Consider the following 288358-nt stretch of genomic DNA (forward strand, 5'->3'; position numbering starts at 1 on the left):
TGTTATGCTTTCCATTTATACTTTGCAGTTGACAATATTAGTGATACGTGTTTGATTCGGTCCAGATAACCATCTGTGAGCTATGGCCTGAATATTCCCTGACTGTGTTGCCTTCCCTGCCACAGTAGTACTGCATAGCCCTATCCACTGGCAAAGGAGAATGGTTGTGCTGCAAGTGCTTTCAAGGAAGGGGAGAGCTGATTCTACGAAAGCAGATGAAAGCCTGTCTTGTTTAGGCTGGAAGAAGTGTTTGCATGCTAATATGATTGCATTCTATAAATAGATTGGCATTAGGAGGGAGGAAGAAGGAAAGGGATTTTTGTGTGTGTGCATGTTTAGGCAAAAGCCTAGTTTGCAGTATAAGGATGAAGTAATTTATTTTCAAACATTCATATCTAGGTTGGAAATGACAAGTATGTATTTGCTACCATGCTAACATAGAGATATGCTCAATACTCCCCTGAGAGGTGGAAGAAGGATTACATTGCAAGACTGTTAGTGATAGTAAGTGTTCATGGCCTCCAGAATAGATTTATGAAATATTAAATTTTTTTGGGGGGTGTGGGGTGGGTTGTGGAGGTGGTGAATTTTTCTTATTGGTACCACTGTTGTCTGCAAGAAATAAGAGTGCTCCTTCCAATTATGTATAATGGGTTTCCAGTGCTGCTGATCATCGCTTAGGGAGTGTTTTTTAGTTTGTTTGTTTGGACCCATTAAATTTTTTTGTTGCATTTTGGTAATGTAAAATGTAAATTACTGACCTGTCCTTGATTTTCTATCCTGAAATCTTTCAAATAATCTCATATTAAGAAATTTTAAAGAATTTTTTTTTTTTTAAATTCATTGTCCTTAAATTGCTGTCACTCACCTTCTGGAGGTGTTTTCGTATTGTTTTCATTTCTCCAAAGAGTATAAGCTATGTCTTTACCTTTAGAATATTTGTGGTGATTACATTCCTGAGAACATGTCAGAAAATTCTTGACTGTTTTAAAAAAGCAGAGTAAACAGTGCTTCTCCAGCACTGCCAATTCTTCATCTGACAATGAAGCTGTTCCATAGGGTAAATTATAATGGTTTGAGAGTTTTACAGAGTAGTTGCATGCTATTCACTCTATCACTACTGGAGAATACAAATTACATCATTTGAAGTGACTGTTTCCATTTTCTTGCTTTCAAGGTCAATGGGTATTTGGGCCCACTTGATACCACTTACTGAAAATTCTTTCTGAGAGGCTCACTTGCCATTGAGATAGAAGGTTTGAAAAGCTGCACAAAAATGAGCACTTTTCAGAGGTTCTATATTAAATTTGGAAAGTGGATTCTCATTAAATAAAACAGTATATTTAAGTACAAGATTGGGAACTGGGAATTTACAACTCTTAATTTACTACGTAGTCATACTTGAGATCACCACCTTACATTGAAGTCTGTGTGCATGGACATGTACCTTTATAAATAACTGGAGAAACCAAGGGAAATCTTACTTATTTTTTCTGGATATGCAGTGTTTAGTTTTAGCATGCAATGATATGCTAAATAATCTTTATCATAAATAGAGATAAAATATTCATTATGACATTGTTTTCCTTCCAATATGTTTTGAATGTACTGTATTTACAAGTAGAAAGCCTTTTATGTTAATGTACATAATTACATGTGTATTGCCACTGATCGTATTTTGGGTTTTTTTCTCAGATTGAAAATAATTTTGGTCCCTTGTAGGATCATATATCTGAGAATGCTCCAGAAAGACGAGATTCAAAAATTAAGGAGATTTTTTTCTTTTTTTTTTTTGTTCCTCGTTTTTATAAATCATACAATAAGAATGGTTTAGGCTCGAAGGGACCTTAAATATCACTTGTTTCCCACCCCCCTGCCATGGGCAGGGTTGCCGCCCACTAGATCAGGTTGCTCAGGTCCCCATCCAACCTGGCCTAATGTTTTAAGATCATTTCTGCAAGTCTGCAAACACAGATCACTCACTTTCATACTAAATGTTGAAGTGATGTAACTTAGTAACGATAGCGACTGTGCTGTTTATGTGAGGGTTTGCCAAATAATAGTGCAATTCCAGTGTAGTAGCAACTAATTTCTTGTGATTCCCCCTGCAAACAGAATAAACCTACTGCTACACTGCTGATGATGTGTATCCATGTGTATCAGTTTAATAAAATGCGTGTAATAAAACCTGAGTTGATTTCTAAACTGAACTAAAATCCTCAATCCAGGGATTGAACTAGATACAACCAGCAGCACAGACACTTTAAAAAGAGGTAAATAGGGAAGGTGTTACTGTGAGATGATATGAATTTTCATCAGGGCCTTCTTTGAATAGCTCTACTGAGAACAACTTTGCGTTTCAGTAGATGCAAGTGGAGATGGGGCCATCCAACTGCGGTCTAATGTCAGAGCACTAATGCTAAATGCAGATTCTTCCTTTGGTTACTTCCTTCTCCTTGAAGATGAGTTGAGTTGCAACTGTACAGGAGCTTGTTTAAACATACAAATTAGTATGAAATTTGTAGGATGAACATACAAAGCATACTAGTTCTTTATTCATGCCATCATACTATGTTAAATTTAAGCTACTTTGAAAGTTTATTATATTAATCAGTAAAAAGGCTCTCTTTTCTGGAACAAAAGTAATTTCATATGTGAATAATTTGTAATAGCATATGCATAAGGAAATATGTAAATAAGTTCACTTTTTAAATCCGAGTATTGGTGTAGGCATTTTATCTGATTTTCTTTGAAGATTATCTTTCAAGCTGTCTTTGGATTTACCAGAAGTCTAACACCACATTCTTTTATTTGATCATTTTTTCTATTAGAAGTTACACCAAAAATTGCCTTTGTCTTTTTTTTAATGTTAATATAATGGATAGCTTCACTAACTTGCACATAAAAAATGCCCCAATTTGATCCAAGATGGGGATATGACTGGTTCTGGCTGGGATTTGGTGTGGGGTTGTACTAATCAGATATATGGCAATTCCTTCCTCATCCTACTGAGGACCCCAGACAAAACTGGCAAATGGGGCAAACAGAAGAGTATAGAAAACAAGACTACCAATGATTTAGCAAATCTTTAACCCCAAACTCTTCAAGAATATGAATGGTCCTTTATCCATTCCTCTGCTTTGGGATTCTCATGCCAGAACAGTGACTGTGGTGCCGTGCTGCCCCACCCCACTTAAGCAATAACCACTAGTGGCAGCAGTGATGTATGCATCCAGCTGAAGCTGGACTTTGGGGAGACAGATGGCAACACAGTAGCCGAGGGCTGTCTTGCACCTCGAAGGTATGCAGATATAGTTATAAATCAGTCATCTTACTCCATAAATAGTGGACAGCCCACGACCAATTGAGCGCCCCTGCCCAGAAGTGTGCTGCACACTGGGATCTCCCCTTGAGTAGGGATGCCTCTCAAGATTACTGCTCCTTGAATCTGAGACAATCCTTATTGCATCAGATACTCAGTAAATGAACTGGGAATAAGAGCACTGTAACTTTGAAATCTTAGCTGAGTCATAGAAAGGATTGATTGTGCATATATAATCCTTTAGACATAAACCATTGACCAACCAGACTAAGTCTGCCTCCAACTACTCATGGACTTCTTTTTGAGTAGGTGTTTAGAACCCTACAGGGTCCTTTCTGAATCTCATGACTTAGTAGGAGGGTCTCCCTGACTATTTTGTCTGACCCTGTCCTCTTTACAGTAAGTGCTCAGGTACCTTGTCATTGAATCTTGTTAAACCAATGTTGCACTTACCAGTGAACATTGTTCAATGTTAACAACTCATTTTCTTATATCAATCAAATACATTGATGCTTCTGTCTGGTGTGTGAAGTGCATCACTCCTTGTGTGACTCTTCCCTGCAAAAAGACACATATGGGCTAGGAAACCTAAGGAGTTGTTTTCAGTAGCCCAAAGATGACTGTGGATGAATGAGAAAAAGGAAAGGAGATGCCCAGATTTCTATGTATATCTTTAATGATTTCATGTACTCCTAAAATGTGGATAGATATTGCTCTGGAGAAAAGCCAAAACTGGCAGAATTTTGACTAAAAAATTAATTATGGAGCTTAAGAACTGCATGATATATGCCTGTATATAAAGGTCATTCAGGCACAATACAGAAATGGGAGTAGAAATTCAATGAGGGCACAAATTTATGGCAGAAAGTCATGACCCTTTCATGCCTAGCAGAGTAGAGGATAATGAATTTCTTGTGGTGAAAGCCACTGTGCCCAGTGGAATAGGCAGTGGCGTGCTGCCCTGTAGTACCATTTGTAATGTGTGTTGCAATTTCAAGGGAGGCAGCTATTTTTAAATTCTCTGCAAGTGTGAGAACTGTTTCAAAGGGTAAGTGTGCAAGTATTTGTCCTCCTGGTGCAATACCAGAGGTGCAAATTCCTCTGGTGGAATACCAGAGTCTAGGAACCAGTCAGTGGATTGGTAAACATAAAAAATGTATGCACATTGCAAATCTATATAATGAATGAAATGTAGTCTTAATATGCATCTCTTGTCAAAAGTCTGTGCTGTTCTTCTTATCCATTTGACTCAGTGGGCTGCTTTATTTTTCAGTATTTTATCTCATTTTTTGGTCAGATTTTTACTAGATTTATGGGTGCAAACTTCTTCAGTCCTTGGGCTGAAAACAGGTGAAAAGGCAATTTTTTCACTTATTTGGACACAACATATTGAAGGATGTTCAGTTAAATTTTGTTGCATTTGCCAGTAAACTCAAATATTATCTTGATCTGAGAAGTATTACACAACTGTAGAACAGTAGAAGTATATAGGTAAGTTAAGTAAAATTGCTATGTTCAGGACTTCAAAATTTCCAAAACTGGTTCAGGCAGACTTTAAATTAAAAATTAAAATAAATAAAAATGAGGCACACGTGTGCAGAATAATTTCTCTCACTATCCCAAATCTATGTGGTATATGCTTATTACAGTTAAAAATAATTTCCTTGCATAAGAATTCCTTCAATAAGAATTGTAGCTGTGCTTTAATAATGTTTAGAGTCTTACTTTGCTTATATCTGTGGATTTTTCAGAAAAGGATTCTAATATTTGACCAAAGTTTAATTTCATATTCCCAGATCAGCTGAGTAACTGATTTTCAGCCTTCTCCTGGGTGAGTTTTGCGGAAGTTTTAACCTGCATGCATTTTTGATACATGTGGAAATTGACTTTCATTTCCTGCATGCCTAAAATAATTCCATGTCTTGCTAGATTAATGCCATACATCATATTTACCTTAATAAGTTAAGAAAATGTCTTCAGAGACGTCTCCCTTAGAGCTAAAACAGGAATTGGGTCTTAAAGATTAATCAGTTACTGGGTAGCTTGCATTACATAAGGTGGAAATAGAGGCTGGAAATAATCATGTTTAAAACAGCACATTTATCCCTTGATATGATGTATTTTCATATGTTAATAATTTTTTATTTTAAACTTGGATAATTGCCATTGGGGCCAGCACATGATGTCTATTTTTGATTTCTTCAGAAAATATTATTGAATTTAAACCCAATTAAAAAACTTGGTCTGTCACCTTCTATGATTTCCTGATCTGCCCTGCAGTTGTGTCAAATAACACACATGCCAGTGGCACAGACCAGCTGACTGATTTTCCCCAAATACCTTATACAATAATTTTTCATTGCTTAGTTCTTTTGCTTTCTCCAGTTGCAGATATGGGTATATAACCAAATGGTACCCTCTCAGCCTATTTCGTCATTCTTATGGAGAACAGTAAAGGAAAATACCTATTTTTTCAGTGAAAGGCACTCTGCAGAATGGAGACATGGAGCTGAATGTAAGTTAAAATTTTGACAATGGATTTATGTTATTTCATCAAAATCAACAGTCTTGAAAGGTATGAGATCATATGAAATACATGATATGAATTGTGCAGAAGACAGCGGTGTTGGTGAGTTTCATTCTGCAATGGATAGAGAGGTTAAGACCATAATCCTCTCCCTGTACACTTAAGTTTAAGCACTCCTGGTGGAAATGAAAAGTTAGTAATTTATGGTTTAAATTTACACCAACATAAGGCTTACAGAGTTGAAGTATTTTGTTGAAACTTTGCTTTAGTTCCAGTTCAGATCTGTAGTAAACTGCAGAAAGGAGTTCTGTGTGATTATTGGGTACAGGATGTAGTAAACTCTATGCTTTCCTTAATGGTTAGGTGCTCACCTGAATTTAGCTTGTGAGACCAATACTGTGAGGCAGTATTGAAGAAAAATTAGCAGAAGGAAGACAAATGAGTAAAAGCTTTCAGCACTTCTTGTAATGCTGTACTGTCAAAGACCATACTCAGGATTTTGCAATTTGGCATGTGGAAGATGTTGTTCAACATTCTTAGCTGCAAGTATTGCTGAAGTGCTTGCATGTATTTAGATGTGAGATATTTGTTGCTATATCTTCACATCCACGAAGTTTTCACTGGCACAAATAGAAGTATTCAGGGAAACTGAGGTCACAACTTTTCATTGTGACCTTATCAAGGAAACTCCTTGATTTTTTGGGGGATTGTAGATTAAGTTCTGGTAACTTGGACACTAACTGAAGAAAATATCTTTGCTGAGTATGTTTATTAGACGTTAAATCCCACCCTTGTAATCATCTGCATGTCTTTTTTCATATGGAAGGAGCTTGCATGATTACTGTGCTGTTGTACTATTGAACTAGTTTGTGTTAATAATCTTGCCCAAAATGTATTTGTCTAATGCTGTCCTCATATCTGCAGACTTGATAATATTCATTTTATTGTGGTGATGTTGTGACATATGTTTTCTTGTCCATTGCATGCTTATGACACTATCAGCTAGATAAATTTATCTTGATGCTGAGATAAATTTATCTTAACTTCCCCTGCAAAACCTGTGCGTGCGGGGGATGTTCTCCATCAGACCTGGATTTTATCTACAAGTTGAAAAGAATAAGAATATAGCACTTAAAAGCACTGTTTGCCTTCTCAAAGGGCTGCAGGAAGCCTCTTTGTAGAAATTGTAAAGCTTTTCAAACAGCTTTTTAAAGGTTTTGTGTGTGTGAGAGAGGACTTTGTCCTCCTGGTTCTTTTATGTAAAAAGCAGGCTGCGTAAAACAGGGGCAAATGCTTTAAAAGTTTTACTGCCATATATTTCTTTGCCTAGGAGGATGGAGGACTTTATTATATACTTTTTGTTTTCCTCCTTTATCTCTCACAATATGTTCTCTGGTCCTTGGGCTCTGTCAGAGGGAGCGGTGACGTTCTTGAGATGCATCCTGCCAATACTGGGTCAGATGGTTAATAGTGTTAGATTGGGGAAACCATGCTGCCTGTTTCTCACACCTGTTTTGCATTTATATGAGCCATTGTTCTGTGTGGTTGAAAGAAGAGCCCCAGCTGAAAAATATCTCACTTGCTATGCATTCAAACCGTTTTAAACAAGCATTTGGCTCGTTTTCAGACTGTATCCTGCTGTAATTTCTCCCCTTCAGGGAAAGGGGGAAAGTACTCCTGTATAATTACAGCTGTCATTTGGCAGCAATAAAAGGATAACTATGGGGGAAAAATCTTTTCTACAGAATACATATAAAACCAAAATATATTTTGAAGCAGATATGTGTAGGTGATTTTTTTTCCAAATTTTTTCTATAGAAATACCCACATAATTTGGAAAATATTATATGAAATTAAAATAGTGCAATGTGTACTCATACAGTGTTTCCTAATTGATACCTGCCAAATTATATTGTGCAATTACAGGTTTATATATCATATTTAGAATTATTAATCCACATGTCTCTGTTAAAAACTGGTAGTGTATTTATTTTATGATTACGTATTTCACATTACATATGACAAATATTTTACGAGAACTGCACGACTTCCAATTATTCACAACCCTGAACCGATGGAGTTGTAGACTGTTAAAAACTATGCAATGAAGAGCTTCTGGCAGGGAAAGAGACATTTTCCTTACTATAAAATTTATCAGTGACAAAAATAATTCTGTGCACTTTATCTAGAGGTTGAGAGAAGTTTACAGTGGGATATACTTTTACCAGTTGAGGAACTGACTTAGGTCTAAAGTAAGAAGCTTTCTGTCTGTCTTAGAATACCGTGTTTGTTAACTAGAAATTATGATATCAAAAAGAAAGTCCCACCTCCTCCACCCTCTGCCCCGGGATATAAGAAAGCAACCTTAGATTTAGCTTGGGTTGTTTTTCTATGGTCATCAGTTCAAAGGTGGTTTTTTTCTGATTAGCTACTATTTCTTAAACATCTGTGGACTGCTGTTGATTAATCTTGTCATGAGGCCTTACCCCACTTACCTTGTTGTTGTGAAAAAATTTTGTAGGAAATATCTTTCAGTAGTAGCAGTGAATGGCATTAAGATCTTCTGTTTTGAGTACTTGTAATATCTGCCATAGTAGTCAAGGAGGGGGAAGTAGGCCTTCCTTCAAAGGATGGTTTGGAGTACTTAGATTTCTGTTGGATATATACATTGGAAAGATGATCTTTGGCAGAATTAATTAGGGCTACTAGTCTCTTAACCAAGCAGCATCAGTACCCTCTAAGAGCTTGCAGAAATCACTTCAAAACCAGAGCAAGTTTAACAGGGAGAAAAGGTTTTAGACACAAGTTAGGCTTGTGGATTAATTGACAGGAGCATGTCAGTCTTTGTGTCAAAACTCTAATTGAATTTTTTTTTTTTTTCTATTCATCTTCATGTCACTAGGGATATATGTGCTTTATTCTGCACAGTAAGCACCTCTTTACTTCTTTTCAGCATACAATGTATATATGAATTGTCCTGGAGTTGTCTTCAAAGAGAATCATTGGGTATGATTGTGGGGAGTGAAGCTGAATATCATGGAAGGAGGGGGATTGTGGATATAGTAGATATAAGAATGACAAATCAGTAGGACCATCTTATATTTCCATAAAGTTTTTTTAAGAAGTAAAAAAGTCAGTATAAGGGTAAGTATGGAAAGATAATCATGTCTGTTCTCCTTTTAATTTTTTAATTCTTTCCTTCAAGTACATGTTTATGTTGTCCTGGGAATTCAGGTAAGCCCTTTTAAGCAATCACCACCACACAGGTGGAAATGTTTATCTCTCAGCTGGGACACCATGCGTTCCATCACGTCAGTCTGTTGCAAATGGCAGGCAGCTTTGTCTTCAGAGCAGCAAATTCTGAAGAGAAGCAAGTTCGTTCGCTTGGTATGATGTGAGTAGTTCACTACCTTTTGAAACATCTCTGAGGGAAGCAAAGGGAATGGCAGTAGAACTGTGAATATAATGCTGTTATAATCACTAATCACCTGAGGATATTTATATAAGGGAAAAGAGAGGATACGTATAGAGAACAATACTTGGAGAATACAGTTTGTCCCAACCTATCTTTTTTATTCATACTAATGTGTATAGTCACCACCAAAGCTACAGTTTTCACATACAGATCCATTGGCTCACAAAACAACTGAAAACAGAGCAAAAATAAGTTTCCTTCCTGTATGTTTCCAGATTCACCTACCAAATGGCTCACATCAAGATGCAGCTTTGTGGTCAGTTTGTACCTATGTTTTTTTGGTCTACGGAAATTAGAATCACTCTCATGCCAACTACTGTCTGCCCCTAAGGGTACAGTGGAAGAACAGATAACTGATTTTAGGTAATGGTATCAGGGTTGTGTCGATGCAGTTCACTACAACAACATAGTCTGACACTAAAATACTCCCTGAAAAGCTGTTTTGCATTATGAGAATACCAGTGTGCTTACATAATACAAATTTTAAAAAAAAATGTCTTAGTTCCATGCAGGCTTTCATAAAAGAGTATGGCTCTGAGTTATTTGTAGGAGCTTCAACTTATCTTTGCTTATTTGCAAAATATGTGTCTTTAAGTATTATAAGCTTTATTTGGTCCTTTACTACATGATCTTGTCCATTTGTGACCCTCTTCCCCTTCTTTCTATAAAAGCCCAGTCCAGCTTTCATATAGAAGACTCTTCCACATACTTCCTTGAAGTGTGTGGAGCTTCTCCTGTGAAGCAGAGACTCCTTTTCATGGTTACTCCCAGGGGTTAAGAGAGGGATCTGCCTGTTATCTTCTATGGTGAGTTATATCAATCTCTACTTAATGATTGTTTGTTCTGTTAGCTTTGATGCAATCGCTTTAATATAATTGCTTTGTTTCAGTGCACTTATACTCCTTTATGTTATCTACCAGTAGACTTTTAGCTTTTACACTGTGTAGTAAATAATTGCAATTCAGATCTTCTGTCTGTTCATTTGTCATAATAAATAATTATTTTCATATAAATATATCTGTTTTGCAACTATAAAAAGCTGTGGGACAAAGTGATTTGATCACACTTCTGTAATTCCTTTAATTTAAACTGTTGACACAGTCCAAGGCTAAGATAGGATTCAACTGCACCTAAACTCTTCTCTGAGAAGGAGTTTAGAAAGCAAGGGACTCCTTTCTGCACCTTGTGACTCAATGGCAGAGCTTCTTTAATAACTTTGTCTAATCTTTCCACTCACTCCCCAACAGGCACCAAAAAAAAGATAGAGCTTATATTCTAATGACATTAATGTAGTTGGTCTTGAAAGGAATCACACAATATTTTCAGACTATAGGAGGTCAGGATTTCTTCTCTTAACTCTTAACAAATACTAAGAATGTTAAGAATCTGATACTAATCCGAATATACTTTAATATTTATCAAACACATATTTTTCGTATCTGTTTTGACCTATCAGGAAATCATTTATTTTAGACTTCATCATAGAACTTTAGGGAAGCAAAGAATTGGATATGATATTTCATTGAGAGAATGTTTGTGTAGAGCACTTAAAAGGAATGTAAAGTGCTGGCTAGGTACTCTCTTTGGGAGAGGAAACTGTTGACAAGTAGTTTTCCTCAGGGATCCATTTTGTGATCAGTGTTCTAGAGAAGCACTTCATAACTTTGCCTGAAGTACCACCTAGCAAAGAGCCATGTCATGTATTTGTTCTCAATTTTTAAACTGCATGGTGTGTTGATCTTATCTGCTTAGAGTAAGCAGTCCTTCATTTCCAGCTGGCAGCTTTTTTTGTTTTGTTTTTTTTGGTAGAGCAGCAGTTAATATATAACAGGTACCTTTTCATTGTATTTTATGTGGTGCTGTATCACAGTGGGATTCTCTATCAATTGGTCTTCTTTCCACCTCATTTCTCTTTCACTTTTGTATTATGTCTTTCTGTATCTTTCATATAATTTTTTTTCTCTTTCCCAGTGCTCCTAATCCTTCTAGAATTCAGCAGTCTTTGTTTCCTCTGTTCTATAAGAGCTTGGACTGCTGAAGGTGATGGAGGTGTTTTCATTGAAATCAGTGAGCACAATTCAAAATTGAAGCCGTGACTATACAAAGGGATATGTAATGGGACAATACCTTTGGATCTTGGTGATACTTAATTCATGATGTCTACTGCATGAAATTTAGATCTCTTGAGGTACTGTTTTGTAGGCAGTTATAAATAGTGCCACTACTGACAGGCAAACTGGTATGGCCAAACACAAGCAACTGTGAGAGAATGAAAACTAAGTACGAACAGATTATGTGCACCTTTTAAGCGCCCTCAGGCTCCTACCATAACTTAATCTCTTATGCCCCCATGAAGACAGGTAGTTGACAGAGAGGAATGCTGTAGCTATAAAAAAAATTCAAACAAAGCACTGAAGTTGATGTCAAAGGTTATTTTCCTCATAATATTTCCATGTGGTAAGAGATGAAGCGATACTGAAAAATGTTGTGGATTTCGGAATGCAACCATCTTGGATTTTTAACTAGTGAAAATCAATGAAGTTTCACTAATTTCAAAAGGTTTTCACCATTTGATGTTTTGTGATAATGTCAGCATTTATATAACAGCTTCTGAATGTTTAGTTTGCACAGAAGAAAAACAATCAGCTTCATTCAGTGTTCATAAAGAGTTTCCATACTATAAATCAGTTTGAAAATCCAGTAATTATTTTATACAGAAGAGTAATTTAAAGCTTTAAATTAGTAACTTTGTAAATAGTTAAGCGTAGGTCCTGAGATATCCTGAAACAAATGGCCTTTTTAAAAACAAAAAAACCCAAACTACCTCTCTATCATAAATGTAGGTTAGAATGGCTGTTAGAATCATGTGATTCCTCAGACTGGTTGACTATGACTATGCTGGTGTTTTTGTTAAGGAACTCCTCTGTTGTCACTTGCATTCTTTTTTTCCTCTGTTTTTTTTTCCCCTTCTGTGAGGAAGGGAAGTAAAAGAACCATAATATTTAAGGCAATTAAGTAAACCACCTACAGCTAATATAGACAATGTTCAGAAGTTAGTCACAAAATGATGGGGAACTTGCTCAAAAAATGGAGGTTAAATCTCTCTATGTATCAGAAAAGAGCTGGCTAAGGTCACAAATCACAGATACATAGGACAAAACAGTGTGTTTCATTCGAAAAAAAAAAAAAAGGTTGGTTGAAATCTCTTTGAGTCCAAATCTGGAAAACTATTTTTACCATTTATCTTTCAGCACATTTCTCCTCCCTTCCCCTTGTACCATGCTAGTCTGGCAGCCCAGAATGTACTTGAAACGCCTTCCCTTACTGTCTAAAATGATAGCTTTTATTTCAGGACTTGGCTTATTATTATTTGATCCTATAACCCCTTGAGGCCAGTATTAGCAGTTGGTGTCAGGAAATCCCAATTCCCAGTGCCAAGGGGTTAATTGCTTTTTCCCGTTTGATCTTTTTATACCCATTTTGTATGCTACCTGACCCTTTTACCATCTATAGAAGGTACACATACTTTTCTTTACTGGCCTATATCTTGAATCTCCCTATAGCTTTCCCCACTGCTACCTTGCCAATTTTTCATTACATATTTTTCAACGAAAAAAGTTGCAATTGACCTGAATTTTTCCTTCTTAGGCTGTCCAATTTTCTTGGCAGGAAATGTGAAACATACCATCATTGTACTTCCAGGAACTGAAATAGATTGATAGAATGCACAGGCAATATATTATAAAGAAAAGAAAGTTGAATATGTATAGACCTATGAAACTGGACTGCTGATGTATTAAATTTGGAGACCTTTGTTGCTTAGAAAATAATTTTTGTGTCTTTTTAAACAATAGAACTAAAGTGGGGGAAATGGGGGTGGAGGGAAGAAACCCCCAAGACTAAATTAGGAAGTAGGCTTATCTTCAAGCAAAACATGATTAGATTTGTCAGAAATATTTGCCTTGTCAAGGCTTACGCTACATTAATTGAAAATGTTGTTTTGTTACCAGGTTACAAGCATAATACATTCATTTCTTTAGGGCTGCTTGGTTTAAAATAGGAATTATATTTATGTTTTCTTCATATTTCATAAAGCTAGCAATCAAGCTGATATTATGCCATAGTACTTTTTGAAATCTTTGCAGTTATTTGTCAGCAATTGACATTTTTTGACATACTTTAATTTCCTTAAGAAAGTGAGAAAATATTCAAAGGAACTGAAAAAATTTAAAAAAATATCACCATATACTTTCATGGTTATAACTCTGAATAATACTTATATTCTGAACTGTCTCTGAAACTATAATGTACCACTCCAACTTCCAGATTTTTTTAAAATAACTATATCCTTAGTAAAGTAAACCATCATAAATAGGAAGGAAACTTGAATAGTGTATCTGCATGGAAAGGTCAATATCAGGTCTTTAGTATTAAAAAAAAAAAAGTAGTTCAGATAAGGAAAAGCAGTTCTACCAGCACTAAAAGTTGCACACATTCTCATGTATCTGTATCTTGTGAAATTGGTCTCAATTTTCAATTTTTCCTGCAGTTTGTGATTTTGTTAAATGTTTTCCATGATTTTTATCTGGTCTGACAGAATGGGAACTCACACATCAAGATATTTCCTATAGCAGGGTGCTTAGATCTTGTCACTACTCTTTTAGGCTACCTATTTTTCACAACAGCAGTAGATATTTGATTTTCTTGAAAACCCTAGTGATATTCAGGTTTGATAAAAATGTATTGCCAAGTTAGTAAGGGATTTTTTAAAATGGAAGTGAGAGAAAGAAGCATGCAAAACCCTAGTACATTCATGTGAGATTTATTGATTTCAGAAAATAGATTAAAAATAAGAGTGAAGTTTTAGCTTTATGGATCATGATGTGTTTAAAAGCTTAGCTAAATTGTCCTAGTTCTTTGAAATGTATTCAGTAAGAGTGTGCAGGTGTTTAAAAAATGTAACTTGAAGCAAAATTTACATGCTCTTGAATTTTAGTATGAAGATTAAAACCTGCAAAGTTCACTTGAAATCCCACATGGAAGTTATGAACTTCACAGACTTTTTTACTGGTGAATTTTGTCTATTTTGAGTTCATTTATCTCCTCCTCAGCTACAATTTTCTTCATCTACAGGAAAGGAACTAGTGCTTTATCACCTTAGAAGAGGCCTTGTTTTCATCCTGGCATTTGCCTTTAAGAGGCCACAAGGAAGGAGCCTCTTTTCAAAGATGAAATTACCTGTGCTCTTTTCACTGCTGAGCTTTCTTCCAGCTCTTGTTCCGTGAGTAGAGTACATGAACTCTAATTCTTCTATTCAAGTGCTGCTGTGCTAGGTCCTTCTAACTCTAGGACTGATTGTTGTCTTAAAGAGCATGTGGACCTTAAAGGGAGTTTGCATGAAGCCTAAAAGACTTTCTCTCTTTCAAAGATGAAAGACTACAGAGTAGGATCCTTTCTATTTTGCCTGCTTTGCAGTATGAGTCTGCAGGAAGAAGAGGGATCTTAGATGGGATGGCCTGTTCCTGCCAATCATTGTTTTTACTGTTTCTCAGGATGTTGCATGAGTCAGGTCAGACCAGGTTCCCCACTAGCCAAAAAGGAATCATGAAAATAAAGTAGTGATTTTTTGGAAGCAGGTACACTGTGACATTAGTAGACATGTTTACTATTTTCCATAGATGCTAATAGTGTCTGTAAATAGACTCCTTCCATATGAAAATGAAAAAACACAAGCCCCATCTTACAGCCATTTCTGACAGCCAGCAGAAAATAGTATCCCATGAATTTGTCTGTATTTCCAACAGTATAATCCCCATCTTAAAAAATTTTTCAGCTTAGCTGCCTTAGCAATAGGTCCAGAATCAGGCTTCTAATACTTTTCTCATTCATTATCCAGGCTTTTATCTTGATACACAATAATAACTAGCCTAATTTCCCTTAGGCGCCTCTAAGTTTTGCTGTTACAGAAGTGCAATTGCTGTATCTTCAGATCTTTTGTGGATGTCAGTATATTTTTCCCTCAAAATGCAAACTGAGAAATACAATTGGTAGGAAAAATATGAGGAAAATAGAAATATTTCATATCTTTAATGTTCACTTAGCTCAGCAGAATTGTTTATTGAATTTCTTTTCCAATGGGCAAACTTAAAACTGCATTTTCTAGAAATTATTGTAAACTGGTCTGAAATGTTGCAACAAAAGTTATAGTGGAGAGTTCTTTTGGACTGACAAAACCAAAAAATAGAAAGTATAATAGTGAGTTGGTTTGTCAGAAATGTCTTGCTGAGTGCCCAGGTTGTTTTTTCAGTGGCATGGAGCTGTACATAAGTGTTATGAGATGTGGATACCCATCCCACTGGGCTTCTAACTCATAACTAAACCACAGCCGCAAACTGATTTATGGTAAACTATCATCTAAATAACTGACAATTCTGAGCCACTGAATTACCTAGTTTGCTCATCTTTTTAGCCTTCATATGAATAAACAATACAGAAATCACTGCTGGATTGAGTAAAAGGGTAGGTGAGATGCAGTGCTCCTGCTCTGCGTGTTTAATCTGCTCTTCTGACTATTTCCTTGAACGTTGCTAAAGAGGGGTTTGATTAATTATTTATTTTTGCCATAGTAGCAGATTGCAAGTTACAAGATCAAGGTACTTATCAAAATCTCTGAGCTTCTGTGTGCCTGAAAGCCAAGGACAAACCTACATGATTCCCATGGACTACAAATCTCTCTATTGTGTGGCACATTCACACTGCCAAGTTATTACCTGAAGTGTCTTGTAGATATTCCACATCTAAACTTGACTTTGACCTTCTGTTATTTTCATTCCCATGACCTCTTTTACCCTCTTGTCCAATTTGAAGGACGTCATATCTGTCTGGCACCAAGTGGTGCCAGTACTCAGGAGCCTGAGTAAATGTTACAAAATAAGAGCAGCTAATTAAAAATCTGTAGTGTTGACATCTGTTTAATATATGTAATATTTCCAGAACTTGATAGCAGATCACCTTACAGTAGCAAGGGTCTAAGTCAGACTGTTTAAATAAAGTAATAATGAAGTATAGTAATATGGTTGCAAACTTGGAACTGTTCCAAATGGAGTCATAAAGTGTGCTAATTGGTTCTGAGAATTGGAATGCAGTAAAAGTCAAGTTGTACAACAGTGACTATTATACACTGGAATTAACTTGGCTACTCTAGAGGTTTAAAATATACCTTACCATTAAGAGACAAAGTCACAAGATTATAGGGATTTTACTCGACTAACAGAGAGATTGACAAGTTCATTTTCATTGTTGAAGATTAAGATAACAAGAACAACTTCATTAACATATTTAGTTAAATGAGGGGAATGTACAATGCTATTTGTTTGAGCAAATTAGTAGTACCTACAGGCTTGATTAGGTAAGATGTTGGAACACTACCAAAAATTTAAAAATTGACTTGAGGCACTTAAAATATACTTAATTATTTGTTCTACCATTGTTTAATCAAAGTTACAGAGCAACTTAAATTCATTAAAGTCATTAAGTTAATAAGAAGTACAGAGATTACTGCTTTGACAGTTGAAACATCTGTAATTTTTAAGATTATAAAACACAAGTAAAATCATTTTGTACCAAAGTAGTAATCTCAATGAAATGCATCACAAATGTCATATCTATTTAAGATATTTCTGTAAATTTTATACAAAAAGGAGCTGGTAAAGGATTTCAGTGTCTACTTTTACTTGAGGCACTCTCTGTAGCAGGAACTTCTCAATCCATTCAAACCTTTTTTCTACTGAAGTTTGGGTGGGTTTTTTTGGTTTTAATATTTCTGGGGTTTGATATGACATCTTATTACAACTTAATGAAAATGTCACTATTTTGCAATATTTTCTGTACCTGCAAGATAATGATTATTGGCATGTGAAAACGAACCGACAAGTTGATAAGTCATGGTTATGGCAATCCACTATAGTAGTCTTAGCAGCTCAGATCACTGCCTGCCCAGTCCTGTATCTTTTCTGATGATGGGAAATTCAGACTTAGAAGGTGAATGCAAAACACATTTTACTGGACAGCTCTACTGAAAGTGGTAGCCAAGGAGCAGTAGGCAGGGAGTATTTGGTTCATCCCCTGTTATTTATTCTCTGAGTCCGTTCTACTCTGAACTAATTTTCTAACATGGAATCCAGTGTTAGTAGTTTAAATAAAGCCAGTCTCTCCTGGTGGGTAGCTCAGCAGTATGTGTTGGAACAGAACTTTGGACTTCATAGATCTGGTTTCTGTAGAGGCAGCTGCTATTAATAACCTATTTCTTGATGTGGAGAAGCTTTCAGATATGGAGAAACACTGGAGAAGAACAGCAAGGAGTAGATGCAAGCAAGAAGATCTTTTGCTTTAAGTCTCTGAATTCTCCATAACTGAAGTAAAACAATTTAGAAGAATACAATTTAAAGTATGAATCATGAAAGTTGAAAAGAGACAAACATTGTTTGCAGTTGTCTTCTTAAGGTGCTCTGAAGCACATGAGAAGATAACTGTAATAGGCAATTTCCATTAATAATTCAATTGGAAACAGGTGCAACAGTTGAAGTATTTAAACTACACAAAGATTATGTTAGTTTAGTATCAATCAACAGCTGTGGAGTAATTGCTCTTTTAAAATCTAGTTATAAAATTGTTGGCAACAATAACAATGAACCAAATCTATAAAAATGTTGCTAATTTGATACTTGTATCACCACCAGATGCTCAGAAAAGCAAGTTTTCCATTGATAACTGGATTTGGGGGTAGCTTTGCTGCAAACAAGTTATTGTTGAAATGATTAAGTAATAAAATGCATTGATTTAGTCTGCTAAATTTAGATAAAAGTTTAGCTTCTTAATGTACTCAACTGTCAGTGTAATATGTGAAAGGAAAAATTATGTGTGAGCTGTTTGTTTTTAAAGAAAATCTTTGCATTTAAATATTGCGCAACTTGTAGAAGTAATCTGATTCATATCAGATTTACTATAAGGAAAAGTTATATGATGATTATATGATTCTTAAGGTGTGCCGAGGCTGCAGATGCAAACTCGTTAACACTGTCATGTTACATGTACTGCCAGAAAAGATAATGTAAAGCTAGACAACATCAGTTGTCTCCATGTGTGAATTAAAAAAAAAAAAAAAGAAAAAGAAAAAAAAGCACGTTTATTGAGCTGTTTGTTCAGAAGTCTGTATGGAAAGCAAAAGTTTTAGAGTGTGAATTACTTGAAATTATGTAGTTTAAAAAGGTTTCTGGAGGAATTTTGCAGCATGTCAGGAGAAAAAGCACATTTTCAAGACCTCAAATCTTTTTCAGCAATGGGATGACTAGAAACTGAGCACAGGAGCTTATGTTTTGCACGGGAGTGGAACAGTTGCAAACATTTTACAGAACAGATGCATCGTAATGAACTAGTCCTTGCTCTCTTACTATGAACTAAAACCTATACTTTAATATGTATTAGATATTAGGATAAAATTATTTACTGTGAGAGTGCTGAGGCACTGGAACAGCTTGCCCAGAGAAGTGGTGGATGCCCCATCCCTGAAAGTATTCAAGGCCAGGTTAAATGGGGCTTTGAGCAACCTGGTCTAGTGGAAGGTGTCCCTGCCCATGGCAGGGGGGTGGAACTAGATGTTCTCTTAGGTCTTTTCCAACCCAATCATTCTATGAATCTAGGATTTACTTCTCTGGCACTTAAAAGGAAGAGGAGAACATTGCTTAATTCAAAAGTCCATGTTTTTATCACTGGTTTCTTACTGTATCATAGAGATAAGTATCGCAATAAGGTGATTGGAAGAGCCATACTTTAGTTTTTTGAGAAAGTCAAAGACTTTCTCAAAGTTTTTGAACAAATCTTTATTGAAGCTAGTGTTACCTTTGATCGGATATAAGTTGACTTACTGTTAAGAGCATGTAGAACAACGTGACTCTTGATATTCTGTAGTATCACAGGCCAGAAAGTACCATTGCATTTCCAACTTGAAACTGTCTGCATGGACTTGTAAACTAGTAGAAAGTAGAGAAGTCATGATTACAGGAAATAATGCTTCATTTTACCTTAAATGATGCTGGGTTTTGCACTGTCCTAATAATCAAGAAGAAAGCTTAGTGATGAGATCCTGTTTCACTTGATTTGAAAAATAACCTCTCTAGAACAGCAAGTGATAGCATTTCAAACCAGCAGGTTCCCCAGGATTGCTGCCTTGGTCTGACTGGCACTCTTCTGGAAAGCTGAGAAACCAATTGCTACCATATTTTCACCTCAGTCATAAGAAATATTGAGAAAGGTGTTTAGGAACTCTCTTCTGTAACCTTCATTTGTTTCTCACTAAGAGAACTCTGCCTGGTCTAAACACCCCTTTGTCCTGAGGCTCTGCAAATAGCGTTCTGTGTCTTGGCTGTGAGGTCTGAGATCTACCACAACTGGAACAGGAACAAATCATCTTTTGGTAATGACTAGAATTTTCTTTTGGAAGAGGGAGTGGAAAAAGATTTTTTTCGTAGAGTTTGCAGGAAGCCTTCTTGGTTTCCTCTCATCTTGCCATCTCTAGAGCAAAATGGCAATGATTGCTGAAATTAATTTCTTATTACCCTTTTTTTTTTGAGTTTCATGGCAATGAAACTCATATGCACAAACAGAACAACTTTGAATATATATGAAATATTTGAGTATATTCTTTGTCAGGTTTCTCTCCCCCCCCTCAATTTCAGGTGATAGTAATTTTTTTTCTGATTTATAGTTAAATTGCATTATTTGGGGAACTTACTGAAATTAGTACTAGTTTTCCTATACAATGTAGATAAATCACTTTACCTTTTTGAGAAAACAGACTTCAACTGTCTTATTAATTTGTCTTTCCCAACCTATAGTTTTTTTACATCTCTTAAAAGACATATGGTAGATTGATGGCACATATTGATTTTTTTTCATTTTGCTTGTTTAAAAAGATGTTTTGCTATTATAAGTCGACCTAATTTAACAAATTAATCTGAATACAGGAATCATGGGGTATTATACGATACTTTAAGTATTATGAATTTTGACTGTTTAATATAAAATGTCATTGTGCATTACTCCAAATTCTTACTTTTTTAGTAAAAGGCATCAATGGATTCTATGATTCTAAATCATAGAATCCATGAACTTAATCCTTGTAGATACATTCGCAGCTTCTCCCAGTTACTCTTTTTGGATCATCAGGTGAATGCAACTGTAGGAAGAAAAAGGTCAGGTTCTATTTGAATTAATATCAGTGAAGAAGAGATACAGAAATAATTAAATCTGAATTTCTGATCTGAATGTGAAGTTGCTTTGAAGCTGGTCTTACAAGGAGGTAGATCCAAATGGGAAGACATTACTAGTCATCAAGAAGATGTTGCCAGTGCCGCTGATGCCAGGCTGGTTGTGTATAAACAGACCAGAAATTGATTCTGGGTTTTTAGGGGATATAATTTGAACAGGAGTTTGGCTTTATTTCCTTTCTGCCTAAATGAAAATGTATGCAAGGTCTAAAATCAATTGTTATCACAGAGGATGTTCAAGCTTTTAACTAAATAACCGCTCTCTGGACTGTTATATTTCAGCAGCTTTATTTCCACTAATTCTTCTGCAAAATAAACTCCATAGTTTTCAAGAAAAGGTTGGAGAAATACATCTCTATATTGCAAAGAAGTGACACTATTTCTTCTTTATCATCTTATTTTATCTTCAATCCTCAACTTTTGTTTTAGTTTTCCTCTCAGGCTACAAATACAGTGCAGAATAGCAATGAGGCAAAATTCAACATAAATCAAGACAGTCATTTGCAGATAACTGCTTTGGTCTCTAATCAGCCAAAGTGTGTCTATTTTCAGTAGATGAAGCTACTCTCTTCCACTTCTCTTCCATCATGAGAAAGTATAACATCTCTTGTTTCTAGCTTTCTCTCTTTTCTGTTTAAGATATTTAAGGAAGTTTAAGGATTCAGGGCAGCTACTAAAAATATACCTTGCATTTGCCTTCAATCAATATTTCACAAATATAAAATAGTTCAGATTATGAAGAGGTAGAGGTTGTGGATCTCTGCTCTTATCTGCTATAGACTACAAGCCGTCTTGGAAAAGTTTGGTTATAGAAACAAGCTGCTTGAATCACTAGAACTCCAGAAACCATTCTTGATTTTGATGAGATTCTTTGTTTAAACAGTGTCATCTGATGAATTATAAATGCCAGTTATTTTCTGAAATAGATCTTACTTTTGTGCTGCAGAGCCTCTGATGCTGAATTACAGTGTATTAATCACTTCATTTCACCTTTAAATCAATTTTCCTTCTGAAATACTGTTTTTTATACCCTTATGGAGAATAGCTGCCAAACACCTCTAAAAGAATTTGACCAGAACCACACTAAAAATTCATTAGTAGCCATGTGTGTTGAAATAAGTAAGAAAGCCCACTCAATTAGTTTTGCTGGTCTGTGATGAAGAATTTCATTATCTGTATGTATCACAATGGGCTTCTACCAGTATTAAGCCTCATATTGACCCAGTTTTACTGGGTCAATTTACACTGGCACTGCTATACAAATACACATTGGTTGCATGTTTTGTGTGATATGTTGGTTTTGCTGTACAAAAATAAGAGATCTGATGACAATGTTGGACTTATCATCAGACTTGCTAGTGTGGACAGGTCTATGTTTTTTAAGTACAATGAATTTCTTGGACATAAGAACACAAACAAGATTAAAAAAAAAAAAAAGCTTCTGAAATATAATTTCTGGTAAGGGGGACTATAACTTCCACTATGGACACTGCAGCTGGAAAGCTCAAGTTTTGTCACAGTTACCAAGACAGTCTCTGGCTGCAGACAGTGCAGAATCAGTACCATTTATTTTCCTGCTATTAATGAGTTCTCTTCCTTTTTGATTAGAGCATTTTAACAGTTGAAAATGCAGCCAGACTCATTACTGACCTAAGACTGATCTCATAGTCGCTTGTTAGGAACTCAGCTGAGGTAATCTGGGAGTTAAATCTTTTAGGCCATGAAAATATATTTAGACAGGACCAAATAGCTTCACTCCTCTTTTCAGGCTTACAGCCACTACATAGCAAGTAGGGTTCTAGTACTTGTAAGCAACTGGAGAAGTCAAGGGGGAATTAGAAGAAGAAACAAAAAACCCACTTTTTTATTTTATTTCATTTCATTTCTCAGACCCTCTGAGTCTTGCTTTACTGTAGGGAAAATACCCTGGCTGGTCTAGTTCTCTACCTGCCTAGAAGCCTTTGCTGCCCCCTGATGTTACCTTTATTTTTTTATATATACAAAATGGAGGTGGAGATGATTTCCCCTTAATCCTACTGGTCTTTTCTGTGTTTTTCCACAGTGTCAAGCACAGCAGAACTCTTGTCTGAGTGAAGGTCTGTGTGCGTTAATGTCATTTGTTAGTTTTAAACCAGCTTCTGAAAACCCAATTCCCAGAAAAGCTTCCCTGTTGTCTAGTGCAGACAAAAATAGGGATAATATTTTTATATATTTGCATAATACTTTTCCTCTTCAGGATGGATGTTTTCATGTGAAGACTGTGAGAAGGTACAAGCCTACAAATTTCTGCCTAAATCTTGAGTTACATTCAAAAAACTCACCATACAAGTAGACCCTCTTTCATGAGATAATTAAGTCTGTCGCAACCAAAAAAAAAAACCAAAAAAAAGTTACAACCTAGTGCCTAAAATCTTTCCATAATAAACAGCAGGGCAGACACAGTAACTACAGTTGACAGATACTGAGTTATTAAAGTAGGTTGAATAGGGTTTTTTGGTGTACACTAACAGATTTACACTTATTTCATGAAGGAAATAAAAATAACAATTTTAGCAGTCAAGATTTCATTCTACGGGCTTTAGGTGCTCTGCAGGTAATTACTACCTGCAGCAATAGTGTGATGTGATGAAAAGCTTAATTTACAGAAGGGATTTTGAGAATTTCTCCAGAAGCTTTCAAGAATGAAGATGCAGGAAGAAAAAGCTGTCTTTGCACATAAATGAACTTTGAATCTTCATTTCTATTTCTCTTGTAGGACAGCTGCTAAAGATCACTACTGTTTTTGCAACTGGTATGATTGTGAAGTAGGTACATTTCTGAATGAGAGGTCAGAAACAGCTGGAAGTTTGTGTTCATTTTCACATGCAGAGGACTGTGTTGATGTAAAAAAATATGCCCAATAAGCATCTATGCCGAATAAGAGGCTCTATAGGTACCTTAAAATTTGAATGTGGAAAAACCCTGCATACTTGCAGTTCTGATTTTTGAAGACTTTGTTTTTTGAGCAAATACATATGTGGTGTTCCTGTGAAGGAAGCATAGCTACAAGTGGCAATGTTTGTAATCTCTTATTCTGAGAAAACACTCAAAGGAAAAAAATCAGTATGAAATCACATTTTTATTAGTGAATCACAATCCAATGTCGTTAATATATGTTATAATAATTCATATACAAGGTCATTAATTTTCAATTTTTCTTATGTTTAGCTAAATCTGTGTAATGAAAGAGGGAAAGGTAATAATTTGGACAAGAAGGAAATTTATATTTTCCTGCCCTGCTATGAAATTCTGCTTCTCCTCTTACTCTGTGAGCTTGCTTGAGTAGCACAGAATGAAAAGAGAAATTGGATTTGTTATTTTGTTATGAAGTATCATTATACACTGCTTTTATTTACCAAGACATACCTTACAGTTTTATATGTAGCTTTTACTAGGTAATTAACTGTAGTAACTGAAGTGACTGTAGTAACTGTTTCAGGAATTAAGCGTTATAATTTTGTGTTCAACTTGAAGTTCTCCATTTTGTTCTGTACTACTCCTGTGAAAAGGGATGCAGATGACTTTGAATAGGCAAGCTGGAGAAATGAGGTTTAGTTAAGCTCACGTGGCTGAGGCTTATGATCATTATGGCTTGATGGATACTATATGGGATCCTCTAGCTGTGAGGACGACTTTAAAACGTGTGTAGGAATTTGTAGAGACACTATGGCAGACATGCAAAACTGACAGGCTGCTTCTAAGCTTTCCTTTTGTGCCAAAAGGTATTAAAGTCTGCTGAACTCTTACCCCAGACATGCTGAAGCTCTCATCAGAGAATCATAGGACATCTCAGTTCTGAAGGCACCCCGAAAGATCACTTAGTCCAATGTTTTGTGGAAAAGGGAGCCTTGGTGACATTATCTAATGCCTTGTCCAGTTCTGTCTTGAAAATCCCCAGTGATGGGAACTCTACCATGTAGCTGGGAAGGTTGTTCCACTGACTGATTGTTCTCACTGTAAAAAAAATATTTATTTTTTCAAAACAAAACCTCTCCTGGTGCAACTTGTTGTACACATTGCCCTTTGTTCTCTCCATGTGGTTCCCTGTCAGGAGACACCTTACTTTCATGTTGTAGCTGCCCTTTAAGCACTGGAAAACTGTGGTGTGTTCCCACCTAACCCTTCTATTCTCCAGTGTGATAAGATCTAACTCCTCAGTCTTTCCTCAAAAAGGCAGGTTCTTCAGCCTTTGGTAAGCTTCGTGGCCCTCCTTTGGACCCTATCCTGTCTTTTTTTAATTGGAGGGACCAGAAAAGCACATAGTACTCTAGACAGACAAAGCCTGACTTGTGCTGAGTAGAGGGGTCAACTGGTTCTACTCTTGTTTGTTGATTTGATGATGTAGATTGTATTGTTGTAATATTTCTACAGTGAGATATAAGTGATAAATATGCTTATAATTACCTGTTATGAGAAAAAAACTTCATAACCTCGATTCCCAATCTAAGTCTGTCTAACTTGGTTTCCAAAATCAGGGCTATTTTCAGCTAAGAAATACATATTCTGCATCATAACTAGGTCATATATGACTGTGAGAAGGAAATAATGTGGTAAGTATAAAAATAAATTTATAGCACCTAGATTGTGTGGTGACTGCTGCTCCATAAATATCCTCAACAAAAATTAACATATTTCAGGTATAAGTGGAAATATACCAAAAAATGAAGGGAGATGACCAAAAATAAAGCAGAGGAGCCTGTCTAATAAGAAAATATCTAACAAGAAAATACTGGAGAGGATAGGAACTGCATGGCTTCACAAAACCCACTTCCCAGCACAGTTACAAAAGTAAATAAAACTAGAGAGGAGTTATCACAGTGGTCAACATTAATCTTTGTTAAAAGATCTATTTCTAGTGGCATGGAAGAGTTTTGTATTCCAGCAGCACTGGGATAATCATCAGCATTCTTGATAAATCAGATCAGGCTACAGGGTCAATCTCCATTGTGATGAAGTCTATTTCTACCTAAAGAAGCAAATGATCAAAACCTTATTTCTTTTATAAAGTCATACTTTATTGCTAAATCAAGAATTTGACTTTGGAGTTATTAGCTTAGTGGGATTGTCTGAATTCTTTTCAGATTTCCCTCAGAAAGAACGTGAAACAAGACACAAACAATGGTTTTCTGATACTTAAGGATGTTTTTATAAAACAGTTGAACTAAATTGCCCTAAAAATAATTGCTTGGGCTTGTACCAGTTACAACTTTGTTAATGTTTGGCACCAAGCATAGGAAAGGAACTCAGACAGGAAAAGAGAGAAAATGAGAGCTCTGAGAGACAAAATGATGCTTCTTTTTTTAGTTGAGAAAAAGAGAAGATAAAATCCCTTTGAGAACTAAGTGCAGGAATAAAATTTGGTGATGCATTACACTATCATTTTAAGAATCTAAACTTTGCCATCATACATAATTTACTAGCAAGATGCGGGATGAATTTTGTTGTGCTATTCCTATGTGCTCTGAGTAGTATCAGGTCAGATTTTATTTCAACATGCATGCAAAAAGAATCCTAAAGTGAATTCAGAGCATTTTATTTTTTAGTTATTTTTTTCGGTGTTATAAGTAGTAAATTACAGATCCAAGAGGAGACATGGTTCTTTATGAGGATTGGTGCTTTTCTGTTTCACTGGGGTTTTTCTTTCCTTTTTTCCCCTCAAAGGGGAGAGCTTAAGATTGTGACTGACTCATATGATATTGATGTTATTATTAACGCTGCTACATGCTTGGACACCACATTTAATAAGTATGTGGCCTATTTAATAAGTATGTGTAGGTACATGTGGGTTACTTTTCTAGTAGATTTTGCTTTTGTATTATATAGGCCAAAACCTTTTTTCTCAATGTATTTTACCTTTGTTTTCAGATATACCATATATAATGGTAGCATATATATAATAGGTAGCATACATAGCTCATTTACTGTTTTATAAATTTGCCTGATTCATATATTCAATCCTATTTAGCTAGCCAGCAAGCAGATCTCTTTTTATTTATTCCTCATCAAAAAAAAACCCCTGCCCTGTCAGAAGCTTAGTAATTGATCTGAAATTGGATGGACAGAATCATCCATACCCAAATAGCAGCCCTTTATTTCGTGTCAGCTTTTGGTCTTCCTTTAATCGATATATTCAGCAGCAATAGACGATGAAGTGGTCAGGTCTGCACTGGCCAGTCTACAAAAATTCAGTATATGGAATTTGTAAAATTGATTCTGTCCTGGTGTGTAATGTTTAAAATAAATTAATTGAAAGCTTGATCTGCTCTGTGGAAAATTCTGATTTAGTTACTATTACGCAGATTCAGACCTGGTTTTCTTTGCAGTTTGTGTTGAGAAAGTTAAAGGGAACAAGGAGAGCTTTGGCTTCAGAGAACACTCAAAATGGTGATGGGGAGGGTTATTTTTGTAACTTTATTTTGGAGTCAATTTCATATGACTGAAAATATCCTGCCTGGATCTGACAATGATTTTTAATTTTTGGCACCAGGAGTAGTAATACATATTTGAAAAGTGTATAGCTTTACACTGTATTAGTCCAGACATAGAAGTGAGAAGAGAGTTACAGAATGTCAGGAATATTCTGTGGCTGCTCCCTTTGTGAAAATCTAATTTTTTTATTTTTGAGGTTTTACATTTGCATATAGACTGCCCAAATAACAAAAGTTTCTGAAATATTTTTTAATTATAAATTGCCTACAATAAACTTCTGTTTAGTACCCTTTTTTTCTATTGTTTCATGCATATTTTCCCCTCAAATACTTGGTAAAATATTTAAATGTAAGTGAGAAGAATAAGTTTCCCCATTAACTCATATACAATTCTGCTTTTCACCTATGAAATTTCAAGTATTTATTCAGTAAGTTTGTGTCCTTCAACAAATGGGAAAAAAAAAAACAAGCTAAATTGTTCCAAAGTACCTTGCAGCACAGTGCCCTCAATCTGAGAACATTAGAAATATTTTTTCAGAGTGCAAGGCTCAGTTAAGCTGTATTATTTCCTAGGGTCTAGGATTTGTCCTCAGGACTTAAAATACATAATTTCAGTTAACCTTTATGAAGAAGGTGTTAAGATACATGCTGTTTTTGTTCAGGAGAACGTGTGCTGCTTTGTTTCCAGTCTAATGGAGAGACTATTCCTGAAGTGTATTTTCTACTTAAAATAGTTATTTAAGGAATGAAAATTCATTCTTACTTTGAAAGTATGAATAATGAACCTATTACATAAAAGAATAGTATTAATGTATTAAATTGAAAATTATAAAAATGTCAGTTTAGCCTTCCCCCCCAAACATCAAATAATATTCAAACTGCATGCTACTAATGCTGCCCCTTAACATAGAGATATTAAAAAGCATGACCTAGAAGTGTGGAGTTTGGGTGTTGGGTTTGTATTTTTGCTTTTGTGTTTTGTGGGTTGTGGTGGTGTTGTTCTTCAGTGTGTGGTGGTGTATTTTTTTCCTTTTTTTTTTTCTTTATTTTTAAGTGAACAACTAAAGGTCACTGTGGCAATAAATTAGTTTGTTCCTGTGGAACAATTTAAACAGCTAACTCCTTGCCTCCCTCTTTTCATTCTGTACATTCCAGTTATTCATACAGTATTTCAGCACAGCCAGAAGTCAAACAAAAAGGTCACTACCCAGGTTACTTGTGCTTTGGTCCACCATCCAATCAGTCTGCCTGCTGCATTACATTGTCAAAGTTAGCCTTTCTATTGACAAGCATATTGATTTCCTGATTAATGTACCTCTGTTTTATTGGCATTTACTACAGGAGGCATAATTTTAATGTTTGTATGATCAATAGCTCCATCAACACCAAGAATTCCTACTGTTAGCTTGCACAGCTCTAACTATGGGGAGTTGTATATTTCTTGATAAATACTACATGGAAGTTGTAAACATTAGAAAAGCAAAGAAAATTGATGTTTTCTGTATATTCTTGTTGTATTTCAGCCCTAGGAGAGAATGCAAAAACTTTCAAGTAATTCTCTGTAGGAAAGGCAACCAACAGGTACTAGCTCTCTGGCCTGGAATATAAATGTATGGGAAGTAATTACTTTTAGAATTGCCATTGTTTAGTCACTTTTTCTCAAATGTGTAAATACCTATAAGGGAAATTCCAGATTTTATTCAATTTTAGATTAAAAAATGACATTTTAAATACCCTTAGTTAACTTCATTATAGAAAGGGAATTCTGCAGCTTTCATACATGCTTCTAGACTTTCATCTGTCCATAAATTACACAAGGTACCTAAAGGCATCTACTCAAATTGTAGCAGTTTTTGCCTTGGAACTTTAACAGACTTTACAATCTCCTGCTTGTTGCCAAATAATTTCTTTTCTTCCTTCTGCCTGCCCACCTGCCCTGCTTCTGACTTTTAAAACCAGCAAATGAAGAGGCTGAGTTTTTTTTTCCACGCAGATGAAGTAATAAATGTAAATCGTCACTTTTTTTAAGCTTTGCAATTAGGTAATGGTAGAATGACAATAAATTGTGCAATTTACTAGAAGCTTTACCTAAATATTTTTCAGATTAGATTCCTTCATTTCATTAAAATTTAGATTCCCCTGTGGTAAGCTAGTTTCTTGTGTGATGTAAAGGAGGTATTTCAATGGCTTTTCCCAGTATCTGAGAAAATGTTCTCCTGAAGAGCACAATCTTGTATGAATGCCCTGGTTAAATCAGTGCTGGGTTATCCTTACAGAGAAAGAAAAATGATGGTTGTTTTTTAGGTAATTTATGCAGCATATAGCTTACAGCTTGTTCTTTCAATCAGGGATCAGAACAAAGGCTATGTATCTTGAGAGACCGAGTTCCCACCATTAATTAAGAAAACTAAAGGATGAAGTGAAAGCTGTTGCAAATTTCCCATCTGCCAAAAAGCAGGTATTCTTCCCTAAATTTTTTGTCAATAATGACTAAAATAGTACCAATAATATCCAAGAGTTTCCAAGCACACAATATAAGTGTTTTGATCTTTTGGTAGAAATTTCAGAGGCTGGAGTGTTTATCACCTACTTCCAACATTGACAAATCCCAGTAGATGAAACTCTAAAGCAAAAAGAATCATGGTGGGATGATGAAATCCACTAAAATTAGAGTTATGAGGATCACTGAAGAAAGTGCTTGTGATGTGCAGCTAAATCCTGTGGTAAATGGAACTAGAAAGAAATTAGGTCAGTAACGAAAGTTTAGTTAGACATTAGTGTCCCCGATTTGTCCATGAAACTATCTTCAAATATGCCTGTGTTCTGAAAAAATTCACCAACCTGATGTCATACAAATCTAGAGATATCTATGCCTTTAGAAGTTCATGGAACAGTAGTGGATGTTTGGCTAAAACAATAATAGAATATTATAAGTAGGTTCTACTCCTGATATCTACCTCTGTGTTGATTTTAATAGAATATTAATTATTCCACTTGCAACAGGCCAGCTAGTTTGAGTCATAGCTTTCAAGTGATTGTTTAAACTACTGCAAACTCTTTAAAGCCACAAGGATCCCTGAGGAGATGCTGATGCTGCCTTTTATGTCAGTGGCTTTGGGTCCCAACTTCTGATTCTTTCCCCTCTTTTGTTGAGTAGAGACTTACTGTTCTGAGGTTTCACAGATTTATTCTGAATGCTCTGGGACTCCTAGTTCTTCCCAAGAGTCTGTTAGAGAATGGTAGTTGCCTCCCTTGTGGGCCACAGCAGGGCAAAGGGGCACAGCAGTTGATAAGGGACTGTGTACCTGATGTATGGACTCAGGCTTCAGTGCAGGTTGGGCTCTTAGGGTTCACTGAGGGAAACTGTGACAATTTAAGCTTTAAACTAAAGGATTGTAAGGCCTTAAATGCTTTCTTTGATTAGATATTTGGTTCTAATTTTGTTTTCCTCTATAAACTGTATGAGTGTATAAACATAAACTGCCTAACGAACTGAAATGTGTGTCTCTGTGTGCATCCATGTTTTTGTTAAGTAAAGGGTTTTAATGTATAAAACTTTACCTGAAACAGTAATGTAGAGTGATGGAGTTCAGGTTTCAGGAAGTAATGACTCTTTTTGGCCTTAAGCATCTTATTTAACTTCCTTGTGATTTATATAATTTTGTGTCACATAAAGATAATTTTATCTCCATTTGATCCTGAAACAAAACTCTTGGGTAAACACAAAATTAGCATACAGAATTTTTTTCCAATGTTTCACTTTACCCCTTTTTTATATTACTTCAACACAGGTACCAGTCAAAAAGATTTAACTGAAGAAGCAAATTCCCTTTATTTCATAAAGCAGTATATATTTCCTTGCAAACAGTTCCAGTAGAATTCAGGAAAAATGGTACTTAGATTTCATTTTAAGGACTGGTAATTTAACCATCTTCTAGCCTCAGGGTTCTCCACTATTCAGCTTTTGCTTTTTTCACTTTTTTAAGCAATCACTATAGCAACCCAGTGTTATCTGATGAGCAGTGCACACAGAGGGCAGATACCCATACATGCAGCATAAGATTAAGAACAAAAACAGAGAGCTAGGTAGACCAGTGAGGTACTATATTAGCCTGTCACACAGAAGATCTAAGCCCAAGCTGCAGTTCTGAAGTTCATTAGCAGGGACAAATTTTTTGAGATGTCATCCTCCTTAGTAGAAATTTCAACTGGATTGGTGGTTTCTCCTATAAAGTCTTCTCTGGTTGAAATAGCAGTGTAGCTGATGGATTCTATGATTGCATAAGAGTTGTATGAAAAATTGATAAGGTTTTAAACACTGTTTACTTACTTTTATTTGTAAGCACTCCAGTGGCACAGGTATTGTAGGGGTAAAATCATGTATTCCTCTTGACAACTGAATTTAGCCAAGAAAAGATATGTGGGGACAATCTGAGATGAGGAAAGATAAGCTTTAGATAAAGCTTAGATAAAGGCCTGGATTTGAACTTAACTAATACTCCACAGGCTCTGACAGACTGTGTCAACTTGTGAAACCAGCAGTATCATAATACATTAATTCCAATGACTCAGATCTTCAATCTTTATTCTTGTTGATTAGTCCTTAACTAAATATTAATTGTGACAAAAGACTGCATTGGAATGGAGTAGCATCCAAAGGGCAAAGCAGTGCTGTACATTGCAACCCCAGATTTGTGGAGTTAATGAAGCAGTAATAGGCTTTGTATGAATGGATCACTTGAAGAAAAGGTGCACCTAATTCACCTGCTGGGTACTCCTGTGGTTTTATCTCTGTTCAGAAGGAATGTAGTATTTTAATTGCATGCTTTTTTTCTCCCTCTTTCTTCACCTGCTGGACAATAGAGGACTTTCTATCCCTGTACATCCCAGGTTTGTTCTTACAGCTCTGTACTGATCAGATATTCTTTCTGTATGGTTTATGCCAGGGAGAGCAGCACTGAGAGCAGGGAGAGGTCAGTGCTTGGCTACTCTACACTTTCACTTCAATGCACAGCTCGTTCTAGTCAGGGATTTTGGTTTCAGACATCATATTAGTTGCAAAAGAAATACCTGAAAACTTCTATATAATATGTGAAAAGAAAGAGGAATTTTAAGTGTTTCATATGCTGTTCTAGACCAATATGGACCCCCTCGTCTCTGTGGTGCTAATTCTCTGTGCAACTGGAAAAGTGCAAAGAGCCCATTTTTTACTTGTTACTGTGAAAAAGGGGATATGTTTTAAGGAATGCTTTTCAAAAAATGCTTTTTACTTGCTTTAATTATGAGTGACAGAGCTGTGCCTGTATGCATGCCTTGATTGCAAAGTGAGGTTAATTACACCTCATCCTTCACCTCCTGAATAGACATTATTTTACATCAATTTATACTGCTATTTTTCCCAAGGGAGGTCATTGTATTCTTCAGCTCAGCAGTTGTCAATTTACCTTTTATATCCTCACTCCAGGCTCTACAAGAGCTAGGGGATTCAGGGAAATTCTCTCGTGGTTTCCTGGAGGGGCAATGCATGCACTTACCTGTATTGGGTCCCACTGTCAGGGGAATGTCCAGGTTGGGTATTTCCTTTGTGGTTCACGAGATGGGGGTGTGCGCCCAAGTTAGGCCAACCAGAGGATTTGGAGGAGAAGCTCTACTTCTTTGCAGTGTGTGTGAGGCCCTGCTAGGCACTTTCTGTACAGTACACAAACGTGGTAACTCCCACTCCAGATGTCCATGGCATGTGGATCAGGAGGAGAAGACAGTAGGCAGTTCACTATGAATGCTTTAGCAGGTGGCAGTGTGGAAGAGGCGATGACAAGGAAACAAGTAAGTGAGACGTGAAAGGTCTGTTATTGACAACTTTAGCTGCTGTTTTTCTTATTACCTTGAGCCTTAGCTATGTCTTCTCCTGCCACATATCTGAGCTCTCAAGGCTTGTGACTTGCTCAAACACTGAGCTTTGTTTCCCAGTTTTGTCCTGCAGACCTGTAAGGAGAGAGGCGATGTTAATCGAGTGGAATTTCTCATCCCTGAGCTCCTGTGACAAAAGCTGTAGAACAAGAAGCAACTATGTAAAACTACTTGCAGGAGTAGGGGTGTTAGGAGTGCCTTAGCCGCAGGAGGAAAAAAAAATAGTTATTTAGCCAAAAAAGGCTACTTTGTCCTTGTATTTCAGAGAAGGAAGCAAATTGCATGGTGGGAAGTGGTATGACTGTATCAGGTCATATTTTGTGGGGATGTAAATAATTGATTGAATAAGGTCATCAGTTTACCATAGTATAAAGAACCTTTGTTCAGAACTGTAAGCTACTAGGTGTTTTATACTATACAGAGTTCAAGAGGGAAATCTCAGACCAGTTCTGGAGCAAGTAAAAAATTAATCTACAAATTTGGCAATTGCAGAATAAGTAAGATCTTTACCTTTAAAACCTTTTAAACATAAGGTAGAAAAGAATGGGTTATCAAAATATACCCAAGCATTTATGAACAGTTTACAACCCTCCACCTCTCACCCTGCAGCAAAATCTGTATACCAAAAAGCTCATCTTTCTAGTAAAATGAAATTTCTTTTTCAAATCTAAGCAATATTGTAAGACAATGCTCTTTTAACACTTCTTGATCCTAAGTTATAGGGGGAATTTGGGCTGCTGGGAATGGTCTGATGTATATAAAAGAAGCTTTATTCTTCTCCATTTAAAAACAACAAAACAAGCTCCTCAGGCTCTGCTCTCAGCCCAGTTACCTTATGCTTTTAATTGAACATATGAAATCAATATCAATTTAGCAGAGATGTAAGAATCTTTGACTTGAACAGTAGGTATCTGATGTGAACAGTAGGCATTTGATGAACAGCCTTTTAAGGGTAGATGCTCAAAGATCAAATGTTTTTAACACAGAATGCAACAAAATATAAATGCCTTTATGAAAGGTGGAGGGAGAAAGGGGTGCTCATTCAGTGGTGGGGTCAGTTTAGATTGCTTTTTCTGCTGAACTTTGGTCCTCAATCTTTTACCCTTGCAACTGAAAATGCTGTGGAAACCTATAAGGATAAACAATATTGAAACTTTCAAGCATGATTTAGTGTTACTAAGGTAACCAATTGTAATTAATTTTAAGCACCAGCTGGCTTATGATGAGCATGAAACCTGACAAAGGCTCTCAGAAGGTCTGTTTCTAATTTTCTTAGCTGCAGTAATAAGAATATGAGAACTTTCTTTAAATAACACATCTACAGGAACAAATCAAGGCACAGATTTGATAATGGTCAGTTAAAAAGATACCTGTTACCTGGGAGAAGAGACCAACCTCCACCTCACTACAGCCTCCCTTCAGGTTGTTGTAGAGGGTGATAAGGTCCCCCACGACCCTGCTTTTCTCAGGGCTAAACACCCCCATCTCTCTCAGCCACTCCTCATAAGGCCTGTGCTCCAGACACTTCCCCAGCTTCATTGCCATCCTCTGGACCTGCTCCAGCACCTCAGTGTCTTTCTTGTAGTGAGGGGCCTAAAACTGAGTGCAGTACTTGCTGCAACCTCACTAGCATTGACTATGAGGAACTCGATGGGCCATGCTAACTGGTTAAAAAAATATGATCATTTAGGATCGTATTTTAATTTTTTTTTTCTTTCATCCCATAGCACTGGAATTGTTTACTTTCACCACTAGTTTGTCTTGAATCAATGTTACGCTTATTGCATAATTCCTGGACTCTGCCATCTAATGGTTTGGACAATCATAATGAATTAGAAATATAAAAAAGTTCTCTTCAAAATAGCCAAGGGGAAGAAGAAGATAGGTTTAGTAGACTTAGTGTCCAATTAAAAACACAGAAGAAATCAGAGTGCCCACATATTTAGAAACTGAGCTAAGTTACTGACATGGCTTGATCATTTTGCTTTCTGAATGTCAGCTTCAGTCTGGAGAGCTTGAGTTATTCTATGTGATGGGGTAATACAACATCAAAGCAATCACAACTGTAGTGCTTTTTCCTTCATTTTTAAAAGAGAAGGTATTCAAAGCCAAAAAATTGCCAATACTTTATGTGAAAATAAATATCCTACCTTAAATTAAGAAGTTATTAAATTCAAGTAAGTAAAATTGCTCTGTTTTTCATTTGGTTTTGATGGTGATCTCCTTAATCACAACTGAAAGCTTAAGATTAGTGAAAGCTAAAACATTAGTTATGCTCAAAAGGAATGTCTTTGAAAAAGAATTTAATTTCCCAATCTTACAAATGCAAGCAATGCTGTACTGAGTGTATATATATCCAAGTCAAAATTTAGAGTTTCAAATAACTGGGAAAGAATCAGCATGGTTACTGCTACAGCCTTCTGCAAGACCTGTTATAATCTGTTTGGATGACCCTGATTCTAACCTTGTTTATGCTGGAGTACATCTACAGCAAACTAATGAATGATACTAAGACTATGGAAGATAGTGAAATTAGAGCCGAATCATTCCATAGTAACGGAGATAAAAATCTGTCCTAATTATTGTTTCACTTGCACAATATGTCCCTAATGAGCCACATTTCTCATGTCTTTAATTTGCCAGTAGGATTTTAGTATTGGAAAGTTAATTTACACAAAATGGTGATTTATTTTTTTTTTTTTTTAGGCAAGAGGCAATTGCAAATAGTCATTCTGTAGGCAAGGTCACAGCCTGAATATATAGGACTAGAGGTAGCTGGCTGTTTACTGGCTGATGCAGAGCACCCTCTCAGGCGAGTGCTGTGCTCATCCTGTGGCTCTCCTTCAGGGCCAAACTTGGATGTCCTGGGCAGAGTCTGGATGGTGTCAGGCGGTTCTGCACAAGCCTGTCCTTTAACTGATATCTCTGGTGACTTACCTGTCTGACTGCATTCAAACTTAAAGGGAGGAATTTTGCTGAGATATTTTCTTCCTTCTTTAGTGTGTTTCTTTTCACTATTGTGAGAAGGGGATGCACTCTACTTAAAACACTTTATCCACATTGCCTTGAAGGGGGGAAAATACATAATATTTTTTATCTATATCTCAGTTGTCCTTTGTTCCCGGTAGCTTTTCAGAGCAGCAGCCTGGAACTGATATAATTCTTAAGGGTTTTACTGTTGGCAGATTTCTGAATGGCAGTGGTAAAACAGATCCATCTTACTAGTTTCATTCTGCTCTTATATTGAAATGTAGAAGCAATATCAGAAGCTCTTGTCATTAACTGCAGTAATACAGATCCTTCTCCAAACCTATGTCATAAATAGTATTCTGGGTTTAAAATCTTTGAAGTTGGGGATTTTATATTGGTGCAGGTTGGCAGAATGAGTCCATCCCTGTGCCACAACAACTCAGAAACAGAATGTTTAGGAGAAAGAAGTGCAGCTTTTTGGTTTGCTTGCTTAATTTTGCATGTAAGGTTTATGTTTAGTTGGGAATTTTTGTTTGGTTTTGGGGGGGTTTTTTGTATGTGTATTAGGTTTCTTATTGTCCAGCTAAAAATCAAACTTGCTTTCAAAGTGTGTTTCTGAATCTAAGTATGAACTCAATCAGGTGGAACCCTACTAAATGGATTTTGATTGGTTTGTCCACAATTATGAACTGACGTGGGATAAATCAGTAAATCAGTGTTAATGTCTTCTCGTTTTAAGTGAAGTGATGTTTATGCATTCATTGAGAAACTGGCCTTCAAATCCCACTAGCAAAATGCTCACCTATGATGTAACAGTGAAATATAGTCAACATATGATACACGTATTTTCTGTAATGAATTATTTATAAGGGCAGATGGATTTTTAATTATTTTTAGTGCAAGGTTGTGTGAAACTTGTGTGTGAGACTCCATGTGATGGCTAAACAAAGAACTGAGAAACTTCTAAAAACTTTGAAGGATAACATTTGAGGGCTGAGAGCATTTGTAGCCTGGGGCTATGCCATGAAACAGCCACTGCATTAGTCTGCCTCAAAATCCACAGCAGAGTTTTAAAGAATTGTTATGGGAGTATTCAGAGGAGTAGGGGGAAAGGCTTAGAAGTGTTTGACTTCTGGTATTTCTGCATACATACAGGATAAAAGGCATTAGATCATTACCATATCTAAACCAGTTTCATTTTTGTGTTACAAAATCTCTTTGGATTTTTATAAAAGGAATAGGGATGAAAAGATCGAGACTGGGATGGCGAGTGGAAAGAATCCTTCTATTTTCATACTAGAACATTCTAAGAGTAGGACTTAAAACTGTTTAGGAATGATTTTCAAGTTCAGGATATGTCCACATGTTGAAATAAAGAATCTTTAATAGGTTGCTCACAAGTATAATGACACGTACTTGATAAAATCACACACATAAATCAGAATATTAAATTTTGTTATCTAGATTTTATTTCTGTCTCATTAATCCATGCCACTGAATTGCATTTTCTCCATGTTTGTGTCTATTCAGTTTTAAAATGAATCCTGGCAGCACTGTCTCTGTCACCCATGAGGCTTACTCTCAGTGATTGTTTCTTAATAGCCCTCACATTGAAGTTGTTTACTGCCAGGAGTTGAAATTAAGGGTAGTGCCTCAGCCCAAGAGAAACAAAATTTCCAAATTAGAGGCACAGCACATTTCATTTCTCAGGCAACTTTTACATCAGATGTTCTCAGAAAGCCAACAGAAGACATTTTAGCAATTTAGGTCTTGGTAAATAATTTTAAGTTATTTGTTTATTAATTCAGGTTTAGTAGTAAAATGCTGCTTAGAATCAGTTAGGATTTCGATGTGTATCTGTAACAGGAGCATGAATGCAAGAAGATGCTGTGCAAACCTGCCTAGGTGGTTTTTCTGCTTCTTTACTCTACCCTACAGTGTCACTGGTATTTCTGTCCACTGCTGTTTCTGGAACAGGAGATCTCTGTGTTTGTGTACTAGAAGAGGCTGGGGAAAAACAATCTTACCAGGGACTGTTGAAGTATAGTGAAACCTGGTCTTAATATGAAACTGCTGTTATACTGGTGGTGTTGACTGGGATTGAAATGTGTAGTCCTGTAGCACAGTAACAGTGTATTGCCATTGCTACCTACAGGCCCAAGCATTGTACTAAATTTCCAAGGCCCTTGGGCTGAGGCTTCTCAGATTTTGTCTGTCTGAACTCATCATGACTTTCTTGGAGCTTTGTTTTTTCTTGCACTTGCTATGACAATTTGTTTTCTGACCAGGTGTTTGTACCTAATTTGTTTTACCTATGCATGTCTGAATACATATTAAGCAGAATAACTGCCTTTGAAGAATACACTGGCTATAGTCCTACCGGAGTAGCTGCTGAGGTAGCCAGTCACCTTCTTCCTTCTTGCTGCTTTTTGGTTCCTTGTATTTAGAGTGGGTCTCATTGTTCAGCTTATAAGGTCTGTATCCCTTTTCCTGCTTAGAGCAGATGTTTTACTCAGGGAAGTCTTAACAATGTTTTGCTAGAGGTTGCACTTCCTGTCACCAGTTACTCCAGCTGCATCACCACATCTTATGCTCACTGGTCCATTCTAGTCAGCTCTACAAAGAATGCTGAGAAAAAATATGCTGCTGCTCCTTCCTCAAAATCTGGTCCTCTTCCTGTGGCTGAGATCCGGTAATTCTTGCTCACTAAATCAAAAAACAGATTTCTGTGAGTTTTAGAGTTTTAGAAGCCCTTTGCCAGCATCCACATTAATTTCCTTAGACAGTGGTTTCATGATCTTTTCCTCCACATGACAGTGGTTCATGTGGGTAACCCACACATATCTGACTCCAGAAGGCTCATTCTGCTCTTGTAGCCCTTTCTCTTGTGTCACATCAAAAGGCACTATGACTGTCTGTGGAACTGGATTCAGGCAGACTGAAGTTTTTTATATTTACTTTTTGATGGGGTAACCTTTCTGTTGAATAAGTTGGATGGTCCAGGTCCCAGTGTTCATAATCCTAGGGGTGGTTGGTGATCTGCGTATGAGATCAGCCATCCATAGAACAACTTCTAGTCAGATTATGTAAGTCCTTTTTAGGAAGCAGAGTCCACTCTCCTCATAAAAGAAGGCAGTGACACTTTGATTTCTAGGGGAAAAGATGAGTAGGTGAAATCTGTAGTATGTGAGAGATGTTAGATAATTTGGGAATCCGAGAATCAAGTACTAAAGAAAAGGGTGTGCAAACATTTTGCTGCCTCCCTTTCACTCCTCTGAAATGCATATTTTTTGTTGTTGTTAGGATTAGTTTGCTGTTATTGTTTTGTTTACATATCCTAGCAGGATGTTACACAGATTTGATGAACTCCTAAAATCCTAATCCTCTGAGTCACCTGATGCTGCACTGCATGTAGTGATCATCCCAGAGAAAAAGACTCAGACCCTTCCCAGCACAAAACTGAAGTTTCTTGCACTGCTGACTCAAAAGCAGAGCAATCCAACAATGTGAAGCTGCTTTAGAAATGAGAGACTAACTGGACTTTAGGAGGAGATGATTTTTCTCTCCATGCTTAACAAAGTAATGCACTTTGAGATTTATTTCTCATCTCTAATGCAGTTTTGACAGAATAAAAGTACAGGATGTACCTGCTTTTTTTGCTTTTATCAGTGCTTTTGGAGCATAGCATAAGCACAGACTGAAACAAACACATGTGGAAGAGCAGCCCTCAGAAATTTAATTCCAGCCTTAATTCCTTACCAGCTGCACATACTTCAGGAGAAGTATTCATTGTAGAGAGAAATTCTTCAAACTACCTTAGAAGAGTTGGAAAGTAAAGATCTGTGGTAACACTTTAGAATAGGTGACCTGTGGAAATGAAGGAGCTTTGTGATTTGATCCAGAACAGAGTGGGAGAGGAGAAACCCCTGCCTTTTTTCAGTCTCATATTCTGTCTCTCTCCCCGTCCTGTCTTGTTCAGTGCATGGGATGAATGGCTGTGCTCATCATTAAGGGGTTGGTAACTGTCTCCACCTCTGTCTTTGTAAAGAAAAATTTTTACAGGCATAAGCATTGCAGTGTCCATGTGCTTCTAATGTCCTTCGGTCAGCAGATAAGGCCAAATGCCCATGCAGACAGAACCTTGGTATCAGTAGTGAAATAAGCTCAAGAGAGAGAGAGGGAGAAATCACTGCTGATTTATAAACATGAGAGACTTTTCCTTTTCTCCCTGCTCGTTTAAGAGGAATAAAATGTGTACTTTTTCAGATGGGCCTAATAGGTTTAGAAAGATTTCCATAATTCAAAGCAATGGTGTACACTTAATAAATTTTTTCTTAGGTTGTATCTATAACATTGGGGGTTTCTTTCCAGATGAAAGCTAAGGTGCAAATGAGGCAGTATTTCTTCCAAATGGAGAACAATGCTGTTCACAAGGTTTGCTTGCATGGACTGAAAGAGAAACCGTTGCAGAAGACCAATGAGTTGCCCCATATTTCTGTGCTCTGAACAGCATGCCCTAAGGTGTTTGCAAAGGAAACCTGGGGGTTGGCAGGGGAAGTGCTGGTGTGGGAAACAAGAGCACAGAAAGCCAAGCTGATTCCTGGGCTTGGGGTCTGGTGTAGCATATGGCACATTTTCTTGAGCAGAGCCCTCCTGTTGGAAATCTGGGAAATTTTCATGGTAACCTTATTTCTCTGTGACTTGGAGCTCCATTATAGTGAGGGAGGATGGGCCTGCCTGTAATGCTTTTTACAAATTCTGATGGAAACTCTTTTATTGGGGAGAGGTCTGCAAGGTCTGCATTCATTACAGAATCGAGGGAGGACAACTCAATAGTGAGAGATATATGAGACAGGAGTTGAAGCGATGCTGCACTTGGTCTAGATAAATACTTGTTGAGGGGGATGAGCTTTCAGAGTAGGTGGATGCAGTGTGTGTGTGCAATATTTAAAATGTTTAATACTACAGGCATAAAAGCAGAGTGGAATGGGCTGGGAGAAGGAGAGTTGTGAGCACTGAGGAACTGTAAGTAGCAGTAGAAGAGGAGACTGAGAGTTAAATAAAGAAATAGTGGTAGAAAACAGGGATGGGAGAAGAGAAAATTTCTTTTTGTTATCCGTTTTCCCCTGAAGTAAATAGGTGATGTATCCATTAAAAAAGCTTTAATTTATACTCCAGGGATTACTGCTAAGTGTTAATATCTATGATGTTGCTAATCTAGCTCCAACATCTTCCTTTTTGCAGAGCAAGAACTGTAATTCATTGTTTTACTGTATTTACTTGGAATTTAGGAATATATTATAGGTAATGGATTGTGAAAAAGGAGTGCTCAGTGTGTTAAAGACTGTGAAGTTTTAGATCAGCAACTCATAAGTATTTGCTATGACTGTTTCTTGCCATAGATAGATGCGAAAATATGTTTACAAATAGTCTCAAAATAATGAGGAACTGATAATGCTGAAAATATGCAGCCAATTCAAAAGGTTTGTTTCTGAACAGTGTGTTTTCCATATGTGTCATGGCAAGCTTTTTCCCCAAGGTCACTGTTTTGGACAGAATGATTCACCTCTACTGCAGAAGATTACTTTAAATGTAAATCAGTTACATATGCTGCTTTCTGGTTTCTAGGTGTAAAAAATAAAGCTACTCATTTTTCCTAACATGATATAACGTGATGGATATAGGGTTCCATCCAAACACTAAAGAACTTTTAATGTCAAGTTTTTACTGTCAAGTTTTGTCCCCTAATACTGCAAATTCCATGTAATATAATTCCTTTCATTAATATAGTGAGCTTCGTATTTAAAGCAGCCAGGAAAATTGTGAAAGACATCCCTTATCTAATGGTTAGGATTTTTCTCATTTCTAGCCTACATTTAGGCAACAAGCTAATACCTGTTTTATTTTGTTTTGGTTTTTTTTGTTTTGTTAGCATTATCCTTTAGCATCAAAGTAGTTCTTCAGAGCTGTGTATGCCTTGGCTCTACTTGTAACAATTCTTTTGTTTAGATGTTTATATTTTACACCCCTCCCCAAAACCAACCAACCAACCCCAAAACCCCTTTATTTTCAGGTCATTATGTTCCTGTTTAATCTCTGGGTTTTGTTCTGCACCAATTCTAATTTAGATAACTCTTTCTTGAAGGCATTTGATGGGTGCGTTACGCATTGATCCAGAGCATGTCTTGTACAATTATTTTTATCGTTTGGGGTATCCTAAGATCATATTAGATTCTCTTGTGTCTGTATCACAGTTTTATGATCAACTTTCTTTTCCTCCACATCCTTTCTTCAGATGCTTTCTGTGCATGAATTCCAAGTTAGCCAAGAAAATTACTTTCTTTTTATACTATTGAATGTTTGTGCTTCTACTGCAGTCCTCAAGATTTTCATCTCTGAAAACTTCATCTTCCTCTTTATTAGAGATAGTGTTGCTTTCCCACTTGTGTCCACACCATTGATAAGAGTACTAAATGAAATACTTCATGAGAGTAATCCTTGAGGAATTTGAAATAACCTGCATCTTACCAGATGTGTTCCCTTTATCTGCTGTCATTTTACTTCTGCCTTCAACTCTTAATTCCTTTGCATGTTTTAAGTTTGGCTACTAATCCTTGTTTTCTGACTTTAATACCACCTCTAATGTGACACCATCTGTAATGCGTTCCTGCAATCCTGTTAGATAAGATTTTCTTTGTACCTCACTTATGTTGTATTGAAAATCTATTGAAGAAAAGCTGTCAGGTTAGCCTAGTGTGATCCATAGCTGGGAAAATCACACTGAGCTACATCGTGTTTTCAGATTGAACTAAGTTTTTAATTTGAGCTGTTGCATGGTCTTGAAGTCAATTTGTTGCACGGTGGATGTTTTGGTATTTTGTTATTTCTTTGTTTTGTGTTTTCTTTTTTGTTTTGTTTTGTTTTTTTTTAAGGGGGTGGTGTTTTTTATCTCTCAGTGTGTACTTTCAAAGGGGCAGTAGCATTAATGAAAATTACCTCCAGGAATAAAGGCATTGCAGACTGCAAGGCTCCTGAGTGGCAAAATTAATTTGTGCTGGAAATTAGATATTAGACTACTAATAACAATGCTAAGCCACTTAAGTATATCTAAATAAACATGAGATTTACTCATATTAAATAATACTGGAGTAGGATTTTGTTTTCCTGTGTGTAGTACTAGTGACGCAAATGAAATTCAACAAATGTAACTGAAAAGGCAGAATTTCATCTGTTTAAGTTTCACCTGAGCCTTAGGATACTACAGGGAGAGCAATTCTGGAGAATTTAAAATTTTGCCAAAGGTCAGGAGATTTTTTACACCCCTAGAATGCTTCCACTTGATGTAGTGAAAGTTGTCATAGTAGTGTTAAGAAAACCTAGAAGTCCCACTTGTTTTAAAATCCTTGCTGTTGAAAGATAATGTCAAAATTATTGCTGTAAATTTACTTCTTCCCTCCCTCACCCCCACCATTTCAGTTTTCTTTACACACTGTGCATTTGTGGCTCAATGCAAATATTCCTACCTTAAATTAGAACACACTATGCCAAGGGTATTTAATTGCAGGAGATTTTGCTTCTATGTAAACATTAATTTAGTGATGCAAGGCAGCTGTGTATGATATTAAGTAACTTGCTGAGTAGGAATAATTGATGGGAAATGGATTTTAATCATGTTCTTTAACTTTCTGGAAAAATGCTACTTCTTATGCAATGAACTAATGTCAATCCCATGATCATGGGATACCCCAGAAGGGTTTGTACTGAGTACTCTATTATACTACACATTATATATTCTATGAGATAGAATTTAGGAAGGGAAGCAACTGTGAGTACATCATTTGCATCTCCTACACTATTTGATCAAATAACTGTCATTGACCAGGCGCTCACTTCCATAGGGAATGTGCACATACAATGAAAAAACAACGCAATCTGCTGTAGGTCAAAAAATCAACAGGCTTCACTGTGGCCCATTCTACTTACTATTCTATTTGGCATCCCTTTCATGGACTTTAGAAAAATTTTACAGACTTATGAATGCTATGAGGTTTTTAATTCATTTAGAGAGGCTTGAACTTAAACCAGTAAATTTGTCCTTTTTTTTTCCCAGTTAGAAGTAAGAAGTGGTATCTTTAAAACTGTAGTTGTAGTGACTGCTGTATAAGCCTTTTAACAACTTTCATATAGCTGACTTGCTTTTGGTTTGGTATTCTAAGAGGAAGATTAAGAAATAGTATTTCAATTTGTGCTTGTTATACTGTCATTGTGTTTACTGCAACTTGCTCTGCCACCCGATATGCTGTGAATTGATCCCATTGAAAAGGTGGGATACCTGCAAAGTTAATTGGTATCGCTCGAAGATTCTGTCAACTGAAGTACTTATTTCCTGACCTAAATCAACTCGTTAGGATTTAATTAAAATTATGGCATTTCCTGGTTTTTCTTATTATCTTGAACCAAATCAAAGTTTAATGGAACAGAAAGAGGCACAGTATTGAGACAAAAATAAAACAAACAAACCAACAGTGCAATGTGATGTTATAAATATAGGCTGGCTCTTACTTAAGGATATGCATTTCTGGTATGATGAATGAATGTCAGTGTTTGTCACATGGATAATAGAGACAACATTTATACGTAAATGTTTAAAAAAGAGTAAGTTTCCAATTCATTGTTTATATAAAAGAATTTTAAATCCTCAGTCCTCAAATTTGTTGAAATGGAAGGTTTGTTTGGGTTTTTTTTTAATTAAACATAAAACTTAATTCAGTCATTTTTGAATAGCTTTCTAAAGCATAAGAAAAATAATGCCTTTTTAAAAGAAGCACAGCAATTGCTTTTGCGTTTAATACCTTGTGCTGCCCTTTGCTTTGAGTTTCTATATTTCTTTCTTTCACTATTCATAGAGATATGTATTAAGTTTTACAATAAATAGAAAGTTGGCATGATTTACAGTCTTACTCCAGTTGATCTCTGCATTAATCTATCTCAGTTTGGTCCTAATAGTTGCTATTCCCAAGAATGATGTGAAAAGATGATAATGGTCCTTAGTGATAGAGACACTGTGGTATAAGAATAGTTGTTACTAGAGTTGGTTGGTACTTCTGTGCTTAGAGGTAGTTTGAATATTATTTTTTAAGTAATGACATAATGCTGGTCATATGAGTACTTAGGTACAAAAGTTTTGCAGGAACAGACCTAAAAGGGCCTGGAAAAAACCCAAACAATAGAATTAGGGTGATTATAGTCTAAGAATCTCTGTGTTTTCAGCCAGTTTCTAAAATGGGCCCATTGATTTCTGGAGCCCAGTCAACTATAAAGTGAGTCTATACTGGAGGAGTGCTACTCAAAGGCGGGTAACCTTATGGAGAAACCAACTTGCTGGAGTGACTCAGAGGCACATTTTGAGTGGCTTATTGGTGTAATCTTTATCCCTACTGTTGTGCTAATAGTCTGTGTAATGCTTTGCTTTGTGCTAGATGTGTTCCTGTTTCCTGCTGGCTTCAGAATTCAGCAGGGATCAAACCTTGCGCCAGTGGTTCCCAGGGAATTGCGATTGGCACATTAAATCACCAACTGCAGCATTTACCAAGTTTCTTAGTTTCCTGCTGCATTAATTTTCAGTATTTTTTGACAGGTAGTTTATTTAGTGTGGAGTGACAATATTAAGATAATAACTCAGTTCACTAACTTTAGCTCCCCAGGTGAGGGCCAAGAATGGCCAGAATATGATCTAGCACCTCTAAAAGCACACTTTTTCTAAGAAAGTATATTTTTGTTATTTAATTTTGGGAAAGAGGAAAGGGAAGATCCAAGAATCAGACACACCAGTATTAGTAGTCTTGCTAAAACACAGTAAGCAAAACCAGGAAGAAAAACCTATTTTCTTGTCTCGTCTCTGTTCTCAGTGTTATTCATTACAGTATGTTTTCATTGCAGATAAAGTTATACAAACTTATTGCAGAAGACAATACTTTGAGCATGAGTGGTACTTATTGATTTTTCTCCTCAGACCTGTCTGAAATCAGGATTAACACCTCAGAATATCAAGAGACTGAATGGTGTCACCTGTTGCAAGGAGATTTACAAGTTACCCTATGACTAGTGGGTTGGGATGCTTTCCGAGGTAGGTACAATTCAATCGCAGCTGGTTTTCTTGGTTGACAGTCTTGTTACATTGATCAATGTCATTGACAGATGTACTGGCTAAAGGCATGTGGAAATTGCATCATGACAATATTGGCTGAAACCACTGTAAAAATCAGCATTGATGGTTTGCAATCACATGGTTGAGAAGGTACTAGTCTTCTTAATTCTTGTGTGCAAATGTTTATGCCGTAATTATGAGAATACTGATAGGAACACAAAATTTGTTATGTGACTGTATCATCAGAAAAAACAAGATGATATTTTCCTGTGCCTTGCCAGAGTTCCTATAAATGTTGACTATGTTAGCTTTACATGTAAATTCCAAGTACCCAAGGGAATTAAGTAATCATAACTGTGAAAAATTTCTTGGCTATACACCATTCACCCAGCTCCAAGAAGGAGAAAGAGTGAGAAGTCTCAGTGAGCAGAGACTGGAACAACCCTAAAGTGAATTGCAATGAAACCTGCACAAAACCTCTGCCTGCTGGGATTTGCATAACTTGAGCTTGAGCCATGGCACATTGGGCCTCTTGTTAATACAGCACAGATCTGGACTTCAGACTGTAAAACTACTAAACCATGTTGATGACTTATATTATTTTTCTGACAGTTATTAGAAGTTTCTAGGCTGAACAAGTACAAGGTAAAGTCTGTGCTGCTTTGTGCTCTCCTGTGCACTGTAGCACAGTGTGCAGCTGAGCAGCTTCTCAGTGAGGTCTCTAAACAGACCCCTCCCTGGGACCAGCAATTTGGTGATAATTTTTGCATTTGGGCAATCTTTTGCCTTTTTTTTTCTCAGGCTTCGGGAAGATCATGCTTGTTGTCTTCTATTCTTACTGAAATGTGTCTCTAAAGTTGTGAAGTATAGGGTTGTGCATGGGGTTTAATCATTCCCTCAATGTGTCCACCTAATTGTTATTGCGTGTAATGAGCATTTACCATTTGGTTGGATTAACCAGTAATAAAAAATAGTCTTCTCAACATCTACTGAGATTTCGTGCAAGATTTTTTTATCTTTCAAACTTTATTTCCAAAATAAGCAACTCACATCCATGTTTTTCCCAGTCTTTTCAAACACTTATGTTTAGAGAGATTAAATTGAGTTAAATGGAATTTGTACTGAAATGTTGCACTAGTTACCATCTGTATGCAGCTATAATTACAACTCAGTAGTTACTTGTTGATTTAGAATGTGGCAGACTATGGTCCTCTTTCCAATAATTTATCTTCTCTGATGCCAAGAAGAGACCTAAAGGCAGTTAGAAACTGGTTTTGTAGATAGTATTAGTAGTGATATTTTCAGATCTGATTATTTGCTGAGTGGCAAGTCAAAGATGAAATAACCCCTTCAAAAAGTCTTTAAAATGTTGCTCTCTAATGTTTTTATTGTTTACAGTTGCACATATGCTTAGTTTAGTTGTTAGTGTCAAAGAGGAGTTGCAAGCTGGCACAGAAGTGTGTGATTCTTTCTTTTATTGGAATGACAATATAGTGTTTTGTTTCCTGTGAGGACAAAGGGGGATGGTGAACCTGCAGCACATAATCCAGCTACTGCTGTAACAGGCTTAATAGTGGATATACAGATTACTGAGACCTGAAAAAATCAATATCTGAAAAGGAAATTATGTTAAACTCTCTATTTTCTCATTTATTTTGCATTCCAAATGATAATAATAATTAAAAAAAGCCTTTATATCAAGGCTAGTTACGTAAAGTTCAAACAGACAAGCAAGCTTTAATGGGAAATTGTAGTGGCTTGGGAACATGGTCAGTTGGTACCTTTTGTAACCAATATAAGAAGTCTATACAGAGTCTACTTTAAAAGTTAAAATAGGAGCATTTATAACCATCTCTGAACATCCTGGTATTACAAACCACCCAGCTTATTTGTAGTATGTGGTTCACAATTCTCAGTTACATAAAAAGAAATTAATATACCAGTATACAATAGATTTTATTAGTTCAGATTTCTGATTTAATTAGATTTTTTTAAGAGGTCATATTGGAGGGTGGGGATGAAATTCAAACACTGAAACTGGTGAAGTGTCACATTCAGTATAGTTTGCTTTTGATTATTCTGTGTTTACTGAACAACAGCTTGATCTTTCCATCTGACCCTCTCTTGCAGAATTCTTCTCTCCTGTCTTCTTTATGACCTGTTCCTGTCATTTAATTTCACTGTACACTTTACCTGGCAGATACTGAGAAGTATTTGCTGAGTATTTTCAACACACAGCTCTACTCCTGTTTTACATGTACTATGTATTTTACATCTGATGGCTGCAACTGTATTGTGAATTCTCTTTTATATTAAAATTTGATTTGTATCAGAGGTTTTGCACCAATGTTGCAGTTACCTCAGTGTGGAGAGGTTATTCTCAACAATCCCTACATATTTTGATCATGTAATAGTAGTCATGCATTGTGTGTTTTAGTTGCACTAAAATGACATGCAGGTCACTAAATACTTCATCCAAACCCCCAAGAAGTAAGAGAAAGACTGTTGGCTCTGTAGAAATCTGGAAAAAACTGCTGGGGATAACTGGTTTGGAAAAAAACTTCAAACAACAACAACAAAAAAAGTACCTTTTTCTCAAATTAGTGTTAGTGACAGATTTAAGTTTGACATTACAAAAAATTTACTTATACAGCACGCTTGAAGAAAATTCTAGTTTCCATTTACCAAGTTTACTTTTTCCATGTAAACCTTGCACAGTAGAATTGCATGGATTTGCTGAAATTAGAACTTCTCAGTTAGTATGGAAAGGAGGGAATTCCTGCAACTTTCTTCATGAAGTTTTAATAACAGTTTAGGTAGGACTGGCCATTCAGCTTGTTTGGTTTTGTTTTCTTTTCTTTCTCTGCTACACGGATCAGATAAATGATCAGTCTAACCCAGCTTCTGCCTGCAGCAACAGATGATGCTATTTTGGGAAAGCACTCCAGCTGGGCCACTTTCTGCTGTCCAGTCTACTTCTACTCTACTCCTCACCTCCCTCCAGCTGTAACAATCATGTCAGAAATGTTGCAGGTTATACAGTGGAGACAAAACAGTGAAAATGACACATGCAGCTATCTGGAGTTTATTTGAAAATTTTCCTTTTTTGTAGTAGAAAAACTCTTAGTTTTTTAAAACAAAGTGATGCAAAACTATCTTTCAGTTCACCCTCATAATCTCTATTACCTTTCACTTACACACTTTTCTTTTTAACTAAATATGTTCCTCTGACTTTATGGCAAAAAAAAAAATCCCTTTTGGTTAATTCTTGCAGAAAACATTCCTTTAAAATAACTTGGGCAAAAGCAGTGCAAGAAGAGAAGTACAACACAGGTAGTTCAGATTCCTGATGGGGGAAAAAAAAAAAAGAAAAAAGTCTGTGCCATACTTTCAGGGTTCCCAAATTTGTGCCAGAAAAGTTTTGGCAACCTAGATTTCTGCCTTTGACCATGACTCTAATTCTCCTTGACAGGCTGAGCAATCAGCTCTGAATTGCACTGGGGCCCTGTCCAAATTCACTGATGGTGGCAAGAAGGCTTCCCTTGAGATAGGCTCTGGTGACAGAGCTAGGGAAGCTGTCTGCCCCTCGTCAGAAGACTGCTCTGAGTGAAGTACTAGGGCAGTCTTTGGCCAAGAGGGAGAGAGCGGGGCCCTACAGCCACCTCATTAGAGCACTGCATCTGCTTTGGCTTCAAAAGATGTTTGGAGATTTTGTCCCTACTGGGAATCAGTGGCTGGTTCCCAGGACTTCACAAATTCGTGCCCTAACTATTGCCAATAAAAAAAAAGACAAACGCAAACCAGTCCCAAACAAAAAAACACACTAGAATATTCAATTTTGTTCTAGTAACTTAAGATTAAATTTTATCTGCTATTTCCAATGCTCCTGTAACATTTAATAAACATATTTCCTTTGTGATGCGACTGAAGAGTGACCCAATGCTATTACTAAGGTGTTACCGAATTTAGGAGATACTACTATCTCTTGATAAGCAAGCAAGGATAATTTCTCCAGAGAGTGTGCTTTCAGAGAACACATCTGGATGCTTATGCAGAAATAAGTATTAGCTCAGGCCTAAATGGAGTATAACAGTTACTCTTGGTGAAGTAATAATGAGTTTTTGGTAGCAGTTTTTAATGCTTCAGTTAACCTGCTTCAATTACTTCTTTTTTTGATGCTGAGTATGTGCTAAACAGAGATCTAGGATTTGTCCTCTCATTTTCTCAGTGCTAAGTAGAAATCAACTATATTCCTCTCTCAAGACATGTGAGGAGATGATGAAAAAATTGGCAATAGAATGACACCCTTTCATCTGGTCTGTGTATTTCTACATTTTTATAAAAGACTATTCTACCAAGTGTACAAAAAAATAAAGCCCTAAATATGTTTCTTAAGATGCAGTAACATGGGTGTCATCTCTCCAGTGCTTATCTTGTAAATGCTTAATAATATGACAGTTGAAATGTGAAACTCATAGGTGGTATTTGTTTATCTCATTTGATAATATTTTTAGAAAACTCTGCCTTCTGGCAGTTACTCCACGGAAGTGTTTTGAGGGGAAAAAAATGCAGCAAATAAATTTCAACTTCAGGTCCTGCTCTAGCATCTTTGACAGGTCTGTAAAAACAAATTGATGGATAATATCATGAACACCCAGAAGGTGTTGCACAGTAATGACCACGATCATCAGGCAGAATACTTTCTCATCAGTCTCAACCAGGAGAGAAAGGACTGTTATTTTAACACTATAGAAACATTTTTAATGGGATGGGGTTCTATACTATATGTTTATTTACCCGTAATACATTGATATATATTAGGGAAACAATTTCCCTTAATAATGTGCCTAAAGACTCGAGTCTAGAGCTTGTTTGTTTAGATGTGCATCTTTTCAACTACTTTGAAATTTTTCATCCTCCAGGTTTTCTCTTAAATGGGACCCATAACTGATAGCTAGTTTTCCTCTCACACAAAGTTCAGATTGGACAAATTCTATAGAAACAATCTCATGTCTTTGAAATTTGTTGGCAAACTTCCTGAGAGGTGATACATTATCTGATTTGCAAACATGGCAAAAATGGTGTGGCAATTTCAGAGAATGTTTCTTATACAGAATAAAGAAACAAACAATTTTAGAAGTTGAGGCCCTTTTTCATCACCGTTGTCTGTTTTGTTCTTATATAGCCTAATAATAATTTACTTTTTAAATTACTTCAACTAGTTCTTTATGTACTGCATGGAAATAATGGGAAAGATTTGTTGTAGTGAAAATCATCTGCCTGGCTTTTCAAGCAGAGCTATTTATCTGTGTCTTACTGCACATCCCCACCAGAGCTGAATGAGATGCTGATTAGCCTTGTGCTCCTCTGTGCAAGATAGTTGGATCTGTAGTTCCATGTGTGTGCACTGTACCCTCATGGTGTCTGTGATTGTACTTGGCATATATTGTTGAATCTTTTCTGGAAGGCTGAGTAATTTCTGAATGCTCAAGTAGCAACAGAAGAAAGATAATTTTCCTCCTAAAATAAATGTTTATTTCTCATTCCAAATGAACATTCCTGTATAGTGCCTTCCAAACGAAAGGGAAACATAGCTCTGCTGTCAGCTGCTGTAAACCTGCATTTGGTCACACAGAGCTTTAAGATCCAGCACTCCCAGTGCACCTGTAACATGAACATACAGGGAACCTCTGTATGTTCCCTTTAGGCAGCCTGGATAAAGATCAGCATAAGGCAGCCCATGCTATGAGAGAGTCAGTAACATCTCTAGAATATCTTAGACTCAAAAAAGCCAAAGGAAGAAAACTCTTCTCTTTCCAAATGAAAATGCTGGTGTGCCTCTTACAGTGTCTGCTTTGGAATCTGTCATAGGCATACCTGGGTTTCTCTCTCTCCTTTTTTTTTTATTTTTTTCTTTTTTTTTTTTTTTTAAAGGAATGCATTTAAAGCAGCCTGTTTTGGTTTTTGCAAGAGTTTGGTAATATGTAGTCTTGCTTCTTGAAAAGTGGACTTGGAGGAATGAATACACTGTATCTTCTTGTAATTTGGAGCTTCTGTAATACATTCTGCGATGCCCAGCCGCTAAAAAGTTTAATCTTCTTGATAAACTGTTTTTTTAGGGAGGTGGGTCTTTGTATCCTGACTGAGGCTCTAGTCAGTGGCTGGAGGTTTCCAAAAAGGGTTTATTCATTTGTTTCTGTTATCTGGAATTTGCCTGTTCTTACAATCAAACAGGTGGGTAAAATAGAGATATGGATAATAATAGATTACATAGATTAATAGATATTTTGTTCTGAGCAATAATCTAATGGCACACTGTCATGCATCATTTTGCTAAGCCTCTAGCGGACTCTTTTTACAATTCCCTGCAATTGAGACAGAAAATATAGCTCAATTAGATAAAAAATTAACTTTGAATTAATTATTAATTATTCAGTGCTGTCTTGCAGGATTGGAATCTGTCCAGTGGGTACCTGGAAGTGCCCCTTACTTACACATATGACACCATTGCATCTTGTTGACTGAATTCAGCACAGTTGCATTCAAGGAAGATGTGGTATATATCCATTCTCCTCTAAAGAATGTATTGTTGACAGCCTGCTGTTCTCTGTATTCTTCCTGTGCATCGGACTGAGATTTTTTCATTTCATGCATCATCATTCACAGCTTGCTGGAGTAATTCCATGAAGTCAGTACATATCCTTCATACACACAAACAGAAGAGGAAACAATATATTTTTATGTTGTTTTTGAAAGTTGGGCACATTTGCATAGATTTGATTTTCCTTTTCACCTGCTAATGAAGCCTATTGGGCAGGAAGGGAGAGGAACAAACCTCTAGTTATTTTAAAGTCCTTGTAATCTTGGAGTCCATTACTAATTCGTTACAGAGTTTAGTTTTCTGTATGGTTTTTATCACTACAGTTAATATGGAAAACAACCTTGATTTAAAAGAAGAGGTGTAGTCTAGCCGAAACCACCTTGATAGTGCTTCACCTCTAAGAGTTAAGACATTTAAATAATTACTTGTGACATAAAATTTATCTTGGCTTTGATCTAGATGTGTATATGGACATACAGGTTTGTATTCTGCTCCGTACTCTTGTCTATTAGTTCATGATGATTGGCAAGAAACTGGCTCATTGCTCTAAGTTTTTTAGTGTGAGGAGTCCTCAGTTGGTGAAGAGGGAGGGTGTCATGGATGTGGGGCAGGAAACTACTGTTCTGTGGGCTTGACCTTGGCATGCCTTTTACTACCTGGTGTAGCTTTAAACATCAAAATTACCCTAAACTGTATGAGTAAGCCAATATCAAGTTGGCTTTTTTGTGTCTTTGTGATGGGAAATATAATGTTTTGTTTCTTTAGTCAAGGTGTGCTGCTTGCCTCTCATGCCCCAGGCTGTAGCTGCAAACCTTTGGCAGCGATGTCAAACTGAGGATCTCCCACTGCTGATTTTCCTTTCTCTCCCTTCCCCAAACCCTGACTGTTTGTTCCTGTCTTAGTGATATCCCATCAGTTGTGGAGGCGTACAGAGAAGCAGGGCATGAATGAAGAAACAGCCTGCTGTGACAGGGATGGCACACAGGAGGAATGACTCCTTGAACTGCCTGTATTGCTGCATGTTTCTGAAAACTCAGCACCACTGATTGGGAGATGTAGAAATATAATGACCAGTGTATCATCAGAAGAGGAGAGGGACACGTTGGTGCTAGTAAATTGTTATATGTATACAAGGATATCCATTCACTTCTGTAAAAAAAAAGGACAGCTGAAAACTCTCATGAATTTTGCCCACAATAGAAAGTGTTAGAGTTGAACTGAGACTGAACTGCATGGTCTGGAGACTGATAAAATAAACATGTGATTTAGGTGCTGATTAAAGATGTATGTGTTTATGAGGGAAAACAGCAGGAAGGTTCTGAAAGGCAGATAGAGAGAGTAATGTGGAATTAACAGCATCAGTGCCATGTTTCAAAACAAGATGGAAAGGAAGGGGGCTGTTTTGGGGATCATTGCTGACTGCTAGAGGCACAGTATTATGATAAATCTTGCTGGTATGAGTTTTTCTTTGTTTAAGGAAAATTACCATATATATTTTTTATTATTAAACACAACTGCATCAAATTTATGTGAGATTGGTCTTTCTAATTGGTCATATAAAAAAAAGGTTTGTTTAGATTTTAATTTTTTTTTTCATCTATTTTTGAAAGTTGGATGTAATTTTTTAGAAGCAGTGTTTCAAACATTCAGCTTTTCAGGTTAAACTTGATTCAGCACTTAATACTGCTCACTTAGGATAGGCATTATTACCTGTGGCAAATGTGCCCTTGTTTCTAGAAGTCATATTTTTCCTGTACATTTAAGGGGGTTTTGTTTGTTGGGTTTTGGTTGGTTTGTTTTTTGGTTTTTGTTTGTTTGTTTGTTTGTTGTTTTTTGTTTGTTTTGGTTTTTTTATGCTGAAGTCCCTGGATGGTAAGGTTTATTAAAAGTCACATGGCAGTTTACGGTGGTACCAACTTCTAGTAGAGCTTCTAACCCAAGACTGAATTCTGCATTGCACTGTGTTGGAAAGTACAGGCAGTGCTAGAAACTGGTATTTGTGAGTAAGCCTCAGCCCCTGTGTGCTGTGTAGTGCCCAAGGTGACGTGTGGCTGATGACTGGTCACTGTGGTACCTGCGCAGGTGGGAACCGCATGACCTTTGTCTGCACATCACAGGAAAAACGATCATTGTAAGTCAAGGCACTTCTGTGCTTCAAGCTTGTAGAAATAATATATACTTAGCTCTATTGATACCCTGACAGAAAAGAGAATTTCCACATTCTTAACTGCGAGAGTTTTGCCTTAGCCTTTTTTCTAAACTCAGCTTAAGTATAAAGGGAAATGTGAGTACATATTCTTGTTGATGTTCCTGGCTATCCATATTGCGTGTTAACATTCAGAGCTGTCCACAAATATTTATCTAAGGGAAGAAATAAATCCTTTTTTTTCTAGTTTCAGCAATATTGCTTGAATAATGTGGCATGTATAGATTGCACTCTGCTCACTTCAGCAATACAGCACTGCAAGAAATGATCATGTACTGTTTTGAATGCTTTTTAAGAAGCTCAGTCCTGATAAAGACTAGTTTGTTAAAGTGTTAAAGAGAACCAAGAGTAGGGACCAAAAATATATCAGGAATTGCAGGCTTAGGCTTTCCACAGCACTAACAAGTCCCTCACTAGCTTCCCAGCTGAAAAGAAGCTTCCTCTCTTTGACAGTCTGTGGCTGGGTACTGCCAGTGAGGGTGATGGGCCTAAAGTGAGGTGCTGGACGCTGAGACGGTGTTGTGGGAAGAGGCACCGGCCCTTCAAAATACCAATACATCTTTAAGTAAGATAGAGCCTAAAGATGCTGGATCTCATAATTTTTCAACATTTGATAGTTTGCATGTGACCAATACTAACAGAGAAGTTGAACCTTAAGTGTTAGTTCTTCCTTTCTTTTTTCTCAGCTTTAAGGTAGTTTGATCTATGCTGTGGACAGTTTGAGGTCAGATGAGAAGGTGGAACCTGGTATCTTGTTACAGAAACCAAGCTGGAGTTCTGCCACTATGTGCCTGTGAGCAGACTCCCAGACCATCACTTTCCAGCGTTGGGTGGGACCTGATTTCTGAAACATGGAGCCGATTAAAGATCTGCCTGGGAAGTCGTGATGACTGCTTTCATAAAGGTTGCAAATGGACAGAAATGTTGCTTATACTGCCTTTATTTTTATCTAAGCCATCATATTTTAGATCAGGAATACTTACCAGAGTCTTGCAACAATGTGAAATGAAATATGCCTTGCCTCTTATTCCTCAGAAGATAAGCTACTTCCATAAAAATCCCAACCCATAGATGGAAACTGTACTTACATTTATCCTATAACAGAAAGATCTTTTTCTTAGTTTCTTTTTCAACACTAATGAAATGTGATTCTAAAAGCTCAATATTGTATTTCAAGCAGGTACATTCCAACTAACCTGTCAAAATTAGTTCTATAATACTAAATCTTACTTGTTTTCTAAGCTTCAATTCACTTAACAGTCATGACACATTTTGATTTTTAGATTCAATGGGGGAAAAAAAAAGTAGAAGTGAAATATTTGTGTAACATTTTTAAACATTGAAAAAATGTCATTAGTTCTACTTTCAAGGATGATCAGTCTGTGTTAGTAGACATAGGATAAGGCTCAAGGAAATGAAACCAAGTACCATATTGAAATTACAGTGAGAAATTACCTCTCTTTAAATGTTCCTTTTCTTTTTTTGGACAGTTTTTCTCAAGTGTGAGCATGAATAAAATATTAAATCGTCATTTAATACTTTCAGAGGAATGCAACACAGTAAAAATCTGTAACTAAACTCCAAGCATTTTAACCAGTCCTGTATAATAGAAATATTTTAATAACAGTTTATGTTCAGTTATAATGAGACGTGCACACAAAACAAGGTAGATTAAAACTCCAAGTCCAAATTCTGATCTTAATTAATACCAGCATAAATCTGCAGTAAATTCACTGAACACAATATTACACCAGGATCACTGAAAATAGATTGAGATGTCAATGTACCACAAAATACTGTGCTCTTCTCGCTCATTTAACACAGTTCCATTTGTATAATAATGTAAAGCTAATTGTCCGGCCCTAAGTTAGCACATTATATTGGTCTGTAGCTCTTAATTAACAGAACAGGCTTTTGAGTAATTTGGAAGTAGACTGTGTTTTAAGTTCACAAGGAATTTAAGATGTATTAAATTAAAGTTAACATCACACATAAGTCATTAGAGTGACAACTTAATTCCATATTCCTAAATTCTTGATTCAGCAGCACAGTTCGTCATTGCCAACTCCATAAGCAGCTCTCACTCATGAAGAGATACCTGCAACCCTTCTCCCCCTCAGCTGCAAGGGCAGCTCCTTCAGGAAGGGCCTGGACCGTGACTGGGCTATTGCCAGCTGAGCTACTCTGGATTAAAATATAGAAATTAACCTAACCTCCTCTCTCCTGTCTCCCCAAAGGCAACTTGTGCTCACAGATTAAAATCTGACAAATCATTAGAGTGCCAAAATAGGTAGCATAAATTTAGAATAGTTATGTCACATTTGTAAAATACCATTGCTATATTTTATGGGTAAGAGCAACCCACAATTAACTGTCTTTGCAGAGTCGTAACAGTGCAGCTGTCAAAAGCTTAGTAAGAGAGTAATATTTTTGATGAAAATTCCTTGTCTAAAGCTTTTCTACAGTGTTGCCAGAGTTTTTCAACACTCAGTGCTAATAAGGCACCTTGTTATCAGAATGACACAAATGCTATTGTGTTCAGAGTACGTGATAAATATGATTGTCACATCTTCTAAAAAAGAAGACTTTTGTATCATTTTAACCTATCGTTAGGAGACAAGGCATACCATAATTCTTACTTTTGTTATGGTAATCTAACAGCCACCTAGAGACACAGAAATTGCTGTATTAGATGTGTCTTAGAATCTGATTCCATGAGGAGAAGACAATATGTCTGCATGGCACTCCTTGCATTGAAAGGGTGAACTCCTTTTGCAAAGTCTGGACAGCACTGGTTCTGATCAGTCCTCTTGTGATTTTGAACAGCATCTCTCTCAAGCCACTGTAGTGTTTTTTTACAGAAACTTCTAAAAAACACACTTGGAAGTTCGAATTTGCACTAGTTATTAAGAAGAGGAATGGCACATTTCAACAATAATATCTATGGGTAACCTAGGGAATTTGAGTTTTCCTCTCCAGTAACTTTTCAGTGGAAACCAAGTTGATGCAAAGGCATATTGATGCAAAGGCATATTGTAGAACTTCCCCTTACTACTTCTTGCATTTCATGTACTTTGAATAGAAAATAGAATCTGAACACAGATCTGGGCATTTAAACTGAAGCTCACCTCTTTTCCACCTTTCTTTTCCCAGGAGACATGGGAAAGTCAAAACAAAAGTGTCTTAGCTCTTTCTCACTGGTTTCCCAAGACAAGAATCTACATCTCCAAAATGATTATTCTGTTCAAAATGTATAACGTACCTTGGGAAGGGTGGAGATCTCCTTCAGTGTTGGCTATGTGTGTTTATCCATACTCTTATCACTATCTGGCTTCCCAGTGGATCCCAGCCACAGCCTGCCCAGCTTCAGCTGACACCAAGTTGTGGGTTGTCACCTAGTGACCCACAGCCCTGACACTAGCAGAGCTGAAGCTACAGCCAGGGAGGCCATGGGCACAAGGCCACCAGAGACATGACAAGACGCAGTCAGCTCTGCCCAACACAAGCCCTGAGAACTCCTGGGGCCCTGGCTCTCCAGGACAATGCAAACTCATGGCCTTCCACTAGCAATGGCAAAAGTCACATTTACATGGCCACATCAGCCATACTTGTGCTGGATTTGAGACAACTGTTGGCATTGGCATTAGCAAAGACACATTGAAAATTTAAAAGAAATTGTCCTGTGTAGCAGCCTAAGTGTGAGAACTGGAGTGCTCCCTTACAACCAGTCTTACCTCACATACGGTATTAAAGGACTAAGTATAACATACTCTATTCAGTTGTGTTCCTTTAGGACCGTTCAGCTGCAGAGAAGATTCAGTATATTTTGTGGTTAAAGCAGGAGACATTCAGTAGGTATTTTTTCATGCTTGCTGTGGCAGACTCTGTGGAAAAAGGCACTAATATTTTTTGTCCTTCTACTTTTCTGTAATCGCCCAGGCAAAACTATAAGAACAAACCGACCCTGCATGTCAAAATGAATGAAAATAATTATTTATGAAAATAATTTTACATTGACTCGTCATCTGGTTTTTAGGTTCAGCCGAAAAAGCTGAATCTCCAACACTCTAGCTGTGCTAGATGACAGAAAGATATTTGCTATTATATTTTCTTAGAAAAACTCAGGAAATGATTCCTGGTGCTCCTATTTCCTATGTGGGTGTTCTAGCCATTAGAACCTGGCAAAAGGCATCTGGAAAAAGGCAAACAAAAGGCAGACTGAACTTTATTCGATCTTTTAAAAGAAGGGAAGAGAGTAGGTGCCTCATTTTAGAGGAAATCTGGACATGAAGTTCTAAGAGAGAAATGCTACCACAAGGGGAGGACACTTGGCATTCTTCTGTCCTTATTTGCTGGTTATTGAAGAAAATACAGCATTTAGGCAGGTCAGCATCTGCAGTGCAACCAGAAATGAGTTCTGCCATATTCCTCCATTCCTCTCTATTGAGAGCCTCAGCAACATGTTCAAGGTTCTAGAATTTTTTTACATGTCTATATTTCATCCCCTGGTTTATAAGCATTTTTATTAGATCTAGTGCTTGGCCTCTCTGTCCATTCCTGAAATCAGGGGATAAAAAAAAGAATGTGTTTGTACTATAGAGGATGTATGCAGCAGATGTAAAGCATTCGGACACTTTGATTAAAAAATAGTTATGGAGGAAGATGGATATTTCTTAGCAATAATAATCTAAGATTGATTTTGTGGCACATTTAGAACTAAGAATATTGATTTTGAAAATGTATGTTAATGTTCAACCTGAAGTCCAGTTTGGACTGAGAAGACTAAGAGAATTGTGCTGGTAAATGTGGTAGATACAGAGAGGTGTGGTGTTTTCTGGCTGAAATAGTCTTGAAGGAACTCAGTCTTGCAGTGCTGGTAGCACAGACATTTGGTATGCTACAGCTGCAGTAGCATGCCCAGGAAATTTATTGTAAATTCAGTGTGACAGTTCTTAAGGTGGCATTAAATAGAAATTAGCAATTTGTAAAAGTGTTTGGCAGAGTTTTATCAAAGGAATAGAAGATACACAGGACAATAAAGCAAGTTTCAGGAAGGGTGTTCTAATTAAACTTCTGGAAATATGATTGTTTTGATTCATGTGAGAATTGCAAATAAGAACTGCAGGAACAAGCGGCTCACTAATAGTCTGAAACCGAAGTATTGTTTTTCTCTCCCAGTATTCAGCACACTGAATTTACTTTTATAATAGTATCATATTGTAACTATGGAAATTAATTTTTAAAAATGGGCTCTCTTACCATTACATAGAAATGACATTTGTGTTTCATGAAGAATTATTAAAGATCTGTACTAACAGAGGTTTTTAAAGTGCCAATTAGGTGCATTTTTTGCTTTTATTGGAATGATGGCTTTTTAAAAATCAGTCTAGTCATGTCTCTGAACCCTAAATTATATAATTTTGTTTTGTAAGTTTTATATTAAAATTCCTTGATATAATTTTTAAATTGAATAGAAATAAAAAAATCTAATGAGATACTAATTTTTCAGTTTATTCAGTCACTGCTTCTCTTTATTACTTCTAGTGTGCTAATGCTTGTGTTCCCTTTTGTGGGTTTTTTAGTTGACCTTTATTTATACTCAATTTTATAGATGCAATTCAATGAAGATTAACAATATTTACATCTATCTGTAAACTGAAGGGGAAAAAAGGTGAGTATTTTTGGTTTTGTCCTGAGGGCAGCTAGGAGTTCAGACTTGTCTCCGGCTGGTCTGTTCTCACCAGTGTAGGTGACTAGCTGGGGAGTTTCTGGACCATCTGGGGAATTAAGTATGCAAGCAGGCATTGCTCAGTCATCCAGTTATACAACTATAACCAAAGGATGTATAAATTCCATAGCTCTTACCCTGGTGGTAAAATTGTTCTCATCTGTCACAGTTAAAAACCAAGCACAGGTGCAAAATCAGTCTCTTGCTTAACTACATGAGTATACTTTTGCAGTAACAGAAGATGGATAAATGAGAAGAGATTGTTTTCCCATTATTTCAAAGTGAGGTTTTAATCTAAGTTATGAAGGTTCTTCAGATTTAAAGGTTGTATCACCTCATGATAATTTGCATGTACTTTAAAAAGATGCACATTGGTAGTCAATATGCTAGTCAAGCACTTTCAGTTCTTAGCTGCTACCATCTGTGATCAAGATGACCTTGGTTCTTACCCTTTCCAAATAAAATATATGGTTCTTTTACTGAGATTTCTCTCGGTAAAAAGTGTGACTGTAAAGCAGTTCAGCATTTTTGCTGAATGATAATCTGCTTGAAAACAGTAGAGAGCTGAGGCAAAATGAGTCCTCAAGTGTTATACTTATGTGTAAGAAGCGAGAATCCGAAGCTGAATTTCTGCTCTCTGTGTCTTGGCTTTACATGTACAGCCACCCTCAAATGAACTGTTCCTTGTTTATTAGTGAGAGTAATTACTGTACTAACAAGTAAACTTGTGATTTATCACTCTTAACTCAAGTGCTAACATTTTTAATTACATTAATTTAATTACATTAAATTACGTGGAAATTAATTGCATTACAGTATTTAATGTAACTTTCTGACTTGAGGCTTCTCAAGCAATTGTGGAGACAACTAATTCATTTTCATGAATATTTTTGTATGTTTTTATTTTCCTTTTCCATTTGGAATTTAATGGAAATGGGACATAAATTTAAAAGGCAGCGGGAAGATCTTAAAAATACTTCATAAAGTAGTTAGAAAAGCTCAGATCTTACTCGCTTCTCAAGATCTAGTGGTCCTATCCCACTCTCAGCTCTTGATTACTTGCTGTAAAATTATTGTTTTATTACAATTTGGAGCACTAGAGTAGATAAAGACACATTTTTCTAACACATGATTGCTTGTCAGCAATTGTTTTGGTTATTACATAGGCGGTTCTAGCCTTAAGAGAGGATATTAAAGTAGTTCTTAGTGAATTCCATAGGAAAAATCCACAGAACTGACAAATTAAAGCTGATGGTATTCCTGGTACATTAAATACAAGGTAGATTTTCATGATGTGGCATCTTAGTACTTTTCACATACAAAGGATGGTGGATAATGGGGTGATTAGTTAACATCTGGAATTTTTGCGCTTTCCTCTTAGCAGAATAATTCTGTCTGTGCGTATGTAGAGGAACAGAACTGTGGAGCTCAGGAGATATTTCTGGTTGCAACTGAAATCTACCACTTACTAGTAATAAAGTGTAGATGGGCTTTGCATAGCATTAATCTCTCATCATTTAGTAGTACTGCATTATTTTATCTTGTGCCATATTAATTCATGTAATTTGATCATCTTTGGGGGTCATGCTGTTTTTTAACTCTGCTTATGCCTTAAATTCATGTAAATTTCTGAAAGGTACAATTTCTTTAGAAATGAAATTTTGCTGCATCTTAACTCTTTTCTGTAAATTGACATGCTCTTTCTGATGCATTCTGACACATTTTCCTGATGTTTACTAGTAATAGTTCAGTGTGGAAGGAGTAGGGACTTGGAGTCTGTGTTCCTCTCCTTGAAATATTCAGATAAAAGACAAGTCTGTATTTTTATGGCATGGTAGGAAGTTCTGTAGGAACTTCTGAATTATGCTCAGCCAGGACCAACACATCACTGTTCTTTCATCATCACAATAACTTTAAGAGCAGGAGTACATTGGAGACAATAATAGGGGTGTTTCATCCTAAATGTCAGTGTTTGTGTTAGAATGCTTTATATCTCCATTTTGCAACAGTTCACCTGTCACTGTATTTCTACCTAGCTCTGCTATTTAATTCTTAGATACTAAGAGAAAGATATTATACAAAACACCCCAGCTTAGAGATGGTAATAAAATTACCTTATTTATTGCTTTAGGCAGTTAGTGAAGCTTCTTGAAAAGTCTTCAAAAGTAATTCAATAAGATAATAATAATTTTTAAAATCCCTTATATCTATTAATATTAAAGCATTTGCTATACTAAGAGGCATCTAGTGGTATAAATGATAGGTACAGGCCCTAATGGCCCAATCCAACAGAAAATGAACCTATAACTGAATTCAGCTTATTTTATTGCCAAGCTTAAGAAAAGTTGCAACTTGCTTTCTGTGCTAGGGTTTGGGAAACTGAACTAATTCTGTTAAGGACATTTTTTCCTGTATTAATAACAGAATTACTTCTAAATGCTATAATAATACATGAGGTTTATATAACTGATCAATCCATGTTAGCAGCTACACTTGGACTATATGTGAGGGGATTAAGAGAATACTCAAACTATATCAAAGGGAGAATAAATGAAAATTATTTTTGAGTAAAATTGGGCTTTGTAATACTTGCTAGAATCCTCACCCAGAATGTCCTAAATTGTTTACACTGGCAGGTCAAACTTTTTCAAAAGAAATTTAATAGAATGTTAAATTTTAGAAGAGGGTCTTCAGAGACATGTAGGTTCTTTGTGTTGACTTTTTGGAGTGCTGTCTTGGATACTTGAGGACTGCCATGGTATTGCACGTGAAAAGGCTCTCAGAACGAACTGGAATTATCTGTTTCAGGTTTCTAACACAGACCAACAGTTTAAACCTTGGAAAATAAATTTGGGAAATAAAAGACATGCCAATGCATTTTAGACATAGTTTGATCCCAGCAGCAACACCTTTTATAGCTGGGTTGCTGCACTCTGCTTTGACTGATCCTCCTCACTGGGTTTACAGTGCAGCTCTGAGAGAATGTATCTTTTGGAGCACATTCTGAAGTGGCAGTGATGCTGTCACTGTACTGAAATCTGCTCAGCATGGGTAAGAAATATGTTCAGGAGACGATTTCCAGTATGACCTAAAACGTTATTTAGAGTAACATGAAATGCTGCTGACTGCAAGCTAAACTAGTTAATTTATGGCTCCGACACAGGTTTTTATTCAACATGTTAGTAATTTTTAAGATACAATTTATCTTAATCACTAATTAAAATTTTTTGAAGAAAAGTAGTAAATGTAATCTGAACACAACTAAAAATCTTTGTCTTAATATAGACCTGGAATTAGCTCTGGCTAATTAATTTTTAATAGATTACTATATAAAAATTAACCACTCAAAAATGTTTCTGGAAGGGAGTACATTTCTCTTTGTTTTTTACAATCACTGCAGTATCCCAATCACTCAGTAGCTTCATCTCTGAGTCAGGTTGCCTCCTCAGCTCCATCTTCTAGATGGATCTACTAGATTCTTCCACTAGGAGAATATGAAAATGATCAATGCAATGATGTTGATGTGTTGTGGCAGCATTTCTAAGTTGAAATCTTTTGGGTTTTTGGCTGTGCTGTTTTGGCATACACACTTCTGTTGAAAATCTGGTGCCTGATTAAAAAAATAACAGCAAAAGAGGTTGAACCTAGGTTTTGAAAAAACAATGTTTTCACACCTTCACGGAAGCAGCTGGAAATATTTTAAACTCCATTTAATTCATTTTAGCCAAGCTATTTGAAAATATGCATGAATGTAACTGCGCCTGCTGTTGCTCGCATAGTTCTCTTCCCACACTTGTTGCATGCTCTTTTTTCTTTTGCTAGTGGGAAAAATGGGCAGCAGAACCTAAAAATATGTACAAAAGCTGCTCAGTGAGAAGACAGACCATAGGCTGCCCTTAGCAGCTGCACGGGATTGTGGATTTGGAATGGCAGTAATTGCCGAGTGTAAGATTCATGTTGGTCTGGTGAGTACAGGTGCATATAAAATGGGTAAGTAATAGCTGCATAGTGATCAGCTAGGGTTAGAGGTATACAGAATTTTTCTTTCATACAAGAGATAAAGCAACTGAATTATTTTGCAAATGTTTGTTTCAGTTCTGAAACCTGCTCCATGATAAATGTGGGTTTTTTAAAATTGTATTATATTTAGTAAATTTCCTTCAGGATTTTCTTAAATTTATTAAAAAAATCAGTAATTTTATTTATTGTGTTCCAGGTTTTTAGAGAGTAGAGGGGAGACTTTGAGCCCATTCTTTCCAACTAAGTTATATTTACAGGGGAAAAGTTGCAAGTCTCCCTGCTGAGCCATGGTTCACAAGGTAAATAGCAAATGCCAGAGATTAAGTGATTGTTTTCCCTTGTTTGGTGCTTAAGAGAAGAAATAGGGTTACTTCTATGTTTAACATGGGCTAAGTAATGCCACTCTTACAGTGTATCATTCTGTGCAAGTGCTTCAGTTCTTCAGTATGGGTTTCTTGGGAACTGAGCATGTCAGAAGTGAGTGTTTTAAGCTTGATGCCCTTTTTGGCTAAGGGAAATAATTCTTTCTTGTCCTTTTCTTACTTCAGACTGCAGGTTTCAAAATTCTTCCACAGAAAAACAATCTGGTAGGTGAGGAAATGTTCCTACTGAATATCTTTCCAGCCTGGCTGACCACATAAAATGCAATTTCATGTTAAATGCTTGATTGCTGCAATATCTAAAGCAAATATTAACATGAGGATAATAATATTGAATGTTACCTGTGAGTGAATTATGCACACACGAAACATAGCAGACTTCCTGAGGTAAAATTTCCCATAAAGAGAGCTGATATAGAACTAAGAAAACCAGAATAATTCTGTGCACATTCCATGTGTAGACAAGAACCCAATATGCTGAGACAGGGCCGCATGTTTTTGTTGCTGTCCTTTGAATAACAAACAAGCTCTGCTTCATCAGCTCGAAGCGACATACACAGAGGATTATTGCTTTAGGAACACTTCACTTCCGTACGCAAAGGGAATAAAAATCTACTGTGACTTTTTAGCAACAGCAAGAGGGAAACTTAGTAATGAAAGCTTTAAATTAGAGGGCTGGAGACCAAGCCCACAGATGAGATGGGGTTTAAGAGAAAGAGGTGCAAGGGCTATGGCATCACTGGAATTACAAAAGCAAAATAGATCACATAACTGAGCATTCTGTCAGACAACTTCAGGGCATTTTAAGAAAGTCCGGAAAGATGACAAAGTGGGTTGTGGTGAAAGACATGGAGGTAGCAGGTGATAAAATTGTTGAGAACTTACAGTCATAGAATTGTAGAATGGTGTGGTTGGAAGGGACCTTAGAGATCACCTAGTGCCAACCCCCCTGTCACAGGCTGGGATGCCACCCGTTAGACCAGGTTGCTCAGTGTCCCATCCAGCCTGGCCTTCAGCACTTCCAGGGATGGGGCATCCATAGCTTCTCTGGGCAACCTGTTCTAACCCCCTTTAACTACTGCAAGGACACAGTGAGGTGTCCCTGAAGCCTTTTCTTCTCCAGGCTGAACAACCCCAACTCTCTCAGCCTGTCTTCATGGGAGAGGTGCTTCAGCCCTGTGATCATCTTTGTGGCCTCCTCTGGACCCACTCTAACAGGTCCATGTCTTTTTTGTGCTCAGGAATCCAGAGCTGGACACAGAGCTCCAGATGAGTCTCACAAATGCAGAGTAGAGGGGCAGAATCACCTCCTTTGACCTGCTGGCTACCCCTTGTTTGAGGCAGCCCAGGATGCAGTTGGCTTTCCGGGCTGTGAGCACACTTGTCTCATATACAGTTTTTCATCCATAAGGATAGGAATTATAAATCAAGATGACCTTTTTAACGAAGTATTTCTTCAAATTTTAGACAATTGGGCATTTTCAGGTGATGGTGACTTGCTTTTGAACAAAGTGGAGCCTATTGCCTTACTTTCTGAGACTTATTGACTCTTGTGACTTGCATGTGTGTTTTACCATCTAGTGGGAATAGAATCTCCAGGTGCTGTACCATCTGTTTGGAAAAACTGCCCTGCACCTGACTTTTAATTTTGCAAATGAAGAGTAATACTCAGTATCTGGGGATTATTTAGAATAGCAAACTTATTTGAAAACACCAATGAATATCTCTCCTTTCTAGTAAGGAGGCTTTTTTATTTTGTTTAATTTAAAAATTGCACTAGAATGGAAAAGACTTTCAGTTCCCTCTTCCTACTGCAGAAAAAAAAGGAGTCTAAGTGTTTCCAGGAAACAATAATCATAAGGGCTTTAGTAAAATTAGTTTGGACCTAATATTTTACAAGTTATATTACTGTCTTTGTTAGCAAATACAATTTCTTGTGCAAGCTACATTGTATAATCATCAACATATGCTAGTTCCAAATTCTAAATAGCCTCTACTGAGGCTATAGAGTTGATTAGAAATAATGGTATTTTGTTTATGCAGAGTGGTTAGAAATTGCTGGTGTAGGTTTTTGTCTCGTATTTTCTGTACTTCAGCATTTTTTCCCCGAACCCTTTAATTTTGAGTGTGTTAAAAGACTGCATGTGGTCTCTCAATAGGGATTAGAACTTTTGTTATATTTAGTACTGCCCATCCATACAATAATAGATTATCCTACTCCCATCCGAATGGACAAGAGACACAAGTCTGGTATTCAGGTAGTGGTTTTATCCCCATTTGAGTTAGGGATAGAATTGGTCTTTTGTCCATTTTCATCTGTAGAAGTCTTTTACTTAAGGCTCAAGTATTGTTACACAAGGGGTGAGGAAACATTTTAACAAGACAGTGCCAAAATCTGGACTTTGATTTGTTGGTTTAGTATTACAGTGAATGTTTGCGGACAAGCTCAGCGCTGAACCCTAACTGACTCCATTTTTTGTTAGAAATTTGAATTCCAAGGTAATTTTCACTTTTCACTTGAGTCTGTGGTGTTGCATTGTTCTTGAAGGCAATAAAGTGCCAGTTTACTCTGTTAGAGTAGCTCTACACTTACGTGTCCTATGGTGTTTCTCTCAATGTACTTGTGGTTCTATAGGTCTATATGTGGGAGACCACAGAGATTTAATGAATGAGTGAGTTTCTTTCTTCAGGTAATGCTTTCTTCAGTCACTTCTGAGTAGCTGGAAAAGTTGAAATAGAAAGTTTTACTGGGTAAGATACTAGTGGTAGTACATAAATATCACATAAATGTGTAACTTAACTGCTTTTGGTGTAATAAGGGGTCTCCATATAATACAGACTGAGCTATGTGATGCAGAGAGTGGACTATTTATATGTATTAGATGCTTTTCATGAAAAAGCTGATAGAAGGCTAAAGACATAAGGCAGTGATTTTTAGCTGTTGAGCTACTAACAGCCCTCAAAGCAAATTGAGTCAGTCCTAATGTAACCAGTAAACTAGTTTCAGAAATACTAATACCAAAGAACAGTTTACTGTGATCACATTGCCATCTAGCACTAGTCCCAGACATTCAGAAATATTTAAAAGGCAGTACAGTACACATAAGTGAAAAAAAATCATTTAAACCATGCATTACAGTAGCATTTAGTCATTGCTAGCATTTCTAAAGCTTAATCTCTCTGATATATGTGCTTTACCCAATGTTTTTTCTGAATTATTCCTTTACAATCTGAGGGGGATCACATAAGTACTAGGCTAATCTTGAACTTCTTGATCATGCATATTTTGCTGATACAAATTGAAGTTTTGTCCAAATCAAACCAGAGTAAAAGTCTCAAGGTGTATTTGTACAGAAGAAATAAACCAAGAATCGGGCTACGTGATGAACATATGTTTCACAATGTGTTTGGGTTTAGTTAAGTGTGATATTGGCCTTGGTCTTCTTGGTTCATTTGCAAATTAAATTGTGTTTAGAACTCCAGAGGAACCAGAATACAGCTGGGCAAACAACAGTTTGTTGTTGCTGACAGTTTTTAAAAGATCTTTCTAATTTTGTCAACAGTCCAATGACAACAGCAGGTTATTAATTGTACAAAATATGTTCTGTTCTTACGGTAGTTTTTATTCATTTCCACCAAGAACAGGGATAGTGATTTTTCTCTGTGTTATAAATATATGAATGCATGGACCTTATTATAAAAAATGTGATCTAGTAAACACTGAACTTATAAATGCATTTTTACAAGACTAGTTTATCTAAATTTTGAAAACTGATGAATAGATTGAAGCCAGACAAAGACTTGCAAAGTGTCAGTGTGAACACCTAAATGTTTTCTTTTTGAAAGTATAGCTTTTATTTCCATTTTGTTAGATATATACTGCACAGGAGCACTGAAACTATTAATGCCAGATGTGATTGGTTTCCAGCTTTTTCCACATAGAAGTATGATGACATGTTTTATTTTCTTTAATTATGGCACAATTACTTGCTACTCACATTCTTTCCATTATAAACTGAGTTACACTCTTGGCCTTTTCTATTACTACTCTGTCTTTTGCCTCTCAAAGTCTGCTCTCCAAAATCTGAAATATCTAGAATTTATCCACACTGTTATCTTTGCAAATCTGAAAAATGAAATAGGACATGGAAATACCATTAGCAATATTAGACATTTAGCTAAACACTTTTAACCAATGGAAGTTTATAGTGTCAATGCTATACTTCATTAGATAACACAAATTGAATATATCAATGCAGTAAGCCATTAACATTGTGCAGAGATATTTTTAGACCCTGCAGCTGTGCTTCATTCAGATGTGTCTGTCATCTCCTTCTTCTTCCTATTTGAATCCCCTCACTGACCTGTGCATTGTGGTGGTACCATAAACTTTCGAGCCTGTAACTAGTAGAGTGGTTTTGTTGTAAATAAAAATGCAGATCTAAACTTTCGTCTTACCAGGCAGGACCACTTGAAGTTTCACCTTTCAAAGTACTTTTGTCCTTTTTTTATGTTCCCATTGCAGGCTAAAGTGTAATGGACCAATTAATAATTCATAAAATACTTGGCAAAATAAAGGGATTTACTTCCATGTCAGATTGTTTTAAATAATATCAGGAATCCTGGTACTGACTTTTGAGACAGTGTAAAAGCTACAGTATCAGATCATTTTTACATTTCCTTGGAGGGATTGTGAAAGAGTATACTGCACCAAAAAGGCTTTTAATGAGATGTGTCCCTGAAGGGAACAAGTAGATAAGCAAGACAAATTCAGTTTTTGTCACAGAATGCAGTGATTTGAGCACAGCATTAAGAAAAAATACCCATTTGAAACAAATGAGAACATGGCTGAACATCATTTTGGGTGAAATGGTATATATATGACCAAGGTTTTATTTCATCACTAGTGTATGAAATGATGCACAAAGAACAGAAAATAAAAGGGTGTGATCTAATATCCAAGGTGTAAGCTTCCTATTTATTCATTGTGGTATTCCTCCAAGAACATTAGTAACAACCTTTTAAAACTACTGATTACAGAGGAAGATGCTGTGCATATTAACAGCTGGTCTTTGCCCAAGAGAATCTACAACCAGATTGACAAAAGCAAAAAAAGAAGCAAGTCAAGGGGAAAAGGAAAGGTAACTGTGTTTGAGTAGAAGGATAAGGATACACTTGAACTAAACCAAGTTAACTAGATGACATTGCAATGGAAGAACAGAGTTGTTTAAAGTACCTCTCACTTAACCAACTACTTTAACAGGCTTGGAAATGGGAAAAGTGGGAAGTAGGTTATATTGTGTAGGAATCTGCACAGTAAAAGATATCTGAATTTTATCTCCTTGTTTTAAGGAACATGTACAAAACTTTGTCCACCAGTTGCTTTATTCCAATACAGCTTCTTTCAAGTGAATTGAGTTACATTGTATTTACACCACTATAACAAATAATAGAATCTAGGCACTCACCAACCTAGATTACTTCAATGAAAAGTAAAACCACTTTTCTTATTTAGAAATTAATGCAGAAATTTGTATAACTCTGATTTAAAATATTTTTTCTTAATTAAAAGGTACCCAGTAAAGTGCATTTTCAAAGATTTTTAAATTTTTCACTCTACTTAGAGGAACTGCATAGCATTACAGTGTCTGAACTGATTTGGCATGAAATAGTACTTGGGCTTTTCTAATAAAAACATTTTATCATTATTCTCACAACAAAAAAATGCTAAGAAATGTTGGATGTAAAACAGTGTTTGAAAACTATGGCACTAAATTTTAGTGCAGGAAATATTTAAATTGGGCATTTAGCTATCCATACACTGAGTTTATAAATCATGTCTGCTGCAAGAAGATTTTGAGTATTAATCAGTATGAGCAGAGTTACGCAAAAAGAAATCAGAAAATATTACGGGGCAAGATTAAACATAATTGCAATTATGTTTAAAATGCTTGAAAGAATATAATTTAATTAAGGGTCTGCCCTTTTTTTTTTTTCAGTATTAGCTTTGGTTTCTCTTCTTAAGAAACATCTGTGATCCAGATGCCCCCAGCTCCCAATATTCAAGGGTTTTTAAATTCATATAAATTTGGTGGTGTCAGCTGTGTGTTGCCTTCATTTCTTTATATGTTGATCTCCAGGCATCTTGATTCTGAAATTTATCCAGGGTAGCTGACCTGATTTTCCCAGTCCTAAAATGAGACCAGAGGAGCTGACAGTCCTTCACTCCATAGAGGAAGAAGCATGATGTTCTCCTTTGCATGGGCCCAGGGCAGTGGAGATAGAGGAGAAGGACTATATCCTCACACAGCATTGCTGTCTGTGATCCTGTCAACTCTCTCCATCTGAGAGGTTTTAAAAGACATAATATGTGATAATGTAATACATTCAGTGCACAGAGCTCTCATTTGGTTTTGCATATGTAAGTGGGCATTACGTGCCTTTAAAGAGATTTTCAAGAAGCCTTTACTTTTTACCTTCCTATGATTGAACCTGAATATAGTCCTCATAAAGACATCAGAAAGGTGACTGGTACTATGGGAGTGGTACCTCTAAATTCTTTCAGCTGGATTTTGCATCAACTCCATATGTGCAGAGAGGACAACTGTGATGTGCTTGTTATTTAGAAAAGAAATCAAAAATCTCTATTAATAGATCAGAAAATATTCATGCCTCTTTCCGGTGCAGTCTGAAAAGACAAGATAAATAGAATGCTGTAGATATTTCTCATTCCTACACTTTTTGGTGCTATTCATCTTCGCTTTTAACCTCAAAGTATATTTTATTTACATACCTGGGAGAGTATCCTGGCAGTGGGTTTTCCTGGTGGTAGAAGTCCTTCCTTATTATTTCTGTAGATGGTTAGCCTTTTGGAATTGCAGCCAAAAGCATTGCCTTCAGCATAATTTTGCCTATTACTGTTTCACATCTTGACAGAACTGGCTTAAATAATTATTAACTAGGAGAAAGCAGAGAGGGCAGTAGTTTAAATTTTTGAATTATCAGTTCCAAGTCATATTAATTATTCTGAAAAGCATTCAACAGCTTAATAAGACAAGGGTTTGACCATAAATGTTACTTTCATTTGTTTGTATTATTTAAGACTGTTGTAACTGGCTGCTTAATGGTCTGTGTCATGTAGGTGTATTATTATCTCTCATTGGCACATTTTACTCAGTTGTCATTAATGGCACAGAATGGTTTTCCCATCATTTTCTCTTGGAGTCCCAGATACAGAGCAAGATCAGTGACAGTTTTATCAGTGAGTTCCATTAAGCTGCTCTTTGCCACTCATGAATCAATGTATTTTCATCTCAGACTGGTCCCTGCTCTACATATGTCAGTGCCACTCCACTGTCTCTTGCCAAATGAGTAACAGAGTTCTCATTAAATGAATGCTGTGATTTTTTGCACTGGATTACTGGCAATATGTTCGGTTTGCTCTTTTGATTTTACTGAAAAATTACTCCCAAGTACCAAAAAATAAATAACCACTGTTAAATAAGAACTAAAGAAAATAAAATGGTATTTAAATTATAAAATCAGTCATGGTCCTTGACTGAAAATTTAGCAGTAATTGAGGAGGTTATAGGCAGTGAAGAACATTAGTTCAGCTTCCAGATCTACGGTGTGGTCACTTGTCTTTTTATTTGCAATAAGTAATAAAGTGGGTAGAAGAGAACTAAAAACAGCTTCTTAGTGACTCTTGTCTGCATAAGTCTGCACCTGACAGGGTTATAGTGAGAAAAATCAAGGCAAATCTGATATATCTCTGTGAGCTTTAAAGGAATTAAATTTTCATTTTCTGTCTAAAGAAAGCCAGAGCCCCTCAGTATTTAACCCCAGTTAACCAGTAGAAGGTGATGTGTGCTCTTATTTCATCTTAGTGTGGAGGAGGGTAAGCAGAAGGAGCAGCAACCAGTTTGCAATATTCTAGTCATGGAAATTGGCTGGAAAAGCAGGAAATACAGCCATGCAGCCATTCCTTTAGCCCTTTCTGGTTTGAAAGCAGTTCTGTGTCAATGTTTGTTGACCAGTGGCCAAATGTGAGAGTTAGTGCCAAGGGATTGAGCTAAAGGTTCTTGCAAATCAGTGTAAAATAAAGTAAAAAGAATATTAAACTCTTAAAGAAGAGACGGGGAAGGAGTGAGAATGTTCATGCAGGTTTTGGCAGTCAACTTGTGTTACCAATCAGCACAGAAGCAGTTAGAAGACGAGTAAAGGAAGGTGAGCTTGTAAAAAGCATATGGTATGAGATGAAGGTGATAGAGTTAGAAGTCAAGTGTGAGAGATGGCTCTGAAAAGAGCAAAGGCTTTTGAAATTAGGTGATTTCCTGAATCACAAATTAGTTACTAATTTAATTTAGATTAAAAGGAGCAATAAAAGCCATAAAAATGCAGAAACAGGTTTCTAGATTTATTGTGAGGTTGGGTTTTTTTTTTATATCAGGCATATTACCATGTACCATTGGTCTTGATGCCCTATCTGAAGATTCATGACCTGAGAATCCCTTCAGGTTTTACCTGTCATGTTGTCTTGTTCTGACACCACAGCAAAAGAGTTTTGTGTATACAGGGCTGCCATGGCTGGCATTGCTAAACAAGGCATTGCTAGTGCTGGAAAACTTAAACAATCCCAAAACCCCAGATTAATATTACAAACATCTCCAGTGTAGAGGATATTTCTTGTCTAGGGAAACTGGTGCCTTGCAATATTTCAGAGAATCACAGAATGGTTCGGGTTGGAAGGGATCTTAAAGATCATCTAAATCAGCATTTGATGCTGTTAAGAATATCATCTAGAATTGACAAAGAAGCAGGATGCAGGAGTATATGCTCTTTCTGGGAAATTTTAGCATTTTTTATGACTTATTCGGAAGTATTTGTGGCTAGCTCATAGGCTACATGCTTTGCTGTTCTGACCAAGATCGGCATTTCTTTACATTGTCATTCACATTTTAATTCACTTGAAGAACCTACCATTTCAAAATTGAAATTAAACCAAGGATAGATGAAGAAACTCCTAAAGTAAATTTGGGAGGCAGTGGTTAGTTTTTGACAAAAGAAATAAAAATGTTAAATATTTTCTCAGTTTCAGAAAATAAATGACCATAGGTCAAATGTCTTCCTTTAATTTTAAGGGCTACTAACCTCTTTATGCCAGAGTCTCCTAAGGGCAGGAGACGAGGTCATTTTCTTACCCTTCTCTGTAGCAACCGGGAAATATGTACATCTGCTTCTTCTTCAAGATGCTTTACTCTGCAGGAGATGAGACACCTGCTGTGCTGCCCAACTTAGTATGTGTCATTGTCAGATTCCAGCTTTCTGCACTGCCCCTTTCTAGGGACTTATAATGCGGTTGCATCTCTTCAGTGCCCTTACTTTTTTGAATTGAACAGGATAATGCACTGAGGGAAAGTAAGTTCTAACAGAATTTAGAATATAAATATAGGTTGGGCATGCTGGGCATGTGATCATCGAAGGAACATTTCAAGTTGTGTGCTGACCACATTATCCTGAGCAATATCTCATAGCAGACTTGTAAATGTTACTAGGTCATTATCAGAGAAATTATTTTTCTTCTCCTCCTAAAATTAGGTTATCAGAGAAACTTTCAATCAGATAAAGACAGGAGGCTGTTTTTAATTTTTTTCAAATTATCACCTGCCCATTTACTGAGGTTTTTTCTGAGTGTCTGTCAAACCACTAAATTAACTGAATTCTATGCAGCGTAATATCTGACATTTGAAACAAGTAAATATAAAGATCAACATGGGCCACCACAATAATAGCATGTTGAAATTAAGTTAATAAACACGGGGCTTCTGAGGCGTATTTTATATTTAAGTTTTTCACCTTTATCTATGATGTCATAATAGCTTTTATGAGCGCCTTCTTCATTTTCCTTTTCAGAAGTGCTAGAAAATTGTAAAATGCATAGTTAGAAATAAAGAAAAATAATTGGAAATCAGAATTCTTTAAACTTTGAGGTAAGATGCTAATTAGCTCATGCACTGAAACAGGTTGCCCAGAGAAAATGTGGAAACTTCAACCGTATAGATTTAAAAATCTTGCCTGAGCAAGGCCTTGAGCAACCGGATCAAACTTTCAAGCTGCCCCGTGCAGGCCTTCAGATGTGCCTTCCAACTTCAACTTTTCCATTCATCTGAACCATAAAATCTGGCTTAAACATTTTGAACAATACTTCCTTACTTTGCTTCTCATTTGTAGAAGCATCTGAGAAACGAGGTTGTCATGATTAAGCTGTTGTTGCACATGTCTCAGTTAAACTGATGGATAACAAAGTAACATGATCAAAGGAACGCTTACTTTTGTGTGTATTGGTAGAGGTCTATAAAAGAGTGTGGAAGAGCTTTATGATAAGCCTGTATTACATGTAAAATAATACTCTTTCTTTTTTTTCCTCCTTCAAGACATTAGCATGATTTACATTTATAAGGAAGCAACATAAACTTACGTATTTTATTCCTATTATAAAATGTTTCTTTTTTTTAAGAGATGTCTTGCTGTCCAGTTTGTTGCTGAATGCTCTGAACTGCGATTATTAATAAAAGAAAGCAACATCTTTCCTAGAAAGGAATATTCAAAAGTAATAAAATTCTTTTCCCAGGAAGATGAAATTTTGTTCCTCATTTTATTCAATAGTAATTGGCTTCCAATTGTCAATAATAATATAAACCCTATGAAAAATTCTTTTTAAACATGTTGGCATATCAGATGTTTGCTCTGGAATTTTCTCTGGCATATCAAGAAAGCTGATAGTTGGGTCACTTTTTAAAACATCTTTCTGGAGAATTCATATCATTCATTTTGTAATTCTGTAACTGTGTTTTGTCACATCAGCCTTCTTGTTGGAAATAATATTCTTTTGCTTAATAGAACAAGAAATTACCCTTGAGATATTTATTTTGCTATAAATTTTCTTGTTCAGTAATAATATGCTGACATTTCTGCTGAGAGAACTTGATGAAATCTTGCGGTTTTGACCTATCCTTGAGAATCACTCCTGGGAAAAGTGCTCACTACAGCAGAAAATGTTAGAGTTCTGGTGTGATGATGTCATGTTAAATTCATTAGAAGTACACAGAAATTGAAATTTTGTTAGCCTCAGAAGAGGATGAAGTATGAACCTCTGTAGTAGAGAGGAAAAAGATAAGTGGAAGGGGAAGAGAAAAATGACTTGTTCTTGCCTGGCTTCTGACATTCTTGAACTTATGTTGTCAGTACAGATAGAGAAGACCAGTGAACCTTCTTTCTTCCATCACCCATTTTGGATAAATCTCAGTCTTCTTCCACTTCAGTTTCTAGCAGGTGCTTTATTATGGCATAACTTAGGAGTTTTATCATTTGTCTGTCATTTGATTTTCAATTTTAATAATCCAAATATATAATGAGAGTTACAGAGTTCCTAAAAAAAAGCAAAAAAACCCCTGTATTCAAACTGTACTCTAGGTGACCTTCTGTACCTTAGTGTTGTATTCCCAAAATCTCAGATTTAGGTGAGCAAGGTAGGATCCATCAGTCTAAGCAAAGACATTTCTAGATCAACAAGTTCATGTTTTAGTCTCCCAAGCAGATTATTCTCTAACAGAGATCAGCTGTGTAGTTTCACTCATTGAACTGTGGTGGAATGATCAGCACAGGTGGTAGCTCTCAGAAGTCAGGTGAGGTAGATCCTTCTCCTGTCCTTTACACTCAGGTAACTAAGGTAATGCTTATACAAACAACTCATCTGGATAAGAAAAACCTTATGCTATATTAAGCTAAAATGTTTTTTGAACATTGACTTGGGGTCAAAACTAGATCACAAAACATAACAAATTGGTTCACGTGTTCAGACTCAGTTATGAGAGCCCTGAGGCCTTGTAGGCTCTGTTTCTGACTTCCTTATCTGAACAGTGCTGTGACACACACTCTGTCCTAGACACTAAACTAGTTTTTCATTACAGAATGTTCTAGCATTAAGCCCAGCAATTTCGAAAGTACTGATGGTATTTCAGCTTGTCTTCATAAAGGGGAAATTACTTCTGAAAGCAGAATGAAAGATGAAGAGCTCTCTTTCATTGACATGGCTGCATCCAGAGCCTTTGTTGAGACTTGCTAGAGAAACACTTGAGTGTTGAGAAAGGCAAGACCTCAGTACCTTTACAGGGCTCTAACACCTGACAGATGAGTTGTAAAATGTACAGAATATGCTCTCACTTGCAAGTCCTATGTGAGAAAGATAGTTCTTGCCTCTTTTTGTTTTAATAATTTTTATTACCAGTGATAAAGTAATACCATTTCAGAACACAATATGGAAAAGCATTACAGTTTTTAAAATGGTTCAATTACTGGTTGCTGAATTACCTGACGTGTTTTTTTTCATTCTTTGAGATTTCCAGGGTTTGTTTATTCCTTTTTAATGTAGTTGGCACAACCCATGAGGAAGGGTAGATATCATGTACCAGTTTGTTATTCTTTAGCGAATGGTTTGCTTAAACTTCTTGGAATGCTGCTGTTCAGGAGAAATTACTTGACTATTGCTGGTGTAAAGTGATATTTTTTCCTTTAAGCTTGTGATTGAAGTAGATTTTACTTTTGCATGGTGCCATGTCACCGCATTTTAAATCAAACAGTAATACTGGTTTTTGAAATGCCATATTCTCTGATAAAAAAGAAGTCTCGATTAAGATTATATTTCTTTAGGACCGACTGGGAGTGAGACACACACCAGTATCCAGATTTGGGGATTTTTTTCTTCTTTGTACAGTGTGAGGGAGAACATTTAATCTAAGCCCAGGCAGCTGGGCTTTATTTTGATGTAACCGTGGGCTCTGGTTGGCATTGCAACAAGCAGAGTTTTGTTTAGATCCTGGGTTTAAACCCAGCTGGCAACTAAGCCCCTTGCAGCTGCTCACTCGCCCACTGGTGGGGTGGGGAAGAGAATCGGAAGGGTAAAAGTGAGAAAACTTGTGGGTTTAGAAAAAGATAGTTTAATAGGTTAAGCAAAAGCTGCACATACAAGCAAAGCAAATATAAATAAGCTTTCCCATGTTAAATAATCTGCTTTTCTTGAGTCCAGTGTACTTTCCTTTTTTCCTCCCACTTCCACTTTTGTTTTGCCTTCTTAGTCAATATTATATTTTCTATCTGTCTATTTTAAATGAAAGGGAGAAAAGAGGAAAGTGGAAAGAGAAGCACAGTTCAAACAGTACATTTTGGCAATGGAGTTAAAGAAAACTTAGAATTAAGAGCAAGTCATCCCTCTCAACTCTCCCTGTAAAAATCAGCATTATAATATTTCGAAAATCTGTCTGATCTTGACATCTACCTAAAACTGTCCCATTGGAGGAATCATAAGTTTCATGCACATTTAATCAAACTAAGCTAAAAATAAGAAAAGAGAGATGAGCTGGCTGAACTGTGATTTCTTTTCTTCTATGCAGCTACTTGGGTTCAAGTAGCATACAAACAAAATACTTCATTATTGTATGTCAGAGGCATAGGATTAGATATTACAATGCTTCTTCCAGTAACCTTGTTATAGAAGACATGAACTGAAATGAAAGAAAAGGTTAAACATATTTCTTTGTATTTTTTCTTAAAGTAGGCACACAGCAAAATCAGAAATTTTCAGTAAAGTTCAAAATGCCATTACGGAAAAGCTGATAAGAGTTTAATTGTTTTTCATTCTTAATGAAAAACCTAAGACAAGGTTTGAAATAATTAATAAAAAACCTCATTGTTGTGTTTTAAAGCTTGCTATAATGTGATAGCTGCCCTTGGACCTGGTCTGTTGTGCCTTGCTATCTCCAAGGAGATGTAGACATGGTTCTGCATTTCTTCTTTTTTCTCTGTAAAGTGTTGTATTTAATATGTCTGAAGTGTAAATGGGTAAAAATTGCCTGTGCTTGTCTAAATCTGGAATACTAAAGTTTTTCAGATATAAGACAGAAAAAGTGTCTAGTGAGACACCCAGCATTTCTGAAGTCTTTTAAGAAATGCAACAATTCTGCCATTGTGAATAGTGCTTTTTAAAAATACAACTGTGAAACTCTTCGTTACTATGCATTTCACGCTGTATTATTTGTCATTCCATTTATTGGTTCAGAAATAACCAGTATCTGAAATTCATTTCATGACTAGTATTTGCCACCAATCTAGTTAATTCCTTGTGATTGCTACAATTGTTTGTAGGGTATTTTAATTTATATGTTATTGAAACTTGCTTTTTACAGTAAAGTCCTTCAGATTCTCAATTTTGTTCGGTGCATGGTAGTATTTCTCAAAGACTCTATTCCAATTACAGAACACTCTCAAATCTAGTCTGAGAAGCACTAAATGATAAAGGGAGGAAAGTATCTTCTGTAGAGGGGAAAAAAAAACAAACATGCTTTTTGATACTGAACAAACCTTTCAGTGAGTTTCCTGTCGTGACACAGTCACAAGAGTGTTTTGATGCTGGGAGATTTGAGTTCCTCTGCTGTACGAAAATACTAACTTACTTTGTTGCAATAAAAACTTAAACAGTCCTGCACCAAAACTTTATACATTGATACTTTCTTCTGCTACTCTCGGGATTCATACCATCTTGCCTTCTCAAAAGCTGAAAAGAATATTCAACCTCCTCCCTCAAAAACTGCAGCTTGAGGAGAATGAACTTGTACTTCAGTGTTGTGTGCTGATATTTGTATGTGCTATACATAAGATGAAGAAATCTGAGGGCACTAAGGCACCACTGGTTGCAGACTCCAACAGGGTTGGCTGTTACTTGGGCTTAGCAAAATGGCCACAACTCCACTTGTCAGAAATCTGTGAAGTGAGCATGCAGAATACTGCATTCTGTGGTGAGAGGCAGCTTTTCCTGGCAGTATTGCTCATGCTAGTGTGAGCTGGAGCAACAAATCCAGGTATGAAGGATCTCCCTGTCTTGTGGGAGAAGCAGCATGATCCAAGCTGAAACACAGGCTCTTTGAGGATTTGATTCAGGTTAGAGAAATAGTAGTTTCATTTGGCCTTATTGCAATTAGGTTTGTTTTGATTTCCTAATTTTAATGTGTTTTTATTTGCATGCTGTCTTAAAATATCAACACTGCTTTTATTGTATGTTTCACTGGCATTCCACTAGCAAGAAAAGGTATTATGAAGAAACATCTTCCTGTATGTGTAAGTATTCCTAACTGGATGTACAGTCTCTTTCTGAACTGTTGACCACTGCTGTTTGGGAGCTGTAGTATTGGCCTGATAAGTTATCTACATAGGTGTGTTTATGTGTAAATTCAAATGTTAGTCCCACTGACATCAATCTGTATGTGAAAATCTGTATGGAGATAGTATTTTGTCCTATGGCAGCCTCTTGGAAATGCTAGTTTAGTTCCATGGTTGCAAGAGGACGTATTTGTGAATATGAAATATATTGGTAACAGAAAACTCAACCAAGCCAAGTCAGGCAGATCTGCTACCATTTATTAGACCAAAAGTTCAGCAGTACTTCTGACAGTTTGTTATACACAAAGCTTTCAGTTGTGCAGCTCCTGTCTCCTTTTAAGCTGTGCAGAAATTTCCAAATGATAATAATTCCTTCCTTGAAATTATATTTTTTGGGTATGGTAAGTCTTTCAACATTGAGAATAATTAGAGTTTTGCTTTGATGGTGAACTTGCTTCCTATTGCCTGAGAACATCTACGGAGCAACTTGCCAAGAAGTTTGTTGGGATTAGGAAGTTTGGGAAAAAGAGAAAAATGCAATTTTACCTTTAGGAAATGTTTCTTCAAAGACATTTCCTTTCATCTCATCTCTGTGTTTTTCCTGTCCTTCATGGTGTGATACTTAATGCCAGGGAGATGTGAGTCTTTTTCAGGTAGGTTTTTTTGAGAACTGAATTTGATGACGTAGTTTTGTTTAGAGAAGGGGCTGTGCAGGCAGCATTTGCATGTTGGTATACTTTTAATGAAGAAAAGCAAATCCTTATTAGTTGGAGAAATAGTATAATCAACTCTGGAATGCCTGTTCTTATTCTTTCATAGCACAGACTATGAAAGTTTAGAGGTTTGGAATTGGATCATGAGATGCTGTGATGGGATCAAAGTATACATGTTATTCATTCATAACTCCTCAAGCCTTTTGGCCTACAGATTTCTCTGCTTAGTCTAATTCAGAGCTATTTTTACTTTTGAGAATTTGAGAAAGTTCTTTTATAATTTTTAATTATGCTGGAAAATAAGGATTTCCTAATTCCAATTCCTAATGAAGCTGCTTGTTTTAGATTAAAAGAAAAAACAAACAAACAAACAAGAACACACCCACCACCACCCCCTCAAAAAAAACCAAAACAAAACAAAACACAAAAAAAAACCAACCAAAAAAACAAAAAAAGCCCCTCAAACCTTAGTACTAAAGTCTTAATCCAAATAAAATTGGTGAAAATTTAGGTAAAGCATAATTCTATTACATATGACTAAACACAGGCTAAGAGCTGCAGTTCAGAAACATGCTGGGCTGATTTCAAGATGATTGCAGTCTCTGCTGCAGTGCTCCATAAATGACATGAAAAGTCATTCTTTTTCTGGATAGAGAAATAGCAGTCTTTTCTTCATCTTCTTTGCCTTGGGAAGTTTTTAGAGACCAGGTTTTTTGAGGATTTTTTTTTTTTTGGCTGTTGATGGGATAATGTTATATGTAAGCAATCCAGACTGAAAGAGACTGGTGCCCATTGCACTTCACAAAGTAATGTTTCCGTTCTCATTTCTTTAGTTGTTAGGTAACTTTATCATATGCTGACATTTTGTGTGAATACCCCACCTACTCTAGGCCAGGACCAATTACAGAGGGCAGTGTGGTTACACGCCTGCTCCTCATCACAACACATATGCGAACTGGTGAGATGATGGCACACTAAGGATAAGGGGTACTAGTAGGGTGTCCCCGTGTGCTTCCAGGTGAAGTTACTGCAGTTCACAGCAACCTTTTTTCTGTATCCTTTTCAGCTCAATCAAGAGTTCAAGCTGAGCAAAGAAACCCTGCAACAAGGGTGCAACACTGTAGTTACAATCTGCTTCTAAGTACCCTTCTTTCCCTGCCTAATGAGTAGGGTGGAGCGAGGTTTAGTCATTTAATTTTAACACAGAAAGTTAGGTATGGGCAGGGGAGATATTTAGAGGAAAGTCAGGTGAAAGAAGAGTAATCATGGCCCATAGCTGTGATATATTCCATATTTTTGTGAGAAAAACTGAGTAAGAGAAAGAAATCAGTAAGAACTACCATACTAAAGCCCCTCCCGGAATGCAGTGCAGCATTAGTACAGAATTGGACCCTTTTCTCTTACCATCAAAGTGGGTTCAAATGCACTCTAGCTCTTTTCTCTCTCCTATATTTTCTGCTGGAGAAATAATAGTACCGAGCAAGTCTTGTTTCCTTAATGGTTGCTGTCATTATATCTGATAACTATCACAAAGAGAAGAAACGATTTGTTTTGCATATTGTAGGCTGTTAACATCCTCTAGTTGTCAACTTCCAGAGTACTACAGACAGGGCTGTCACTCTGTATTACTGTGCCCCACAGCAAAACAAAGGTACGTGCTGTCCTCGGTGTAAGGCTAAAGTGACAGAGTCCTTTATGCAACTAAAATAAATACATCCCTGTCACTTTGAAATCAGCAGTGTTCTCTGGCATAATTTTACAGGTGCTAGTGGAGGTTAAAGGAGGAAGTGAGAGAGAGCAAGCTTATTGACTTTCCTTGCATACAGATGTATCTATACTGATTTTAACCTTGCCCATAAAAGATCAAGCATAAAATTATTTCCTCAGAGCAACTGTCTTCAGAGGTTTGAGTTAACATAGATGGAGAGTGCCATAGAAAAAAAAGTTCATTTTACCTTAATTGGATTAAGATCAGTCTCACGCATACTGCAAGGGTGAGGCTTCACTTCAGTACAAACTGCTGGGTTGACAGAAAAGGATTAATTTATGTGCCTCTTCTCAGGTTGTTGACTAATAACATATTGATTGTACCTGTAAGATATGCAGAGTGTCTGTCAGAAAGGAAGACACTCTGGAATTCAAAATTGCTAGCATATCTGACATGATCAAAGCTAGATTAATACCATTAAGCAGCAATAAGTAGGCTGCAGCATGTATCAGATGCAGAGTTTTATGTCACGAGTCTTGGAGCAGGACATCATAACCAGGCATAATTCCCAACCTCAGCAATGAGTGACTGATTTGTGTAGTTCCTGACATTTTTTTTCTGCCTCTTTTTTTTATGTGCTTCTGCAGAACATATTGAACTACTACAGTTTAATCCCAGAAGAGCCTGCAGGTGGTATTGTCCTTGCATTGAGGAGTTATTAAATTCTTAAGGTCACTATAAAAAAGGTTCCATTAAATTGAGTTAATAAAAACATTGGGCAAAGGTTTGCTAAGAGTGCAGGAATCAAAGCCTTGGGAATTGGACTGTCTATTTTAACGTCAAGCTAAAAGAATATTTTAAACGTGTAGCAATATAAAGATGCCAGAAATGCTGCTTCCATTAAGTTTTGGCGTGGGTGGCATAGAGACACTTGTGCTTTGCTGAAGGAAATGTCCTGCTAACATTCGTGTATTTTCAGGAGGAATGGGCTACAGCAATTTTCACTGAAGAAAGCTTTAAACTTTCTACAAAGAAATACTAACTCTGTTCTATAGTTGGCTTCGCATATTTATACATAGAGAGACACAAAGATAAATAGACCTACATAAAAATGCAGATTAGATATATAGATCCATGGGTGATCTGTTGTTAACCCCTGTTTTATACTTTAAAAGGGTGACTGAGCCTGCTGTTTTTCCAATAATACTAAGATATGTTGAATATTTGTACTCTGTGAAGCTCCTGAAGAAGAGGTGGATTTAAAACCATTTAAAGCCAATTTCTCCAATTTCTGGGATTAAGTATTTTATGAGAAAAATAATGATAAATTGGACTTTTCTTTTTAATATGTTATGACTGAGGGCTTCTTTTCTTTGAATGTTAGCATAAGATTTCAACTCCACTGAGGTAAATAGTGAATCCTCCATTTACTTCAATGCAATCCAGATTTCAGCACAAGAAAATGCATGTAGTTTGCTGAAGTGTTTTATTGTGGCTTTAAAATGAGTAGCTGATGTTATTTTCAACTCCAAAATATCAAGATGTGATGAATTAAAAACTTTGTTTGCTGCATTTATTGGGCAATGAAGTAAAAGAAAATCACTATATTAGCAATTCATTTAGAACCAATCTCTCTAAGGCTTTAGTTTTGGATGATAGGGCATGCAGTAAATTACATATTTAATTATATAAAACAATAAATTTCTTTCATATGGTGAATGAGAGTTGCATAGGATAGTTTCAAGTCATCAGCTTCTTCCCTCATAAAGGCTGATAGAGATCCATTTATTCGTAATATGACTCCTTTTTTTCATATTTCTTTTTTAAGTGAAAATTTTAGCCTATATAAAATGTGGGGATTTTTTTTTAAAGGTCTATTTTATAAACTGTAAGAATTTGTATGTTGGCTGGTTAGAGTTTGAGAGGTTTTAAACATGAGGTATAAAATTGATAGAAATTCTGCTCACAAATAGCATCAAATTCCATGTATTCATGTTTAGCTTGTTGCAAAAAGCAAATATCAAGCATAGCAAATGCTTTATTGTTTAATGAGTGAATACTATGGGACTTGATGCATGGCATGTTAATAATGAAAATGGATATAAATTAAAGAGTAATAAACAAAACACAACTCAGAACTGTGTTACAGGTGGAATTCCACCCAGTCAGACAGACTTGATCTGGTAACCCCTGTGGCTGCTAAACTCAGGAGTTTCCCTAATTTTTCATATATGTTTTCAAAAGGATAATTTTTCACTGGATGTCTCCTGTTCCATGGAAATATGTCATTTTATCCCTTGTCCTCAGTATAACCTCATATTAACTCAGACTACATAAGACTGAAACAACATTTTAACATTTTTTCCCCGTTTCCAGTCACAAGTGCATAAATCTCAGAAGCTTCTACAAGTTTATAGATTCTCTTACTGTATTCAGAAAGCAAAAGTAGCAATTATTAGAGAGAACATATGGCAGGTGCTTTAAAACTCCAGGGTGAAAGCAAAGCATATGACTTCAGCTCATTATAAGTATTTTCTAGGTTGTTCTTAATTGCTCTAATAATTAAAATTCACCAAAAACTGTGAAAATGCCCAAAACTTAAATAATACATTCCTAATGCATGCATTGCAATATTGCATGCAATAAAATATTTATATGGTTTAAATTTCAGATTAAGCTACTTAGTCATATGTGTGGTTACAGAAATTTATTTATTTTCATTTTACTTTTTCAGCTTTTTACATTTGTTTTTCAATTAAGAAATTTTATGTTTGAACATTCAGGTAAAATGTAAATAAAAATAATTTAACCGAAGCTGTCATTGGATGCAAGAGTAATGTGCAGTAAATGACAGCTATGGAAGTGATGTGAGTAGTTATCAGTAATGAGAATTCTATCAGTGGTCAATGAACAGTGTTAAAAAGTTCTGATGAAATAGATTAGGAATGATCTTAAAAGATCCTGAGAGGTCTTATTCAATCTGATATTTCATCAAAGCCACTGATGTTAAAAAATAACTTCAGGATCAGACAGTGAGGAATATATGTTAGAGGCAGAGCTTGAACCCTTTTTACTGAAATATAAAGACTGGGTTTGTAATAAACAGAGTTATTTTTCTATAGGAAATTGGATTCTTAAATGCAAACCTTTAAATGTTTAGTAGTATTAGAGGTTAGGTAATACCCTTGAGGAAACAGTTATTTTAAACATACAATCTGAAATGCATGGCAGTGTGGCCATTGTAAAGTGCTGTTCAAGAGAGGGTTTAGTTATTACGTGTTTAATCAATCCTAGCTGTAAGGAAACTAAGGAAGTAGTGTAAACAGAAGAAAACACAGCTCTTTGTTAAAAGTAAAAAGAGAGAATTACACATAGCTGAGTTTTAGGAGGTTTACGGAAAAGTTCTTTTGTGGGAGTTGAAAGGGAAGGAGGGGGAAATGATTATCTACGAGCAATATTTTATTACAGCCAAAAAGACCTCCAGCCCTTTAATTGAACAGAAAAATTAAAAATTACATTATGAAGCTTAACACTCTATCTAGAATGACTGTCCATGTAGCCCAGGTGTTGCTTGCTGGGCACCCAGAATATGAGGAGATTATAATTAGTAATTAGTAGAGCAAAAATGTAAGTATCGTCTCTTCTTTGTAAAATTCAGTAAGTATATTTTTTGGGTACTATTGAGGTGCTGTAGGCCTAAAACTGTAATTTCACTTTCTTATTTACCACATAATTTGTGAATTTGTGGATGCATTTCCCCCTGCACCTTATCTTTACCCTATTCACCATTTTTAGCCCTCAGCAGAGGAAAGAATTCGCTTGGGGGAGGAACCTACTGATTAGGGTCAAAACCCTATTTTTAGACATGTGCAGAGCAGTGGATGTTCTCCTTTACTGTCTTTTGGGTTCTTACACCTGTGCCATTCCTCCCATCCCTGTATGTATGTTATTGTCTCTATGTAGTCATTTGGACTCTGATTTTATGCTTTTTCCCTTAAACCTGTAGTAGCAGATCTTTAACTGATCTACCACCATGTTTTGTAAGAAAGAGAGGCTTGTAATATCTTCTGTACAAAATTACCCTCCTGTAAGATGGAACCTGAATCACTGTGAAATACACACCTTGAAAGTAAGGTATGGAGTTGTATAATTTATAGACTGTCTTGGAAAGTATGTGCAGTCAGAGGGAAGGGGAGGCTGCAGGAGCAGCCGGTTCTGAGGTGTTTCCTAAAGGGCTCATGCCCAATTTTGTGAGCTTAGAGCTCCCTCAGCCAATGCCACCTTGGAGCAGATGCAGGTTTCAGGCCTGGGGATCTGTAACTCAGAGTCATATTGTTCAGCTGGCAAAACAAACTGGTACTAAGAATATAGTAAAACCATCAGAACTACTCATAGTTTTTCCTGGTTTCAAGGAGGAAGTACTGTAGTTCCACCTTTTCTAAACTTGTGAGTTGGTTTGGGGGTTTTATCAGGTTTTTCTGGTTTTATAGAAATGGTGATTATTTAGAGTAGAATGTTAAGGTGAAAACATGTTAAATCTTGAATTATGCTTAAAAACTTCTTTGCTGGATCATTCGGTCAAACTTACAATAAAACCCCTGTTTTATATTTAGTTTAGCAGCTGAACTAAATCTGTCATATGTACAGCTGCTTATAAGTAGGGAATTGCTATCAAGTCTAGAGCAGTTTGTTCACAGCTGTTGAAAGTAAAAAAAAAAAGGAAGAAAGGTTGTCCATATGCAAGATTGCATCAGTCTGCTTGTTTTGTTTATGACATGCAAGAGTCTTAGTCAAGGTGCCTGTTTCCTTTATGTGCATCCTATCTGTGCTTACATTGCATGGAACAGTCCCCACTGTAGCTTCAATTCAACGAGGAAACCCTCTACCTGTAGGTGGGACAGCACATATGCCACTGGAATGGTATTTAATGAATGTTTGAAAGATTACTGTGGATCTGTGCAGGGCACAAGAAGAAACTGAGGAATCTGAGCGACATCAGAGGTATTTTCTGCTTGATTTACATGAGTGTGACACTGAGAAAGTTAGTATAGCTTATACATGCCAGAAATTCAGAACAATTAAGGAAAATGTTAATGGCACAGTAGAAATTGTCATGTGTTGTACAATACCATTTTAGCTCAAGAAGAATGAAAAACAAACAAACCTAAAACTAAAAACAAACAAAACAAAGACTAAAAGCAAGCAACCCACCTTGATGAATACTTTAATTTCAGTGTCATTTCCATAGAACTTTTCTTGGAGGATATTTAAGCAAAATGGAGAATAGTACTTGATTGTGTGTTTTTGGGAATGAGTAAAGTTCAACAATATGCCTCAACTCAGTGAGCGGAGTGCAGGACTTTTGCAATGACACCTAGGTTTATATATGAGTTTGGGTTTGACCACTGTTCTCCACTACCTTAAATCCACTACAGGATTAGAAGATTGCATTAATTTACTGTCAGAAAAGACTGTGGGTCTGATTTTGAGTGGTAGTTGGCACTGTTACGTTACCTAAAAAGTATAGGTTATCCCTTGCAGATGTTTGCTTAATGAATGTATGAGCTTAAAGTACCTATGGATTTGCAAAGTTATTAAAAAACAGAAATAATGCTAGAGAAGTAGAGTGATATAATTTATAGGGTCTTGGGGAGACAGACTACTGCTTTATTTAAGTCTGAGTACATGTCTTCATTGGCAATCAGTGGGTACAGGCAGAGGTTTAACTAAATAAATGTCATTTATACTACAAAAAATTGGGTAACACCTTTGCTCATACCTGAGAGCTGCTTTTTTGTGGTGAGTAAAATCACTTGTCAGCCGGCACATACTGGGTTGAAAGAAAGGGTTCTTCGCTGGCTAAGTTACAAATGAGTAAATTTTAGTTAGTGTTTAGTCTTGACTTCATAAGATGAGTAGCAGCAACTCAGAGAACAAAAAGAGAAGTGTTGTGTGACAGGAAAGTATTGAGAGACCAAAAGGTGTTAGAGTGGTGAATGCATAGAAAAAATAGCTTAAGATAGAATTATAATGGATTTACAACTAAAACTGAAATGATGTGAAACTGAACAACAGCCAAAGGACAGATCTATGTGTTCAGAGTACTCTCTTTAAAACTGAACTGTGATCTGTTTAAAGTCTCTCATTGTTCAAATGGTGAAGAATTTAGATATGATACCTCTTCCTTCTCAGATATCCCTTCTGATCCACAATGAAGAGAAAATTAGGAACTGTTAGGACAGAGCATCTAAAAAATATATGTGGTCTCATTCAGTGAGTTGATTCCTTTTTATAGCAAATTTTTTTGGAATGTCTGCTGGGTGTCATTGAGTAAGCAGACCATGAGTAACTACTGAAAGCTAAGGCAAGTGTTCTGCTGGGAACACAGCAGTATGCATCTGTTTTGAAAAACAGAAAGTGATTTGAGAAGGCATTTAATGCATGCATAGTTAATCATAAACTGTCGTAAAACCAGGATTAAGTATCGTATACTATGCGGAAGAGCACTGTAAAATTTGAATACCTGATGATTACATGCAAGCTCAAACTTCCAAATGTATATAGTAAGTAATTTGCTTTTCTGCAGGCAATTTTAATATAATGTTTTTGTCTAGATGGGAAATAGATGAGAACTCTGTGCCCATCAGTAGACATTCTGAGGAAAACTCTGTAGCAGTAAAACACTGTGAGAACATCAATATAATTAATATCTATATAACACAAGAAATGAGCATTCAGTGAATTGACATTTCTGGAGAGACCCAGTGTAAAAGAAGTACCTAGTTTTGTTGCTGTGGAAGTGTAGCTTAGACCCACAGGAGACGTGGGGGACTCTGCTGTTTTGAGCCACACACCGGGAGGAAGAAACCATGACTTCAGCTGTTGCTGCTGCCAACCTGTTGTGTGCATTACCGGGAGTGAGAAGGTGCCATGGCCCAGTAGGGTTGTGTACTGCAAATTGTGGGATGTTCATATCCCTTACAGAGCCAATCAGCTGCACCTACATGCTGTTGTATTTAACTCTTTCACATGTTTTGATCCTTTCTCCCCCATGACCTCTCTGCATCCCAGTTATAGCTGGTATGGTGGTCATTGCAAGTGCAAAAAAGTCACAATTTGCCTGGATTGGATTTTGAATTAATTTAAAGCTTAATGGCTATGATTATAAATAATTTTAAATGTAGAAGTTTAGAGATGAGTGAATTAATCTTCTCGGAAAATACTGTGTTTGTTATAATTTTTCAATCAGAAGACTTTTTTAACACATTTGAGGTGCAGATCTTCATAAAAGGCCCTTATGAACGTACCAGTCAAACTTTTAGAGAATCAGAAGTCAAGGTCTGATGATTATAATTTTTTTCCTAATTTAAAATAAAGGTATGTAAACTACTGCCAGGTAACTCAAATGTTTTTCTGAGGGATTTTCAGTGTCTTCCAAAGTAGCAGTAAATCTTTACTGTTTCATGCATATCTCATGGTATCTCAAATCCATATGCAATAGTTTTTGTTTCTAAGTAGTGAAGAAACTCATGTGCACTTTTAACCACATATTCTGTAGTTTTAGAGTTTTATCACTTAAGTTGTGTCTTAACACTGTAGTGCTTTTCTTAGCTAATAAGCTTAATATTCAATCAAGGTCATCACTTTTCCTCTTTTTTCTTTTTTTTCTTCTTTTTTTTTTACTCTGACAAGGCTCTGCTTTCATTATTAATCACATATATATGAAAAATTAGTTCCTTAAAACATTCATTCATATTTCACATCTTTCTACCCCATTCAAAACACAGTGCAATAAATTTTCTAGCAGTGGTTTTGGGGCAATTACTGAATTCCCCAAAGTTTTCACAGGTATCAAAGTTATAAAAAAAAAAAAAAAAAGATTTTTCTAAGTACTGTTAGTTTTCGAACAATATATGGTATCATGTGCTTGCCCCCACGGGTGTATATACATCTTAACTTTAGACAGTAGGTTTTGCTGACTCCATTTTATGCAGACCAGAATTAAAATCCTCCATGTGGCATACTGGTTTCTCTTTCAAGGGCAGGATTTATAGAATGTCAGAGCAGAATTTAATTTTAACCCAAAATTTCAATATGACCTATTACTGTTAACAAAGTTTTAAGACGTTTCCAGTTAGAAATTGTGAATTAGGCTGTGTGTTTTCTTCCTAGCCATCTACTTTTCCTTACCAAGCCTTAAATTAGATATTTCCTTTCTTCTGAATAGAAAAAAAGTGACCTAAAATAGGTGAAATGTGTTAATAGTAACATACCTGTGTATGGCACATCATAAACCATAAACACAAAAATTACAGAAGTCCCAGCTCCAGGTTCACTGAAATTTTTTGTTTGTGCGTTGTCCTTGAGTTTCTAGAATACTACTTTCACTTTGTCACAGTAGGGGAAAAAATGCTGGTTTTGTTGTAGTTTATACTGGTTAACATTTCATGAAACTTTCTGCCCCATGCTAATGTTGGTCTTTGTGTCAGCCCTGTTCACAGAAAAGCCCCTGCCATTATTGTTGTCTATGCAAATGCTTGGTATGAGGCAGCTAGTGATTGAACATTCAGGGAAGCTTGTTTAGATATACATTTCATGATTGTGTCTAGGCTTAATATGAGGCAGTGTCAAATTCAGGTCTAATTCCACTTATTTCTGAAATTGTTGGTTTGAATTATTAGACTTTTTATTGCAACACTCCTTGGACTTCAGGGCTTTAACACTGCTTTCTGCAGTTTCGTCCATAGGACTTACATTCAATAGGTAACTTTCTGTATATATAAGTAATATATAAAGATACACTGAAAATGTAAGACATTTCAACCTTTTATCTTGTAATTTATTATTGAAAATGGTCAATTAAATAGCCTTATAAAAAAATCTTCTGACTTCAAGCTTTTATAGGTAGCTAACCTTGGGTATTAATATTTAAATCATATGGCCTAATGAATTGGTCACAGGTGGCATCCACAATAGGATGAAATTTGGGAATCTTCTACCCATAAGAACTTTCTGTTTGGGTGGTTTTAGTGGGGTTTTTTTTGTGTTTGTTTGGGGGGTTTTTTTGTGTTTTGTTTTGCTTTAATTCCAATAAATCTCTAATAGACAGGCTTAGTTTCAGCAAGTATTAATGTCTGTGAGCTTTATTTTGCTTTGAGGTGTTGTGCAGAAATTTTCAATTAATATAGATTGCCACAGTAGCTTGGAGATCTTTGGAGAATACTGATTTTTTTCCCCCTCAAAAATAATAATAAAAAATCTTTTACCTTTGTGGTTCTTGGGTTACTTTTGTGAAAAGGGAAATGGCATATTTGATAGCCATTAATACTGGTTTTTTAGGGCAGGTGATTCATTAATGCAGGTTTTTATTTCAGATTTAATAAGATTTTTTATTTTGTTTCTAAACACCGTTGTTTAATCCCAGAAGGCCTTTGCTGAAACAGGAATGAAAGAAGTTAGCAGGTGTTATTAAGAGAACATGTCTGTTGCCTTTGCAAAATGCCAAAAGTTGATTGCAGACCAACTGGGGAAGACCTATGAGATCCTTCCAGAGTACACAAAAGGAATGAACCTATAATTAAATTACAGTTAAACACAGATGGTTATTTTACAGCAGGTGCTCAACTTTGAAAGTGTATCTCTGGACTATTTTTGTTCCAACATGGTGTTTGGTCCCTGTTGGGTTTCTGACATCATTTTGTGGTTGGATAAAAATATTCCTTTGTTTTATTTTTTTCCCCAGGATACAAAGCTATCAAATGCTCCTATGTTTTAAAGGAAAATCGGAAGGAAAACCATGAACTTGAGATTAAATATAGCACAGGGAAAAATAAATATTAGATTATAAGAAGTATATCTGCATGCCATTTATGACTTCTAGAGGACTACCAGGGACAATTAAACTAAGAGTTAAGAATTTGTAGTTACTCAAGGTGAAATAATCACAATGCAAATATTATAACAAAGTCTATTTTTATTTATTTTAATTTATTTATTTACTTTACTTATTTATTTATTTTAATGCCAAAAAATCTTACACTAGAATGTTAAATCATTGCAAGGTATAGTTATATGATTTATGTATAATGTAAACATTTCAAGGATTATGTAATTTTCATATATGACCTAAGCCAGCAGATACAAAAAAATGCTTCTTAGAAGCGCCTCAGTATCACATGCTGAGATAAACATAATTTGCTTGAAAATCAAATTTGCTTTCATATTTCATTTTAAATATGACAAAAATCTATCTCGCAGATGTGCACAATCATGGGAACATACAAAAACTACTACTGTATTAACCTTTCCTTTCCATGAGTGTTCAGATAGTGGATATAGGCTGATACTGAGTGAAGTGTTAGTGAAATTTATGAACCTATTATTACTATGATATTGTATATTCAATAAGACTTTGGAAGTTTGATTTGTCAAGGTATTTCCCAAATAGCTCAGGTTAATGGTTCAGCTTGGGTATATTAATGAATGTCCAGAGGACATTTTACTTGCTGTAACCAATCGGGTCAACCCATATAAATAAACCATAAATAGAGATGCAGGAGTTACAGAATAGTTTCAAGAGCAGTTTAGGTGAGCTTTCCAGTTCTCTTGCTGTTCAGCTCATGTTTTTAATGTGCACCTCCACGTTCAAGAACAGAGTGAGTTTCTGCAGCCCTGAGGCTGGAGAAATCTCATGAGATGTCCAGAGTGAGAGGAATTTTGATGCCTTTACCAGTTCAAGATCTGCAGAACAAAAGTAGTCCATATTCACTTGGACAGTAAAATGACTCCTTTCTGTAGCTGATGAGCTTACTATTTCTGGATCCCTAATTATCTTTTTTGCAGGAGGAGTCTGTATAAATATCTTATTTTGTAAACATCACAGAAGGATGTTTTCTGGTAATATCCCTTTTGGCTTTTTTGCTTAGCTGAGTAATGAAGGTGCAAGTAAAGAAAAAGCAATTTGTTTACAGTGGACAGGTCATCACTTATAAATGGCTAACCCCTCTTCTTTTAAGAAGAAAAACCAGGAATTTTTACTACTACTACAGTCATTGGTCTTAGCAAGTCAATAGTAGGTAGGTGCTGTGCATGCATGGTAAGGAGCAGTCTTCATCCTGGAGAGCCTGAAATGTAAAGTTAACAAAGCTAATGAAGCCTGTCCACTGCTGACTTGCTTTTCTCCTCTCCTTTTTTCCTTCTTTCCATCTGCTTTCAGTTAGCAGGGAGGAGTGGAGAGCTACACAGGCACTTTCTCATTTTGTCATAATACCCAACTTTCCCATCATGGTCTTCCCAGACCCTGATCCATCATGTGGCCTCCCTTGCCCCACATAACTCTGTTTTACTTTCTGCCACATGAGAGCTGTGACACTCCTCAGGTGTTGGACAATCACTCCTGGGGCATGTCCTCTAGAGACTCACCATAGCACTGGGCCTGGCTTTGCTTACTGCTCTAGCTCAAATCCTAGACTGAGTTTAAGGCAAGACATCCCTGCTTTTCCCAAAACAGGGGGGAAAATATCTGGGCATGGGGACTCCAAACTAACTGCAAGTTGGCTTTTCATCCCTAACTCTTTACAATACACTTTTAAACTCTGAAGTGTGGAAGTCCTCTACATTCACTTGTATGTAAGTGAAGTGCTTAGAAAAATCTTATTTTGCAAATCAAGTAAATCCTACCTGAAAGAATTTTTTAATATTTGTCATTCCATTTTCACCTTTAACCAGTTTCTGTGCTAACTAGTGCTGTTATCTTAGTTACAACTTAGACTGTTTTTTATCCCTGCTGTCACAAGACAATGTGTCTAATAAAACCCAGTATGTTTACAATTTAAATTGGTAACTTTCAAAGTTATACTTTACTGAGTTTTAATGCTTGCAAGGAACATCATAGAATTTTGAAAAATATAAAAACCCACAGAAATATCATAGCATTTTTATGCATTATGTGTTAAGGGATGTGTTTGTTTGTTTTATTCTATAACAACATTTTCTATTTTCTCTTTGTAGGACACATCCTTAATTTTTTTTTTTTTTTTTTTAGCAGATCAGTAATATTAAGACATTGAGAATGAATATTTTCTTGTTATACATGAAATATGACAATTTTGCTTGAACATTAATACATGAAATTCAGTGCTTATTTTTGAGATTTAGGATGAATTGCAGTATTTATTCTGCTAGTTATGTGAAAAAACTATGGTGTTTTGAATTAGTATTATACAATGTTGGCTAGCTGTGCATTGTTTCTAGTTGAGATTCACCTTTATGGATTTTAAATTAAAACGCTTAACCTTATTGAGGCCAACATTATACTTCTATCATAGGTCAATACAACCAAATGGAAAATGTAATGGTAGCGTGGCAGAAAAAATATTTATAGCATAATAAAATACAAAGCTTTTCTTTTTCTTTTTTAAAATCAATTCACATTTTTTGCTAATATTTAATCAGTCATACTGACACAGTGATTTACTCAGCATTACCTCTGATGCATTCCACTGAGGCTTTGATTCTTAAATTATTTGTCTTTGAACTCACCATGACCTATATTCAGTCTTCTGTGGCTGATGAAAATTACTCCTTTACCTTTCATTGCTGATGACTTAACCACCAAGAAAAGAAACATGCATTGACAATATTAATAGCTTCAATAAGTTAGTCTTAAAGTATTAATATATGAGAACTCTTTTGTCTGTATACATGTTGTTGCTGTAGTGAAGAGCAGCCATCCAGGTCTCACGACTTGCGAGGGTTGTGAGTGCAGCCTGCCATACATTTCAGCTCTGGTAGCAAGGAAAATAAGAGATGCTGGAGTTTGCAAAACTGATCGCCATCAAAGTCTCTGTGGGAAACTGTCAAGAACAAATAGAGCAAACCAAGTGTGTCACAACAGCAGGATGATAGACACAATCCAATTACTGTAATATTATGCAAGATAAATTGAACTGTTAACACTAATTTGGATTCTTGAACTTTCTAGTCTGTTATTTCCCCTTTGTCATCTTGTTTTTTTCCATTTAGCTAATGGACATTCTTTCTATTACACAGGAGGACTTTTTCCTCTCTCTACTTACTTTTGCTGCCAACTGCTACATCTCATATCTGGGAAAGAACAGGTGTGTGAAAAATACTGGATTTGGCAAATATTCATTTCAATCACACATATTTGTATAATTTTTAATTAATTACCATATTTCCTGGGATATCTGGCAGACGTTATCCACAGATAAAAGACTAAATGAACAGGAATTAAGACACAATTTGTGTCCTGGACCTGCTTTCCTCTGATGCTGCTATTGCCGTGATCAGTAGTACTGATGGAGGTAATGTCTGATGAGCTTTTTGATGTGGTCATGTGTCTTATGCACAGAAGGTGTAACTGGCTGTAATGAGAAACAAAAGGCAAGGAATTATGGACACTGTTTGGCTTCTTACTTTTTAGAGTGTAAACCACCATCACTCTTGTAGAAATGCTGGTTCTTGAAACTGATCTCCTCTTCTTAAATCTTGGCTCTGCAAATCCCAAGAATGAGTGTCTGTCAAGTCCACAGTCAGGCTGTATGGGTTTGTGGTGCACCTAACTGCAATTCTTTGCGTCCCCCACTTGAAGAGCATTGTGAAATCATGTGTCTTATTGACACAAAGTGACAGGAGATGCTGGACACCCACCCTGAGTCCTTGCTCACCTGACAAGGAAGAGCTAGAAAAAACTCTGCTTAATGAGATCATCCATCTTGGAAGGAAACACTGAATTACCTCGTCCTTCTGAAAGGAAAAAGTGGGAAGTTTTTTTGTGTGATTTTTTTTTTCTGTCTCCGAAACCAACAGACTGATAGGAAGATTTGGCCAAAGGTGGTAGAAAGTGATCAGAAGACAGAAGAGGAATAACTGAGAATCAACTAACCCATTAAAGATAAATAAGTCTATTGTGATGGAGTTCTCAAAACATTGAAACAAGCTGTCTGAAGGCTGTGTATGGAGTGCCTGCATGGAGAAGGAGGTAGGAAAGGTAAGTGCATGGCAAGTAAATGCACTTCCAGCTTACTTTTGAGAAAGCCCAGGGGGCAATCTCCTTCTCTAACTTGTCCCCATTTGTTTTATTTAAAATTACTGTTGACAACTGCATTTCAAAACTAAGCTACCTTTGCCTGTAGAATGCCCTAGCCTAAATTGTCTGTTGTCCTTTGAGCCCATCATGTTAGTCTTTTTTGGGCCTTCAACTTTTCCAAGCTTTTAACTTTGCCAATCCTTCCCCTCAGAAATCGAGCCTGTCTCAGAGAAATGGTTTCCTGAGTAATTGTTAAACATACATAGACTCCTGTCTCTCAGCAGTGGTTAAACAAAGAATATCTACATTAGTATATGTAATATACTTTCTTTATCTACAACAAAGCTGTAGTTAAAGAAAGAAAATGTACATTAAAGACCAAGCACCTTTCCTCATTGCCAAAAGTCTTATTTTCTGGTTGGCATTGTAGTCAAAAGTCAGAAACTCTCAGCAGTTACCAAGAGATTTTTTGTATAGATGGATCCTGTCGTATCTCTAATACTTGTCTACCTATAGGAAGGATCTCACACTCTTTTTAGCTGTAAAAGCAGTATGTTTTTCTCCTTTTCCTCTCTATACAGAGTGAAACTGTAAAGACACCCTACAAGCTGGATCCTTCAACATTTCAACATGAACTCCTGGGACTACTTCTCTAATTTGTAAAATGTAAAAAGGCTTCAGTGCTTTATCAGTGAGACGCTCAACAATCTCTGCCTTTGTATCTGACTCTTATGAAATGTTATACTCACTTTATTATTATATTTTCTCCATTGTTACCTTTAATTAAATTGTAAAGTTGTCGTCTTTGTGTACTTGGCTCCCAAAGGAGGAATTATAGCTAGAAAAACTATTACTGACAATATTGTCAGAAGAGAGATGTGGAGATATTATGTTCATGGTAATAATGCAAAAGGAATTCCCAAAGCTGACTTTTAATGTGTATGCCATTCCCATTCAGAAAGCAGGACCCATAGCTCTATTCTTCTTTTGGGTAAAAAGAATGACAGTGTGAGTTAATTTCATCTGATTCCTTAGTGTCATCAAACCTTCTCTAAAATCAGCTCCATGTAAAACACAAGTGCAACCTTCAGTCTGAGGCCATGGGGGCCAAAACTGTATGCTGAGCAGTACACCTCCCACTGCTTCTGGTAACTGCTTGTTACCAGATACAATGCACATTTTCATAAGGAGAGGAAGGAAATTTATATTTAAAGAAGTGAGCTTTTTCATTAAAAGCAAAACAAATATTTAGAAATCTAATTCCTTGGTTGTATCTGCGACTTAGGAAAAATAGACCTAGCTTTCCCTTTTCTACTAAACATCAGAGTGGTATTTTGAGAGGCTTCAGGGAGCTGAATAACCACTGCCTGATTAGGATGCTTGTAGGAAGCAGTTTGTCTGGGTATAACGAGCACTCTAAGGAAGCAGTGATTTTCAAGTGGATTCTGGGAACATATGGACTTATTTGTACACAGCATATTGAAATGTAGTGCATGAAAATGGGACAGGACAAATATCCTCTCCATATCTATATATTGCTATGTTCAAAGTCTCATTTTGTGCAAAAAAAAAAGAGGAATGCATCAGGTATACAAAGCCCAGAATTTATTGTTAGTTTAATTAGGAGTAGGATTAAAATACAACAGTGATTACTAGTTCAACTACAATACTACTACTATTCACAGCGTTATGTTATTTAGATATTTTAGCTACATTTAAAGATTAGAAGACAAGAACCCTTGAATACTGAACTTTTCTGCTTTTTGGTGTTATGCTAAACCTGCTGCTGTTTTTCCAGGTGCAGAAGCCATCTCAGGATCAGGATCACAGTGCCTTGTCAGCAGCCCGTGGTGGTCCTGCAAGGAATTACATGTTACTGAAGGAGGTTTCTTCCCTCTCTTTGCTGTAAGAATCATGCTGATGTTCATGCTGCTCTCCAAAGGTTTGGCTGTTTCCTTGTTTTTTGAAGCACTCTATGCTTGGCTCTTCACTGGGCTCAGCTCCACATTCCACCTGCTTAGCTACATGTATGATAAGTTTTGTGCATGCCCAGTAGTCGTTTTCCTCTTACCCCTAAAACTGGTTTGAGTAAATGTCATTCATTATGTCAATAGTCCTGGGCCCATATATGAGATTAGAGAGCAGAGTAGGAGGGCCCTGCCTGGGAAAAGCTGTGAGCTGCACAAATGGGACTTTCATTCCTTACCTGCTGCACGCAGCAGTCTGCAGAGGTGTGTGGCATCAACTGGGAATCAGATAGCAGTTTTTAAACCTAAACAAAGATTGAACATGAGCCAATATATTTTTTTAATACAATCCTTTATATCCCATCAAATATGAAATTTTTAATTATCAACTTGGTTTATGCAGAGAAAAAAGTATGATTTAAAAGCTGCTTTTTTTTTTGAGCAAAATTTGCAACTGTTTTTTCAAGCCTCAGGAGGGTATTAATATTTTCATTAATGTGAAAATAGTAATTCCTAGCAAAGCTGGGGATAGTGCTGTAAATATAATTAGAAATTAATTCCAGAATAATGCTCAGGCACAATAGTAGAAAGCTCATACTTTGTTATCATGAGTAGGTGTCCTTTTGCTTTTAACCAGCACATATTTATGTAACTGAGTTTTTGTGATATGTAACTGAGCGTTTTTATGAAAAGAAAGAAACTATACTACCACTTTCTTCCTTCTTTTGAGATATATTCTGATAGACATTCACTAGTAGCTGATTTTTTTCAAATTAATTTCTGCAGTTAATTCAAGTGAAGTTTTGGGGGTATGAAAATAAAATTGTGTTTAATTGAAAATTTTCATATGTAAAGAAAAATAATTCACAGATACTGTATTTCTAAATAATTTCTTCTAAATCTAAATGAAGCACCTAAATTAATGCATGAATGGTTTCTTAGCCACTTGCTAGCTGTATTTCATCACTTTTTTGTGCTGTATAATAAGCAGAGGTTACAAAAAGTGTGATTTTGTAGAATATAGTACATCAATTCCAGTCTGCTTTAATTTGGTATAGTAAATCACTACTGTTTTTGTAATTTAAGTAAAAAGTTTAAATTAATATTAGATACTTTTAAAATACATTTACATCAGTGGCAATATTTTAACAATATTATTACTTGCAGCAGCTTTTAACTACCGTGCTTTGGGTTGTGTTTCTTTGAATAAAATAGATCCCTGTAATATCCATAGTAAGTTGTTTAATACTTGGAGTGTAGGTTGAATCACTGATGAGGGGCATAACATGTTCTCAAAGGTAATTGGTTGATGAATCCGCAGTCTAAATTTATACAATCTGATTAGTTCCACTGGTAGGTAATTGGTAATTATATGGTACACAAAATGTCATTTTCTTCCATGCTTCATCTTTCAATCTTACTTCCCAAATAACATTTGTTGGAATTTAAAACCATAGGCTAACATGAAAACAGCTTTATGTCCTAGATAATGCAATGGAATAGAGAATTTGGATTGATTGATTGATATGATTTTGTATACTGATGGTAAAAATTAATTTATTCCTTTTAAAGAAAATGTGATTTAGGTTTATTTTTCACCCTAACATTTTAAAGACAGATCATCTAAATTGCAAACCCTTTATCTTGCAGGAATAAAGCATGCAATGACGCTGCCCATGTGGTTTGTCATGCTCAATTTTTATTTTTTTTATTAAAAACTGTTCTCTCTTTAAGGCTTTCACAATGGATTATTTTGACATATATGAAAATCTTATTAAAAGTTTGAGATATTGATTACTGGTTAGTTATAAGACAAATGACTGTAAAATTTACCTATTAGCTTAGCAGAGCAGTGGTGCATGTCCCATTCTTTCAACAGGATACGACAGCAGTTTCATTAATGTGGAGACCAACAATAGCTAGAGAATACAAACATTGTCTTTGGACTGTTTAGCTTCTTGAGTCCTTACTGAATGCTCTTCTAAGATGTGGTTTCCATTGAAGGTTTGAAACTGAGGAAAGGCAGCATTTCTTATAGGGCAGACTAAACCTCTAGGTTCTAAGCCTGTCTTCAGAATGTGTTAGTGAGCAATTCATTCCAGGGGGAGAAGTAGAATTGCAAAATAAATAGGAAATAATCTAATAGAGAAAAGAATAGAGTGAAATGAGTGTGGAAAAAGTTACATGATTTGGGCTTTAAAAAGCAACAAAGCCCAAGTACACGGAAAGTTACACTAAGTTCTTTAATCCCCTAGTGTTTCTTTGGCATTGTATACTTGACTAGGTTTATTTAAACTCTTTGCTTCCACTTCACTCATAATTAAATAGCAACAAAGGGAAACAAAGGGTTTGAATCTGCAAGTTCTTGCACTACACATATTCACCTGTGTGCTAACTCTTCATAAATCATTACCCCATGAGGATGGCAGTACTCTGAACCCATTTGGAGCAGACATAAATTACTTTGCAAAGTTAAAGTCAGTAGAGAAACAGGTCATACAAAGCTTATATATTTTTTCTGATTCAATTGATGTGTTTAAACTTCAAACCCTGTATAGGTGAGGAAAAGCTCCAGTAAGGATTTGCACATCTTTATATTGATTGTGTAGAAATCTACTTATGAAGCATAGTTATTGAAGGAATGAAAAGCTGGGTAAAGTGAGAAGAAAGTCTGCAGCCTAACCTAAAGCAAGTTATGAGTGCAGAAATAAACCAGAAGTGTGTGATGTTAGCTCTGAAATGAGTATGTGATTCAAAGCACATGGTGTGTACATAACATTAAGATTTAAATTAAGATGGGGACCCCCAGTGGGATGGTTCCCAGGAAGCAAAGAGAAAGGGAGACAAAAAGTAGACTTTACTGGGCCTTTCCTTGTTGGAATGGAGAAGGGCAGAGGAAAGACTTGCTGCTTGGTGGTGACTAATATCTGAATGAAGTGAAAGCTCACTTCATTGATACTCTGCAAAGCAAGATTTCCTGCCTGACCACGCAGCTTTGCTCTAAAATCCCTGCTCTGTCTGGAGGCAGCTGTTGTGTCACGGCCCCAGATGCCATCAGAAGTACTTACCACTTGATTTTCCTATTTTACACCTTCTCCAACCTGCTTGGAAGTACAGTGCATTAAGAAACTTAGGAGGAGCACATCAGTGGAGTTGGTGACACCTTTGTGCATAGGGATGCAAAGGCCCAGCTGTAGTGAGTCTGAAAATGTAGAAAGTGTGGATGATCCCAAATGTTAGTAACAGTGGTTGGGTTGGTTTTTTTGGTTTGTGGGGTTTTTCGTTTGGTTGGTTTGGTTTAGTTTGGTTAATGGGGTTTTCATTTGGGTTTTTTTGTTGTTGTTGTTTTGTTGTTGTTTGTTTGCTTTGTTTGTTTTGTTGGCAGTTTTTTTGCTTTTTTTTTTTCTTTGGTACAATCCTAAAAAAATGGCTTCAATTCTAGTGGAAACCTTCACTAGCTGCATCCAGTCTTGCAACCTTCTGAGGCTTCTTGGTCTGTCTCACATATAGCTTGGTGCTGAAATGAGCAGCATCTAAATGTCAGCTAAATGGCTAACTAAGACAATGGCTTGACTAAAGTTTAAAGGCAAATACATTTCAGGTTGGGTTTGCACTCAAAGTTGGAAGGTATCTTAGGTCATCATAGTGAATAATGACAAGACATTGTAGTTTGTCCAGTGGATATTTAAATGAACATTGTGAGTACCAGTACATTGTGTTCATGCTTTGTAGCTGATTTTGTAAGAGGCTTAGCAATAAACACCTATGTATTTGAAAGGAAGAATCAAGTCTTAAACCACTTTTGGCTGGCTAAAATAATAAAACCCAAGCAATACAGTGCTTTGTAGTTGTTAGAGTTTCAAGGAAAGAATAAGTACTGCTCAATGGTACTGTTATCTATTTGACTCTCAGAATATGCACAGTGTTAAATAAATTCGTCAATATATTAGTATTTTCTTGGTTAAAGTAAAAGTTCTGTTCTGCATAGCATGAAGCACACGCTTTTAAAACATTTGTCAGTCTTTGAATAAAAAATGGATAACATTCAGCAGCAAATCTGATAGCTGAAAGTACATTTAAATGCCAGTGGTTTATTTCATTTAAATTTTAAAAAATGAAATTCACTTCTCCTGCCATTATGGGAATCATCTAAGGGACTAAATTGATGTGAATAACCTAATTACTGTAATGTCAGAACACTGTTTAAATGCACAGAAACTTTTATTTAGACCAAATATCATTGGAAGGTAGAGGCAGGGCAACTGATGCTTTTTGCTCACTGGCTCTGCTGTCATTAGTTTGTGTAGAGTGAGTGGCAAGGTGAGAAGAGGGTCAGGGCTGAACCCTTCCCAGTTGAGAGGCTGCTGAAGGAGGCAGCAGGGTTTTCCGTGCCCACACACTAGTCCAGAGCCCCTGAGGGACAGTGACATCTCCCAGCACCCACAAGCAGCCACTGATGTTATAGAGCTCCCTGGTGTTTTACTTGTTGAGCTGGTCTTGATCTACAGCTGCCAGATCAACTGGGTGATGAATGAAAAGAGCCACAGCACGATAGATGCTCGTTAACTTTTCAGTCATTATCAAACAGTTGTGCCTGTGTAGGTGGCTCTCATGTCAAGAGTGATAGATAGCAAATTACTAACAGTGTACCCATGTCTGACCTGTGCAGAGTCTTTTTATCTTCATGTCTTCTTTAGCGCACACAGTGCCCTTAGAAATCTAGGTGTTACTGTGCCTGGCTTCTTTTATTTGTCTAAATTAGGGTATTAGTTTTTATTTTTTTAAGTTAACTTTATAGTAAGCTTACAATGAGGCTGTTACTATGTGTTATGAGTCTATCTACGGGCTGAAATGTGCTGTCTATGGAGTTGGAGATACTCTGATTTTATGAGGTGGGATTTTCACTTGAAGGAAAATGTAGAGTTAGTGCTATTATTTGAAGAAATAGCTGTTTTTATAAGTTCAACAGCTTATAAATCTCTGCTTATGCATCAGTACTTTCAAGACTGCATTGAATCTTCAAGTTGGCTTTGTCTTGCCTTTAGCACTGAAAGTTTAAATATTATGTCAAATATTCAAGTCTGTCTCCTCGTATACAGAAGTTTTTGTTATCCTTTGAGATATCCTTATGTGTTTTCTCCTTTTTAGAGCTATATAGAATTATAAAGAAGTGCAAACACAACATGTTTATGTATGTTCTAACTCTACTCTGAGGCATGTTGTTTATAGCAAGTTCATGTTTAGAAGGACTCAGCTTATGTTTGTGAAACAGATGTTCTTGCCTGATATTTCTATGTAGAAGGTAGTGTTGCTTAAATAGGTTAAGGGTTACAAATTCTTAGACGTAGCTAATGATGAGCTTCTAATTTGCTTCTCTCGGCTTCTGACTTTATTACTGTAAGCTTTTTGAAGAGGGGTCTGGTTTGTTTTGGGTGAGCTTGTTTCAATAGTTAAAATATTTTATTGCTTCAGAAGGCAGGTTTTCAATATATGTAGGGATCATGATAATGTGTCTGTATACATATTTATCCAGTTTTTCTATCAACAAGCCATTTTCAGTGCCACAGCCAAGCCTCTGGAAAGTAATTTTTGAAATAGCTACATTGCTCATCTCATTCACTGCAATTAACATCTCTCATTCCTAAGATTGCACAAGGCAGGGGTTGTGTAACTTAGAAGTTATAATTAACAACTAGATAAACAAATGTCACAGAGCATGCAAGTTTAACAAAAGTTTACAGAAGCTTATTAAATGCCTTGTGAGATGTAGTATCTGCAGGAACTGGGACAGGAGTGACTCAGGAGATTTCAGTTTGATGTTCAAAGGTGTATCACATTTTCATTTTTAGGATAGGGATGTGTGTATCTAATGCAAAGAGTACATTATTTCTTTTCCTTCCTCTCGGTCAAACACCTGGTTTCTTTCAATTTGTCTTGTTTGTGTCCTATTGAAGGAGGAGTAGCAAGATTTGCCATTTCTTTGCTCATGGATCAAACCAGTCCTGCAAGTTGGCCGAGCTCTTACATTTATGATGCACTTGGTTTTCAAATGCAAATGCTTCATACATAAAAGTATCTTTGCAAATACAAAACCATCAGAAAAACACTTGTATTGCTCATTGGGTTAATAGGTTAATATTTGTGCTTTGTGACAGAGACAGTAGGCAGCACATTTTTTAGAATAACATACTATTCATGATCTGCTTCATTGTGATTGTAAAGCCTAGAGATATCTTTTCTTCTGAATCTGTGTAGGATGGCCAGTGTGTTTGTCCTGTGTGCCACTCAGGTTTATTGTGAAGCTCTTCTCCCTTGATCATCATAATAGTCATCCTTACATTCAGAAATTTGTTTGTTTCCTGAGCAATAGATTTTCATGTAATCTATATAAAGATGCATTTTTTCCCTTCATTGCAATTTTTTCTACCTAATAAATGCATTTCTCTGAGTTGCCTTTGCTAGCTCTCTTGGCTTAACCCACTCCAGGCATAAAATCCCAAATGAAACCATGCATTATGAATGAATTGTGAGAATAAGCTGTATTTTGAAAAGCAACCATTTCTAGGTGTCTTAATGTGTCTTAAAATGAACCGTAGCTAAGCAGGTTACTTAAGAAACCACTTTCTTCCCAAGACTAGATCCTTTTTTTTTTTTGCTACAGTGGCACCACTCAAACATAAAGAGTTTGATTATGCAAAATAGATAATATCTTATGGTCAGTGCCACAAATAGAAAAAATAAGAGAAGCAGCAATGCCTATTACTTTTCCTATTCTTTGTACAGAAAACTGTGGATTTGATTCAGCAGACAGGTGTTTCCTTTCAGGACTGTGGAGGACCAATGCCCTGACAGAATTTCATGTTTCAAATGGCAAAGTCAGTGTGACACAGACCACGGAGCAACTGCGAATCGCAGGTTATTATATTTTCTTGGTTTGGGGTGGAAGGGAAGGTGAAAGGCAGGGGTGGAAGGGAACAGTGCAAAATTCCATCTATCATCTCAAAACCAGGCAAACTTCTCAAGACTCTGTGACTTACTGTGGGAATCATGATTGACTTGATTTCATTCCTCGTCACGGCAGTACAGGAAGAGTTTCCCTCAGTTAGCGTCCCAGACTCTGGTCTGTGAAGAAGAGGAAAATGAAGAAGAGAGTAAATTGTTTTTGATGGCCTACCAGTTGGTAGATTCTATCCCAGAGGAAGTTGTAGATGTATAAAAAATGATCTTGGAGGACCTGTGAAACATAGACTAAGGACAGCAGACAGTAGATCATTACAGAGGTTGCAAACAACATATTCATGTCCTGAATTAGATTCATGTTAAGGAAACTGTTAGCCAGAATATTGAAGGATAATGTCTTTGAAAAAGCCACTTTACTTTTGCAGGATGTAGTTAGAGATTATCTCTTTTTTTTTCTGTCTCTCATCCTTTTAACCTTTTAAATTAATTTTAATTTAAATTTTTAGGTATGCAAAAGTTTGTGTACCCTTAAGCCAAACTGTAATGATTTTTGTTGGAGATGAATCCAAGATCCCGTAGATTTTAGGAAAGTCATAAATTCTAAATTGTTTTTCCTTAGCCTGGCATATCAGGAGTCACATCAGAAGCACCTGACCTGCTGTTTCAGTCTGCACTGCCTGTGCACGGTGCCTGCTGCTCTGGTGGCAATAGCATGGCATTCAAAAGCTACCACTGAGGGGTCTGGTGTGGCAGCTGCAGCATGACTATGGGATGTGGGGCTTGCTACAGAATGTGGCCAGAAGTGTTATAATGGGGTAGTTTGCTATGAATGTATCATATGGTTTACAGTCACCCTTGCTGTTCATTTCCATTACCGTAAGCATTTGGAAGCAGACAAATTTCTGGCAGCGCACAGATGTTATTCAGCATTTTGCTTGTATACTCAGGACTTTTTTTTGTGTTGTCTCTGAAGACATAGCATGCAATAATGTGATACAGGCATGCTTTTAATTTAAGTATCATAGTCAAGTAAACAGTTTTCTTATTTACTGTGTCAGTAGAGGACATAGTGTGTTATCTGTGCAAATGAGTGCAACTATTGTGATATCAACTGCATTTTGATTGAGTACATTTCATTATTTGACATTAGAATATCACATCCATATAATATCTGGTAGGTCCATTGGCCTTTGCACAAACTGAATGGAAGGTGTGCCAATGTCCTGCATTAGTATGGAGCTGTGCTTGCAGCTCATGTTCTTTGTACTGTTTTCATTGAGGAAATTCATAGTCAGTAGAATTTCTCCCTCCAACAGTTTAAAAAGTACAGTTTCAAAAAAACCTCTTAGAAATGATCTATTGTGATCTAGAAAGTGAAAACTTTAAGTCATTTTATGATAAATCTAAGGAAGATATGGCAGAGATTTCTTTCCCTATGTTTTCTTTCTCTCTCTGTAGTGCAGAAAAATAATGAGTGTGGTTACAGCCCTGAATTAACACAAAGATTGTAACAGGGAAATCTGAGCCCAACAACAATCCTTTGTAATGGATCTTTCCTAACTTCTCTATTGAGCTTGCTCATATATCACTTCTACTAAGAAGTGGACAACAGGTGAAGTTCACCTTTAGTTATATACTTTTTGCATGAGTCTCTGCCTTCTTTTTGAAGGGAAATAAAGCTATATCCATGCATTTACAACTCTAGCTTAAGGTACAATTTGTACCATCCTGTTTTAAATTAGATTTCAGTTTAAAGTGAAAGCATCTTGCTGGATTTCTTCTGTGGAATGTTTAGGTGAGTGAGTTCCTTTCAAATTGTGTAGAGGGGTGACCTGATGCAGGGCAGGTACCCTTTATATAGATGTGTTACAACACTGTCTCCTTGTGAAAACATTATTTTAGGCAGTAGCTTTAAAATTTTAGCAGTGGGTGTTGACTGTATTTCTTGCATTTTTAAAAAAGGCTGCCAACCAATAAATGACGTGACAAAGAAATGGCAGCTGCTCAAGGCATCATGCTGCTTCAGCAGTTCAGGTCACTGAGACCGATTTTCTAGGATGGTTTTCAGAGGGACCACCCCAGGACATTGTAACAGATTCTCTTCTTATTAATTTAGTACTTTAGATAGTGAGCAAATGATAGGGTTTCTTCCCCCATCCTACAGTAAATGTCACATTAACAGACTCATGACCAAATCACCCCAGCTGAGGGGGGTCTTTGGTACAACGCTGTTGCTGACATTTCTGACAGTGCCTCCTGCCTTGATGCAGACTGTTGATGGAGCTGTGGCGTAGTAGGCACTGGGGACCATCAGTACATAAACGTGAAAGTGGAATTCTGCAAAACAGGAAAAAACTTGTTTCTGTTAGAGTAAGAAATGTACTGTCACTCTTTGTAGGCACTTCAGTCCTGTCATCAGTTAAGGCTGGAGTGCAAAGGACAGGACACACTGTACGTTAAAGACCTTCCCATAAAAAGGTGAGAGAACAGATGACTCATTCTTCCATTGCTAATATCAGTTTTATTTAAATGCAGTTCACTCTATTTCCTTCTTACAGAGTAAACAATCAGAACATAGTGGAAGAAGATACGCAGCTGGCCCCTGCATTGCATACTCAGGAAAGGGACTGGCCCAAGGAACCAGCTCGCTTTTTAAACACATGAGTTTTATCTTTCTAAAACCCTTTGGGACGTAAGTTGTCAGATTTTTTAAAATTGTGTTTCTTGATAGATAGAGGTGGAGTTAAAATGAAAGAAAGATGTTTCTGAGAGTGTAATTCAGTTATGTTATTTGTATTTCTATCTTTCCATTCTTGTGACTGGAATATATTGGGTTTCAAAGAATATGGGAAATAGTTCAACTCGAGCTATAATTGGAATGAAATGCAGAATAAATACTTAAAGGTGTGAGCTTTTGATTTTATTGGGTTTGATTGGAAGTATAGAGAAAGTGACCAGTCAAGTTCATGGAAAAAAATCCACTAAGGGACAGAGCTACAACCTGTGCTTCAAGAACTTTCTGAAAACTGTATTGTTAAAGGACAAGAGAATTTGAATGAAATATCACTACACATTTGCCTTTTCTGATAATCCACTTCCGGCCACTGTCAGAAAAAGAATACAGGCTATATAGAGCTTTGTTGTTACCCAGCACAGCTGGTCTCATATTCTTATTTCATTTCATTTCATTTCATCCCATATGCTGCCAATAAGATTGTGGACCTTTTTCAGAATATATCTCTGAAGAGCTCCTCACAGGAAGATTTTCTTGTTTGAGAGTTATTATCATACACAGATTGTTCTTTATTCATTTCCAGGCCTTCAAGAATGTTAGCAACTTATTAAGAATTTTAATCAGAGTAGCATATTGATGACTTTTTTAAACTCCTGAATAATTTTAATATATCTTAATAATGAATGATACTAGTTAATTACATAGAAGAGAAATCAGATCATGGTATATAAAGCAGCTCATCTACTGGCTAATTCCCTAATCTGTGGTTATAATTAGGATTTGGGATTAGTCTTTTGTCTAAGGCAGTTTACATAATAAAAATTTGAGGGACCAGTGTGATACAAGATAGAAGAGGCATTCTGTGACAGATGTACAAATCCTAAGCTACGTCTTGCATAGCACACTGTCCTGGTATTTGCAATCACAGTATTGTGATTTGCCATATCTTCATTTTTTCTTCTCATATAATAGTTGCACCAGCAAGAAAACAGTAAAATAACGTCATACAAATTTAGTGCTTAATATGAACTTGTCTCATCATTGTTATTACCCTCTGACAGTAAGGCGTTCTTTCTGAAATTATGTGCTTTCTTCTTGTTGAACCTGACTAAATTTGATCCAAAGTTTTCCTTCAAAATATAGTCTGCCTTTGGGAAAAAAACTGTAAACTTTGGGCATCACACAGATAGTGTAAGCGCTCAATGTTTTTATGTGTGGCTTTCAAGGCATAGAGAATTCTTTACTAAATTTCCGAATGGTACCAAGCTGACAGGGGATCCAAGCACTTTGTAAAACAGAATTGCATTTCAAAATCTGCTCAACAATTGAAAAATCTGTCTGATATGAAAAGCTATAGTTAATTATGGAGAATTCAAAGTACTACTCTTAGGTTAGGAAATTCATGTATAAAGGTTAGAGAATGACCCATTAGATAGCAGCATTTCAGCCATAAACCTTGTGATTTGCAAGTACCCCTTTGTAAATCATAAACTGATCATGAATCAGTAATGTTCTGCCATTGTCCAAAGAGGCAGTCAGGCCTCATTCTGGGATGTGAAAGCTGGGAGTGTATTCAGAAATAGGAAATAATCCTTCTGTTCTTCTCAGTGTTAATAAAGCCTCTGTTGGAGACCTTTTACCGCTTTTTGACATAAACTTCAAGAAATGTAAGGACAAACTAGGGAGCATCGTGTGATGCAGAAAAGGAAGGATCCAAAGTCTAGAAAATGTAACTTATGAAAAAAGAAATAGAAGGTTATTGTGGGTGGTAAGAATAGAGATGACAGAACTTGAGACATGGTAGATTTTCAAATGCTTTAAAGAAAACTGAAAAGAAAGACAAGAAACTCCCCCAACCTCCAAGGACAGTCGAGCTTCGGTTGCAGAAAGTGAGATTTATATAAAGCCTTAATAAAAACTTCTTAAAGTAAGGACAGTGAGAGATATTCTCTCATATAAGTTTCATAGAATACAATGAAATCTCCATCACTAAGGGATTTTATGAACAGGATGTACAATCATTTGCCAAAAATGGGTTAGGTATTTTTAATCCTTTTGTTGTGGTAGAAGTTTGAGAGTAGAGAACTGCTTGAAGTCTCTTCCAACTATTAAAAAAACAGCAAGGACTAAGAATTTTTCTCTCTGAAAAGTTATGTATTTCTATTTTATAGACTCTTTTGCAATAATGAAAAACTCACAGGTCCTACTATCAAATGTGACATACAGTTTGCAAAAGTACACGTACCCTGCTGAAGAAAAATTCAATTTAGACTTCTACCATAAACATGCTTTTATAAATTTCCCCTTAGTGATATATATATTAAAAAGTATGAAAAATAAATATATTTAAACAGCATTCATTGAATCTTTCTCAAAGGGAAAGCATACTATTACGTGCTACCATGATACAAGATTATCCTTGAGTTTAGAAGAGGAACAATAAACAAGTTATAAAGCAGAGTGGAAGAAATACCTTAGCATTTGAACTGATTTAAATACTCCTGAAAGTAGCAATTTTGATGCTTAAATTAAAAAAATATGCTTCTTTAAAACTGCAGCTCCTATTCAGACAGCAAATTCTTGAACATCTGTGTTAGCAGCAGGATTTACATCTTCCCATATAAGCAGGTGCTGGGGGGAGGGCAAAAAACAGTGCCCAGGGGCTGAAATTCAGTGCAAGTGTAGACTTCGACAGTACTGCAACACATACGTTACAAGAACTAGAGGCAGCATTAAAACTTCAATTAAAACTGTTAACATTCATGTCATGGAATGAGTGTGTGGCAGGTCACTTTGTCTGACAGTCTTGCAAATTATATGCACTGGGCACAAATACAAGATGCTATGGTCCTGCTTTTCCACTGCAAACCATTTAAAAGTTTGATGAAAGGAGAAGAAAGGCCAAATAGACAGCATTACCAAATATTCTATCCATCCCCTCCAGCTGTTTACTAAGGCCCAAAGGAAGCTCTCCAGTTGGAAAATATGCCCTCCAAATTACCAAATATGAGATTTTCTGTTCAATCATTGTTTTAATGTTTATCACAAAGACTGTGGAAAAACATGATCTCTCTTTTTGATGGCCTGCTGTCATTTTTGTGCTTTTTTTTTCTTGGCATAAAAATTGCATGTTTGTCTATGTGCATATAGTTGAGCACAATGCTTCCTACAGAGCATTTACCTGAATCTTCAATAATTACAGCATTTTGTTCATTCAGCTGTTTCCATTGCTGGCAGAAGTTATTCTTGAGGGAAAATCTGAGCATCAACAAAATGTGTTTCTAGTTAGATTATAAAACCTTGGTGGAGTTGATCAGTTGGCAGTCTTCCAAATCAGAATCTGACATGCACCTGCTTCATTTATTTGTTTTATGCACTTCTCATTTAACATACTATAATGTTCACTGAAAGCAATCAGGTTCTACTGAGCAAATTACTAATGTTTCCTTTATTTAGTTCAAGAAACTGCACACTGTAATGTCAGGCTGCAGTTACAATATGAGAATTCTCTCCAGAGGATTTGAAAATAATTAGAAATATGCCATTTTTTTTTCAATAAAAATTCTCTAAAACAGAAGCCTGCAGGCACTGATGGTTTGGTGGCTAAAATTGCTCTGGGGATAGATGACTATTAAAATACAGGAGAGTTTAGATGTTAAAGACAAACAGGCCTACTACAACTTCAGTTTGCTCTTTCATGTTATTCACATGGATAAATATTAAAAACCCAAACACAAAAATATACAGAAAACTTGGGGTTAAAAACTAAATGTGTTGTTTAGACCAGCTTGAAAGACATATCTTCTTCATTTGACATTTCTCCTGAAATCTTTTATCATTATATAATCATCTTCTGCCTACAAACAATTCTGCATGATGTTTTGAATCCAGAACTCCTTCTAGTCATTCTGTTTGAACCCATTTTTGTGTCTATTGTTGTTTAGAGTTGCTTGAATAAACAGAATGTTAGTAAGGAAAAATATACTCAGTGAAACAATATAAGATATATTATTAAAGAAAATAAGCAACAGAATTTTGTAGTATGGATAATGAATTTGTTTCTCCTTTTTGATTCTACCCAGACTTCTCAGATGAATCTGTCTAGTAATAGCAGTGGAAATGATGGGTAAATTCCAGTTTGCTTACTAATGGGAGCTTTGGGTAATACCTTTTATGTATGTAGGCATGTATGTGTAATACATACGAAGTACTTATCTGTCTATCATATTCCTAATTATTATGATAATCTGAGTACACTGCTGAAGATATAATTTGCGTATATTTGTAGTTTTTACAAGTTTGTTTCAGTTATCTTTGAAAAAGTTTTCTGTCTTACTTCAGATTCCAGTTGACTTTCCTTTGTAATTAACCTTTGTCCCCTGCTTCATAGACATAATTTTTAATTGTTTAATTGCTTGTAGAGCAGGGACATTTTTGACTCAGCATTCAACCGTGTCCCAAAATACGTTGTGTAATTTGGAGCTCAGGGTGGTAATTTGAAAGTGCTTTTCTGTGCAGCACTGTTTGAACTGCAGCTGCCTGCCTGCTGACAGGTAGGAAAGTCACTGTCAACAAGATTTAAAGTTGCTGTCATGTTTACACAGCCACATAGAAAAGGTTGAGAGAGTATTGCGATTTTGTTGAAATTAAGTACCAACAGTTACTGGGCCATAGCAGTATGTATTGGTTATGATTAATGTTTGACATCTGCATCTTTTTGAGATATTTTAGCCACTTTTCTTGTCAGAAGAAAAGTGCGCTGCAATATGTTTCTAATCATGGAGGTTTTTTTCGGTGTGCTGAGGTTTCTAGTGTTGAGACTGAGCTTTAAAAGTCATGTAAGCATTTAGTTCTAAACCCTTGTAAGGATTTTCAATATATCTGAGCAGTTGGGAATTCTATATTTTAGTGTTAAAAATCCCACTAGACTAAACCAATTTTTGAACTATTAAATACTCTCCCTTGGTGCTATGTTTTCTACTTTGATCCCCTGGTAGCTTTCAATGAGTAGTACTAATATGGGTATGTTAATGGAATTGTTTACCCTGACATATGAAAATGGTTACCAAAGTTAAGAAATGGTTCAGACACATAAAGGTTTTGTCTTGGATATTTTTGATTCAGACAGACACTGAGATATTAGGAACAAAGATTCAAAAATGTAAATACAATTTTTGACAAAGTTTACATGTGTTTTATTAAAAGTTCAAGAATGAAAAATACAACATCGGTCAGATTCTGCAGGAACTTTTTTATCTTTAGTTTTATTTTTAAATTCTTTTTGCTGTTTTCTGTATTTCTGTGAGGTTTCATTCAAAATGTAGTTGTATTTTTGTGGTTAATTTTTTGACAGTAAATTTTATCTTGGAGCACATGGCCACCATGGCCAACTCAACTGTGTAAAGTTTAACTGAGATATGTTTCAATGAAGTTTAATGAATGTTAAAAAATTGGTCTTGTCCCTTCAGAAAAGCATTCCCAAGGCACCTAAACAAAGTGACAGAGCTGAAGAGCTCTAATTCAAAATACCTGGAGTCCTTCAGGGCCCAGGATAATACCTTCACACAGTAATGTGAAGCATCAGTCAGAACAGCAGGTACCATCACTCTTCTGTCCTCCAACATGCTGTGTAGACATAGCTATTCCTAAAGAAACCAACTTATACAATGCTTCTTTATTTCTGTTTGAAATGAACAAACATTGCAGTAATATTTTTGAGTGAGTTTGATGGATGCTGTAAATGCTGTTCATGTGGTAATTAGTTGGAGAATAAAATTAGGTGCATGCATGTAACTGGATCATAGGTTTGGGTTGGAATGGACCAATGATCTAGGTCCAACCCCCATGCCAGGGACAGGAACACCTTCCACTAGACCAGGTTGATCAGAACTGCATGTAACCCAGCCTTGAACACTTCCAGGGATGGGACATCCACAACTTCTCTAAGCAATGCTTAGGGTCTCTCCACCCTCTGAGTAAAAAATTTCTTCCTAACATCAAATTTATATGTACCCTCTTTTAGTTTAAAGCCATTGGCCTTTGTCCTGTCACTACAAGCCCTTATAAAAAGTCCCTTTACAGCTCTCATGTTGGCCCCTTTTAGGTACTGGAATGTACTATAAGGTTTTCAGAGCCTTCTCTTCTCCGGACTGGACAGCCCCACCTCTGTCACTCTGCCTTCGTAGGAGGGGTGCTCCAGCCCTCTGATTATCTTCATGGTCTCCTCTGGACTTGCTCCAAGAGGTCCATGTCTTTCTTATGTTGGGGACCCCAGAGCTGGATGCAGCACTCCATGTGGAGTCTCTCAAGGGCAGAGTAGAGAGGTAGAATCACCTCTCTTGACCAGCTGCCCACACGGCTTCTGATGCAACCCAGGATACAGCTGGCTTCCTGGGCTGTGAGTGCACATTGGCAAGCTTCTCATCAACCTTGACAGTCCTCCTCAGGCCTGCTCTCACTCTATTCTCAACCCAACCCATATTTGTGGTTTGCATTGCCCCAATTCAGGTGCAGGACCTTGCACTTGGCCTTGCTTAACTTCCTGAGGTTTGCACAAGCCCACTGTGTCGACCACACCACACATCTTGGTATCACTGGGAAATGTGCTGAGGGTGCTCTCAATCCCACTGTCCATACCACAGATGGTGAAGAAGCTGAAGAGCACTGGTCCCAAAACTGATCCCTGGCAATGTTTCCTTTCTTGAAACCTCGAAAAGTATTACAAGAAAGGAGGAAGAGGAAGAAAGTTGCACACACTTAGGTAACGCTAATTGTGCTTCGTGATTGCTGCCACATTCACTGAAGGGGCATTGAATTTACCTCACTAGAGTAGTAAGAATACATTTTGCTGGGCTCTGACTTTGTCAGAAATGTATAAATTTCTTATGACTCTTTTGAAATAAAATACAGCTATTCGTGTTACCAGAGTTGCATTTTCTGATTTTAATGCCCAAACCTGCCTTGAGTTATGACCCTGTGTAGGTGGTTATTGCCCCTGCTGTCTTCCAATTCAAAATATGACTGGACATTGTGAGCTGTGTACTTCAAGTCATGGCCCCTCTCAGCTCTGTGTGAGCCAGGCTGAACACTCTAAACATCTTGCTTTATTTCCCCGTGTTTTCAGCATACATTGAAATGACTCTAAATCAAAATGCATATATCTCAATCCCTCTGATATCTGAACTAGTTTGAAATCCAGGTCCAAATTTTGGAATTACTAAGATTTTGATCCGGAATGTATATTGATCCAAAATACATAATTTTATATTTATTTGATAGATCCAAATATGTAGAATTTGGATATAATATAAACTTGCCTCTCTGCTAGGACTGTCCTGTTATTTTCTTGTGGGTTTTCTCCTCTGGGAAAAAACCAGGAGAACATGGATAGTAAACCAGAAAATGCTCTCTGTGTACATTCCACTGTTTTCATTTTTATAAAGTATCTTGATGTGAGCGGTTTTCTGCTGGATTTTTGAGGAGCTCCCATAAATATTCTATTTTAGTCACCTAATAAATTTGAAATTTACCTCTGTGTCTTACTAGGTGTCATAATCAGTTACCAGGTGAATAATCTGTAATGGCATCACTACCAATGAGTAATACTTTCAGGTTAAATATCTGGAGTTGATGACCTTGCAGTCAAGGAATACTCAGGAGGTGCATTCTGAAAGGCTGAAAATTTGTCTCCTTTACTGTTTTTGTGATTTGGTGCTGCTGTGTCTACTTTATTAGTGATTTATATTTCACTCCCCTGTATGTGATATACTTGTGCTAGAAAAACACATATGGCTTTTATTCTAGGTCAGAAAGGAGTCTCTTTTAAATTATTATAAATATATCAATTATTCACAGTAATTGTTTTCACGGTGAAGTAATTATAACCCATCCTTCATTTATGTGTCAATGAAAATGATACACGTTAGTTATAATAGTATTAACACTGTTTTGCTTACAAGTTTTTTTGCTGCACTATGATTTTTGTATGTGTGATATACTGAGGGAGATGTAATCTGAAGCTATGTGGTTTGCATATTAATACTGTGCAAAACGTTAAAAATTAAATTATTAATCTATTTCAGCATTATTGTTCATGACCTTGTGACAAAAAAATTCTTAGCATGCAAAAGTATTAGAAGGGCTAGAGGATGCACAAACAGGTAAAATGTGACAACTGACAAAATAGTTAGGAACCAGCCATGTGTCTTGTGATACAGACATCAGGGAGCAATGTTAAGCACTTCGTCATTCCTGCCCTCCAGTGTCTGATCTTTCTGATTTCTTCTTTATTGATTTCAACTAAAGAAAATATAGAAGAGTATAGAGGTGACCCGTTTTGTTGACAGATACACGTGTTAGTCTTGTACTCCCAGAAAATAGTTTAGACATCAGGAATAATGACTTATAGGTAAGAGATAAACACAATTTCCTGTGATTTCTAAACCCAGTGAATCAGCAGGCAGAAGTTAAAGACACAGTCTGCTTTCATAGTTTCAGTTGTTTATCTTTTATCCAACAGACTGAAGATTTAACAGGACACTGGAAATTCTAAAAAAAATCAACAAACGTCCAAAAAACCCAACTAACCAGCAGCCATCACCACCCCACCCCACTTACTAAAATTATTAAACTTTTATTGCTTTGGGAACATATTATTCACTGTTAACAAAGCTAGTGACAAAACACCCCTCTTCAGCCTTGTGTGATTTTATAAGCCTTATCATTTCATAAAATTTGAAGTAACTGGTGTCCTGCCTATATGTGATTATTTTATAAAAATGAAAATTGGGCATAAAGTGTTACCATTTAGATGAGAATTTCAGCCAGGGGCACTAGTAAAGGATTTTTCAGTCACATTCCATATACAGTCAGTATCACTTCTTTCCACACTGTAGTTATAAAATGTCAGTGGCAGTTATTTGGAGAATATGTGGAATATTGCCCATCAGGGAAACAATTCTTACGTTTGTTTCACATGGTAAAAAAAGCATGCCAAAGCAATGAAGTAAAAATACAGCATCTGAAACTGTGAAGAACTGTTGCATGGTGATATTGTTATCATTCATTTTGATACATAAACCAGTCATGTCCTACTTTCATGTGGCTTCCTTTGTTTATTTAGAAAAATGGTCTTTTCAGTTTAAGTTATAGCTTTAGAAATGCACGAAATCCCCTTTCCTTTATGCCCAGCTAGTCAGTTTTCCAAACTATTTACTAAGGAGGTGTGAATTGTGGATTAAAAAGCAATATCCATCTTCTCAAGAAAAAAAGTCCTGTGCTCCCCTCCCCAGGAGAGAGTGTGTCCTAGATGTTCAGTGTATTTCAGTGCGACATAGTTCCAGGGCACAAAAAATGCTGTATTGTATTTTATTCCACATTAGAAGTGATTGTAAATGAGAGTTCCAGATGATTTACAGAAGGGGTTTTGAGTTATGCAGCAGTGTTGGGATTATATATAATGTGTTTGAGACAGGAGATTGTACCTGGTCCTTAACAAATGGTACTAGCACTTCCTGCACATCACACAACCTGACCAGTTGCCATTCTGATCCTTGAAGATCAGATACTGTGGATACAGGAAGATATCCATGAGTTGTGGAAAGTGTAGGTATTGACATTTAAAAAAAATAAAATCTGTCAGTGCAGTTCCTAAACAATATGAATTAACTGGTTTTTCATGTATCTACTCATCTTTCAGTGCCTGTTCAATTCTTACGCTCTCCAGTGGTTAACTTGCCTGTTTGTTTGGGTCTACCAGAGGATATTTTGTACAGGTTTATGGCTTGGGTTTTTCCTGTAATTTGAGTGGAAGCATTTGCTATTCCTCAGAGCAAAGGCTTTTTCTCTGTGGAAAGCAAACAACCTTTTGGCAAGTCAACCTCTTTCCAATCTGCCAAAAGTCGCAATGGGATACCACTTTCCTCAGAAAAGATTTCACTACCTTTCATTTGTTGTAAAATTGGAAACAGAATTCAAGTGCAAAATAAAATTAGTGTCAAAACCTTTATCAGCTCACCAACATCTCTGCAGCTAAGGACCTAATAAGCAAACAGCTACAAAACTTGTAGCTACAAATGTCCTGCCTTCCACAATCTCTTTTTTAATTCCTTTAACAGAATACTCACTAAAACGTTTTGTATAATTTTTCTCTGATATAAATTGTTTCCAACAAAGAAAATATTTTTATTGATATAGTGTTGTTTATCTGTTTTTATTTAAGTGTCTAGTGCCCTTTGATTTGCTTATATCAAAGTAAACCGTAAATTGAAAGTTGATTTATAAGACTCTGTATATTCCAATCTTTGTGAATTTCTATTGCTCATTGCTATTGAGACTGGAATGAAAACCTATTACATGCAGAGATCTAAATCTAGAACTCTCTAGAATTCTATAATTATCTCTCCAGTAATTAAAGGGGAAAATGAGAAAATTTTGTAGTTTTTTCTATGGTTACAAGTGCCATATTAGCCTGGGCCTTCTAATTCAACATTACAGAATTTAAAAAATGAAAAAAAAGCTAATATTAAAAAGTCAGAAAGATTGGAAATGTGAAGTTAACCAAGTGAGCTTAATAGAGCCCCTATTTCCCTGTGATTCTTTAACTGAGAGTGTTGTGGCATTTTTTTGTGAGATAAATCTTTTTAGAAATATGGATTTTTTGACTTGGTTTTTTTTGTTTGATTTTTTTATTTTTAAGACTAAGACTTAAAATTTGTCATGTTACAATTCTCAGACTAAAAACAAGAAAAACTTAGATTTTTACATACAAATAAATCTAGTAATAATCTTTATTTTATGTGAATGAGTTGTTTAATTGCAATACATCCTAAAAAAAAAGGCTATAAACCCACATTAAAATAGTGAATAAAGACATAGGTTAAAATTATGTCTATTTCTATAAGTCTTTAAATAACACTGCAGGAAGCCAAACACCTTCTGTTACTCTTGAGCTGCAGTATGTGGGTGCAGAGTAATGACAGAATATTTTTAAAGAAGACATTAGTCTTTAGTTAACCTTAGTGAACCAGTTAATGAGTGAACACATGTTAAGGAACCAATTAAAATCACAGGAAAATCTACATGGAGCTAAAGGAAAAAACTTATAGGACCTGTAAAAATGGTTTCTTTAAGCTTTCTAAGCTGGGGTAAAAGATCATTTATTTCAGTCGCACCTATGCTTAGCAAAAGAATACTTTTTGTCCTTAGCATCTCAATTTCTGGTGGCAAATTCTCATTTATAAACCGAAATATGGTGAAGTTCATAAGGTAATAACCCCAGGAAAATTGTTTGAAGAAACATTAGTTATTTGTGGACTGTGGATAATCTAAAAGCCCTGATATTTAAGAACAAGAGTGGTGTTTCAGAACCTTTATATGACACTCCTAACCATCAAACCCAAGCGGGGCTTTTTCCCCCCATGTGTGTTTCTCTTGAACCAGAACACTTTTCATCAGAGATTTCAATTGCTGTTAGGTTTCTGTCTTTACAAAGAAACCAGAGATGCATTAGTAGACATCTACACTCAAGGTGGTCTTGAGACTGTGCACAGCAAAGCTGGATTAAGTGATTAACAATTACAGCAGCCTTAAATTCATATAATGCCATTTGTATATTTGTTATTATTATTTATGATAATTAACTCAATTAGATCTGAGAGCACAAACATAAATACATGATCCATTTTGACTTATTAAATTATGATAGATTATTTGTAATAAGTAGATACACTTGCAATAGAACAACATGAAGAAGTGATTGACAGTTAAATGTCCCTATGAGAACACATTTAGGGACCAGGTCTTCCTTAAAACCAGTAGCTTCTCAGAAAAGGGGCTTAGATTGAGAGAGGAGCAAAAGTGAGCTTTTCTGTTTAGCTAGGCTTTCACCTTAGAAACCATGAGGTGTATGACAAAACTCTTAAATTACTTCAGTGAAGCTGTGAATTAGATTTTTGTTCTTAATATCTCTTGTGTCCCTTGCCTAAGATATTTTTCATTTTTCTGGGTTTGTTTTTAGTTTCCCACATGCAGTAATTGACTCTATGCACTAATTTTGTATTTTATCTTTTATGATGCCTTTTCACTCTCATCCTTTTTCCTCATATGTAGGGTAGCTGCTCTGAAAATATTTCTTTAGCCTTCTAATATAAGAATACAAGGTAAATATGTAGGGTTTGACACCTACTTCAATTATGAGAGACTAAAAACTGCAAGAATGAAAAGGATGAAAGAACATATATCTCTTTATAATTCATGAAGTATTCTCCAGTTTCTCACAAAGAGTGAAATCTATTAGGTTTTGAAGAGTTAAGGACAGAATTCTACTGTAAACTTTTGTTTCTCCTGTTGGTTGCAGATCAATTGTTTTGCTCTAAATCAGGTAAATAATGTTAAATATTTTACAACTTCAATAACATGAAACAGTAGATAACTTTCTTTTCTGACACATTTTTTCCCAGTGGCCTTTCTTTTTGAAACTATGTTAAAATACCTCGACAAAATCACTGTGCAACTCAAAACTTTCAATAAGAAATAGTTGCTTGATCATTTGTTGTTTGTTTTGTTTGTTGGTTTTTTTTCCCAGAGTTAAACATTCAAGTTGTTTCAAGTACCTTTTAGAGAACTGTATGAAAAACACAGAACTGACAGTAAGTGAATTGTTGAAAGTCTTGCCATTTACTTGAGAATGCTGGAATTTTTCTCCTGGTGTGGTCTGTAGCAATGGAACTCCAAAAATTTTTTCAAATTCAACTTTGATATGGGTGGCAATAAAGACCTAAAATTACTAGTGAATTCAGTGGGATTTTCTGTCTTAGTCATTTTCTGTATGACTGTCTGCACCAGCAAGCAGCATGACTTCAACAGAGAAGATGTGTGAGAACTCCTCTGTTGCTCTGTAGGGCTGATCAAATGGGACAGAGAACTGACATTCACAGCCAGTCAGTTTGGAGAGTTTTACTTTGGACTTGCTCAGTCTGTTATCAAGGGCTGAATCAGTTTGACTATAGGCCCTCTTCACAACGCCAAACAGGTGGCAAGTAGGGGCAATTTAGAGATGTGATTAAAAAATGCACTCCCGACCCCTATGAAATTCCCAACATAGGTGCACCCTTAAATTGTGTTAGCTAATGAAAGGGAATCAGAAAACAACCGCCCCGGATCTCATTGATGAACACCCAGAAATACCTATGACCCCCTGGTCTTTGAAGGTATAGCTGGGAAACATCTCCTAATTGACGAGGAGACAAAGAGAGTCACATTATTTTAGTCTTTAAAGAAGAAAATATTTGAAATCTCCAAATCTTTCTAAGAAAAGGAGATGAAACTTAGTGTCAGGGGTTGTTTTGGGTGTGGAGAGTGGGCGTAGTTCTGCCGAGTAAATGAAGCTCAATTGTAGTAGCTTGTGGTATCCTTACTCATGGGACATGAGCTGTTACCCTGCTAAGTAGTGGTCAAGACTAAAGATCCACTGACTGAAAACTTCATGAAAAAGAGCTCATGTGATTGTACAAAGGGGGTCCCATGTAGCTGCAGATTTGCTCTTCTGTTTGTATACTGAAGAAAATAGGTTGACAGTGTTGGCATGAACAGAATTTCAGACCCTTCTAGTTCTGGCATTAAATTTGGTCAGAGACTGTGCTGCATTAATGATAAATTGATGGAAGTTGCAGAAATAAGTGCATAAATAAGGACTATAGGATTCCTAGTAATCCAAGTCATAGAGCTCTCAGGAACTCAACATGGGCCAGTCCAGTTACATGCTATACTTCCAGGAGCTCTGCAAAGAAGCTAAAAATTAAAGACTTTAAGAATCAAGTTGATTACTTTCTTGTGATCATTTGCATTAAAGAGTTAGTTTGTAAGTATCTCTGAATATCAAGCTGTTTTTCATAATTGCTGCCTGCAAAGCATATCATACCACTTACCCAGCAGGGTCATAGCAGTAACGTCCTTGCCATGGCTGGTGAAAACTCTTCCCAGTGAATACAGTATTCTTATTCTTTTCACCCTTTTTTCTCTTTGCTTTTTTTCTTCAGTGGTTATTTCTGGAATGAATATGATTGCTATTCTTTGAGTGCTGTCAGCATTCTGCTGGAAAATATAAATGTCTTCCCTCAATAAGTGATAGTTAGTAACGCATCTCTGTGTTCAGATACTTTTTTTCTGTACTTTATTTTCATTTGTAATTTTATCTTTGAAGTCTGATGAATGTTTCTCATTGCAGTGAGAAACTGCAATGGAGATCAAAGTAACCCCTATATGAACAAGCTTTTAATTTGGCAGTGTGTGACTGATTGACAATGAACAGAAGAATGTCTTAAATTTTTTTGGATGACAGAGTTGTGAATAATTTAATCCAGAAGATATAAAATTATCACTTACAAAAGTCTTAAAGAGATTTTTCCTCTATTTTTTCTTTACGTGAAGTACTCCTTTACCCATCTACTAGATTTTAGCAGTGCTTAGCTATCATATCTTGAAAGTAGGAAGAATTTTGGAAGTGAGTGCTTATCATTACCATCCTTATTTCTCCATACAGACACTTTAAGAACTCCTATGCAGTGATTTTTTTGTGCAGCTGATGTTCCTACTCATGTATAAAATTTTACTTATCCTAATTTTTTACCCCAATTTATGCAAAGATATTTTGGAATTCCACCATATACTTGCAGTCCTTCCCAACCTCATACCATCCTCAGCTCTGGCAAATACACACTCATTAACCAAGTCATTAATATTCTCAATGAAAATGCTGGACAAATATAAACCCATGAAGATTTTTGCCAGGTAAGTGTCCTTTGTTTTTGGTAACAAACTATGAAAAACTAGGTTTGGGCTATGGTCATTCAGCAAGGTTTTGCACCTGTTTTTTTTTCTTTTCACCTGCCATGTGTGCTCGTCAAGTGCTGATGAGAATGTGAAGTGAGATGCTATAAAAACTTTCCTAAAATCAGAATGTAAGAGGATTTATTTCCCATCACTTAAAAGTGGAAGATCCACGAGCCTATTGAAAAAGAAAATTTGGTGCTGACATATCTATACTGTCTGCAATTTTTTCTGTACTACCTTCTAGATGGTGACAAGGAAGTAGATAATTGATTGCAGAAATTTTGGACCAGCTGAATCTTTATTTTGTAATAGGACATTCTTTAAACAGAGTCAATCTGTTGTCCCATCTTCCATTGTCTGAAAGCATTGCGAGTCCTCAGAGATAACTATAAAGAACTCAGATATCACTTTGGCCATTTTTTTAAGTATCCTAAATAAAACCGAGAATATCCCAATAATCTGGAAACAGCTGCCTTTCAGACTGTTTCCTAAACCATGCTTCAAATTTCATTATGTTTTTAGTAAATAATGTTCAAAAAAGCCACAGTTTTTTTATTGTGAAAGTCTGAAACATTCCTTAGTGGATTTAGTGTTACAGCTACATTTGTATGAATGTTAAAATGACCCATTAGAAGGATGCAATAAGAATGAAGACATAAACAAGTTTTCAGTCAAGAACTTAAGAGAAAATGAGACTAGTAAGTCAGCACTGCATTGTATATGGCTGCAGGAAATTATTGAAAATAGACAAATTTATATTCTACCTCTAGCTTCTTCACTGATTATTGGTTTTATTTAGTATTTAAACATCCTGCTCTTTATAAGGTTTCTCTGGCCATTAATGCATACCTCTTGACATCTGCAGGACACGTTAATGGAAAGTATCATTGATGCAAGTGTTTCCTCAAGGTGTAAAATCTAGAGAAGGGAGAAAATGATTAGTCACAGTGACAGAGTGAACGTTTGGGAATCACTTTTTCTGTGCATATCATTAAAAAATCAATAAGATGAATATATGGAGTCCAATAGTATTTACTGTAGAAGAACAAGGAAAAATAGAACAGCCATACTTTGCATTACTAAGATTTTGCTCTCTGATCTAGTCCTCTTGTGTGATGAAGCTTCAAATGGCTGTAATAAAGGTCACCTCTGCTGAGCAATGTTTGTTCTCTTCATAGTTTTAGTGCACATCCATGCCTCATGCAGAATGACAGGTGGCTTGGTTTTAAAACCACAAATTTACCCTCACAAATTGTATTTGGAAAATGAAATTATTCCATGCATTCTTTGCTAGCCTGACTTTTGCATGAATAAACTCTGTTTGTTGTACTTTGGATGATTTTGAGAATATAATTTTCTCATTCAGCATTTATGTATGATTTATTGAAAAATATCAAAAAAATATAAATCCAAATCTATTAACTCTTCATCCTGTGTTGTTTATGGGAGATTACAATGCTGTATTTTCTCGCCCCATGTAGTGATATTCTCACTACATGCACTATGACTTCAAAGCTATATCCATAACTGCTACAGATGCTGTAGGAATAGGCCCAAGTTAATTAGTTAATCTTATTCTTGTATCAGATTTAACATGCATATGAATTACTTACACTGTGAATCTCATTTTCATCTCTTTTCAAAATGTTAAGGTAATGGTTTTGGGTTGTTGTTGGATTTTCCCCCATCCTACAGTATTCTTTGCTACAGCAATATAGGAAGAAAGCTCTTGCAAATTCTTCTCTGTCCCAAGTGAGGAGATGAACTACAAATGGATTCCAAAGGCATGAATCGTTCAGCATTGCTGTGAGTACTGATATGATGACTACTTCTTTTGTGTATGTTAAGAATTGAAATATGAAATTAAAAAAAAGACAGGTTGGGAACAGGAAGAGCTCTCTCAAACTCTGACTCTGGGTAACAGGAAGGTGCCTAATGCAGATTTGCAGTTCTTAACACTGATCCACCCCTGAAATAGGTGTCTTTCAGGCCCTTGAGCAATGGGCACTGCTTTGGCATTTTTTTCCCCTCACTCTTTTCTTTAAAAAATGTTAACTTTTCTTTGTGGCTCTGGGTCAGCAATAGAACAGCAGTGGTGTACAGCTAAGAAAGGATTTACGGTCCAAGTATATGGAAATAAATATCTACATGACCTTTAAGAAATAAAATTATATTTGTGAAGCCATCAGTGCTTAACAGAAACCAATAAGGAATGTCTTACTTTTTATGACAGCCTTACAAACATACAGAGCCAGCAAATCTCCTTGAAATCACAAAAAATGTCTTGTAAAAGTGTCACAGGTTCAGACCAAATTCTGATACCTTCATAAATGAAATGTAAAACTTTAAAATCTAGATTTCTTTTTAGTCTCTAATGAGAGCTCATCTCATTAAAAATTAACACCTTTTTATTATACCTAATTTACTTATAAATCTTATTGTCACCCATTATCAACTCTCACAGACATCTCAATCAACCTTATGATTAAATCTGTTTTATTCAGGCTATTCCTTTTCCACTGATTTTAATTCTACCTTAATTACTTTCTTTTTTTTCTTTGAAAATTCAGCTTTTGATACTTTCTCATTGTTTCATGTATCACTATTTTCATACCTTTAAACTTGACTATTTTTGTAGTTTCCAGCTGGGTCTTTTTACTACAGGTATGCTGTGTTTGTTGAGGAAAAAAAAAAAAAAACAAAAATCTCCTAACTGTATAAACATTTTAGTATCCATGAATGTGTCTTGTAAAAGGTTTTTTTCTTACCTCTCATTATAGTTTATGTGCTAATAATTAAGAGTTGCATTTTACATCTCACTTCCATGTTTTTGCTAAGCAAATGGGGCTTTAGTTGTGACTGACCAGGTGAAATGACCAGAGGCAAAGAGAAGAGTCAATCTATTCCCTGGTGTTTTGATGTGTCAGAATATTATAAGTGCATGCTAGAACGTCTTCTGTAGAATCTGAAAATGAAGTCATTATTTTACTGATTATCTCCTGCTATCTGACACATCATATGTACTAAGAACTAATAATAAATTATAAAAATAATAGATGTTAAGACATCCTGCAAATAAGATTCATTCTTATTCTACACAGGTCTATATGGCATACTGTGTGTATTTCTAGGACAAGCCTCTTCTCACTGTCAGGCAAATGAATTAGTAGGTACTTGCCCTCCTCCTGTTTACATATTCCTTCTTTGTCCTGTTCTTGAACCTATGAATTTCATTCTATTTAAAGGGAATTAAGCATTGTTTCTTCCAAAAGAAAAGATTGTGACAATTATTTCTCTTCGTTGCAGTGATAGAAAACAAGATATCTCAGTATACCTCAGTGCATTTCTTCCTGTTAAATGGGGGTTGTCGTGGTTCAATGTGGAATTCACCCCACTGAGTGTACTCACAGGAATATGGAGCACTACTGCTGTTGGCAAGACAAAATCTCAGTTAAGGCAAACATTTTCGGTGTTTCAATAGATGTGTGTTCTAAGAACTGAAAGTAAGTTGTTCCACTAAGAGCTACAACAAAAATAAAACAGTATGGTAATAAAACAGTGGATGGTATTTTTCAAGAGGTTAAGGAAACAACAGCGAAAGACGTTACTTTTAATTTATTTCAGCAAATGCATGCTTAAGGTTTTTTTGTCTAAATTCTCCATAGGTTGATTTAGTCTTAGGAGCCCTTTAGGTAAGTAGTTTTAAGAATAAGTAGGCATTTAACACTTATGTTTATTTAAGCATTCTCCAGGACACCTGAGCTTTGAAACATACCTCTTATTATTTTTTTTAATCCAATAGTACCCTGTTTTGACATCTGCATCTTCCAAACTCCTGTCAGTCATGAAAAATGGTAGTTAATTGTTTGTTTAATTTTTACTGCTTTTGTTTGTACAGTAGAGAACTGGCTATAGAGAACTATTTCAAGGAGAAGCGCTATATTTATGCCATCATTCACTCACACTGCTCACGTGGCGTGATATTGTTCCTTTATGCTCTGTTGTTGTTAGTCTGTCAAGTTGGATGAGGTAATAATCATAACACAAGTTTCTTGTAAAAAGCCTACAAACCTTGAAGTCCCCATTGTACGCTACTTGCAGTAGTAGTTTTGATATTTCTGTCTCAGCTTGCATGAGCAATATCACATTACTTGAAATTGTTTTCCTACAATGATTCCCACAGGTGAGGGCTCTCCACAGCTTCGAGATTAGTTTGTTCCGTTTGGCACAGATAGGTTTTGCTGCAGGAGCTTATCAAACATAAAATAAAGGAAAATGTTTGGTCTTGAATCCAAAATTTTCCTCACTTCTATCTCTCCAAATCCTCCCTCAGTGATTCTGACCTTTTCAGACAGATGGCCGAGACCTGAGCATATGGATCCCATTTGAATAAAAGTGAGATGAGTAGATGTCTTTGCTATCTATGTGACATGAAAGGATATGTTTCTATTACCATTTTCGCTTGGAAGTGAAGTAAAATTCAAATGCTTTGAATTTAACAAACATGCCTGCTTAAAATCCTTATTTGCTGACCTGTGGGTCATTGCTGTCTAGACTGCTTCAGGCTGCTGCTGCTATTTAATTCATAGACCTTTTTAAGAGTTGCCTCTCTCTCTCTTATTAATAAAGGAATTCTGTTGTTCATTGATAGGAACTGGAGAGGTTACATTTATGTCCTCTGCTTTTGGATACATTGTTTCTACTTAATAATTCCATTTCTTTTTGACTGAGTCTTTCATTCAAATGAGGCTCTAGAAGAATATCCTGACAGTGTTCTTGAGCAATATTTTTCATCAGTGTGAATAAAATAAAATAAAACAAAACTTCCACCACTTTGTTTTCTAGGGGAGTAAACTCTTCTGCAGTACATTTTGAGGGTTATGCAAAGAAAACCTCAGCAGGAAAACTCGAAAATCCTGCCCATTCTGGAGCATTATGGGCTTACCCCTGTGATAGCTCCCTGTAGTCAAAGGCACTTGAATATCAGTGCTCTCTGTAGGAGAGCCCTGGTTGCCAACCAAACAAAAGAAACCCTTCAGCCATTGTGTTGGGATACACTGAGTGACTGGAGACAACACCACAAGTTTGAATTCTACACAACTCAGTAAGAAGGAACTGGAGCATTTTATAAATCGTTTCTAATTTTCTAACAAAACATACAGAGCTAGATTTGCAAATCAGGTTCTACTGAGATTGTACATTAAAATATGTTTCAAATACTCCTCAAATAGTTAGAGATTTTTGAAGCAAAATGAGGTGTCATAATTTAAGCATCTTATGCTGGGCAATTACGTGATTTTTAATTTCATAATGGCATAGTGTATATACAGTATATCTAGCAGTTACATTTAAAAAAAAAGAAAAGAAAACTTCGTTTTGTTCATAATAAAGTGATGACAGTGGTGTTAAATAAGTAAGTTCACCGTGAGGTTCTAATCATATAATTGGCATTTATTCAGAAACATAATTCTCTTGAGATGGCTTGATTGCATTCATTATCACCACTTAGAGACTTCTTAATGTTTTTATCAGCCTAATTCAAAATGCTAAATTGGAGTACAGATGTTAGAATTTGTTCCTAAATCAGACTGCAGTTTAATTTTTTTTGTTTGGAGGTTTGGTTTTTTGGTTTTTGTATTTTAAACATTTCTGAACTTAATTCCTGTCTTGAACCTTGTTTTGAAAACCTGTGTCAGCAAAACCAGACAAGCTTATTTATAGAATTTTTTATTTATAGAATATTTATAGTATTAAAATAAACTAATCTGAAGCTAGTCTATTTAAAGTACTGACATTCTCAAATCACTTCGTGTTAGTTTGCTAAGAATTAATTGCTTTACTGCCATGCATACCCTGGAAGAGTGCCTGTCTACTGATTTACCACTTCAGGAATTGGCTAATGACTTCTCAGGCCTTTGAAAAAAAACTCTCTGGCATAATTGTAAATTAAATGTTAGTAGGTAACAGAAAAATAGCAGTAAATGCCTGCCAGTGGCCATGCAAAGGACAAGGAAAATTAACCCTATCCTATGGAGTAGGAAGAAGTGCCTGATACACTTGCTGTTAGTTCTTCCGGTCAGAGCATTTCTATACTATATACATTAGTATTGATATGTGTGTGTGTATATATATATATATGTATTTAGCTAGCTAAATTTCCATTTACTCTTTGAACTTTAAAGTAAATAATCGTTTACCCTTTGAGAAATCCTTGACAAACACCAGCTACTTTATAACACTGCAGAATGACATTTATTGAGCAGTTAGAGATGATTAGCTGTGCTTCTTTTGACTGAAAAAGGAAAGCAATGGGGTAGTTCCTTTCTGGTGGTGGTAAGCTTTTGAAACATTCTGGAATTATTTTGGACAAAAGCAATAATACACTCATAAAAACCCTAATGAGTGATTTTAGATAAACCATGAGTTGATCTTGGTGAACCCAATGTTAATCCTATCAGCAGAAAGTCATGGGAATCCTTTATTGATTACTGGTATATTCCCAGTATTGATGTCAGTAGAGGAAGGTGAAAGAGTTGATAACCCAGATATACACAAACCTGAAAGTATGTCAGCCTGGCCCACACTGGGCCTCCTGCTGTTACCTCTGGGTAATAGCCCAGAGGTAAAACCTCTGCCCTCTCTGGAGCAGGGGACTTCTCCTTCAGTTTTGCCTTGTTTAGACTCAGACTGCATTTTATGTATTAGGAGGTGTGGGGAGAAAGCCACACTCGTCTGGTCATTGCAGCTAGTGAAGAAGGGCTCTGCAAAAGCAGCAAAACCTGGGATGAGTGCACTAGGGTAGAGAGGAAACAAATGCAAGGCAAGCCCTCCCTGGGATCAATTATCCTTAGATAATGTGCATGTTTTACACTTGCCTATGTTATTTGAGACAAAGGCTGTCTGTTTTTCCTGGGTCTGTTCAATGCTTGTCATAACACATCCACATTCTGGGGTAGTCCTTGGGCAAAACCATAAAAAATTATATCATCATATAATAGCTGTGGAAATGCATGCCGGTATTGTTTATTTTCAGGTGTGAAGTACACAAATTACTGTACCTTAGACAATAAATAACTTTTTTCTGTGAATACGAATTACTAGTACTGCTAAACAAAATACCTACAGGGTACCTTTAAGCTTCAGTGCTTGAGCAGAAGATATCCCCAGCATTATTGATCTCATTCTTCTTCCCTGCTTATAAAAGAAAAATCTAGAAGTGACACTTCCGTGGTGGCAGCTTCATTTAATTTATTCTGATGAGTTTATTTGTCCCCAATTGAACTTTATTAGAATTACATAGGAAAGGTGGTTAATTTGCCTGTGTTCATTTTGAAGAGGGTGCTTTTGCTGCATCCTGTTATATGTTTGAAGGAGTTTCTCTTTGACAGAGATTACTCTTTCTGTTATTAACTTCTGTTAGTTACTTTCTGTTACTGTGTTCAGTATGCTGGTAATATTTCAACCCACTGAGGTTCTATAGAAATGTAAAACAGGGATCACAAATCATATAATTCAAAAGGAATTCTCCCTAAGTGTACTACATGTAGAGTGGCCGTTCTGTGTCTTCTTAAGTTGTCAGAACTGGAGTTGTTATTTTACACAGTTCAGTATCCCAAAATATTGTTATCTGTGTTGACACTGTTAGTGAGACAGCAGCACATTTTTCTAAGGAAATTGCTTAGGTAACTCAGTTGCATTAACTATATAAAAGTATTTTGACAATATATTCATTGAGCAGTCCTGGATTCCTTATGTTCGGAGTCTTAAAATTCATTCCATGTGCCAGTGGTATGTGGATATGTGCCTTTCACCATTTCCGTAAAGAGCATCTGAACTTAACCAGGTTTTGAATGTTTAAAAATGTCTGAGTACTCCCAAGACTAGGAATAATAATCAGATTTAAAAATTGAGTCTTGTGAATATTCATTGAATTGGGCATGTTCCAACACTGAGCAGGACTTTCCTTAACAGTAGACCTCTTATTTTTTGACAACTGTCTAAAGTCTGAGCTCCAAATCTGTGAACACAGGGATTTATTTTCCTCAGTATCACATGATGCTGATGCCAGCATCCAGATAGCAGAGGAGGAACTTGTACTGATGCAGTCCTGAGGAGTCATGGCGAGATGTCTGGGAGAAGGAGAACTGTGGGAGGGACTGGGATTACATTTGCCAGAGTACTGAGTGCACTACAGTGGCAGAGAGACAGAACAGGGCTGGGAATGGGGAGGTAAGGGGAAGGAGAAAGGAAGACTGGGAGTCAGCACTTAAGGGAAACCGGGACTAGGTATTAAAACAGATGGGTTTATTCTGCTCTTGTTTCTGATTAATAATGTGTCTATTCAAGGAAGCTGATCAAGGTTTCATTCCCAGTCTTAATGTGCCTAATTTCTGATGGTTTAACATTCTAACCTTAATAATCATCTTTTAATTACAAATTAGTGTAATGTGGGCCAGCACATATATGGATGCTATTTCTAGAAGTAATATCACAAAACAAATTAACTAGTAAACACTAATGTTGTTCTCTTGAAAGATAATTTATGTATCTAGTGATTCTCTTACAGAATCCCTGTCTGGAGATAAAACCCAGGGGTTTAAGCTTTTAATAAAGTATTTGACTCCATCTGTTTAATTAGAAGGTAACCTGGTACCTGTCTTCTATTCACACCAAAGCTTAGGTATTCTTGATGAAAGTTTCTGTGTGTAAAGTTGCTGTGTCAGGACTGCAGGTATCTTGAGACTTGATGCGTCCAGATCAGATATGTCTCAATATGCATTATCTCGTTTCCCCTACTTTTCAGGAGTGTTTCTGAGAAAAACAGCAGTTTTGACTGCTGTCATCTGAGGAGCTGCAGTACCAGCATAAGGTCATTTTCCAAGCTTGCTTGTGGAGGTATTGTGGTGAAGTCACTGGGTGAAATCATGGCTGTATAGAGGTCAATGAGAATTTTATCAGGAATCGGATTTCACTTGGCAGGTATACTGTCTGGGCCAGAACCTGTGAGGTTTTTTGCGGGGCACAAAAATAAGCAAGTTGGGAGGAGCTGGGAAAAAGACAATCATACAGAACCTCTGCCCTCTCATCTGTTGCCATCATGAGCCTGCACACTGTTGTGTTTTGAAGTGCATTTTGTATGAAGTACATATGGGTTCAATATCCTATGAAATACCTTGAATATAGAGATTTTGGAGCTGGATTCTTTGCTAGAGCTTCCCATATGAAACTTGATTTTATTGGTGCTTGTGCTTCATATTCATATCTGTAAAACAGATGTAAAATAATGGTAATCTGTCAGAGGTGTTATAGCCTTGAGCTAATTGAGAAAAAGTGCAGTGCATGGAAGAAACTGGGAGATAACTCACAAGTGATCTTTTCAGTCTCCGCTCAAGTAAAGAACTTAATTGTGGCCTTAAATGCAACTAACTTGCATCTGTTTGTGGACTTAATGGAAATTCAGTGCATCCAAAAAGTTAGGGAGTTTTTAAATTCCTTCATTGCTTCTTTTGCCGTAGAATGTATACATTGGCAGATCAAAGTAAGATTATTTTAGATTAAATGCCCAAATAAACAAATTCAGTAACCTGGTAGACATGGGTGCCCAGTGTATGCTGTTATTATTCTGCTAGTGTCACAGACTGAGAAAGTCTTCAGGAAAGTATTTGAAAAGAAATTATATATTTCAGATAAAAACTTTCTACAATTCTTACCAGAATACATGCTAGCATCTCATAAAGCATAGGAAGGAAATTCCCAATTTGCGCAGATTGAAAGCAAAAATATTACTGATTTCACCACTTCTGCAAGTGCTTTAGACCAGTACTACTGTGGTGAAGCCAGTGGCCATACTGTAGCAGTTTCATGAGCAATTACTTCAGACTCCACCTAGTGTTGTCCTGTAACTTGAATACCAATTAGTGTTTGGAGAGAACTAATTATTCCCTGAACCACATCTGGTTAAGCTTCAAGTGAAAGGAGAATATATGTAATTTCTATTTGTCTAAGATCACTCTATGATGCAAAAGCAAGTGTATGATGTGAGGATAACTGAGCAATCCTTTTCAAAAGTGCAGTCTTGGTCTGGACTAAAATGCTTATGTATATGAGCTTTCCTACTGTTAAGTGGAGTCCATCTGTGTAAGGATTATGCACCTTATTTTTGTTGCCAGCTAGTGCTTTTGTCTCTCTGTGTTTTTCGAAGGAAATGTGAGACTATAAAATATTAAAAGAGACACTGATGGTTTTCTGTTTTGGAAGAATGTTGCTATTTTCTGTACATTATGTGTTTCTTTTGGGGTTTGGTGTCTTTTTTTTTTTTTTTCACGTGTTGTTTGGGGTTTTTGAATTCCTATAATTCTTTTAGAAGCATTTTGAGATGTAAAATATTTAGTTCAAGTCTTTTATTTATAGGAGGGTCTTAGACATTTGTCTCAGACAAATGACTGGTCACCGAACTGCAACTAGTGATATAATACAGAAAATCAGAAGCAATATTTTTTTCATCCTTTCTTTCAGTTCTCTTGTTTCAAATTCTCATGATTAAAGATTTTCAAGATTTTGAACATTAATTGCTAGAGTATATTTTATACAAGTCAAAGACAAATACCTACAACAGTTTTCAGTGAAATTCTAACACTTATTGAAAAGCCTAACTTCATGATCCATAGCTGCATGGTGGGGGTTGTAGTTTGTATTTTATGTTATTTGGGAATATTCTGCTTCAGATTTAAAAATGAAACAAATTATATGCCTTGCTAGTAAAATATGGTAGAATATAAGAGACCATTCAGTTAAAAGCAATATAAATATATCCAAAAGAAGCATAAGAATTCACCCTTTTATCTTTGGAATTGTGATTATATGCTCACTAGGGGCTTATTCATTAAAATGGTAATAGCCATCATTTACTCTCTTTCCACAGTGAGAGCAAAGTGACCATGGAATAAAGTAACAGCCAAAGTGATAATCCAGCTGTTTCTTGCTGCTTTTACCTTGAGCATTACAAAATTCATAGCAGTAGGAAAATATTTATAAAGATGGGATTGCATTTTGGTGATAGAGGGAAGGATAGGTAAAACCATTTATGAATAACTTTTAAGGCCAGGGGGAATAAAGCAGAATGTCTTTTGAAAAGGTTTTAGCACAGTTAAAAAACCCATGATTTTTTTGCCATTGCTAGTGCTTTTTCTCTGTCCTGACAGAGCAGGACCCCTTTAGCTGTTTGGACTTGCATTGGCCTGAGTTTATGGGGCTTGTTTTCCCATGTCCAGCAGTCTCATGTCTGTCGCCTCCCCAGCTGTAGCAAGAGCCAGAGCTGGGAATGGACTGGCAGCAGCCGGGGGTCAGTGCATCACAACCCACGGCCTGCATGTGACTTTCTAAACAGCTGTGAGATAATTAAAACCAAGACTGCAACAGTTAGGTTTAAAACTAGAAAGAAGGGGATTGAACAGTTAAGGCAGAGGATTGGTAGTAGAAAGGATAAAGGATTAAATGGGGGAGAAACAACATTACTACATGAAATGACAGCTTTTCCCCTGAAAAATCTGACTTTTGACTTAAAGTTGATTTAGAAATTTGAGGAACTATTATCTATTCAGAAAATTAAAGTCTTTCCTGGGATAGTGGGGAGGTTAGGTAAGAATGTGGAACATGAAGTTTAAGGAAGTCAAAGGGAATAAACTGAACTGGTTATGGAACATAACCATGCCCAAGCTGATGCAGTGCTGTAGCTAAGGCTTAGTTACATAGGGGTACAGTAAAGAGGAGAGGAAAATGGAGCAGACTCTTAGCCCATGGAAAGCTTCATGGTTCGAAGTAGCTTTCATTTTCATAGGCAAGAAATGTAGCTCATTAATATAAAAATTGAATATGGGGAAGAACCCTCCACAGAATCTGTATTTTGGAAAACTAATTTCTTTTAGACAGAATTATTTGTATTGTTTGAGTCCATATCCCACGGATGCCTGTAGGAGCACCTCTGATTGTGGAGTTAACATTTTCATTCACAAGTAGCAGTGGCTGGGAAACGTGCAGAGTGTGCCCTGTGGCTTCTGGGCTTTTTCAAAACCAACTTCATGGTTAATCTGTATGTACTTTGTGCTGTGTGTAAAAGAAGTTGATCTTTTTAAATTTAAGCTGTTATTTTTCTAACTATCTGACAACCCACATAAATTCACCACCGTTTTTATGGTGCTTTTCTATTATTTTTTGTTGCTTGCTAATTACTTTTCTTGCCCGATTTCATTTGCAGTTTGAATAAATAAACTGTTTGGTTCTGCCTTCAGGTTATTGTAGGAATAGTCAATATGCAACTATAATAAAATCATAAATTTTTTTGAACAGGCAATTTCGAACATACCCTTCCACAGAGTTTTAAAGTTCTATTATTGTAGAAACAATGTGCTTAGGAGCTGCAAAATTACAGTGCTAATTTCTGAAGTTTGGAAGACATTAAAATCAAGCATAGCTCTACATACTCTACAGGTAGTTTAAATATTTGTGTGGCAACTTTGGTGAAAATGATTCTGTTGTGTACTGAAATGCAGAACACTGAACGATTTTATCCCCTGTTTATCTAAATTTAGGGAAGTTTTACACCTTGATCAATGTGCTGTGAGGAATCAGACTACATGCTTACTGCATAATGAACCATTTTTATCCTGGGTAAAATTTTATAAGCTAACTACTTTTTTTTCCATGATTCTACTTCTTTTAAATGCTACTCTAGCTGATCCTATAAAATGTCATTATTCCTTTTCCCCCTGCTCCCCTTCGAACCACCTGAGATTATCTTTATTACTCTGCTGGAATTTGTTTCCAGGCATGCTTAAAAATCTGCATAGAACAGGTGAATCACTAACTTTGGAGTAAAATATCTCAGAAATTGCACGTTACCTTTAGGGACAGGTGCTTTCATAAGAAATAGGACTCATTTTCTCACTTTTGTCAGGGTGGCAGCAAAGTTAGGTCCTGCTGGGCATGGCAACAATAAGAGGAGCAGAGTTTTGGCACACAAACTTCACTTTCTTACTTATTCTGTTAACAATTGATAAAATAGCTGTTTCCTACACAGGTTCGTTTACATGGCAGTTACAGTGCTCTCCTGGGATGCCTTTTTTTGTTCATACTTAGATATTTATTATCGTTTCTACACATTCTGCTGACTCTTAACCTGAGTGTTTTAAACTTGGTGGGCTTTGCTCCTGCAGCCCACTGAGCTCTTGACCACCCTTGGAACATGTATATCCCATTTTCTCAAATACTTGATTTCCTCTCTGTGTCCCTCAAGACTTTGTAATTAGATCATAGAAAAGAAAATGACAGCTCCAAGTAGCTTTGCGTGTGTAAGCTTGAAAATAATCAGGCATTAATTTAATTTTGTATACTATTTATATCAATGCAAATACATTTGCATCTGTAACACAAAGCAGTGGGCATAGATTAGCTGTGATTTGATATATCAAAGCACCAAGAGGGATCATTACCAACACCATAAAGGCTAAAAATTACTTAGGTATATCTAAATAGTCACAGAGATAATTGCTTTTTAGCTGCCATACAGCTCTTTAATATTCTTTAGAGGTTGGTTTCCTAAGCTATATGTATTACTACATTGTGCAAAGGCAGTTGTACGAGCTGTAAAGGACAGAAATGTATGAAAGATCTTATAGTATATAATAGTTAATAGGCCACTAGTGGCTACTGCCTCAAGAATAAAAATTAGGACGTCTCCTGAAGAGTAATACGCATCTGGTTGATTTTCTGTGGGTGTAACATGACCTTGATCTCTGGACTAGAAAAACATCATAGTGGCAAAGAAATTAATTCAGCTTGGTAAACCCATATTAGTGGCAGTGGATGAGGTAATTTGTCAGGCCACAGCTGAATTTGCTGACTAAAATTTCCTTTCTTCCTCCTCTTTTCTCAAAATAACAGAGGGCTAGTAGGATCTTTGGCTGTTGCATCTAGAGATTTATAATCATTGATGTGTGCTGTGTGTATAATGTATAAATGTTGGGATTAGTCTAGGTACATATTTCCATACCTGCCATAAGTAAAATGTTTTTTTGAACACTGAGTTAATGGATGTTTAATCAGCTTGGGAGGGGTTTTTGAGGTCAAGGTCACACTTTGTATTCAGTCAGAAAATTCCTTTTTGTCTCTTTGTTTTAATACAAACACTTCAATATGTGTTTCTGTTATTAAGCATATGTGTCAAATAACTGGCCTCCTACAATATGATGGGCTTAATCTGTTTAAAGGTTGAAAGCCTGAACTTGTGAATCCAGTGAATAGTGCTGGAGTCTGAAATATCATACAAATCCTAGACCTGAGAATGCTTTCTATGCTGCTACCTCATGAATGATGAAAGTGTCTATCAGCCTTTTAAACCTCTGTAGGTTTAGAGAGGGAAGCAGGGGGATGAATAGCCTACAAAATGCTTGTAAATTTTATATATGAATGACTTCTCTGTTGATATGACATTCCACATCTGGAGGCTACAAATCCTTGTGGTTGTTGTCCCTGTGATTGCAAAACACAGTATTTATCCAAGCTAGTGTGTGTCAGAGTGTATCATGGCTAGTTTTCCATAAAGGGACTACCTAGGCATTGGAGGATGCAACAAGATTTCTGCCTTCATTTTCTCTGTTACAACCTGTGATTGTGATTGACTGCAAAAAGTTGCAGTGCTGTGCTTGAGCATCTTGACATATAGGATAATCCAGCTCCCCAAATAGCCTTTTTCTTCCCTTCTTTACAGAGAGTGATTTTAAAAGAAAACACAAGGATGAACTGAAATAATAGGCAGAGAGGTGGCCACACTTTATTCCGTGCTAAGAGGCATCATGCAACTGGTCCACTCATATATTATAAAGTATCCAAAGTGCAGACAAAAGATGCAAGATGGAAAGAATATGGCAGAAGGGCCAGCTAGATTTCTGGAATACAATGACTTTTAGAATGGGGAGGTCACTCAAGCACCCAAAAGCTCTAAGCAAGCAAGATCTGGTAGATCTGGTTGGGGCAGATAAAGAAGTTACAGCATTACCAGATTTTTTTTTACCCTCTTACATCCAGTACATATATTTGGTAATTATCATCTGCTTTGTAAATATTGTTGCTTGCTTCTAATGGCCCCTCAAAAACATTTGTTCATGCTCTTATCTTTGCCTGTATGGTCAGTCCCACTATATTCATTGTGGCTGGAAATCAAACATTGGAACTGAGCATTTATTTTATCAATAGATCCAGATTTAGTTTTTTCTAAATATGAAGGTTTTCTTCATGTCATGCTTTCCTTTAGTGATTAATGCATGATTTGATTCACCTTTCCACAGGAACATTTTCATTTCTGATTGACATTTAAAGTGTAAGTCTTCTAGTAACAGCATAGGACAAAAACTCTAGGAGACAGGGGTTTTTTTTTAAATATTAAAAGAAGATGTCACTGGAAGTAAAAAATTGTAAAATTGCTCCTGCTTGTGAACTGTGACTAACCCAAGTGGAAGCAGTATTTCCAGTAGTTGGACTTGAAAATTATTTTGTAATTTAACACTCTCAGGTGTCACTGTTAGATAAAGAATCCTATTCAGCATGCTATAGCATGTCCCTGGCCAGTGTGAAAACCTGAGCCTGATGGAATTCTGATAGGTTGAAGTTCCAGGACAGAAGTCTGATTCTACCTTTTTTTCCCTTTTGGCTACAAGGCTTAGTAATTATTGTGAGATTTTTACATCTTCTACCTTAGAGGCATATACATTTAAAAATAGTGAAGTCAGGTATAAAGTCATTCGTAAGTAAAAGTTTAAACCTTCTTGGTTCTGACAGAAGTTATCTTCTCCAAAGCAATGTAGCTGGCAATTTAAAAATTTAGGATATGTTTTAGAGATTTCTGAAATTACTGTCTACTTCTAAAGTGGAGAGAAGAAGCCTGAGTATATCCATTTGCTTCCTGATAACTGACAGATGATCTTGGAAAATGTTGACACACTACTGGCAGGAGCTGGCATGTATCCTAGGAGGGTATACAAAACTTTAGAATTAATAAGAATCAGTATCTTTGCACCTTCCTGCTTTGCTGAGGTAACACCAGAAGCACCTGTTCACTCTCACTGTTAAGTGGGAGAGAAAGAAGAAACAAATAAGAAAATTGCTGAAATAAAAGGCAGCACAGCAATTTCCACAGTGACAGCTTCCTGCCCAGGAGCTGATGGTAAACACAGTGGAGCCTCCCAGTTGTCCCCTCTGCCGACAGGGAGATGCTGGTACTTACTCAGGAGCTCTGCTCACAAAGCTCAGCATCAGCAGTTTCTCTGCCACGACTGCATCTGCTCAAGGGTCAGCAAAACAGTCTCATGTTTTATTGAAAGTGGCTAAATCCAACATAAAAATGAGAGATGACAAAATTTGGAATGAACCTAACCCTCCATAAAACAAGAGAGCTATAATAGCTTACTGTGTCTATAATTTTTTTTTTTCTTTTCCTCTGGTTTCCTTTCTTTTCCTTTTTTATGTCTTTTAGTCAATCTTTTATATTAGCCGTGTTTTCCTCCAGGCTGTTCTTTCTGTAATTTTCAGTCTTCTTTAATTGTTTCCAGTTTTTCCCTCTAAAACACTCTCTCAATCTTTAAGACATTTTCAAATTCCTAATTCAGTTTTTCTTTATTAATTCATCTATTTATTATTTTGTAGGGATGCCCTTTACTCTGGCATTGTGCCATTCTTCAGGATTGAGCATAAAATCTTCTCCTGACAAGAAAAGTTTGTAAGTTATTTCTAACTTTATTATAACTATTATTTAGGCAAATATATAAAAAGAGGGTACTGCTGTGGTCATAATGATTATTTCAGGAAATCTAAATTAGTCTTGAATTTTGAATTAGCTTCCTAACCCTTTACTTAGCCTTTTCTATTTAACGAGTAGGCAAACTTCAGTGTTTCTGTAGGATTCCATGGAAAGAAAATCCTTCTCTCTACATCAAGGACTTCTCAGAATGGCAGATCAAAAGGTAATTCTGTTCTCTAATTCCATCTTCAGTATGTATTTGTTCATTCTCTTCTACTTGCTTTTATTTTACCTGTCCTCTTTGCATTTTATGGTGGTTGACTCTGGAACTTCACTCTTCACAGTGCTAAAACATCACTGGTTAAGAAACTGAAAATAAAAAACAATTCTAGATTTATATAATCGGACCTAAAAGTGGGCTTGGTCATCTATGTCTTTCTAGATGGAAAAAATTCTAGAAACTGTAGTAAATGGTAAAAAATAAAGTTTTCTCCAATTGTTTATATTGATAATCATCGCTAACAAAATAATAGGGGAAATGTAAAAAAATCTTGTTCATATTCAAACTCTCATCTATTTAGTCTATGGAAAAATAAACCAAAACTCTGCAAAAATATACAGGTAATTATATTGTGACTGGAAGCCAACCAGAGCACTTACTAGGCAATTGTATGAGAAGTATAAATATATTATAAATCTCAGGTCCTGCAGGGATTTGCCAGCTAAAAGGTGGTAAGACAGAGAAGAAGGTGCTTGGGCTAGAAACTCAACTTAGTAGTGGAAACTGAAAGTGTTCAGTTCTGGGCCTCCCAGGAGCAGCAGTCATACTGCCCTCCCTGGTGAATCAGATTCCTGTTTGCAACATGGAAAAGATAAGAATGACATGAAGGAGGAGAAAGGGAGAAAGGCTTCACTTTGGTAAAGCTAAAAACTGTTACGTATGAGAAAGTTTTGAAGACGCTTCTCAGAGAAATAGAAAATCACAGATGGTGTGTCTGTATTATCACTGCATTGAGAATTTATCTAGAAATACCACAAGATCAGCTTTGAAAAGCCTTGTAACAGCGGCCAGGAGCACCTTTTTCATGTAGTGGCAAGCAAAGATTAAGGGGGATGTAAACTGTGTTATCTAGTCCAATAAGCAAGCAAGATAGTGGTCTTTAGCATCTAGTCTAGATTTTAATGGATGAGGTTTCAGATGTGACCACAGACAAGAAGACAACAATGATTCCAGTGTGAGGAGAAGAGGTGGATATATTAGTTAATAGTCTGGAAGGGCAGAAAGGTTAATTCCAGAGGGCTTTACAGGAAGAAGCCTCATGATTTCTATTTGGTCTATGTAGATGAGCATAACGCAACAGAAGGTTAAAGTTGAAGATAGAAGTAAAAGCAGAGAAAGAGCTGATGGTGATGTTGACTATAATAATTCATGAGGGGAAGCTGAAAGGACATAGAGAAGGATTTGATAGGAAAAAAAATTGGTGAACATAAGGCAGGAGTATTCTAAATGCCAAGCAACAGCTATGTTTATGTATATAACTGTAATTGAACCATACTCTGATGACAGAGTAGCATTCAAATAAAATTAGCCAGCAGTTGTAGCGATAGACCAGTTTAGGCTAGAACTTGCAATGTTGATATGTTCCTTGGCATAATATTTATTCAGAACACATAGAGGTAATATGGATATACTGATATAAGTATTTCATTTATACCAAAATTTTAGATTAAAATGTATATTTATGCTTCTAAAAATCTCTTTCTGCTGTAGTCAAATTTAATTTCTTTCTTTTCTCCGTTTTCTATAACATATGTAAGTAATATTAAGGATGTCTGTGTATGATAAAATTTTCAGTATGGAATGCTAATAGCTGTCTGTGCATAAGCTCAAAAATTGGTTTATAGATTTTCCTCATTTTACCTTTTTTTCCTCTTTGTTGCTTGTCAGGTTTTTTTCTAGATTAATTTAAATATGAACAGATGGAAGTTCTAAACTAATATTAAACCACTGCTTCAGGGCTAATTACTACATAACAGAGTCACACTCCCAACTCCTGGCAGTGTAAGCTTCCCCCTTTGTTCACATTCACTCGCTGGCCTACAGTTGCTCAGGGGCCTTTAATCAAACCCTCTGGTCTAACCATGAAAGTATCGAATCATAAAATTTTTTTAAATACATTTAAAAATAGCATGAACATAGTTGAACATGCTACACATTACTTTTTATAATAAAACCAAACAGCATTTATTCTGCCTTAACAGAAGCATTGCAGGCCTCATTACAGGAGGAATAAGGAGGAATCTGTGCACAATCAAATTTGGTATTGTTTTTCAGTTAAAATTCCACAAAATTTCCACTTTTATTATAAAACCCCCTGGTGTTTTGTGGTAAAGAGCCTCTTAGCAGGGAAAACATTAGTTTTGTTGGTAATTTACTCTTTCACTGTCGCTTTATGTTCCTTTCACTCCTCTTTCTCCTTCCATCACTTTTATGGGCCCAGGTGTTTTCTTCCTTGACATAGCTCAACTCCACTGTGTGTGAGTCTCATGATACTCAGAAAAGTAAATAATGCTGTTTTGTACCTAACATCTGTAGCCTATGACATTTCTGAGAAGATGAGTTCTTCACCAATTTTGCTTCAATTTTCTGTTCCCAATATGATGAAAGGGAAACAATCCGTCAAGAAGGAAGTGGGAGATGAGAAAATAGACAGAAAGGGAAAATCAGTGGAGAGCAGTAACAGAAGTTTTACACATTTTTTCAGTTGTAGAAGAGAAAAAAGAAATATTGCCAAGCAGTAAGAATGACACAGAAGGAGCCTTCCATGGGGATGTTACTTAGCAGAAAGCATATTTTACCTCATCAAGGCTCATTTCTTAATTTAGTGAGAACTTCCTTTTGTTTCTTGAGTAGAAGAAGAAAATAAAGGCAAACATGACTCACAGCCCCCAGGCATGATTCCATCCCATCATTTATATATGGGGTTAAAGAAAGCAATATCTGTTCTTTTAATTACCAACCTGGAAGCAAGGCCTCATAATGAGACTCTTTACGGTCAACAGTTCATATAGTTGCATAGAATCATATCATTTCCTAGATGCATATTGCCAGCAGAGTGGACCCAGTTATTTGTAGAGCAAATTTCTTTCAGTCCAAAAGCTTTCATTGTTTTTGTGAATTGATATATCCTGCTCAGGTTGTCTTCTGTCAAAATATATGTTGGAAATGTTCTGTGACCTCCTTTATCACCATTTCTAAACTGTTCAGAGTTCTCAGCAGTTCATGTAGTACAGTAGTATGGCCAGTCTTCGCGAATGAAGATTTGGGAAAGGTCATTACCCTTCGAGCCTGCGCAGTGGATTTTTTAGGTGAGACAGAGTGCGCGCTGAACTGAGCCCACCCTTTAATCCTAAGGTTCATCTGCCGGGGCCGAGCGAGCTTGGACGGCGGCAGCGAGGTCCTCAGGACGTAGGTTTGTTTAGAGTGACCTTCTCTTAGATGGATGGCCTTACAGCGCTGATGAGCTCCATCTGCCCAGAGCAGTTCATGTAAATGAGTAAATAAAAGCCCAAAGCTCACATTACCTCCAGTGTTGTTAGGGTTATTTGAGTGAGTTTTGATTTTGCTGAGAAGGAAGGACACGAAGTGTATGATTACTTTGTGAAGAGATTTTCTCTCTAGTGTGAGTAAGCAGTTATGGACAAGTGTTAAGAAAGTTTATGCTGACATTTACTGCTTGATATGAAAATTCTGCTTCTTTCTTCTGTTGTAGGCATTTGTGTGTTCTCAGAATTACAGAAAACTGGGATGGCTGGACTCTGTGCCTGGAGCAGTGTTCCAAAATGTCACCTGGCCAGGAGTCGCACTGTCCTCTGACTTTTCACCTTCCTGTCTATACCTTTGCAAATGAGGACTATGTCATTTCCACTGACCTCTAACTTCTCAGGTGTAACCTGCCTCTCATGTGCAAACTGCAGCTATCTGTGGAATATAGAAACCCTGTACACCTTCCAAACACTCAAGTCTTCTGTCACAGTCTCTCACATATGTAGTTTCTGTAACAGCAGCACGAAAGCTCAGAGCCAGGACCTTCCAGCAGCAGGGACTGTGGTTCATCAAAGCTTGAAAAGCTACAGCATCTTGCTTGCTTGCGTTTTGATTCTGTGTCAGACTGGGGCCTGACATGGTCTGTGCTTCAAAATCCAGAAAGATTAGAGACCAGTGCTCACATAGGTCCTTCTACAAAATCAGTGTTCCAGAAAGTGGCCTGAAAACATGACTCTATGCACCTGTCACTCAGCACCTTATGATCGGGACATGCGATTGGGACATTTAAATGTGGTACTCTTTGGTTTCTGAATCAAGGTCTGCTTGGCTAGTTCTAGCATGTTAAAATATAAGCCTACTGGAGAACATGAATGGAAGTAATTTAGGTGATTTATTTAGGGCTGGCCTCAGGCACTGACTGTTTATGGTGATACCTACAATAGCTACCTAGCAATTGCCTTTTCAGACTTAGGCTTCTTTAGCTGAAATACTTTAAAAAATCTGATGTAATCTCTAGTATTAAACAATAGTTTCTCTTAATGCATTGGAATTTATGCTCATACTTTGAAAAGTAAACGTTTATCTTACTGAGAACATGTCAATAAGCCAACATATGGAAAGAGCAGAAATGCAACCTTGTTCATTAGACAAGCTACAGGAAAGACTGTAAAAACAGATGATTCAGTCAGGCTGTCTCTGATAGACTTTCTGTTTTTCTAGCAATTTCTGGCTAATGGAGTTGCTAGACTAGAGTCTGATGTTTATTAGAATATTGTGAGTTTTTCCATAAATGCTGCTATTAACCTCCCCCCCCCCAAATCAACAAAGACATGCTTTGTGATTCAAGAATATTGTGCAGTACGGAACTTTTACTTAAGCGTTCTGTGTGATAAGTACTTTGAATAGTTTTAGATTTGTTGTTTAATTATATAATTTTATGCTCCATATTATTTTTCTTAATTCTGCTGTATCTTTTTTAAGGTGGAGAGAACAACCATTCATGCAATATTCAAGGATACAGGTAAACCAAGGGCGATGCAGTGATCTCAGTGGCAATTTCTGGCTAGCTCTTTGGTTCTGTTTTAACAACTCATAATCATCATCTTCCTTTTTTAAGATAACCTTTTCATTGACTGCTCACAATAACTTTGATTTCTTTTCTGAGTATTGCCTAATTTAGGTACCATTAGTGTATGCCTGTGGTTATAATTGTTTTTCTTCTAGATACATTACTTTGAATTTTTTGATGCTGAATTTTATCTGCCATTCTTATCTTTCAGTCACTCTGTATCATAAGATCATTTTGACCTCTTTGCAGGTATTGACTATAGTACCTTGAATAATTTTATTCCATCAGCAGCCTTCATCCTGTCATTACATAGGCCTTTTCTGGATCATTAATAAATACATTAAGGGACACCAGTTCTCTTACAGATACTTGTAGATCTCCACAGCTAACTCCTTCCCACCCATTATAAAAAGTGACCTTTTGTTATCAGTTAGATATTAATTTGGGGATTTTTCCTTTTACCATAGAAGAACTCACTTTGTCTTAAGTGTTTTCTGGTCAAAATTTTAAACTTTATTTTCAAAATTCCTGTAAACTAAATTCACAAGTTTGTCCTTCATGTGTTTGTGGCTTCCCTAAAGAAATTGGAATTGGTTTCTGTGATACAATTTTTCTGTATAAAAAATACACTATGTTTTCTGCACTGTATCATATTTATCAAGACATTTTCTAACTCAACATATTACAGGAGTTTCTGCCTGGTGTTACAATAAGGGTGCTGGCATTGATTCTGCTGAGAGCACAGATGAGCCATAAATGCATATTTAGGACCCTGCTGTCAGTTTGTTCTACACTCTTTAGATGTATGTTGGTGTTCTTGTATTCAGCACCTGGAACTTACTATGTGATAAATGTAAATATTTGACCATAGACTGTGGAATACCATTCATTAGTTGTAAAAGATATCACACATTTAAGATGAAACCTGACAATGACTACTTTGGGAAAGTCTACCTACCCTTACAATATCTAATTGAGATTAGTAAACTGAATATTACAGATTATTTCACAGATGACAAACCAAAAATTACAAAGGTCATAAAATAAAAATCACTCTTCATTTTGCAGCCTTTTTTTTGATATTCAGTGTAAATGTACTCTCTAAATGTAGCATATCCAGTCTGGCCCTGTTGACCCAACTTAGCTGAAAAGATAACAAACTCAAATTACCCGTGACTTTTCCTCAGTTTTCTTGAGACACAACAGTGTAACCCTAAAAGGCAGCATTAACCAAGAAATAGAGGACATCACTGAACTCAGGAAACATACTAAATCGTTCTTGTTCCAAAGACTACATCTAATATGTCTAAGACCTTTTAAAATTATTTTATTTAAAATTCCTTTATCTCTTTGTGGTAACTGTTATTTTGAGATGAATCTCATTCTATGGACATAAAAGGATGCAGTTTATTATAATGCACAAAAATTATTGAAATCAGATGTGTTTATTCTGAATATATACTCATGCACACTCAGATATAGAACATGTTTATGCTAGCAAAAATAAAATTAACTACAAATGTTTCCGAAGCAAAAATAAATTTAAAGTGATAAAATGTGATGTGACTAATTTGGTAATAAATAACTCTAACATCACTGTAAACTATAAGAAGTAAAACTATCAGATAGCTTGTAGACTTTATCTATGAAACAGAAAGTTGAGTATATTGTCTTATTTATTTTCATCTTCTAACCTGTCAGGATAGCATGATGGCCTTTTGAAGATGTAGCTCTTGAATAAGAGTCAATATAAACCAAACTGTGTGGGATTATATATCTTTAGCTAAATGGATGCAATATGATACAGATCATTAACTCTAAACTCCTCATCCATTCATCTTTACAACATACATATTGAGGTTGCTGGATGAGAAATGTTCCTGAGGGTACAGACCATTTTTAACAGTGATAGAATAGTAAAATAAGTAAAAAAATCACGTTCTTGGGAATTTTATGTGAATTACTTTTTAGTTTAAATAACATTTGCTACATATACCCCTTCCCACAAATCGTTAGCATATATCATGCTGAAATATAATATGAGAGTACATTTACTTTGAAGGGATGAAAAAACATAGAGTGGAGCGTTGTTTTATTTTCCTGGTGTATCATACGTTATATTGTACTTTTTATCTTCCCACAAAGATGACTTCAGTAATACAAGGAAACGGTTCTCTAGCATATTACTATCTTCACCTATTCATGGTAAGTTACAGTATGTCATTACTGTTACCTACAATTCATATTAAGATAAATCTCATAACCTTCCAGGAAAAGGAAAGCCCATATTTATAAGCTTCTGAGGCCATATTTCCCTTTCAGAGATAAAAATTTATTTGGTAGCAGAAAACGTCCCAGAACTTTCAAAATATAGATTTGCAACTGTGGTGTATTGTTAAAATTTAGTACAGCTTTTACGTATAAGTGCTTCACAGCTGTATTTTATAATGGAAAGCATAATCTACATTTATAGATCACCCTGTGGACTTTACACTCACTGTACCAATTTATTCAGATTTCTTATTTGGACTGTAAAAGCATTTTTTCCTCTCTAGCTAAGGTTAGAGAGGAACAAGGATTCATGAAATTCAGAGTTGTGTATGAAGACAGTATAATGCATAACAACAAGTGAAGTTAAAATTTATTTTAGAATAATGGATGCCTGCCTAAACACAGGTTATTTCTCTTCAAACTTCATGTAACTACAGTTATCTTTTACATTATTGTTCATAAAGCATTCTTTAAAAGAAAATGCAATACTTATGTCATAAACTTTAATGGAAATGTTCAAACATACTCAAAATGGCAGAATTAGACTTTCTGGTTTTTGTCTAGGTGCTTGGCTGCTCTTTTGCCATTATTTGTTGCTCATATTAGACAACAACAAGTTTTATCAGAGTAGCCTCTGCTATGCTTTGCATAATCACTGCATGGATGTTTTTAAGCACGTATCCCTGAAACAGAAGAGCCCTGAGTTCATCTCATTTGTACAAAACCTCTAGAAGTTACTTGCAATTTAAATTCAGGATAACAATAATTAAAATAACTGCATGAGGGTTTTCCAGTGTTCATTTGTATTGTTTTGTATTACCTTTTGTCTCTCATGTTTACAGGCTGTATATTTGCAAGTGAAATCCCTCTTTAATATAGTCTTTGCTTATCAAAGAACCTATTGGATTTCCCCAGTGTAAGGGTTTAATAATAAGAGTGATGGTTAGGATTACAAAAATGTCTTTTCTACCCTCAAAGCATCTCTTCCCAATGGCAGATAGGAGGAAATAATCATTGCGCCCAATGGCAGAGAACAGGTAAATCTTCAAACCTTGTGGCTCTATTTTACTCCCTCATATCATCCCCTACTAATATTTAATCCTTTCAAAAATCTTTTGACTGGTTCTTTCTTCTCCTCTGAGCTTCATTTTCCTAAATCTTTTCATGCCTTTTGATACAGGTAAGAAGATTAGACAGACTTAGGAGCAAAATTTCTTTCTTTCTTTCTTTCTTTCTCTTTTTTTAAACACATGAAGACTTCAGGGTGTCTTTTAAGAACAAGCTATTTTCTGAAATTACAGTACTTGTGTCGGCAGTCTGTACAGCCACGTGGCATTTAACTCCCAATGCATTGTCCATTTATCTGAAGGAGTCATTCCCTAGAGTTTGTTGAGGTTGGGACCAGACCCTTTCCATTCATTACTCCCCATATTCATTTCTTTATTAAATAGAAGTGGTCCAAGCACGAGTTCCATGAGATACTGAATTTCTACCGAAGATACATAAACAGAACATCTGTTCAATGCTTCCTCATGTCCAAGGCTCCCAACAGCGGTATTTGTAGCACATGAAAAAATATGCTGCCTTTTTCAAAGAGGGTGACCATGAGGCTTTAGAGCTGGCCTAGGTGTGTGATGCACAGGACAGCTTCTCCCAAAGGAGCCACTGGCTTCCTCTTCAAAATCTGCAGAAAATTGCCTGGGCAACAGCTTCAAGAAAGAAGAGGAGCTTAAAAAGCTTAATTCCCTTGATTTTGCCTCCAGGCTACAACAGCTTGGGCAATGAATGCTGCAGCCCTCCATGGCTGCAGTTGGCACAGAGCTGTGCTGGGAGGAGTTGCAGCAGGCCCTCTTTAGGAGTTGCTGAATTGCGGCTTCGGAAAAGTGCTGCTCCCCCACGTGCACTGCATGTTTTGTTGAGTAGTCTCATGCCCTGTATATTTCTGGGACGCAAGACAGCAAGGTAATAATAACTTTAGAAAAAAAATCTGTCTTATAGCACAGAACGGTGAAAGAAAAACTGTTGGAAGGCAATAGACATGTTGTTTCAGGATTTCAGTTTGTGGTTCAGCCTGAATTTCTGTCTGACCTTGGACAAACCTGGTTCCTTTGCTTTTTGGCTTCAGAGGAGAATAAAAAATCCCAAAGGTAATCTGCAGATGAAATCTATTAGTGACTATGAGATATTCTTATACAAGTAAAAGTCCTAAGTGTGTTTAGGTACACACTATGCTTCTAATAAATATTAATGATAAAGGTTTCTTTAGGTTTCAAGTACTACTTACTCAAAATCAGACTCCAAAGTGTAGAGAAGGCAGATGTCTGCCTGTTCACAAATTGTTTTGTTCTTGTGGTTTCAAATATCCCACAGAAGTTCTGAGTTAAGGTTTACATGTAAGTGGTTCACAGAATCACAGAACATGCTGAGCTGGAAGGCATTCTGTAGGATAGTAATGCTTAAAAAATTTTTTTTGTATTAGCATATTAACCCTGATAATGCAATCACAAGCCTATTGCCTGAACTTTCTAAGTGGTGCAGGGGACCTAACTCCCTGAAATTGGATGATCCAAAAAAATGGTTGAATTTTCAGTATGTTTAGCACCCACAGCTCCTACTAGATAAACTTCATTAACTTATCAAAAGACACAGTGGGAACATCAGCACCAATAATGGAACTAAAGGATTCCTGCCAGACAATACAACATTCATGCTACTGATTTCTTATTACAGTGAAGCCTGTTAGCAGGAAAAGTTCAGCATACACTGAAGATCTTAAGCATAAATAATAGAGAGAAAATGAGATTTGGGTTGATTGAAGTCAGTGGCTATATTGATCACAATTCTACTAGGCCTTCGTTTAACCCTTTGGGATTGGTTCCCATGTGCAGTAAGCATTTACTTGCCCTTTCATACTTACAGAGTATGAAAATACTCTTCAGGCTTCTAGAATGGCATGAAATACACTTAAAATGGAATCAGACCCCTATAATGTATCTATAATGCACAGATAGTGTTGTTCTCTGGGGAATGTTACTGATTAAAATATTTATGTGTCTACTACAGGAGAGTATTCCTACACTAGAAGCAAAGACATAGTCACAGTAAAATTAAAGGAGGGATATGGAGTAATAATGTACAGTAGTAACTGGAAAAGAAAGCTGTGACATCCCATGGGAGGATGGTAATCAAAGTAGGTTAAAAAAATTAAATATTTTTATTTTTACAGTATGTAAAAAGTGAAAAATCCATTTAGGATGACCTGAACATATTTTGCAAAGGGAGTGCTGTTGGAGCAGAATACCAATGATTCAAGAATGCTACTCATATCCATAATATTCAAGCTCATGAGAAGTTGTTTATAGCACACATACTATTGGAATACCATTAATGTTAGAGTGTACAACAGTCCAAGATTAAATTTATAGAATGTTCAGACATTGTGATTTTGTTTTAATATTGCTAAACATAGATCTTTCGAACAAATGTGATTAGTTAGACTACCTGTTACGTATTTAAATCACCACTACTTCTCTATTTCACAGTAACTAAGAGCTCTGGGCAATAATAAAACGTGAGTAATGACCCTTTCCATTTCAGCTCTGTAAGCAAGAGGTAGAAATGCTCACTGCTTATGAGAAAATTGTGATTGGGGAAATGAATAAGCGGTAATTGTTCTGCGTTAAGTAAACAAAGGAAACTATCATATTTTAATGCACTTTCCATTTTATTACAGCTCAGTCGGATATTCTAATCAACTGTGACAGGAACTGAATGAATTGGCAGCACCCAAAGGTGCTGTTTATTAATTTATCATAACAAATAATGATGGTGTGTCAAAGTAAATTATGTCACTTTGTATGTTGTATGTCTTTGTATTAGAATACCAGCAGTGAAAAGGGATTTGTTCACTTCTCCTTTTCGAATTTAAACTGTCCATGTGTTATCTGGTTTTATGTTCGCTCCCCTTTTCACTATAATTCAGATTAATCATAGGGGAACTGTGTAGGCAGACAAAAACAGACACCCACGCATATGATTTCCCAGAATCACTCCCAGACTCCAGTTTCGACATTCTTTAGCTTTTGCGCTGAGATAGTTAAATTCTGTGGAGATTACTTATTGTCTGTTTTATGTAACATTAGCACTTGGAAACCACCCCAGACTTTGCTTTTTGAGTAGAGGTTACGTATATGTGTATGTGTCTAGATCAGCATGTAAATACGTATTATGTATATACATATGTGTATGTATACATGCACACATAAATTCATAGGATAAGAAATTGTTCTTAAAGCTAAGGGATGGCCATCTATAAGGACAGAAAGAAAGAATTAATTTCTTTTCATCCCTGAGGACCAAAACATGAAACCTTAAGTGATTTGCCCAGTGCCTAAAAGTAATGTAGTGTCACCCGGAGGAACATAACCTACATCTCATCCATTCCAGGCCTCAACTGTTTCAGTGTACTTTTCCTCTCCAGTAACATTTCTAATTTGTTCCTCCAGCCTCATGTGCCACTGGTACCCTAATTTTTATTAAATGTCTTTTTGAAATCAAATATCCAAATTCAAAGTTGGTGGAAGGAAAAGCAATTTTCCTGGGTTTGACTGTATTGAACTGACACCAGTTCCTTGATTAAAAGTTACACAACTGAATGACCACTTTAGTGTCTATTTTTAATATTTTTCAAGTGTAAACTTTCAATCACTGAATTTTTATTAAATGGAAATGAAATTTGACCCTGAATAGATGAAATCTTTCTGACAAAGATGAAATAAGAGAAAAAATAATGCACATGTGTGTAATGTGAATATTATTGCCTTGAATTTTCCAAACAAAATCTAGTTTACTGCCAGATACAAAAATTAATTTGCAATACTGTCCTAATAGCAAGGCACAAAAAGTGTTGTATTAGCTGGTTTGCTATTTTCAGAGGTTGTTACAGGATATTTCTGCAATGCACACAATTTCAAAAGTAGCTGGGAAGAAACATGTCTGAATATTCACTTTTTTTGTTATATAAACTTATGTCCAATGTTCATTGTAACCGCAGTTAAGGATTTGAAAATAGGCAGAATACTCAAAAATAAATGTAAGCATGCACAATCTACTAATTTGCAAAAGGAAATTCCAGGGGATTGCATCTGTGAGCCTGCAGAATGTTCACATTAACACTAAGATCCTCCCACAGATCCTGAATTCCCCCTTACCTAGAAGTCAGCAAAGCTGCTTTTCTCCAAATATGTCTACAGATCTTGTTTGGAGTCAAGACCTGTTTCTCAGGGTTACTGACATCGGGGCCAGGACCTCACTATTTTCCTAAACTGAGCTTCTGCTTTCTGCACTATCAGCAATAGAAAGCAGTGGTATCCCCAGGCAGGTGATGCTTGGTGATGATGACAACATCTTTTCAGATCAATCTTTCCCAGGTTCAGTTGAAAATAAGTAACATGAATGGAAAATAAATATTTTTCCACTCAAATCAAAGTGATTGTCTGTTGATAAATTATATGAGTATCAGTGTGCTACTATATGAAGTGATTACAAGGAAAAGCAATCCAATAAATTGCAATGAAAAATATGTTCTCAGAACACTTGGCTACTTTTGAAAATTCTGTGCTTAATATGCAAACAGCTACATATATATTAGCAGAAAATGTCATTGGTACACCCTCATAGCAAAACTCTAAAACCAGCTCATTTTATAGGTAGTTTGTGTTTTGTACCTGATTTATATATTCCTTTATTATAATTTCTATGTTACCAGGTAAAAGAGAACAAGAATGTTTCAAAATAAAATAGAACATATGTTTGGTTACCTTAGCCTTATTTTGCAGAATGATTTTAATATGTTTTTAAATGCACAATAGTAGAGGGAAAACTTAATGCATGAGTGTTTCGTCTGGATAATCCACTGCCAGTTGATTCTGATAATAAGCTTCAAGAACTTTGTTGGAGGTTCATCCTTTGGGAAATATATCTAAGAAATGTTAGGGGGCTCTAATCACATCCTGTTAATACTTAAAACCTGATGAAAACTTCCTTGTCTTGACTGTGAAAGTGCCACTATAAGCAGAAAGAAACGTGGCTGCATTTTTTTCTTTCAACCAATATGGTTAAAATTTACAATGCATAGCAAGTTATCCCACTTGGAATTACACTTCTGAGCAAAAGAACAATTCCAACTTTCACTGGATTGTGAAGTGTGTAGAAAATCATGATGATGGCATTATGACTACACAGAGGGGAAAACAATGGAGAACAATAATGCAATAGTTTGAAAGGCATAAGTTTGGATTATGACTTCTCCCTTTTTAATTATTCGGATCTACTAATCTTTCTGTAGAATCATCATCATAACAGAATTTCCCTAAAGAATTAACAGGAACTCCATGAGGCCAAAAGTCCCAATGAAATTATTTTTGCATTAGATGTCTAAGCAAAATGTACCTGTAGAATTGGGTTTAAAAGCAGATGATGGCAACCACTAGGCAAATCAGCAGAGCTGATGAAGAGTGACTCAGATGTGTCTGCTTGTTGTGCTCAGAAGGCCATTTCTTTATTGACTCATTTAAAAGGAGAGCACCTCTAAATAGTACTGCATGTCCAGAGCTACTCATCTTGAAAGTTCCCATTAATTTCTTTACATTTTAGGATTAGGGATATGAACAAAATCTGTCTGAGATAAATTAATCCAGTGTTATGAGAGAGAACATTCTTTAATTGCACTTTAATTAATTGCATTTGTGCTTTAGACATGGAAATTATTGATGCTTAAGATGAAATCTGAGAATTAATAGGACCTGAAGTATTTTGCTGTATTTATTATTTCTGACAATTCATCACTTTTTCAGCTGTGACAACTCGAATGTACTGCCATGAATCTTCATCTATCTAACTAGATCATAAATCTTTCAGACTTGAGCTATAGATCTTGGTCACCATGAAAATATATTTTGTTTCTGTGGATCTTTTATATTCATAAAATTTCATTGTATTTTATATGATTTTACTAAGATTTTACATTCACAAAAAAGAGGGTGATTTTTGTTGGGCCTCGAGTTATTGCCAAATTGGCACCATTAACATCTGTTATTTAAATTAAAGTAGACAGGTATGGATGTGTTCAGAACTTCTTTGGTATTATTTCAATCTTCATCTCTTTTGTCTTCAGATCCACTGTTAGGCCAAAGTGCTTTGTACAGTTTTTCCAAGAAAAGTTGGTTAGAGTCCTCAAGTATTTAATGAAAGATTGGAATAAGAAAATAGGGAGAAAAAAGAGTTTAACAAAACTTCCTACAGCTACGGGCATTTGTGCCTTTTACTGGCATTTTTTGAATCAGCTGCTTGTTTATTTTTATATTCTCACATACATACACACACAGAGGCTTGCAGCTTTAACAAAAGTAGGATTGTTAGTACAATGCCATTTGAGTCAGTGCTGTATTCTCAAATATGATTTCTGAATCTACAGTTAACCCCAAAGTGAAACAGATCTGAAGTACAGATCTTTAAAGAGCTTACCTAAAGAAAAGATCTCCCAAAGCAATATCCTGGATGTCACTCTCGAAGTAAGTAAGTAAGACCGGACATCACTCTCGAAAGCGTAGACGTAATTGAAAATACTTTTGGGTGCCATCCACTTCACAGGCAGAAGAGCCTTTCCAGGCAAAAGGGAATAAATTAGGACAATAGACATAAGGCATACAGAATTTACAAGATTAAAATTAACCTTTTCTATTTTTTATATGCTTTAAATACTTTTAAAATCAAGAAGTATTCAACCACAAATGAAAATCTTGACATTTTAGTTCCCAAATGCTGCATCACTACTTATTCATCTTTCTGTGGGTCTACTGAACTGACGTAGTTCCTTGCACTCTGATTTTCTGGTTACTGTTTGATTCCTTCTAAACCCAGAGAGTGGTTGGGTACTAGAGCAGGCTCCCCAGAGAAGTGGTTACAGCACACACCTGACGGAATTCAAGAAGCGTTTGGACAATACTTTCAGGCACCTGGTGGGACTCTTAGGGATGGCCCTGTGCCAGGCCAGGAGTTGGACTTCATGATCCTTGTAGGTCCCTTCCAACTCGGTATATTCTGTGATTTGCATTTGTCCGCCTTCCTCTCCTTGCTTTGCCCTTTCCTTGTCTGACTGCCGGAGCTGATCAGGCCTCTGTCCTAAGCTTTGTCCCCCTTTGGAAGAAACCAGATCTCTTCATTTCAAGTGGTCTTGCAACAATGTGTCCAAAGATGTATTTCAACCATACTACAGAGAATAGCCTTGATGTCTTGTAAGGAAAGGAAACTAAACAAAAGGAGGCAAACGGAGATGAAAAGAACCAGGGGAGTGCAGAGATCCACATGCAGCTCATGGAGGAGCCCACGCTGGAGCAGGCAGAGGCCCGTGTGGGAGCAGGGTCCTGGCAGGGACCTGCTGACCCATGGAGAGGGGAGTCCATGCTGGGGCAGGTTTTCCTGGTAGGACTTGTGGCTCTGTGGTGAGTGTAGCTTATCTGGATAGTGAACAATGGAACCTTCCTGGAGTTGAGGTGTTCAGTGACTCAGTGTGTTGTTCTTTCTCCCAGGCAGGAGTTATATATTGTTGGATAACCACTGTCATGAAATCAAGTTGTTTCTTTTTCTGGAACAACTTGCAAAAGCAAATAGCATATTTATCTTTTTTTTTTTTTTTTTTTTAAGTATTGAGCTGACATGGGTCCTTTTGCACTCAACTTTGAAATGCACTACTGCTTAAATGGTTTACTTTGTTATCCTCCACCTTTTAAATGAGCAACAAGGTAAGGCACTTTTCACAAATTAAAAAAAAACAAGTTTTCCTTATTAGTGCATATCCCTTTTTCAGTTACATGAAAGCAACTGTGCTATGTTTGTAAGCACAGTTTCTTGCACTGGGTAATTTAGCAAATGTTGTCATTGAGAAAGGCATATTTTGATCATAATGCACTTAATCTGCATATCAGGAGAACACTTGGCCTTCACCTCTTCCTTCTACCCTATTAGTCTTCTAGCCTTTTTATCTCATCCCTCACACTGAATAATGCCATAAACTAGAATACCAAAGAGAAACAAAGAATCATTATTGAATAAGATAAATTCAGTGCCACTTCTGCTAATTCTAATTTACTTAGAATTTAGTGGGGATTATTCTGTCACATCATCCATCACAGACAGACATTAGAATGGGAGAGAAGTAAGCAATTAAAAACATGTTCTTCATTTCAGGTATTTTGTGATTTCTTATTCAGTTAGTTTCCATTGACTGTTCCGCTTTTTCTGTCAAGTATAAAATAATTTGAGATTAAAATTAGTGTTCCTGAAAGGGCTTGCATTGACAGCCACAGAGGATGAAGTATAAATATATTTTACTTCTAGAACAAGTGCTGCATTAACAATGACAGCTGAAGCTTCCTCAGGCTGCCCCATTATCACGTGCTTCCACCTTGGCCTGTGGTGTAAATGCTTACTGATTAAATCTGATATTTTTACATTTGAGTTGGTGGACTTTCACATAGCACTGTCCACCTGTAGCATTCCCTGCCTGAGGAAGCTATCAAGCCAAGTGCTGTGCAGGATTTAAGTATTTTATATGCAGTAAGGACAGTCAGAGCTATGCAAGCTAAGATAATAAGTGTAATCAAATTTCATACTCCAAGGAATACACTGATTGCCTCAGGGATCAGTAAAAATTTAACTCCATATCCTTAGCTTTTGTGCTACTTCATGCAAGCAGAGCAGCTGTAACAGGGCAGAAAGTCCTCTAAGGCATCAGTTATTGTCCACTTTTTGTAGCAGGGTACCAAATTGTATAGACCAGTAGTTCAACAAACTAAAACCTATAGAAGAGAGAAAAATCTTTGATGTTATTCAAAAAATGACAATTCAGGGTAGGAGATCTACACTGGAGCAGTTTATATTAAAAAAAGGTTTACTTGAGACTCTTGTGTTTCTTCGATTTGTATCACTTCATAATCCTAAATACTTAAGTTCCAATCTCCTAGTTAATATTTCTGCATGGAAATGTGTGTGTAAAGCTGTTGGCATCAATCAGATATTCTCTGTGCCAAATCCTGGGTCATGCAAACCCTTCATCACACCACTCAAATTGGGGAGCTAAAGCACCAGCATGACATCTCGTCGTTAATTATTGCATTCCTTTGTTTCTTGATTTGTGAGATATAAAGACTCTGTGGGTACTTTTGAGCAGGCTATAGATTCATTTGTGAGCCACAGCTAAAGCCACCTCCATGTTTTTCTGTCCCTGTAAGGTTGCTGGGGAATCCTGCTTTCAGCCCTCTTGGTGTATCAGGTTGGTGTAGAAGGTGCAATGTGTGTGACTGATGTCTTTGGCATGCACTTGGGACAAAGATTAGGGTTTAGTTTAGAGGTACCCAATTTCTGATAGTCCTTTTAAACATAAATAAGGACAAAGTTGTAAGATAACAGCAAGCTCCTTGGTAAAGAGCACTAGAGGGGATTTAATGCTTTGAAATGTTATTGTTGAAGTCAGCCTGCTCGTTTGCGACAAGTGTAACCACACCTGGTGAAATAAGTGCATTTTGGTGATGGTACTGATTGCCTGCAGGTGTTACTGTCCCTGACCATCCTCCCCTGCGCAGTGGGTGTTACTGACCCTAATTGGCTCCACCCGGCCCTATTTAAGGGCCTACCAGCCTCACTCCAAGTCTTCTGGACTTTCCTCGGAGTTTCCAAGGCTGTCTTTAGACTTGACCTGACCTGACCAGCCCCTCCTGGTCCATGGATTGGTGAGGTCCCTGCTCCACCAGTGTTGCCCAGGTGTTTGCTCGCCCTCCCTGGCACTGCAGTGCCACTCCCAGACCTGGTGCATGATGACTCAGAGGCAGTGGGAGACTCCTCGAACGAGCAGATATCTTCCTCTTTTTTTGGCCTGGTTTTGAAACCTGTTTTTTTAGTGTTTACCTCATTGAAACATGGCCTGAGGTCCCTTGAAGTGATGAGGAGCAGTAAGTCTCCTGGGGGGAGGATGGGTTTTTAGGTCTGCATATGCCTGGTTTGGTTTTGGGGCTCTACTGGTCTGTTTTGAGCTGACATCCTGAACCATGAAATTTTCTGAAAGGCTTTGCAATTTTTTTCCTAGTTTGCTTTTATTCCTAAAAAAATGCTCAGCCTAGCTGTTTTTTTGCGTTTCTTTGACTGTAAAAGTATGTGGGTTTAGATAGTGTGCTCTAGGGATGAGGTGAAATGTTAGCTGGGATTTCTGGCCTTCCTTACATGTTATAAATCAAGACAATTTGCTTAAGTCAGTGATGTTGTACCAGCATAAAGGTAGCTTTTGATCAAGTCTGATTACTGTGCATTACATTTTTACGTACATATCTTGTTTTATCATTGATAAATCTTCATTTAAATTTTGGTCTTTGCTTTGTTAGTTAAAAGAAGATGTACTAGCAAGAGCATTTGTAGAGGTGCAGATAAAGTCCTTGAAAGATGAGGTGGTGGAAAGCTCAGACTAGTAGATGATATTCAGGGCTCAGAGAAAACTGTGGCCATCTGTAGACAGACAAGAAGGGTGGAGGGATAGGAGAGGGCTGATGCTGAGAAGATGGTCTTTGCTGTCTTGTGACTGCTGACAGAGGTGAGGATGAAGTAGGAGTGTTGTAACTGTGTGCTCGGTGTGAATGCCATGAAGGTGTCCTGGTAATGGAAATAACTTGTGTGCTGTGTGGATTTGCGGAGGAGAACAGCAATAGAAGGACAGCGAGTAAGATGTTAACTGCACTGGACTCGGAAATGCAATGTAGATATTGAGCTGAAAAAGGCAGAAGTAAAATTAGCTGACCTAAAAAGGGGAATGCAGAATGCTGAAAGTGAAAAACAAGGAGACTGCCTGTCTATAGAATACAGTAACTTCAATGGAAATGCATCTTTCCTTGCTGTGGACCTGTAGCTACCCATCTGAACACCTAAAGAGCAATATATCTAGAGTAAAAAGCTAGCTCTTCCTTGGTCTTTGCTAGAGGAGGTATATCCTGTAGGTCTGAAAGCACTGTCCAAAAGATAAATAAGACTGAACCAATGCTAAGTATTAATATTCATAATGCTGCCTTGTACTTCAAGGGTAGCTTTGTCACTGGTTTTATTATCACAGTACAAAACGGCAGCATGCTGAATGATTGCTGTCAGTGCTTTTTCTCAGGGCTCCCTATGCTTCTTATGAGTCACTTTGTAGGTCTAGAATGTTAGCTGCCACAGTTACATTTGTTGTTTAGATTATTCAGGTGTGACTGGGGGAACAGAAAGAAGAGTTTGCTGGTGTATCTTCTTTCATGGTAGTTGCAGCTTGTGCTGGCTGGACAGCCTTAAATCTGCTATTAAAATCAGCATCTTATACTTTGTGTTTCACAGCTTCTGTACTGAGAATCTAATCACTTGGGTGGCTGCTGCTGGTTTAATAGCATAATTGAGTAGTCTAAGCAGCATCTTAGCAGCTGCTCCAAGAGGCTTTAACCTCCATGTATACACATTTCCTGGGATTTTGTTTTACAAAGAGAGGGATTATTGTCATATTCATTGTAATCACTCTAAGTACTGTAGGCCTGATTCCTGACTGCCTTGTACCTTCTACAGTCACTTACAACTGTCTAAAAGGACTATAGTATATGATGACATGGCTGTGATAATATTACATTTGCAGAGAGATGGATTGTACATTGCATATGGCAATGGACAACCAGGGCATGTGCAGAATGAGTAGAAAGTCAGCGCAAGTATTAAGTTATTGCTGAGGTCTAAGTGGATACATGGTAGAAAAAGGCAGTGGAAAGGGAAAAAGGCAGTGGAGACATTGTAATTCTAAATGAGATTTCTATTCAAATCTGATTTCATGCCTGTTGAAGTGCTTGGGCTTGTTGGGAGTTGTATTGATCCTCAAGGCAACCCTTTCTCTAGACAGTGCTCTCTGCCGGGGTGTTTGGTTTTGAGCTGGGTTTTTTCCCAGATCTTTTTCATCAGATATCTTCATCTCTCTTCAGTCTGCCATGCTGGGAGTGGGCCATGTGTTTGCAACTGGTTGTAGGCAGATTTTAGGTAAACATAAAAGCAAACCTGATACTGATATTTGCAACGAAAATGTGTCTTCAGTGCACTTAAAAAAAGGAAACAGTAAACAGACTTCTGCTAGCTGCACTAAAGCTTGGATTAAGCTTGCAGAACCCCAAAGTTTGAAGTAGTTATAGCTATACTACTTCAGAGGTAAAGTCTAACTGGCAAGATTTCTCCACCCTGAGAGCCAGCTCGCTGCAGACAGAGCAGAGTACGAAGAGCACAGACACCTGGAGGTTCAGGCTGACACCTGAACCCGAGCATACAAAATAACCCTTGGCTTATCATTAAGACAAATCCCTCTTTGCCCATGTGTATCTGGTTCAACCTGAATGTTCTAGTTGTATTTCCACTCAGGCTGTAAATAGATATTCTTACAAGTGCCAGGGAAAAAAAGTTGCTTCATCTCTTAGGGGCAGCTTTATATGTCACTGTCTGTGACTCTGATAGCACAAAATGTCTCTGTCATAAAATGTCAAATCTTAAGTATGACAAATAATCCTAAATTATATTAACATTTATTAAGGGAAAGGTAGAGAATACATTTCAGAGATTTAGTACGAGTTTTACTAAATTTCCATATGAAGAAATCACTCCACTATTATTATTGTTTGAAAGTGCCATATTTTGAAGGTTATACTGTTGTCAAGGCAAAAGGTTCCATACTGCATTTTCAACCAAGCCTGACTGATTAAGGGTGTTGGTAAGAATATGTTTTCCTTCCAGAATCTTAATTAGGTTGACTTTAACTCACGACAGGAGATTCTGCCAGCTGTCAGCTACTGCTTGGATCTCTTACTAATTAAAACTCTGAGGAAGCTTATTAAAGGTGTTCAAAAAGCCAAATCTCCCTTTAAAATATCTCTGGCACTGCAACAAAGAGTGTATGACAGTGATATCGCAGCAGAGATAAATTGTCTTTTGCTTTTCATCTTGGCAATACACAAGTTATGTTACTTGGCTATGTAGGCCCTTCATTCAAAGCCCTTACCTGTCACCTCCCTGAGAATGGACTAAAAGGAATTTAAGGTAAAATTTTGCTGGTATATCTGACATTCAGATTTGCTTGTACGATGAGTATAACTGATACTGAAACACTTCTCTTGAGGTTTAATTTCTGAGGCAGCAACTTCCTGCAGTTTGTAAATATTTTCAGTGTAGAAACAGATGATGATAAAGCTTCTAATTAACAGAATTGTGGTGCTGCAATTCATGTTCTTAATTAGATGCTGCAACTGGGGTATATCGGTACTTTAAAGGTTTTCCAGTGTACCTGTTTCAATCATGCTTAAAAAAAAAAATCCTCCTTTCATACTTAGTCAGTTTTTTAGGCCAACAAATATTCTAAGCTGCTGCCAAAAATTTTTTTGGCAGCATCTCTTATTCCACTGGGGACCTGGCAAAATAACTCTTAACTTTTGTAGGCTGTCTACAAAGGCAAAATTTTGCTGTTTTAACTGTATTTTATCTTCTTGGGTGTAGATAGATAAAAATCTAAGGTGATTTTGCAGAAAGAAAATTACTGCAACAGCAAGAGATTTCATATGGCAGGGACATTGAATGGATGGGAAACAACATTTAGTTTTCTGAAGGTCACTGAACTTCTCTCAAATTGTTGTAATTTTGTGCAGACATGGATTTCCAAGTCAGTTGCTGGCTTCTTCGTAAGGAAGTTAGGGGCTATGAGAAACACTTTTGTGAGAGAGAGCCTCTTGGAGAAGTTATTCTCAGTAGATGTCTGCAAAGAAAATTAACTGGCCATAATAAGTTCTCCCACGTGTTCTTGAAGGTAGCATGTAGCAAGATTTCTGATTTGTGGAAGAAAAAGCTTAGAGCCGCTGCCAAGATTTGAGGTAACTTTGGGATTACTCAGAAATACGAGATGTGGGATTTGTCCAGAAGAGAAGTCACAGTCCCTTTGACTTCGTGTATGACCTTTCTCTGCTCCCTCAATCATTCATGATGGCAGGTTCTGCTGCTGCTTCTGTTGCCCTGACACCTCACAAATGTTTAAGGAAGCTCCCTATTTTTCTTCTAGGTGTTTAGCCCCATGCCAAGTGTTATGTTATTGATGCTCAGGCTCTGATTATGAACCTTGCTGGTGCTCCTTTTTCCAGCCAGGGGAGTGTCAGGCAGGACCTGTCCAGATGGATGGGTGGTGGGTGCATCTGGCTCAGCAGCGCAGTAGCTGAAGCAACAGTCATACACTGATTTCTTTCTTCTTGTGAGCTGTCTTCCTCTTCCTATGTCTCCCTTAAAATAGATGCCTTTTTTGCAAATAGCTCCCAAATGTTCATGTTCTGGTCCTCTATAATCCTAGATACTTATTTGCAGATAGGAATTGATTTTTTCCCAATGTTGCATTTTTCATTTACTTATTCCTATTCCATGACAGACTTTGAGTCAGTGTTGCATTTTCCCACTGTTTCCTCAATTAATCATGATGTCATGTCAGCGGTACTTATTATATATATAAAACATAGCTGTAGTTTTTATAAGGTGCTAAAGCAATTCTTCAGGCATTTAACAACTGAATAGGTTAATTAAAGGGTAGGTTTTATTAATTGAATTTCAGACAGTGGGTTCCATCATATACTTTCCTAAAAGATAACATGATTATTGAAACCTCAGTACCTAATCTGCTTGGATATGTTCATCACTGGAAAAAAGAATGAAAGTTGTGGGGGGAAAAAATGCCACAAGAAGCTTATTTGAACACTCTCAAAGGGATAGATTAATGTCAGACCTTTCTAGGCAATACTTTGGGTTTAATGCAATTCTGTTCCTTGATTCAATAACAGAAGCACATTCAAGAATGAGATTATAGATTTTTTTTGGGGGGAGAAACCTGCTTGGTGAGTTTCTGTATGTTTACACAACTAAGTGTTTTTACTTTGAACCTCTTCCTTTCCTCCTCTAAAAGAAATATCATAGCTTCTGTTCCTGCTATTATAATGGATTATCTAATTTTTTTCTGAAAGGTACACAATTACTTACTAGGCATCTGGTTCATCTAAGCACATTTGTGTTTGCTGGTTTTGTGTTACGGTTGATTAGAAAACAATTTCCTTCTTGAACTGTGCAGAAAGAAAGAGTGAAATTTTATATTGGTAAAAACTTCACTAGAAAGGCACTAGATATTCATTCATGTGTTAATTGACCTTGTCATCTGGGCATACTAAACTATGCTAACACCATAATATAGGTCTGTCAGAATCTTAACTTCATAGTGTAGAGTTATTTTTAGTTATTATCATCTGGGAATCTGGTAATATTTCATTGCCTAAGAAGCAAAATAGATCATAAAATTATCAATGCATCCATACAAATTTCACATGGCAAGCAATCACATCTGGACTACTGAGTGGTACATTTGGTAACTCTAACAGTGTGTGCTTAATTTGCAGTGTTTTGATCTAATTAAAACTGCTTGATTAGAACCTCAAAATGACAGTTGTGTTATCATTGAGTGCTGCATCTTGCCTTACATCTGCCAGGAAAAGTTTGAAATCATGTTTATGTATAAATCTATATGGTCAAATGTAAAATGTGTGGTTTTACATGGGATGGGTTGGTGTGAAGTCTGAAACTGTCAGATTTTCTTCCTGCATCCAGGTAGGGTTATGTGCCACTCCAGTCCCTTTTAGCAGCATATTTCCCAGTCTTCACATCAGTACAGATCCCAGTGTATTTCATCAGATTATATGTTGCAGCAAGGAGACTTTACCTTTTGACCTGTGATAGTAATACAAGGTGTTATTTTTCAAACACCCCCTCCCCCCAAAAAAACCCCACAGAAATTGTGAAATTTGCCAAGGTACTCAGATAAGATACAAACTACTTTTTTTCCCCAAGCAACGTGAAGACAAATAAAATTAAAATACAGAAGATATTGATCTCTTTTATAGGTAAACTGTTTTAAGTGATTTAAGTTCTAGACTTTAATCACTGCATTTTACATAAGTTTGATCTGAGGGTTTACCACTTTGAACTAACGGTTGGCTGAGAATGTTAACAGGGTGTCAGTTCAAAGCTTTACTCTAAAACACATGATCTGCTTTTTAAATTAGGAATTTTCTGCCCAGCAGAATGGTAGCTCTGCTTTCCCTGCCTCTGTAGAAGCCCTGGTGACTCAGGCTGGTGCCTGCCTCTGGGAATGGGCCAGGAGCATGTGGATCAGCAACCACAGCAGCAGAGAGACTCTCCTTGTCCCAGTCCTGACTCTCCTGGGTATGGGGTTTGGTTGCTTGTTCCAGGTATCATAGACAGTGAGCAAAGTCCTTGCTTCTGAGTTCTGAATGCATACTCAGACACAAGACTACCTTTGTTCTGTGCTGCACTGAAAACTCACTGCTCTTACTTTGAGAGAAACACTCCAAAACTCAATTAAGGCAGTACTGACAGACAGTCTTTTCTAGCTTCAAACTTCGGGAAAGCAAGAGAAATCAACAGCAAGAAAACCCTTGTGAAAGTAGTACCTGACTCACCACGAACAAGCAGTGTCATCTATACATTGAATTATATCCACTTGGACCTTTTTCTGTTTTATGATTTCTTATGAGGAAGGAATGATTATCCCTCTTATTTTGGATTGTTTGGTAGTCGAGTGTTTATAGATTCTGTGCAAGAATGATTTTTTTATGATTTCTTATGAGGAAGGAATGATTATCCCTCTTATTTTGGATTGTTTGGTAGTCGAGTGTTTATAGATTCTGTGCAAGAATGATTTTCTGACTGCTAAGCTCATTTGCTCTTATTGTGCATGTAAGGCATGCTAATAAACCAGTGAAGGGGACCATGGTAGAATTTAGACAATGATTAATTTCTTAAACAACAATTTAATACTTCAAATATAGAAATATTAAGACTATAATTCATCTAGATTCAACTCTTCAGGTACAACTTGACCCTTCAGATAGTTCATCTTGTTGCATCAGAAAAATAAACCCAATACTAATCATGTTGTGTTCTTGAAGAAAAATCTATTCATAGGTGATATAGGAATAATGAAAACCAGAAAATATCATGCAGTGTTTGTATACTGGACAGTGTTGTATTCTAACATGTGCCATAAGAACATCATGCACCAGTTTTAGAGGAATGCCTGTGGAGAGTTTATCGTTTAGATGTTTCCAGTAACATTTTCATAGTTTTAGTAAAACTATGGGGAAAAAAAAAGTGGAGTCCTTTTGTTTTCTTCGTAATGCCTGCCTTGGCTTTTTCTCCTCTTGACTTCACCATTTAAATTAATGTTCAGATGTCTTGAAAAATAAGGGATACAAAGTGTAAGTAGTTCACCTTTTCACCTCTTTTCTCTAGTTCACATGTTCAAGAGCAGGATAGAATGGCTTCTTTGAGTTTTGCAGCCTTTTCAGAACATTTTAGAGCTGAAACCAGTTTCCAGAAGTATCTCTAAGTACTGGGCTACCAAAAGGCTACTAGGATATATAAACAAGTTTATAGAGCCCAGGGTATGTCTATTTCTCTTTTATATGAGGAGAAAATTTTCTCTGTTCAAGGAGATATTTCAGGAAAGTTCTGCACAATACACCATAGGAAGGCAAATTGTATATACGGCATTTGAAGGCACACTTCTAATTAACCTCCCCAGTTACTCTGTTATTCTGTTAGTGTAATTGTTGTTATTGAAGAGATAACAAAGTCCTTTGCTTTTTATAGAAACTGTAATAAATGTTGTTCTTCTATTGAATTATTGCCGAGATACATCATCTTACTGCTTTCACTTTTGAAGAACTGTACTATAGGAAGAAAGAAAATAAAGTTAATATACAATAAAGTGTAAATTTATTTAACCTTTTTTTTATTATCTGACTACAGTAAACTTTTTCTGGCTATTTCTTGTTGTAGTATTTGCTCATATTTAGTACAACTGATTTCTTTTTATGCAAGAACTTCAGTTGCTGGAAGAAATCAAACTAGAGAATTAGCTTATTTTTTGGCAATTAAGTTGCAAAATGGGAAATGTTGCTGTTACTGTATATAAAGGGATTGGTAAAGAATAGGTTGCTCCTTTAGCCTTGCTGTCTAGATAAGCAAAGTCTCTGTTACCACCAGTTTTCACTGTAAAGGTGTATATAAGTTGCAGAGGTGAAAAGGACCAAGTAGTTGTTTACAGTCTGTTTAGATGTTACATAAGTTTTCAGGTGGTACTTCCAATGCTGCTTCCATTTTGGTAAGCCTCCTATGCTAATGAATATAAGAACTTCCTGCTTTCTAAATCATGGAGTTTACAATATAAGTATCAATATCTTGCACAGTTTCCCTATTTCAGTTCTTTCCCCTATACCTCTGTTTGGTCAAGGACCTATTAAACTCTTACATTAAGCTAGAAACTGAATGGTTTTTTTCTCCTTAAAATTATTTTCCCTCTTCTATTAAAAACAAAGGATCAAAAATACTTGTAAGAAAATCCTCAATTGTGATAAAATTGTATGCAGTTGCTAAGTTCACCATCACATTTTCTTTTGGGGTGAACATAGAAAATCAGGCATAAACGCATTTCTCTCTCTCTTGTACTTTGAGAAGCTATGTGATACAGCTCACACCAGGTGTATTTAGTTTTGCAGATATCTGGAGTTATACTAAGGTGTTATGGGGACATACAGAGCTGTTTGATTTGCGCCATATCCTTTCTTCCTCGTCCTCCCAGTTAGCTTTTAAGGTCTATAGCACCTCTGCACTTAGACAAGCATCCCTGCTAGCAATTTTAGCCTTTCTATAGAGATTTCCACCTATACTTGCCAACCCTCTTCTATCCCCTGTTTTCTCTCTGCTTTTGCTAAGAGCAGGATGTATTGAACATAGTATTGAGTGCAGAATCACTTTCAAAATTGGGAGTGAGTGCAGTAATCCCAGATGTGTTCTCTGGTGGAGAGATTGTGCCTATAAATCCTGGTTCTAGAAGCTTAAGTCACTTCTGACAAAGGAAGAAGATAGGGAGTTTCTGGTTTAAAAGTTTGCAAAATCTTCTGTGTATCGACAAAGCAAAGGGGACACAGAACCTCAATGCAGTGGTCTACTATCTACAAGTTGTGGAAGGTTTTACTTGTAGTGTCATAAAACCGATACACTTTGAGAGGTCAGAAATCCAGAAAGATATATGTCATAAGGTCATTTAAAGATCATTTAAATTTTTTTCCTGTTCAGCTTTAGTCTAGAGGAATGGAAAGGTACTAACTTTAAGAGCCTTTTCTCCTTCCTCCAAACTAAGTCAAACCAAAGATTCAGAAAAAGTGACCAAGGGGAAAACATTTTGAATAGTCATTATGATATTAAGTTGCTGTTGTGTTTTCATGTTGGAATCCTTTATGCCATAAAAATTGTTAATAGTAGAAAGACAGTTTGTGATTCTGTTAGCACCAGATCACCTGCTAGTAATCAGTTAACCCAAAGTGGGTATGTGAACAAGATGGTACTCCTGTAAAGTCACCAGAGCTAGGCCAGTTGCTGCTTTTTAAACATGTTTATGCTGGCAGAGAGAAGTTGATATGTAGCACATGATGATTTTCAGAGCAGCATAGATGATAGAGGACTGATTCTAAAATTTTGAGACAAAACTTCCTATCTGAAATAGCAACTCTTGTAGCAGTATTTTTACTTATATTTATTGGCCATAAGCATAGCCTTTGTCTACATTGGGACGCACAGTATTTAGAGCAAAGTACACGAATATTGTACTCTGGCATGTATCAGTAGTTCTGGGTCTAATCCTGGGCTGGTAGCTTGTGTTCTATAAAGCCGTAGGCAAAGTAATGGTGTATTTGAGCCTGTTGGAGACAAAGTAATTTAAATTATGTCTGTATGATGTGTGGCTGCGTCCGTGTGGCTGCGTCCGTGTGGCTGCATACACACACTTTGGCCGAAATTCTCGTTGTGCAGAGACCGAATACTGAAGTTTAATATTAGTAGCAGCTGAACAGGCCTTATGTTGACCCTTTGCACAGGGATGAACTTTGCCTAAGCAAAAAAGGGTAGTAAAATGTCACAGAAGTGTTGCATATTTTGCCTATATTAACTACATATGGAATGTAGAATCAGAATTTGTTCAGCCTTTTCTCTGAGGAAAAGGAAAGGAAAAGGGACTGAAAGAGTGAAATGAGATTATAAAACAGATATCAGTGCTCTAATGGGAATATGACCCTTATTCTTTTTGCTAAAGATTTGTGCAAATGCTAAGCAGCAGAAAGGTTTAAAGTGCTCATCTCTTGTCATGTACAAGCCTAATATTTGATGACTAAAGTGCAGTGAAAGCAAAATAGGTGATGGATATCAGACAGTCAGGATAAAACCCAGTGTTAGTTCCCAGTGACATGAGACATACATTCACTTAAGCCAGACAATAAATAAACTTTATGACTGTCTTCTATACATGACACTTGTTATTGCCCTGAATGTCCACAGTGGGTTTGGCACTTGCAAATTGATTTGTGTTAAATGACACTTTTTCCCCACAACTTCTATCTTGTCCCTACTATCCACATAAGAGACCTCCATATCCAGATTTAGAAAAATTGATTCCAAATTTATTGTCTTGATTATTTTCTGTGTATTACCATAATTTGTTATAATTATATTGTTGGCATGAAAAGAAGATCCATTCAACCAGGAATACCCAACTTGTCATAAAAGCTAAACAGACTTATTAATCTTTTTAGTTATTTTTAAAGCAAGCACCAGAAGGAACTGCAATCGATTCCAAAGGTCAGTTCACATTAAATGAGCTTACAGATTTAGGCATTTTTCTCTTATGCAGTTGATGCTGGTGAAACAGAAGTCCACACATAAACTTGCATGAGCAGCTTGCATTGCTTTTTTGGTATTGATAGGGTGTTCAAGGTGCACAAATTATTGGACAGATACCAACAGAATGTAAAAAATAGGGAGATTGCAGTGCTCATAAATACATTCCTAATGTATAGTACTATTGAAATAAACCTCTGCAGACCAATGTTATTTCTGTTCAATAAAGACATCTTTGTGAAACAAATAATAAAACAATGCCACTGGCATAAATAATAAAGATTATGTGAACAGATAAAAGATTAGACATGGAGAAGTTGCTGTCAGGTGTTAACATTGCTGCATCAGCATGAAAATTCTGTTTTCTCTTAAGAAATCTAAGCAAAGAGCATCCTATAACGTCTGGCTTTTTTTTTTGTTTGTTTGTTTCCTCTAACTTACCTCCTTTCTGCAAATGTGCAATACAAATGACATGGTTTTACACCTATGGTTAAATGTAACAGGAGTTTTTGGAAAGGTGGAGAAAGCAAATCAAAAACATGATTTAATCCTCTGTTAAAAAATACCTGGGCCTGATCTTGCACTTTGTTTCATGTTTCACTTTTTCTAAGTGCCATTTTAGTTATGCATTGCAGGTGCAGATTCCAGGCTTATCCATTGCCATGCATACAGGCAACAGCATCAGTGCTCAAACTCATAAATTTTGGGTAGAAATAGTATAAGCTTCTATCACTCATGCTTAAAAGTAATTGTTTACCAGTAGGAATCCCAGTGGTTGTATGACTTAGTTTTCCAAGCCTTTAAAGGAAGAATAGTTAGTAATTGAACCTTGGATAAAATTCCATCAAAGAGATTACTTTCTCTAGTTAGTGGCCGTATTAATTTTTCAGAATGTTCATAACTATGTGACCTATGCCTTCCTCTCTTTCAGCTATGTTTTAGGAAACTGATTAGCTAAACTGTCTGGGATTTTGAGTTGTTAAGTTTCAAGAATTGTGGGAGTATTAGCATTTTTTTCTTGTACTGATATAAATTAGATATTGAACAGAGTTGTCTTCGGAATAATTAGGTTTTTCATATCAAAACTTCAGTGCAATCAGGAATGTCCAGTAACTGGAGACTAGATTCCTTCAAAATAACTTAAGATGCAAACTGTGAGTAGGTTTTGGCCTTTTCTATTTTATTTGTGCTTAGGAGGTGAAAAGAACTTAGTATCTTTTATTGTATGCATTTGGGCATATGAACTGATTTTCGGTGCTGGTGTTCAAACTGCCATTCATTTTTTACTTGATATTATTAGATAAAATATTTAAACCAAATTTTTCTAATGTCAAGCAATAATATCTTGGTTACAAAACTGGTTCACTGCTAGGAAAGGTGTGGGGTTTTTACCTCAGGGTAGCTATCACACGTTAGTTATTCTTAGTAAAAGCTCAGACGGGATATGGCATGCTCCTTACACTGCACCATAAATAGATAAGGTCATCTGCAGGTGTGGAGCAGAGTGAAGACAAGGTCTATAACAAGGTCTATAACAAGTTTCATTGACCAGAGGCACAGCAAAGACAATACACCAAAGTGCAGAGAGAAAAAGGGGGAGAAAACAAAGTAACAGAGATCAGTACTAATACACTTCTGGGAGCAGGTGACAATGAGAATTATGAAAGTCATGATTTCAATTCATGTTAATTGGCTATCTGTAGGCAGGGGTGGAAGATCAGTAAGCAACCCCCCTCTTTCAAAAGATTTATTCTTATGCCCTGTATCTTAATATGGGAAAGCCTCTTCTGTCTTAAGGACATGAAGAGCACTTTGCTTGAATTAAGTCACTCACTGAGGCAATTACCTCTGGTGCAGGCACATGCTGTAGTGGAGTGGGAGGTTGCTCCCTACAGCAGGGGTTCCTGAACTGGAATACCCCAGGGGAGCACAGAGACCCCCCAGGAGCTGGCAGTTCTTATGAGAGCAGCTGACAAGGCATGTGTGGGACCTGGAGTGTTGGCAACCACTCCCCAGTCCCACAAAAGGCAGTCCTAGGGACCAGGAACACTGTGACCTGGGTGGGCATCCAGGACCTGCTGTGCAGGGCACCTCTTTGATAGAGACATTCCACTAGCCAAGTGGAAAGAATTGAAATTCCCACAACCCAGCAACCAGGCACTTTTCTGTGACCATCTGCACAAGTCAAGGACACTCATCCTTCCTGCCTCTTAGGGGAGAATGGTGGGCACTTGTTTGAGAGCAAAGGCTACGGCTGGGGTTCTGCACCAGCTACCCTGGTGGTGGCTGATCCCTCCAGCCAGACAGAGCTGCTGAAGGAGCTCTGCAGTGCTGATCTCAGACATCATGAAGTGCCGAGTTCCTTCTTTCAGCTCAGGGATAGGCAGCAGAAAAAAGAAATCTTTGTGATGTTTAAACTGGCTGCAAGACTGTAGGGACTGCAGACAGTGATTCAGGATTTTGATGTACCTCCAATTGGAGGCTGCATTCTTGCACAAAAGATGATGGTAATTATTTTTATTAGAGCTTCTGCTAGTAGTTCAATTGAGAGATGTTGAGCTGAGCACATTATCTTTTTGCTCTTACTATCTGCAAGCAGAAACATAGAGTAAAGCAGCAGTATAGTGTTGCACTATATAGCAGCATCAGACTCTTTAAACTCAGGACCTTTAGCTCTTATGTCCCTGCTTGAGGGAAAACCAACCATATTCTAACCTCAGCAACAACTTTTACAAATTTTTCTTTTCCTTTTTGGCAGAAGTTCTCAAACAAAGCTCACAGCTTCACCTAATTCTGCCTTTCAGAATCTTACTTTTAAAAAACATGTTATTTTTGCTTGTTTCTTAATTTCCACAAAGACAGCATTTGTAAATAGTGTTACTCATTGCTGATTCTTATCACTAAAGAAAGAAAGGATTGGAGGATCCATTAGAAGAAAAGGCTTTTGGAGCCCTAAGTACAGGAGTTGTCCTGAGGGCAGTTCAACACTTAGACCATGCAGGCACCAAACTCTAAAAATATTAAATAATACTAAAACTTTATCTTTCCTTTAAAATATACAAATCCCTTCTCTTTACTCCTAGTTGTTGATGAAAACCTTATAAATATCACTTAACTGTGCAGTGGCAAAATCTCTGTGTTTTTAAGGGAACATGATGACAAAAGAGTTGCTGAGAGGTCTGAGTTGCTTCCTGCATCTGTGATTGCAGGCCACCAAGCCCTATGCTCAGCTGAATTTTTATAGCAGTCAGAAATCAGATGTGTGTTAGTTTCTGCTCCAATTAAATCAGGAAGCAATGCTCCAAGAACTATGTGCAAGGAAGGTGTGATTTTTATGTACTCACTACTTCACTTTGCTTTAAACCTGGCTCAGATTTGTTTTTGACATGAGGTGCAAGCCATGGTGCAGACCAGAATTGCAATCTCTGAAAAGTAGACAAGAGCATGGTCCCATTATCTTACAAAGGCTCATATTCTGCCAGATTATCTTCCAAGAAACAGGGTATGTTAACCTGGAAATGGGGTGAGTGAGACAGCATTCTAACACAGTTGTCTCTTTTTTTCTGGTATTAAAACTGTGTTTTAGTACCTTTTAATGACTGTGTCTACAGCATTATATATTTGGTACAATCATATAGAAGCTTTACTTTCAGGCCTGCTCTTCTATCCAAGACATTGTGAGATTCACATATAGCTCATCCTTTTTAGCCTGTGCTGCTTGCTGCATGTTCTATACAGGTGAATGATTGGATTTGCCAATCTAAATTATGCTCGTTTCTTCTCTATCCTGTGAAAAGACTACAGACCAAAAGGCACATACTCTGCCAGACCTTCAGGGAAGCTTCTGTGGTGTTTAATAGTAGAAAATGGGAAAAAAAAAAAAGTAGAAAAACCTAACTTGGATGAGCACACACTATGGGGATTAGAGATAGACCAATATCTGAAGAAATGTATTAATTCTTCCTATCAGAGATAATGGTTTTGCAACCAGAAGAGCTCTCCTTTGACATCAGAGAAATTCCCAACAACTGGGTTAGGCTTTAAATGGCTAAATTTAAATTAATTGTGTCTTGGCTTAGATGACCAACTTATTGCAGCTCTAGGTAGACACTTTCTTTCAAATGCCAGATTTGGAAATCAAGACTTGGGGTTCTGTGAGATAATCTTGAAATCAGTTTTCTCAATATTAAACACAGATCATCCTAAATTAGCCTTCTGAATCTACTCCCATATACCACTTCAGACCTATTTCTTTTTTTTTTTTTTTTTGTTCCTACAGCATGTTCTTATTTCTCCACTCACGGGGCACATATTATGAAGTTTTTGTTACATGTTGTACTGGCTCTACTAGGAAACAGGATTTACACAGATGCTACTTACTGCCCACTAGTGTACACACACGTATTTGAAAACTAATAGTCAAAGTTTCTGTGCTGCAGTGCATGTAATCTTAAAATTGTTGGCAAATTATCTACATAGAATTGGGTGAAAGGCAGTTGAATTTCTTCTTTCACAAATCCTTTTCTGTGCTGCATATCTTACTTAACTGGTAAGCATTTAACCAGGATGGCTGTCTTATTGGGACATCTCCCAGGAAACCAATTTAGCCTAATGATAGTGAATGACAATGACTGCTGTTTAATTGGGACATTATTAGCCAAAATTCAACTTCTGTGAAAAGTAGTTGGCTGGTGCAGTGAGGTTAAGTAGTGTTTAACCAGGTGTTAAATAGACCTACAGGCCCAAGCTCTCCTCTCTGAAGAGAAAGAAGCTGGATTTATTTAATAAATTACAAAACTTGAAGTGGATATTAGTTCTACTTGTCATGCTGTTGGTATAGGACAGCATAATGCACATGTTCATTTTTAAAAAGCAGATTTGAAGTGAGCCAAAAGTACCTCTACAGGAGAACCCGCAGCCTGAAAATGGCATGCACTGCACAGCAGTTTTGAGTGGTCTGTATTTTTTGACTCTCCCTCAGTGGCTCTGGGCTTTGTGCCAGGGATGAGAAATTTTGACACATTCTTTGTACTCTGGGGAAGATGCATCTGAAAACTGGTAACAAGCGATGTTGTCCCAGCATGGCTGAATAAAGATCCACATTGGTTCTGTATTTGAAGGAGGGACACAAGGATTGAAAGATAATTGCAGACTGCAATTGGGTGATTCAGCTGGTGGCACTGCCCAAAACAGGTGTTCGAGTGGCTGGTAGCGGCATGACAGGAACAGGGTAGAGCCCTGAGACAGGGTGCAAATTTAGTTTGGGATTTAGTAGTTATTAATGGTAAGTGCAGAAGATCTAAATGAAGCGTACTGTTCTCTGGTTGAACATGTTCCATGATAGTTTAACTCTTTAAAATGTTTGGGAGTCCTCTATCTTATCTCCAGTGGCTGTCATCACATAAAATGGGCCTGTGCTGAAGTTCTTTGATGTCTACCTCAAGTAATGTCAGCTTAACCATTCTGTTTATGTTTTTCAGCCATAATATTTTAACACTTCAATTCTCACCTTTCACTTTCTTTTCCACTTGAATTCCTATGCTATCCCCACAATGGAGCAATAAAGGCACATTCCTTTTGCTTCATTTATATTTAGGCCCTGAGGTCATTAATTCTTAAACTCAGTTTCAGAAGCATTTCTTATTTAAGCATTAACATTGGATCATACTCACATTTCTGCCCCATTTAATTGAACACTTTTAATAAGAAAATGGTGTCATTAGCAGAGCATTTGTTTCTTCCTTTCTTCCTCTGCTGCTGCTTGGGATACAGGGACCCTCTCCTAGTGCTATGTCACTGCGGTTTAGGTGTGCAGTCCACTTGCACACCTCAAGTCTGTTCCCCTGGGGAAGGGTGCCTGGCCCCCTTGTGACCCTCCCTGCTGCAGGAGGGCTTCACAGGGCAAGAAACATTGGGAAAACATGCCAGGGGTTGCTCACCATGGCAGTCACACAGCAGGACATGTCTATGATGCTCTGTTACCAGAGTGTGAGGTGCCACGAGGTCCTATGTACCCAGGTGTTCTGTAGAGCTCTCTGAAATGGGAATCTGTTTTGGGGTTATCCACAACTTCAAGATAGTAGACTGTAATACAGCAGGTCTTCTCCAGTCCTGTATTTATATAAAAGTTCAGCCAAGTTCTACAGTGGCTAAGAAATGTATGGAGTCCATGGTCTAAACTCAGTTTGTTTCCCTCTGGAGGAGCTTTGGTGCAGCTTTTCCCTATCAGCAAGCCACCTATATTTGCAAGAAATGGTGAGTCTTTTACTGTTACTTTGCATTCAGAAATTGAATCTTGGAAACAGGATGACTCTGTCATCCTGTTAATTAACTTCATGCATACACTTTCCAGAAAATATAATAGAATATAGTTAACAGAGAAAGATATTTCAACACACAGTTCCATTGTTCAAGAAAAATTTCTTCTGGTGAAGTTTATTTTCAAAGTCTCTCTTCCTAGAATACTGTGAAAAGGTGACATAGGCTTTTTTCTATAGCAAATCCACAAAAGTTTCAAGCTAAAAAGGCTTTTCTGGTGTTTGTTTAAATACAAAATAAAGGAAAACACACCACCTGTACAAAGCTAACTTATGAAGTCTGGAACGTACAAAAACTATATCTGTGTCAACTTCCACACCAGCTAACCACTTGATTTTAACAAAAATCCAGATGAAGCCCCATTTCCGATTTTTTGAGAAAGTAACCCTAATTACAGGGTTCCTACAACGTGTTTCAGTTATACAGAGCTGAGCTTGCAAGCTTTGTTGATTTTTTTTTTTTTATTATTTGTACTGTTCTCTAATGGCAAGTCTAATTTGGTCCTGCTTTGTGCATTGTCTGTCAGAACAGTTGTTTTCTAATTTAGATGTCCTTTTTTTTTTTTTTGACATTTACTTTCTGGAATAACAACATTACCATTGAAATAAAATAATACTTGAAGTGTAAGTTGATAAGGATCTGCTCCTGAAATACTTGTTATAACCCGAGACTGTATCTGAGTAAAGAGCGCAGAAATGTCAAGCTCTGTCCACAATGGTTAGATAGAATGCTTAAATGTAAGAGCAAGTCTCAGGATAATTCATGATTTTTATATATAACTTTAGTATTTGAGCTGTGTGTGTTTGCACACAAGGATGGTTATACAAGTCCTAAAGTTTTGATTGTGCTTCTCTACTGTTACAATTCTTTCATTTTTTTGTAAATTAAAGTTTTATCAGACTAGCATCAGACTGAAATATTTACTTACTCAGGACCTTTTCCTGAGCAGTAGGGGAGATGAGTATTGCTTATATGATGTCCAGTGCAAAGGTGGATGACAATGTCATCAGGAAAGAACTAGATGAACTTGGCGCTTGTAATAATGGCAATGAAATTGTAGTTCAGTTATATAAAATTCAAATTCATGCCCTTTGAAGTAACAACAGGGATTTCTGCACTGTGTGAAGATCATCAACTGGAAATGGCTGAGGGAGGAGAGAACTTTGTGTACTCCTTCAGAGAATGAGGCACTAATGACAGATAAGTGTGATCATTCAGGATGCATAAAAATATTTTTTTTTCTCAAGGGATAAAAGGAAATTTTAATGCTACTGGGCAAAATACTGTAGTGACATTCCTCAGAAAAGCTGGTTGCAATTCTGGTTACCCAGAATCGTTTCAGAAGGTGAGTTCAAATGGGAACAGATAAAGGAAAGGTCTAGTAGCATGAATTGGGTGAAAAAGAAACTAAAAATGTGCAACCCTTAGACCTCTGATGCACTTGTAGAGCTTTTTCAGCTATTGTTTTGCTCTGCTGGGAAGAAAAAAGCTATTTAAATTCAGAACAAATGAGTGTTCTGGTAAAGGATAAACGTTTGGCTGAGAAGTAACTTCAGAGGTTCTCCAGCAGCTTTCCAGTAATTGCAATGGAGGTCTGCAAACTAATGGGTTTAAAAGTATTGCTGGATCAGTTTGTGAGTATAGTAAGGTAAGGTGGCTGTAGTCACGAAGACAAGGTGATATGAGAATCAGGGGATGCTTCAGCAGGAATGGGTTTTTGGCAAGTCCCGATGTCCTCAAGGTTGTTAACTCCATGGGGAAAAGGATCTAATCATCCACATACCTTTGTTCTGCTCCAGCTGGGTACCTCAGCGCAGAAGCGGCATCCTGAAAGCCACCAGCCACTGAAAAAAACAATCCCATGCTGTTCTCCAGCTGTTCCCCTTGAGCTTGTGAAGAGGCTTGTGTGGTCCCACAATAAGCTCCATTTAAGGTGTTAAGCTGGAAGGCAGCTAAACCTGTAAAATATTCTCTGTGTGAGTGATTGGCATACATGAATCCTCTCAAAATGGAGAGACATTAATGTTGTTAATGCAGAGGGGATACATGTTACAGTACGTAGTGAAGAGAGAGACAGGCTGGAGCCATTAGGCCAAAACAGCATTTTCAGTATAAAAGATGCTCTTAATGGCATTGTACAAGCTCGCTAGGAAAAGATTGAGCTGAAGTATCTCTTCCTCTTTCCACCCACAACCCTCCCCCCACCCACTTTCCCCATTCACACATTTTTCTACTAATAGTAGCAACTGAAGCTCAAAATTTAAGGATAGAGCTCAAAGCTGTTAGTGCTGGCCCAGGAGAGGAACATGGTTTATAACATGCTCCTCCCATTAATGTGTGTTTGTGGCTATGACACTCACAGCAGGTGGCCTTGGTGAATCTGACTGGAGTATTCTATGCAAAAAATAATTTTTAACGAATTCTGATTCTTTAAGTATTGTAGAGTTATTTTTTGCTTTCTTACCTATTATATTAAATTTAGGTTGTTTATCTGCAATTGTGATCACACCAAGTGTGGTGTTGGATTAGATTTTATGAATTCTGATACACAGCATTTACTGGTTGAGCAGAAGTGCCAGTAATGTAACTTGCAAGAACATCAATAAATAAATCTTTCAAAACATACCCATGTATTAGGAAATGTGTGCCAGGTTCTGAGCAAGAGATGCAAGCTGTGGGGTTGACCATAAAAGGCACTGAATTCCTCCTGAGAGGCAATCATTTAGCAGTTCTCAGGAGAATATTGGCAACTTATGGGAGTGCAGTTAGAGACAAGGGGAGAAATAGAAGCATCATTTGGTGGTCAATAATAATGGTGTTTATTCATAATTACAGGAAGATCTAGAAATCAGCAAAGTAAGAAAACAGATGAGCAGGCAGGCTAAATGGAAGGAACTAATCCAGCAACTATTTATTGAGCTATGAGCGTGACAAATTAAGGGCTTGGAAAAGCACAAATTAGTTTGGCTTCAGGGTAGTGTTACACAATGGTTGAGGTTTAACCTAAAAACTATTCTCAAATACTTATTTTTTTATTCTTAGCTCTTTTTATTCCAAGTATGATTAGATGTATAAAAAATATGTATATTCTATGTCATTATATGAAGTTATATAGAGATATATATGTGTATAAATTATATAATAATAAGAGAACTACATACTTATAGGCATAGTTGTGTGTGCTGGGATCTGCTTCAGCCCTGAGGACAGTTACAGAAATCTCCCTAGAGCTGTTTCTCTGTTCAAGATTGCCCTTGCTCAAGTAACACATACTATTTTCTTGTCATGTTTCCATATTTTCACTGTTGTGGGATCTATAGTAATGTACCTGTAGCTAGGACAGGGTCCGCCAATGCCTTCTCCATAACTTTCATCCACTTTCTAGTAAGACCTCCTGTCACAGGAGGAGGAAATAGCAAAGGTTTGCAGTATCAAAGTACACATCTGTATCACTTCAAATTGAGCCATTTAGGGGAAAAGCTGTGAACTGGGATCAAGTGCTAAATGGAGACATGTACATGGAGACTATACAGCTATACTATAATTTTTCCAAACTGTTCCAGTATATGTATAATATTGTAGTAGTTATAGAAAGACCAAGACAAAAATCCATAAAATTACAGGCTTAGATACACTTGTTTTTTCCTATTGAATGATAAAGTTCAGGAACTTACAGTAATATGTTTATTGTGCAGTATAAGAGTTGGTGCAGCGATAAGTACCCCTAAATTTGTTGGACTTGTATTAAGTCAAATATAATGAAAAACTCAAGGCAGGTAATTAATGCAGTGTCACCTTGGTAAATTTTCCTGTTTCCTTTCAATAATAGAAGTGCTGGATGTGGGTGTTTTTTCAGAGGTGGGAACATGGTCAGCTTTATTTAAAGTACAGTTAACAGTATGACATACTGCAGAGGTTTAACCTCAGCTGGCGACTAAGCACCACACAGCTCACTCAATCCCCCCACATCAGGAAGGGGAAGAGAATTGAAAGGGTAAAAGTGTGAAAATTCCTAGGTTGAGATAAAGACAGTTTAATGGGTGAAGTCACATGTAAGCAAAGGAGAACAAGGAATTTGTGGAGATGTTTTTACATCTATGACTGCACCCACATGCTTCAGTTGCAAGTCATCCCTCCAATACCCCAGCTCCTCCATACCAAGTATTTTGAGCATCTTACATCAGAAAATGCATCTTGCATTTTGTGATGCAGACTTATCCTACGCACTGGTCAAGTTAAATTCCTATTTTTTTCCTTGTCCTTGACAATCTCAGTTTTGTGTCACCTTATCTTTTAAAGATTTTTTTTCAAGCGAAATAATTCAGTATAGCAGTCATCTTTACCTAGAAAACAAGTCTCTATTGAAATCAGATTTACATCAGCTTGTCAAGTATCTCATATGTCCCAAAATGGATGTTATTTGAAGTAAGAAATGTTACAATGTGCGTTGTTGCTCTCTAAGATGGAAATATGGTGGCTCTACAGGGAGGCAAGGGGGAAGATATAGCTGCCTGCCCTAAAGGAGAAAGTAGGGGAGAGCAAGCAAAAGCAATTTCTCAAATGTATCCATCACCTACTAGCAATAAATGCTACCTTAAAAAAAATGGAAATTACTAAGGGAGAGTAATTTGTCTAAATATATTGATTAGGGAGCTTGGAAAGAATAGTGGAAGAGGGAGGGAAAAACCTGTGTCACTTTTAAGAAGAGAGTAAACTGATGAATGTAAGGCTTTGAGATGGAAGTTGAGAATTGAAAGTGAGCTGCTGAATCTAACATGGGCTTGGTGTCTCATCTTAAAACAATACATGTAGAATTACAAGACAGCGGAAATTCTGATAGCAGGCATGTCTATCCTGTTGCAACGAGTACATTTTGCCTGCCTGCCTTTCTCTTTATGAAGATTTTGGCATCACTGAGGTTACTTCTCACATTTGTTTTCTCTCTGTCACTGCGACAAATGTATTCTAATAGTTTTTTCTTTCTCTGTTTTGTATAACTCATTCTCCACTTATTTGAGGGAGGAGCTTTTCTCTTGAAGGGCTAACATCTTATTTTGAAAGAGGCATTTCTTATCATGCTTCAGTTAGTTGACTTTTCTCATATTGCTTGCAGTTCATCTGATTGTGGTATTTTGCAAAATGCTTTATATGACTTCTTCTATAGTATATTGAAAATTATTATCACTTACACAAAAACATATTATGAATTCAAAGGCAGGTGCACAGTTTATGCAAAGCAGTTACATAATTTCTTTGAAATGTGGCACCTGAATTTGGCATTATGAATGAGATTGACAGTCAGTGGTAAACTGAGTTGGAAGGAGTTCCTTGTTTTGCAGTGAATTTTAAAGACAAACTGAAGCTGCTTATATGTTTAATTATGGAAAATAATGAAATGACATATAAAGCTACAGTTTCTCATGTTCTCAACTGCAATAAAAGAAATGTTTTCCTATGCTGTATAATGTGTGGAACTTACATCTATGAATCTGAATCCACTTGCAAAGGAGATTGAGTTCAAGTATACTGCTCTCCAGCTGTGCAGAAAGCCTGAATACACTCAGTTTGTGCTAGCATGAGTCTTTGCTTTCTAGGAAAGATCTTAACCATTCCCCCAAAACATTGGGGCCATTTTCAAAGGAAAACGAAGTGTATAGTCCAGTTGATAGTGCTGGAAAATGGATTTACCCATGAAGTTTCTGTTGTCCAAGTGTGGTACCTCTGTTGCAAAAATGGGTAATAAGGGCGATTAACCATTTAATGGCATAGAAATGCTCGGCAGACAGGGAAACCAAAGCAACCCTGCAGAACCTTCTGATAACAAACAACTCTTGAAAGATCCCGAGTTCTGGCTTACCAGTGTCATAAATGTGGCTTCTGGTTTAGCCTTAGCCCCCCTGCCCCTTCACCATCAAGAATAAAAATCTAGGGAATTACTTTCCCATCGGGACAACGTGATAAGATACTGCCATCTACAGGTCACACATCTCCTCTTGAACTTGTACCGTGCACAAAAATATCTTTGGAATTGCTGCTCAATATAACCCCAGTATTTCAGACTTTGTTCTGAATTCCAAGTATACTTGTTAAACCGAGTCCATGGGAAACACATGCAGCTGCAGGATATGTAGCAAAATTCCTGTTGTGTTTGAGCCGTGTCTGGATATAGGTATTTTGGAAGGCTCTGAGAATTTAAGCTCAAGTCTGAAAATATTTATGCATGTGCCCTGAAAAGTACCTCTGAATTCCGGAGGGTTGGTCGTGAATAGAAAAGCTAATTGTTTGTTCAGTATCTACTCACTGAGACCTGAGGTTGTTACAGACTTCTGTGATCTGCTACTTCCCTCGCCCCTCCCTTGCCCTCCTCACCATATTAAGATCTTATGGCAAAAAAGCAGAATTATGATGCATTATTTGGCTGTTAAGCCTTGAATTTGACCAAAATGTTTTAATAATACCTTAAAGATAACCACCATATTCAATGCTTCTATGATTTTAATCAGTTGGATGATCAAAAAAATCAGTATGCTAGAAGAACAATACTGCTGAAGTTAGCATTAGCCTAAAGATTTTTAAACCATTTTAATATTATCATTTCTATGGCTTTTCAAATGTCCTCAGTTTTAAAGTACTGGTTCACTCAAAGGATTTGAGGAAAGATTTGAAACCGTTAACTCTATATCAGACTTTGTTTCAGGCTTAATTGATTGTTAAGGGATATTATAGAATAGTCATGCTCCAGGAAGTAATGTGCTAGAAATAATCCTCCCTGAAGAATTCTATGGTTTGATGTATATTGCTGAAGCAGGAAATTGTGACCTTTTATTAAAAAGATAAAAAGGTTGAAAAATAAGTTTAACTTGTGCTGTTGATTTTGGAAGCGGAGTCAAGTATCAGTACAAACTGTTTGTGGACTTGTATCTCAACTGCAGAACAACTTCTTGATTAGCTATTGTTGGAGTTGTTACAATAAATCAGAGAAGGAGGTCTGTACACTATCTGAGTAGTGAAGGGGGTGAGATATGGAGGGTATTAGTGTCCCAGTTCAAGAAAGCATTTAAATTATTACCAACAAGTAGGTCCTTAGGTCTGACTTTACCAAAATGTATTTCTGAACTGCAGCATGCTTGGAAAATACCCTTCTCTGTGTGTGTAAAACTACTGGAGTAGATTGCAGAGCATCATAAACATTTGGCAATGAATGTCTTACTACATTATACCATCTTACTTTTCATGAACACTGCATGCCATTGAAATGTCACCACTGAAAAATAATTAAAAAAAACCTAAACAGTTTTTACCTCTGATTTTCACAGATCTTTATCTTCAAAACTATGTTACTTTGTACCTTTGAATATAGCTTTTGAGGGAAAGATGGCTAAAATCTGCAGGTAAAAACATTTTAAGATTGAAAGAATCCATCATGTGCGTGCATGTTGGACACTTCTAGAATTTTGGTACCTTGTAATCTATCTTGAAAATAATTGGTGGGTTTTAGAGGTACCAAATACCTGTTTCTAGCCTTAGTTGCTCATGATATGTTATTTTGAAATACTTGATACCAAAGGGGGCCTCCTTGCTTGATAAAGGTTATTTTAGTGAAATTGCACAGTTGAGAAGGCAGCTGGAGAGGGGGCATTTTTCTCTTCAGTTATTTTTAAATAAGTTGTATGTTTGTTGGGAGCTGAACAGGGAATGTGACTGTGTTGGACAAAGGAGCAGCAAAATGGGAGTGTTGATCTGTCCAGTCTTCCCCATGACTCTTCACTTAGTTTTGTTCCCTAACTACACATGTAGCTGTGGACATTTTTAGTTCCCATTTAAAATGCTAATCTCTATTTTTATTTTCCCTTAGCCATCTCTTCTCTCTCTTATCCTGTCTTTTTCTCTTTTTATGATTTTCTTCATGATAATGGTCAGTCTTTACATGCCTTTTCATTTCAAATAGTGTAGGAGTTCTTGGAAAAAGTTAACTTGATATCAGAGGTTTTCTTGACTAGACACCTTGACCAGAAACAATGTTACCTTTTGCCTCATTAGATTTTTATACTGTTTCATCACCAGTTGTTTGAAATCTGAACCTTGCTACACACAGGGCTACTGGAAGAAGCTCATTGTTTGTGATTTCAGCATCCTCCATGTCCAGTAGAAATACAGATTATTTTTTAGGGAACTCATGTAGCCAGTTATGGTTTACATTTAGCCAACAACTTTCATCATCTGGAATTTTTATGCTTTTTCAGATCTATTAAATTATCTGAATTAATTGCTGTGAGAAATCCATGACATTGAGTTCAGTGCTTGTCATCAGACTTGGAAACTGGTGAAGTCCTGGCCTCTTGAACTCTGCTGAAACAGGCAGCAACAGGCAGCAACAGGCATGTGGCTGACAAGGTGCAGACAAGGGAGGGTGAGTCCCTGCAGAGGTACAACAGAGGGGGCAGAGCTGTGTAAGGTTGAAGGAGAGACTAGAAGAAGACAGGTTACCTGATATGCTGGTAAGTAGAGAAGGGAGAGACAGTCTGAAAAGGTAGAGAAGAGAGCTGAAGAAATGAGGATTTGAGAAGGGGTACAAGGAGGGGTAGGCATGTTTGAGAGAGAAGGTGATGTCTCCTGGGAAGAGGTCTCGCTAAAATGGATTACTGAGTGCTGATCCAGCATGTTACACATGCTCTTAACTTCAAACATATGAAGTCAATGCACTTAGAGTAAGTGCATTTTAAGTATCTTATCGAATCAGAGGCCGAGTGTGCAATTCCACGTTTAATTTAGCCCTTACACACATTTAACTCTTCAGTGGGATTTCTGTGAGCTTTATCTTTTAAAAAGTTTGCAGGAACATGTATGTTCTTGTATGAGAGAAAATTCATTCAAAGTAACTTCATTGGCAGCAATAATGTATGGCATACTTCTTTGTGGAGTTGTGCCTTTATCTTTTGGTAATCAGAGTAACAAACAAGTGATTTAAGCTTTCTCCAGAATACCTGCACCATTTTGATTTGTGCTGATACAGGATCTGGTCCAAAGCCTGGTGAGGCTAGAGAAAAGACTTGTTACTTTCACAGCTGTAATGTACCCAGAGGCCCAAATGACAAAGGAGAGCTTTTCAATATCTGAAGTGAGAGAGGCACATTATGCAGCTTTAGCATTGGAGTGTCATAAAACTTCAAGAACCCCCCTCTTCTCTTTTTCTTTTTTTTTTTTTTTTCAAATTAGAGCTGTTTTTATTGCAATTATAGGTTTGTAAAAATACAATTATTCCTTCCACTCTTAAAGGGAGAGGTTAACACTTTCTGAAGTTAAGAAGATCACTATGCTGATTATTCCTGTCATTATTTCCATTTATAAATGCCTACATCTCTTTATTGCTACTGCTACTGTTGTCTCCAGGGTCATTTTCAGGACCATATTCAGTCTAAAGATGTGTTATTGAAATGCATATGAAGCAGGCCTGTTCTAACAATGTATTATGCCAGAAGGACAGAACTGGATGCAGTTAAATTTCTTCCCCAAACTTATTACACTTCTTAAATGACATTTCCAGATTACTACTATCAAAAGTCAAAGGAGAATTTCCAAGTCAGAAATTGGAGCTAAATACTCAGATCTAGGAACTTTCAAGAATTTACATCCATTAGTCTTACTTACATGATCCTACCCTTTGTTGGTGGGATTGGCAGCACTGGACCCAGAGCTTGAAGCTGTGAATTGTCGATATGGTTCAAGGAATTCAGGAAGCCCAACATGGACAACCTAGAAGGCTTGAAGCTGCACTACAAAGTTAGTATGGAGCTTCAGAAATCAGTAGGCTGATTTCCTAAAATGCTGAGCATGGTGCATTTTCCATATTCATCATGGAAGAAAAAGCATCTTATGAACAAACACTCAAGATTTGGAGCAGTGCTCTGCAGAGGTAAAACTAAAGATGCAGAAGAAAGATATAGTGAGCTGTACAGGACCCTTCAAATGCCACTGTGAGTAGTAGCTCTGTCATGGTTCCATGCCAAACTTAAATTATGTGTAACATTTTTAGCAATGAAGACAAGTTTTTCTAATTTTTGTTTTTAATCTGAGACACCTCAATCCAGTGGCAAGTATAAAGGGTAAAAAATCAGCAGCAAACTTGACCTTTTATGTGACTTAGTGGAAAAAAAAACCCTGGCCTTTGGGATGGGCACAAAGTTTTCAGGTCAATTTCTAAGGGTTTTGTGATCTGAGGTCAGTAGCAACTTTGTGATTAAAAGGTGGTTTAAAAAAAAACAACCAACAATTTAAGTCTCAAACTCTTTTAATGTTCTGCATGCTGATTGACCCCATAAAAGCTTTCATTTTCTTGCATGTGTATAGGCCTCAAAAATTGGACCTAAGTCTATTTTTCTTCACCCTATTCTTTTATACAACCTCAGCACATGTAAAGCAGCTTTTTCAAAAGGCCAGTATTACTCATTTCTCTTTCCAGATGATAATTACTGGAGTTGTTAAGGGTGAACATGACCTGTGTGGTCTGTTGAGACTCTCAGTGAGATGAGGGTACAGTGCAGCAGGAGCCCCAGTTATGTGATTGCTGCCTTCATCACAGTGCCTGCCCAGTTCAAGCATCAGCTGACTCATTTGCTCCCTGCCTAAATTGGAGCTGCTTCAGCAGTTGCAGTTTGTATTCCAGAAGTCTCACTTATACCTCTATATGCCAAGATCTGTAGGTGACTGCTGCAGGAGTTTGAAGGTGTTTCAGCTGTTCTTAGCCAGTTGTTTTCCTTATTTCCTGTTCTTGCACAATAATTTTCTACATGTATCAGACAAATGCAGAGTCTTTCCTGTACTGGAAGGGCTGGATTCAGGCTTGATCACTGACACCAGTCACACTGTGAAGGTGTTTGTTACCTGCATCTTTATGGGAAAGTTCCTTCTTGTCATATTCAGAAAATGCGTCTCTGAAGTCAATGACTGCCACTTTTTCTTTCATTCCTGGTTTCTCTGTTTTTCTCTTCTGTTGCAAATATTTCAGTATATCCTGTCAAAATAACAATTTACTTTGAGACACATTGTTCTCACAAAAACTTCCATCCTAGAGAGTTGGTGGCGGCTGTGTGCTGACTGTTAAGTATTACCCACTAACAGAGCTAACCTTTATTGTAGAGTCACAATACCTATATTTGTAAACCAACTGCAACAGGTAGCCCTGATATATTTTCTTTAATAAGATTTCATCATGTTTCTATGAGCAACTGAAATAAATTGCTTTTAAAAAAGTACCATACCACATTAAATGGGGTTATGTGCAGTTATCTTCTGTCATGTGAAATAATTCACAGTCTTACAAAATGCAAGCTGGGAAACCACCCCTAGGCATTTAAACTTTTTTTTTTCTTTCCTAGCCTTTGAAATAGCAATTTAAACAGATTATATAGCCATGCACAACAGTAGTCTGGTACAGATTTTTCCTTCTCTAAGCCTGATTTTGCCATCTTTATTAATATCAGGAAAGTATGCTAACTTAGAAGAAGTTCAGTGAATTTTATATAAGCTGTATTTTATGAGGATATCTTAATCTTTCTTGGCTTATAAAAGATTGTGTGTATGAGGTATAAAATATATTTTTAATAAGAAGTTTGATGAAATCCTTTAGCAAATATCAAAAGTGAATTATTGAATAAATGGTATTGATAAGACTATTCTGTAGACACACAAAATTAGCATAAGTTTTCTCAATTTATATTTGTTATATATCATAATTGTCTCATTGAATTGTCAATAATGTGTTCAACAGAAGATTAAATGTAAATATTTTTCTACTTTCAATTTTTTAAGATATAAAATTCTGTGCAACTGAATCTCTCTCTCAATGCTTGACCTGTGGAACCACAGGAAATACTCCAGAACGAAGGATGCTCAGTCTTTTTTTTTTTTTTTTTACCTTCTGTCATCTCCAAAAGCAGCAGGTTTTTGGCCTAGCGATTTGACACTTGGTTTTGAAGGAAAAGCCATCAGGTTTAAAATTCTATTCCAAAGGGGTTAGACAGAGCTAGATTTGCAGACTGTCATCTTGTAATATTTTTATAATATTTTTTTGTCAATACAATAGCTGATATAAGAGGGTTTGTTTGGTTTTTTTCTTAAATATGCCTGTAGTGCATTTCAGCATACAACATGACTGTTTTGTCTGTTACTGATCTCAAGCACAAAGTCTAGGTCAGAATTATAACGCATCAGTCTAGAAGAGTTTGTCACTAGTATTGCTGCTTATGCTAGAAATAGTGTCACCTTTCCTCTCCCTGAACGGAGCCCTGCAGAGGGACAGTTGACTTTTGGCAGGCCCTAGTGTTGCTGGCTTCAGGAAACCTGATTGGGCTTATGAACAATTCACAAATCATAAAATACAGTGTACTGCAATGAATGTTCTAGTTAGAACATTCTATGCAGAAGTTCTTGAAAATGTCCATAGTTCAAAACAAAATTGTAAGAAATCTGTTTTCAAGGTTTTTGTAGCAGCTTAGTTTTGATACTGAAAGCACTGACATCTTGGATGTCTCTTGTCTTGAATGGGTCTAAAGCCAGTTAATCTACTAGTGCCAATAAGTGTGTTCAAAGAGTTAAAAATAGAAGGAAAGTAGACACCCAACAGAAAGTAGGTAGTAGAAAGTTTACCCCACCTGTAGAAACATAAGAAAACTATTTTTGCTCCTGGTTGACCCACTGTGAAATATCAACAAAGTGCTTGGAGATACAGAGCCCAATAACTTTAATGAAAACAGAACCATGAAATATGATTTCAAATAAAGCTTTCAAATGAGGATAAACCACTCTTAATACATGTGGCTTAATAGAATGTAATTGTTTTAATCAGTGTTTGACATACACCATCATTAACTGTAGAGATAATTTCTACCTAGTTTAATAGGATATTAATCCCACAGCTATGCAGCACTGTGTGGAAACTGCATGGTATCCAAAGAGTAGTGTCATTTTTTCTCCTTTCCCCAAAGCCTTATTATGGAGAGAGAATTTTCGAATAGCTACCGATGTAAGAAGTTACTTTTATTTTATGCGTAGGAGTTTAAGCTGATGTACCACAATGCTTCAGCAGTGTTCACATTTGCAAAAACAGACTGTCCTTCAGACATCTGAGGCCCATTCAGAGGCATTTTTCTTTGCTGTTTCACTAACAGAAATCACTGAAGGACACAAATCTATCTACTTTCCCTTGTACACAGAAAAAGCCTCCCAGGCAGAGGTTTCAGTTCAGCACATTCATTACCTTTTAATTGCTTCTAAATTGCATTGTGACCTGCTGCATCAATAGCTAAATCTAACAGAAACTAGCACGATCTGGGCATACGTGTTGTTAGAAGCTTAACTGGCAGTTGTTTTGCTACTGGAATGCATAAAGGACATGAAGGACAATGTCTTTAAATATCAGCTTGTTTGTACACCAGAAATGTTCTTTTGGGCAATGAGCAGCATAGAACCTTCTATATCACTATCAGATGTGAATATTTGAATTAAGTTTTTCTTCTCACTGACTAAATGTTAAATGTCAGCTGTGGCATGTAAGAGCTTCCATGGAAAGTGTGCTTGCATGCAAAGTAACAACTGAATAAAGCATTTTATGTAAAATTCTAAGCCGTGGTATGAGAATCTCCCTTGGAGGAAAGCTAAGCTTGAATATGTTTTAGACTGAGCCACAGCAGGCCCGGTGCTGTAAAAGGTAAGCTATCATACCAACCACTGTGGAAGCTAAGGTATAAAAATCATTGCTCTGCTGGAAGGCTTATTCAAAGCTCTTTTGCAATCACTTATAGAAAGTAACCGCACCATCTTACCATCTGATGATTTCAGCCAACTAGCATGTGTGTGTTATTCCTTTTTTTACTCCTCCCCACCACCGAAAAAAAAAAGTACAGTTACTGTGAGCTTAAGTGTGGTGTTCGCTGTATTGCAAGTGCACGTTTCCTTTTCTTCACCTTTTACATTTAACAATCCATGTGTATAGAATAAGTGCGGCTGCTGTTCCTTTACAATTTCAGGAGGATGTTCTTTGTATCTTTTTTTTTTTTCTGAAGCAGTTATTTGGGTAACAGTGAAGAACAGCGGTATTTTTATATGGCATCTTCCTTTGAAATTGCCCTACTTTAGGGATTGTGTCTGTTATAATGGCTTAACACCAAAGGCTTTTGTCCACTACAGAGACTGCTGTGGCTTCATTTTGTAAGACATTTTCCACTTTAGAGATAAGCATCATTTGGATTGCTCCACAGGCTGCACCAGTCTTTGCAATGGGGGACGCTGGTGAGAGACTCAAAAGCAAGTGGTTTGTATATACTCAGCTATTGGTTAATATGCACTAATACAAACGTTTAGATCGTTCCTCTGCTGTTTTCAAGTTTTGAGGTCACTGTTTATTGAACTCTTTCATCAGAACAGGCTTTTCCCAAGCATGCTGGGAATATTAGAAATCCTAGATGTCCTTGAAATGACATAACATCACCCAGTTCCTCTCAGGTTGTCATCTCAGTTATCTCTTCTTTTATGGTACAAGAGAGACCCCTGGAGGCAACGAAATGCTGGAAGTGGCACATGGAATAAACCGGCAATGCTGGAAATGAGAAATAGCAAGAGGTTTCTGTGCAGTGATTCTTGGTGGATGGAACCACCAGAGACTGTAGAGGCACATCAGTAGGTTTCTACTGTAGAACAGATCAATAGCACATCCAGATAGGAGGTGAAGTCCTCAGGGCATACTCCAGTTTAGCAGCACTACTTTTCAAGTTGACATCTTAATTTCATGTATTCATCTGAGTGTAGAATCCTGGTAGGGTACTGAGAAGTAAGCATGAAGGGTGGTGCAGCTGCAAATGATTTTTGCTTTCTTTTGGACTACATCTACCTCAGCTATGGCTGAACACCTAATGCCTGCAAAGCCTTCAGGAAATGTTGCAGACTGAAATGAAATGTTTGGGTGGAAATAATATAGGAGACTGTGGTTGGTTTTTGTCTAGTTAGAGGCATTAATGAAATTATTAAACCATCCAGATTTCCATTATGTATAAGGACAAATGCTGCCTAAAAATCTGTAGCCACAGTAATGTAAGTTATCAGACTACGTGGTTAGGCTCTTCAATTATGACCTTAAAAGCATAATATCTATCAAATATATAAAGTGTTGCTTCAAAAGTACTTTCAAATTTATCATAAGGATAATTACGTAGCTTATTCACAAGCACTATCCTGGTTAAAGCAAAGTATTAGAGATATTAACTATATCTATATTTATCAACTACTTCTCTTTCAAAAGCATTTTTTCTATTTGCTACATTAAAAAAGTGAGGGCGGGGGAAAGACCACATTTCCACTCTGTGTCCCAGAAAGCTCTCCTGGTACAAAATATGTCTTGGACTAATGCATTTCAATAGAGTTCAATGGAGTATTTTACTGAAAGGTCTATCCCTATTTTTCTCCTAATATGGTAGCTTTCAAATGTTGACAGATGTGATCTACTGCAGTGCTCTAAAGCTGTCTGATTGAAACCAAAGATAAGTTTTTACTCTCCTTCAGCTGACCAAAAGTTGACTGACTTCGCTAAATAGAAAGCTAAATTCAGAAGCTTTTTTTTTTTTTTTAATGGATACTAATGTCTTAATTTCTAAGGTTGGATGAGTCACTCCCGGTTCAGGCTTTCACAGGGATTAGTCATTGCACTGTGGGTCTCCACTGTTCCCAATAAACACCATATGATGTTTGAAGCAAGGACTCGGGTTTGAGCTCACTGTCATACTTTGGCTCTCCCTGCAGGAAGCTGGCTGGGTGCAAACAAGCTTGGACTTGAAATTACATCTCTGACTGCTTGGCATGAGAAGAGGGAATATCTTTTTGTCTCTACCTGTTCATTTATATACCTTGGACCTACTGATTTTCCCAGTGAGGCATAGGTCACTAAAGGCAAAGCTTAAAAGCAGAGTTTAGGCACAACAGTTCTGCCTAAACACTGAATAGCTGTTGATTGTGATAAGCACAGCACAGTTTATAATTCACAACTGTGATATCGAAGTACTTTGGGAAAAGTGTTCAGACCTTCTGCTGCCCAAACAGTTTTCATATGCAAATGAGATAATTTCCTTTAAGTTTTCAAATGTTACTTCTTGTATAGACTTAAGGTGCTCTGGCTTTTTTTATAACTATCACCACATGAACTGAACAAGGGGCTCCAGTATGTGTTGGGTGTAGACTGGCATTGCAGTTCACATGCTAACCCCTCTGCACCACTCTTGAAGTGCTAAAAATTGTAAACTTGCCCAGCAGATAGTGCCACTGAAGGGATTTCCTTGCTAATGTGCATCTGACTTGTAGCTAAGCCAAGTCTCTTTGTCCCACTTCTTGGCAAAGGGGCAGGAAAGAGAGAAGTATTCTTGCAGTGAGATGATGTGAAGTGGTGTCAGGTCCCTTTAGGAAAGGACAGATCTTGAAGCTCTTTGCTAACACCAGTACCAGTGTAATAGAGCTGCCTTGCTGACACTTCAAGTTGATTCAGGCTGAGGCTCAGGGGTGCTTTCACTAAATGTGAGTTAGGCTTGGTTTTTTGCCTTCTGACAATTAAAGAGGTGACATTTGCTTTTCCAAGGTCACACAAGAAGATAAAGGGATGCTGAGAAGAGAACCCAGGTGTCCTGGCTCTCATTTCTATACATTAGTCTCAAAACATCTTTTCTTCCCTTTCCCCTTCAAATTTATCTTTTTTGCTTTCACACTGTTGTAGGGTTTTTGCTGCACTGTACAGACTGCCAAGATTTGAAAACAGTGTTGTAGGTAATGAATAGTATCAATTTTCTTGCAAGTACTGTGTATATGTAGTATAACCCTATTAACACTGACAAGCTAGCTTTTATGATTGCTGAATAAATCCTGAAGGCTAGGTCCTAAGTAAAGTTAATATCTTACACATAGATATTACCCAAAGGAATACACTACTCTTCTTTGAAGTAGCTTTAATCTTTGTAGGACTGTGAATGTTTAATACACACCATAATCTGTTATCAGAAAATATTCATAGGAAAGCTCAAGATATGAAAACAAACTGAAACTTCCTGTAATTTTCTTCCTTTTGATGACTTTTCAAAATCTGAAGTGGAAATGAGACACTACGTAGTCATGTATTGCATAATGAAATAAGCATGCACCAATAAAACAGAGCATGAAGAAAATTCTGAATTATGGCCATCAGTGAATCAACTTTGCTTCATAAAGTTCATGTGTTACAGTAGATAATAAATACTGTTGAGTGTTCTGAGCCTACATAAAAGTGCTCTATAAAAACACCTTGGATAGTTTTCTGTCCTGACAGTGGCAAAGTGAAGTTGAATATGTGTGGGTAGCAGAAGTAAACTCCTGTAATTCTGAGGACAGCAGGGGTCAAGATGGATCCCTCATCCTAATTAGAGTAGCCTCTAGACTGCTCAATTTTATGCTCAGCTGCCTGTCTTCTCAAGAGTCCACTTGGAAAGGGAGGTTTTCTAGGGCATAGCAAAGTATCACTGCACCTGTGAACAAAATGGGAATAGCATATGCAGCATATTATGTTACTTGGGGATCATCTCATCCTGGAGAAATTCTGGGGGGATTACTAGATTTTGGTGGAAGTGAAGGAAGAGATTCATCATTCTGTATCAACTTTGAGAGTTAAAATATCTAACTTCACTACTCCCCACAACCACTTAAGAAACAGAAAGGAAAACTGAGATGCTCAAATGCCTTTTTACTATGGAGAAGCATTTTAGTCTGTTATAATATCTGAATGAGGTTATAAATCTAAAGCAATGTACATTTACACATTTAGGAGTGAAACAGGGGATTTTTCAATAATAAATATTTCTTGGTCTGCAGCTATTGATAAGATATTCAAAGAACTGCATGAGATTTCCTTAGTACTCTATATATCAAGTTACTCTGTCTCTTTGGAGTTGTGTTCCAGCTTCAAACATGTTTATTTACTCTTTTTTCCAAGTCTGCATTGGTCCTAAGCCTTATAGTCCTTAGAACCATTACTTATATTTCCTTTATCCTAGAAACATAGTAAGCAAACCATTGCAGGTGGAGGCCACAGCTAATAGCACCAGTTGGATGTGTACAGTTGGACACGACTGTATAAGTCCAGCAGCTTGAGCCTAAGTACAGGCAGCTTTGCCTGCCCTCCTGTACAGCATGCATACTAATGCATCATAACACACATTTGCTAATTGGTTTTATAGCTTATTCACTTACTGCCTACACCAATCATTTTTCTTGCTGTGCTCCAGGCTGTGTTCCCTGATTTCACATGTCTTGCTGTGTGACCTTGGAAAGGGCAACACTGTGAATTTTGAAATTGGATTTGAAATTAACTTTCTTTGTGGACTTTTTTCCCCTCACTATAGTCTTGCAAAAGAATCACCTTTAGGCTTTTGCTAAAATAGTTTGACTTCTAAATTATTGAGTAATAAATTGCACATTCTAACGTTATTTCTTCGTAGCTGCAACAAAATTCTTTGTAAATAGAAGAATCATTTTCTTGTGACCTCTTTATGGTAAAAGGATGAAAACCAGTTTGTCACACCAGCACAGCTTGATTTTCCCATCTACTTAAAATCCCTATGTTCTGTGTGAGTACATATTTTCAAGAAAGTTAAGAGGTGGTTGGAGAGGCCCCATGGATTATGGAAAAGTGTGGGCAGTTGATATCCAACATGTTATCAGCTAAGTTGGGACTATCTGTTGTTTGGGGCAGTGCTGTCATCTCTTTATGTGATATTGTAAGAACTTAAATAGCTAGTTTGTAGTTGCGTGCTTATGCTTAAGTACAGGTAGGTGATGTGAAACCCGTTCCAGGAAACAAATTTTATGTCTGAGGAGGAAATTCTAAATGACTTTGAGAGAAACATTGATGGAATTAGAATGTGCTTACAAGTTATTTTTTAAAAAAATTGTTTTTTCCTTTCAATATAAAGCTCTTAAAAAAAGTAACTCAGCAAATTCCTGTCCAGAGTATTAGTGAAAACAAATCCTTGAAACAGTCAAATAATCAGTTAATCTCCAAGTAGGATGTATGATGAATGGATATTTCATTGATTGGATGATCACAGTGAGGTGGGACAGTGTTCTGTCTTCAGTGAATTTGCAAGACTTGCGCTGTCAACTGGACTGAGATGTAGCTTCCAAACCTCCTTAGCCAACCAGAATATTCTTCAAAAAAAAAATAAAATCAAAGAGCACTCCCAAGTGTAGAGAAAAATGAAGCATAGAAAATATATTGGTGGGTTCTCATGTCGTTTTATTAATGTTATAGCTATTAAATTTTTCACAGGCAAGATATTGTTTTATATTTTAGGCAGTTAAGTGTTTTAATTTTTGAACTGGTAGGGAGTTTTACTGTGTAAAAAACTTTGTCTAGCTCTATATTTGCCAAGAGTTAGGATCCAAGTAGAAAAAGGTCACCAAAACTTAAGTAATTCAAGCCTATCATCTTGTGCTTATAACCCCATAACATCTCAGAAAAGAAACTCATTATTGATTGTGCCTAAGGCTTAGGATAAAGTATGTCTCTGTGTAGTTAATTGTACCCCACGGTACTGCATCATTTCTGCTGTGGCAAGCTCAATTTAGTTTTGTGAAAGTATTACCCAGTAAGACTTGCAGATGGGGCTGATAGACATCCATTAATTAGGTGACCATGGGAAATGTGGAACTGTCCGATTGGGAAATGGGACTTTGTAATGAATTATGTCTAGATGTGCCCGTATTAATGGCATCTCAGCATTTGTTGATATGTACCAGGGAAAGTAAATCAAAGAACTATTTAAATAGGTTCAGCTGAACTTGTGATTTGCATTGCAGATATGTTACAAATGCCTAGTTCAGGCTCAGATCCTAATCTGTTTCAAGTCATTGCAACATCAGGGTCACAGGAAGTTTGAGACTGAATCTTAGCTATTTATGTCTAGGCATCTCTCAATAGTGGAATGAAGACTAAAAACAGTGTTTGAAAATATTAAAGACTTATCAGCCTATATTTTTCTTATTGCAGTGATAAACTTATTAACTTAGTAGTACTCAGTCTGGATGAGCTCAGCCCCTGTGCTCTTGTAAAAAGGCATAAAACACTGATTTTTGTAGGACCATCTAAGCTTCTAATCTGGCAGACTTTCTTAGCATGGGAATTGTTGCCTTTAAGAACCATTTTAGCAACAAATCCATATTTCTGCTGTTCTTACTGCAAAGTGGTTTGAGATGAAATGCAGTGTATCGCACACCAAAGCTGTATTAAAGTAGTGCTGTGACTTCTAAAGTGTATGGCCTCCAAGGAGTTGCCAAAAACCTCCTTATTCTTTAGAGTAAGGCCCCTAAGACGTTAGTGTACCACTTGATGACACTGTATTGAATGATACTCTTACAAAGTGCCATTAATGTGAATTTGTTCTTTTATATGTATGTCTTTTCTCCAAATACTTACTGCTTGTGAGTTCTGTTTTTCAGCAGGGTTTACAGTCTAATAGTATAACAACTGTAATATCAGTTTCTCTAGTTGTATTTTTCCTGATGTATGTTTTGCTGTGGTACTGTGGAAATAGAGTGGAAAACAGTTCAAACCTAAGGGGTTCATGCCCCCATGACACTGTTTCTGCACTAGCTATTGACCCTCTGTGGTTAAAGCTCCTTTTTAATAATGACGGTGGCTAAACAAGGACTACTTTGAGCAAAGGACTTCATTGTTGTGAAGACTATTTTTTAAGCATAATTAGAATTAGAAAAATTGAAGTGGAATGGATGTCTGTAGTAAGCATATAAATTGTTTTTCTGAAATAAGCAATCCATTGTACCTCTTTCTTTATAGAACAGAAAACTGGTAAACTGGAGATGTTATAACGCTTCAGAATACTTTAGACTTTATTCTTCTCATTTTTAAAGTGTTCTGTGGAACTGCAAATTACTTTGTCTCTTGTTTTGCTCAAAATAAGTTATACAACAATAAACTTTGTCAAGAAAATGGTTGCAAGTGTAGCAAATGCTCTTTGATATTACATCAAGTCTTCTTAAGCAAGTTAAATTATTTTTTTGGACTCTTAGACTAATTAATGCCATTACAAGTTATTTAGAAAAAAGTAAACTAAGTAGAATTTGGAGAACTAGATTTTTGCTCAGTGGATGGTTTCCATGGAAAGCCCACACTATTGCAGAAAATTCTTATGTGCATGGTAGCATTTGAAGAAAAATAACACTACGTGAAAACAAATTCTCAGATTTATAGATAAAAAAAAAAAGGTCTATTTTGCATGTATCAGTTAGAAGCTTACAGTTTTAACTCATCCAGCATGCATAGATGGAAAAACACTGCTTTGACCAGAACTAAATATTATCTTTGTCCAGGGCAACACCTACAGCTCTTATATCATTTCACTGAACTGAGTGATTTGTGGACCATGTATTATTTCCCAGGATGATAAAGCAATAAGACAAGAACATGAAGTAATGAAGAAAATAAATTGGCAGTGTTTCTATAGCTGCAACTCTTATGACTTAATTGTTTAATTGAATTGTGATAAAGTTCATACATTCCTAATTGGAGGAAACTATAAGCTGATAGGATAATGTAGCACTGCAGCTGTCTGACTGATTGCTATGTTCAGTCCATGCATACAAAATTTTAGATTAGCTTATTGATTCACTAGTTGAAATGCCTACCATGTGCAACACTAATTTTTGTTGAAGGAAAAAGTGAAAGGAACTTCAAAAGGTCTAATAAAACTCTTACTGTTATGTACTTATCGACCCAGTGCATTCATTTTTTAGGTGTACTTGGATTAATGACTCTGATGCTGTATGTTTAATCTTTTCCACCTTTAACTTTATAAGCTGTTATTAATTCTTCACTATCTCTCCATTTAAACAAATTCATCCACACTTCCAAACTATGTTGATGTTAGAGATGAGTTTTTCAATGCAGCAAGAAGTAAGCAAGGTCTTGTAGATCAGATAACCTGTTTCTAACAGCTTTGAATCTGGATTTTATAGAAGAAATTTACTGCTTATTGTTCTAAGTATAGTTGAAAAACATTTTCTAAGACAACAGAGAAATAAAAAGTGAACATTGCCTAAGTAATCCCTAAAAAAAATGATAAAGTATGATGGTTTGCAGAATATAATGAGAGGGCAAGAACAGGTTCCCCTTTTCTAGTCATCATCTAGTGACCAAAAGTGTCTGAAGAGGATGATGATGTCTCATAAGTTCCGTGATAAATGCCTGAAACCCAGTAAATGTTTCAGTCAACACATTGGGGTGTTCCTGAAGACTTGCACAACCAGCACCTGCTAATTTTTCATAGGCCCAAAGTGTGTTCTGCTTCCTGTAGTATCTTGAGAGCTGTTATCAGCTCTTCATTCTTCCTGTTATGATGTTTTTATCTGTGCAGGAAGTATGGAGCCATCTGCTCCACATGCTGTGGAGTGTAGAACAGAGCAGCTTATCTGTCCCAGGCACCACCTATACAATAATTGCAAGAGATGCTGTAGGAAAATACAGTGGTAAAAACAATGAAAGACCTTAATAACTGGAAGCTTGTAAATGGAATCTTTAATTTCAGCCACTTTTTTTTTTTCAATGTAGCAAAGGGGATTGGAGCACAACAGATTCATTATTTAAAAGCAGAAATTTAAAAGTAACTCACAACACACTTTTTTTTTCATGCACTTAAAACCTCTTGCACGAGTTCTCTGTTTTGGGGAAAGAAGTTATGAAAATATATTTAAAATTAAACTTACTGGAGCATAGGCATCTTTGAAAGGGGAATGCAAATGAATTTTTAGAGACAATTAAATTAGGTACCTGTTGATCATTCCACAGGGCAGAAATTCCTGTTGATTTCTGGCGGTTGCTTCAGCACAGTGCATGCTGCACTCCCATATCTATGCAAGAACTTCTCACCCTTTCTCTCTAGTGCATAAAATCAAATGGGAAATGTATCTGCTTAGGAAAAGGTGACAATTTTAAGTAAGAATATGGTTATTTGTTCAGGACCTCTACAACTACAATAGTGTTCTATGACACTCAGCAAGAAGTATAAAATAGCCATTAAAAAGTCAGTAGGAAGGAGTCTGAATAAGAAATTGATTATTTTTTAATTTAGCAGAATTATGAAATACATAGTGTAAATTTATGCTTTTTTTGTTAACTAACAGACTTGTGGCATCTTCAACCAACACATCTGACACAAAGGGTGTCTAGTTGTGATGATGCCTCAGGGAACAGAAGGAGACATTTTAAAATTTCTATGAGAAATCAAAATAATTGGAGGGGAGTGGGAGGAACAACGTTGTCCCGGCACACTCATTGGTGGTGGCACACTTTGTACTAGCCTTTCTTGGTTACACTTCATGAAATATGACTCAACATTAAAAATGTATTAACAAAGCCAACCTGTAGCTGTGTCAGGGAGCATTTACAATTGCAGATCTTTTAAATGAAGCTGCTAAGTAAAATACATTAAACAAATGAATAAAGATGCTCGTTACTGAAAAAGCAGATAAAATGAGAGGTAACCCACTATATTAAAAAAAATTCTGGTTTTGTCAATAAAACTTCATAAAATAAAGATGTATTGTGCTTTGTGAAACTTCCAAATTCTGGAAACTTAATCATACATTCATTCTTACAGTTACACTTCTCTCCCTTGTACCTCAATTCCTTTGCGTGTTGAAGTAGGTTTTATAGTTGACTGACAGACTTAGATACATACATATTGACAAACCTGGAAAGAATAATATTGTCCAGAGGAAGTGTGCAGCATCAACTGCTGTAAGTTGTAACTGACCTAGTGTAAGTAACTGGAGTGCTGTTGATCCTGAATTTTCCATCTGATGTAATATTTTACTTACTATTCCTTGCCTTGGTATCTCATCCAGTTATTCTACATCACGCTGCTTAATCAGTCCTTCTCTAGGCAGAAAAACAACTTAGGGTTACTGGGTCTTCGTTCTGGCATCTTTCTATACTTTCTCTTTCAGTGTGGAGCTTCAGCTGCACACACAGCTGTGGGAAGAAACAGGAGGGGGACTATCATTGAAAGCAGATTATGGTTTACTTCGCGTGTGTCCTGAATCTTTTGTCAGGACAGAGAAAACAGTAGTGCCAATGAATGAGGGGGCTGCAGAGACCTTAATGAAATGCTAGTGGTCAAGTGGTTTTATCACATAACTTTGTGCAGACTGATTCAGAAGCCTGTTCCCCTTGCGTTAAAGTCTACATTGCATGGCAATGCACTGAGGTCAATAATACAGGAGTCTTCACCTAGCTTGCCATTTGAGATCCTGAACAAACCAAGAGAGAAGGAATTATAGAGGAAGAACCCCTCTCTCTGAAATAAGCATCCTCCAAGTTGTTTTGGTGGCCTTTGTGATATGCTGCTTAAAGATACCTTGTGGTACTCAGTATTTTATTTGTATGCATAACACAGTTGTGAGTAATAGGGGCCAATGAACAGAATTTCTTTCTCAAGTCATGACCATGCAAAGTTCTGTTCACAGTTGTACATTTCTGGTTGATCTTGATTTTTAGTTTTTCACAGTACATTTCCTTTTTTCCTAATAACTTCTGTCTGGTGTTGAATTCTGGCTCATAACTGAGGGTTAGATGCCCAGTTTGTTCTCAGCTTCAAGTTCCGTTGCATTGGTGGCATGCCAAAACAGTGGCCAGATACACGTTTTGCCAAATAATAGTTAAAACACTTGCTAAAACCATGGAAAAATTCGGCCTACACTTGGCAAAAACCTGGAGATACAATGCAGTTGGTCTCCTTGTATCATATTAACTCAGGGCCCTTGTTCTTGTAGTTTAAATATAATTCCTTCTGGCTTATAGATTCCGTGCAGTATCCACAGAATACTGCATGTGGAACCTCAATAATTGACTTCTTTTGCTGTTGACAGAATTTAGGCTACATATAGTGTACAGAAAGAAACATTTGTGTAGATGTGATTTAATAACATTCAGCAAGGTTTAGATTAAACCCAAGAGGCTTTTTCTGTACTAGGCGTAATGTAACTACAGCAGGAGTAATTTCAGTAAAACCATGCGAAAACAATTATTTTTATAACTCTGCTTCGTCCCGTAGGAAAAAAGAAATCAATTATGCAGTTCCTGAGTGGTTTTTTTTTATTTATTTTATTTTGTCAACAGTTGGATATGTATCTATGAACAAAAGATATAGGGGTTTTTCCATAATTCTAAATACTGTGTTTAATTTCTTTCCACCTAATTAAAATTCTAAAAGGAAATTTGCTCTTGAAAGTAGATGCACATCCAGCACAATAGGTGATAGCACTAAGTTTAGGATATTTTCCCCCAGATGTACAGGTTGATCTCTTCAAGCTGGGTCATAATATGCCTTGTGAAATCTTTTGGCTGCCCAAAAGGTCTGTTTGCGACCTTGCCACCAGTACATACAAATTCATTAATCTGGAAGATAACAAATTTTCAATATATCATACTCTTTGAATCTGCTGACCTGTAGTCATAATACATACACAAAAGGCAAGCGCTCTTTTCCTGTAATGTACAATCAAAAGTCAGAGGGAAAATGGTGTATTTTATAGAAGAGAATTAATTCTAGCTGGGCACATTGTCAGTAGCTTGACTGCTTTCTGGGAACACTTAGAAATGGTTCCCTACGCAAATTGGTCTCTGAGCAGGTATGTGTTCTTAAATATTTCTCCACCAACCCTCAGGTGTGCAAGAGTATTACTAATTTAGTTGTGATTACTTACATAAGTATGGTGTAGTTCGTTGAGATTCCACTCCTGCCTTCACACAAAGATCCATAGCTCTTTTATCAAAGTGCTGGTCTTATAATGGCAGTTTCACAGAAAAGAACAAAATTAAGGAAGGTATAAATCTATTTGACCCACTGACACATAGTCACACTCATAGAGACTATTACAAGAGACATAATAACTATGTTATTACCAGTGGGAGTAGAGCTCTTGTGGCAGATAGGATCCTATTGTAATCCTTCGTTAATTTTTTATATGTATCCAAATCATTTTCAGCAAGTGTTCTGATAAGTTAAAGTAGGAAGCAATTAAACATATTCTCTATCCTCTTTCAGCTTACACTGCAGTATTTTATTTTTCAAGTGGTACTTTACTATAGAGAAATATGGTTGACTCACTGCCTCACTAATTGACTGACTCTTATGTTTTTTACTGGGATTAACCAAATGCTGTTTCCCACATTCTGTATTCATCTGGTAACAGGATGGTAGAAGATCTAAGAAAAATAGCTTAAACCAAGCAAAACAAACAAACAAACAAAACAAACTCAAAAAAACCAGTTCTAACAGCAATAATCTCTGTAGATTTCTTTGTAAATATATATATATAACTTTGTTTAAAATAGCACAGTAATAGTAATGGAAAGTCTTCTGATTCTGCCACTATGAATAAGACTTTGGAATATGGCTTTGTAGAGGAGTCAGTAAATTACAATGAACCTACACTGCTCCTATTAATAGGTCTTGTTGCAGTTCTGTGATATGGTCTCCTGAGCTGTGACCTCGCTGCTTCACAATACCTTTCCCTGCTGAAGAAGTAAAATAACCTGGCTGGTTTCATTTGAGCTGGACTCACTAAGGTACTCTGTTCTTGAGGATCATAAAGACGTGGCTTTTCAGTGAGTGAGCAATAAATTCCAGAGTGGAAAACCTGCTGGAGGTGCTTTGGTTCTGTTTAAGTGCTGAATTACGGAAAGTTGCAAGAAAACTTCAGTAGAGGCATCTCTGAGTAGTAATTTGGCTTTAAACATCAAATTCATCAAGCCTTCTAACCCCTAAATAACATTCCTTTCAAAATCAGGACCTTACTAAATTTACAGAAGTAAATTTAGGAGCTAAGCTGTAATTGCATCTGAGCAGCCCAGGGCCAGAAAAAGATTTTTAAGAAGTGCTTTGTATGAGAAGCCTATTAAAGGGGAGCCTAAGCAGTTTATCTGATTGTGACAAATGCAGAATAAACAAGCAGAGGTGGTGTTGAAAGTGCCACTGTACCTGAATCTGAGGAGAAAAAGAACTTTATACTGATTCATGTGCAACTAATTCTGTATGCATCCTTTGTTATTCACAGCTTGCTGGAAAATGTAAGGAATTTGAAATAGACTTGATGCAATTTTCATGCTGCTAACATATGATACCTTTTTAGACAGCAGATAGGGGAAAGTTGCAAGGTACTTTTCAGTTTCTGAATGTCATGACTTCTGTAGGCAATCAGGAGCTGATTTCTTATTCCTGTGAGCACCTGTGCACAGATGAAGGGTCAGTATTTTATAGCCAAGACAGTAAACATCTGGATTAGGAATGACTGTAGAGATAGAGATAAATCATACGCTAAGGGAATGGAACAAAGAGGTGTTTGAATGTGGGATTTTTGAAGTCAGGTATTGCTGAGTAAGGGTGCACTGTTGCAAAGGATGTAAGGATGAGTGCTTGGTGAGTACAGATGAAGGGGGGGATAAATATATCTGATTCGTGTGTGTGTCAGTGGTATCTCTAGCTGCTGCCAGCAATATATATACTGAGCACCACCATCCCTTTCCACAGCATCAGCCATGGCTGGCTGTTGCCAGAACTCGAGAAATGCAGGTTTGGGAACCCCTGAGGTTTGGGATCCTCTCAATCAATATCTAAATATGTCTCTGTGTGCTTTCCATTTGGAAAAAAAAAACAATTGGCATGATCAAATCTTTTTTTAGTTGTTCCTTTATAAAGAGTGTCTAAGTTATGCTCTTCCATGAATACAGTAGACATTTTCCTTGGTGCAGTTTCTACGCATCCCAGTGCCTTCTCATGTTCTTGCTTTTCAATGTCTTCTCCCCTGTTGGAGCTTTCTCCTTCAGTTCCCATTTTTTCTCTTATGTTTTCAGTTTGATGTGCCCACTCCTGTATGTGGAGTTAGTCACGTGAGAATTGGTGCTTTTCTCTCCCAGTTAGTTCTTGCTCTGTTATTGCCATGTAGCTCTATCTTTAATAGTAGCATCTATTATTTTCTTTATCTCACTCCATAAAGAAGCTTAATTGTTTTGTTTCAGGCTTTTTATTTAGCCTAACTGAAGAGCATACTAAGTATACTGCAACTTCAAGGTCAGGGATTGCCTATAGATCAAAGACACTTATGATGCCAGCCACTAATACTTTCCAGGAGAAGAGGTTGTTGGGCTAGCTGTGTATTAATGTTTCTTAGCAGGCAGATGTGAAGCACATCAGCACAGGGAAATGCTTGGCAGAGCCCCATAGGGTCCCACGAACCACAGTGTGTGAGCATGATTCCACTGCATCAGCTGGCCTTGCTTTCAGTGGGTAATAAAGCCCAAAGCAACCACTGTCTTTGTGTGTTCATATTTTGCATTGCTCCTACAGCTACACAAGGGTATCTATTAACTTCTTTCAGATAAACTGTTAAAATTACAACAGAAACAATTTTCTGGACTTGTAACTGGAAATAAATTATATAAAAGATAAATTATATTTGAGGAGTATTGTCCATAAGAAGGTATTTCTTATGCATCAATGTGATTTTTTTCACAATATCTGAGATCTAGGAACACTGATATAGGTAACTTAAAATTTGGACAAAAATAGCAGGGAGATGTTCTACCAGGAAAATTAAAAATGTAGTACCTGGTAACTCAAAATTTTTTTGCCAGGGCTAAAAAAAAAACAAGAAAAGAAAACTGCCATGATGAAAGCATGGCTGTGTAGCTGTAACTTTGGTGAAGCTATCTAGAAATTGTTTGGTGTTCTAAAGCAACTAACCAAACAAAAAAAAACAAAGAAAGAACTCCAAACCCAACTAAAGAGGAAAAAGAAACCCTGCCATTGAAAAACACACTGAGCAGCAGTGTTGAAAAAGGCTGGTTGAAAAGGATGAGGCACAGCCTTAGTCTGTAAACTTGTAACTCAGTTTAGAAGTTTCAGTAAAACTATTTGTGAAAAATAGTAATTCTTTTTCTAGAAAGAAATTGATTTTTAATCTGACAAGAACTTTTTGTTTGTGGTAGTGATTTAAAATGGATGATAATACCAGGAATAAGGAAAAAAAGCTTGTAAGTAGCTCAAATGAAAATGTATCAAAAAGCCCCATTCACTTTTTTCATTAGATACTACCAGGTACCTGAGGAGCATTGATGTGGCAAATCATTTTTTTTAACTGAATATATTAAAAGGATTTAAATTGGAAAAATAAAACCTGTAAGGACCTAAACAGAACAGAATGTGGAATATACAAAGCCTATCTAGGAAATAATCACCAAAGCTATAAATCATCAAAGGGGTATCCCAATTATGTGGGTAGAAGTAAATAACCTGGACAACATAGCACAGAAAAATAGAAAAGTAATACTAATTCTAATTATACAGGAATAAAAACTGTATCCTAAGGCAAATTACAATGTGTATTGAGTATCTCCTGAACTTTTACAGTGATGTCAACCTTTTTGATTATTGTTGTAAGTAATTTGGGGAAGGATATGAGGATAACTGTGGTTCTCTTCTATTAACAGCCAGCAATGGGCAAACTACAGAACTAAAAACAATACCTAGAATTTCAGCTGCAAAATGACTTACTTAAGAAAATTCATGTTAGTGTACATATTTTTATCTTGGGTTTTTTGACTTGTGCATCAGAAGAATCATTCAGTGAAATATCCTCTCATTCTGGTTAGATGTGTCCGTCTTCTGGGGTTTTTTTGTTTGGTTGGCCACATCTGAGTTGTAGAATGAGAAATCTGCTGTCATTTGATGACAGTAAGTGCAGTCTTATGTTTCAATCAAGGTTTGTGCAAATATTTTAAATGGGACTCCAATAAAGATAAAGAGCATAATGATAAACCGGCCCCTTCGTGTCATGAAAAGGTACCTTTTATGTACCTTAGAAACCTGTTAGCTTGTAATTAACACATACATTTCAGAGATGGAGAGGTAACCAATCTAAATTTTGCTTATAATAAGTTTCTTCACCAGCACATTGTCTTGTACATAGATATGCAGTATGTATACGTATTTACCTCCGTATAGGGGCTTAGCTCAGGGATGGACACTGCAGCACTGATATCAGAAATGATACTTCAAAAGTTGTTTTTGCTAGTCAGTGCAGTATAAATGGCTTAGCTTATTCAAAACAAATCATTAGAAGCTTTCTGGTTTGCATGGCGGGGTTATTTTTGTTCTCTTCCTTCCTTTCTGCCATCTGTCTATAAACTTATCGATTGCCCGGTATTCTCTGGTTTTGCTGCTGATGCAGTGTATCAGTTTCCTTTTTATTACAGGGACGTTTTTCCCCCTGATCTTTGGAGGACATTTATGTAAATTGAAACAAAGATTAGTCATAATGTTGATGTAAGTAAGGGAATAAAACTGCATTGATCTAACATTGACTACAGTTAGGAGGAATAAATCACACCCCAGAAAAAAAGGGGAGAGGTCAATAGTTTTGAAACATTTTCTTATTTTATATAATTTTGATACATTAAAGTCTGGTTATGTTTTTCCTATGTTGTTACTATGCTTACCAGAAACTATCTTGACAGGATTAAAAGAATATTGTCAAAGGCCTGTTGAATATTTTTAGAGAGATACTTTGAATACTCTGCTTTGCAGATGCAGGTAGCCTTCTGGAGCAGTTCCTACCAGACCACTTAAAAAAAGAAATGTTGGATCAGGCTCTGCATAACTTAAATAGCCTTACAATTCTATAAACATGGAATTAAAGCAACTAGTTCTTGTGAGGCTTGTTTCTTGATTCCTTTTAAAGTTACCTAGCAAGCTCTGTTCATTGAAGAACAAGGCAAGTATGGTTTGATCCTAAAAGTCAAGGTTCAAATTAGAATAAAGGTAATATAGTCATCCTTATGAACACCACACAGAAATTAAACTGTGTAACTCTAGAAAATGTCTGTAAATATTTCTGGTGTTTTTTGAAAGTACCCTTGCTTAGGTGGAAGATATCTTTCTGAAATGTTTTGTCAGATTATTTTTTTCATATGCCACTTTTACATAAAGGGCCTGTTCTCATATGATTGATCCAGTTATCTGAGGGGTAAAAGCCCAGAACATAACTTTGAAGGACTGCCAGTAAATTATAAGTGCAGACCATCCTCTACTGTGTTTTCAAATCACTCTTGTCTTGGCACTTTAAAAGTTGATTCTTCTTAATGTAATCATTATCCTTTTCTCCTTCTAGTATTTTGATGGAAGTCAGGCAAAACTGCTTATTTCTAAAAAAGGATATTTTCAGGTCTTAAGGTCTGCTGATTCAGTCTACTGTGCTACATCTTGTGGCAAACTTTCTTCTAAGGCATGGTGTTATTGAGGGCAGTGCTCCAGTGGTGGAGCCAGTCCTGTGTCACAGTGAAGCAAAAAAGCTTAACTGGGTTAGAAAAGGTACAGGATGGGTAGCTCCAACTCAATAGTGCCTAAATTTCTTATTATAAGTTATTTTAGATTAGGGTCATCTTGTGTACCTTGTAACAATTCTCTTAGTATCTGCTACTAGATCGCTTCTGACTCAGTACTGAAACAGAGCCATCTGGTGCTGTATAGTCATGAGCATCTCTGTTCAGTATTTTCATTCAAGACCTATGATTTGCTACTTTTTAAGGTCGTATAACTACAACTGGAAAGGAAGTCTTTGGCAGTCACCAGAACTAATAAAGCTCTTGCAGAACTCAAAATTCTCAGAATTGTGGATTTGTTAAAATCAAGTATATGCTAAAGGAATCATATATTGGTTCTGATAGGGATAGAGTTCTAAATCCTCAATCTCCACAGAAAAGCTGATGGATAAATATGAACCTGGATCTTACATACCCTTGAAGGATGTCTCAGGCTTTCCTTCTTTCATGCATGAACTCTACTTGAAATGGTCCTAGTTCATCCTGGTGAGGTATGAGAACTCTGTGAGATGCAAGAGAGTTTCACATCCAGATCTTTCTTTATTATAGTCATAAGATACTTGCTGTTTTGTTAATGTCTTGCTTAACAGTCTGCCTTTGCTGAACTATGAGGAAGACAAAGCTTGCGTTTTACCTTCCTCATTTAATATGGTTGGATTCACCAAATAAGAATGTGGCCATTAATCTTGAGAGAATATATATTCATGGACTGTGATGAAGAGATCTGTCTGAAAAATGTTAATTAGTTCTTCTCAAAATGGAAATGGAGAATTTTGACAAAAATTTCTATATATTGTATAGAAATATATATATTTTCTTAATTTCTATATATTTGGAGGACCCAAAAGCTTAATCTAAAATAAAATTTTCTATGTTTTTGAATTGTGGAATTGAATCATTCGGTTCCATAAGATTTTTCTTAGCTAGGATTTTAATTAGGTGACTGGAATTACCTTTCAGGCTGGGGGTTTCCAGGAGAACCTCAGGAAGTTTAAAATGGTCGAAAAATATTGTATACCTGCACGTTTGGGGGCCTGCCCCCTGGCTGGTGTACATGTTCTGAATTGCCCCTTGCTACAGGGACATGTTAGGTCTCAGCATACCTGGGCATGTTACATGTAGTCCTCCATGTAGAGGTTGCATCATAATATAAAAAAAAAAAAAAAAAAAAAAAAAACCAGAAATCAAACAAACAAACATAAAAAAACAACAAAACAAAACAAACCAAACAAACAAAAAAAAACACACAGAAAAAAACCCCACTATTCTTTGACTTCATTAATGAAAGAAATTATTTTTTTAAATCACTTCAGGCCAGCTTTGCATTCTCCAGTTAAAAGCCAAGAATTTGTTACAGGGAGAAGAAGGAAATAAAAAATGCTAGTAAATAACATTGTAAACAGGTTTACATGATCACACTTCAGTGGTTTTGATTTGGTAAATAGCACAATGATATCAAATTGAACTACTTAGTCATTAAATAAAGAGATGTGACCTATTCATGGTAACTCTAATTAAAATCCAGCGTCTATGCACTGCAATTTATTGCATCCATTGCAAGCCTTTTCCTTTCAAAACTAATTATAGTGATACAAAGAGAATGTGTTTTGATTTTGGGGATGTCATATTCATAAATTTGTGGTGCCTAATGCCTGTTCTATCCTCATGTCTTGCCTAATTTATCCTCAAAAAGTATGTTTGCTCTGTGGCTTGCTCCCAGCCCTTCTCAGTGACTTCACCCTCTCTTACCTGCTGCATGCCTTAGTTGTTTGTGGGTTGGTCTGATTTGTGTGCGGTTTTTAGGGGGTTTTGTTTTGTTTTGTTTTGTTTTTTATAATGTGGCTATATTAGTAAAATATTTCTTGGGTTACTGTAAACCATTTGAGGTCACATGGTCTTGTTAATGAGGTAATAGCAGCTGATCTTGTTCATTGTGTGTTTGCTTTAGAGTTTGCAAACTGGATAAAAAAAGACATTTTAGTATCAAGTAACCTTACTGACTGTTATTGCAGTAATGGTGTGTTTTCAAAAATATTGATACACTAATATTTGGCAAACCTATTCAATATGGGACACAATAATATTTAAATGCTTTGAGGGAAAAGTTTAACAGTAAAATGAAAAATACTATATATGGTGTGGTGTGCATAGCCAGTAAGTGCAAGGTTTAAGAATAAACCAGCATATTTTAGGATTAGCTTCAAGAAAACAGAAGCAGTTTCCCTAAAAAAAAATCTGTGATATCTGTTGTTCATTTTGCTTTGACAAAGCCAAATGGATTGTGATTGTAACAATCAACTGTTAAGATCTGCTTCTTTAAAGTAACTTTTAGAAGTTACTAACAAGTTACTGGCTTATTTAATTATTAATAGTAATTTAAGTAAGTACTTCTCCACACAGCTTAGATATTTAAGCCCTGGTTCACTTCTGTCTAAGCATAATTGAAGGCAAGTTTTGCAACTGCTTGGCATATACCTTTTTCAGCAAAACCAGGAACAGAAAATACTAGTATACATAATGGCTCCCTACCCCAAAAACCCCAGAAAGATATTTTGATATCTAAATCCACACTTTCAGATGCATCTAGTGACCACTTTTAGTTGTACCTGAAGATCAGTTACAGTAGTGACACAGTTTGGTTCTAAGCATTGCAATCTCTGCCATAACTAAGGGGATTCGCTTCACATGCTTTGTGAGCAAATTAATATTCTGTTTCTCTTTCTTTGTAACAACTGGTTTAAAATTCTTTTTTCATGTTTCCATTATTCTTTTCTTGTTCCTTAAAAAGATAAACAATTGATATTTTCTGGAAATCCAGCTCTATCGGGTTTCAGTGTCAGCAAACATGTCCTGATGGTAAGCAGTAAGATTTGGCTTAGAATTGAGTTTCCAGACCTTACTTCTGTAGTTTTTCTGTAAGCAAGTCACAAAGTATGAAATTATAAGGTAGTATCAAATAATTTCTGTTGCAGTTGTTTTATTAACACAATTCCATTTTCTGACTTTCCCTCATCCCATTTTTAATGTATTAGCTCAAAATCATGTTTTTCTATCAAACAATACTGGAATATAATTACTATTTCAAGTGTAGTCCTGTTTTACATGCTGGTTTCTCTTTTTTTTTGTTATTTTTTTTAATAAAGTGAACACTATTGTGTTTTTGAGATAGATTAAAATGAAAGATTTTCTGCTTTTGGGGTTTTCATTGTCATAGAGCAAGACTCCTTCCTAATACTTAATCACAAGGAGACACTGTTTATTCAGACTTGGATATAAATCCATAGTGATTTCTCATAATAACATAAGGAAAGTTGTTTAATAGTTCCAGCACAAGGTAGTTTCTTATCCAAGTGAAAACATTCTCCAAAAGCAGACTCTGTTTGAAGGTCTGAAGTTTGGGAGCAGCAGAGCATGGTGCACAAGTTCCATAATTTTTCAGTGTATTTCAGCTAATTTTGTATTCCTGTTGATTTAGCGTTTGGATTTGGGTTTTTTTTCAAATTAATGATTTGTGTTATTTTCCATGAGGTACTTGAAATTTCAGAAAATTATTAGATTTTTGGGTCAGTTTGATATTTTTAAGAATCTTGCTATAGCACTGGAAGGATCTCCTGGTTACTTGATTGAATTTTGCTGTTGTAAATAACTGTGCCGTATTATCCATTTTATAAACTAACTATTATGTAGATGTCTTCAGTTTTGGAGCCAAACCTTGGTTCACTTCAATTGCAAATCATTCCTCCTGTAAAAGTGGCTTCACTCCATTCCAGTTTTCCTCTCCTCTTCTTTCAGGACAAGAAAGACTGGTCACTGGCTCTAATCCTTTCTTTTGTTTGTGGTGAAGTATCATCCTGAGTGGATGAGTGCTTTGTCTTTTGCTGAAATAGCCTAGAATGTCAAACCTTGTCATTGATACATAGAGGGAATGGGGATAAAAGGAAAAGATTATGATAAGATTGTAAAAAGCTATATAAATTTATTCCAAACCTCAATGAATAAAGCAAGTATGAAAGATAACTGTGAGAACACTAAATATACTGGGTACTATAAAACACCTTAAAGATTCTGTCTAACACAATTCGAATTTCTATTTAAAGTTACCTGTTGAGGGAGAAATGACAGAGGATGTTGTCTTTTTGAGAAGAATGAAGAACACAAAAGTGTCATTCATATTTCTTCAAATTTAACCATACTTCTGAAAGGAGGAAGTATAAAATATCAGCAATCAAATGAATATTGAACTTTGCTAGCATGGTAGATTTGATATTTTCCATGAATAGACATCTTGTTTGACTGGAAAATATCTTGTCTTCTATTTCTTTTCTAACCTGTTGGTTTCTTGCTGTCAAGAAGTGCTGTATTTCTGGTATTTCAGCATCAATCTCATACTATCACAAAGCTGGTGCCGTTGGCTGTCAGGCCTGCACAGTCTCAATTGGCAGACTTATCTGTCTTCAGCAGGATTAAACAGAAATATGTCTCATTCACATGATGCTCCAACCTTAGGCTGCTCCAGCCCCAGGAAACTTGAGTACATTAGCTTCAAAGAAACTGTCTGCAACCTCTTCTGACAGCATATTTTACAAAGTACCCTCAAATCTATTCCTCAAGCTGTTTTCCCTGTCTCTTTAATATTTACTCTTTGTATTGTATAAGTACTTTACCACTTTTCTTGTCTCTGGCAGTTTTGTAATAGAAAGTGTTAGACCATTCTTTTTATAAGTTTACCTTAGTTATGTGCTAATATATTTCAAGATATCTTAAACCAGTGCATTGCAAATGGTCCTATACTTGTAGCAGAAGATATACAAGATATACACTGGCATGACAGGATAGTGCTTATTAAAGACCTTCCCCAAATTGCCACTGTATCCTGACATGAACAGTTTTCTTTAAAACAGTATGCTCCATGGCTTTATTTGGTGCAGAAAATAAGAAATAATGTGACTATCAGCTGTGAAACTCTTGTCTTTGGCTTACTTAGGCACCATTTCTGTTATTGCAACCTTATATTAAAAGAGTAACACATAACTTCAAAACATAGTTATCTTCATGAGTCTGTGTACATGCAGTCATTCTCGTGTTATGTATATATGCACACACTTACAACTGCACATATATATCCTTGAATGAACGTTTTATTTTCTAGGAAATAGCACTCACAGAGAAGTTCTAGTTTGCATGTAAAATATTAGGCCTTAAATTTTGTTTATTCTCTTTGGGTTAAGCTATGTCATTCTTCAAATGGGTTGGTGCTACATATTATAGCATTTAGTGCCTTTATAAGCTACTTTTTATTAGGGATTGCATTGCTTATAAACTGCATTTTCCTAATAGTAACATAGTCTGCCTTGTATTTTATGTCACTTCAATTTATATGTACCTCAACAACAGCATATCCCACCTGAGCCATGATAGCTAAATAAAACTGCAGAACTTGAAGTTAATAATATTGCCCAAAAAAGTTGGTATCTAGGTAGTGACAGGGTTTCTTACTGTTTTGATGCACCAGTGAAATGAGATCTGCACCTTACTATGAGAACGTTACAGGTTTTCTTGCTCTGACTACATGGGGCAGGCAGGGGTACAGGAAATATGACTGAATGCATCATGAGACCATGATGCCTTCAAATTCCCAATTCTAACTGCAGCTGTTCTTACAGTGTAAAAATGGTTGTACAGACAAACATGAATGGCTGCAATGTGCTATCCTTTTCTGCTGTGAATGCTTTAATGGAGGAAAGCAGTATCCTTCCAAGGGGAGTATATTCAAATTGTAAACCAGCCAAGAAACAAACATAGGCCTCCCTACAAAACTTTTCAACATGAAATACAGTGGTGTTTAGGGCTGTAGAGTCATATACACACAGCTTGTTTTTTCCTTTGTGCTTAGAAGAGGTTACCAGAAAACAAAGGTAGGTGTTATGATACATGAGGAGAGATACCTACACAACTGATTGCTGCAGTATTATTGAAGCTGTTCCTTTGCTAACGTACTATATTAGTGAAGTTATCTGATACTGCTTTGGACTTCTCATGTCTCCACCAACAGCACAGATGCAAAAAGGGGCCAAGGAGTCTTTTTCATCTTCAAGCCTGCTCAGCATAGTTTTGTGGACAAGAAAAATGATTCTTCTCTCTTGGTTTCTTGTTGCTGTTGCTATTGGAGTTTCTTTGAAAAACAGAGGGACTCTAAATATTTGGCTTCTTTGAAGTGGTTCCTATTATCCATGAAATTTCGTATTCAGAGCAGACATGAAGATACAAGAGTAGCTTCTGTAAATTTATGTAACTGTTTGCAAATGTGTCATTTCACCACTGACATAATTTTTCTATAAGAAACATACTTTTACAGCTAAAACCTTACAATTCTAGTCACAGAGATGGGTATTATAGAGCATGTACAGAGAGTAATTATTTTGTACAACTTTGACCCAAAAGAACAATACACAGTGAATGTGTTCAAGATGTTTTGAGCTGAATGATAATTCTGATGAAAGTTTGTGGGCTTTTTTGATTTGTCTTTTTTGCTTTTTGGTTTTTGGAACACACTGGGTTACGAGGAAGCAAGTTTTGTCAGGAATGCATCCATAAACTTTTCTAGGCAAAAAAAAGCCTGTATTTTTCTGATGTAAGCTTTGCAATTCACTCCTGCTCATTCAGGCTTTGCTCAGGATTTGCGGTTAAAGATTTCTGGCTGATATGCAATAGCTAAGGACAGACTATGACTTTCTGAACAACTGCAAGACTTAACAGGTTTTAGTCATGCCAAGCTTGATTTGAGGGCATGAAGCTTGTTGCTCCTCTGTTGTCAGTACTAAATAGCAAGTCAAAAGGAGGATGTAGCTGCCAGGGTTTAGTGCAGAGAGAATACAGAAATGGCACTGGTGCTGAGACGTGTTGCTAAGTTAAAATCTGTGGTGTTCAGAAAGGTAATGAGTCAAATTGTGGGACTGGGAGAGGACTAGAAGCCTGCCAAGATGAAAGGAACAAATGATGGGAGGGATGGGAGGGGAAGTAAGTCCATTTTAGCTGTTAGAATACTAATTCAGAACCAGTATAGGTCAAAGTTTTATCAACACTAGAAGAGACTGTTTTGGCCTGAAGTTGTTTTAGGAGCCCTAGCTGCAGTGTTCGAAGAACTATTTATATGGAGGATTTATCACTACAAAGGGAGCTTAGATACTGTATGTCTATAAGGCATTTTATATGAAGATTTGGATATCCTTGGGTGTTTCACAGTATGTGAACTGGATGCTTAATTACTTAATCTACAGAATGTCATTAATCAAGGGGTGTGGTTTTAATGAAGTTCTCTCATATGCAGTAATTAAGCCAGTTTTCCTACTGATATCTGTCCTTTATTCTTTAACTTCTGTGAATAATCTTTTTTTCTGCAGTGCTGGTCCTGAGCTATCTGTGTGCTGGATGGCTTGCCATTTCCCGGGTGTAGATTAGTCAGTCAGTAGCTGCAAGCCGGAGATGAGCCTACCTGCTTTCCCATCTGTGGGAACACTAATTAGAGTTTTCTTTCTCTTTCAGGCATCATTTTTTTTTCTGAAACTTGTAGGAACTTAATTATCTCTGAGAATATTTCTGTCCCCTACCCTGTGTTAGTTGGATAAAATTAAACAGCAGAGTTTCTCAGTTATTAGGATAAAACCAGCGAAACAGACAGTGCAGTCACATAAGTTTCATTGCCCTAGGAATCTGGACTAAAAAGTTTATTTCTCTTATGGCAGCACTTTGCTGATAGACCCACACTAGTCTTAAGACATACATTCTGGTCATGGGCAATTCTTTCTTTCTGTCGAATATGCATTTTCATAATATAGTGGGACAAAGATCACATTCTTTCCATAATCAACAGCAGAGGTATAACTGGCAAGATGGATAGGATGGAGTACAGATGCTGCCCAAATATTCATTCTCCCTGACTTCATTGGGTTATTTTTAAAATATCCTTTCAGTTAAAGTTACATAAAGAAGATGGTTTTGAATGGCTTCTTCTTTCACTTAACCTTCATAAAGATACTCAGCAATGAGGTTTGCCTAAATGTCTGTTCTGTGCTGTTCTGAAAAGAAGCTGTTACAATGTTAACTAGACCTTCATTTGTCCTTTGTCATATGTTAACATCAGTAATGTTCTGATTTTGTGACTACAATATAGTTCTCTAGGGAGTAATTTGCCCCAGTTAGACCATCTGAAAACAGTTACTTCATGTTCATTATCCTTCAGTATTTCAGCTATTTCTTCAGTAATTAATGCTATTTTAATTAAAATTTTAAATATATCTCCCTGTATGTACCTGGGTATAACCTAGAGGTATCCCCAAATTTGTATGTTCTCTCTTTGTTATTTCAAATTTCTCCACAAACGTCCCTGATTATTAAAACAGTGAAATAGTGAAACTGAAGCTGTACAACTGAAGGGTTCCTTACTGTTTATTCCACAGGCTAGAGTGTGTAGCTAGGACCACTCAGGATTAGACCACATACTTATTTCTCCAAATAAACCTCTAAACTGTAGTTAATATCAAATTCTGTACGTCTGCTGATTTGCTGAGTTTTGGCTGTTTGGCTTTTTGTTGTTGTTTTGGTTTGGTTTTTTGTGTGGTTTTTTTTTTTTATTATTATCCTGGCAGCACTTCGTACTATAAAAGTTTGCACAAACACCCAAGAAAACCTGACAACAAGAAGCATGCAGTACAATAAAATAAACTGTTTTTCTCAGCATGAAATTGAAGCCACTCTTACGGTTGCAGCTAAACAAGTACTTAAAGAAGTGTTTAAATGTTTGAATTAAGTATACTGCTATTGCTATGGCTAGGTCTTTGCTTTGCATGTCTAAATGGATTAGAACAGAGTTTGACTTTGTTTCTGCCTTTAATACTTACAGAAGTGTATTATTTATGACAGCTTCAACATTCTGCTATATGAAATTCACTTAATTTGAAATATCTATAAATTACTATCGAGGTAAGAGTTTTCTTCCCTACATAAACACATGTTCTAATCTTCTGAGGCTAAGTATAAGAAGGTAAAGCATGTCTTCTCAATAATAGTGATGCTTCTGGTGCAAGAAAGATGTTGAGCATGTTTTCTTTCTTGTTTTCTTTATTCTGGCTAGGAAAGTGAGGTTAATAGCACACAAGAAAAAAAGCATTCGACATCCATTATAAAGTGTTGTCTATTGCTACTATGGTAGGACAGTATCAGAAAGTACTTGAATTGTTGCTACATCACTAAGGTTCAGAAAGTAATTATGTTCTACAAACCATTTCTGTGTTTTAGAAGGAAATAGCAAAATTTTACATTAGGACAAAACTTTCAAAAGTTTTTTTCTTTGTTGTTTTAACCTTTCCTCCACCCTAAAAATCTCTCTCTCAATATCAGCCTGGAATCTGAAATTCAAAATGAGTTCTCCCTGGCACATATTTCATCAACAATGAACTTTCTGTAATCAGAGCTTGGAAACATGAAGACACACAGCAGTTTTAAATACAGTGTCTGGGGAAAACAAAAACTAGCTAATGGTTGAAGGTTTGAACCAGCTGCCTTCTGGAGTCCAGGGAGCTATAGGATTTGCTGATGCTTCTGTACTTTGATGGTTTTGTCATTTAATTCCCTGTTCAAGACCATAAATACTTGTAACTGACAGAGACACTCTTCTCTCTGCCTCCACTTACTTTGCTTCTGAAGGAAAAACAACTCAATCCCAGGATGTGTTCTTTGCCCTCTACTTCCCTTCTGGCTTGGCAGATGTGATAAGATTCTCACCTCTTCTAACAGTCTAACACTCAAATTTGTGCTCAGAAAAGATAGACACTTTGCAGAGGAAGAGCAACCAAATGCACAGGGCTGGGTGATTTCAACACACGAGGGAGTTTAGGGGGAGACTGAGCCGCCTGTCCTTGCCTCTAAAGCACCATGTTATCAAGGTCTTTCTCTAGCAGCTGTTGCTTTGTCAAAAGCTCACCCAAGCACAGCTTGTCTGTATATGTCCTCCTTTCACCCCTTCCCCAAAATCAGGAACCCCTCCAGGTGTCTTGAGCTGCTACTGCTGCTGAGAGCACGGCTGGCTCAGGCTCTAGGCAGGGCAGCCCGCAGGAGCAATGGGCTGCCTGCTTTGCCCAGGCCTTACAAGGAGATTTTTGGTAGGGCACCTGTGCCAGGCAATCGTGTGTCAGTCTTAATATTTTACAGTCCTCAATCTGGTGAAATAAAGAGTGGTTTTACTGTGCTAGCAAGAAAGAAAAACCTGCATTACCCTAGCTTTGGCAGTTTTAAGAATTACAGTCCAGAAATAAGATTTCTTGTTTGAGCCTGCCTGAACAGTGCAAGCCAGTTGAGGATTAGGACTGTCAAAATATAAGCATGTACTCTTAGTCATCTTGGTGAGAAACAAGTAGGAACTGCAAGGCTGACCGTTCTCTCTGCCAGGCTGTCCACTGACCCTGCCTTGCCTGCACAGGATGCATCGCAAGCATGAACAGATACGAATGCAGTTTGCAACTTCTGATAGTCATACCCTGTCTGGTTGCACCCTGTCTCCTGTTTTGGACATAGTTCCCTGACCGTTTCTTTTGAATGCAGTTTGTCTCCTGCTCCTGACTTAGTTTTATGCTATTGTTTCTCTAGATACCATATCACTTGTTCAGTCAGTGCTATGCTGTATTTTTTCTTATTGTTTCTCTTCCTCAGCCAAGAGAAGAAACAGCTGAGTGTTCAAGTGGAGATTATCTTAAGACTCATTGCTATAACAGTAGAACAGATTGTATTTGCTGTAGGCTACTGAAGTATGTGAACTGTAGGCAATGAACAGGCAGTGTCCCCACTCTGACTATTGTGAACAGTGCAAGCTTGTGTTCTTGTAGAAGAAATGAAAACATCAAGATAACCTGAAGAGATTTCTTTCAGAATTTCCCTCTTGCAAAATTTCAGTTGCCTTGTACCTCACTGTTTATTGCTGCAAATGCCTCGCCTCACCTCATATTTGTGAGGGATGCTTCGGGTTTTGTGTGAACACCCTTGTAGCCAACTGTGCACTGCCAGAAAAAGAATCCTTTCTGATCTTGTCAGAAATCCTATCTTGAAACATCCCCCATTTTCTTATTACAAATAAGGTGGATTTTGAAACCTCCTCCAGATTCTTCCCAGATGAGGTAAATCCTGCACTTCCCATCAGTTTACCTCTTTGTACAGATTTCATTCTTCCATAGTTTTTACTTAGCTCTTTCCTCACTTTTTTTGTGAGAGAATTGTGCTTTTCCAGGTGCTTGAACAGTGACTGTTTGGCTCTTTCCTTGAGGTCAGTGTAACGCTGAAGCTGTTGTTCGTGCAGTGGCAAAGTACTCTGCTTGTAACCAAGGATGAAGGAATGTGGGGAGAGCGATGGTGTTCTGATGTGCTTGTTGACATCTATTTCCCTGGATACTCTTTGAAATAGTTACTTTTCTATAAAAGTGACACTGTTGCTTTCATTAACAGACTTCTTGATGTGTCTTGCTCAGAGGAACTTTTAGTAGCCATACATTATGTACACATGTGCATGCCTATGCATAGAAATATAGTTACTGAATTTATGGCACAAGCTATTACAGCCTTCCTTTTTAAGCACTTGCAAACGAGACTAGGAAAATTTAAAAGCAACTACAGTGAAGCCACTGATTGACTAATACAGAATTACTCAATCTATGTCTAACCAGCTTGATCCATACTATCGAGACCAAGATGAAAGGTTAGTTTCTGCTCTTCTAGTAACTAGCCTTGCAAACACCTATTTTAAATTCTGTCATGCTGAATTACATGGCTCTTATCATTTTCAGATCTTTTTTGAAAGCAGCCCCAGGTTACATGCATATTGAATTACCGTGCATCAAAGAGATTAAAATAGGTGTGTTATAAAGATAAGGACTTTTTTGTATTCTACTTGCAAAAAATTGCATTAAAAAGACCCTTTAGAGAAAACGAAAAAGGTTCAGAGAAACCAAACTGGAAGAAGCAGCTCATAGAAAACTGCAGAATGGGTGACAGATTCCTGACAATATACACTGGTACTTTGTTTCTGGCTTTAATGTGTGTTTTATATCCTCATGAAGAAGCATAAAGTTGGGCATTAACATGTGAAAACAGAAACTACTTACACATTATTGACTCATTTTATAGTCTTTTGAAATTATAAAGAAAATCACAGTTACTTTCAGATGGTAATTTTCTCAGGTATTCCTCACTGACAGACCCGATGTGAATTTATCGGTAACCAAAAATCTTTCTAAGTAGCAACATGTGAATTTATTTAGGGATTTTACAGGAAGAGTTGAGGCTTTTTTTTTTCCCATCTTGAGGTCTGAAAGTTTGAAAGTTGCATTTGATCCTATTACCTATTTATTAGCAATAAAAAGTCCACAACATGAAATGGTGAAGAAATTATATGTTGCTATTCATAAAACCATTTCCAAGAGCTACCTGTACAGGAAGGACCAAAACCAATTAAAATGTGAAAGAACAGTAAGTTCTAGAGGGGAATTCTTTCTGAAAATGTCATATATATGTGTCTGCCTATTTCTTGTATTTGACTGAGGGAGAATCCAAGCTCCAAGAAAGGCTCAATAATCATGTTTTTTACAACTGACAAATATTTGATGTGAATATGAGGAGCCTTGGAGGTACAATGTTTGATGGAAAGGTATTGAGGGTATTGAGTTACTCAGCTTGGGTACTAGTATTGAGTTACTCAACTTGCAGGGTAAAAGCATGAAACAGTGTGAGCTGTATCAAGTATAACCCAAAAGAGGTTATCTGCAATTCTTTATGTTCTCTAGACAATCTAAACAGGACTGGTTTTGGAGGCTTTATGACTTGTACAATCTGACTTTACTGAGCTTAAGCTGATTAGTAGTTATTTTTAAATCACATAAACTTCCAGATGATTTGAATATTTTTATTTAGAACATTTTAAGAATCAAATGTTAGTCTGTTTTTCCAGTGTCATAAACTACTAAAACTAAGGAATCAATATTAGAAGGAAATAGATTATAACTAAGATACTAGAAGGGAAGGGGGTGCAGATGTGGGATGGAATTCATGTATTATTTACCACGTTTTGGCAAAGAAAAGAATATTCAGTTTTAATGCCAAAAGTGAAACAGTGGGAAGCATGTAGACTCTGAGTGGCCTGATCTCACTAGCCTCACCACCATGCATGGGATGGGAGAGAAGGCACTGTCCTCATCTCTCCTAGTAAGGGTTGCAGGGAAAGGAAGAGTCCCCAACCAAGTTCCTCTCAGTAAAACACATCTGGGGGAGAGAGAAAAGTGTTCTCTGTGCATCGTGTGGTCACCTCAGTGAGGAAGAAGGTGGTTTTGTACACAGCACCTGTTTACAGGACTCTACCCTGTTAGGCTGATGGCTTTCTGATAGTGTATGGCCTGATCCTTCCCACTCCTGCTGTGCTCTCTGCTTGCAACAGTGTGCTTTGCTGCGTGGATGCAGCTGCTGTGTTTTGTACTATGCTCCTTCTCGTGTGTGGTTCCGAGTACATCCCCAAGCTATAGGCTCATCCATGTAACTAACATGTCATTCAGATTGCACTTCAAGACCGAGCACAGCTTATCATCTAGTAGTGATTAATTGCTAAGAATTCCCAGTACCAATCAGTCAACCCTCCCAAATCAACAAATTTAATGAAGATTAACATACTGACCAGTCAGCTTTCCTAATGCAGCATATAATCTTAGTAATGGTCTGTGCTTCCCACATGTATGACCCTATGTTATAACACAGCAAAGGAAAAACATAACATTTGACTTTTCTTAAGCATACCATCATCTTGTCAGCCTACGGATAGTAACTCTGGACCCATCTCTCAGGGAATGTATTCATGCTCCTTGGCTTCTCTAAAATGACTTCTGACAAATTTACCCTTCTTAGGGAAGCAGTCTGCCTACGGGTACAATTGGTGCTGGACTTTGTGCTATTCTGCAGCTTTGGATGAGGCCAAGACAGTGGGATTTACAGTGGAGGACCTCGATTTCCTGCCTTTTTTTCAGGCAATATTTGAGTATGCTGTATGAATTACTTTGCACCCACAAGCCAATAGTTAACTCTAACACAGAAAATACTTCAATATCTTTGCATATAACAATTTCTTGTAACCTCATCACCTGCAGTGTTCATGATATCATTATTTTAAAACTAGTATCTAGCATACCGATCTGGTTACTAGATATGATAAATTAACCTTTGCAGGAACATTTGGCATTAAATTTGGCTCCATGCTCATAAAATAAAAACAAAATTAATTCAATCAGGAGAATGACAAATTCTAAAATTCTCAAAAATATATTGTTCACACTGATGTTTCTGGGAAAAAAGTAATAGGCTGTGTAGGTGATTCTTCATGTAAGGAAGTCCATGAAAATGAAGGTGCTGAATCTGAGCTAAAAAATATTGTTAGATTTCATATGAAAATAATACAATAAGGAGTTTTTTGAAGTCTCCCTTACTGTTATTCTGGAATTAGTTACAAGTTACTATTGAACTATAGTTCAATAGGTTTCTTTAGTTCCTTATTTCTCAGTTGATTTATTAGTATTGAGGTAGGGAAGTTGACTATTTACTTCCATCGCGTTATCTCTGAGCTTATAAAAAGTATTGTGTTCATTTCTTCTAAGTGGTCTCTTAGAAATTTTGTATCTATATTTTGGACTTAGCCAGAGTGAGAAATGTATTATATAAATTTTAAATGCATTATTAGTTTTAAATAATCCTGCTGGATTCTTGAGAGATTTTGGGTGTGAACTAAGGTGACAAAGGACTTTAGTGTCATTAACAAACAGGAGACCTCACTTGAAGCTTTAGTAAGATTTGCCACCCAACAAACTAAGGTACCTTTTCCTTCTGTCACTTCCTGAAAGTTCGTGTCACTTAAGGCTTTCAATCCTCTACTTGGTGCTGCTGAGTCCTAGCCCAAATAACATGTCCACATGATTAAGATGTATTGATTAAAGAATTATCATATCATGTGAGGAATGAGCATCAGAAGAATTAATAAAAGCCAAATATCTTTTTTATGCTAATTATTTTCAAAATGGATGGCAAAGGAAGAGAACCACAGAATGTATGTCAGCAGTTTGGTGTCCTTGGTGCACTGCATCAATAACTCTCAAAGATTGTATGACTCTTTCATTTGTGGCTCTTTCATTTGTGGCTCTTTCATTTCATATTTCATTAGACTTTATAATTCTAATAGTCATTTCTTTGAAATAAATATACTAGTGCATTGAAATATTGGACTTCATCATTTGGAGTGTAATTCCAGCTTCTTCTAAAATGTCATGAAAATCCTATGGCAGCACAAGAACTATATTCATGCTTCAAGAGATCATTTCACACGTTGCTGTCTGGTTCTTTACAGCTACCAGCACGTAGCTGAACAAAGGGTGTCTGACAAAGGGCTGAATTTTGCTAGCTTTCCTCATAGATGTCGCTTTTCTCCAATTTTCAGGATTTTAGTGCTGGTATTATGGGGGGAAAACTCTTGAATCACAAGTTTTGAAAATATTACATGGCTAAAAGCCCCTAGAGAGATGAAGGGACGAGTGATGGTTCCTCTGCAGTGTACAGAAATGGCTCTTCTGATAGAGTGCTAGTCCATTGTGGGAAGAGCAAGACCAAGATGAATACTGCTGGGTGCAGGGACTGTCCTCAAATCCTTAATTTGCTCCTTCCCATAGCCAGGGACTGGGAATATGAGTAACTATCCAGGAGGTTCACTCCTGTTGTTAGTCTGACGAATCCCCTGCATTACAAATGAGGCTGACAGACTGAGAAGCCAAGTGCAGATCAAGAGCCAGCATTTGGCCTTGCTGGGTGTAGCATCTCACCTACACCATTCTATCACACAGTCATGCAGTCACAGATCTCTTGTTTTGTTCACAGCACTGGTTCACTGTGTGAACCTCAGGAAGACACATCACTTAGGATTATGTTGTCCTACTTACTGATCAAATGCTAATGACAGTACCTGTGTTAAGGAATAATAAGTAGCCTGTAGGAAATATAAGTATTGCCTTATAACAAGTGATGATAAATGCTACTCTTCATGCTTATTAGAATAGCCAAATTTTACTCAAATATTTTCAAAAAGAAAATTTTGGTATCCCAACTTTTTGGCAGTATAATATTCCATCTTATTTCAGTTTGTCCAGGTATTTTTCCTTTAGCCTAGTCCACAGAAATATTCCTGGGTTTCCAGTAGCTTTTCATCAAGAAACCATAATTATCATTCTAGATTTTATTTGAACACAGTCAAAACCAACACAGTTTTTATCTCAACTAGATGATTATGCAAACAGAATGCCAGTTCTGTTACTTAGGTTTGCTGTTGTTGGAAATGCTGTTAGGATGTTTAGGTAAACTGCTTAAATAGTTCTGAAATGTGCAGTAAAATCCAAACGTATGCCAATTTTAGCCCCACTATTAGATTCTCTTGTCTCTCTTCCTACTCTTATAAGAATTCTGAAAAGCACTGGAAATACACTGCTGGATTTTATTTTTTTTTTATTTACCAGACACATGTAAATGAATGTCAGTGTTGTTTTCCATTAAGACCAGAATAATTTTTAAAAGAAAAGCAGGTATTGCAGCTATGCTTAATACCTAAAGAGTTACAGATTTGGCAGTAAAATGGAGGACCTTTGGTTCAATACTGAGCATGCCTGACAGTAAAGCTCCGCTTTGACAAATGATTAAGCATGCTGAAATGTACATTGCTTAAAGCATCTTTGGTTGAGTAGCACTTTTTTAGGGAAGTATATCAAGGGATTAAAGTAAAAGAAATGAGTTTTTGTCATGTGATAATAAGTCTTTAGGCTTTAATTCCTGTTGCATTCAGGAAAAATATCTGAGTTTTCATCTTCCCTCTTCTCAGATTACTTTTGTCTTTGTATGACTGAGCTACATATTCTTCTGAATAAATTCTGAATGGCTGGTTAGTAGGAAAATAAAAGCAAGCCTGAACATTTTATAGCATTAAATTAAGGACAAATTAATAGGATTTTTGTGAACGCTATCTGTATTAGATTTCAGTAAAACCAATTGCACAGTAGAAGTGTGAAAACTTTGATTAAGAGTTAATCTTTTGTAGTACAGATGGCATTAAGTTAGAACTTACTACTGGAGAAACTGGTTCAGTCTAATTTTCAGAATGGTGATGATTTTCCTCTCAACCAAGAAAAAATCTCAGTAGATAATTAATTAATGGTAGGTTTTGATCTTCTCTGATTGGAAGAGCAAGACTAATAAGTATTTCGGAACAAAGGAAACAGCAGAGCAAGAGACAGTTTGTTTTTATTTAGATTTGTCTGTCATGAAATGCACTTTCAAAAAGCACACTGGAACAATAGAAATTGAATGTCTGAACATGTACAAGTAAGTAGATGCAAGAGTTTTTACCAGCAAACATAAATCATTATCTTTCTTTCAGATTTCAGATTGGATGATGTCTTTCAGGTGACCCAGGTTTTGACTATATCATGAATATAACATAGCAGAAAATTACTTTGACCTCAAAATAATATATCCAAAAGAAAAATTACTTTCTCCAAATGTTGTTAAAAAGCACTCCATGAAAATATAGCTCAGGGAAGAGATAAATATAAGGGTTAAAAGCCTGGAAGACCAAGCTACCTGCTCTCAGTCCACTGACTTTTTTTTTAAGCCACACTTTTTCAATCACACTAAAGTGATGACATTGTCTGTACACTGTATTATTAATGGAAGAACCATATACTTGCTGTGTGCTATTATGAAAGAACAGTACAGGGCAGTTGAAGGAGTTACATTTTCAAGTACTTTTTAACTTTACCTGAACAACAAGTTCACTGATGTGAACCTTCTCTTTTTCTCTGATTATTTTTGCTTTCTCTTTTCAATTTCATGTTAAACATTGCAACTGATATCTGATGCACTGGTGTAATGAAATAAAACAATGGAGATAAATCATAGGCTGTATCTACAGAAATGCTGAGGTTTCATTTAGGCTTGATGAACTGAGGAAGACAGAAATGAGGCACTCGGTCACGTGGTCCAGGCTGGTCTCATATCTTTAAGCAATTTGTCACAATCCTAACATTGGTTAGAAAATCTACGCAAATATTGTTCTGACAAACGGTGCTTGGTACAGGACCTTATATTCTGTTGCAAAATGCCAGAATCTATTTCTGCTCAGCTTAGAACATTGAGTTCTAAGCAAAATGCTGCCAATACACATGAAAACCTGTTCCTACACTGAAACAATCACTGGTTTTGCCTCATAGGTGCTCTTTAGTTCTGGTATTCTTTGAATAGATACAAACACTTTGTTATACTTTAGAGGGTCCACACATGGTCTTTGGTGAAGAATTAATTTTTTTCACATCGGATGAAGTGTTCATTGGATATTCCATGCAGTACTTCATCTCCTCCCTCCCATGTGCTGCTGAAGGCTGTTGGAGTGTGGGAATTTCAGTGTAACAGAGGATTGGGCATGACTTCCCTTCCAGCAGTTGAATTGGGGTGATACCCTCTCGTGGGGAGTAAGGTGTGATACTTCAAAAATCACGGAGGTGATAGGAGATGATCTTGGAGTTGCAATTACATTTAGCTTAGTCTAACCAAATGATTATAAAGGGCTTTTCCACAGCTCTTGAAAGAAAACAGTAGTGTGTAAATGAAACATACTGACAGTGTGATTTGCTACCCCTGAAAACCAGCAAATGAGCTATAATATTCAAAGTGCAAACCTATGCACTTAAGTAAAATCAAAAATTTCAGCAATAAGCTAGGAACTCTTTAGCTGAGAAGGCCAGAGGAGCAGAAGGCCCTTGGAGCATTAATTAATTAGAGACTGGCTAGGGGCCAACTGTAAATTGCAGCTGTGAAAAACATAGATGTATCAGACGAACTTCAGCTGAGGTAAAGCCAAGCCTTATCTAGAATACTAAATACTGATATAGTTAAAGATTTTGGAACATTTGAAAGATTTTGGAACAGATGAGGTAGAAAGTTTTAAGACTGATGTAAATGAGAGTCTCAGCAGTCCCTGCTGGACTCCAGAAAGGAAAGGAGGAAGAAAAGGTCTTCTCTGGGTTACAAATCTGCCCTTGAGGACTTGCTCAATAAACAACACAGTACCTTGCAACAAGAACAGTCTTGAAGGGATTGTAGTGTCCAAATTTGCTTCCAGCTTCTTCTACTGCTTGATCTAGGGTTGTGGGACTGTGTCTTTTCCCATTATATGAATTCTGTCAGTCAGGAGAGGAGAAAAAGCTCAGCCTCCGTGTTGATATCTGTACAACATCAGCCTTTTAATCTCTATTTAAGATCCTTTTGAGGATATTCTGACAAAACAAGGACTGGACATAGATCACTGTCCAGTGATCAAATCAGAAGAATAAAAACAGGGAGAAGAAATAACTTCAGAAAACATACAAACTAACCAAAACAAAACAATGGAAAAAAAATGCTATCTGAAAATCTGGATTTTCAGAGCCCGTAAATTAATATATATATAAGGGGGATTATATAAATGTTATACTATTGTAGGAGTTTGCACTGAATGGCACTGAAAAGTCCTTTGAGTCATGTAGACATAAAGTAATGGAATTTAAAAGTTTGTATCACAAATACAAACAATATTTGTTATTTTCTGTAATGGAAAAAACAACTTAATATTTTCCATCAGCAGCACATGACACACCATGCAACAGGCACACTTCAGTTTTATAGCAACCTTCCTGTAAGCTTTATCCAAAATGGTAATTTCAAGAAGCCCCAAGTCCCAGATTAAATGAGGTTTGGTACTTAATTATCATCTTTTTTGGACTATCTTTGGATAGATTTGCAAAAAGCTAGAAATGTTCTATTACATACTTGTGTTCATAAGGTACCTAAACTGTTGATGTTGTTAGTGCTTCAGTAGAGCAAAGAGATTGGTGATTTGCTAAGCTATAAAAATGCATGGATTATGTACTACAGAGAGAATAAAGGTTTGCAAAGTATAGATCCAAAAAATGTCTGTTGCCTTCAGAATCAAATGCAGACAATAATGTGTAGAAATAGTCTTCAGTGGAACCAAGAATGTCATAGATATTGAAAGCATAGATGTCTATAAAGTACTTGGGACAGGGACCTTTTTCCCCCATCATTTCCTTCCATTCTTTGAACAACCAAGGTCTGAAATTTAATTTTTAGAGCAGTAGAAATCTATCATAGATGTCAAACTGTATAGGACATTTAATCAGATAACTTTTGCAATCCTATTACAAGTTAACTTATTCCAGATGATGTATTTTCTGTTTGAGTGAAAAATAGATGATGTCCATGCTGGATGACAGACACAATGAGTTTCACAGCTTAAAAGCCCCAGCAAGCCTATAGCACTATTTGAAACATTGAAGTGTCTCGTACTTTAAAACTCAAGTTAATTATGGAAAATAGTGATATCACCAAGAATCTATTTGTTTTAAGTCTATTCACATCAGAAGCTGAAATACACTCTGAATATGGTGATAGTAGTAAATGATGTAAAATCTCTATCTGAAAAACTCTGAGTTGGTATCTTCTTGGTTTTTGTTGCTAGCCTACTGTTGAACCCTTTCAGCAGAGGAATGTTGGAGTTAGAGATATTAGAATTGTAGATTCCTATTTTCAGGGGAGAAAAATGTTTTTCATTGGTTTGAAAGTCTTATTTTATTGCCATTGTGGAGGCACTACACACTAGAGACTGTAAGTGGTATTTCTCCCACCTGCCCAAAGGTGAGGTCAGCTGGGTGACTGCAGATTCAAGCACTGCTCCCCCCAGAATCCATGCAGTGACTGTGGATAGCAACAGGAGTTTGATGTTGATTTTAAGCATTTCTGTTTTGTTTCATTCTGGGATGCCTAAGAGGATTGCTCTGTTTGTCTTTCCAGAAGTTTTATTCATAGAGGATGTTATTGGTCCCTTTTAGTGTGTACACAGAGCACTGGGAAAGGTAGATATTAAGGATGGAGGCATTGCAAGTGCCTTCAACAGGCTGCCCTGAGCTTTTTCATCAAACCTAAGTAAACAGTTATTTATTGTCCCCTCCATGACTAGTTGCTTGCAGTCTGAATAAGACTTAAAAGTATGCTATTGGCATGCAGAAAGAAATTATGGTAATACAGTGTTGGTTCCTAATCCCTTATTTTGAGATAAGGGTTTTTTTCCTCTCATGTTCAAGAGATTTGACTTTTTTTTTTTTTATTTTTGAAATGTGTAGTAAAATTACTATTAGGTAACCTATGTCATGGCTCACCGTTTCTGTTATAACAGCTTTCCTTTATAAGTACTTTTTCTTCCATATGAGAAGAATCTGCCTTTGTCCTTGCTGTACAGGTTATCTCATATTTCACATAAGGAAGGTGCTGTGTGTGGGTAGTTGCTGTGAAGCAAATGTCTCACTTCAGGTTGGTCTATACAAACATCCTTCCGAGGGGAAGCCCAAAAATTTGGTGTTCTCTGTTTTCCATTAAAATAAATTTTACCCACCTGTCCATCAACTATCCAATTTTATTAATTTCTTTGTTTTCTCTAGTGCAAAACTGTGGCTCTTACCTGAAAACCCCTGTGCTTTGGAGATTGTGGTTGTTTTGATGTCTCTCACTCTGTTTCCCTGTTTTTTAAAGAGAGATATTTATGTGTATGCATTTGGAGGCATTTTCAAAGTAGCATATTGTAGACAAAATTATAAACATTTTATAGTTTGATATATTAAAGCACAATAAGTGTGTGCAAATCTAAGCTTGCTGCTTGTTTTCTTAATCAATCTTGATTTCTCCACTGACCCTCATTTTCTCTCAGTAATGTAAGAAGGGGCAGAAATTTTTTCAAACCATACATTTACTGACAAGAATGTCTTGTCAGAATTACTAAGTATAAAGGAAATATTTATATAATTGATTGTTAATGCTCAGTTAATGCTGAGTATTGAAATGTTGTCTTGTTTGCCTACATTTTTTTTTATTACTTCAATATCTTCCTATTATTGGCATTCTTTATATACACTGTCTATTTTTATACTCTCTATTGATAGTTAAATTAGGGTATTCTTGGTGAAGGCCAAAGTATTCTGAGATTATAGTCTCTCAGTGGTGATTTTTTATTTCTTCTTTTGTCTTTTCCTAGATCTTTTTGAACAGTACAATTGAAATTACCCTCTCTAATTTTGGCACAGTAAATCAGGGAAGTTCAAATTACCTAAGGTCAAAAACCTTTTTCCAGAAGGACTTGCATACTAAATGTATTAAGAAACACATTGTAACTTTTAAAAGGCAAAGTGATGAATAAGTTATCAAAGGAAGTTTTAACAAGAGTGGAAGTAATATATATCCCAGAGGAAGCTATTATGAGCCCATTAATATCACAAGCCAAAGTTTTACTTACTGAATATAATCTAAATTGCATTGAACTTGCCAACCATGAAGGGAAATACTCAGTTGCTGTGGTCTTGTGGTTGATTCATTCCTTTGATTTCTTCAAATATCTTTCTTCCTCCCCTCTTTGTTTACATGAACAGTTCAAATTCAATTACATAAGCCACAGTGATTTGGAAAGTCATTGTTCACAACAGGGTGATGTTCCTTGATGCCTGTGAATAATGGAGAAAATTTCCTTGATGATCCAAACATGATGCCTCCAAACCTTAGGGTACTGGGACTTGAGCTGTACAGTACTCTGTGTAAATGTTCTTTTAGACCTTCTGACCATGTCAGGCTTTGGATGCACCTGCACAAAAGGCTGGAAGCAGCATGGCCAGCACACATGGCTCAAGCAACTGCTGCTTGGCTTTGCTGGAGTTGGTACTTTGCCAGTTGAAGGTGTGCTAGCACAGCCTGAGAAATAATGGTCGAAGCACCTCACATATGCACGAGCAAGAAATGGTGGTAAAGGGGGTAATTTCTCCGTTTTGCAAGCCAGGGCAGCCTGGTTGAGTGTGGCTGATCGTGGTGGTGTTGGGTGGCACAACTTGCCCCCACCCTCATCCCACTGGTGCTGCTCCATCTGACAGCTGTTTCCTCCTGAGCTGTCTCACCTGAGCACAGCAACATGCTGGGACTTGCCCAGCCCTGCTCCAGCGGTTTAATGGCACGTGGATTTTTTTTCTCGTTATTTTTGGTAGAGAGGTCAGCTCAAAACTTAGAGGTATCCCCAGAATAGATATTGTGCCACAGTTAACTACTAACAGCACAGATTTAACCTGGAAATAGCCTACTGTCTGTTCTCACAAAACCACAAAAGGTATGTTGTTTAAAGATGCAATTTTGCATTTTTTTCTGTTTGGGAGAGAGATATGGTTCTGATATATTTAAGAAGAATGTCTAAGTCAAAGAAAAAGAAGTTTCTCCTTGGACTGAATTGTCTCCAGAAGACAGTAGAATGTGGGCAGGACTGCATGTTGGCACTTTTCCTCCCCCTGCAGGTGGTTAAAGGTTCTGGTACTTTGCACAGATTTGCTTCTAAACCTGGTCCCTTGTAGTGTTTCACATGGGAATTTTTCTTTTTTTTTTTTAAAAAAGAATATTAACTTGAGCATGTCAAAAATTCCTCATGGCATATGAATGTAGTCCTTCAGTTATTTCTTATTTATATATTTCTTGTTTGTGTGCACTTGCTTGCAGTGAGCAAGCATTGTAAAGCACACCAGCTTCTGAGGGTTGCCAGTCCTGAACTCCCCGCTGCTGGGAGCTGAGTCAGAGAAGGGGCTAACTGAGGTAATGTCAAAGAGTTCAGCAGTTCCCATTTGATCCCTACCAAATATCCTTCACTTGCAGGTTGAATTTATAAAGAAGGACAAGCATGGACTACATATCAAGCAAAGAAACTAGAAGCTTCATGCTTTGCTCAGGCAAATTCTCAGCACCCAGGAGGTATTTTGAGGCCCTAGATAATGATCCCTAAATTGTGTCATCCTTTACTAGGGAAGCAAGTTCATGCCACTTCTCCTTAGTGAGAGAAGCTTTGCTTCCCCCCCACCCCCCATCATACAGAGCCAAATATAGGCCATATATTTTACCTTACCAGTTTTTTAACCAATCCAATCTGAAATATTTATTAGTGTCTAAATTACATTTTGGTAGGCCATTAGCCCTACCAAATTAAAACATTGTCCTAAGATACATAAGAAAAAAATCAATTAAATAGGATGAACTTTCAGACAATCCCACCCCCACAGTGTAGAGAACAAAGCTGAGCATTGAGACAGTTTTGTAACAATTAGCTTCAGTCGGACAAAAGCTTTTGAAGGATTCTACCTCTTTATTTATTCTTTCTGTTATGCCTTTTTAGAGTGGTGCATTCAACAATCGATCGTACAGTACATGCCAAATAGCCAAGCATCCCTAGTAAGTACTTATTATGTATGCCCTTCACATTTTCTGGCAGCTTCAGTTCTATGACTCATTTTATCATGAGCTTCCACTTTGATGGCCTTTAAACTATCTATCCATAGCTGTTAAAATGACTGCAAAGTTTGAAATCCTTTCTTAGCACAACTTAATTCTATAACCCAATTAAATCAGATGGTGTGAGCTGTTTCTTGAGCATTCCTGCTTGTGTCTCTTATTGCTCTATCATCAGCTTTTCAAATCCTAAAGTTTCTCCTTCCTTTTCTTCTTTGGAGTGCATCTAAAGCCACTTCATCAGGAAAATGTTTTTGATAAGCACTTAATGGTTAAAAGATTTAAAACAGAGTTTTTAATTTGTTAATGAAAAACATGGAATGCATTTTGGATCCTTATAAGCATGGCTAAATTAGATTAACATATCCTTGTGGGTCAGATATGGGGTCTAAAATGTCTGTTTATCCTTGCTGTTGCTTTTCCAGAGAGAACGCTCTGCTTGCACCCTGCATATAGTTTTTGACTGCTGTGTGTCCATGTAGAATTAGGTGTTCTGTGTGACACTGTGTTATAGTAGAAGATGGCACAGCTCTCTCTAATTTACATTAAAATGGTCACGCTAAACAGAGTGATCATCTGTCTATCTTTAAGTACATCCTGATTCCATTTCTCCTTTGATTCCTGTGTAGGAATCTGCTACTTCCCGCTGTTGGAAGCGGAACGGCAGGTCTGCCCACGTACGGCAGTTCTGCATTGCAGTTTCAGATATCCAGCCATATGATCCCAAGGACACAGGAGGAGCTGTAGTTATTTAGTTTATTTGTTATACCTAGGCAAATGTGAGAGCAGGTTAACTTTTGCCATCCACTTCCCAGCATTCTGCTGCTCAGTCTCCTGCCTGCTTAGAGTACGTCCAAGCTGACTGCTGTTTTGCAGAGTTCTTGAGTCACAAATTTGATTTATTCAGTGTTTGGTCTCAACAGTAAGAGAAATAACTTCTACACAATTTTGAGAACTTTTCTTATATTATGTTTTGATAACTTGAAGCAATACATATTTCAATACTAAGAGAAGTTTATATATATTTGTGATGGTTCTGAGAAGACATCAACCCAAGGTTGGCATCAAGTCCTTTTTTTCTTTTTCTCCAAGAGATGAGTAGTGACATCAGGCTGACTTATACCAGGCAAAAAAGGGAGGTAGTGTCAGAGCCAAAGTGTAATTATTAATAATCCTGGGTTCTCATACATTTAATTGGAGCACAGCTTTTTCTTGTTCAGTCTTTAGTGCTAGGGAAAATAATTGATGGAATACTTGTCTTCCTTGATTGTATTTGGTTATCATCTCAGATAGATTATAAAACTTTAAACTCTTCAGGGATTACAATATATTTCTCTATTCAACCATCAGGAACTGTGGAGTTTTTAATTGACAATGTTGGGCAGAATCACAGTGCTGAAGAGAGATTTTAGGGATGTCACTGTTCACTAGTATTTTCTATTAGTTGAGTCTCAAATGTGTAACACTTATTTGAAGAGTTATTATTGAAATACAAGTGTGGAGGCCAATTTGTGACCTTATTCTCCTACTGAGTTCACAACATTCAGAGGAATTAGGATGTACTTTTATTGCTGTATTTCCAGATTTGAATTTATATCACAAACTATTTGTAAGTTAACCCACTTTCTGTCAGAAAACAAAACTTTTGTAAAATAAAAACTGCTTTAAGTGAAAAACTTTTTTTTAATATATAAAATCAAGTAAAAATTACTTATGATCAGGACTCTTTATGAGAGGTGACTAAGCACAGGAAGAGAACATTTGGAATAACAGAGGATGTACCTGTAGTTTCAAATGTAAAGTATATTTTATAATTTAAAACAGAGAAGCCTGGAGGAAGTAAAATATTGGTTATTTAAAAGTGATCATATAATCATGCTTTGAAACCTGTGCATGCTTAGGATTTTCAAATAGACCAGGTCTGTGGAGTTTTATTTTCTCGTTAATACACAGGGAATTTATGTCTATTCTGCCAGTTTAGCATTAATCAGAGACACCCAAATAATTCTCTTATTGCATTGAGGAGATCTCATGGAGTATAAACCACCAATGACTTTTTTTATACAAGTGGAAATGCAAAAATATCTCTTTACAGACCTGAACATTTAAAATGACAATGCTGCACTAGCTGTTTATGGTGCATAGCCAATAAAGCAATTTAAGGTACAGTGTTCTCATGATCCAAAAAGCATTTTTTTTACTGTTATTCAAAGTGTAAATAAATATAATATTAAATATTCATAAAATAAACACTAGTCACTTATGAAGTCATCTAACTGCAAATTAGTTCATTATGTACTTAGTAAATTTTAAGAACAAGTACATAAATTCTCTGGGTAAATGAATCAAAGCAATTTTATTGTCTCCTTAAGGCTGATACAAGCCACTGGAAGCAGAAGTCTTGTCTTCGGTCATGCTTTGTGCAAATAAATGTATAAAAGATCATCTCCTAAATATGTATGAGTAACATAGTGCCACGCTTGTTAGGATGATGAACATAAAGATGTCAAAGAACAGCTAAGTCTAAGGGAGAAAAATAACTGTATTACAAGAAAGTGTTAGTGCCAAAAATACAACTTGAGTCTTTGGGTTTTTAAAGAAACAGGAGTTTCTAAAATTCCACTGAACACTTGTGCAAAAAGGTATTTGGTAAATCTGGCAAGTGCCTGTATCTAATCCGAACTCATTACTGCTTCCCTGCCAACCTCTTGGTGCACAGAGCCTTAGGTGTCATATCTTTGCCATACCGAGGACCTTTCCATCTCCCAGTTTGTAGCATGCCTTCCACTCCCGGTGTCAGAACTTTGAAAGAAGCTGTTGTAGCAGTGTTTTGTTTCCAGGGCCTGTGTGACAGGATTCTTTCCTTGTTTCATGCTGCTGCTCATTTGCTGCTATTCTTGTGGCCTTTCACCTGCAAATCCTAATGCTGTTTTTATGGTAGATTCTCCTGGGAAGCAGTTACCACTCTTGTGGCACTCCTGTGCCTTTTCTTACTCATTATTTTATGAGACTATTTTTTTTTTATTTAGACTAGAGATGAACCAAAGCTTAGTGCAGAACACAGAATAATAGGTGTTTGAATATCTGTTCAGTATTACCTGTGCACAAAAGCTGAGTAACCAGCTCAGCATGCAACACTTGTGTCAATGTGCGCATTAGGGATGCTTCAGTCACTAACATCTTTATAAATGGCAACTACCAATGGGGAACTTTAGAGGATGCTGATGAAAATTGTGCAGTGCTGAGGAAATCGTGGCTATGTTCATCGTCACCACTCTTGGGTCTGGAGAGAGTAGCCTGAGGAAGATACTGTCCAGTGAATTCATCGCCACTCATCGCTCAGCACTGGGGAGAGTTTTCCTTTCTCTTTTCTCCTTTTTTTTTCTTTTTCCTTCCCCCATCCCTCTCTCTTTTTCACCTCTATGTGTACACTAAGGTAACTTTGAAGTCTTTGAACTCTGAGTGTATGCCATGAAGTATAGACCCTGCTATGCACCTATGTCAGCATCTTTTGTACAAACTTTCTTTCCATGTATATGTGAGAAAAAAGGTGTACATGGCGACTTTTAAGAAACAGAGAACTGTTATTTATGCAGCAGTAAATCTGGAGGCTCAGACTAAGTTCAAGGTCCTACTGTCTTGGGCAGATCTGAACACATAATGGGTGTGTGTACATGATGCAGTGCAGTACTAGGCAGAGATATCTGAGAAGCATTTTTACTACATGCTTGCTCAGGTTTTTGAGTTTTATACCTTTTCGTCCTGTTGCATAGAAACCTGTACATAAAAAAGTTATGGTGTTACTTTATAAGTATTAGGATAAATAATCTGTTAGATGTTAGGACAGATAATCTGTTGGATGTTTGATAAATTACTATTTAGCTAAAATGTATGTATTTTTTTTCCTGGTATAATTACAAGTACGCTATGCAGGACTGCTAGATACCCTACAATTAAATTCCTCTCAGTTTGATACCTCCCTTTTGGGGACTTCTTATCCAAATTCCAGATTTCTATGCCTTCAGAATATATTTTTAACTAAATATAGAACAGGGTCATGATCAACCTTGGCTAGCCTTTAACAATATTTTCAAAAAGATTTTTCAGAAGGGTGGAATGGTCAGATGTAGCTTGATAATTCTGCTTTTTCTCTGAGATGAATAAAGGAAGCTCTTAAAAAATATGACACAGTCTAATCTTTTGATGTCCCTTAACTCCAAAGAAAATGAAATCGTTCCAGAGGGAGGTCCAAAGAAACTCCAGAAAGAATTTGGAAAGCTTTGAAAATGATAACCAGCTGGTTGTGAAGCAGCAGGCTGCTACTACATGAAAGTGCTGCAAAGCTAATAATAGCCTGGAAATAATGGCTAGCTAGCTTATGCTTTCAGAATATCTGGCTGAGTATATCCCCTTCATCTGATACCTAAATATTTCAGCTCAGAGACCACCTGTGTAAATCATCAAGAATGTGAGGTATAGAGGCAAACCATGTAACAAGAACACGTTTAGTGTGTTCTTCACACTAAATAATCCTAGCTTTAGTTGAATAGCTTTTGACATACAATATGTGACTATATTATTCTTGTTTAAAAAGAACACCATGTCTCTTTTCTCTAAAAGATGGAACGGTGTATAGCTTATAAAATGACATTTTGACTATGTTTAGAAAATTATATGCCATACTTAGAATATCTGCTCTGGCGGTACTTTGGCTCAGACAGGACACGTACCTATATAAGATCTCAAAGCTTTACATCAATGCTGGATCATTCAGTCTTTGATCCATTACCCATGTGAATTACATTACTGCTAAATGTTTTAGAGACTGACTCTTCAAGCCCCTCTCTGCCTTGAGGTTATATGTGCACTATGTAACATTAACACCATGGAGACAGAGATATCTGTCCTGAATTAGGTCAGAAGCCTGTATGGTATAGACATTATTAGATCCTACTTAGCCAATAAGGAATATTGATAAATATTTCAGAAAGATGGAACTGCTTCCCTTTTTAGTTAGTGCTATTTACTATGAAACATGCTTAGCTTCTTTGCACAGTGCTCAGCTGTGTCACATACCCTGACATACCCGTGAATATTCATGCTTGTTACTTTACCCCAGTGGCAACCCAATAAATACAAAGGAAAACTCAGAGTAATAAATACAAATGGGTTTGGCTTTACTGTGCTTTTTTTTTTTATAATGAATTGTGTCACAATGTCTCTGTTGCATGTGAGTACCTGGCCTGTCTCTCTGTTGAAGGGGTGTGTTTGTCAAGTAACACAGGTAGCGGAAGGCTCACCTAGAGAGCTCAGGACATATTTTTCCTTGTAGACCAGCCAGTTGGTGGTATGCAGGTATTCTTTTGGACTGGATACATCACTCCTAGTGTGTATTTTGGGCTGTCCTCTGAAGAGGATGCCTCAAGCTGGAACTAGTGATATTGGGTGATGAGTCAGAAATGAGCCGCTCTTACCAGATCCCAAACGGGGTTCCATCCCACTGCTGTCTTCAGAAAACAGGAGGGAATGAGAGAACAGTGGATTACAGTTTACAACTAGGCAACTAATATAGGTTTCGTTATACAAGTGCTTTAAATGACAGACAATGTGCTTGTAAATAGAGGTCAGAAGTCTTGGCTTCAGCATCTCAGCTCTTTCAGTATATAAACAATGCCACAAGTGCTGCTAGGCCAAATGCTTGGAAACTAAGCAGGTATTTTGAAAAATTTAAATTGTAAGGAGAAAAAATTTACTGATGTGTCTGCTCAACTCTGAGAAAATGTGAGCAAATTAGCACACATTGTAGAATGCTTTGGAATAAACAGCTGAATAATAAGTGGCTAAGGAACTAAAGAGACAAAGAAAAAAAAAAGAGAATGAGCAACTGAATAATAAATAAAAAATAGAGATCTAAAAGGGGGGGGAAGCGAACATAAGCAAAGATAAATGAGTTTGTGAAGTAGAGAATGCAGAAAGAAGAGTGAAAACTGATTTAGAGTCTGATTTAGAATTAGAGTTCACCAGACTTAAAAAAGTGTTCTGCCATAATTTCAAACCAAGGTACCCAGAATTTGACATCTAAGCCTAAATGTCAACACTAAAATCAGTGGTTTTATTTCAAGGGGATTGGCCTCTTCTCCTAGGAAACCAGTGACAGGACAAGAGGAAATGGCCTCAAGCTGTACCAGGGGAGGTTCAGGTTGGACATCAGGAAGAATTTCTTCACTGAAAGGTTGGTTAATCATTGGAATGGGCTGCCCAGGGAGGTGGCAAAGTCACCATCCCTAGAAGCGTTCAAGAAATAGTGCTGTGATTAGTTGACAGGGTGACATTTGGTCAAAGGTTGGACTTGATTATTGTGGAGATCTTTTCTAACCTTAATGATGATTCTATGATTTTGGTAAACAAAGAGATCTGTATGTTGGAAAGGAAATGAAAGTTTGTAATGCAATAACCAGTCAAGTTAAAATCGATGGTTTGGAAGAGGAACACAAAGATTGCTTAGTTAACTTTAAAAGGCCTCCTAATTTCAAATGCTTTATCCTTTGTTTTGAAAGGCAAAATAATCAGACCTCACTATATAATATGATATCTGTAAATATAAGGTAGATTTTTTTAGAGATGTTGAATAGCTCTGACATCCATCACTATTGAATTAGAAGAGCTAAAAATAATCAGTATAAGGATCAGTAATATTGATTTCAGAATAGCAAAAGAAAGGGCTCTCACATATACATATTGTATAAAGTTGTCACTCTTATTAGAGAAATTAAAACACAGAGGGAAATATGTTTAGTCACTGTGCAAATGCTCGATCAGGAGGAACAGAGAATTGTTTTAAGGAATTTTTATTTCTTCAGGCATAAATATGAGACAAAATATAATCGAGGTTTCACTAAATTGAACTTACATTTGCCACATGTGTATTTTCTATGTTTAAAAATATGCCAGCAGAAATATAAGATGGATATGGCAGAAAGCCAGACAGGAATGAAGCAGCAAAAAGTTCTAGAAAGAAGTACTAGGATTAAGCAGCTTTAATTATAGCACTATTTGCTTTGTTCCACTAGGATTCTTAATCAAAACAAGACACTTTTTCCCTTGATCCTTCATTGTTATTGCATGCACACATACATGTGCAATAGTTAATTAGTGCAAAAGCAGCACGGAGCTCGTTTCCTCCCAGTCTAATCTTGGATTGTGATTAATGAAGAATATAAAATAATGTGCCTGCAAAAGTAGGAAATATCTTTATATGTTCTAATTCCAATGGAAAGCAAAATCAAAGTTGTATGTATGTGCTTTATAGTGTTTCTTCAGTGTCTCCTCTTTCTTTGAGAAGCAGTCTCTCGGTAGCAAAGTTTTCTACTGGCTTGGAAGGTATTCTGGCAACAAAAGCTTGAAAGAAATACTTCTGGACTTCAGTAAAGCTTTTGATATGCTATCACCTGGGAAATCATGCACGTGGAATAAAATGAGGACCAGGAGGAAAAATCTAATGTGACTGAAGAGCTGCTTGGAGAGTAGATATATGGAGAAGTACTTACTAACTGGAGGAGTTCCTTAAAGGTCTGTGTTGCAGTGGTCCAAAGAAGTAATAAAATAGTATGGTAATGAAACTGCCTGGAGAAAAGCAAGCTGGAAGGCATTATTAGGATATTAGACATAAAAAACCAAAATTACTTGTTTTAGTAAATTTATAGAAGGAAAAGTAAGTTTAATAACACTAGCTATTAATGCACATTCAGGGTTTAATTATAAGCACTTCAACTGTACAACAAATAGTTCTACGAACTGAAGGTTCTCATTGTTTGATGATGAGTAGATTATCTGAATGTATATTTATGCATCTCATTTAACTGGAAGTCATGAGTGTGCCAAGGGTATGAATAAACACAGTGGCCTGACTGTGTGTCAGTCTGGTTTGAGTAGATATGTATGGCACTAAAACTATCTGTGTTCAAAGCACTGTTAAGTTTTTACCTGAAATACTGTATATAATTCTGGAAAACTGATTTCAAGCTAGAGTGGAGAGGAGCTGTGGTATCTAACAGTGGTGGCAGGAATACTAGCAGCTAGCATGGAGTGGTCCATAAAGAGATGATGCCCACAGAGCACAGCAGAGCTGTGCTGCCTTGCTAGCTCAGTCCTGGAAGCTGTACTGTGTACCCACAGCGGTACACAGACAGAAATGCAATGCTTTAACTTACTCTTTAAATTGTAGTGGAAAGTCAAGGTGTTGTTAAAGAGCCTGGTAACTAGCTGGATTTGTTTCAAAAATTAGCTTCTGATAGATTCTTGTGCTGAGGTATAATGTTCTGCTGTGGAGATGACTCAAGGGTTTCCCACTTTTTGATTTGCTCTAAAAGGGGTGCTATTGCCCCAAAGCCCAGCCCATTCCCTGTCCTGTGCTGTGTGGAAAGGTTTTTGCAATGGCGTCTGTACAGGGGAATCATCAAGCTTGTCAGGCACCATCTCTGCTCTACTATGCCTCAGAGACATTCAACTCAGGTCAATGTTTTACCTAAAGAGGGTTAAATAAAAAGATCTATTTGATTCTGTATTGATATTAATGAATGACTCGGTGTTGCATTAAGCAGTGACTCCTTGGGCAGCACATCTTTGTTTCAGTTGATTTCTGTAATAGTTTTGGCTAGCATTGCTTTCTCTCACCTTTCAGGATTGAATCTGTCATGCCTATTAACTGTCCCTTGATACAGTTTTGTGTGTCATAAAGGGCCTTGAAACTGAATTTGATGTACTTGAGAATAATCTTAATTCTTTTATCCCCCTTGTGTGCAATTTAAGGAAACAATGGTATCTGTTAAAAATTTAGAGGAGAAAAGCAGTGGATTTACAATCCCTGGGAGAAGGTTGTAAACTCTTACTGGGGTGCTTATAAAAGGACATTATCACATCTGAAAAGCAGAGGCAGTAGAAAACAACCGTCAGAGCTGTAACCTTCAGGCTGCCTTGTCTCCTTGAGGAAACTAGTTTTGTATAACCTATATTTTTTATGCAAAAAAATGTCTTTTTTTTCTCTTGTTTGACTTTTTTAAATTATCATTTCAGATATAGTGGTGGTGCAGTAGAGCAGACACAAATAGCTTTGCAAATAGTAATCCTAACCCTGCACCGATTGGCATCCAGTGATATCAAATTTTTGATAGCTAGAGAGAGAACTAAAAAGACTTTTAACAGCATGTGAATGCTTTATGGTTTTAAGTTAGAATAGTTGAATGTGTGCGTGAGCCTCAGCTAGGTGTGCCACGGCTGGAAGGCAGCATAATTGTATTGCATAGCTTGCTCTCAGATAAATTAATTGTCAATCTCAGGCAAGTTTTTGTTGGCCTTACTTTCACATTGCAAAAGAGGAAATCATCATACTTCCCACTTTTTTTTGTGACATTAGAAGAAAAAAAATAGGAATGAGACATAGAGACTGAGCCATCTAGTATTGTGGCTTGTTCAGGTTGTGAGTGCTGGTAATAAGGCTCAAATCAAGCACCAGGGAGGGGTAGCTGGTAGAGATATGCTATCTATAGTATATAGAGGGAACTGCTACTAATATTGATACAAAATAGATTCATATGAAGGAAAGAGACATAAGTCACCTGTTTACTTTGCTGTTTCCAAATATTAATGGCCATTACTATACCTTTTTTCTGGGCAGCTTAGCCACTCACTTTTAAGCATTCATGGCATTGCCTTTATGGAGTATTTTATGCTTTGTCACCAAAATATATTCAAAAGATATTTGACAAATTATCATTGGAGATAACACTGAGGATAATCCAGTGTAATTGCAATTTCTCTCTAACAATATTAAGGAAGAAAGGAAAATAATTATAATGTTAGCAGTTTTGCTTATAATTATACAGCATACTATAATATTATAAAGGGTGTCTGCCCAGGTACCTCACTATCTGTGTGATATGGCATCAGTGAATTATTTGACTAAATTTGTTAACATGATAACAGAAAGGATTCTCATTAATACCTTTCTATCATATTTAGGAAGAATCTTGAGATTGAAAACTTTATGTGTGAGCTGGAAAAGTATTGTACTCACACCAGTAATTAAGATATCTCTTTGGTTCTTCTGGTCTTCTAATGGTCTAATATTGAAATTCCAGCTGTGTGAAAGGCTCGTACCACTTTGTAATTCTGACTTGAAAGAGCTGAATATTTTTAATGTTCAAAAAATTATAGTCTTTCCCTGAAGAAGCTATTAGGTATCTTTCTTCTGCATGTTTTTTCCCCCTAGTGTTTCAGTTCTTTCTAATCTTCAAATCTGTAACAGTTAATATTGTCTATTAGCTTGATTTACATCAGATAAATGGTGACCCTTTTATAAAGCAAAGCCATCCAAATGTATCTGAAGGTATTGCTTCTTGGAAATACTTGAAGTTAACAACCCATTCTTAGCTGAAATGAAATGTTCTTTATTGACACTCACCACCGTTTATGTTCATCAGTCAATTCTTATTACAAAGATAGTTTACTTATAAGCAAAAAAAACCATAAATATTTGAACATCAGTAAACGTCTTCTGATTTGTGATTGACTTTCTGATAATTTACTGTGCTAGATTTATGATTCAGCAACTCTTTTTTAAGAGAATTGACCCCTCTTTTACTTGGCATTGTTTGCATAAGGATTTTTAAAAATCATTTGTTGTATGCCTCTACCAACAATTTTGTTGCTTCAGTAGAGGGGCAGAATCATCTCCCTCATCCTGCTGGCCATGATTCTTTTGTTGCAGCCCAGGATATGGTTGGCTCTCTGGGCTGCAAGCGCCCATTGCGGGGTCCTGTTGAGCTCCTCATGCTGCTGCTTCTCATTGTTAAGCTTCTTGTGTTGCTTCAGTGTTGCTCTAGAGCCAGGATTGGCCTTGCTTTTTCCTGTATGCACATAAAACTGGCTCAGTAGTATCCTCTACTTTCTTCATCTATGGCATCTTCTGTAGCAAGGAGTCTGTAATATTTTCTGTAATATAATTTCTATCAACCCAGAGCTTCTCAAACTGTAGGAATCTGTAGGCTGAGACCTTTAGATTTTGTTTATGAAAGCTACTTAAATAAAAATAGCTTCTGTAATCCTCATGTCCTTATCTGGTAGAAGCTGTATCTTACTTTTAGGGAAGATGCAGCTGATTTTCACATTAGTTTTACAAAAGGTATGAGATACGCATTAATTTTCATCTCTGGACTCACATAAGTAATTCCAGATGCACTGCATTTATGCAGCAGCTGTGTAAGACACAGTCTTCCAGAGAATACTGATTGGTGCACACTAGAAATGCCATAAGGAGGGAACTGGAATAATAAGGATAAAGATTAGGTATCAAACCTATTAAAATGTGTTTCACCAGTAAAGAACTATCATAGAAAAGCTGAAAATGAAATTAATAGGCAGTATGTATTTGGCTTTTTAGACAGAAACACCGGAAATTTTTTCTGTAATTTTGCCTTTGTTATATGGCACAGAGAGGCTCTCCAGTAAGAAAAAATGTATTATAATGCATTCAAGTATCCCTTTTAAGAGAAACAGCTGAAGCTTGACATATATATGTTCTTGAAACATAATCATACACACTAAGCCTCTCTGCTGGCATATCTGCAACACTTAAAGTTGTTGCAAATAATTTCAGGTTTCAGTATGATGAATCCTCTATTCTAATCCTCATAATCCTCTATTCCAAGCATGTATGATAAATAAAGAAGAATCAGTTTGGTTGCAAAGATGTCTGAATCTCAACACAAATGCACTGTAGAAATGGTTACCCCAGGTAATGAGTCAATAACAGCCTGAGCCATTTTATATATTTATTAATATCTTTCCTATTTTCAGTATATAAAATAAACTGGGTTTGGGGGGGCAAACCTTTTCAACCAGTTAACACTCTTTAACTGTATTTATTTGAGATAGACTCAAAGCATGACATGGACCTGGATGCTGGGCCTGCAGTGGTAGTCAGAATCTGAATCATGTAGATGGTCTTCAGCTTAACTATAAAGAGAACAAAGTGAGAATCCTGAATCTGAACTCATTATAATTTTGAGATACTTGAAATTTAAGAGATTTTTATTGTGCCTTTAACTTATGACTCCTGATCTTTTATTTCTGTAGTGTTCTCTTAATTAAAGATCTCAATCTTTCACAGAAGTGGTATTTATTCCTTATATGAAAACACTACATGAGTGACTTTCTGTAATAAGACTGATCTGGAAATATGTATCATGATCTATTTGTACAATCTCTAAAATTGTGAGTTTATTTTCATAACCCTTAGAAAATATAGGATATTTCTTCCTTACCACTGGATTCCTTGATATACTTCACACATATCTTACTGTACCTTATGGCATACCTTGACTCCTGTGGGATATTCTGGTTCAAGCTGAACTTTAGTCATCTCAGCTGTCCAGAGTCATTGTCTTTTCTATCTCCTCATTTTTAATATCTTCCAGTGTGAAGTGTCAACTGCTCTGACTTGTGATTGGTTATTCTAAATGATTTTTCTGCTTTTATTCAGTTATTTTCATCACCACTGTATTATGTCCCTCCAGGGAACACCTGGTGCTTTGGGTATAGTGCTTTGCATGTGAATTAGACTATTCTGTTCTGTATGAATTTTTGTAATGTGTTTATTACCTCAGGATCTGGGCACCTCCCAGTGGTACATTAAGTAACCAAATCTGTCACAGCTTATTTGCTTCCTTTTACTCTCCTTAGATTTGCAGTAGAATATTTTCCTTTGGTATAGTTTTCTGTTGCTATTTTTTAAATGTGAGACATGTTTACTTGTGCTACAGAGAGATCAAATAGTTGTCTCTTGCACTTGGGGCAGAAGTGTTGAGCTCTTGGATCCCAGAGATATCCATCCTAAAGTAAATTCCCAAATAAATAACAATTGCCTGCTTTCACAGAGGCAGAGTTGTGATTTTTTTAGTAGAAAGGTAATAATTACTACTACAGGATGATATCGAAATACAACTTTTGGCTACTCAGAGAGTGTTTTTAATCATGAAATTCACAGTATTTTACTGATGATCCTTAATGGAAAAAAAAAAATAAACCAACTAACTTGCCATGTAGCAGTGTGCCTAAAAATGTTTCCTGGATGTCAAATCTAATTTCTGTCATAGATAATGTAATCAACAATATTGCTCAGAAAAAGGGAAAAGTTTTGTTTCTTAAAAAAAGTTTTCCTTTCCCTGACCTCTCTAATAAATTTAGTAGTGGCTATATTTTGTAAATGCAATTATATATGCAAATTACAGCTTATTTACTATAATGTTTTCTTCAGATGTACTGTATTGGCTTCATCATTGTTATACACTCATATGCAGTGGTATTATCAAATGTGACATACTCAAAATGTGAAATAACTGCAATGAAAACACAGATGAATACTAGAAACTAATCTTTTTTTTCATGAACGTGATGCATTATTTGTTTTCCAGATTTTTGAGTTAAAATATTATGGTGGAACTAATCGATTCATAGCTCTCAGAGGACTGAGTCAGAACTGGGTTTGCATTTGTTATCTGATAAGGACTGTTGATGGTATCGTCTCTCTCCATCCCCTGAATAGTGAACACGAAGGCTCTTCCTGCTCAGAAAGGCTTATTACTGTTAGATTGGCTTCTAAACCAAGCTAATACAGGTCACAAAGTGTAGTAAATTGGCAGCTGCTCTAACTGATGAAAAAAATAATTGCAATGTGAGGCAGGAGAAGTTCTAAACTAATTTTTCCTTAGCAGAAAATAGGTGTTATGAAATGCAGAGAAAGCTATGTTAAAGTAACCTTGAATTTTTGCCTTGAAGCCAAAAACAGCTGGAATTTTTAGTCATGGTAATGGCTACATCTGAACAGTTGCATAATGAAGCTTCAACATCTAAAGAAGCTTCATGCATATCCCCCACCCAATTCAAAGGTGTTATTTTTCCAGGAAGGAAGCCTGTATAGCTAGGGCTTTGTTTTGCACCCTTCAGAATGATGTCCTTGAGACCTTTTTAATGCTTTGATGTGGGCTAGAATGGTGAAAGCTGTGTATCTGAAATTGGCACATAATATTTAACTTCAGGAACTCAAAATCAGGTCATTGCAATTTCAGAAGGGCTAACATTGAGATCTCAGCATTTATTGTGAGTATAGTCAGGAAATGAAAAAAAAAATCAGGCAATTTTGAATATTTTTCTCAAATTCTTATATGCAAAGAAAATATGTCACTTGCTAATTGGACAGTATATGCAAATTAGAGTAAAAAATATGAAGAAATATTTAAGTAATAATTCATATTGCTTTATTTTATGAAGATCAGAGTCTGTTGGTGGGAAAGGAAATGTGAGCAGGGTCAGAAGGTGTTAAACAAATATATTGCCAACAGGTGAAAGACCTGATATAATCTGAGGAGCAAAATTCCTTGGTTTCTTTCATCTCTGTGATTTTCAGTGACCGAATATGAATTGTAAATGTTTAGATGATTGCTAGGCAGCATAATCTCATTGCGTATTCTTCACCAATTCTAACGATAATGCCTTTTAAAATGCCTGCAGATTGTTTTATGGTAAACTTCAGTATAATTTCCTTTCTACAAGGCATAGCATTTTGGTCTAGTAGGAGGAATACTTTCAAAAACTGAGGTAAATATCTGATGCAGCTTAAGGATACACCCTGAAGCAGAACGTAGTATTTGCATAAGAAATTACTGACTTATCACATAAATTTTCCTGTGTAATTTGCTATTTTGCCTCCAAGGGGCATGTAAACCTGAAAGAGAGAGAAGTCAAATGTAAAAGAGGCATTTCTGCTCAGAAGGAGCAGTCTTATCTGAGGGCTTAGTATGTTGTATTCTGATAGGAAGGAGTTTGTCTCTCTGGGATGCATAGAAAATTTTGTAGGCAACTTGTGCAACTTCTTAGTTAATGTACTGAAGATGTATTCCCTGTTATGTTATGCTGCAAAAGTGTGATATCGTTATATGTCCTTTTGCTTCTTAGAAACTGAATTTCAACATCAAGGATATTAAAGATGACAAAAGTCTTTCTATACAGTTGAATTGCTAGGAGCTGGTAATGGTTTATCAGAATATTGTATCCTGTTTTAATGTAGTGTAAGAAATAAGCTGTTTTTAAAAGGATGAAGAACTTACATACATGAGGTAAAAATGTGAAGTAACTACAGTCACCCATATAATTCAAGGTGCATATAGGAAAAGATTGAAGAAAAATAGTGACTAGATGATGTTGAGCATACACGTATATAGATTACTTGGAGCTGAACATGCAGCTCTAAATTAATATCAGCAATGAAAGAAAAGTATAAAATGGATGAGCTGGTGGAGCTTGATATAAATCATCGCTGTTTTAAATAGTACTGGTTGTGGTCAGGAAAATTGTAAAGTATCTTTCCACTCATTATGTTGTACTAAGCACATGGGCTATTTGAGAGGAACATAGTTGTATGCCATTGGTGAAATATCAATGGGATGCTTCTCTTGCTCTTGACAATTGAAGGGCTTCACATGTGTAAGCCAATGTTCATTTGAAATCATTTAAAAAGGACATCAAGTTCAGTGAGCAGCAGATCAGATTCTTGCTCATTGGCCATCAGAGACATTTTTATCATTGATTCTCGTTTGCTTCTCTCAGTCAATACACTACACACAGCACTATCTGAAATATCCCTCTTTGCTAAGGTCAAGTGTCTTCCACATGTCATCAAGTTCATGACATGAATGGGTCAGAGGTGATTGCTGCAGAAAGGCAATGATCACCTGGGATTCATTTGAAGAACCTTGAGGTTAGAAAGCACAAGGAAGGGTTTCTTTAGGAATTAATTTTTAAATTGATACTTATTAAATTCAGTGAAGGATAACCAGGCTGCATCACTGATCTCTTTGTCTGCGCAGTGTGCATATTTCTTTGCATTTATTAAAACCGTTGAAAGCCAGGAATTTGCTATTTCTGTAGGATTGCCTGTAGTCATACACTGGAGAAAACTTATGCAACTGTCATCATCCATTTTGTGGCTGTAATCTATTTGTAAGATGCAGACTCTGTTTTCTACTTATTTGGCATTTATGCAGAACTTGGTGCATAAACACTTAAACTCAGTAGGCTTACCTCAATGACACAGAAAGGAAAATGTAGCTCTTGAAGTACCTTCAGAATGGTATTGTCTGTGTGACTTATCGCAGTCTGGGTTTGTACAGTTGTTGTGCTCAAACCACAGTGATCAATAAAGAGAGGTTCTGTTGAATAGCTGGAAAGAGTCTTTCTGGACAGGCTTTTGAGAACCATGCCGTGTTGGTCTCTGCTGGAAGCCATATTTTGCATATCTTATAATAGCAGCACTTTCTGTCAGTGCCAGAGCTGTTGTAGTCAGTCATCATTCATGGAAATGTAAAATCTTTTTAATGCCAAGTGGTAAAAGGACAATGACACCAGACTCTTTGCAGTGCATGAAACATACATATCCTAAACATATGGAAATATCTGTGGCTGCAGATGGCCATCTCTGGCTCCTTTTAAAGTGAGTACTTGAACGTTTATGCATCAGAATGTGTTTCACTAGAAACACTGTAAGATGGTACAATATAATATTCTTTCTGTCATTAAGTTGGGCATGAAGTCTCAGTGCTACCAACATATATTATGAGGCAAAGTGATCCACCAAAGAATAAAATCAGACTTCGCCTTATTAAATGGATGATAAAATTGAGCAATATCATTTAAAAAAATAAATGTTAGGGAACCAAGTGAAGATTAAGAAATGCTGTGCTAATTCAGCTATGACAATCACATAAGTCAAATTCAGCTTTTGGAGATGTTTGAGTGGAATAAGAATCTTGTTCTTGTAATTAAAAGGAGTGTCTGCAAAATCTGAAGCAGCAGTATTATTCATACTAAGGTTGAAAATATAGATCGAATGCAGCTGAAACCAACTCAGCCTAAAACAGGAGCTTTGTTGTTCCAGACAGAATATACAAGCAGAGATTACAAAGTATAGTTGCAAAGATCACACTGGTACCACTGCAATACATACTTTATAGAATCAAAGCAGAACTTGGATCTGGCTGCCATGCCAAAGGTTGACTTGTTTGCGTTGTTTCAAAAACTTATTTTTTTTTCCTTTGCTGCATGAGGTGGTGGCATTGCTTATCTGAGAGATGGATCTAACAGCTTTGTAGACTGCAGCATTAGGGCAATCCTCTGTTTGCCTGTTGTGAACAGTGTCTACTTTACAATGTTTGGCCAATGTAAAGAAACCAGCTCATGAAAAAACCCTCTGCTTTCTGAATGTCTGCCTGCACATCACTCTCCCAGTAGTTTTTCCTCAGGAATTCAATCTGTACTGGTAATACAAAGCCAAATTTTGAAAAGTTTCTGTTGACTAACATGTAGATGGATAGACAGAGGGGCTTCTGAGGATGCCTGGATGCAAACTCCCATAGAAGCTTGATCAGAAACAAGCTTTTGATTGTGATCTATCCAGAATTCCTTCAAACTAGGAAATAAAGCCAGAGAGGAGCCTTAAATAGTGTCACAAAAAAAAAAAAAATCAGCTAGTTTTCTCATAGTAAAGCAGTGTGAGCTAAGCCATCTTTGGCATATATAGTCTGCCTCCATCGGCTGCTTTGTCCTGGAAGAATGTGCCTTAATATTGACTGTTCATCTTTTCAACATCTGCTTCTTTCTGTCTTGTCTCATCATCTCTTTTTTGTTCTCATCCTTTCACCATGAAAGGATTGTTGTAGCTGAATATCTTTTAAACACATCCCATTCAGATTCATTTGAAACTCACCATTTCAGAAGCCTTTAAGCCTTTACTTAAAGCTTTTAAATCAGCCCTATACTGATCACTGCTAGAGACCAGGTATATCATAAAAACTATGTGCTAGGAAAAATTCCTAATGCTGCAGTGAAGTCAGCAGGGGTGGTGCAGACCATAGACCTGTTTCCTTCTGTGAGTGTAGCAATTGAAATGCCAATCTCTGTAATTCTAGGTGGCTGAAATTGGAGGGCTTTTTTTTCTCTCATAATTATAGTGAACACTTGCACTGTCTTACCTGGAATTACGGTACTTGGCAACCTTGGAAATCCAGTCCCTGCATTTCACTGTAAGAAGCCCTTCAGGGAGGATCATTGTGAGTTCATATATTTTCCATGGGCCAATAAAGACTTGTTCATATTGATAAAGTATGCTGAAGAGATGAGTGTTGGCTTGCAGGCGCTCGGCATTCAAATGTTCAGCTAAAACTACTCAGAATTTTCAGGTGTGGAAATCAGTCTGGAGATATACAAGGTCACTTAATGTGTCTGTGATCTCCTGTGGCTACAAGAAGTTCCTTCTCAGATCATTTCAGTATTCCTATAGCAAGAGGAGAAGCACTGATAGTAAGCAAGCTAAAACTGTAACCATCTTTCATCCCTCATGTTTCAACATCAGATGCATTTGAGTTAGGCACGGATTTCCCAATTTCAGCTAGTATGGTGTCCAGGATATTTCTTTGTGTTCCCTTAATAAATTAAAAAACAAACAAACAAACAACAAACCAAAGAACAAAAAAGCAACCAGGCAAACGAAATTACTTATGACAAACTTGCTGTGAGTATTTAATATGTGATGTTTGACACCACAATTGACTTCTGGTTGCAGCTCTTCACCAAAATGAAATGGTATTTGCTTTATTCTGCCTTGGGTTTATTTTTGGCTAGATTTACTCTGATTTTGCTAGTTGGACTGAAAAGGAAGAAAATTAGTGGGCTGTTTTTTCCCATAAGGGAGATGTGCAGGGAAAATATAGGATTAATTTTTTTTAACGTAAATTTTCCTCTTTGTAGTCCTCAAAATCTGTGTTGTTGAAAGTACTGTTCAAAGTAAATCACTGAAATTTTGTAGGAAAACTTAAAGCTTTGTGCAAAGGTAAATTTTATCAGTTTTCTCTAGAAGGAAAGTGTTCTTTCCAAGGTGTATGATTCCTTCTGTGCCAGAGCTGCAAAAAGGAGTGTGGGTGGCACACTTTTTCTATTCTTGTACCATCATGCTTCATATTGCTTGAATTTAGTCATCTGCATTTTCCCCTGGTTAAAAACCTGGTTCCAAATTTTCATGACACTTTGAGGAAATTCAGAAGTAAGCTTTTTTTTAGTCCTCTTGATAATCTTTTCAGAGTATACAAATGCTCCTGCACACTTTTTTAATAAGTACTTTTCTTCAGTAAAATATCTTTCTCTAGTCAAGGAAAAATGTCTATCCTTTTCTTTCAGTAGATCTTTTATCTTGGAAACTTGTACTTACTTGAATGTAGTTGCATTATTTCAGTGCTTATCAATATTCTCCACAGATTATTAATAGTTAATCCCTTTCCTAGGTAGACACACACTAACTCACTGACAGTTAGTGCAGAACTATGCTTCTTCCTACTAAAATGTAAGCCAGAAAAACTTTCTTGCTTAGACTCATTGGAATATTGAATTGATTAATAGAAATGTACTTTGCAGAACATCTGCCCTTAACAACTGGGCTGCAAAGGGATGCCATCTCCATGCAGAGAGTACAGCTGGGTATGCTGATGTCAGCTACTCCATGGGCCATTAGCAGTTTTTGTAATCTGAGCATTTTTCTTGCATTATGTGTAACTACCTTACAGTTACTATTCTGCCTGCACAGTTTAAGAGGTCCTTGTTATACTTAAGACCTGTTACAAACCATCTGGTTTTCTCCTACTAACCTGCACTTTCCGCGCTTATAAACCAATATCCTGAATGTATTATCCTGAAAAAGCAAGCTTTTCTGATCGAGATCTCTTAGAAAACTGCAAAGTAATAGAAAACTAACAGTGTAAGAAAACTCTAGAGTGAGGCTTCCTTTTATGTAATCTAAACAGACTTCTACCTATTTTGCAGTAGCCTTATGCTGTTGGTTCATGATTGTCCTGTGATCCATTACAGATAATCCGGATAATTTTCACTGTGCACTTCAGTATCCAGAAAGGTCCACTGTAGCTGAGGGTGGCAGGAAGGTTTCCTGTAGCTGTGTGTAATATGATAAGAAAACAGGAATATCTGGTTCATGTGCAGAGCTACCTAGAATATAAAGTAGTCAACTCAATCCTCTCATAAACCAGAGTGCATTTCTAAGTTTCATCCTCTCATGTGGGAAAAGGTAGGAACAATTCCTGTCCACTGTTGAATTATCAGCAAATGAGACTGTGAAAAGGCAAGCTTCTAAGAAGCTTCAAAAAAGCCTTTTACCCCACCTTTGACATTAATTTTGTTTGTCATTCAAGTCCTACTCTTTCTATTATTATTTCTATTATACTTTTGATATTCACCGCACTGACAATGATAGCCGTGTAGAAGTGAACATTAAAAAAGCATTTTCTGCTGGAAATTACATCCTGTCTGTGACTGGAAAAATTATATATTAATTCTTTCATGGGCATCAGAGGTATCATAGAATTGTAGAATGTCTTGGGTTGGAAGGGACCTTAAAGACCATCTATCTAATTATACGAAGAAGAAAAACTATGAGTTGTCACAGATATTGTCTTATGATAGAAGAAAAAAAAGGTTTCTTATAATGATGGTAGCCTAACATGAGAAAAATATTTGTCTTCCCATTGATTGTGTATCCTAGTATCTGATTCTCGGATCATTTAAAAGGTAATGGAGTCATGCCATATGCGTGGTATTCAAAATTTTGCTTAGTAGAAGTAAAATAAGTCCATTGCCTGAAGCTGATGCGAAGTGAATCTGAAGTTATGCCAACTGGGAGGTACTGTTATAAAATTGCACCTTTCAAACTGACAAAAGACAAATACTCTAAAGAACTCAGAACTATTTTCTAAAAAAAACCTCATTTTTTTTTAATACATCACTGCACAATAGTGAACAAAAACCATATCAAGTAGGACTAGAAGAAGCTTTTCTTTAGAGCAAAGAAAACTAACCACAGTGTAAAAGAGGTTTGGATTGGTAAATCGAGTGTTGGCATGTGATAGATGGATTTAGCACAGATGCATAGAACATAGATTCCAGTAACATAATGAAATGTATGTTTTTACCCAACTTGCATCACTTTTTACATTTTTCTTTTTGACCTGATACTGAGGTGGAGAGCTTTAATTAAAATGGATTATTATAAGTGAGTCCAAGCATAAGAAGGAAAGATTAGGAAGCAGCAGGCAACCAAGGAAGAGCATAATCACCAAAGACAGAAAGACAGACTCAGGTTTTTGAGAGAAGAAACATCATAGCTACCACCCTAAATTCTCCTGTAGTATCTTTCCACTGAATAAATAAAGGGAGGTACATTATAAAAGGCTACACAGGTCAAAATATGAGTTTACTTTTAATTGGAAGACTTTATCATCTTCTGCAAAGATTTAATTGCTTAGGCTTTTTCTGGCTTAAAATCTATATTAAAGTGAAGGAAGGGAAAATACAGGGAATATCTAAAAGAACAAGTCATGCATATGGATGTGACTTTCCTAATTTTGAAAGTGGAATAGTATCATTAAACAGAGCAGGTTAATAATTCATATATGAATTTATTATTGATTTGTAGTGTGAAAACAAGCTAGATTTCAAACCACAAAACAAGTCACACCCATCAGTGGGAAAAGTGTTAATAAAATAAAGGATTTTCATTTAGAAAAGATAAGAGTTTTAATTCTTGCTCATGTGCTCTAACATCTCTAGAACATCAAGAATTTTGCAATAGTCATGGGAAACAGGGGTCTTTGCCCTCCACAAGCACATAGGGAAGAATATAAATCAGAAAAGCTTTGCTTTACTTTTTCCCTCACAGCTTACCCAGATACATTAGAAAAAAAATCCTATCTAAATAGGACAAAAATTCTACTGGTTTCTGGTTTTCTGATTGGGGTTTGCTTTGGCATTTTTTTAGCTAATGAATGCAACTATTATGACTCTGGTATCTACATCAAATATAGTAAGATACACAAATAACAGGTCAATTTGCATTCATTTTATGTTTGTTGTTGCTATTTTTCAATACTTTTGTCAAAAAGTCTGAAAACACACACTCTGGACTTTTCACCTTTGTCACTAACACAACTGCTCTCTTCCCAAACTAAACAGAGAATGTAAAGGAGAGTTTATTCCTTACAGAAAATCTCAGAGGAAATTTTGTTGTTTTTCTTCTTAATATCATACACAGTTACAGCACATTAATTCTGGATTAGACTGAAAGCCACTGTTTGCTGTGCTGACTTTCCTTAAAATATTACTTTCTGGCATCTTCAGGAGGAGTAACATCAAATTATTATGATGATCCAGAGGGGCAGCAGTCAAGCCATACCTAATAGTACACTGTCTAAACACTGTCATTTATCCATGCAAACACAGTCATTACAGGACTCCTTTACAGCAGAATTTTTACTTTAAATAGCTTCACAAACTTTGACATAATTTCTTTTTCACATGAGATGTGCAGAGGCACACCTTTGCTCATGTCTAGTATTACCTACTCAGTGCAAGAGCATACAATTTTGTCGTCCATGCAACCACTAGCAATGGTTAGCAGGGCTGTGAATGCAGTTACAGAGAAGTTTAGTGTTCTACAATTTCACTAGAAATACTACTAGTTATTTCCTACTCACGTTTTTTTTGCACACATTATTATAAAAGCAATGAGTGTGAATCATTGCTGTCTCACAAAAACTTCTTTCATGAGCTCTCTGGAAAATGATTGTAGCTCACAATAGCCCATGCTTGTGACTAGTACCAGGTAAATCATGTAAATTCATGTTCTCTTTTACAACACACACTGCTTTCATATGCTGTGTCTTAAGCTTAGACTACAGCCCAAAATCTGATTAATATAATTTACTGGATTTATAAAATTGGTGGAGATGTGACAGCAACAGCAGAGTCTACGTAACAGCTGTGTGAAATCCTGAAATTAAAATATACTTGTTCAAATGTGCACAAAATAAGTAAAAGAAATGCTACAGTACTGGACAAATGGAAATCTAAAGCAGCCAAAACAAAAATCCTTGCATTTTCATGTCAGAAATGTGATTTACTGTAGGTGTTTCTTTTTTTAATTTATGATCATATGATATGAATTTTTGAGTGTGGGGAGAGACAGAGAAATCTTTGAAGTGGTCATGGGGATCCTTCAGTAACACATGTCACTGAATATAGTAACTCTTTCTTTGAACCACTTGCAGCTTGTAGGCCTTGAAAAGTCACTACATTTTTCCATGTAACCCACAATGAAGATCAGTCAACATTCAGTCTTCATGACATCAGAGTGTGTATTTGAGATAGAAAGTAAAATTCAGTTATGAGTATATTACGATTATTCATTTAGACCTACCCTTTTTTCTTGACTAGGGTGATTGCAAATTGATTAATTTTCAGAAATTTCAATACTTTATAAAAAGACTACGTAGCTAAATATGTTCAGTGACATATTTAGAGATCTCACTGGGCTTGACAGTTGAAATTAAAGACATGGTGAGATTTACATCTTGTAATAAAAAGCAGCTGTTCATGAATACTCATGATTGCTGTAGTTCTGCCTCCAGACTTCAGGTGGGTCAGTGAAATACTGAACTCTGTAGAATAAGCATCTCAAACATTTGTAATTTTATATGCTACAGATTTTAATATTTGTGATAACTGTATTACAGCAGTGGCTGAAAAGCTGACTTGGTGCTCAGGGCGTTTCTGGCTTCTCTGCCTGATCAATTTTGCTGCCCTGCTTTGGCCTGGAAAGAGCAGTTACTGTATATTGCATAATTGCACAAATTCCTGAAGCTAGTAACACATGTTATATGCTGCTGGAAAGTGTGAAATCCACACTTTCCAGTGCTAATAGCTATTTGTTTATTTTTAATTTCCTGGTTCATGAAGTGCAACTTCCCCGCCTTGTATAATTCAGAGTGTACTACTGCCTGCTCGCTGTGGCCCACAGTTGTCCAGGTTTCCAACCGTCTGGTCTTCTAGCACATGAACACAAGGAAATTGTTTCAAAAGTACCAGTGTAGCTAGGCAACTCTGCCATTTCTGTCTTTGAATTTTTATATTCTTTGGATTTGCTAGCTAGAAACATAAGAAGATATCACATTATTAATGAAAAAAAATTAGATCCATTCCCTACAGGAGTCTTCTATTCTTAGTTGATGTCCAGGTTAAGACTGATCTTGTTTCCATACAGAACACGATCCAATCATTTTTTTTCTTCAGTTAATCTGCCTTTCCATTAGCTCCTGAGAGTAAAATAGTAACATACTAATATTGTTTTGGCTTCATGGCCAAATACGGATATTTCTTCAGGCTCATTTGTTACCATTCATCTAATAGCTGCTTTAAGGTTTATGAGAAAAAATAAAACCTACCATAGGGAAAATCTCAAATATGGCCAGCAGCTTTTGCCAAATGGTTCACAGCAGCCCTGCAATTATCTTATTGCTTTATTTCTCAGAAGGGAAACACTCCTTCCTCAAGCTTTTGCTGTAAAAATTGTGGAACTCCAAAAAAAAAAAATTGCTTCTATTTTAAAGGTCTGATTTCACATGAAAATTATATGCATTGCAAAATGTTTTCATGGTAATTTACTTGTCATAAACATCTATTGTACTGAAAAACTCTACAGGGAGTTGGATGGATTTATTCTACATATAGAATTTGTAAAAAAGACACAATGATAATAAAAATAGAAATATTATGACTTGCTGAAAACCCTCAGATACAGAGATTGTTTTTAGCTCAAATGTAGCAGCATTCTGAGGTCTGAGTTAAAACCAGGCTTCCTAACAGGGATTAGGTACATGCTATTGTACTTTCATAATGAGGAGAGCACCGAACCAAACAAAAATATTATGCTGTATTGATGGAAAACATTCAGAGCTGATGCACATAAAATAATGCAACAAATAAGACATAAGGCTCAGAACACTGCTGTGTTTGTGCCGTCATTGTTCTGAATGCAAAGCTTAGCTTTGTTGCTGAAAAAGCAGTCCAGAAAGAGTTGCAGTGGCCCGAGCTCTGCTCCACTTCAGTGTGCACCCAGAGAGAGGTCCTTGGAAAGTCCTTCCCAGCTTTTGCAGTGAAATGTGCCCAAGGGGCAGTGGCTCTAGCGTAAAATCTGAAATAACTTGATTTTCACATTTTTGCTAAAGTAAGCCTGAATCCAGCTCTCATCTGTGCCCATCAGTCAATATTTTCAGTTACTTGGGGGAAGTATAGCAGGCTTTGAAGTGGAGGAGAGTCTTTTCCAACATAAATGGTTCCATGACTTTACTTAAATGCAGTTGCTCATAACAGACTGTGTTGCTGGGTGGTCAGATACGATGGGGGGGTGTTTGCATGTATGCTCACAAGAGTGCGCTGTTTTCCACTGTGTTTCCTTTTCCAAATGCTAAAATTTGGGGGGTTATACTCTCTATAATCTTGTGAGCCTTCCATTTACTTGGGAGAAAGTGAAGGCATAAAAATGGAGTTCAGAAGTAGTATTACTATTGTTTAGAATTGCTTAAGAATTTTTCAGAAAAATGCTAGAAACTGTTAGTTCACTAATCCTAACCATTTTTCATCAGAAAACAATCCTCTGGGAAGTCTATTGTAATAAATTATTTCATTAAAATGTATAATTCTGATGTTTCCTGTGTGGAATGTACGAAGATGTTTAAGATTAAATATTCAGTTGGGAAGTATTTTGAGGCTTTTGTCTCTTCAGGCTTTTTGGAAATGTGGATTTCCTCTTTCAATGTGAAAACATCCAGGACTGGAAAACCTTTACCTGTCACATGTTATTTACTGCACATTGTTGGACAGAAAGATAATTTAATTAGAGGCAAGTCATGTGAGAGAGAGAGAGAGAGAGAGAGAGAGAGAGAGAGAGAGAGAGAGAGAGAGACTCTGTCCACCTGGGTGCTGGGGCTGGACTCAGTGCTAAGATGGGCTGCCTACATCCTTGCATGGGCAGTTGCTGAGCTCAGGCTGTGCAGGGGCCTGTGGGCTGTTGGGGCAGGGGGGCTCTCCTGAGGCTGCCTTGGGGAATGGGGGATCCTTCAGTGCTGGGAGAGCCCCCAGCAGCCTACCCCCAAATAGAAAAGGACCAGATAACCATCTTCCTGGCATGAGAGTTGTGCTCTGCTATAGACCTGAATTTTACTTCCTGAAGGCAGGGATCAAATATGAGTTATTTTCCCTTGGTTCAACAGCACTTGCTGGGAAGAGCTGAGCCAGCTGCTAGGTGGATCTGAGCTGTGCAGCTTCCCTGCACTTCAGCATGACTGCTGCGGTGTTTATCGTGTTTACAGTGGGGGATGGTCTGAGTAAAAGCACTCAAAATAACAGGCTTGCAAGTGTCCACAATGGGATCATACCTGAGTTGTTTGATGTTACAGTAGGAGGGAATACCCAGCTGTATGAGGGATTCTGTTATTAACAGACCTGACATAAAAATCTTCAGCTAATTTGATGATACAGGTCAACTTCAGTAAAGCTCCTGCAGACTTCAAGTGCTGTTTTCTTGCTGAAACCAGTGCTGGTGGCTCAGGATCAGCCTCTATTTTACAAGTTGGCAGCTGAAGCTACAGCTCATCCCCCTTCTTGCTGAGTTGTAATGTTGTACCAAAAGCCCTGAAACAATGCACAAAAGTACTTGCCTCATTATATAGCACCAGAGAGACTTTTTTAGCCCCTGCGTATTTGGCAACCACAAAACAACAGAGCTGGCAGTGGGACTGTGCTCTGTATTCATGTCTGCTTAAACAAGCTTGAGTAAAGCAGTACTTAGATCTAATAAACCAGGTAAATGTCACTCCTGTGAAGGCTCTTTCCAGAAAGAGATGATGCACACTGCCATGCGGCAGGGTCATGCCGAAGCCTCATGGAGGAGACCCAAATTAAATCATATCTCCAGAAGCTGCTGTTCCCTAGATACCAATATGAAAATACTCCATTTCTAAAGATAAATTTTCCCCATACCTCAAAAGTAGAGTACATCAAATGTTGCAAGAAGCAAAACATAGTAGATGTAGAGATGGTCTCAGAAATTTCAGTGTGTGTAGAGGAAGCCCAGAGCTGTTAGCATATTTTTTACCTTTTTGACAGCACGTAAATGTTCTGTGGCAGACAAATCTGCAGGAAATAAAATTTTATGATGTGCTGTAACTATACTGGTTATATATCTATACACTACTGGCAGACTATCAAAAGACACATATTTTCAGTGTTTCTGAATATGACTTGAAAGCAGCTTGACTTCTGTAATCATAAACACTGACAAGTGTACTCTGCGCACGTGGACCAGATGATGTCTCTTTTCATATTAGCATGGTAGTGTTGTACAAGCAGTCCAGTGAGATCAAAATGAACTGAGTAGCAAAAGGAATTTTCTATCTTGCCTAAATATTGGTTATAAACTATTTGGCCTATAAAAGGAAACTGCAGCTCCTGTTTTCTATCCTATTAAGTTACTGTTCAAAATAACAGTAAGCAGTGTTGGCAATTATTTCCTTTCCATTCTGTGCATCTTAGTAATATGGAATCAGATTCTCTTTTCATTTATCCTAAAATAATCCCTAATGGAGGGGCACTACTGACCATGAAAGCAATGATAGCTAATTGCAGACATAAGATACTTTTCTTCGTGTTTTTATGTATTTATGTTTACAAGAACTCTGATGACTCTATACTGACTATCTGTACTGTGTACTCTCCAGGCCAGTACTGTCACGACAGAAGTACATAAACCAGGTGTAAGCAAATCCTTCAAAAACACTTCCCCTTTTCAGTTCCTATTCCTCCCTTCTAGAAACAATGGCTGTGGTTTCTAGCTCAGTTGAAAACCAGGAGTAATTCATGATGTCATTATCTTTTTTTATGGAAAGGTAGTACAGCCAAGTAAAAGTTACCATTCCAGAATAAGTGGGTGATGAAAAATCAAAACCAAGCATATCAGCGTAATGAAATCCAGTTGTATTTTTCGGCTCTATTTTTTAACAAAGGCAGTACATTTGTGTATGTGTACATAATTACCACACTAAAGAACACACTTGAAAGTGGGAGAAAGTAAGTGTAAACAATTTGGCTCTAATGTCATTGTCAGGACCTTAATCATTAGTGTAAAATGTCCTCGATCTGGTTACTGTTGCCTGGTTTGACGAAAAGTTTCTCTGTCATAATGGATGATATGGAAAATATTGAACGTTTAATGCTCTTTTGCTGCTGACTTACAGAATGCTTTACTGTAGCTGAATTTAGATGAACGTAACTTAGTTGGTTAGAGCACAGTGCTAATAATGCCAAAGATGATTCCCATAGGGGCCATTAACTTACCAATTGGACTCAATGATCCTTGTGGGTCCCTTCCAACTCATTCTGTGATTCTGTGAACTAGATGTTTGATAGTACTAAAACTAAAAAAAAGGATATTCCAAAGGTAAGGAAAGAATAGATTTCAGGATAATTTTAGGGAAATCAGAAGTATTAAGGTCAACAAAGAAAAGAAAGCTTGCAATTGAGCCCTCAATGAACTAGTTAAGGAAGCCTTGAGAGACGAAAGAGACGAAGTAGAGAAAAACATATCTATTATCTATATTTAAAGTGAATGAGCTATTGTATTGTCATCTGACTTGAATATGAAAAAAGATAAAGAAATATTAAATAATAGCATTGCAAGCATCAGAAGACTTACAAAGTTGTGGAAACACAGATAGGATAAGCCTCATCTAATTTGTGAGCAACTGGTTTGGTGGTGGGAGGCCATAGATGAGACATATCTTGATACTGCCCTAGACCTATGGAAAGTAAACTAACAAAGCCAATACAAAGTAGATGTGTTCAACTGTCATCTCCAACCAACGGTTCAAAAAGATGATTTTCTTCTTTGTCATCACTGTACTTCAGTACAGATGTCATAGTAGTCAGCATGATAAGAAAGTTTCTTTCTTCACGCTGGCAAGAACAACAGCACTGCAGCTTGTATTCAGTGTGGCACTGACCCCCAGAACATGGAAGACCCGTGTGCTGGTTATGCAGGTACATAATCCATTTGCTCAGATTTTCCCTCCATTTCCCTGGTTCAGGATCTTGGCCATGTCTGACTTACCATGGGCAAAGGCTGCAGGAAGGACTAGGCTCTCCTTAATAAGACTTGATTTAGAGCCTGTGGCCGGGGCCACCAAACCAAAGGCCAAATTCAGGATTCTGTCGCTGTCTCTGTGACACATCCCTAGTGGCCTGGGCAAGGCGTATGGGCTCCTGTAGCTATGGGAATGAAGCCAGCCTCGGTGAAAAGCCTAATCTCCATAGTGGATACCTAAGGAAGGGCTTGTTGGGATCATTAGTGGAAAATTTCTCTGCCACTGATACTGAAAACAGTGAAATAAATAAAATGCTTTTCAGAGAGAAAAATATGGAGTTCACTGAGACGTTCTGTGTACCAATTTTCAGCATGCTTTCTGCATAATTAGCATGCTATTAGAGAATATAACCAGAAGGCACCTTTAGAAATCTTTCTTCCTCAGGGTGCTTCCATATACAAAGCAGAAATTACCATGGCAGATTTTAAACAGCAACTGCTATTTATGATGGTATTAAAAAACCTCCTGAAGTGAATTTTTCTTTAAGCTTCTCAACTTAAACCTTGACTACACATTGTTACTGTGATATACCTGTGGATGCCTAGCATTAGCTTAGTCAGGAATGCTGTGTTTAGCCTTTTCTCAAAGTCAAGTCAAAATCTACTGTGAAAAACTCCACACAGTTGAATACATTAGTATTCCATAGGTAAAGTCAGTATATACCTGTACACTGACCTCTATTTTGAATCAGTTTTACAGCCTTAAATGATTAGTATCTGAAATAAATGATTGAATATGCCTTGAGAGAAAATGTGTGATGAATAAAAAGATGACAAATGCTTCGTTTTCTGCTGAGACCTGGAGGAGATTTATCTTGTTTAAAAAAAATTCTAGAATGAAAATGAGGTAATAATCTGAATTTTCATTTTCAATTAGCAGAGATACTTGCAAAGAAGGAGTTTTCCTGGAATGTTTAAGATCTTTTCTAGCATAGAGGTGTATTTTGTGTCTCCTGTCTGCTCCTCCTTTTATCTGCATAAAGTTGCACATGTACATTGGAGCTGCTAGGAAAAACTTAAGACAAATGTTCCCTGTTCAAAAGGGACTACGTTTACTTCACTATGGCCAGCCCTTACACTGTAAAATCATTCCACTCACCTATGATTTGAAAAGATGACCTAGGAGATGGATCTGAAATCCTTAGGAGTGCTACTAGATAATCTATATGTATCAGGAAAGACAGTAGCATCCATTCAAACCCTGCACTGGTTTTAAGCATGTATTTCTTGTGAGGCCCCGGCAATACTGTATAATTAATACATACAGTAGTAGTTTCTCTCTTAACTCTGTGGGACATAATATCCTTTAACTGAAAATAGGGGAAAAGGTGAAAGAATCACCTTTTTAGACCTGCTGAGCAGAACCTGAGAAGATCAGCATCTCCTGCCTCCTTTGTAATGGAAAGTATTTCCACCTTTTGTTTGTAATTATCTTAATTTGTCTGGACACTCATAGAATTAAGTATAGTGCTGGAAAAGCACAGGCCTTATGCCGTCCTTGTGCAGGGGGATTTTAATGTGTCCAACCATTTTACTGTGCTGCTGGAATAGCGTTAGACAGTTTTTCTACTCCCAATAAGCTGAGCCAGTGGTATCAAGGCTTCTGTATGTTTACTTCCCAGACAGATGGAAAAGGCAATTTCAAACAAAGTAGGCAAAAACTTCCATTTTGGAAGGACTTCTTAAAATAAATTCTTATTTGATTAACAGTAGAACCCTTCCTACTGCTTTCTGAAAAATTCCTATGCTTTTAAAGAGAACAACCAGAAGTCACCCTTATAAACCTTGGATTCCTCTGTGTGGGAGCCTTTCTATGATTTTATCTGCCAGGGGTTCAGACCAGTATAGTTCATTAAAGGCATATTGTTCCCATGGAGGGTGAATCTCCTTAAATTTAGGAAGTAAAACCATAGGCCTTCATCATGGATGTGCTGCTGACCCAGCCCTGAAGAGCAAACCCCACTGTATCATGCCTCCCACCCTACAGCAAAAGAGCTGGGCCAAAAGCAGACTTTGTATTTTTGTCCAAAACGTAAAATACACAGGACATTTTGAAGGTGCACATGCCAAGGCCTGGTGCACTAGGCACACCAGTGGAAGAAAGCATGCATGGCTGACAAATTGTCCAAGCTGTATCCTTAATGCAACATCAAAACTCCCATCTGTAATTTTCCTTAAAAATCACATAGCCGGAGCTCATTCTCTCTCTCTTCTTCTTACTTAAGTAGGTATTCTGTGCAAAGCACAAATTAATTCACTCCTTATTAGTAATTTTCTAAGGACTTTGCCTTTTCCTGTCAAAACAAATCCTATACTTTATTCCCTTACACTACTATGATACTTGCAGTCTTTCCCATATGCTGTTAGCTGCTCATTTATCTTGCACTAGTGATAGTCTTTTTATGTGACCTGTGGTGTGACTTTTGTTAGAATAGAATGTAAAACAGGAGCTGATAAAGAGCGTTTTTACATCTGAGGGTCATAAATATTGAACAGATTCCCTGTCATGCTTGTAAAGAAGAGCATCACGCCTCTTTTGGTTTTGCAGTCAGACTTTCAAAAGCAAAGGCCTACCAGGAGTACTGGAGTATATGTAGAATACTTCTTCACACTTCTAAAGGAGTACAGAATGATTTGTAGAAATTTAATAATAAATACAAACAGTTTGAGCTTCAAAATGCTACATTAATGCAGCGCTAGCACTGTAATATCAGACACTCAAAATCAGAATATTTTAGAGGGTTGGGCTGTTCTAATTGTAATGTGGCTGAGCTGCATATCCCACATTACATATGGCATATTTTAATAGTAAGAATGCATTAAAACTTACGTTTTAAAATCCACTTTTCTTTTTCAATGTGCAAAGCTTATGTTAATGATGAGTGAGTGACAAAGTCAGATTTGAAGGTGATCACTTCAGTGGTAATGAATTGTCAAACTCCACAGTTTCACAACTCCTTTTTTGACCATCAGGTTTTTCATTTAAATAAACATTAAGCATGCTGGCTTGAAGTAATCAGTTCACTCCTCAGAGTTAATCAGTTGGCTCTTTAAATAATCTCATTTAATCTCTCAAATTGTAGGTTTTTTTGTTTTTCCGAATGAGGAAAGACCTATATAGGTCTTACATATTTTTAAAGGCAAATAAGCATACTTAGAGAATTTGAGGGCATCAGCCAACTTCGAGATTGCTCATCTACAGCTTTCCTAATCAAAGGGTACACTGAGAAATAGAAGTGGGATAATTCACACTTTTAAAAGGGATAATTCACACTTTTTGTTTGAAACTAACACTGACAATTCTATGTCAACTTGATTTGTTTCGTGGGTGCTTCAGTATTACCAGTTTGTAATTTGTTATCTGGACCTAGTAAAATGCGTGAGATATCTTTACTTTTCTCTGCTTACACATAAAGCAGCATTAGTGCCCATTTCAGTTCAATCTAGAGTCCTGTTTTCAAGAGATATACATCAGACTTTTCATGATCTTACCATGGTCTTTAAACAATACCCTTGCCCCACATCTCACCCTAAGGCTCTGCGATTCATCATCTTCACTAAGTCACTTAAACCTTTCTTTTAACCTTCAAATATAATTTGTATCTCTTTGAGAGGCTGAATTCAGCCTAATTTTAAGGTACTATCTGTCCTAAATGTTACTTAGTGGCGTTACCTGAGCAAGGACAGCATGTTCAGATTTCAGATTTTTAAAAGTGCATGCTTTGTTATGAGTCGAAAAGTGGAAGAATTGGGGACTATTGAACTCCTATCTATTTCATCTACTGAAGGGCTTTTCTTTAGTTAAAATGGGGATCTCATTAGCAGAGACATTAATCTATACTTTGCTTCATTTTTTCCAAATTACTCCTAAGGCATAATAAACTACTATGTAACATGCTTATGTCCAAACACAGTTGATAAAAACAGTCTGTAGTGTGACACAAGTTGAGTTTTTTAACAGAGTTATAAAAAGTCTTTGACATTTTAAAAAATTTCAATGTGTTAGAAATAGTAACATTCTTCCCCATTAGAGTGACTTTTTCATCAACAGCAATGATTGATAGAGAGAGTCTATTCCTGCTAGAAAATAACTCCATTCAAATTCCGAATCTAAATAAGACGCTGGAAATACATACATGTATGTATTTCCCCACTCTGCAGAGACAAAACAGTGCAGAAAGTGATAATCCACGGTCATGAAAGTTTGGTCACTATGCCTGTCAGAGGCACAGCAAATTGTCTGTATCAATACAGTTTTCATTCTTGAATTTTAGGTAGTCACTTTATGTTTCAATTGAGCAGCCATATAAATTTAACAGTAACCAGGCAAGATCTGCTACTGACTTGAGCAGGTGGAGGAAGATGGTCCTTACACACTTTGTGCCTGAGTACCAGACATGAAAAGGCAAGCACAGAACAAGCCATGAGGGTCAGCCTGAAAGGTTCACTCAGCTGTTGCTGCAAGAACAGAACTGTGCCTTAATATTTATTAAGAAAGTTAAGACAGAGGTGAAAATTAATCTTTCAATACAGAGAAATGGCTGAAAAGTTTTATCTGAAACTTACTAAAAGCTATTTGCCCCTGGGCTTGTGCAAAGCAGGAAAGTATCATCAGAGAAGGAGAATTTTTCAAAAAGTTACCTGCAGAAAAGAAACAGAAAGTTATGATGGCACTCCTGGCATAACCTTACCAGGTGCTTGTACTGGATCTTACTATAGTAATGTATCTTATCTGACCCAAATCTAACAACAAATAGTTTTGTTCTCTGTTCCTTTATACTTTGCTGCTGGCTGCACATAAAATTGAGCATGTTTCGTTCAAAGAATATTAGTATCTAGACACCGGTTGTCCGTGCACTCACAAAAGAAATAGTAAAGGGTATTTGCTTCAACATAACGGCTTCATTAAGCAAACAGAACACAAATAGCTCGGTATTGTAGAAACAAAGAGAGTTTTCATAAGCTGAAGAACAGGATAGGGACAACTGTTCCAGTGTCACAGAACAAAACTGGTGACTCCTTTGCTAAGCAGCATCACAAAATCAAGCTTGGTATTATTAAAATGTGTCTTGTCTCTATAGTTGTGTAAGAGATGGTGTAAATCTTTGGAGCTATTTTGTTTATATCTATCAAAATAAAAGGACTCTTAATTCACAATTTATGAGCACTCCAGTAAGTGCTCCTGCAGGCTACTGTGACCACCTTAACAACCATCAGAGAATGCTAAGCAGAAACAGCAGGGACCCTTCTACACATAAATAATTATTTTCTAATATCACTTTTTAATTTATTTTTTTAATCTTTGGATTGTTAAGTTCTTTGCCCTCTGCTACACAGGATGTTAGCTGGTCATCTCCACACTGTTGTAAAGATAAAAAGACTGGAAATAACACCTAGACATCTTCACTGCTCCATGCTGACAGAGCAGAGGCAGCCAGTATCGATTGCCACATCTAACTAGTAATAAGAATGTAAACTCAGCCTTGTGCTGCTTTCCATCAAAGCAATGCAAGTCAAGCTTTCCTTTTGCACAGGCCTGCATTCATTTCTCCAGTTGTCAATATGTCCTGATAGAGCTTTTAGAGACTTATCAATATTTAACTGCACTTCTATTGACTCAGCAATTACAGAGTAATTGATTTAAGATTGATTATCATCATGTTAACATTTTAATGGTCAAAGACTAATATAACTAACTGGACATGAAATTATTTTATGCTTTTATTACCTTTGCCCATATATATTACTGTTCCTTGTCACCAGATTTTAAGTTTTTCTTAATGTTGTATTGTTCACCAGAAATAGTTGAAAATATTGTTTATAGATTTCTTCTTTGCAAGAATTGATTCCTATTTCTACAGCATATTTTTATTATGACCAAAACATTCAAGTGTATCTCTTCGGAATATCTTGTTACTGGTTAAAACATATGAAAAGTAGCAAACATTCAATTAATCCATTGTGCCAAATGTGAGACAGTTAGCTAAAGAATAAGACAACAAAGTTATTTTATCAACTGCAGTGCTGTATCCAATACCTAGGTTTGATGAAAGATGCTTTTCATTAATCAGTTTTATTGATTTCTTGCGTGGAAAGGTCTGAGACATAGTTGGAACTACAACAGGTTTGAGTTCTGCTAGCTGTGGTGGATATAAATATGAGCCAAGAAAATTAACCAAAAAATAAAACCCATAATGTGGAAAGATGGAATCTTTTTCCGCTGCAGCAGTGACTAACTCAGTCCTATTGTTTTTGCTCTTTGGTTCTCTCAGTGTGTGAGATGGAGTCAAGGCTGCATATGATTTGCTGTGTACAAGAGCAGTGGAATGGGAGGGCAGGATCACCTGCCACCAGTACCAGTTCAGGATTTTACATTTTAGACAGGAGATAAAATCACAAATAAAGACTTAAAAAAAATTTAAGTATTATTTTTTTAAAGTAACATCTAGCTCAATTAATGGAAATCCAACAGAAAAATGAGAGGAGAATTGAATTACAGGTGTTCAGGAACTGTCACTGTAAACCATTTTCCACCCAATTTTTTTTAAGATTGTCAGAGATTAATATAAGAAAAGCTGACATGATATTTTTTAGCTGTCTTTTGTCATGACTTACCTTACAGGGCACTTTCTAAGAACCCACTTCTGAAATTTTTCTCAAGAAACAGAGGCCAGTTGCTCTCACAAATAGACTTTGTAAGGCTGAGTGTTAGATCTGGGTCTTAATCAAAGGAAAAAAAGAGTAAAGGAATCTTCAAAAGATACCTTGTTATGCAAACGAAGAGGTTGGTGAGCTATTTCATTGCAGAACCAGCTTTTTCACTGGTAACACCTGAAAAATGATACTTTCTGCAACAAAGTGGAGAGATTTGAAGTTCTTGAAATTTTGTGAACTTTGCTTAAAAAGCTATCAAACAACTCCCACTTGCTGGGCTGCTACGTAAAAGATGGCAAATCTTATTCTACAGCATTGTCATTGTAGGATTTGTCAGACCTGTGACTGTTTATGGTGTGTATATTTGTGACTTCTTTTTCTGTTCTTTATTAGCTAATGGAAGTTTTGTAACTTTCAGGCATGAGCAGTCCTGCAGACCTGTTTTCATAGAATCACAGAATTGTTAGGGTTGGAAGGGAGATCATCTGGTCCAACCCACCTGCCAAGGTAGGGCCACCTAGAGCAGGCGACACAGAAACGTGTCCAGGTTGGTTTGGAATATCTCCAGAGGGGGAGCAAAAAGGTGAGGTAACTCAGAGGGGACAGACACACAGAGGTAAAGCTGAGGGAACTTTGCAAGCATAGATGGGATATTTTGAGGGAAAATCTCAGGTAAAGAGTGAGGAACAGAATGAAGATCTGGGAGGGAAAAGCTGAGTTACTCAACTTTTTTTTTATGGGGGACAAAAAAATGAGAAAATGCTTAGGGGACAAAAAAAAAAAATTAAAATTTTAAGGTGAAATCTTTGGTATATGTCCAGGACATTAAGAGCAAAATCAGAAGTACCTTACAAAAGACATGGCAGCTTCTCAGTCTGAATTGTGTCCTCCTGCCCTAGCAGAGACGTGTAAGACATTGAGACAAGAAGGAGCAAGGAGAGCAGTGGCTTGGAGCTGAAGAGGAGGTACGAGAAAGACACTCTGGGCAAGGGGACCTTTGCAAAGGGACCTTTGCACAGGAAAGGACTCCCTGGCATTCCCAGGGTAGGGATACGTAAGAGTCCAGTGGGCACCTTCAGGCTGCCCCAGCTGGCCTAGTGCTGGGCGACCTCCTTGTAAGCAAGGCTGGGTCTTTTCTTTGTTGTTGTTGGCCTTTGGCCATCGTGCTCCTTTGGCTGCTGTGTGACCCATATAAATAAACCAGAAGGAAATTCTTTAATATTAATACAGATAGGTTTTTTTGGCATATAGTGAGAAAAAAAAACTTAATGCTAAGATTGCTTCTGTTCTGTACAAAGATTCCTCGAGATGTGCAGTTTCACGAGATACACAGAAATTACATCTTCCAGTGTATTTTTAGCACGGCAGTTCAGGCTAAGCATAATAATTAATACTCTCTATAATAGACAGTGATATGGTAAATATGGCTTCAGCATTCCTAATGCCTGATACAGTGTCCCACGTAGTAGGTTTTATGTGTTAACTTCTCATCAGTCAATGAATCCCAGAACAAGCAGCCTCTGCCAGGTGCTAAATGGGATCTGATCCAAATGAAATCTGGTGGTCTGTCTGATCTTGTCCAGGTTAGTATTAAGAAATTTAGTACTGCACCTTAACTTGGGCCAAATGATAAAATGCCATCATTATCAACTAATTTGAGAGATTTCATGAGTGTAGGAAACCTTGAAAGGCAACAGTAAGCTTTCTTGCAGAGGCTAGGAATTATTCCTGAAGGTTTGATTAATCTATTTTTTACCAAGATGGGCTCTAGAAAGAGCCTCAAACTAAGGCTGTATTTTGTTAAAAAAAAAAATAAATCTGTAAAAGCAGAAGAGATATTTTAAACACACAGGTGACTCAAACAAACATCCTTGTTGTTACTAATTCCAATCAAGAGGTTTTTCCTGTGAAAAACCAATGGACACTGTCACAGTACTGGAAAAAAAAAAGGGAAAGGATCCAGAAATAATCACTGTCAAGAAGCTGGTTTTGAAATTAAATTAATTTCTATCTTGCATTTGGACAGACATAAGATGTGCATAAAACACCCAAGAAACACTTTTATTCTGACTTTATTGCACTTTTCAATTACTTTGCACTGTTTGTACTGGGGCCTGCAGTGGGCCCTTTTACTCCTCTCATTCACTTCAACTAAATTAGGATAGTCAGAAAAATCAGTCTGCTGCCTCAGAAAAAGTGGGGAGTTCTGTGTTAAGGGTTCCCCTGCATTCAGTGAATTTGGATAAGGAATTACAGGTTTGGATAATTATCATGAGAAAGCTGATAGCAGCTAAACCATTGCTTATTCTTGGGTTATTTTTTTTCCAGTTTTTAAATGAAATGTGCAGTAGTCATAGAACAGAACTATGTGTGTCAGGTGAAAAAGTTTATTCCCACTCAGTCCGACTACTGATTGTGAAATGAATAAAACATTTTAAAAGAACAAATCAGTCCACATGTCTACAGTTCATTTTAGAACTTTATGATCTATTTAAACTTCTTATCCATAAGTAGAAAACACTGAATTTCACATTAAATATTTCATTTTAATTAAAACTCAACAGCGGGGGAAAAAACCCTAACAAACACACCCCCTCTAAAAAAAAATAAAAGCCAAACCAAAACCCCAATATGACAGAATTGTAACACAATTCTTAGTCTCTTTTTCTAACTGTACTGTATGAAACTGAGGAGCTGAATTTTTAAAGCCAGTGGATGTCATAGTTTTATCTGAAAGTAGAAGAGGCTGCAGCTACATCGTATTCATCAAAACTATGTCTTAGCCCAAAACACATATGTGGGATAACTTGTCCCTGAAAAAAAAATGTTTAAGTTCTGCATCCTTGAGTACTGCATGCATCCAGAGACATTTTTCTTCTCCCCTAACATCCACAGCAGGCCTCAGGGAATGCATTTTATTTATTTGTTTATTTTTTTGTTTGCTTGTTTGTTTCTAATGAGTTTTGGGTGAAATTTCATTAGAGATATGCACTCCCTTATTGCCAGTCAGAGCCTAAAACAAGTGTGCTAATCTACCATGGTTCTCATAGTCTTCCCTCTGACACCTGCAAAGCCCAGGCAGGGATGCTCTGCAGCCTTTGATCTACCTCTTCTCGTGCTGTTTCTTCCCATCTTTGTGCAAAATCTAGGCGGATTCCTAAATGGACTCTGTGATGATTAACTGCTTCCAGAGTTAAGCAAGGGAATAATACTTCCTCTTCATGGAGGATTTTGATGATGTGTTTGAACAGCTCCGAAAACTGTGATATATGATATGTCTCTCATTGTAGCTACAATTCTGTACATTATATTTTTCTAAAAAATGATGAGCATTTTGTTTCTAATTAGCTTAGAACAACCTTTTAAATAACAAAAAACAAAAAATTCCATTATATTTAAAGTTAACACTGCAAAAACATTATCTGTGCAAGTTGGTCAAAAGGAATTTGAACCTGCAGCTAAGAGAACACCTGTGTCAAATTGCATTTTATATATGACACTTATTATAATGTGGCTCTGTGGAACCATTAGTATTCAAGAAGCCAGAGAGAGATGGCAGTTAGGGCAGGACTGAACTTTTACAATGCCTCTTCTACTCTAGATTCATCTCTCTTAGGCCAATATTAAAACAAAAAGAAAAAAAAGGAAAGGAAAAAACAGGAAAAAAACTCCTTAGTTTGTAATTTCTCATATGTCAACATTCCCTGACACCAAATGTAGCCCCAACCCAATTCCTTCAGTGTAGCAGAAGATCCAGAAACAGTTGTTTTGCATGACAAATTAGACTCTCGCAGCCAGTTGTGTAATTAGGATGGAAGGTAGATATGTTAGATCCACATTTAGGGGAAAAAAGCTACAAAAAAAATTAATTGCAGCCTATTAAAATTTTAAATTCATCATCACTGGAAATTTTTGTCACGTTGTGCCACAGTGGAAGAAATCCAATACATTCATGAAGTGAATCCTGTATGTGTTAATCTGCCATGCCAGCCTCAATCAAAATTGAGGGCCCAAATATATTATAAAGCATAATTACTCCAGAGCTAAAATCTTAAGCAAGGCTTTGAGGGCCATGTCTGTGAAACACAAATTGAAACTGCTGTGGTTCATGTATAAACAGAGAACTTAATCTAGTAGAACCCATAAAAGCAAGACCTTCTTAAATTGCCCCAGGTATCAAAACGTAAGTAGTATTATTAGAATGCCCATATTTCATAATGAGTTTGAACACTAGTCCTCTTAAAATGGATTTAAGGATCCCCAATGCAGTAAAGATTTCCATGTGTTTTAAATTAAGCATTTTAAATTACATTTATACTGGTTAGCAATTGCCACGGTAGAGTTTTTTGGTTTTTAACATAATTATACCTGCAAACATTCAGTATTTGGGTAGATTATTACGAGCCTATGTATCTCTTTTTTTTTCTGTTACATATATTAATCTGTATCATAGAACACCTAAGATTTTTAATATTACATTGTCAATCACTGAATTGTCATAGAAGGGAAGATGGTCTTTCCTCATTAGGCTTTTGTTAGGACAGCAGTGTAACACCTGAGAATACCACTCAGGGCTATTTAACTCAGTACATCATATTTTTCTTTAAGGTGATCATAGAAGTCTTCTTTCAAAAAGTAACCTGATGAAGACAAGTGGGGTCAAAGCTGACAAAAACAAATGCTTCTTCACTACTGAGAAACCCATTTGGTAATGAAAAGTTCAGTTTAAACCAGAATTTCTGTTCTGAGCTTCAGGAAACTTGTATTTGCTTAGTACAAGTGAAGAGAGGTTAAATGCAAAACAAACCTCTTCTGCCCTCCTTTCTCACTGCAACATTAAAAAAAATAAAAAGGCAACAGAAAATTTCTGACATTAGCATTTCTTTACTTTTCTGTAATATCCATAGCTTAATTTATCCTAAAATTATTTCAGCTTGATGATCAGCTAACTAGGAACACTCATCATAACTTTTATTGGCTGTTTGCAAAATATTGCATCTGGATAATTTAATGCAAGTTACTTTATGAACATTTGCATAAAATAAAACACACAGACAACATAACCAGACGAGACACCTCATTGTATGACAGCACTTGAACAACACTTTGTAGCTGACTATGTAACTGCTTATAGGAAAAAACTAAAATCATAGGAAATGCACAGTGGAGAGTCCTAATGTGTTTCTGTGTAAATTGTTCTCTCTCAACAGCTCTTTAGCCACATTTTTCCCTGCTGGGATACGATGATGTTCAAAATAGTTCCTTTTATTTCATATGCGTAAAATGACATGATGAGTCATTTTTTTGCAAGCTTAAGTTTAATGTTCACCATGTGTGACTCATGACCAAATTGGCCTTACATGCGCTTAGGAAATGAATGCAAAGTATTAAATGTCCTGAAATCATTAGAATGGCTTTGCAATTTGTTTCAGTGAAGATTCTGTCCAGTGACCTAATAATTATGACGTTTTAGTGATGAAATGGCTCATAAATAGGGGACTCTTTGCCATTGCCCAGGGAGTGACTCAAAAGCCTATTTAGTCTCCGAGTGTTTTTCTCTGATAATCAAATAGGCACTCAACCTACCTTCCTAAAATTATGTCTTATTGCTAATGTTTTAATAGAGGAACTGACTCTACAAATTAAAAGAACTCAGTGCTCAAGCATTCATTGTGTTTCCATTGCTTCCCTAATGTTTATGACAAATGGTACCCTTCTTAAAGCAGTGCTTATTTCCTTCAAATATTGGTAGACAGCTGTCATGTACCCACTGAGTTTCTGCATAGTTAATCCCCTGTGAATGCATATTACTCTTCTAAACATTCTTCAAAAGTCAAATAACGAGTTCCCTTTTTCTGCTGTGTTTGGCAGTGTTTTCTTGTGCCTGAGTGTGAATGTTATGACTGTAATCAGAGTCAGAGGCCGAGAGAGACAGGAGCTGAAGGAAGGATGTCTCCACTCTCCCACTTTGAGAAGGGACTAGACAACACAGGAAAATAGAGAAGACTAACAAGACCAGTATGATTTTGTCTTCATTTACCAAAGAGAATTAGCACTTCAACCCTGGCATAGACAGTTATGAACCCTTGTGTGAAACTGGTCAGCAAATTAAGTTGTGATATTCTCAGAAGAGGCTAATAACAATAGTTCTGCTCCTTTCCTTAATCCTGGCAGTGAGAACATTTAACCGGCCTTCCTCCAACAGACTGGATTTCACATTTCCCATTATAGTCCCCTGAAGACAATGCATAGGCAGTAGCTCTTTTCCTAAATCCTTAGGGAATCTAACACTTGGAGTTAAATGCAACTAGAGCATGAGTATATAAATCTTGTAAGAATAGACTTTAATTCTCTGGAAGAAAAAAAATAGACATTCTTTAATTACTTTTTCTTGCTTTTCTTCACTGTAAATTTGCTATAAATGGTGAATCGCTTATATGATAATGTTATCCTTCTTAGAAAATGAATGTTAGAATCCTAGAAGCAGAGTTATTGCTGTTCTTTTGAAATTCTTTCTTTAGGATAGAGAAAAAAAGTTGGGCTGACTCAGAACTTGTCAGTTTTAGTGTGTTTCATTTTTATCTCAAAGGGGAATTCTTGTTAAATAGTAGGTTCAGGTACAAGAACTGAAAACCTGCGACTACAATTTGTGAGCTAGAAGTAGAAGCTAAAACTCTGAAGACAAAAGGAAAAGACAGAGAAGTCTCAAGATGAGGCAAAATAATTGCTAAAAATTGATAGATAAGTCTAACAGTGAGTCAAAAAAATTGCTAAAAATTGATAGATAAGTCTAACAGTGAGTCAAAAAAATATTCTTGTTCAAGTGCACGAGTATATCTGTGGGTTTTGGTTGTTTTACTACTAAGAATAATAACTGTATAAATAGATATAATGACTGAATTAATATCGGGAGGATTAATGTCAGGTAGATTGAATATGGTGTACAAACATGTCTTCTTATCTGACACATGAAGTACAAGCTTTCCAAAACACCAAGTGTCTTCTAAACATGTGTTCAGGGTCTGACTGGTGGCTCACTAGACTGGGTTTAGCTGAATTAAGTAAATAATAACAGCAAACAGAAAACAGGGTGCAATAAGGAAGTTTGCTAAGGTAGAAATGAACCAAAAGTAGCACAGAGCAGTGTGATGACTGTGATGAGTGAAGGGATCGTTGCCTTTATGAAAGCAACTTATAGCAGAACTACATTCATCCATGTACCAGAAGCTATTGTGACAGAATAACCTCCCAGCACAACACAGCTTTGGGGGGTTTGCCCTTTGAGTTCTCTCAGAGCCTAGGTTTCCTGTTCCCCTCTGGAAGCCACAGAAGCTTGTGGTCTAACTGCCCCATGGTGCCTGGCTCTATTTTTCCTTAATTTCAAATTTGTTGCCAGTAATTTGTTGGGTTTTGTTTTGTTTCCTTTGGGGGATTTTTTGGAGAAAAATAGAAAATAGCAGAAGTGTTCAGATATGGAGCTGCACTTGGAGAATCATTAGTTCTCTGTTTGGTGCTTCAAAGTGCTTTCTTTCACGTTACTCTAGGACATAGTTTTTAAGAAAATGGCAAAGAGTCTGTAATTTTATGTAGAATATTAAAAAAATTGCTTTCTATAGCTGCTTATATTTTTAGTCAATTCATTGTCTAAAAAACTATGATACAATTTAGCATCATTTTTTTCAGCTACAGCATTTTAAAACACAAAAAATCCCTTTTGCAGGTCAGTGTAGAATGCACTAAGAATCTGGCAATTTCCTTTCATGTTTGATCTTTGCTTCCTTGATCATTTCCGTAATCTCTATCACTTTAGCTGTCTATGCCTCCACTTGTAGCATTAACCTTGATATTTTGTAATAGATGTCTCACATGGCCTTTGCTCTTTCCTGTTCTCTCCCTTAATTTCCTTGGCTGTACACACTAGTGGTTTTCTTCTTTTATAGCCTATTTATTTCCTAATGTTATGTTCTTTCCTTGGACTCCCATTTAATTAAAGCTGTACTGTCAACTTGAAAATCACATTTCCATCTGAAAATGTTGTGTCTTCTCTTGTTATACGAAGCCCTTGAGATGACTCCAGCTAACAGGCAGAGCAGATTGAGGGGGTGTGGGGAGTGTGCCTTCTCTTTTTTCATTTCACTTAACTCGTGTAACATTCCAGCATTATTTTAGTGGCTGGCATTTCTGCTGCCTTAGACAGATCTGCCACTGGCTGTTTGCAGGAGGAGGAGAGAAATAACCCTTCCGTCCTCCCCTCATTTCCCCTGTGGCCTTCCACGAATATGTGAGTCAAGATCTAGTCAGTACTGAATGAATTAAGCTGTATTACAGTGCTGCTTTAAAGGAAAATTAAACTCAAGACCTCTTGCTCCCCCAGTTGTTAGGGAAGGACCAGGAATGTATGAGCAATTCCAGAAGTTTAAAACCATTCCCCCTTATCCTAATCCCAGCCTGCCCTTTGCCTACTGTTGCCAGTCTGGTCTTCAGAGCCTCTGTGCAATCACTTTTAAACTAAATGCTTAGAAATGCATAGGGAACCAACCTGATTTCCTTAATTTTATAACTCTTTCTGACCCTCTTTTGGTGCAAAGTGCCATTGTGACTTTGGAATTAATGCTGGCAGAGGAACGGTCCTGCCAAAGTATTTGTTTTAGGAAAGCAGCACAAGAATAGAAAAGATTAAAATGCATGCATTATGTAAAAACTGGTGGGGTGTCCTCTGACTCCCTGGTGCGTCTCTGACTCCCTGGGTGTGGACCCGCCCATAGCAGGGTCTGGGTCTAGGAGCCTTTGTGCTCCCTCAGCTGGCAACCTGTGAGGGGCAACCACCCCGTTAGCAGGGAGCGGGTCAGGTGCCCCCAAATCTGTTCACCCTTGGTGCTCCCAAGTCCAGTTTTGTGACCGTGTTTTGGTGTCCAGGTAAGTGGCATTGTGCTGCTGCAGCCAGCATTGTATGTTACAGAGCTCTGGGACAGCAACACTCAGACTAATAAACCATGTGAATTATCTGTAATGAATAGGGCAGGAGGTTGGTTGTGACTGAGTGCTGGCTGGCAGGATCCCAAACTCCCTTAGGCATGAATGTTACACCACGTGCTATGTAGCTTCTGCTTTGGAACATGCTCAAGTTCTGTGAACCACAGGGAATGATTTCTTCCACTGAAGAGAGACAGGAGGCATTTAGTCTTTGCAGTAAGGATTTTAAGAAATTTGTTAAGTGTGTGTTGCCTTTACTTATTTATTTCTGGTGTTGGCACAGGTCAGTACTTCCCAGCTGTGCTACTGTCCTCCCATGAATTCCTTAACACTAGAAAGGAGCTCCTCTTCTTTGGTTAATGTATGTTGTACTTCTCGCCCAAACTTTTAAAACATGCTTGAAGTGGCAGAGCCTCCATTTGTTGAGTTCAAATACTGTAGGTTATAGAAAGAAGTAATAATTTGATAATAAATGATTGCTAACAGATAACAAATATTAAGTACTAGAAAGATGACATAATTGTTACAGGGAGTTGGCCTGTTTTCATTAGTGCTTTCATGACTTCATACAGCTACTTCTGTCTGTTCACTCTTTTTCCCTGCTGTTTTAGGTACTAATCACAGAGCAAATACAGCCCTCTCAAATAAACCAGGTGTTCAAAAAAGAAAAGTTTATTTTTTATATAAGTACCATCCATAAAGAGAGAAATTACTTCTTGTGCACCAAAACTCTGTATTCCTGGACCATTTTTACTTTTTAATTTTCTAATTTTAAAACTTCACCCCAGACAGTTTTATAATAGTATAATCATCTCTTACTCACTTCAGCAAAGTCAGATCCTACTAAAGACGTTACGTGTTGCATACTTCAAATGCACTTGAAAATAGACACTGAAAATAGTAACAGTAGCTCTATGTTACTGTGAATACGGAGATTTTTACGTGTTAGTGTAAAACAGAGATGTAACACACAGAACAGAATTATGAAATGTGGTGATTTATATCGTGGAGTAAGTTATGGCTTTCATAAATTAGGTGGCTGGAAAGACTGACCACAGTAACACTATGACTGAGCTGCCGAAGCTCACAAAAACTCTTCTTTTCTTTTTATTTTTTTTTTTGTTTTTGTTTTTTTTTTAACAGTACTTTACAGCATTACTGGTGGTGAATGCAGATTTATTGAGTTGTTGCAATATCTAAGATCACTTTGCAAGGGTAAGAGAGGTAAGAAGTAAAGAATAAGGGGTCATCTCTTTATATGAAAGGAAAAAGAAAATTTTCTTAATGGATTTTCAGGTGGGTTTTAAATAGTTTTATACCATGAATGATTTTCTTGCTAGCAGGCTTAGTCATGTAATTTCCTCTCTCTTTTACTCAAAGCTAATGAATTTTAAAAGTTTTTACACAACAGAGAACGTAGTACACTAAAAACCTGTACTGCCCAATCATCTCACCCACCAGGTTATCACATGGAAGGAAAATTTCTCCACATTAGTATTATGTATTAAATTGCCTTCATTTTAGTCAATTTGAGACATGTTTATCAATATTTTCTGTTAACTGCAGTGACAGATTTTGGCAAAAGACCTTTATCAAAGTGGCTCACAAGCTTGCTTCCCATATAGAAGGTTTTATTCTTTCTGTTAAAAGAACAAATGCTGTCTGCTCACATCTCAGTGCTTTCTAAGTGTATTATACTCCATACTGAAAAATATTACGGTAAATAGACGTGAATTTACTAAGCTCTGGAAAGCAATGACTTGCTCAGTGTGTGGGTGAATTCCTTAATAAAGGTACTTGGTCAGGGCTAGATGTCTGTTTTCCAGAGAGTTATCAGTGCTTTGCCTCATGCATTGTCACAGACCCCAGCTTTAGATCAGGGTGTTATTGCCTGGCAGTATTTCTGTTCCTAGTCTGAAAGTGCTGTCTCAAACAGAAAAAAAAAAAAAAAGAAAAAAAAAAAAAGGTACAAGCTTCTTTCATGTTTGGTTTAAACACTTTTTTATTTTCCAGAAACCTGATAATTAAAATTCAATTTGTATATTAATAAAAAAATTGTTCCAGAAATCTAAAATCCAGATCAAAATAATAGGTTGTTAAAATTTTTATCCTGCTTTTAACTAAGACTTTTTTAACTGAATGGGAGAATTTTGCCTTTTGTACTCAGGGGAGTGTGAACACAGACAGACCATATGTAAAAGAGAAGAACTTTTTTTCCCTGTAACCAAAGCTCTTCAAGGTGGACTGTGCTCATTTACAGGCACCAGCAGCAGTTCCCTTTTTTTCTGAGTTTTAATATCAGTTCTGCTCTTGGGGAAACCATACAAGAGCCATGAGGAGAACCACCACCCCCGGGAGGCACTGCTGGAAGCAGCTCTGTGGTAGCATTCCCTGTGACAATATGCCCTGAAGGATGCTCATTTCAGACGAGTAACTTTCTTACGTGTAAAATATATTTTCAGTGACAAACCTGACAAACTCCCTCTGAGGAGCACTTAACTACCATTTTCGCAAATTTGGTAATCTGTAATGCCAAAGATGCCTCTTACTACATGGAGGTAGCCCTCTGAAATCTTCCACAGTGTACTAAATCTAACAATAAATGTTTATGAGACAGAGCTGTAATTGAACAAAGATTTCACTGACTGCAGTGAGTGGCTCACGTGGACACCAGGTGGACGGACAAACATGGAATTTTCTTCTGTAAGATGAATAGAAACACTGGAGATACCCTCATGACTGGGAAAAGGAGTCAAAATTTAGTTCCTTATAGACTAATTTATATGAATATATTTTAACACATTTTTTTCACATACATATTTCATCTGTTCCTCTGATTAAAATGAAAGACATCCAATTAGCTTAAGTTAGCTGTTGGGAGAAACAGAGTAGTGGGGGATTTTAAGCCCGAGACAGGTCAAGGGTGGATGAAGAGCTTATTTAAGAAAATGTCAAAATTAGTAATATATCTTTTCACATTCTAAAAGTTACTACATTTTATTCTAAAGATTGAAAGAAAAGGATTTCATTCTTAAAGGACTTTCAGAGCACTCTGCTGTTCTCCACAGTTCTGACAGTACTTGACTTTCTGCAACTTCTTGTAAAGGGCTTACAGAGAAAATGTTTCATTACGTGTTCCAAAATCTCTGGAACAGATCTCCCATACCAGCATTTCCTGAGACTAATGGAGAATGATATTTTGAGATGTAAAGATTCTTATTATTTAAGTTTCTGGTGAAACATCATCTGACACTGGTGTTAAAATTCTGATTTTCCTTGCATTGCTGGTAAGAACTCAGGCATATGGTAGCTGGGAATAGAAACAACTGGGACAAATAAGGAATAAGTCCTCTTAATGGAATTAAAGACTATCTGAGCAAACAGCATACCATTTTCTTAATAAAAATCATAGTCAAAGTGTCCTGCTGTATAGTCATCTACTTCTGGATGCCCAGAGAACAACCAAAAGCACTTTTTCCATCTGCAGTTGCCAAAGAGCTTGTGCCCTTTTCTGTCTGAGTTCCTCAAAATGGTTGTCCATTGCTTTTTGTTCCCAGGTTAAATTACACTGAGCATCTTATAGGGTTTATTTTCCTTTTTCAGTTCTGCAGCATTGTAGGCAGAGAGCATATTATCATGAGTTAGATAGATTTTTTTTTTTTGTACTGTTTCTGTATTCAATGCCGGTACCTTGTTTCAGTCTCTTCTTTGGATCTTTCAAATCTGCTGCTCTTGTCATGCTCTGCCCTTGTAACTGAGATGAGCTGAGGCATTTGAGATAACCCTCTGCAGGTATTTTGGCAGTTGCAAGAAAGACAGTGTCATTGCCAGGTTATAATTCAGCATTTTCTTTCACTCTTGATCCCTGAAGATTATTGACCTGCAGAACACATAGCTCAGCCTATTAAGTATATTTTTTAGTTGACTTCACAGTGCACTTGAAGAGATAGTTATGAAGGCAGGACTATGACTTCGCCTTCAGTCAAATTAAGTGAAATTTAAATCAGGGGAAATTTCACAATTAAAAATGGTTTGCACAAGGATCAGTTTTGTCCAAAATTACGATTGTAATTTTTCATTTATCTGATTCTCTTTTCACACCATATGGATAAAAGAAACTTTAGCAAACTCATTGAATCCTCAAAATTGGAAATAAATGGGATGTTTTCTGACTAAGCTACTATGTAGCTTAGCTTTTTTAACACTAACTGCTGAAAAACAGATGTATATGCACATACTCAATAGCATGTGTTCAGTTTTTTCATTTCTCATGATAACGTAGGAAGAAGTAATGTGCTAGCTATTTCTAAAATGCCTGGTACCTTAATGTGTAAGATAGAATAAAGTAAAATGAGTCTTATTCCTCTCTCATTTCACAAGAAAATTAATTTTGACTATTGCTTTTTATCGATTTGCATGATGGTGACTTCAGTTAAATAGACTTCTCAGCTTTTCTACGCAAATTTATGACAGGAACAGTTCCTTGTAAATCTCATTATCATAATAAAATCCTATTACCTAATGCTGGGGGAAAAAAAGAAAGTAGAAACATTTACACTCAAGTCTGCTTTAGTGATTGGCATCTTTATGATATCTAGGTGCTCTTCATGCTTCTTTATGAGAATTGTTACATGACCTGGAAGTTCAAGAGTAAATGTTTAAGCTTTACTGGTCCTTGAAAAGCAGTAAGATGGAAAAGATGTTGCAATACTTGTTAGTGAAACTATTCCGAAATTGAATTACAGATGCTCTCAGGGCCACATCCCATCCTTATATAATTTATAGAAGCAAGTTATCTCCCTGACCCTCAAACCTCCTGTACAACTGCTTCCTTGTTAAATAAAAACAACTAGATCATCTACTTTGACAAGTCAAAACTGGGAATCAATTTTTAAAGCCTAAATCTAGCCAGCTATTAAATGTCCCTAACTCAGTATTTCAGGATCTCCCTTCTGCAGCTGAAGGTGCTCATTACCTCACTGGATGATGTTTGCAGCATGTGTGGGAAGTAACCTCATGGTTTTGTTCTGTTTAGTGGTGTTTAACTGTCTCTGAAAATTTCCAAATGTAAATTTCGCTTTGAAATAGGTTATTTCTCTCCAAGTTTCCTTGTTACCCTTTCCATACTCCCTGACTTTGAAGAAACTTTAGTCAATGTTCTGGAAGAGCCAGATAACACAGACATTGCAGCCTGTGCTTGCACTCCGTTACTGGGATGTACAGGTTGTCTACACTACAAGCTCATACTGATACAGCTGTGCTGCCAATGTGCATAGCAGATGTGTAATGAGCTGATAAAAGCATCTTTCTGTTGATGTAGATAGACTGTTTCATTGTAAGGCATGAAGTAAACAGGCAAAAAACGTTATTTTTTTCAGGATACTTCCCTATCTAAATGCACCTGAAGTGGTCCTGTCTCTGTCTGGTTTCATCTCTACAGAGCTGGACCCATTAACTTATTTGCTCATTCAACAAAGAGTTCAGCCAAAATTCTAGGTGTTTCATGTTGCTGAAGAATAAGAAAATGAGGTGGGATGAAGAGCAGTATTAATAATCCATGCAAAGATGATGTCAAAATACGTAATACAGTGGTACAATAAGGTTTTTACTAAATTCCCTTAATAATTCAAATATAGGAGAGTCCTGATGTATCAATAGAAATGTATTTGGGAAAGTGAAGAATAACACTTCTGAATTAACTACTATATTATACTATGTTATATTAATCTGAAATGTCCTTGTTTCTAATACCTGATGTAAATGGAAATTTGTAGTACTTTAATATAGGCTGTCACAACCAATCCCAGAAGTTTTGGACAGTGCAGGTTGTTTCCTAGGGGAGAATATTTATACTCTAAATAATGTTTTATAGGCAAAAAAAGAAACTTCATAAGTGCTAGATCTCCTAGATAAATTATAAAAATATGAATTGGATTACAGCAAAATAACACTTCATTAAACTGTAGTGGACTATACTCCCCATCTTGGAATACATTCTAGCCTCATTGACAGAGGGCTTATTATTTAAATGTCTTCATGACTGGTTCAGATAACTACTCTATCTTGCAAAAGTGCCAGAAAAATAAAGCTGTATTGGGAAGTTAAATGTTCTAGCGGTGCATAGGTTACCTGGGCCCTTCATCTCAAAAGCTTCCAAGAAAGAAGTAATCCTTTAATCTTCTGTGTGAGTCTCAAGGCTCTCCTTTTTTAATGCTGTACTACATTTTCATCTGCTTTTTTTTTTACTTTTCTGAATCTCCTTGCTAAATCTGTTTTGTGTTTATTAGGTGGTAGAGATATCCCTTCAACCTTACTGACAGCAAAGGCTTTGGTGAAGTATTTTTTACGAAAAAAGAAGGTGATTTCCCAAGGTATGCAAAGGCTTCATTACTAATGGCAAGAAAAAGATTTTAAACCCTATCTTGGCTGAATGACAGCACAGACCAGTGAAAGAAAACACAGGATGTTGCAGAAAATGGGACAGGATAGGAGAAATATATGTTGGCTGAATGCAATCCTTTGATATCTAGGAGCTGAATTCTCATTCAAATGCCTGAATTTAATTAAATGCAATGATATTTATTACATTTTGGTAAATTATTCTTCCTTTTTTAGTGGAGGAGATGGCTGGGCATGGGGAGGTTGGTGCACTCACAGAACGCAGATTAGCTCAGCAGGTTAGAGCCTGGTGCTAATATTGCCAACGTCACAGGTTTGATCCCTGTATATGCCATTCACTTAAGAGTTGGCCTTGATAATCCTTGTAGGTGCCTTGCAACTCAGAATATTCTGTGACTCTGTGACTGAGTTAATTCACCCATGGTGTTATCTGTCACCCTTCACTTTTCCACATTAACAACACTACTTCTCTTGCACCACAGAATAGCAGCTGCTGAAGAACACATCACATGCATCACTGAATTTGGCCAAGGTGCAACTTACAAGTCTTTATTGTGTTCAACAAGCTGTGCAATTTCTAGCCCAGTGCTGGTGGAGATTGAAATGGTGCAGCATCATAAACTGTCCCAATGATGATAACATATAGGTAACAATAACTATAGGTGTTATGTCATCTCGGAAAACTTACAATTTGGAATATAACTTTAACTGTGAATAATTGCACCATAATCTGTATTTATGTCAGTTCTGTACTGCCTCCTGAATTCCTTTTCCATGTGCAGAGCAAGTGTACAAATGTTACCAAATACCACTAAGATCTAGCACCTCAGAGAATAAATGTTAAGTATAACTTACAAACTTATGTTCACATAATCAACTCAATCTCTGCCATTGACTGTGCTTGAGTCCTGACTCGTGGACCCTCCAAACCCATGTGACTCCCTTTTGTAGGGCCTTATACAGTGACTATTTTGGATGATGATGTCCAAGTGCCTGGAATTAGGCTGCAGTTGATTCTGCCTTTCAATATTAATGTAGGAAATCTGAACTTGGAAAGCTCCTAATTCTAATCACCTCCTTCAGATGTGTTTGGCTTTTGTGATTCAGTTCTTCCTTGGTTTTGATGCAAGACCTGTTTCTGAGTTGTTCTCAGTACAGGGTCCAACAGGGGAAGAATAGTGGTCATTTATACAATGTCTCATCTCCTTTTCCTTTGAACATTATTTTAAATCTGTCAGAGAAATCATCAAATATCCTTGTGATTTCCTTCACAATATATTCTTCTTTGCTATAATGTTAATTAAATGTCTGGTGAAAGCAATGGACAAGCGATGTTGGGCAAATTCAACTTGCTCCGAGGCTATTTATCTTCAACATGACTCCAAAACCTGGGGTTTAAAGTGCCGTAGCAGTAGAACTGCTAAATCAGTAGAAAGCTTAAACAAGATAGCAATATCTCATGTTACCATGTAATGTGAGGAGGAAAAGATAGCAGAAATAAGTAATATAGCTAAGTATGAATTGTACAAATTAGGATGGTTTGCTTAATTTCAAAAGTTTCAAAAACTAGAAAGGGTTTGGTACAGATACATCCATTATAAGGAGTTCATAAAAATACCTCAGGTGGGAATTATCAAAATAATATGCTTATAAGAGCTGACTTTTTTCCAAGTAACTTCCTCTGAAAAGTCCTATAAAACTTTTTATTTTCAGATAATTGAAAAATCACACTTGGTATGTGAGATCAAAATACTATCTCATCATCTTTTATGAGGAAGCTCAGCATAGGATTCCCATGCCATTCATTTGGTTTTATTTATGTTTCTCTATCAATTTATTGACCCTTTCCTGCTTTCTACAGTATTAGTTATTCTGAAATATTAAAATTTGCATATATAGGTTTTATTCAGCTACATGTACTTTTAAAAAGCTACTTCATGAAAATTACCTATTAAATTTCTATCATCCTTGAAAATGGAGTATGACTGTCTTGTCTAAGCTACTAATTGGATGGAACTTTCTAGATCTGACTGCAATTTCTAGTGTCATCACCAGGGAGCCTGTGTCATCCAAACATAGGCCTAGATTTTTTTAGGGAATTAGATATATGAATAACTCAGAGAGTTATTGTTTCAAAACCGACATTCCTCATTTCCCTTATCTGTGAACTAATACTGTTGCTCATCTTGCATCTCCTTATCTCTTTAATTCCATGTGCAACAGTATTTTAATTATACTGTTGACTTTCCAGCACAGGTACAAAATTGGTTTTTCCAGAACCATACCAAAATCATCATAAAGATGGAAAAAAGATGTTATTTTACGCAGATGTGAAATATAACATGTTCTTCTTCCTCCCTTACAAGAAGAAGGTGTTCAAGAAGCATTTCCTAAGTTGACACAACACAAATAAAGAATGTGGTTTAAAGAGAAAAAAAATGAAACTCAGAATATTCAGTTCATTGTAGGTTGGAGATAATTAGTTTAATTCAGATGATTTCAAATTACCAGTTACTGTCAGTGGCTATCTGGGGGAATATGGACTTGGGACCCCTTCCTAATCAGTTACAAGAAAAAAAACCTCAGTTTTTTGTGCCTCCAGGTCATCTTTACAGGAGAATAATTTTTTTTATCATTTGCATCTATTTCACTTTGTCACTATTAGAAGTTTCTTATATAGATAGGTTAAGAACAATACTCTGCATTGCATGAGGATTTTTTTTTTAATGTTTTCCATACACTCACCTAGAATGGCTGTTACAGGAGGTCTCTTTTTAGGTATGCATTTGTTGAGAGTTTAAGTGATGAAAAAAAAATGAAGTAGAGATAATGCAATTATGTTTTTTATTACTTGGGGTTAGTCAGCTGGAAAACTGGCTATCTTGTCTTAAACTGTTTTGTTATTTAGATGTATCAGCTCAATGTTCTGAAAGATCTCTGTGAATATAACTTTTATTTAACAGAAAAGGCATCATCACTGATATCTGACTGAAAACTGCAGTGTTGGTTAGTAATCTGCTGATGTGCAGTTTCCAAGATCACTGACAGTAAATGGTGGGATCTGGGCAACAAAAAGGAAGTACTGGATGTTGGTCCTGCCTGCTGTGAGATCCCTAGAAGATGGGGTAGTATTGGAGGATAGGAGAATATTAGAGAGATTTTTCTCAATAGCAAATATCACTGGACTAATCATGTACTAATACATCTGCAAGGATAGCTAAGGTGATTTTCTGACTAGCAGAGACAGAATTTTGGGTGGTTCAAGCTATTCTAGTGCCCAGGGTCTTGGTTTCTGGCACTGGCTGACAAAACAGCAACCAAAAAAAAGGCATTTGAAGTTAATATTATGGTAGTGGTGGAGTTGGTGTTTGATGAGCGTAACAGTGGATACAACCATCATTCTCAGAGTCTTTTCTCAACGAGTACAAGCCTCTATAGCAGAGAAAAAAGGTTGTAAGTTCGCTGGCTTGTGCCACACGGGGACATGGGAGATGGGATCTGCTTCCTCTCAAAGTCTGTGACAAAGTACAGCTTTAACTGCTGTGGAACTCAGGGACTGTTTTTCATAGTAACCGTGAAGGCACACACTGATGTAAATCCATTTGGCTTGACTCCATGCTCATATTGACCTGAGTGAAAGTACACTGCAGTCAAGTAACTTACCTCAGGATAAAAAAGTAGAGCTAGATTATAGTCATGTCCCTGCTCTGCTATTACTGTTCTTTTTTCTCCCTTTTGATTTTTCCTTCTTAAAAAGAGAGGGAAATGGCCTGCTTTGCCACTCTGTTGCATCTTATATAGTCAAATGGACTTCTGCTGAGGTAATGCACAAACTTCAAGCAAATGATCACTTTTTACTTGGAAAATGTCTCTCCTCCACAGTGAAAATTCTGTGGTGCAGCCCTTCAGCATAGGCTTAAAATCTCTTGTGTAGGAAGAAAATTAAACAAGCTTTATTACTTCACTTTCATCTGATGAAACCCCACTATTTTGTATCACATAAGGCCTGTTGACCCACTCTGAAGATCCCCCAGGTCTTTTCACATCGTTTTTCACAAAGACTGTATGTCCACCCTGAGTGGTGTTGTATCACATCCTAGGAAGTGTAGTGTTTTGCCTTCTTTGCTCTATGGCTTACGTTATAGCAAGAAATGTGAATGGGTAATAAAAAGAATACCTATGGTTACCTCAGGAGATCAGCTGCTTTATTCATGAGTCTTTCTGCCAAAAGGTGGATGCTACACCAGAAATAAAATAGCAAATAGTCAGATAGGAAAATTGAAGTTATTTCTGGTTTATTCTGTCAGAATAAGGAAAAACAAAGAAGGAAAAAAACCCTAAACCAACCCTCAACCCAGTGATTTTCATTTAAAACTACTTGTGCATGGTATCTTTTAAAGAGATTATGTATTTCTATTCAGTGCTGTTGCCAGGTCACAAACTGCTGTTTACACATTTCACTACAGCAGTACTGCTCAACTCTTATCCATACATTGTCCTTTAAAGAAAGAAATGTATCTGGAGGCATTTGTTTTTAAGAGCAAAATTCTCCTTGATCTGTCATTGCAGGTGGGGTTGAGAAAAAGCTCAGCTTTATTAAGTGCTGTGAGAAAACCTCTATGTTCCTCACAAGATTTAGACAGTGCATGTGCAATTCCTTTGCATGCTTCAAAATGTATGAAACGGGAAATAAATGAAAAATTTAAATGCTCAGCTTCAGATCATTTTCCCCAGACAAAAAAAAAATAAATATCAGGTTACATTACATTAATACAATATTGTCTGTGTTGATGAGACTTCATTAACAAATGCTGTTACCATATAGATCATACTTTTTCGCTGAAAGAATGAAATGTGTGTGATAGCTGTCCATTAACAGACAATTTAAGCTGACTCCAGAAAACATTCAGGTTCTGTCTTTTATTGAGATCTTTTAGTGGCAGTTTTGCCTCAATTTTCATTGCTAGAAGTGGCCATTTAGGTGAAGAAATGCAACTCCCAGCATGAAAGGATTATTTTGCTAATCTTCCTTAAAGCTTCCCCCGGAGTATTCTTTCAATATGAGGTTGTTGGTAGGAGACAAACTTAATATAAATCCTGTTTTTTGGAACTGTGATTTGAAGTTGCACAGCATTCCACAGTCATGTGGAAGGGTATTTAGTAGAATGCTTGTTATTCATTCTTTCATTCTGCTGTGCTTTAAATCTAAGACCCAACAGGTATAATGCTTTCCTGTAGTTGCCTGGCAAATATGGCTTTTATTACAGGAGATTCACACAATTTTCAAATCCAATTAGACTCATACCACCCTGCTGTGGCATACATTAAAATTTAGTAAATGAATCTTATGGAATTACCTGCTTCTTCTGTCATAGTATTTCTTCCTTTTATTAAAGGCTTCTTCAACCTGAATTCTATTTTTTCTTTTTTTCCTACAGTGGGTTCTTTTGGAAGAGGGAAAATATGGAAACACAGAAAATGTATTCGGAGGCAGTGCTGTAAATGGGACAGTATGTTCCATTTGAGATAACAGAGATGACCCACTGGTTAATAAAAGATAAAACCATTTCCAGGGTCCTGAACTAACTGGCAAGAGAACCCAAAAGCAAAAGAATTTTTTTCTGTGTATGTTTTTTAGAAAAACAAAATGAAACAAAAAAAAACCTAAAA

The sequence above is a fragment of the Pseudopipra pipra genome, chromosome 9 (genome assembly GCF_036250125.1).
Source record: "Pseudopipra pipra isolate bDixPip1 chromosome 9, bDixPip1.hap1, whole genome shotgun sequence".
Lineage (NCBI taxonomy): Eukaryota > Metazoa > Chordata > Aves > Passeriformes > Pipridae > Pseudopipra > Pseudopipra pipra.